The 286,765-nt window shown below is 40.9% G+C and overlaps 2 protein-coding genes and 1 pseudogene across 11 annotated transcripts; 1 reads left to right on the top strand and 2 right to left on the bottom strand.

The window, feature by feature from the left end:
* Positions 1-44,840: 44,840 nt before the first annotated feature.
* On the bottom strand, positions 44,841-50,027 carry NDUFAF4 (NADH:ubiquinone oxidoreductase complex assembly factor 4). The gene is made up of 3 exons (XM_080664070.1): positions 49,858-50,027; positions 49,252-49,355; positions 44,841-46,834 (listed from the first exon to the last, which is right to left on the bottom strand). The coding sequence occupies exons 1-3, from the start codon at positions 49,991-49,993 to the stop codon at positions 46,550-46,552; spliced, it is 525 nt and encodes a 174-aa protein (XP_080520196.1). The 5' UTR covers positions 49,994-50,027; the 3' UTR covers positions 44,841-46,549.
* Positions 50,028-87,686: 37,659 nt separating this feature from the next.
* KLHL32 (kelch like family member 32) lies at positions 87,687-284,026 on the top strand. 9 transcript variants are annotated; one of them, XR_013960464.1, is made up of 11 exons: positions 87,687-88,045; positions 129,661-129,753; positions 137,105-137,285; positions 158,489-158,596; positions 180,118-180,216; positions 218,487-218,702; positions 247,733-247,861; positions 263,055-263,113; positions 267,656-267,848; positions 269,832-269,926; positions 282,374-282,671. XR_013960464.1 is itself a non-coding variant. In XM_080665871.1 (11 exons), exons 2-11 carry the CDS (start codon positions 129,731-129,733, stop codon positions 282,533-282,535), a joined length of 1,701 nt encoding a protein of 566 aa, XP_080521997.1. In that variant the 5' UTR covers positions 87,687-88,045; positions 129,661-129,730; the 3' UTR covers positions 282,536-284,026. The 9 variants fall into 9 exon arrangements, 8 of the variants coding, with proteins under 8 accessions (XP_080521997.1, XP_080521995.1, XP_080521996.1 ...); XM_080665871.1 differs by having other exon boundaries at positions 218,649-218,702; positions 247,733-248,459; positions 282,374-284,026; XM_080665869.1 differs by having other exon boundaries at positions 247,733-248,459; positions 282,374-284,026.
* Positions 172,612-172,873, bottom strand: LOC308245920 (small ribosomal subunit protein eS27-like; annotated as a pseudogene). The gene has a single exon. The product of its transcript is annotated as a small ribosomal subunit protein eS27-like (transcript).
* Positions 284,027-286,765: the final 2,739 nt, after the last annotated feature.

Below are 286,765 nucleotides of genomic sequence, written 5' to 3'. Positions count from 1 at the left end.
GACACAGACTCAGTTCTGGGGAGGAATCAGTGACTTTAAAAGCTCTCCTGGCTGCAAACGCCTGGGCTGGACATAGCAGAGCACATCCAGCACCAGAGGAGCATGGTGCTACACTGTCTCTCAGTGGGCACAGTGACCCTCATGATTTATGTTTCTATTTCTTTAACAAGCAATGGTTAGCATGCGAGATAGTCAGCAGAATTCTACTTTCTGCTATGAAAACCTTTAACTGTGGTGCAAACTGCTCATGGTTCATCTCAGTCAGTAACACAGCATGGATCCTGAGTCATATTCTCTTATGTGCTCCCCACATGTACAATTTATGGTCAGTTATAAGCATACAGTAGTTTCTGGAGGTGTTAAAAAGCAGTAAAATAGCACCTAAAATTCCCTAAGGAAGACAAAAAGGGCTAGAAGCAAATGGAATTGGAAATCCATAAGCTAATTAGTGAATAAGTATAATTTCAGCAGTTTTCATGCTGACTTTTAATAATGTAGCTTATAAATATAGTAATTAGTATGTTTTTTGTAATTTTACATCCAATAGCCCCTAAGTGTTCATATCTTATACATTTCCCCCTCTACAGTTGATCCCTTTGTCTATAAACCAGAAGCTTCTTCAAACACAAATTGTCTAAGAGACTCAGAACCACTGCTATTCTGCCTAGTCATTTTGTCTATGTAAGTTTCAACTTTTGTTTTTAACTTGATTGGCCAAAGACAATAAATATAACAATTCTGAATCTTGCCAAAGAGACAGGGCAACTATGATAAGAAAGGAAAAGAAAAAAACTAAAACCTGAATATCTGACAACCAGATATATATATGCATCACGATATGACAAAGTCAGAATACCCAGAACCAATATGAGGTCTTAGAATCTGAATCTAATCAAGCCTGTAGACCTAATCTTCTTATAATAATAAAAACGTTAATATGCTAATTAGACCAGAAGCCATGGTGGCGGGGCAGAGCTCCTGGCACAAATTTTGTGCATTGGGCCTCTAGTAGGAAATAACAGAGACAGAAGATCAAATTTTTAAAAAAACACCCCAAGGAAGCAATCCGTCAAATCCAGAATGTCGAACATTCAGTAAGAAAAATGACCTGGTTCCTCAACTAAATCAATGGCATGAAAAAACAGGGGCAGATTGTAAAACAGTAAAAGAGATCTAAGAGTCATAATTATGCAATTCAATGTGTGGAGTTTGTCCTGTTTTGAACAAACCACCTGTAAAAAGAACCCTTGAGACAATCAGGGATATCAGCCATAGACTAAGTATTAGATACTATAAATGAATTATTGTTAATTTTGTTAGATGTGATAGTGGCATTACAGTTATATATGAATCAATAATATCTTCAGGGGTGCATACTGAATAATTTTATAATCCTACCAAAAAAAAAAAAAAAAAAGAAGGAGGCAAAATGAAAGGGAACAGAGGATATATGGGAAAAAGGGATAGGAGGGAGAGAGATAAATGTGTGTGCCCTAGAAATATTGAAGACAAATTGAGCCAAAATAAATGGTTTACTGAGAGGCATGTCATTTTTTTCTATTTTATTTGGTAGGTTCGTGATGTGGAGATAATGTAGGAGCTGTTGGTATGGCTGGGTGTAGGTATATGACCCCAGAGGACCTTGAATAGTCTATTATGAGACTACATTGACTTTTAATTCAAAACACACTTTTTTTTGCAAGACTCTTTAAAACAATGCAGGAATTAAGAAAAAAAAATAGCTCACAAGACTTCCAAGAAAGATTGCTTCTTCTTCCCCTTTGTGTTTGCTTTGTCCAGATTTCCAGCCAAAAAGACTTAAGGAATTACATTCTTGAAGATGTTAGAAAAAGATTCCTGGGTCTTGGAAGATGACTCAAAACATGGAGGGGAGAAATAAAATTGAAAAGTGTTTTTCTTAAAAAAAAAAAAAAAAACACCACATTTATCTGATATATGTGATCAAGAATTCAAAAGATTTATATAATAGGTGATAAACCTAAGTGACATTTTACAAAAATGGATAATCAGAAGAGGGTCAACAAAGATGACAGCAGTATAGAAACAAGTGAGAAAACTTGAACTGGGAGTGGGTGTGTTAGATTTTAAAATGGTGATAGCAAAGCAAAGACAAGACAATGAGACATAGGCCTACATGAAGCTACCGTGCAAACCATCTTTTAAAAGTCTGATGAATATAAAAAATAAGGTAAAGTTGTTGCAACATCGTTTAGGTTAAGTTGCACTCAGAACAGAAAGCCGCTTATAGTTGAAATGGAGCATTTACGTCTACATTAGATTGAGGACTGTAATAAAAAACAAATCCCAATCAGTTTGGCTAGCATTCAGGTCAAAGTGTCTAAGTGCTGCACTGAAGGAAATTGTTATTTTAAGGAGAAAAAAGGAACATTTTATTGTCAGTAAAGGCTGGTTTCATCGTTTCAGAAGTCTGCATGAATTTATTAAATTCATGGTGAAACTACAAGCTACTGTGATATTTGCACCTAGATTCCAAGAATTACAGGCAGTCCTGGCTTGCACAGTAGCGCAAGATGTAAATGGAATGAAGGTAAATGGAGTTATAGAGATGTGGATGACCATGGGAGGTTGACACTGCCTCCATTCAAGAAGTAGTTCTGGATATGCAGCCAGAGGAACTTAGTGAAGGTGAACATATAGTTATACATGAGAAAAATGGTCATTCTGTAAAGGATGAATGCCTCTCAGAGAAAGTGATACAGATGAAAACTTCACGTTTAAAGAACTCTCAGATTTTTTCTGCCATTGAAAGCACAAAGGATAAAATTTTGGAAGCTGATCCAAACTTAGAAAGGAGTATGAGGATTTTTACATAGGACAGATGCTCATCCTATACTAATAAAAGAGAAATATGTAAATTGACCATCACTTCACAATGCCCACAGCCAATCAGGAGTGAGTATGCAAATTAACCCAACAAAGACGGCGGTGGCCCCACCCCCTGGCCGCTCCCGGCGTCTGGGCAGCGCCTCCTCAGGGCTCTCTGCCATGCTCCACACCTGTCAACTGTCCTTGCAGCTTCCCTGTGGCCCAGCTCCCCGGCCTCAGAGGCAACCCCCTGGTGCCTGAGGTGGTAGCTCCCAGTGTCTGGCATCTCCCTCTACCCCCACCCCGCCCCGCTGCTCTGGTAAACAAAACCCTAGCGTTGGAGCAGCCCTGCGGTGCAGACGCACGCACGTGGGAGCTCACTCGGTGCACAGTTAGCGCACCCCGGGAGACCCGGGCCAGCCAAGGGGCAATGGTAGCAGCCATGGCGGCTCAGCTTTGTTTTGAATAGATGAAAGAGGCACCTACACAGTAACCCAAATTATCAGATCTCCCTCCTCCCTATCTTGCCAAATCAAGAGGGGAGGGGCGATGGGTGTGAAGGGAGGGCAGGCAGGAGGTGAAGGGTGGAGGAGGAAGAGGATGAGGAAGGGGGCCAGTTTTATCCCACTTTCACAATGGGAAAGTGAAACGCACTAGTGCACCCAACCTCTCCAGTCCTCCCCGCCTGCCTCGCTCCTCCCACCTCTTCCCCTCCGTGCCTCCCCGGGAGCACCAGCGCTGCACAGAGGAACTCTCCAGAGAAGGAGGGCAAGGAGGAAGCTGTGCCAGAGTGCGCAGGGCTTGCCGCCGCAGCCGCCACTGCACTGGCTGCCAGAGCAAGCCCGCGGTGTGCCGGCAGCCAGGGGAAGGAAGGCCTATTGTTGCATGAATCTTCATGCATCGGGCTTCTAGTAAAGAAATAAAACACTATAATTTTCAAAGTTAAAAAGAAACACTTTTAATTTGATGTTTCTAAAGATGTTTTATTGAAATATTTCTCTTGGTTTTGCCAATAGGACAATGATAAGTATTTGTGACTTGGGTCTGGTTGCATCAAGAGTAGCTTTATAAACAAGGCTTTAGGCTCAAAAATCTTTTATCACAATATTTTTGGCCAATATTTAGTAGTTACATTCAAGGCATCTTTCAACTTACTATACACTGAGGACAAAGCTCTATTCCAGCCCTTTGTTAAGGAACCCCTCAGTGGCATAGGTTTGGACCAAAAGAGTGATCAGTGAGGTTCTCTATGGGAAGAGTATACAACCTCCCCACACCTGGCTCTCTGTATTGCAGTTGCCCACTCTCCAAGTATCTCCAAGTATGCCCCAATGACTATCTCCAAAGACTAACTTTGAGTGTCCATGGTAAAGTCTGTAGGTGTGTCTATAAGGACTAACTAGCTGGTTGCTTCTATTCTTTTTATAAACCTTAGTGAAAATATGATAGCTTGGCCTTTTCTCTGCCCCAACTTTATCCATCCATCAGACCCCAGAGTAGACACACACACACACACACACACACACACACACACACTAAAAATTGCAGTAGTAAGATCCAGCTGCCAATACTGGTAAAAAGAGATGGAGAGCAGCCATTTACCCTGTTTTTAGTCCATGTCTTAGTTTGTGTATCTCCAACACTGGTATTGGGTCGCTTTGGCACAATTAAATTTTAGGAGAGAATAGCCTTTAATATGGCTATTTAATGTATTATGATTTAGAAAATATAACTACAGATCCATCTCATGAATGTTTCTTTTATAATGAGGCTAAGTTTATTCTTTAAATGTGTCAATTAAAATATAATCTATATATATAAGCCTAAGCAACTGAACAACCGAACGACCGAATGACCAAACCACACCGGTCAACCAGTTGCTATGACACACATTGACCACCAGGGAGCAGATGCTCAATGATGCACACTGACCACCAGGGGGCAGACTGGTGGTCAGTGCACGCCCACAGCCAACCTCCTGCAGTCCCGTTCCCCATCCTCCCCCACAGCTGACCAACCTCCAGGTTCCCGCCCCCGCCCCCCCCCCCTGTCAACCTCCCACGGCCCCCATCAGCCCTGATTGCAGGCCAGGCCAAGGCCCCCACCCATGCACGAATTCATGCACTGGGCCTCTAGTAAGTGAATAAAAATGCGGATATTTTGAGGATATGACAAAAAATTCACAATAGTGTTACATATAAGACTAAAAGTTTTGAAATTCTGCCTTTCTAAGAACATTACAACAACATTTGCTTCCTAATAGATACAAATAGTTAAGAAATTCATAAAAAAATGGAAGCCAATGCTAGTTCTGAAGAATGACCTGTTATAAGAGAGCAGTTAACTCCATAAATATTCTTTTTCAAAAAATATATTTTATTGATTTTTTACAGAGAGGAAGGGAGAGGGAGAGAGAGTTAGAAACATCAATGAGAGAGAGACATCAATCAGCTGCCTCCTGCACACCCCCTACTGGGGATGTGCCCACAACCAAGGTACATGCCCTTGACCGGAATAGAACCTGGGACCCTTGAGTCCGCAGGCTGATGCTCTATCCACTGAGCCAAACCGGTTAGGACTCCATGAATATTCTTAAAGTGCATAGTGCTATCCCATAGCTCCTTCACTGACAACTGGTTATACTTTACTAAGATTATGCTATTGCCACCCAACTAGGGAATTCACAGTCCCACAGGGAACTGCACTCTTCAGCTGGTTTCATGTGTATGCAGTTTATAAGAAAAGCATCAATTAGTATAGTCTTCAGTAGAAAATATTATAGCTATTAACAATGTGTCATTTGGGTGACTTTTTGTTTGTTTCAACCCCCAAACCAAGAATATGGACTTATATATGTGTTGTGTGTGTGTGTGTGTACAAAAGCATCAAGACTGTTTGTATTGACTGTCTCCCAACTGGTATTTAAGAATTTCTGATAAAAATCCTTGTCCTCTAGTAAAATTATTTTTAAACAAAAATGGGAATGCAAGTTTTCATCCATCAGTATATCCTTCATAGAAATTTGTATAGGTTCATGAAGTGGGCACGGCATGGATGAGGATGTTGATCACTGTTTTGGGAACAGGGATTTGAAGGCAACCTGGATGCCTATCATTTGGAAAATGAATGTTAAATACAATTAAATACCATGCAGTGATGATAAACATATGAAAACATGCTATTAAGTGAAAAATGTAAGAAACAGTACAATACTGCTTATGTAAATTGAAAACATATATATACAAACAACACTGCATACTTCTCAAAGTCATATATCTTTTCAAAGATACATTGAAAATTTTATATGTGAACATCAAACAGCCACAGGCTGAATCAGCTGGAGTTCCCTAGGCATCATTCTGTATTTTTCTAGAGTCTTTCCAGTGTGGTGACCTCAGATGGCTGGACTCCCTACATTACTTTCAGAGCTGGTAGTAAGGGTTCTCAAACTTTGGCATGCAGCAGACTCTCAGGAGGGTTTTTAAAACACAGATTTCTGGGATTCCAGCATTATAAACAAAAGAAACCCAGGCCCAGCCATGTGGTAGTAGAGCTTCAGAACACCCAAAACAAAAAGAAGAGCTTAAAAACTTGCAGAAATAAGACTTCATTCACAAAGAAATAGCGACTAGAATGAAACAGACTTCTCAATAGCAGCAATGGATTCTGAAGACAGTGGAATATTATCACCACATTATGTAGAGAAAATAATCACCAACCTAGAAATGAGTACCTAGCAAAACTATATTTTTAAGAAAGCAAGTGAAATTAAGTGATTTGCAAACAAGCAAAATCCAAGTTTTCTACCCAGAGATTATTATGAAAGGAGCCACTAGAAGATGTAATTTAGGAGGAAGGAAATTGATTCCAGAAGGTCTTAGATGCTGGAAAGAATGGTAAATTCATAAAATGGTAAGCATAAATATAAACCCAAACAAAAAGCTTCTACATAAAATAAAAATGATGGGCCCGGCCAGCGTGGCTCAATGGTTGAGCATCGACCTATGAACCTGGAGGTTATAGTTTGATTCCCAGTCAGGGCACATGTCCGGGTTGCGGGCTCGATCCCCAGTGGGGGACGTGCAGGAGGCAGCCATTCAATGATTCTCTCTCATCATTGATGTCTCTTCCTCTCCCTCTCCCTCTCCCTCTCCCCACTTCCCTCTCCCTCTCCCTTCCTCTCTGAAATCAATAAAAATATATATTTTTAAAAATAAATAAAATAAAATAAAAATGGTCATTTCTAATGTAAAATACTTTAAAATAAAAATTTTTATGAAACAGAACTAAAATGTTGGACTATAATAGCATACCAGGTTGGGGGTGTGGGTGGTAACTGGAGTTATTGTTTTAAGGCCTTTAAGTGTCCAGGAGGGAAGCACAGATTTGTTTATCTTTAGACTTGTAAATTATAAATGATAATTTTTCAAAGACAAACATTAAATAAATGAAAATAGAGTATGTAAATTCAGAATATGTAGAGGGGAAAATGGAATAAGAAAAAAACAAAAATAATGAACACTAACAACTAAACTCAATCTCTCCAAAACAAACAAAAATATACAAAACAAGAAACACAGAAAAAGTATAACAAAAGTAATATCAAATAGATTGTAAAAGTAAGTCCAAATATACCAATAATCATAAAAAGTGTAAATGGACTAGTTAAAAGATCTTTCTTTGTGTGCTCTTTGTATCACTATTGATTTATGGATTTTATTTATTGAATATATTATAATTAATTATAGCATCATCCTTTTGTTGCTCAAATTGTCCCAAATTTGGCCCATGAGACCTTCTTCTGGCTGACTTCTATATCTTTGTTACATTATCCAATTAGTCTTTGGGTGTTTGCTTGCTTTCTGTAACAAGAAAGAGGGAAAAAAATAAAAGAAAGTATTTCTTTACAGAAGAATGCAGGGTAACCAATGCAAACAATCATGTAGAATTGGAATTATCATTATTCTGCAATCCATGAAGTATTTTTCAGGGTAAAATTTTTTAAAAACATTATATAAAAGACTGTCGAGGAACAGTATATTCTCAGAGTGCAAAATTTCATTCCACAGGTCATCTAATTGCAAAGGAGACAATGTGGGTTTATTGTGGTGATTTCTAGGAAATATCACTTTAACCAAGTGATGCAACTTATCTTTCATTAGTTGCTTCCTGGTGTATACGAATTAAGAAGTATACACTATCACCTATGAAGTAGCCTTGACTACAATGTTTAACCTAAATCTAATCAAGCCTTAAGACTCAGTCCACCACATCATCTGCAATGTGTTCCTCGACTGTCTTTTAGACTGCTTCTACAGCTCGGGTGAGCCACCTCTGGACACTACATCCTTGCACTGGAGGTCTGCTCCGAAGGGACTAGCTCTACCACACCAATGGCAGGCTTCTGAGGAGGCCTTTTCCTCTCCAAACAGGTCTGAATCTCAGCCTTGGAAGGGGGAGGATGGGGGGCTTTGCGCCTGCTATTCTAGACCTCTTAGGTTCATCTTTTACCACTTCTATGAATTAACAATTCTTTATATTACATTTTCTATGTTCGAGTAATTGGTTTGGTTTCTTTTCCTGATCGAATCCTGACTGATTACACCATACAACCAACATAAGAGCAGTATTCATAATACATGAATGACTCCAGCTAGTCAATATGAAAAAGACAAACTAATAGAAAAATCAACATAAGATATAATTAGGCTTTTCATAGAAGAAAATTAATGGCCAATAAACAAATAAAACACACACAAAAAAGTCCAACCTCATTAGCATGCCATTTCACGGTGGTTGTGGAGAGCTGTTGGATCAACAGAAACATGTCACTGGCAAGAGGGAAAAACACTTGGACATTATCTCTAAAAGTGAACATTGTGGCTCTTAACTGTGTACCTAGGAGAGACACTGGCATGTGCACACTGGAAGACCCAAGAATGCTCTTCATCTCAATGTTCATAACAGGAGGGGGAAAAGGGACAGAACACATGTCAGAGACAGCAGTAGAATGGATGAATACATGGTGGTGTATTGACATAATAGAATGCCATGAAAGTGTTGAAATGAACTCAGAAGAACGCAACACACTTTATTTAACTCTTGGAAACATAGTGTTGAAGGAAGAGAGCAAGTCCAAGAAGACTACTGACAATATGTTACTACAAATATTTTAGAGCTCAAGACAGAAAAATGTATTTTTAAGCATCGGACACGTATGTGTTAAACTTGTATTAAGAAGTATATAATCCACATGTGATTACATAACAAATAATATATTTTAAAGCAATAAAGGAAAAAGGCTTGTAACAATGCTCTACACAGGTATGTAAAGCGAATGAGTCACATACACAATGGTCTGCACAGGGAGGTAGAGTCGTGGTAATAAAGGGTGATAGATTGTGTAAGGCACAAGAAAGAGGAGGGTGGGTGTAATGAACTAAATTCTCTTTTATCAAGTCTATCAGTAAAATCTGAAATCAATAAATTAAGCAAGAAATATAGTGTATTTTGAGATAAAGATCAAAAGGACTATAAGAGAAACAACTAAAAGAATTAACATATGTCAAATTTCAGAGGGAAGGCAGAGGTGGGTGGGTGGGTGGGAAGAGGTTAGTTAACCAAAGAACTTGTATGCATATATGCATAACCCATGGACACAGACAATAGTGTGGTGAAGGCCTGAGGCAAGTGGCAGGGCCGGGCTGGGAGGGGTCAATGGGGAAAAAAAAGGGACACAGGTAATACTTTCAACAATAAAGGTTTTTTTAAAATGAAAAGGCAATCTTAAAAAAAATAAAGAATTAATACAGTTGCATATGTAGCATGGGATAGAAGAAATGTAGAACCCGGGCTTGTTAGTTTTCTTCCAGTCTTTCTGTGGGTTTTGTTAGGTATGGTTTAGTTTTTCTTTTGAACAAATAATTTTGTTTATATATGAATCTTAATAAAATATGTTAATTATGTAAACTATCATAACATGTGAGGCTGTAAAAGAAATGCTTGGGGTCACAGTTTGGAAATCTTGGGGAGATGGGGAGTCGGGGACCTGGAGATCCAGGAGCACCCAGGCAACGGAAGCCTTTGATTCTAATCTGGACTCTGCCACCAACCAGCTGTGTTACCTTGGTAAGTAATTAAACTTTCAGGTCAGACCACCTTAGCTGTGAAATGAGAGACCTTGCCTGAGTCATCATTAAAGAGCATTCCAATTTTAAAATTCAATTTTTTTTTTTTACTATCATTTCAGTGCAACATTTAACTTTTGGTCATAATATTGTTACCTCCTTTTTTAAATCTTTGTTATTGAAAGTATTATATATGTCCCCCCCCGCCCCCCTTTCTCCCTCCACTGACTTCTTCTAGCGGCTAGAACAGCCGTGGGCAAACTACGGCCCGAGGGCTGGATCCGGCCCGTTCGGCTGTTCTATCCGGCCCGCGGAGCCGAAAGAGCGGAGGGTTCTCTTGCTCTCCCCTCTGCTCCTTCACCAGCAGCAGTGTTAACATGACAACGTCGGGAAACACGGCCGCGGCTCCTTCTGAGTGGGCGGATATAAATTCAGTAGAAGGAACAACCTCTCAATCTTCCAGAGGCTCCTTGTAATGCCCGCGGACGCATCTCCCGACATCACCCTGGGAATGCGTAGACACGTTATAGTGGTGATGTAGGGAGACACGCCCCTGGAGAGCACAGTATCAGAGCACAGTTTGAAATGAATAAAACTATTGAAATTAAAAAAAAAAGACCGTACCCTTTTATGTAATGATATTTACTTTGAATTTATATTAGTTCACACAAACACTCCATCCATGCTTTTGTTCCGGCCCTCCGGTCCAGTTTAAGAACCCATTGTGGCTCTCGAGTCAAAAAGTTTGCCCACCCCTGGGCTAGAAGAATCTAGCCCCTCCCTACCCCAGGCCTTCACCACCCTATTGTGTGTCCATAGGTGCATATATAAGTTCTTTGGTTAATATTTTTATCTCTTAGTGAGCACTAACACAGGCCCAATATCCCTTCACCGTCATCTGTTAGATTTTCTGTGCCTGACAGCCCATTTACTGAGAAAAAGTTTCCTTTACATGGAGATCTCCCCACAGTAATAGGAGACACCTCCCTTTGAGATCCCTGCTGTTGAATGCCGGGATTTAAAAAAAAAAAAAAAAAGTGAAAAGGTTTGTTCAGGGGAGAGGGAGTGAAGACAGGAAGGAGGGGAGGGTTGGAGATGCAGAGTGCTGCACAGAACTCTACTTCCCTTCAATCCCTGTGACTCTGAAGAACAATGGATGTGCCTATTCCAGACCTCGTACACTTTGGACTTGAAAGCTTTTAAAAAAATGGCACATCCTACCACATGAAGGGTGTCCTTCCTTGTTGGCTTCCAAGTTCTAGAGGATCTGCTCACTCTGGAATCATTATCCCCACAGGCGCAGTGGTGGCAGCCATAGATTCTGTCAGCCGGGAGGAGGAGCACACCCAGACACCGGGAATCCTCATCCTTGCTGAGCCAAAGGGACTGGGGCACAGGTAATCCTGCTGCCAACTGGCACCTTCGCATTACTCAGGCTCCACTTACTGCCCATCTTTTAGAATTCAGATTCATATGCATTTTCCTTTTTTTAAAAAAAGGACAATTTTTACTTTTCAAAGAAAATGGAGGGCTTTAGTTTTAGAATTGAGTAGTCAAAGCCTTTTACATACGTATTCCTGGGGAATAGCCTGTCACTACACCATGCACTATCCTATTTATTGGCTATGTTTATCACTCTATTTTATTTCCTTAAAGGCCCCAAGTACCAATAAAATAAAATTATACCGTTCTGAATCACTCCTGGCAATTTTAATTCAGTATTTTGTATGTTTTGTTGTTTTCATATTTCTAATCCCATTAGAGGTTGTGATTAAGTGTGCCTGTCTAGCTTCTAGTTCTTGTTTTTATAACTGTGTCACTTAGAATGGTTTTTCTGATGTATTTTTCCCAGTGAAATTTAATTATATGGACTCAAGGTTATAGTTTAGAAAAAGCTCATATGAGTGACTAACTTAAACCCAACTACTATGAAGTCATAAATCCCTACAGCCTGTGCTTAGATTATGAGGGGGGAAATTAGAGTGAGTTGCTGCTGTTGTTTTTAATTCATTCAGGTTGTATCTGATTTTGCCAAGTCTACTGCACATGCAATTGCAAAATGATAAGCATCTCTTATCTTTGAAAGTTAAGCTTACATGGTTTTGATTCAGTTAACACAACAAGCATTTGTTGCACACTTGTTTTTTGTGTGTTTTTTTATTTTAATTTTTATTTTTTAATATATCTTTTTATTGATTTCAGAGAGGAAGGGAAAGGGAGAGAGAGATAGAAATATCAATGATGAGAGAGAATCATTGATTGGCTGCCTCCTGCACATCCCCCACTGGAGATAAAGGCCGAAACCCAGGCATGTGCCCCTGGCTGGAATCGAACCTGGGACACTCTATCCACTGAGCCAAACCAGCTAGGGCTGCACACTTGTTTTGTGCAAAGGATTGTGTGAGTACGTAAAGGATATCAAAGTGAGTAAAATAGAATGGCTGCTTTCAAAAGAGGAAAGCTTTCTTCTAAAGCAGATGGAAGCAAGGGCCATAGCGCACTGAAACCAACTGGGGGGAAGTGTGGAAGGGGGAAGCTTCATTTCACCTCAGGGATTTTGGAAGCTTTTTAGGAGGAAATAAGATTTGATTTGGTCCTTGAAGAATTGATCAAAACTTCAAAGGATGACATGTAAAGGGGACAAAAATACATTTCAACAAAGACAGAATTAATAGTCTTAGTATAGAAGCACTATACCGTATATACCATATCATTCATAATGTATATCACAACTATAACAAAGGATTTCTATCCTCAATATGCAGAGCAATATATGTGTTAAGAAAAACACTAAAACCCTCAGTAGAAAAGCAAGTCCAAGACATTTTTACAAAAGAGAAAATGTATGTAACTAATACACTCATGCTCAAAGAAATGCAAACTCAAACAATGATAAATTTTAAGCATATCAAATTGCAGTTTTTTTATTTATTTTTTAAATATATTTTTATTGATTTCAGAGAGGAAGGGAGAGGGAGAGAGAGATAGAAACATTAATGATGACAGAGAATCATTGATCAGCTGCCTCCTGCACGCCCCACCCCCACTGGGGATCCAGCCCGAAACCCTTGACCAAAATCAAACCCGGGACCCTTTGGTCCGCAGGCTGACCCTTTATCCACTGAGCCAAACCAGCTAGGGCAGCAAAGAGTTTTAGCAGTTACTATTCAGGACCTTCAAGGTATAATAAAATGGATATTCTTGCAGAAACTGGTACAATCTTTCTAGATAACAACTTGATAATATAAATCAAAAGCCACAGAAAAGTTCATATTTTTGCCCCCCCTCCCCAACCCACATAATCCACCATCTAAAAATCTGTCATGAGGAAATAATTGCAGTATGTCTAAGGTTTATTTGCAATTTCACCATAAAAATAGCCCTTACAAAACAGAATTGTTAAATAGGTTATGCTATACATTTCTGAGGGAATATCAGTCACTCAAAATTATGTTCAGAAAGAATGTAAGACATGAAAAATAGCTAGTGATTCACTTTTGAGTGAATAAAACAAGATATAAGCAGTATCTGCAGTATATTCCCAGGATATATATTAGAATATATGTAAAGACTGTAGAAAAATACTACCAAAATATTTACAATAGTTATCTCTGGATGAAATTAGATTTGCTTTCTTCTCTATATTTTATTTTCTGCATTTTGTTCACTTGAGCATATACTTTTATCATTAGAAAAAGATAACTCTTTAGACAAATTTAGTATCTTTCCATCCTTCCCGCTTCACAACTGAGCCCAACAAATTTTACAAACAGAACCACATATCTCTGATAGTGTGCTCTCCACCTCAAAATTCACGTTTCCTTTGCAAAGCTTTCAGCTCTTTGTAGCATTTGCCTAAATCAAATCCAAATCTGCCCTCTGCTGCTCTACTTCACAGAAATTTCTCTCAAGTCAAGACCCCTAAGTTATCATCAGAGATTTAAGACTTTACTGCTCCGTACCCTAAACCAGTGGTCAGCAAACTCATTAGTCAACAGAGAGGCAAACCGCGGCTCGCAAGCCGCAGTTTGCCGACCACTGCCTTAGACCTTTCCTCTGAGAATTAACACATACAAACACAGAGAATATGGGGCTTTGATATCGCTTTTTAACTAGGAATTAGCTCTACCCAAAACTTTTTTCTCTAAATTCCAGGCTTCATTTATACAAAACAGGTCAGCTGCTTTTATATATCTCCATTTCCTATATTCAATCTGCCGAGTCCAGCACGGGCAGGTTCGGTGAGCCTGAGGCGGGGCGGTAAGGGTTAAAGAAGACAGACAAGAGAATACAGCTGGGGCTCGGTTTGGATGCGGCTTCTCTGATGGACAGACAGTGGCACGGCCTGCAAGCCGAGTCTTTATTTTATAGTCAGAGCACACAAAGCAAAACAAGGGTAGTGGTCAACATGTTTACAGTGTTCTTGTGAGTTTCACCTTTTTTTGGCAGCACTTGCTGCACCTCCCACAGCCCATTAGCTACCTAGGAACTATGGAGGGCTATAAGGTCAAGCTTAATTATGCTAGGAGAGCTCTGCCCTCTAAGCTGGGACTTGTTTGTGGCCCTGCCACAGGTTAGTCCAAGGCTTGACCCTATAGCCACTCCCTACAAAATCTACTTAGGAGAGATACCTGAAATCTATGACCAAATTTGCTGAAGCCCTGACCCTACAAATAAACCCTCACCACATATATTAATACCTCATTTTTATAACCAGACTTTTTTAATGATGACTAGGGAAAAATTCCATATATTTTGGGAATCCTGAAACTCCAGGGCAATAGCAGATGCATTCTTAGTGTTTGGACAAAGGCCAATGTGGGGTAAAACTATGTAACTGGTGGGGACTCCAAGGAGAGAGATTCATTTGGTGTGAATTTATTTGCTGAGATGAACTCCCCATGGTTAACTGAGGGCCAGAATTTTGTATATAATGAGTCTAGTGGCCATCTGCTGACATGGGGCTTTTCCTGTGCTCTGTATACTGGGAGGAACCTCAGATTGCACTCTCGGCTTCCCACACTGTACCCTGCTCCGTTATGCCATCTGAGTCAACTATTTTAAGGGAGTAGCTGATTTCATCTTTTGAAGTAATGGACTAAGACCTACTCCATGCAATCATAATGTAGTTATTCCCTCATTTGTATAAAAACTGACCAATAAGAACTGCTCCATAACAACTAATTGGGACACATAATGCCAACCAATCAGAACCTTGGGATTCAAGCCAATCAAAACCATACAAATTTGGATACTAACTGGGAACATGGGTGGGAACTTCCTCTAAGAAAGGTGGTCTCCCCACTTTGTATAGTCAGAACACACTTTTTGTTTCTGGTGAAGGCTGCATTTCCCATTTTGCAAATTGTTACCTGAATCAAGTCTCTCCTTCTTGCCCCACTATTGGATTTGCTATCACTGGTAAGAAACTCAAGCCCCTTCTACTCTCTACTCCCAGGGGACTCTGACTGCAGGCTGAGGAAATCCCTCCTTGTCTCAGCTTCTCTCTGCTTCTTTCCACAAGCCCTATATTCCTCCCATTCTTTCGCAATGAGCTGAGAAGACCCATTATACCCATCACCTAAATCTTATAACCATTTCTCTTTTCTCGAAGGAGGGAAGGATTGACTCTTCAAGCTCTCCTGGATGGTGAGAAAATATTTCAATTTATATATTTAGGGCAGTGGTCAGCAAACTCATTAGTCAACAGAGCCAAATATCAACAGTACAACGATTGAAATTTCTTTTGAGAGCCAAATTTTTTAAACTTAAACTTCTTCTAATGCCACTTCTTCAAAATAGACTTGCCCAGGCTGTGGTATTTTGTGGAAGAGCCACACTCAAGGGGCCAAAGAGCCGCATGTGGCTCGCGAGCCGCAGTTTGCCGACCACGGATTTAGGGCATCAAAGAGAACACAAAACAAAATATGAAGTGTCTTAAAGTGAACAAGTCTGAACATTTAGATCCTGCCCTTTCCATGTTTATTTTCTAAAGTTAATATATTCTTACATGGCTCACAATCACAGTACACTAGTTCCACATTATTTTCACCCACTCACTCACTTCCCTTTCTCAACCCTTTTTCAGGTGCCTGAAGTACACTCACCTTCATATCTCTTTTCTTTTTACCAATTGAAGCAACTTCTTTGAGAAGGGATATTCATTGATATTTTACCCATGTCAATCTTACATAATTTCTTTTAAAATTATTCTAAACTAGAGGCCCGGTGCACAAAAATTTGTGCACTCGGGGGGGTCCCTCAGCCCAGCCTGCATCCTCTCGCAGTCCGGGACCCCTTGGGGGATGTCCACCTGCCCATCTTAGGCCCACTCCCTGGGGGATCGGGCCTAAACTGGCAGTCAGACATCCCTCTGGCAGTCTGGGAGCCCTTGGGGGATGTCCATCTGCCAGCTTAGCCTAAGCTAGCAGGTGGACATCCTTAGAGCTGCCGAGGAGGCAGGAGAGGCTCCCGCCACCGCAGCTGCACTCACATGTCAGCCCAGCTTCTGGCTGAGTGGAGCTCCCCCTGTGGGAGCACACTGACCACCAGGGGGCAGCTCCTGTGTTGATCATCTGTCCCCTGGTGGTCAGTGCACATCATCGTGACCGGTCATTCCCGGTCATTCTGCCATTAGGGTCAATTTGCATATTACCCTTTTATTATATAGGATTCTTTATTTTTCCCTCCTTCCATTCTCTACTTCTGGTTTCTTTCTTTCTTTTTTAAAATCTTTATTGTTGAACGTATTACATATGTCCCATTTTTTTCCCCTATTGACCCCCTCCAGCCCACTCCCACCACTCACCCCAGGCCTTCACCACCCTACTGTCTATGTCCATGGGTTATGCATATAAGATCTTTGGTTGATTATCTCCCAAATACCCACCCTTCCCTGCCTTCCCTCTGAGATTCCACACTCTGTTCCATGCTTCCATTTCTCTGGATACATTCTGATCATCAGTTGATTTTGTTAATTAGATTCCACGTGAGTGAGATCATGTGATACTTATCTTTCTCTGAGTGACTTATTTCACTTAGGATGATACTCTCCAGGTCCTTCCATGCTTTCTCAAAGAGGAAGAGAGTCTTCTTTTTTACTGCTGCATAGTATTCCATGGTATGCTTCTGGTTTCTTTAGAACAGCAAGAAATTAGGAAGTGCTGTCAGGATTAGAGTAGGTGTGACATCTCCCTGTCTCATAAGCCCTTCCTGAAATGCCTCAGTATTGGGCTGTACGTAGGGGACCAATTCCCTGAGTAAAAAGTAACAATGAGCTTTTGCACTCTCTCATACCGTGACAGGGTTCTGCCTCCCTATAGTAACTCTGTGACCACTTCCTACTTCAGATTACTTTCCTTCTCCTCTGGACCTGGAGGTCTCACCTGGGAAATCCTGTAGTAGCTGCTTTTCCATTCCTATGTTACCAGAGAGCTGACTTAGTCATGCTCAGAAGAAAGAATTCAGATGAGTGACAGAAAGCGGTGTTGAAGCAAAGCAAGTGAATTTATTAAGAATATACTTGGCATAAAGCATAAGTGAGCAGCTCAGCTAGTCTGAGTGCTCAGCCTGGTGGGGGTTCAAGGGTTTTATATTTTTCTCCTATAGGTTTCAAGGTTTTTCTGCCAGATAAACTAGATTTCAAGGTCCCTCTTTTACACTGTTGCAACTTTTTCCACAATTTATGAGAACATCTGCTGACTTTATTTTGACAAGTCCTAACTGCTGACTTTTTTGCTCAGTGGGTGAGATAAACTCCCCTTTTTCTCCGCTTCCCCTCCTCCTGCCCTACTGGCTATCTATCCTGCCTAACATCCCCCCAACAAGTGATACCATACAAATGCTTTTGGGGTTTTTGTTATTTGTTCCCCAGACTACATCTGTCCTTGGGTTTAGCTGGCACAAATGGCATTAATTGGGTCTGTGTTCTCTATTTTCCGAGGCCAGGGTGATTTAAACTATGTATTCTCTGGTTAAGAAGGACAGGTATAAACCATTTGCACTCAAGTGTCTTTGGTTGGGGAAGATAAAAGTCTTATAATTCACAAACTGGCTGCAAGCTGCTCAAATTGTTTGGCCTTGTTTAATTTTCTTGTCTCAGTTTCTCCATTCCACTCGCTCGGAAATTTTCCTAGCTTCTTACCATCCTGCACACCTATGAGGACATTCACTGTTAGACCCTGAGAGGCAAACAAGTCTCAGCATTTGAGTGTTTCTGATACACTCCTTTCTGCAAAAGGTATGTCATCAATTACATTTTTAAGACTTTCTAGCTTTTTATATTATTCACAGTATTTGTGAAGACAACTTTAGCTATGAGTGACAGAAAACAACTCAAGGGCAGGACAGAAGCCAAGAATCAGCAAGCACTCGTGAATCTCTGTCATTCTCTTCTTAGCATTGTCGGTGTACCTGCTGGCTTCCTCTGTCTGGGTAAAGCCTGAGTTTCCACTTTTTCATTCATAGAGCTGCCCTTGTTTACAGGAAAGAGGGGTTTCCTCCTTTGCTGCTGTTATTGTTTTCACTAGCAGAATCTAAATGGTTATATTTTTAAGATTCTTGCTCAATTTCCACATTATTCAGCAGCATTTGGCTTATAAAACCAAGTAGAGTCCATATTTGGAATCTTAAATAATTTGTTTCATTTTTTTCACCTGTTAAGATTTTTAAAACAAAAACAACAAACAAAATCCAAACCCTTAAATGCAGTAGCAATAAGTTTGGATTACTTCTTCAACTGGTACTGAGTTTTAGGCAAACAATATTGGATTGCTCAGGTCAACTCCACAGTGCTTAAACAGAGGTGACATTTCACCATTATTAAAGGACATAAAGAAATGAAATGATCCTAACTAGATAGAATGGAGTATAGCATTGAGTGGCATTGCAGAGTTAGTTCAAGGTATCCAAACAGCTGAATCAAAGAAAAACCAAGTCTCCACTAAAAGCAAGCCTCCTCCCTCCGAACTATAGCCAAGTGAGGGGAGGAAGGAGATGCAGGGATGGGGAGGGAATAGCCTGGGGAGCTCTGGGCAAAATCTCAGAAAGGATTATTTTTCTTCACATTCAACTATTATGTTCCCAACCTCTCTGTTCCTTTGACACAAGTGGAAAGGCAAAAACTTCTTTGGAGATAGAAGGTGGAATGTTGAAGTAGGAGGGAAACATGTGGAAGGAAAAGAATACACACACTTCTCAACAAAACATGCCCCAGACCTGGGACGTTGTTAAGCAGGAAAACAAGATACCACCTTCACAGCAGAATATAAAACACTGCGAGCTGAAATGCATGTGTACATCAGCCCAAGTTGAACCCTTTGGCATTTGTAGCATATTATGGGAAGTTCCCAGATATTGTACTTCCCTCTTAGTCAACTAAGCAAGTGTCATTCAGAGTTTCAGTCTGAACAAAATGTCTGAGCTAAAATTTGACTTAATGATGTTAGAGAGTCTCAAAGCAGTTTGCACTGAGTGAAGCAAAACAACGCCTCCGGTCCCCAGAGTGCTCACACTCAGAGCACTGAAGCAGGCAGTAAATCCGCAGTGATGGTTCTCAGGGTTAGAATGATTTAAACAAACTTTATGCCATCCATTGTCTCAGATAGCCCTATGCACATGTTTTTAGCCCAATTATGGGAGAAACAAGTTGCCTGTTTTTAAATAATATTCCTTTTTGTGGCTGGTAACAAGCTGCATCTGGGCAGGGCTGCTAATTGGCAATTTTAAACACACGTGGGGCCAACAAGGTCTCCTGAGCAGTGATCAACAGACCTGGTGTCTTACGGGAATGGAAACAATGGGAATTAATAGCAGAATGTGTCTATTTTATTATATTTTTAAAGGGATGCATTTAAAAGAGTAAACCACGTAAAGACTCTTTTTGCTCACAAAAAGCACAAACTATATTTTAATGTCTTACACTTAGTATAAAATAAGTTGCAATATATAGATTGTTTGAAATGCTTTTAACCCCACTAAATGATTTGATATGGAACTGCTCAAGGAACTTAAATTCATTAACCTTATCCAATTTTGGGGTTTTCTTAGACTCAGTTATATTGCTATTTCAGATGTAAGAAGAACTAGATTTATAAGCAGTTTTGATAACAGGATTTCAGCACCACATTGAGTACTGATAAAATATTTGCCTACTTACTAACCAATAATCAATTGCAAAAATTACAACTTATGCCCTCTGATCACACTCAGAAGCTTAATTCTTCCTGTTAAGGAGTGAAACCCTTATAGAAAGGACAGGGGAGAACACGGAAAAGCAGAATCCCTTTACCCTGTAAGGGGTCAATAGGGTGCAGATTTGCATTCTTATCCCACAGTGCGTCTGGGGTCAGCTGCTCATTAGCATTGCTGCTAAAATATTCTACAGCCTGAACATCATAACACCTAGAAAGTTTGTAGAATGGGAGCAGTTTGAAGGTATATTATACATAAAGCATTTATTAATACTAAAATGTCTAAAGGAAAATATATGCTAATCTGAGATCACTGTTTATATTATACTTATCTGTTTCCTTTGGGTTTATATCTGTATAAGTGAGAAATTATAAAATCACATTTAATTTTTATGTTTTAAAACTATATGTCACATTAATTTGCAGGGCTACAACTTTGTATATTTAAGTTTTAAAAAGTAAACCTCTTTATAAATTCAGCATACTGCTTTTACTACCTTTTCCTTTTTACCACCTAAATGTGGAATATAATTACCTGTTTTAAAGTTAGAAAATTGAGCAATTTCGAACATAACTAAATTACTGAGTTAATGGACCCAGGAATAATATTTGGAGGAGACTGCATCTGATAAAATATTTCAGTAGTCTCCACCTTTAAAGAGCTTCAGGAAAATTCACGGCTGTCCCAGAGTTCAGCAATTCGTTCGCCTGGATGCATGGAATTGAATAAGAAGATTGTGAAGGATTCCTTTGAGCTCTTGAATCTAGAAAAACTCAGCATTAGAAGCAAGCCATGAATTTCGCACTTCTATTTGGAATCACATAGAGCAGCCTAATCTTATTCAGAATCTGGCCTCCTCCTCACCAGGGGGACATCTCTATTACAGCCAGCAGCTCTCTAAGGCCTGTTTATAAATGAACACTTGATGATCAACTGCTACATATGCAAGGCATAATGTTAGATGCTGAAGGGCAGGAAAGATGGACCCAGGTCTCATCCTGAAAGTACAAATAGTGGGAGAGGATTAATAAATACCTACGTTCTTGTTTGCTATATGAAGCAAAAAGCTATACAAAAGATACCAGAGACATAAAACAACCAAATTTATTTTTTAAAAATACATTTTTATTGATTTCAGAGGGGAAGGGGGAGAAAAAGATAGATAGAAACATCAATGGTGAGAGAGAATAATTGATCAGCTGCTTCCTGCACGCCCCCTACTGGGGATCAAGTCAGAAACCCAGGCATGTGCCCTGACTGGGAATGGAATTGTGACCTCCTGGTTCATAGGTTGACGCTCAGTCATCTGAGCCACACCAGCCAGGCTCTTTTTTATACAAATATACATTTTATACAAATACATAGTCCTCTTGTCTACCATAGAAGAAAGTTAAGTGGAACTACAGAAGTAAACATATAGCCACACAGAACACACATGTAATACACACACAGAGGCATGGGGCCTATGGGGCCAAATTAAAATTGTCTTTCTCTTTGTTTGCCATATTTTGTAAACATTCAAAATTGAGTGGTTTTTACTTAGAATTAGAAAAATAATTAAAATACAAAGTAAACTTAAATCTGGACTTTAATTTTTTTCTTATTTTTTATGCTCATTTAGCTTCAAAAAATCTAAAAGCACATTTCTAATCCAGGAATCAAATGGAAAATGTAACTAGTGGAATAAATCCTGCATTTTGGACATCATGTCTAATCTACCATATTAACACAATGAAGGAAGAACAGAAAGTAATGTTACAATTTGTATTCTAGTCTAAAATCTTTCTGGGCTTCCAGACACTGATGATGAGTGTTTTAAATGCACAAATGAACCAAATTTTAACATAAAATCAGTGTTTCTATCACAAATAAAACCAGCTGTGTTTAGAATTTATGTTTTGATATTTTAAAAAACCAACACATTTAAATGCATCATAGAAGCTAATTACTTTCAAAATTAAAATTCTTCCCGTGGCCAGTAACAGAAAATTTTGCAAATGAAGCCAGTTTTATTTACTCTATTGTCTTACTCAAAGCCTTTTAAAATATTTTTAATTATCAGTCACTATGCTGAATATTGGGAATTCAAAAAGTAACATGATTAACTAATAAGAAAAGACAGGTAATATGGTTTTTTAAATGTGTGAAACACTTGATGAGACATTTTAAATTTTTTTTCCAAATGGTCAATATACAAATGAATAGGTGGACAGCATTATTACTAATCAGAGAAATATAAATTAAAACTGCATTACATATCTATCCACATGACTAAAATTAGAAGGCCGGCCAATCCAAGTCTTGGTGAGCATGTGAAGCAACTTCAAGGCTCATTAATGGTGGGAGAGTAGAATGCTAAATCACCTTGGAAAATGATGAGGCAGTTTCTAATAGAGCAAAACATATGCCTACCCTATGACCCAGCAATTCCACCCCTAGGTTCATACCCAAATGAGTGCATGTGTCCCCAAAAAGACATGTAGAAGAATGTTAAGATCAGCTTTATTTATAACAGATCAAAACTGAACCATTTTAAACAGGAAAATAATACATTCATACAATGGAATACTAAATAACAATAAGAACAAGCAACTGATACAATGACACAAATGAACCTCAAAAATACTCTGTTGAAGAAGAGAGAGAAAACAAAATTCTGTTGAGCAGAAAGAGTACACACTGAATGATTCCATTTATATGAAGTTTGAAAACAGGCAAAACTGCCCTAGTCAGTTTGGCTCAGCTGTTAGAGCAGCCGTGGGCAAACTACGGCCCGCGGGCCGGATCCGGCCCATTCGGCTGTTCTATCTGGCCCGCGGAGCTGAAAGACCGTACCCTTTTATGTAATGATGTTTACTTTGAATTTATATTAGTTCACACAAACACTCCATCCATGCTTTTGTTCCGGCCCTCCGGTCCAGTTTAAGAACCCATTGTGGCCCTCGAGTCAAAAAGTTTGCCCACCCCTGTGTTAGAGCATCAGCTTGCACACTGAAGGGTACTGGGTTCGATTCCAATCAATGGCATATACCTTGGTTGTAGGTTGATCCCTGGCCCCAGTCAGGACCTGTGCAGGAGGCAACCAATCTATGTGTCTCTCACATAGATGTTTCTTTCTCTCTCTCTCTCTAAAAATCAATAGGGAAAAAAATATCCTCGGGTGAGGATTAACAAAAAGAACAGGCAAAAGTAATCCATACAATAGAAGTCACAATAGTGGTTACCTGGGACAGGAGCAGGGGCATTTTTTGACTATTGACTGAGAAGGAGCAGAGAGGACTTTCTGAGATGATGGAAATGTTCTACATCTTGGTGAAGGTGGGGGTTATATGAGTGCATCTATAAGTAGAAAGTAACTGAACTGTACATTCCCAGGTATGTGCATCTTAGCACATGACAATTATGCCTCAATTTTTAAAAATTAACATGAAGTTTTTGTTATGTTTTTTAAAAAGTATCATCTGGCTGATCATTTTTATACATTTGCCACTGACGTTTTACATCTTATTTTTCTACTCTACATTCCAGGCACAGCCTTCTGGCAATATGATGTTTTCAAGCACAGATTTGATATGCATAAGCCATCAGTTTTCCTGGTGATTCATAATCTGTAATTTTAGAAAGATTCATTTCTTTATCACTTGTCTCACTTTCATAAAAGATCTTTGCTAGTATTTTCTGAAGTTCTTTTGGAAACAAAATCCTCTAAAAGATCTCCAGTCTATGAAAGTGACAAACTCATTTAAGTAATCAGTTCAGAACAACATTTCTGTTTATGGTAAGAACGCTTAGCTGATATTTAAAGTGGCTTAAAGAACCTCAACCAGTGAATACGAAATTAAGTGCAATTGTCTCTGCTGGGAGCGCATGGAGGCTGCAGGGAAACTGGCAACTCAGAAGGTGTGGGTGCCTTGCTGCAAGGAGGAGTGCTGAGTGAGGAGCAGCTTTTGCTCCTGCAGCCTATGCTTACTAACTGGATTCTCAAGCTTTCCTTTTCCCCTCCTTGGGTAGCCCACGTAGCTAGGCCATTCTGGATAATTCCAAGCCTCCTTGATCTTTCCCAAAGTCTACTATAAGTCAAATATACAATTTCATACCAAGGAGGACCTTAGTTGGCACCAAGGCCAGAGCTTTAAAAGCCTGGAAAACTCAAAAGCTAAAGATGTACAAGTTGACTCATTTTGGCTAACGTGTTGAATGTTCACTTCACTGCTGTGTTTGAGAGAAATGCACCTGGTGGTGTGATGGGGTAAAAGGGAACTGCAGGAGCCTCTGGCAGGCTATCCCCAAGCATATAGATTGGATTCAGAGGATTCTTTAAAGACCCCAGGGAAAGTTCTGGATTTACTGGTGCTGTCCAAAGGAGTTCTGCCCCAAATATTCTGACTCGCTCAGGAGGGCACCAATTCTGGGGCCTTGGGGAGCATCGCAGGTTAGAGAGGAGGCTGGCCCAGGCTGCTCTGACATTGGAACCATCTACCTCAGCTTGCCCTCCTTCCAGACCCAAGCTCCCACCTCCAGGAATGCAGGGCAGTGATGAATCCTGTGGGGGCAGCTCCTAGGGTGGACATGTAAGGCCTGCTCTTGGGGATCCAACTTCATCTCCATGGAAGGCTTTCTTGTGCAGAGCAGGTCTGCACACCAGTCAGCCACACCAGCGAGGACAACAGCTTCTCCGGTTCCTTTCATGGGGCAGTACATTGGGTAACAGCAATCGTTTTCAACTGTTCCTCCACATTTTGAAAACCACAGCCATCTTTTTGCCTCACTCACATTTACTGAAAAACTTTAATGGGTGGCTAGCATAGATGTAAATTACTCTGTCCCTTATTCCACATTCTTCATCAAATCTAACAATGCCTCATTATGGGTTGAAATGTTTATTCAGAGCTGGTGAAAAATTCCAGCTGGTTGGACAGCCGGAGGGCTTTTTTCATGGTAATGAGAAATGAACATTGAGTTCTGACCGGAAGAAGCCATGAACTGCCTTGAACAGGCACTGTAGGCATCCATTTTCAGGAGAATCTGACGCCCTAGTTCAGGTTAAATGAACCAGAAATGCACCGGCTCTGGGCTGTGTACAAGTTTAGACTGAGTGCCCTCATTAGCGGGTAAAAGTAGAATTAACTGGATAATATTGTGTTGCTCTGAGGTAAAGTGGGGAATAAGCCTGGGTGACTGCGGTTTCTTCTGGAATCCTTCTGAGAACAAGATGTTTATGAAGTCCTAGGTATACAACATAATGAATGAAGATAAATGACATGTTAAATTGTACACTACGTTGAAAAAATAAACATGGATTTGGGATTTTGCAAAAAAAAAAAAAAATGAAGAAAGAAACTTCTGGGAAAGAAAGGAGTTTGAGTCCTAGAGGAGGAAAGTGGCTTAATCTTTTTTCTCTGTTCCCTCAGCTATATCAATGAAAGTAAACCAAGACTGCTGTGGGTATTTGCATTCTTTTAGAACCTTCACAGTTGCACTCGCATCTCTAGCTTGCTGGCAACCTCTTCAAAAATTATCATTTTTCTCTTTCCCTTTTACATGTGCAAATACTATTCTTGAAAATACAGGGGAAAACACACTTGAAACCATCTTCTCCTAATTCTTGCCAACTTTTCCCATTTTCCTTTATAACAGGAGACCTGACTTCTCTCCTAATTGACAATGGGGAAGCAATGTGTTCAAGGGATAAACCACTTCCCAAATCCTAAATATAGCAGACAATGTGGACGGAGGCTATTCCCCATACCCGTAATTGTTTGCAGGGCACTATATGGTCTCCAAATTCTGATTGATGGGGGTGTCTGTTTAAAAAGACACCCTATCAGTCAGCTGGGAGGAGAGAAGCCCAGGAAATGTCCATTATGATGTTTGGCCATTCAAAGCCCTATCAGTCCAAACTATTAGATAAAGGGAAGGAGGGGACACCTTTGCTGGAATCTTAGGTCTCTGTGTGAGATTTAACCATTAGGATTAATTAGTTCTGTCTCAAGTAGAAGTCAATAGCTGAGCCTTGAAGAATGGTAATATTTACTTGATTCAAAGATGTATTTCTTATCTATGGAAAATATATCAGCATCACGGATGTAGGTGACATGAGAGCCAAGACCGTTCAATGAGTGAAATTTGGCAAAAGAGACTAGGGCCTACAACCCTTCCCTCAAAGCAAAGCCTTTCCCCGCCCCTTCCTTGTTCAGCCTTCTCTCCCTTACTATCATCAGAACAACCAACTAATATGCCCTAGTAAATATAGTAAGATATTGTCCAAAGAGGAGAAAGCTTTTGGTGCTTGTCTTTGGGAGTCTCATTTAGAGAGCTGACCTTTCTTTTCTGAGCTCTTGAAATGCCTGAGGTATGAAGGTCTAATTAATCAGCCTTTCAAAGCCTCTATCAGCAGGCCATCACCAAGGATGTTATGCAGAACCACACATGTACACCTCTAAGGCCAGCACTGATTCATCAAAGATAAGGCCAACCGCAAGACTGCAAAGAGTCTCAAGATAGAATATGATGTAAGACAGGCTCAAGCAATACAAGATAGTCTAGGTCCCCTACACCTGTGAAAGTAAAGAAACCAAAGGCATAATCCTTGGTTGAAGGCAGAAGGATGAGGGATAAAAAAAAAATACAAGGCAAACTATTAACCCAGATCTGAGTAAGACAACGGAGCATTTCCATATTCTCTCACCTCTAAGTCTTGACATACATTGTTCCCTCTCTCTATGCTAAACTTTTCTCCATGGTGAACTCTTATCTCTCCTTTTATGTCCAGCCCAGTACCACCTCCCCTGTAAGATTCATTGTGGCATATCACTGACCTTAGACAATTTATTTTTCTGGAAATCTTTGATATAGGCATTAGTCATATTTGTTTTTAGCCTCAAAGAGTCTTGCTTGCTTGGCACTGAGAATTACAAGTAGACTACAGGTGTGGTGATGGTAAGTAGCCCACCACCACTGTGGTCAGACCTGGCTTTGGAGAAAAAGTGTCCCTGGGATAGCGTCTCCCTCACTGACTAGCAACAGGACAGGTCAAACTAGTACTCGGCACTTATATTTTCAGCTTTCTCAAATTGGGGACAATAAAAGAAGTTACCATATAAGTAAGGATAATTGTGAGGATAAAATGAAATAAGGAATGTAAAGCACTCGCCACTCTACCCAGTAAATAATAAACACTGTAAGTATATGCCATGACAAAAACATCATTATTACCACCATCTATACTAATAAAAGGATAATATGCTAATTAGACCAGGAGACCTTCCGGACATCCTTCCAGACAAAGCCATGGTGGTGGGGCCAAGGCAGAGGCGGTTAGGGGCAATCAGGCCAGCAGGGGAGGCAGTTGGGGGTGAGCAGGCTGGTGGGGGGGGGGCGGTTGGGGGCAAGCAGGCTGGCATGGGGGGCAGTTGGGGGTGAGCAGGCCAGCAGTGGTGGGGGGGGAGTTGGGGATGACCAGGCCGGTGAGGGGGGTAGTTGGGGGTGAGCAGGCTGGTGGGGGGGCAGTTGGGAGTGATCAGGCCGGCAAGGGGGGTGCAGTTGGGGTCAAGAAGGCCAGTTGGGGGGGCAGTTGGGGGCGAGCAGGCCGGCAGTCAGAGTGGTTAGGGGTGATCAGGCAGGCAGGCAGGTGAGCAGTTAGGAGCCAGCAGTCCCAGATTGCGAGAAGGATGTCCTATTGCCGGTTTAGGCCCAATCTCACAGGGATCGGGCCTAAACCGGCAGTAGGACATACCCCAAGGGGGTCTCAGATTGGAGACGGTGCAGGCCGGCCTGAGGGACCCCCCCACCCATGCACGAATTTCATGCACCAGGCCACTAGTTATCATTATAAACGCAATGCTTCATATATTTATAGTACTCTATAAATAAATAAAATGTCTTACTTTAGGGTTTCCCACAGATTATTTATTTCATAAAAATTTACCATCATTGGAGTTGGATTGAAATCTCCCAAATCAAGCTAACAAAAATGGAAACTGCACTAATGACAATGTTTTTAAAGGAGTGCAGTTTTGTCCTTTGTAAAGTCACGGGATAAGCAAAGGCATGTAAACATACACATCTTTTTTAATGGAAGTCCAGTTGGGGAAAGAATAGGTAATCACACATTTGTAATTAGCATAATTTCCTCAAATACATAGCAATATATTAAGTCTTTATAATAACTTTGGGATTTAAAAGCAATTTATTCTTAAGAACAAGTTAAATATGTTCCCAGTACTTGTCTCAAACTAATAGTTTGCTTAGCAAACTATTATTTACTTTATTCTTGGAGATTGCCTTTATTTAATGGTCTTCTAGTACTGTCAAATAATAAAAATCCAAGTGATGGAGTCTGACTATATTACACTATGTATCAGGTTAAATAATTAAGAATTAATCTTCTCAATATTTTATATCTCATACTATCTCTCATCAATCAAGCTTGACACTCTTCTTAAATTAAGACTCTTTTATAGAATTCTCTTTCCTTTTAATTGAACTCTCAGATAGTGATACTACTTTATTTTATACTCATAAACTGTACTATAAATTCCAAAAAGTTCATTAATTGCAATAAAAGTTTATAAATATGACAGCACATCTGAAGTAGATAGGATTTAAATTTACAAAGCCATAAGTAAAATAGCAGAAAAGAAGAATTTTCATTAGACCCAGAAACCAATTTTTTAATTATTATCACAGCTATGTTAGGAAAAGGCATAAAAATGGTACATTGCTATGATGTGCTTTTTTGTTTATTATGAAGTTCAAGAAGATCAGACATTTATTTATTCTTATTTTGATATGTCCTCACAGCTAAATAAATAGTGGGGGAACTTCATTGGTGGAGGAATGAAACTGAAAATGTTTTGAGTAAGTTCCCAATAGGTGGGGGAAGCTGATATTTGAATGCAGGTGTGCCTTGCTTTTATGCTCTTTAACCTCCAATTCACTTAGAAAAAATTATCATAGGTATTACCTATGGGTTGCAAATATTTTCAAAGCATAGAATACAACTAGAAGCCTTGAACTTAACACTAGACCTATTATTAATTTTATTTCTGATGGCTAAAGAGAGACCAAAATTTTGCAGTGTTTCCATGTCATCTTTAGCAAATTATGTGGTATTATGAGGCAGGTATAACATTGCATGATGAATCAGAAATCAGAACCCTGAGATCCAAACTCTGCTTTTAATTATTTGATTTTAGTCACCAAAATAAAGGAGTTTGACCTGATCCTGACCAAGATACCATCCAATTCTATAGGGTGCCTCAGTGGGTAGAAGTCCCAATTATCCTATCTAATAAAAGAGTAATATGCAAATTGACCATCACTCCAAGACACAAGATGGCCGCCCCCATGTGGGCAAAGATGGCTGCCCCCATGTGGACACAAGATGGCTGCCACAAGATGGCTGGCAGAGGAGGGCAGTTGTGGGCAGTTGGGGGACCAGGCCTACAGGGGAGGGCAGTTGGGGGGGGGACCAGGCCAGCAGGAGAGGGCAGTTAGGGGGGGACCCGGGCCTGCAGGGGAGGGCAGTTAGGGGTGACCAGGCCAGCAGGGTAGGTACTTAGGGGTGACCGGGCCAGCAGGGGAGGGCAGTTGGAGGCAACCAGGCCAGCAGGGTAGGTACTTAGGGGTGACCGGGCCAGCAGGGGAGGGCAGTTGGAGGCAACCAGGCCTGCAGGGGAGGACAGTTAGGGGCAACCAGACTGGCAGGGGAGGGCTGTTAGGGGTGACCAGGCCGACAGGGGAGGGCAGTTAGGGGCAATTGGGCCAGCCAGGGAGCAGTTAGGCATCGATCAGGCTGGCGGTGGAGTGGTTAGGGGGTGATCAGGCTGGCAGGCAGAAGCAGTTAGGGGCAATCAGGCAGAGGCAGGTGAATGGTTGGAGCCAGCAGTCCTGGATTGTGAGAGTGATGTCCGACCGCCCGATCCCAGTGGGATCAGGCCTAAACGGGCGATCGGACATCCTTCAAGGGGTCCCAGATTGGAGAGGGTGCAGGCTGGGCTGAGGGACACCTCCCTACCCCATGCACAAATTTCATGCACCAGGCCTCTAGTCATTAATAGAAATGTTCAGTTTAAACTGCAGCATAAACCAACTTGAACTTTATGAGATGCAGAAAGCACCAAGATCAAATTATGTCCTTAAAAAATAATTACATGTAGCTAAAATCTGACAAAGATTAGTAATATGGATTAAACTGTGTTCCTTCAAAATTCATAAGTTGAAGTCCTAACCCCAGTATCTTAGACTGTAACTGTATTTGGAGATAGATAGAGCCTTTAAAGAGGTGATGAAGTTAGGTCATTAGGGTGGGCCCTAATCCAGTATGACTGGTGTCTGTATGAGAAGAGATGATTAGGACATAGACAGGGACAGAGGAAAAAAATTTGTGAAGAGACAGGGAGAAGCCCTGCTGGTGTGGCACGGTGGTTGAGTGTCAACCTATGAACCGGGAGTTCATAGATTCAATTCCGGTTGAGGCACATGCATGGGTTGCGGGCTTGGTCTCCAGTGTAGGGCATGCAGGAGGCAGCTGACCAATAATTCTCTCTCATCATTGATGTTTCTATCTCTCTCTCCTCCCTTCCTTTCTGAAATCAATAAAAATATCTGAGAGAAAGAGAGAGAGAGAGAGAGAGAGAGAGAGAGAGAGAGAGAGAGAGGAAGAATAGCTATCTTCAAGCCGAGGAGAGAGGCCTCAGAAGAAATAGCCCTGCTGACACCTTGATCTCAGACTTCTAGACTCCAGAACTGTAAGAAAATAAATTTCTGCTGTGTAAGCCACCGAGCCTGTGTTACTTTGTCATGGCAGCCTTAGCAAACTAATTCCATTGGCTCTTCTCTGGCAACTTTATAATCAAAGAAGATTAATGTATATAACTGTAAATGCTAGGTGTAAAAGGGACATTCGGTACCTAATAAAATATGAAGATCTGAGACTTTGCCAGAGGTCACACCTTCTCCATAACATTAAAGAGGGCTCTCTCAAGATAGATAGCACACTCTGCACCAAAGCCCCACAGTGAATGTCACAGTGAGTCTCAGCCTGCGCTGCACCAGCGCAGTCAGGAGAAATGGAAGCAGTGTCTACCAGCGTGGGAAAATCAAAGCCATGCAGAAGGCAGTAGCCTCTCAAGAAACCTGGACGTGATACTGTTGTAGTAACCTGGAAAGGAGTAAAAGAGGAGACCAAATACCACTTGTTCAGCTTTGCCAAAAGCTGCATTTAACACTCCAAGTCTTTCCTGATCATTGATGGGGGAAGGGACTGGACAAAGGCAGTTTAGACACATGCCCAGTAAGCTCTGAGTAACAGCGGAAGGTACTTGACCATCAGTCACACCTGGGAGCAAGTCAGTGGCCAGGATTGGCAGGCCAGAAATCTAAATATATAAACTTCCAAACAAAGGAAGTTTACTCTCTCTCTCTTTCGGCACTCCAGCTCTGGTCCTCTTGGGACTCCTGCTGCAGGTGGCTACGCTGTGCCCACATGAGTAGGACCATGTGGGACTCCACACATGGACTAATAGACTTTAATCTGCTGAACAATACTTGGCTGCAACATGGAACAGAAACTCTGGACACTGGCCCTGCTTCTGGCTCTGCTGAACTCCCAGATGTCCCTCTTCCAGGACCGGCCTAAGGGGCAGGGGCTTTGGAACTGAGAAATGTAACTTTACACAAATAAAGCCTTCTTCTACATTCCATCCTCCCATGCAAATCTCAAAAAAATTCACTTTCTGAAGATATCGTAAAAGTCTCATTCCCGCCCTAACCGGTTTGGCTCAGTGGATGGAGCGTCGGCCTGCGGACTGAAGGGTCCCAGGTTCGATTCCAGTCAAGGGCATGTACCTGGGTTGCGGGCACATCCCCAGGAGGGGGCGTGCAGGAGGCAGCTGATTGATGTCTCTCTCTCATCGATGTTTCTAACTCTCTATCCCTCTCTCTTCCTCTCTGTAAAAAATCAATAAAATATATTAAAAAAAAAGTCTCATTCCCACTCATGTCTGAAAAGTTTGGCCCATTAATTCCTCCAGCATGACAAGTGTATTCACAATGAGTGGAAGACCTGCGTGCAATCACCAAATACACCAGCCACATAAAGGGAGTGGACTCTCCAGAACCTTAATTCTAAACTAATTACTTTTATACTAGAGACCCGTTGCACGAAGATTCGTGCAATAGGCCTTCCTTCCCCTGCTTGGCAGCACCGGTTTTCCTCCGGCACCCAGGACCCAGGCCTTTGCTCTGGCCGCCGCTTTCCATCTTCGCTCAAGCCAGAGCCTTCAGTCTTTGCTCCAGTAGGAGCGCTGCTCCTATAGCTCCCTCCACCCTACCCCCTTTGCCCCCCCACCCTCCTCCTCATAGCAGGCGTCCCACCCCACCCGGCTGCTCTGCGCTGCCCAGAGGCCCGGAGTGGCTGGGGGGCAGAGCTGCAGCCATCTTTGTCGGGTTAATTTGCATACTCACTCTTGATTGGCTGGTGGGTGTCAGGAAGTGACAGTCAATTTGCCTATTTCTTTTTTATTAGTGTAGATGATTTCCCCTGTAAATGGCAGCTTCATTCTTCTTGTGACAGCAGCATTAATTAAGGCAAATAAACCCTTCTCAGGAAGGCTCTCATTTTTTCCCTCCTTTGATTTTCCATTGCATAGTTTATACTTCTTATGTCACTTAAGTGCCACCCTGACATCAGATAATTTATACATTTCTCTTATCCAAACAGGAAGTAAGAATTATGCTTATTCCTTTTCATAACTCTTACCTCTGGTCCTAGCTCAAAGACTTACACTCAATAAATACTCAGTAAAATTCGTTAAACAGAATGGAACTAAATTGTCATTCAAGAAACCATAGACAGCTTTTTTTTTTTTTTTTTTTTTTTTTTTTTTTTTTTTTTGCATTTTGGGTCATAGATAAATACATACCTCAGTTAGGAAGGCTAGAATTCACATTGATAAACTCATGAGAGATTAGTTTGGATAGATTAAGCAGCATGGAACTTGGATATTATTCTAAGGGGTGATGAGATGAATTTAGCCTTCAGATAACACCAACCCCAATCGCAACTATATGAGAGAGCCCAAGGGAATACTGCCCAGCTGAGCTCTAACAATCTGCAAAACCATGAGGGGTAATAATGAGTTGTTGTTTTAAATTTCTAGGTTTTGAGATGGTTTGTTATGGAGCGAAAGATAGCTGAAACGGCAGCTAACATTGTACAAGTGCAAGCTCCATGAGACTTTGTCATCTACCTAGCTGTATCCCCAGCTTCTGGAATAGTGCCTGGCACACAGTAAATAGATCAGTAAAAAATTGTGGTGAATGAATGAATAAATAAATAATTAACAATTTGAGGAAATTATTTGAAGAGCCACTTCTCTTTTATAACTTATTAAGCAAAGTTTAAATGTTTGCATTCTTTTTGCTTAATGAATTACTTGTAAGCAGAGAAAGTTTTACAAAATCATGACATTAATCTTATATCTACATTTGAAAGTGGGTCACACATTTGACCTACCTAAAAGTGGGTCTCTTAAAAAATAGAAATGTGGCAACCTAAATACAGATGTCCCCAAAAAATGTATATACACTTTAATAGCTGATAGCTTGATTTTGAAAGTGAAATGTATTTTAATAAACACTGCCTTTATAATTATTCAAAGTGTGTGTATACATTTTTGGGGACACCCCATATTTAAAGGCCTTGATAAGAATATCAATTTGAAGCTTCAGCATTTCTTAAATCTGGACCTGTAGGAACCTTTTATCTTACCTTTTGCTATTCCTCCAGAAGCACCATGGTCAGCAACATAAGGAAAAGGAATAACCTAAGAGGCCATTTACTCATTTGCTTTGGTGATGTAATTCTGTGATGTCTGTAAAGCAAAAAGTAATTTCTTTTTCTTCCTCCCTCCCTCCCATTCCTTCTCTGTCTCTGCCTCTCTCTCATTCTCCCAATGTTTCCTTCGATAAGGCACAATTTAGTGATTTTTCCATTTCCTAGCTCCTTATCTGAAGTAATAGCATCAGTTGTGGACCAGCAGCAGGAGCAGGAGGGCTGATATAGACATTATTGAATAATGAATGGATAATGGCCTAAGGAGCAATAGATGAAGTTAATAAAGAGTTGCATACTCTATGTACTAATAGTAATCTAATAATAAATAGGAGCACATTTGTATCACTTCTTATTTGGGAAATTAAAAAGCAACTTCTGTTTATGTACTAACTAACCCATATAAACATACACTGAGTGGCCAGATTATTATGATCTCTGAATGCATAATAATCTGGCCACTCAGTGTGTGTGTGTGTGTGTGTGTGTGTGTGTGTGTGTGTGTGTGTGTGATTGTGTGTGTGTGTGATTATGTGTGTGTGTGTGTATATATATATATATACATATATATCCTGTTTCCCCGAAAATAAGACAGTGTCTTATATTAATTTTTGCCCCCAAAGACACGCTAGGTCTTATTTTCAGGGGATGTCTTATTTTTCCATGAAGAAGAATATGGTACACATTTATTGTTAAATGAAAATAAAGGAAATTTATTACCTGTATACGGTACGGTAGTACGGTAGTTGTCAACACAAACCAGACAAACTGTGAATCCTACAGTATCAAGAATTTACTCATTTATTCAATGACAATCATGTCATCATCTTCTGGAACATCATCATAACAATCCAATTCCTGAATTTCCTGGTGAATTTCTTGTGACTCCATTTCTTTCAGAATCAGTGGACCAAATCTCTCATGTTTAGCAATAGCACTGTCTTTAAATGAGTACTTCTTGTCAAGGTAGCCTGCTCGCAGTGCATTTGCAATGCAACTGTCAGTGATTTTCTCCCATGGATTCTTCACCCAAGTCACAACTTCTTGCAGTTTAGGTTTCACAAAGTTTCCACGCTGATTTCTCTCCATTCTATTTTCAATGTAGTCATTAATTTCCATGCGCAAATTGTCTTTGAATGGCTTGTTTATTGCAATATCAAGAGTCTGGAGATAGGCCATCATTCCTGTGGGAATCATTATCTGATCTATTTTTCTTTCGTGAAGAAATGTCTTCATGTCTTTAGCGTGGTGAGTGCTGGCTGCATCCCAGACTAGCAGACCTCTTTGGCTCCCTCGCATAACAAGCGGCAGCATTAAATCGACCCACTTCCTTATAACTGCTTGTGTGGCCCAGGCTTTTTCAGTTTCAAGAATAAAAACGCCCAAAACACGTTCAATCTTTTCCTTCTTGCCCTTAGAAATTATTAAAGGTGGGATTTTAGTGCCATCCAGACGAATTGCCAAAATAAAGGAAACACGTGCACTTTTGTAAGCAGTGGAGGGAATGTATGCTAAGGAGGCACCCCGCTGTTCAATTGTTGTTTGAGATGATTGGCCCATAAACACTGCAGTTTCATCCATAGCAATCATGTTGGAAAGATTGTATTTAGAGAAGTCAGCAACATCAATAAAGGACTTGAATGCAAGTGCTCACTTAATAACTTGAGTATCTTCCAACCTAAACAATGTTGTAGATCTTCTTTTTTTTTTTTTAAATATATTTTATTGATTTTCTACAGAGAGGAAGGGAGAGGGACAGAGAGCCAGAAACATCGATGAGAGAGAAACATCGATCAGCTGCCTCCTGCACGCCCCCCACTGGGGATGTGCCCACAACCAAGGTACATGCCCCTGACCGGAATCGAACCCGGGACCCCCCAGTCCGCAGGCCGACACTCTATCCACTCAGCCAAACCGGTCAGGGCTGTAGATCTTCTTAAAGACAGTTCACTTCGCTGAAGGAAATTATCCAGCCAGTGTTGTGATGCTTTGAAGTCTTCGGGGGCCATGTCAAACTGTGGTGCCATTGCAAGGGCAAATTCTTGAATCTGAGCCCTATTCACAACCAAAGCCTTTGCTCTCCTGTCAACAACCCATTCACAGATCAGGTCTTCCAGCTCGGAAAATAATGGTTGCCGACCTGATCCACACTTGCGCTTTTTAGCATTTCCCTTGTCCACTTGTTCAATGAGGTTACCATACTCTGCTCGCCATTTTCAGACCAATCGGATACTCAACATCTTCTCTTTGCAGAAAGCAGTAAGATTTTGGCCCCAAGAGTCTTCCACGATTCCTTTCTTGTACTCCACGGAGTAGCTTTTTCTTTTTGCGCTCATTTCTACCGTAGGGGTAAAAAAAAAAGGAATTGGGGTATCAAGGTGGGGGGAGGGGGATCACTCAAAATGACACAGGGGGGATCTAGTGGGGAATCAAAATGGCACAGGAGAATCAGAGGGGGGATTACCATTTTAGTAACCCCTTTTGATCCTCCTGTGTCATTTTGATTGACCCCTCTGATCCTCCTGTGTCATTTTGATTGCCCCCTCTGAGCCTCCTGTGTCATTTTAAGTGATTCCCCCTCCCCCCACCCCTGTGCCACTGAACACCTTCACCAGACATCCCCCCTACCCCTTTATCAGACATTTACCCCCTGGGACCTGCCTGGGGACTGTCACTGGGCTTGCTGGGGCCTGGATCTGGGCTGGAGCAGGGTCTGCCACTGACTGAGAACCTTCAGTCATCATGAAGGCGGCCGCAAGCATCAGGTAGTGTCACCAGAGACAGACCAACACTCACCACCTTCGCCGCGTCCTGTCCACTCTAATCCTCCTGTTCTTCTACACACATCTGCGAAGGTCTCCTCCTCTCTCCCGCCCTGCGCTCACCGCTCACTCCGACCTCTGCTCCGCCTCCACATAGCAGTGATGTCAGGACTCCGCGTAATGTCACTGGTTGCTAGACGCCAGTCGGGGCGGCCCTAGCGACCAGTTTACGGTAAATTAATTTTCATTCTGAGACAGAGCCTGGGCCTTATTTTCAGGGGATGCCTTATATTTCACTCAGAAGGAAACCTGTAAGTAGGTCTTATTTTCGGAGGATATTTTATTTTTGGGGAAACACGATATATATATATATATATATATATATATATATATATATATATATATATATGAGGCCCGGTGCATGAATTTGTGCATGGGTGCATGGGTGGGGTCTGGCCAGCCTGGCCAGGGGGAGGTGACATGGGCAGTTGGCCGACCTGCCTGCTGGTCAAACTCCTGGTTGAGGAGACAATTTGCATATTAGTCTTTTATTATATAGGATATACACTGAGTGGCCAGATTATTATGTGTTCAGAGATCATAATCTGGCCACTCAGTGTATATGAAATCATAATGCCATATATTAAAAAAAGTAAACTAAGAAAAGTAAAATTTAAATGTTACACCAAAACATACTGTTGTATAATAAGCATCATTGAAAAATGAAAGCAAATTATAGATAATTCTAAAATAAAAATCTCCATTATATAGTTGTTTAGTTATTGGATGGTATTTGTGTACCTTGAAATGCAGGAAGATATTTTTAAAAATCTGGCTATGATATTTCTCATATATACATGCTACAAAGTACACTAAAATAGCAAAATTGCTCAAAATCATTATCTCTAAATGGAATTATTACTACCAAATATATATTCATTAAACTTAATCAATAATTATCCTTCTGGAATAAGAAAATGGCCTGAGACTTTATTTTAGAAATGAATATTGTTTATATTTACTTCAGTGTCCCCTCTATTTCCAGATGTGAATGTCAGTAATCAATCCCACACATAAATCCTTTTATTTTACTTGCTCAGAACCATAAGCAGAGTTCATTGTCAGTCAGATGGTATTGCTGTGGCTTTCCTTTCTCAAAATCAGACAACTTTCTAAGGGTTATGGTCTCTCATGCAACCAAAAAATGTTCCTGCTCATCAAGACTGTACACTGTTATCTATTTCCTTTCATCTCAGGGATTACTTCTCAAGTCCCAAGTACTAGCTAACCTATTTTGACTAAACTCTTGTCCCAAAATTATTAATCTTTTTTAAAAATAAATCTTTATTGTTCAGATTATTATAATTGTTTCTCTTCCCCCACCCCCCGCCCATAGCTCCCCTCCACCTGGTTCCCACCCCACCCTCTGTCCTTATCCCCCCCACTGTCCTCATCCATAGGTGTACGATTTTTGTCCAGTCTCTTCCTGCACCCCCCACACCCCTTTCCCCCCAAGAATTGTCAGCCCACTCTCTTTCTATGCCCCTGATTCTATTATATTCACCAGTTTATTCTGTTCATCAGATTTTTTATTCACTTGATTTTTAGATTCACTTGTTGATAGATACATATTTGTTGTTCATAATTTTTATCTTTACCTTTTTCTTCTTCCTCTTCTTAAAGAATACCTTTCAGTATTTCATATAATACTAGTTTGGTGGTGATGAACTCCTTTAGCTTTTTCTTATCTGTGAAGATCTTTATCTCACCTTCAATTCTGAATTATAGCTTTGCTGAGTAATCTTGGTTGTAGGTTCTTGCTATTCATCACTTTGAATATTTCTTGCCACTCCCATCTGGCCTGCATAGTTTCTGTTAAGAAATCAGCTGACAATCATATGGGTGCTCCCTTGTAGGTGACTAACTGTTTTTCTCTTGCTGCTTTTAAGATTCTCTCTTTGTCTTTTGCTCTTGGCATTTTAATTATAATGTGTCTTGGTGTGGTCCTCTTTGGATTCCTTTTGTTTGGGGTTCTGTGTGCTTCCTGGACTTGTAAGTCTATTTCTTTCACCAGGTGGGGGAAGTTTTCAGTCATTATTTCTTCAAATACGTCTTCAGTATCTTGCTCTCTCTCTTCTTCTGGCACCCCCATAATTCTGATGTTGGTACGCTTGAAGTTCTCCCAGAGGCTCCTTACACTATCTTCATATTTTTGGATTCTTTTTTCTTTTTGCTTTTCCAGTTGAGTGTTTTTTTACTTCTTTGTATTTCAAATCTTTGACTTGATTCTTGCGATCCTCTAGTCTGCTGTTGGATCTCTGTATATTATTTTTTATTTCAGTCAGTGTATGCTTAATTTCTAGTTGGTCCTTTTTCATATCCTCGAGGGTCTCACTAAATTTATCGGCCTTTTCTAGGAAATCCTTGAAAAACCTTATAGCCGTGGTTTTGAACTCTATATCCAGTCATTTGCTTTCCTCCATTTCTTTCATTTGTGATCTGTTTCTTTGTCTTTGCATTTTCGTTGCTTCCCTGAGTTGGTAGAGTAGCTTTGTGTGCTAGGTGTCCTATAGGGCCCAATGGCTCAGCCTCCCCAGTAATCTGAGGTGGACACTCTTGGTGCACCACTTTGTGGGCTGTGTGCACAATCTTGTTGTAGTTAAGCCTTAATTGTTGTTGGTATCACTGGGAGGAATTGACCTCCAGGCCTATTGTCTGTGAGGGTCAGCTGTGTCTATGCTGGGAGAACTTCTGTGCTGGAGACACCCTTATGAGACAAGACTTGCAAAAGCCTCTATGCTCAGCTTGGATGGTGCGGTGTCTCAGGGTGGAGCAGACAGCAATGGCTTCCCATCAGCCCTGCCCTAAGAGGCCCCTGGGTCTCGGTGTCCCACGGTAATCGCTGCAAGCACCTCTGAGAGAATACCATCCTCAAGTTTCGCCTGCTGCCAGACAGTCCAGTTTCTCTGAGAATGAGTCTGAGTCCCCAGAGTCTTGCCCGGAACTGGAGTTCAGAGCCGTCGGGAGCTTTTGTCTCCCTCCTGGTTGAGAAAGCCCAATTGAGAAAGCCTGCCACGTACTCTCCGCATGCGCCTCGGTACCTCTGCCTTACACAGTTCCTCTGAGTCTCAGTGTGCTTTTCTCTTTCCTGACAGTCCAGTTTCTCCCCGTATGAGTCTGGGTCCCCAGAGTCTTGCCCAGAACTGGAGTTCAGTGCAGTCGGGAGCTTTTGTCTCCCTCCCGCTTGAGAAAGCCAGCTGTGTACTCAGTTTCCAGCCCTCTCTGCGCACGCGTCTCAGTACCTCTGCCTCCTGCAGCTCCTCTGAGTCTCAGTGTGCTTTCCTCTTTCCTTCTAGTTGTAGAATTTCCACTCAGGCAGCCTTCCTGTGGTTCTGGATGATGTCTGTTTTGTCCTTTAGTTGTAGTTTTGAAATTGTTGTGCGAGGCAGCGGTTTAGGTGTTTACCTATGCCGCTATCTTGGTTTCTCCCCCCAAAATTATTAATCTTTATAATGACCAATGTGTTGCCTTTTTCCTCAGAGGAAGCAATTTTAATATTACCTACTTATCATCATTACATTAAAAATTACACAACTTCATCTCTGCTCAGGATCCTGTTCTTCTAACTGGTGAGCCTCTCTTCTCCAATTCTATGCATATGTGCTCCAAGACATAGTTCTATTACTAGAGCAGTGACAATGGCAAATAGAGAAGAGCCCTGGAATTAGTGACCCAAAAGCTCTGAAAGTAAAGCTTTGGTTTTTATATAGGGACTAGAGGCCTGGTGCACAAAATTCATGCACGGGGCTGGGGGTGGGGTGGGGGGGGGAGAACATGTGTCCTTCAGCCCAGCCTGTACGCTCTCCATCGGGGACTCCTTGAGGGATGTCCAACTGCCTGTTTAGGCCCGAAACAGGCAGTCGGACATCCCTCTCACAATCCAGAAATGCTAGCTCCCAACCACTCGCCTGCCTGCCTGCCTGATTGCTCCTAACCACTTCTGCCTGCCAGCCTGATCACCACCTAGTCACTCCCCTGCCAGCCTGATCGACGCCTAACTTCTCCCCTGCCAGCCTGATTGCCCCTAACTGTCCTCCCCTGCAGGCCTGGTCGCCCCCAACTGCCTTCCCCTGCTGGTACAGTAACCCCTAACTGCCCTCCATTGCCAGCCTGGTCTCCCCCAACTGCCCTCCTCTGCCATCCTGGTCCCCTCCAACTGCCCTCCTCTGCTGGCCTGATCACCCACAACTGCCCTCCCCTGCAGGCCTGGTCCACCCCAACTGCCCTCCCCTGCAGGCCTGGGTTCCCCCAACTGTCCTCCCCTGCAGGTCTGGTCTCCCCCAACTGCCCTCCTCTGCCATCCTGGTCCCCCCCAACTGCCCTCCTCTGCAGGCCTGGTCCCCCCCAACTGCCCTCCTCTGCCAGCCTGCTCACACCCAACTGCCCTCCTCTGCTGACCTGATCGCCCACAACTGCCCTCGCTGGCAGGCCTGGTCCCCCCCAACTGCCCTCCCCTGCTGGCCTGATCGCCCACAACTACCCTCCCCTACTGGCCATCTTGTGTCCACATGGGGGCAGCCATCTTTGACCACATTGTGGTGGCCATCTTGTGTGTTGGACTGACGGTCAATTTGCATATTACTCTTTTATTAGATAGGCTTTAGATCTAATATTTCACCATTACTCCTAACAAGTAATCCAATCCTGTTAGTAAGATAAGGGCAGCTATCAAGCAATAAGTGATAGCTGTTTAAGATGCATCAAACCATTTTAATCCTTTAACATGCTCATTTCCTATACATTTTCAGCTTGTACACAAGCTGTCTTTAGGCATAATCCCAATTCAGCATGCTTTGAGCCACTTCAGTTCAAACCATCCTGGTACGAGTACAGAAGATTTCTCATCACGCCACCAATTGTCCAGGGCCTCAACCTCCTTTTCTTGGTGTTTAAGGGCATGGAGAAATATGGAGGAGGGGATATCCATTCACAAGTGTTAGTTGGGATAGATGGCTCATTTCTGAGTGTTCAGTGTTGATGGAGGTAAGAGGGTTGCATCCAGATCTCAAATGGCCTTCAAGACCTCCACTATTGTCTTTGTGGTTAGAATGACCATACTGCCTAGTTTGTTCAAGACATTCCAGTTCATGCTATTGTCCCTGTTGTCCTAATCTAATTGGTGCCCTTATCACTCTCAAGTGTCCCTGTTTGGGCAATAAATTATATGGTGGCCCTGTTTATGGTAAAACTTTGCCAAATCCACCCACTTGGGCTGCTTTTCCTTTATCAACTTCCTGGATCCCTGTTCTGCCTACTTTATGATTAACCTCCTTTCCTCCTCGCCAGACCTTGCTGACCCCAAATCTTCATCTCCAGGAATTCTTTTCTTCTTCTCTTCATGATGCAGAAAGTAAACTTTAGACCCAGACAATACTGATATACAGCCTGCACAGAGGGTCAGCATACATCGTTTGGATAGTCTGGTGCCATTGTAATTAATTATTCTAAAACCATCCCTGACCCAGAGCCCATCAACAAAGAGCTCAGACTTATTAAACCAGTCTATCATGGCAGACAGGGCTCCATCATGTACTTTTCCAGAGCTCCACAGGTGATTCTCATAGGAGTCACTGTGTAGTCCTGGCTCCATACATACCAGGCACCTCACATGCCATCTCACTTAATCATTATAATCCCAGGGAGGCAATATAGTGTGTAGTAGTTAGGAGCACAAGGTTTTAAAAATAACCTACTAAGGCAGCAATTTTTCAACCAGTATGCTGCAAGAAGTTTTAGAACATGTAATACCTGACTATTTAGTCAGGGGCACTAAATTCTTCCTTTAGATGGTCAAATAAAAGTGTGCAACAGCCAATACAATAGCCATCCAGTGTGAATGCCCTGACTTGAACTGTAAATATATAGGTGATATAATAGAGCTGCATCTTACTGGTCACATCATATAATAAGGTTGCGTCTGATTAATTCTTGGTATCAGAAATTTTCATATACAAGTATAGGTACCTGCTTTTTTAAAAATTTGTTTGAATACTGTGTTAAAATGCTTTATTAATTTTTTTCTTTATTGATTAAGGTATTACATGTGTCCTCAATTCCCCATTGTCCCCCCCCACACCCCTGCTCATGCCCTCACCCCCCTAGTGTCTGTATCCATTGGTTATGCTTATATGCATGCATACAAGTCCTTTGGTTGATCTCTCCCCCTTACCCCCACCCTCCCCTGCCTTCCCTCTGAGGTTTGACGGTCTGATTGATGCTTCTCTGTCTATTTTTGTTAATCAGTTTATGTTGTTCATTATATTCCACAAAGGAGATAATGTGATATTTATCTTTTTCTGACTGACTTATTTCATTTAGCATAATACTCTCCAGGTCCATCCATGCTGTTGCAAATGGTAGGAGTTCCTTTTTACAGCAGCGTAGTATTCCATTGTGTAGATGTACCACAGTTTTCTAATCCACTCATTTGCTGATGGGCATTTAGGCTGTTTCCAAATCTTAACTATTGTAAATTGTGCTGTTATGAACATAGGGGTGCATATAGCCTTTCTGATTGGTGTTTCCAGTTTCTTGGGATATATTCCTAGAAGTGGGATCACTGGGTCAAATGGGAGTCCATTTTTAGTTTTTTGAGGAAACTCCATACTGTTCTCCACAGTTGCTGCACAAGTTTGCATTCCTACCAGCAGTGCACAAGGATTCCTTTTTCTCCACATCCTCGCCAGCACCTGTTATTTGTTGATTTGTGGATGATAGCCATTCCGACAGGTGTGAGATGGTACCTCATTGTTGTTTTGATTTGCATCTCTCGGATGATTAGTGACTTTGAGCGTGTTTTTATATGTCTCTTGGACTTCTGTATGTCCTCTTTCAAAAAGTATTTCTTTAGGTCTGTTGCTCATTTTTTTTATTGGATTGTTTATCTTCCTTTTGTTAAGTTGTAGGAGTTCCCTGTAAATGTTGGAGATTAAGCCCTTATCAGAAATAACATTGGCAAATATGTTCTCCCATGCAGTGGGCTTTCTTGTTTTGTTGATGGTTTCTTTTGCTGTACAAAAGCTTTTTATTTTGATGTAGTCCCATTTGTTTATTTTCTCTTTAGTTTCCATTGCCCTAGGAGCTGTATCGGTAAAGATATTGCTTCAGCATATGTCTGAGATTTTGCTGCATATGGATTTCTCTAAGATTTTTATGGTTTCCCATCTTACGTTTAAGTCCTTTATCCATTCTGAATTTATCTTTGTGTATGGTGGTAAGTTGGCACCTTTTTTTAAAGTCACTTGGGAGCAAAAAGGGTAATTACTCTTATTTTTGTAAATCAATCAAAATTAAACCAATTTTTCTTGTCTGATCAGGAAGAAATATATTTTTTGGGTTTGCCACAGAATAATTAGTTTATGTGTGCCATGAGATGAAAAGAGTTGAAAATCATCATACTCGAGTTTAAATGCAGGTTCCAACACTTAGGAGGGTAGCTTTGAAAGGATACTTTAGATCTCCATGTTTCAATTTTCCCTATAAAATGTGGTTAACAGTACTTATCCTCGACCTGTGGTAAATATTAAGCAAGCTAATACATATAAAGTACCTAGATCATTGCCTAGTACAAGAATTGCTTTTAAGATGTTAGCAAGTATTACCTGTTTTACAGTCAAGGACATTTCCACAATCACATGGCTAGTGGTGTTGCTGAGATCTATAGGCACGTTTTCTGGGTCTAACTCCACTCTTTCTGCGATACCACTACTACCCAAACACTCTCCTATCCTATGTAATAAAGATGTAATATGCAAATGGTTGTTATGCCGTGGAGCATAATGACCAACCGCGTATCGACTGGATCACAGATCAGCAGGAGGGTGGGGCAGCGAGTTACAAGCAGGTGGCGGAGAGCTACAGGAGGGGGCAGGACAGCAAGCTATGAGGGAGGGTGGGGGGGAGCTACAGAAGGATGGGGCAGCAGGTGGAGAACTGCTGGAGGGCAGCAGCGAGCTATAGGCACACAGATTCGTGCGCAGGGCTACTAGTATGTAATAAAAAACAGGAATAGACCAATGAATGATATGGGAAGTACTTTATTTTATCATGTGACACCACATAACAGCCACATTTTTACAGCTGCCCAACCACAGTATAGATTTGAATAGGAAAAATGACTCAGAAATAGCAAGCAGTCTTAGTGATTCAAGTATTGATTTTTATTTGATAAAGGATAGCAGTTTTGATGATTAATTTACCAGAGTTTTAAAATGTAATTTTATACTGAATTCTTTTCTTAAAATGAACAAGTTTTAATTAAATATAAACTATAGTCACATAATGAAACTGCATTTGAAAACATGCTTAAAATTCCCATCTCAGTCAATTTTGCTCTTAGTATTAAAAACACCTAATTCCATCATCATGCTGAAGGCCTCACGTCTCTTATACTATTTCCAAGGGACTTCCTGGGAAGTAATGAATGTTTATCTTCCTTCAGAAGGACAGTGATAATCTGGAATTTTTCTTACCATATTCCCCCATATACACCTTCTGCCCTTTTAATGGGCACCTTCTTAATGGCACAGCAGAAAAATATAACAGTATGATTTTGAAAACCTAAATTCTAAGCCTATGTCATAATTGTAAATAGGTCATGAAACTTCCTTAGGCCTCTGTTCTCAACTGCAAAAGAAAGTCATATTTGTTATCTTTTATTATTTTTATCTTCACAGTAACCCTTAGAGTTAAGATAGCATTACAATCATTTATAGAAGAAACTCGTTCTACAAGAGATTACCCAATCCAGCCAAAATCTCACAGGTAGTAACATAACGGAGTTGGACTTAGACAGTTTTGCTCAAGACACTAGTACTGTTGTGCTCATAAATTTGTTAAATGCAGCAACAATTTCCCAGGTCCCTTCCAATGATCACATTTTATGCTTTATGCTTCTACTTGCTATTTTCTTTCAACCAGCATTTAAATTAGAAAATATGTATATTTGGTCACCAAATTTATCATGGTTCTTTGATTTAACCATTCTTTAAAATTTTCTTGCATTTTTACATTAAATCTAGAGAAAGTTATTTTTTTCAGATAGCTTCCACTACTGTCTGCCTCTGAAAGCTCTTGGACTTACCTGTGTGCTTGTCAAAGTACAGATTTGCTAAAATTTTAAAACACTAATTCTTTTTTATAATTTTAAGGTATTTTAAAACAAAATTTAAAAAAGGCCTTACTAATCCTTATTCCCGGTAGTAATAAAAATGTATTTTCTATTGGTTTTGTATCCAGTTTCCTGTCTGCCTTTAGTTGGGAAATACTGTTGTTCTACCTCACTGTCAAGCCTCCCTTTCCCTAACAAGAAAATGTCAGTCATGAGAGTCAGGAAAGCTTACTTTCACTATTCCATAGGAAGAATAAACTAACCACCTGAACTGGGAAGTTAAACTTTAAGTGTCAAATAAGGGATTCAGGACACTTCCTAAGAGGTCATATGACCAACTTAAATGCTGATATGCTTAAAATAACACTTAAAATTAACTCTTTTATTTGAAATAAATTTATACACCTGCTAGTTAGTCATGCTGATATTACACCCGAATACACGCCTAAACCAAATTAAAGTTGAAAACAAAATTTATTCTATCAGCCGAGGTCAATAAATAGGATGCACTCATAAGGAGGGAGCTTTAAACATTCAGTAATTTATATAATTTAATATGCTAAAAATGAGAAAATAAACAGGGCTGGGGACAGGAAAAGTAATTCCAAGAGTTCCTTCATTTTGCTTGAATTGCTTTCTTGTCTTTAGGAGGGAAGATTTTGACTTCAAAAGTAACGAAATATTTGAGAACGGAATTTACATCTTTCTGTTCTAGATGGTATTCTTCTGCTATTTTCTCAGCAGTCCATGTATCTGGATAAAGTTTATGATTATTGAGAAGTGTCAAAGCCTCTACAATGGAAACTTTGCCTTTGGGAATGTTCTCAATATTTATGTCAAAATGATTGCCTTTCAGCAATCTGAACTCCTTTGGCTGTTGAGATGTTCCAGCATCTTTGTCCTAATATCAAAAGACAAAAGCAAACAAAAAGGCTTTCAAGATGACAGAAAAGATTTGACATCTATAGACATGCTTCTCAAATCTCCACTATTCTTCCTCAAATAAGTACTACACATGCTCCAAACTACATTTTCTCATTATGATGAGCCACAGTTCAATGGCAATCACATCACCATTTAATCATTATAGCTCAACCATCATGAAGAAATTCTAGAAAATACTTGAATGTATACCATCTATTCCCAATATTTCATTTGTATATTAAAAGAACAACAATGGATTAGGTTAAGACTGCTTTAGAAGGGCAGGACTCTGACACTTTAAGTTTACTTGATGATCTCCATTCTGATTCTAAGTTTTGCATTTCAAATTCAATGCCTCAAAACACCAGGAATGAATTTAAATATTGCTAGAGGTTTTCCCTCTTCAGAGAAAATAAACAAACGCTTCTAATACTCCAACAAACATACATAAAACATTATATGCACACCCATCTTTTCACCTGTCTGTACAGTAAAACCTCGATATAACAGACTAATTTGGGCGAGGAGGTGTCTATTAAAGCTGAAAGTCCGTTATATAGTAAAGTAGGTTTTCTGAATACGTATGTTAAAAAACTAACAAATTAGTTTACCTAGTTTTACTTATGTAGACATGTGTAATTTAAATTAAGTATGTATGAAAAGTTTAATTTCACAGCAAGGTTTTTTTATATGTACTACTATAATTTTAAATTTATACTGAATAGGTCTAGTAAATATGTGCATTAACCATTCACCTTGAGTAAACAAATGCACACAGCTGGGGCGTGGTTTAGCTCACATGGGAACATCGGCCTTCACTCCTTAAAACTGCTGCAGAAAGTCATGCCACAGTCAACGGAACCATATACCTCCAGTGATGAAGCGTGATCATTCACCGAGCTGTGACTCTTGGATTTAAATATGTAGACTATAGTTGCAGATATGTAATATTTATTTATGTCAGTGAAATTACTATGGTGTTTTTTCCAGCACATGGCCTTTTCACTAAAATTTGTTAAAAATAACAGTGAATTCATAACAACAGAATAGCCTATTAATTTAATTATAAGTAAATCTTGGTTAAAAGCATTTTAAAGTTAACAGGATATTAATCTTCACATGACGTATGGACTAGAAATTTAGTCCATTAAGTTGAGACTCGCAGAATCAAGGGTTTACTGGACCATCCAAGCTTAATCCTTGAATTTGTGCTCTGTATTTCATTCCCTTTTTTCCTCTTGCTTTCACTTGTATCCTGCCTAATGCTGCTGTTTGGTCCAAATGTAAAAATGCTGTAGTTACCTTTAAAAACATCCACAAACCCAAACCCAATATATCCTTTATGACCAGTTTCTTTCCTTTTAGTTAAGCTTTACAAAAATAATGATTTTTTAAAAAATTTCTAATCTGTAAGACACTTTTCCGGCTTTATGTGAACTACTATAGCACCTGAAGCTTGGTTTCAATGCCACCCTTCTCCTGGTTTCCCATCTTTCTCTCCAGTGGTTCCTTCTTTGTTTTCTTTGTGGACTCCTTCCCTTCATCTGCCCCTTAAATGTTAGTGTGCCCCCAGTTCTGGCCTGGGCCCTCTTTTCACCCTATACTCTATTACTCTTCCTAAGTAATCCCACATGCCACCTTCAGTTTCATTACTACCTACAAGTTAATTACTTATGGATTTACACATAGATTCCTATTCTCAATGTATTCTTCTATGTATCATATCTGAACATATTCTTAAAAATCAAACAAACACCACCAATGCACCACTAAAAGAATCCCCAAAATTAGAACATATCTCAATACACTGAAGGGTAAATCAATAAACATATTTTTATTGATTTCAGAGAGGAAGGGAGAGGGAGAGAGATAGAAACATCAATGCTAAGAATCATTGATCGGCTGCCTCCTGCACACCTCCTACTGGGGATAGAGCCCAAAACCCAGGCGGGTGCCCTGATGGGGAATCCAACGGTGACCTCTTGGTTCTGACCTCTTGGTTCGTAGGTCAAGGCTCAACCACTGAACCACGTGAGCTGGGCAAGAAAACAGTATTAAAGCTCTCCTTTGGTCATTCAAATGACAACCAGTAGGAGTACCTTGCCAAATCTTACAAATTCTGAAATAATATAAAATAATTCACACAGTTGCATTCAATCGATAGTTTCACAAATCTTTTGGAATTTTGGTAAATATCCAGTGCACTGAGGCCTGTGTGTCTTGCTTAGACCACGGGGTTTAAACTTTGCCAGTGCACTGTATTCTGGTCACGACTACACTGACACGTTACACTTGCAGAGCACCTCCCTCTCTTTTACTACCTGCCACACTTTTCCGATAATTTTCCTGGAGTCCAAAAGGTTAAATTCTTCACTGAATTAAAACACACATTACCTGCGCAGAAGACACAGGATCTCTGGAATTAACGTACACATCTTTCAGTAATGACAGCAATTTGTCATCTTTTCTACCAATTTCTCCCTTAATATCCGCTTGGCCTAAGGAAAGAAAAAGAATGTCAACAAAATTAAAACCAAATAAGAATTCCCTCTGAGCCCCTAAACACGACAGTCACTCTTTGTGTTAAGAAACAATCACTTGAGCAGTACGAAATGTATTTTAAAGCAAACGAAAATGCCAGGTCGTTCTGTGAAGACACCTACTGAAAACTTACGCTGCACAGGATTCCTTTGGGGTTTGATTCCCTTGTAGCAAGTGGCCAACCGGGCAGACAAAAAGCCGGCGAGGACCACGGCGGCGGGGGCACACGCGAGACGTCACCCACGGGACTGCGAGGTGCGGAGCCGCCACTGCAAGGCGGGCCTAAGGGACTGGCTCAATGTCACCGGCCTGGCGGCTCCACCGTCCGCGCTCGGCGGACCCAGCCACTGCGGCCCACTCCGGCCACCCCGGCCCTGGACTCACATCCACCCGCGCGGCCCCGCCCACCACCTGCTCAGGGAGCCGCGAGCCGGCCCCACGCGCCTCTGCACCACTTACCGCTCATCTGCTCCCGCAGGAGGCTGTTGGTGGAGGGGTGCCTGGGGGCGGCAGAGGGCTTCACCTTGCTGATTTCCCGGGCCGCCCGGTTCTCCAGGTTGAAGTTCTTGATCCCGCGAATCACTGCGGCCCCCATCTTTTTACATGATGCCCTCAGGTTCACGCTGCACGTGGGAAACCCGGCAAGGGCGACCTCTGGACACATCGAGCATGCGCAAGGCAGGGATAGACCCGGCCGCGCGCTGGAGAACGGAGAACGGGAGCTGAGTGCGCGCAGTTTGCCCCCTAGCGTTCGGGAGGGCTCACGCCGCGTCGCCGCCCCAATGAAGCAAAAGGAGCGCCGCTCTCCGGGGCGGGGCTAACAGGCGGAGGGGCGGGGCGGGGCTAACAGGCGGAGGGGCGAGGCGGGGCTAACAGGCGGAGGGGCGGGGCGGGGCGGGGCGGGGCGGGGCGGGGCGGAGCTTCGGGCTCAGACTCACGCTGGTTCCCAGCTGGGGAGGCGCCTGGAGACACCGGGAAGCTTTAAAACAGTTCCAGGCCCCGCACACGTTCTGATTTCATTCCCTGGAGTGAGGCCCGGCATTGGCTCAAGCTTCCCACGTGATTCCAAATTTGCTGGACGAGTAAAGGAAGTCTTAGGAAATTGACCTTGAAATCCTTTCACAGGTCTATGCAGCGAAAGAGGAGCCAATAAAGATGGAATTAGTTGCACCGGATAAAGGAAGGTTCGAAAAGTGCCCTTTCCTGACTTTGTGAAAGGAACGTAATGAGCGTGTATTCATTTTGGATGAATATTTGTTCTCTGTCACTCTTATTTAAATACCCCTTACTTTTCTGTCCCCTTACCTGGTGCATTTCTGAGCCACCGTGTTCTCCTTTTCTTGATTTTTTACAACCCGCTGTTGTAATTCCTTTGACCTAATTTTATTAATTTCACTTATGCTGCCCTTTCTTTTCTCTTTATTTTTTAATATTAATTTGTGTTATTTGTCTATACTATTAAGTGCTGAGTCACCGCGTCATTCCCGTTTTTCCCTGCATTACTCATTTCTTTTTAAGCCAGGGAAATCGTGCAACTTAATGGAAGGAATAGCCAATTAAACACGAGGGAAAAAAAATACACGGGTGTTGTGTTTTCCCCCTTTCCCTTCCTTCCATTTCTGAATGGGTTACTATTGCTGGCTTTATTTATTAAATATTGCCATTAATCCATGTTAAAGAACCTACCAGGAAGTAGCAGGGTTTACAAAGCTACAATATTTTTCACAGACGGTGCCTGCAGAGCTGTTTTTGGTGTTCCCAGATATGTTCAGAAAAATGAAGTTTGTTTGTTTTGTTTTTTAATCGCTTAAACACAAAAGAGTCCAGGTAAAGATAATCTAATTGAAGTAATAATAACTTTTAAGAAAAGAATTACAGTAAAGGGCAGTTTTATTTAAAGAAAACTACTGCAATTATTAAGTATCTTTAATCATAACAAATGTATTACAAGGACCCTAGCTTCCACCATTGATCATTATGAAGAGTTTTTACTGGTTAGTTGGTAAGTTATCCTGAAGGTGGCAGGCTATTCCAAGATTTCCATCTTTGCGACGTAAGCATGCTCCTAACGGCTTTTTAGCCCAGGTAGTCATATTTCCACAGGTGCCGAGAAATTTTCATCTACCCCATTATGTCTATGAGCTTCAAAAATTATGGTAGCAATTCCACTCGTTATTAAAATATTTTAAAAGTGAAAAACGATTTTCATGGAAATTCCACCACATTTCTGGCAGCATGAAAGGTAATGTTAGACAAAAGTTACAGGAAGTGTAGGTTGCTGTGGGGATTACCACATAAAGAATCCCTTGAATTCCCACATTTAGGTAGAGTTCGGATTAAATATTGATGGAACTTCCAACCTATGCCAGCTGCTTTGCCTGGTTCTGGCCTGGTGCTGCTCAAGCCAGAGGTACTCCACCAGAAATGCACAATTGGCTCTCACCCCTTGGGAATCATCATGGAACTAAAACTTGAACCACAAATGCATAAATCCATCTCTTCTTGTCAAAACATAAATTAAGAGGAAGTCTGAATTCAGAATCCCCCTGGGCTTATGTTAAGGGTCAAAGTCAGGTCTCCAACGAGCTTGCCGCTCAGAATTAAGCATCTGTCTGAGAGGAGTGTTATGATAGGTACGTTTTGCTGAATACCTTAGGATACAAATAAAATAGATCCAGGGTCTTGCCAACACATTAGAATGTAAATTCTATCAGGAAAGGATTTTTTATCCGTTTGGTTTATAGCCATATTCATCACATTGAACAGTGCTTGGTACACAATAGGAACTAAATGTCAAGTAAATCTCAAATGAACCCAAAGACAAGCAAGTCCCCTGAGCTGGCATCCAGACCCTAAACAGGTTCTCTCTGCCTGAATACTAGCCCCTTTGCTTTCAAAAGTGAGTCCTTGTAAAAGTCACTAACTCTGGTTGAACATACATTCCTCACCTTGGGATGATGGTCATTTCTGATGAGTTTCATACAGTTTAAAAAATTTAAAGTGTCGCCCTAGCCCAGTGGTCGGCAAACTCATTAGTCAACAGAGCCAAATATCAACAGTACAATGATTGAAATTTCTTTTGAGAGTCAAATGTTTTAAACTTAAACTTCTTCTAACGCCACTTCTTCAAAATAGACTCGCCCAGGCCGTGGTATTTTGTGGAAGAGCCACACTCAAGGGGCCAAAGAGCCGCATGTGGCTTGCGAGCCGCAGTTTGCCGACCACTACTCTAGCCGGTTTGGCTCAGTGGATAGAGCATTGGCCAGGAGACTGAAGGGTCCTGGGTTCGATTCCAGTCAAGGGCACATACCTTGGTTGCAGGTTCCCCAGCCCAAGTCAGGGTGCATGATGTTCAATATTTGCAATATTTTCATTTTCCAGAGGAGCAAGAAGTTTGAAAAAGAACCAGACATATTCTGAAGCCCTTGTCTATCGGTGAAGAAAAGGGGTAAAATAACTAAAATATCTGAAAGTAAAGTAAGACCCATGTGCTTCAAGAATTTAATTTTCAAAATGGCATGCTAAATTTCATTTTTATATTCTGATTCGTGTGCTCTGCACACATAGTGTCATTGCATTGCTGCTGGGCTCACTAAGGGTGGAATTTGGGTGGCAATCATTAGCTCAGGAGCACAAAATGCCACCTATCTTTGTCTGGCATTGGCAGTAGAAATAGTCTCAAGCCAGTCCCCTCCTTGCTTTCCTTCCCCCTCAATCTTTCTGTCTCTGCCTAGACTCTTAACCTTTGTGCACCCTTCCTTTAAATATAACTCAACAGTATTCTGTATTCTCCAAAGAATTGCAGTTACTAAACCCAGATGACTGGTGACTCAAGGAACTCAGGATAGCTCTCAGGGATTTCACTGACCACACCCGAACTGCTAACGGGCAGCACAGAAGAAAGACTCATGCTGGCAGAGAGAACCTCTCCAGGGCCTGGACTCCAGCTCAGGCACCAGGGAATTAGTGAGAGTCCAACCAAGGTCATTTACAAAGTTCCCAAGCTGGGTCAGTTCCATAGTGATGTATAAGTGTTGTAGGTTATTGAACCTTGGATATTTGGGGAGGGGGAACCCCAAACAAAGACCAACTAGGTTGTGAGCAGATCCAGTATTCATATTGAGGAACACTGGGTCTCAATTAGAATTATCAACCGACCGTTACACCCGATGCCAGCAGTTACACCCGGATGCCTACTGCACTCATGACTATTGTCCTTGTATGAGTTTCCTATTAGTGGTAACAAATTCCCACAAAATCATGTTTTATGTTCCTGGAGGTTAAAAGTCCAAAAAGAGTCTTAGAGGGTTAAAATCAAAATGTCAGTAAAGTTGTCTTCCTCCTAGAAACTCTAGGAGAAAATTCCTTGTTTGTTTTTTTTTTTTGTTGTTGTTGTTGTTTTATTTTTTAGCTTCTAGAGACTCCCAACATTTCTTCGTAGCCAGTAATTTCATAATTTCATCCTCATATCTTCTTTGACTATGATTCCTTTGTCTCCCTCTTTCCTTTGTAATATTCTTGTGATTACATGGATCTAACATGAATAAATCCAGAATAATCTCCCTATCTCAAGAGCCTTAATCACATCTGCAAAGTACCTTTTGCAAGTCCTTGGGATTAAGAGGTAGACATCTTTGGTGTGTGGGGAGGAAACGGGCATTGTTCTGCCCACATAGTCATCATCTTCAGAATATTCATATATACCGATGTAGCTATGATCACGTAGTAAAAGACAGACAGAATGATGGAGAAAATGCCCAGTATTCTTCATTCAGCTCCACGGAGCTTATATCCCAATGAAATTACTTAATTGTTGAAAGAATAAAACCAGCCTGTTTGGGTAGTAGTACCCTTTCTCTCAGGTTTGCCTAGGAGGCATGGTAGCTCACTAGTAAATTTGACACTAATGTGCCAGGTCAGCACTGCACAGGGAGGCAATTCTTATGTCCCCCGCCTCTCATCTTCTCTGGAGCACCTGTATCTGAGAAGCCTCAGTGAGCAAGAGTATGAATCTGCCTTGTATATAAAGCAACATGACCAGTTTCTCTAATTATAGCATCTTAGAGATGCCAGAAGTCCACCACTTGTCTTACTTTCCTTCCCACTCCATTATTTCCACCTTGGTTTAGAATTTTACAATTTCACCCACCCATTTCTTTCATTGCATTGATACTTTTTTCCTCTTTTCTGCCTGTATACATTTTTAAAAGGCAGGTACTCATGGGGACAGCAAGCCATTTGTGGAAGAGTTTATCCGTTCTCTGAACTCTCAGACTGGAAGAAGATAGCTGTCTGAAAAGCAGGGGGAGAGAGAAGGAAAGTAGAGACAGGCTACTGGAAAAAAAAAACACAAACACCATAGAAAATGAGAGAGAGAGGAACAAAAAAGTAGTCAGAGGCAGAAAGGAGCATCTATAACTCTTAACATGGCCAAGGAGGCGCCTCTCCTGCAGCTTCTCTTGCGATCTCCTCGTACAAACTGTTTAGAAATGAACAACATTGAAAGAAAGAATTATCAAAACCTGTGGAATGAATCAAAGCAGTATCGGAAGAAAAGCTGTGGGTTTCTATGGAATACATTTCTTAGAACACTAGAAAGAGTGGAGGTAAATATGAATTAAACATTTAAGTCAAAATACAAGAAAAAGAATATCAAAATAAATTAAAAAAATTTTTAAGGACTGATGATAAATCGGAACTTAATTTTATAGAAAAACAGTTCTTTTAAAATATACACTCTGACAAATTTAAGTAAAGATAAAGGCACAAATAAAACCCTTTAGAAATTTTTTGGAAGGAATATGATCACAAATATAAAGACTTATTTTTAATTGAGAGAAAATGATATGTACAGGTTTGTATACAACTTTGATATATATCTCCTCCCCTTAAGTTACTTATTATTAACCAACAGAATGTGGCAAGTGTGAACAGAGTTGAGTAGAACAGAATAGAATAGGGATAGATATAACACAGACTAGAGCAGACTATAGTCACGTTCATTATTAGCTTATGTTAGGTAAGACTCCATCCTAGGAGATAGGAGTGAGCAATTCTCCTGTTGGTCTTGATGAAGCAAATCACCATGTTGTTACACGTCTTTCAGAAAAGCCACGTGGCAAGGAATTTCAGGGGCCTTTAGGAGATGAAAGCAGTCCCCAAGTGACAGCCAGAAAGAAACAGGTATCTCAGTCTCACAACCACAAGCGACTGAATTTTGCCAACAATCACATGAGCCTGGAACAGGTCTCCAAGCTCCAGAAATTAACACAGCCCAGTCAATACTGTAGAATCATTTCAATTTATTCACTAAACATATTTGGTTACATTCAGCACCCATTATTAATAATATATTTAACCAACTAAGACTAGAACAAAACTTTATTTACTTGATAAAGAGTACACATTTAAAAATTATAGAAAATACCATATTAAAATGTGAAATGTTAGGAGCAACCCTAGTAAAGTCAGTGTTCTCTAGAATTGGCCTGATTCAACCTTTTGCTGAAGGTCCTAGCTAATAATAACAAGAATAGGAAGTAAGAATGATTTGTTCTTTTGCAAAATCAGTACCTTTGTCTTCCTAGAAAATTCAGGAAAATCATTGAAAGCAGTATTAGATCTTATAAAAGAACTAGAGGCCCGGTGCACAAAATTCGTGCACGGGGGGAGAGAGGGTGTGTCCCTCATCCCAGCCTGCACCCTCTCCAATCTGGCACCCCTTAAGGGATGTCCGACTTCTCATTTAGGCCCTACCTGGATTGGGCCTAAACGAGCAGTTGGACATTCCTCTCACAATCCAGGACTGTGGCTCCCAACTGCTTGCCTTCCTGATTGCCCCTAACCGCTTCTGCCTGCCAGCCTGATCACCCCCTAACCACTCCCCTGCCAGCCTGATTGATGCCTAACTGCTCCCCTGCCAGCCTGTTTGCCCCTAACTGCCCTCCCCTGCAGGCCTGGTTCCCCCCCCCCCCCCAACTGCTCTCCCCGGCAGGCCTGGGTCCCCCCCCCCCCCCCCCCCGCCAACTGCCCTTTCCTGCAGGCCCAGTCACTCCCAACTTCCCTCCTCTGCTGGCCTGGTCACCCCTAACTGCCCTCCCTTGCAGGCTTGATTACCCCCAACTGCCCTCCCTTGAAGGCCTGGTCCCTCCCAACTGCCTTCCCCTGCTGGCCATCTTGTCATGGCCATCATGTGTCCACATGGGGGCAACCATCTTTGACCACATGGTGGCAGCCATCTTGTGTGTTGGAGTGATGGTCAATTTGCATATTACTCTTTTATTAGATAGGATAGAGGCCTGGTGCATGGGTGGGGGCCAGCTGGTTTGCCCTGAAGGGTGTCCCAGATCAGGGTGGGGGTTCCCTTGGGGCATGGGGCGGCCTGGGTGAGGGGCCTATGGTGGTTTGCAGGCCGGCCACACCCCCCAGCAACCCAAGTGGAGGCCCTGGTATCTGGGGTTTATTTATCTTCTATAATTGAAACTTTGTAGCCTTGAGCAGAGCCAAGCCTCCTGTTTGCTTCGTGGCTGCAGCCATTTTTGTTGGGATTTATTTATCTTCTATAATTGAAACTTTGTAGCCTTGAGTGTAGGCCTGAGCTGGCCAGGGCTGCAGGGAAGCTTGACTTTCTCCATTGCTGGGGAAACCCAAGCCTCCTGCTTGCTGCAGCTCCGTAGCCGCAGCCATCTTGGTTGGGTTAATTTGCATACTCACTCCTGATTATCTGGTGGGCGTGGCTTGCTGGTCTAGCGGAGGTACGGTCAATTTGCATATTACTCTTTTATTAGATAGGATTCAATAAGCTAGCTGTCCTAGACATTAGTTAGAAAATGTATGGCCAAAAAATCCCATTGATGATGACCACAAAAACTATTACGCCTCTTAAAATAAACTTCCAAAACTGTGCAAAACCCAAATTAAGTAAACCACAAGACTTAAGAAAACACAAAAAGGAACACATGGCGAGATGATGCACCAGGTTTCTTTTTTATTATTATTTAATCCTCACCTCAAAGAGAGAGAAACATCGATGTAAGGGGAAAATATTGATTGGTCGCCCTCCTTATTTGCCCCAACCAGGGACCAAATGTGCAACCCAGGAAATCAAACCTGCCCTGACTGGGAATCAAAGCAACAGCATGTAGGTGCACAGGATGATGCTCTAATCAACTGAGCCACTCCCCTTGGGCTATACCAGGTTCCTTGATGATGGTCCAAAGAGTTTAAAAGTGTCAACTCTTCCACAAATTAATCTATGAGTTTGATATGATTCCAGTGGAAATTGTGAAATTAAACATGAACACTGATACTAGAGTTCACCTGGAAGATAAAATGTGAAAAAATAGGCAGTTAATTTTTGAAAAAAGCAATGATCAAGGAAGGATGTAAGATATTAGAACACAATATAAAACCTTACTGTGTAATATTGAAACAAGAAAAGGTAAATAAATCAGTAAATATAATAGTGACAGGACAGATCTAATTATGTATAGAGGGACATTTAAAATCATTCTGTGATGTAGGGAGCTAACTTTACCTCCTCTCCCCAAACAGAAAGCCAAATTTCCAACTGCATTTGTTTACCAATCTGCCATATCCCCTTGCTCTCCATTCCCATTTGTCACCTGGTTCCTTGTCTCTTTTCTTTGCTCCACTTTTCCCTGCATAACTTAGCTTTCATAATGTATTTGCCCTTCCACACTGCACACACAGTCTTGGTTTTTATGGAAGTAGGGAACATTTTGTCGTGCCTTTGATTTGATTCCAATGAGGTAATTTCATTCTGTCCTTAGCAATTTAATCAGTACAATAATTCTTTATCTTGGCCCTGGCTAGAGAAGGTACTTCTGATGATTTGGCAAGGAAAACAAGTGAAAAGTTCTGAAGAACAAGCAAATGCACTCTAGCTGGTTTGCTAAGTGGTTAGAGCGTCAGCCTGCAGATTGAAGGGTTGCGGGTTTGATTCCAGTCAAGGGCATGCATGTACCTCAGTTGCAGGCTCAATGATTCCCCAACCCCGTCCAGGTCAGAGAGCATGTGGGAGGCAACCTATCAATGTATCCCTCTCACATCGATGTTTCTCTCTGTCTCTTTCCCTCCCTTTCATTGTCTCTAAAACTTAATGGGGAAAAAATATCCTTGGGTGAGGATTAAAAATAATAATAATAATAAGTAAGTAAATAAATAAAAGAATAAGCAAATGCTCAAGAACTCATTTTAATTTCAAATCTTATGAAGACAGGGAATATGAAACAGCTATTCCAGAAAAGCTGTGAACAGCGAATTGCAACTAGAGCAGTATACCTTAGCTAGTGCACCCAATTCAGTAACTCTGGAGCTAATGTTCATGTTTGTTCTCTCCATTTGTCTGTCCATCTGCAGGTCTGACCCTTTTTCCCTGATTGTAACTGTCTCTCTGGCTCTTTCCTTAACAGCCATAGTATCGCACAGTGACCTATAAACAGGTTGGGCACCAGACAGACCTGCCCTGAACCTACTTTTATCTTCCTGACTGCATGATTTTTGGGTAAGTCCCTTAAATTTTTTGGTACTTAGTTTCCTCATCTGTAAAATGGGAATAACAATACTATCTACCTTAATGGGGGGGGTGGGGAGACTTGTTGCTGTGAGACATAATCCATGTGAAGGCATAGGACTTGGCATAAAGTATACATTTAAACTATTACTAGTAGTTATTTTCTTATACATAACAAAATATTAATGTAATATGAAATATTTTAATAGTAATAATGTAGGTTTGCTTAGCACTTCATAATTTATAAATTAGTATTTTCAGATGTGTTATTTCATTAATACATTGTTGCAATACTCTTTAGTATTTTAATCATATTTTAGATATTTCAGAAGATTCATTGAGCTGCCTGGTATTGTTTTTAAAATGGTGTCTAGGGAATATATGAAGTACCCTTGCCTGTAGACTTTCGGGAGCAGTTTCTTATTGTCACGTTAACCCTGCCTTTTTATCTCAATCGTCTCCTCTTTTGCTAGTTTCTCCCTTTATCTCTAGGAATTGCACTCCTCCCCTGAACTTTAGTACACACAACCTCCTGCCGAGTCTCATTTCTGTTGGCTGTGACACTGTTAGCCAAGTCAGGGAGGCAGGTGTGGTAGGCAGATTTCTGTGGCCCCAGTGACCCTAAGCAGAGAACCCAGACAGGCCTGCCTGAATTTTTGACCTACAGAAGTAAGAGGTAATAAATGGATATTGTTTGAAGCCTCTAAGTTTGCGGTGACTAGTTATACAGCAATAGAGAGTGAATTGAGCAGGTAGTCTGAGAGTACGGTTGGGGATGAAGTGGGTGACAGGGGATCCAGGCAATCATAAAGCCCGAGGAAGGTATGCTCCTGACCCTTGAACCCACCAACCAAGGAGAGAGCCCAAGAGTTGCATCCTCCCTTCACAGCTCACTCTACATATCAAGTGCATGACAACATGCCAGAGCACTGTCTGGAGCACTAGGAGCAAAGATGAGGTCAAATCCTTGTGTCCAGGAGTGACAATACTGCAATGCAGTGCTATCACATGGGACTACTAACAGAAAGAACTTCCCAGGAACAAAAAGCACAAGAGGGTAGGGGCAAACATACATGAAGTTACACAAAGATTTTTCCATTAAAAAGGGAAAAATATGACTCATCTATAATAATAAAAGCATAACATGCTAATTAGACCAGACATCCTTCTGGACAACCTTCCGGACAAATACAGGGCTGTGAGGGAAGCCCAGGTCCCAGGTGTCAGAGGGAAGCCGATGCCAGCAGCCGGGGGAAGGAAGGCCTACTCTTGCATGAATTTCATGCATCGGGCCTCTAGTACAAATATAAAAACGTGCCAGTGATTTTGCTTAACTTAAAATAAATGAGGGAACCAGTAAGATTAACAACCAGTTAAAAGAATCAAAAAACACACCATCAGGAAGGGGAGAGGGAGAGGGAGAGGGAGAGGGAGAGGGAGAGGGAGAGGGAGAGGGAGAGGGAGAGGGAAAAAAAGGCAGGGAGAATGAAATGAAGCTATTGTTGAAGTCATTCTAGGTCAGCTGGTAGAGATCGTTAAATGATGAAATATAGAATTTGGTCATTATTCTCTACTAGAGGCCTAGTGTACAACATTCACGCACTGGCGGGGGGGGGGGGGGGGCGGGGCATCCCTCAGCCTGGCCTGTGCCCTCTTGCAGTCCGGGAGCCCTTTGGGAATGTCCGACTGATGGCTTAGGCCCACTCCCCAGGGGGAGCCTAAGCCGTCAGTCAGACATCCTTAGCCCTGCCACCACTGCTGCATGTGGCTGAGCGGCGCTCCCCCTGTGGAAGCACACTGACCACCAGGGGCAGCTCCTGCATTGAGCGTTTGCCCCCTGGTGGTCAGTGTGTGTCATAGTGACCAGTCATTCCTCAGTTCAGTCGATTTGCATATTACCCTTTTATTATATAGTATGTGTGAAGGTCTTTTGAATGAAAGTTAGAGTCATAAACTTGTTTTAGAAAAATGATTGACAGCTACATAAAGGATGGTTTGGAAAAGAAAGAGAGACCAGGTAAGATGCTGTTACTATTGTCCATGTGGGAGGTAAACTTTTTTGTCCAATTCTCTTAGGGATGCCTATTTAATAAGAGATCTTTGGAAGGCTGCTGTTTAGATATAACTTTCACTTAAGCTGGATGAATAAATAACAACCCAGATAGTGGGATTTGGGATTCAGAGGCTGAAGCATGAAATGTAGTCATCTATTTTAATATTCTCATGTGACTCAGTGTAGTTCATGTTTTTCAGAGCTATTTCAGTGAGATTTTTTTCAGAGCTGTTTCAGTGTGATCCTGTGGACTTTGCAGGTTCCTAACCCATGGCCACAGGCTTAGTAGCACTTATACTTCCAGGGAAAGCTAAAAGTATCAGTTCTTTCAAAAGATATCAGCAGTGTGACTTAGTAAACCTGTAGATGAAGTTTCTGTTTTTGTCAAAAAATACATAATTCATGTACCTAACTAGCTTTATTTTCATTAGGAGTTTGAATATGTTTTCTGTAAAAAATTATAAATGTTTTTGCAAGTAAGAGAGAATGTTGTTTTATGGGGTTTTTTAAAGCATTGTAGCTTTGTTAGAAAACTAGTGGTAGCCCTTTTAAAAATAACTTTTGATTCTGAAAATTTAAAACACATTTAAATATACTTCTTTATTGATTTCAGAGAGGAAGGGAGAAGGAGAGAGAGTTAGAAACATCAATGATGAGAGAGAATCATTGATCAGCTGCCTCCTGCACGCCCCCCACTGGGGATCGAGCTCGCAACCCAGGAATGGGCCCTTGGCCAGAATCGAACCTGGAACCCTTCAGTCTGCAGGCTGACGCTCTATCCACTGAGCCAAGCCGGCTAGGGCTCAAACACATTTAAATGTACAGAGTTTAGTATAATGAATCACCATGTACCCTTTATCTGGTATTAATGATTATCAATTCATGGCCAATCCATTTTTTTCTGTATACTCTACTTCCCATTTTCCTACCTCCCCTGTTATTTTGAAGAAAATCCTATACCATTCTAAGGGCATATAAGCAAAGACAGGACTGATTTTAAAAATATAACCATAAAATAATGGTAGTCATTTTTAAAGAGCCATGAATGGGAAAAGTTACAGACTTTGGATAGGTTTGCATCTGGTAATTTGTTGTTAATTGTTTTTAATGAACTTGAGCAATATTATCATAATATGGCAGTTAAACACTTCATGCACAAGAAGCTCTTTAAGTGGTGTCTCGCCCTCTCTGCACACTTCACTGCCCACAGGCTTCCCTCTCACTGGCTTTCATCCTTCTGAAAGGCTGGGAGTTTGCTGTTCATCAGAAGAATGACTCTGTAATCTCATGATGCCAGAACAGAGCTCATTTCTGTACCAATTCCTGTTACAAGGCCATTTTTGTTTTTAACTGCTTGGTTGAGCCAGATGACAAGTGAAATATGATTCATGTGAATAATAACATTCTATTTCTGCTCCCTTGCCAGCCCCCTCCCCACCTCCATCCCCCTCCCCAATCAAGGGTTCTGGTGAGTGCCCAAGATGTTCAACTAATAGCTCTACTTTGCATGCAAGTGACTAATTTTCCATCTTCCAACTCAGAATCGATAGAACAGAAAGAAGATTCATATACTCATGAATAGTAGATCATGCAGCAAAATTCCTAAATTTAACACATAAGACAACTGAGATCTAGAGGAATAGTTGGCTGAATAGTAGCCCCAAAGACAGCCAAGTCTGTGGAAGTACCTCATAGGGCAAAAGAGACTTTGCAGGTGTGAATAAATTAAGACTCTTGAGATGAGGAGATTATCCTTGTGGGCCCTAAATGCAGCCACAAGTTTCCTTATGAAGGGGCAGAGGAAGGTTTGACACAGAAAAGGACTATGTGATCACGGAAGCAAGATGCTACTTTGCTGGCTTTAAAAGTGGAGGAAGAGGCTATGAGTGAAGAAATGCTGAAACAGGCAAGGAAGCAGATTCTCCCCTACATACTCCATATGGAACATGGCCCTGAAGACGCCTTAATTTTGGACCAGTTAAACTATTTCAGACTCTGACCTCCAGAGCTGTAAGAAAATAGATCTGTGTAGTGTTAAGCCACCAAGTTTGTTGTAATTTGGTGCAACAACCATAGGAAATTAGTACAGAAGGTCTTCACTGTCCTGCCCAAGACAGTGGCCAAGGTGAGGTATAGCTGCACTAGATCCCATGTCTTTTGACTCCTGGTTTTAATCAGTTAACTGCCACACGTCCAAACTGGAAACCATTGCCTGTGTCTATAGATGCTTATGGCGTACAAAGGGTTAAGGGAAAAGGTCACCACTCCACTATGCCAACGCTTTCTAAACCATCTCAAGTCTTGTTTGTGAAAAGCATGATGAGAGGAAGTTTTCACAAAAGACACACAAATAAGAAAAGGTAATAGCTACACATTAATAAACAGGGCGTTCACAACAGCCTGGTGTTTACAACTTGTGACTCAGAGTTTATGTTCAACTTCTTCCCACCTCTCCCAGCTCCTAGTATATCTGGACTATCAATGGGTTTGGGCTGCCCATCACTACTTGAGCCAATTCAGCAGAGACAGGGTTGAATCATATATGAACATTTAATGCCGGCAGTATGGAAGAGCAGCCGGTCACCCACAGAAATCTGCTCTACACCTCACTATAAGCCAGTTACTTATCCTATCTAATAAAAGCCCAGTGACTGAAACGGTGGAACAACCAGAATGACCAGAGACCAGAATGACTGGCGCCCCTCGCCCCGGCCGGCCCTGCCTCCCAATTGGGACCCCCACCCCAATCGGGGGTGTGGCTGGCCTGCAAACCACCCACAGCCCCTCACCCCGACTGATCCTGCCCCCAGCAGGGACCCGCACCCCAATCAGGGGTGTGGGCAGCCTGCAAACTGCCCGCGGCCCCTTGCTTCAGCCAGCCCTGCCCCCCAGCAGGGACCCCCACCCTGATTGGGGCCATGGCTGGCCTGCAAACTGCCCAGTGGCCCCTTGCCCTGGCCAGCCCCCTGCAGTGGGGACTCTCCATCAGGTCAGCCCCCACCCATGCACCAGGCCTCTATCCTATATACTATCTAATGAAAGAGTAATATGCAAATTGACCATCACTCCAACACACAAGATGGCTGCCCCCATGTGGTCAAAGATGGCTGCCCCCATGTGGACACAAGATGGCCAGCAGGGGAGGGCAGTTGGGAGGGACCAGGCCTGCAAGGGAGGGCTGTTGGGGGCAATCAAGCCTGCAGGGGAGGGCAGTTAGGGGTGACCAGGCCTGCAGGGGAAGGCAGTTAGGGGCAATCAGGCTGGCAGGGGAGTGGCTAGGGGTGATCAGGCTGGCAGGCAGAAGTGGTTAGGGGCAATCAGGAAGGCAGGCAGGCGAGCAGTTGGGAGCCAGCAGTCCTGGATTGTGAGAGGGATGTCCGACTGCCCTACCTACCGGGATTGGGCCTAAACAGGCAGTTGGACATCCCTTGAGGGGTCCCAGATTGGAGAGGGTACAGGCTGGGCTGAGGGACACACCCCCCCCCATGCACAAATACCATACTAATACTAATAATAAAAAGGTAATATGCAAATTTACCCTGATGGCGGAATGACCAGAACGACTGCTCGACCAGTCACTATGAGCACTATGAGGCATACTGACCACCTCTTGGTTCCTCCCCTGGCCAACAGGCTCCAATCAATCGATGGCAGACGGGGAACTGGGGGTGGGTGGCAGCAGGGGGTGGGGCCTGCTGCCGTTAGCCCGGGAAGATGCCCCTTATCACAGGCCAGGCCTAAGGACCGTGCCCACGCATGAATTTCATGCACCGGGCCTCTAGTATTAACTAGAAGGACAAAAATTACATAGGAAAGTAGACAAAAGGAATAAAAATGAATATACAAAATGGGCAGTTTGCAGGTAATGCAGGCTCGGGGTTTGCAAAGGCCTGATGGTATGCAAAGGCCTGGTGCCTCTGATTTCTGCAACAAGGTTATTAATCTTTCCATAATAATAGGCAACTCCTGGATATAGAGGATGGACATTTCAGGTGAACGCCTAGGTCCCGTGTACAACTTCCAGCCAGGTTAGACTGCACTTTCTTTAATCAGAACAAAATCACAGCTAACAAAGCATGATTAATATTTCTTATAATTATAGCTGGTCCCCAATATTCTATTTCTGCCCCTAACACTAGGAATAGCTTCAGACTGGACAGTGGCTTTAATATCCTTGTTGTCAAATTCCCAAGTATTTTTACTCATTAACCTTGTTAAGTTTCTTGATGCTCACAGATTGACTTTATCAATTCTTTGCTAAAGAGTAGCCTCTATTGAGCTAGGATGAAAGAAAATCATAAGGATCAGGCTAATCTATCATAGCTTCACCTTCCCTCTCAGACTACTCTGCCACTCCTTCCCTTGCCTCAGTTTGTGCAATGTCCAAGTGTGGTCTGCCACTGACACCTTGGCCAGGCCTGCCACCTGGAAGTGTCACAGGCTCTCCAAGTAGCTAAAATCTTCCCAGAGCCTTGGTCCTCAGGGGCAGGCTTGGAGGCAAGCATCTGAGTGCTCACTCTTAGCTGCTAGTGATAAAAACTCTATCCCCAATGGACAGGAGATTTTAAATCAAGTGATAAGTTTCTCATAATGGAATTTCAGCTTGTAAGAGCCTAAAGGGATGGATATACCCTGGGCAAGGGGGCCTGATGTATTTTCTCAAATGCCTTGGTGGAATGAATTCTGCCTACTTGAGGTTGAGGCTATTCATGCATCTTTAGAATCCAAAGCTTCAAAGAGGGAAGGGGAACCCTGTCTTATGTATTTGAATTCATTAAGTCATTTGATAAACATGTATTGAGGGTCTATTATGTGCCAGGCATTATACTAGCCAAATGAAGATCTAGTACTGATAAAAAAGATAAACATCCCTGCCTTCATGGAGCTTATGTTCTGGTAGGTAAAGATAATAAATATATAAATATGTCTAAATATTGATATATGCTAATAAGTGCATTGTAGAAAAATCGAACACCCTTGTGTTGATTTTGGTTTTGGCCTATGCTTTACAAACCAGATTAACTCACAGTTTTAAAAAGAGCAAATCTATTGCTACCCTGCTTACCTTGTTCTGGGTCACTCTTTAGCTCAGACAGTCTCATCTCTTAGCTTCATAAGGAACAAGCTGAGAGGAAACCGAAGCAGGAGAGATGGGTGACTAGCCTGAGATCCTAAAAATGGTTAGAGGCATGTTCAGGAATACGGGTATGCTCATTCACCATCCAGTGTTCTTTCTTACTGCATGGAATTATTTTCAGTCCAGCATTTGAGAGTGAACCGGAAAAGGAGAATAGAGTTCTTTCCAGGACATCGGCATATTCAGAAGAGATTGAAAATGCTGTGCCTTTTATATGTAGTACTGGAATTGTGCTTTGGACACATTAAAAGTTAGAAAGAGAATGTCAACAGTGTTGTCCTGCTGGGGTTGTATAATTAAGAAAATGGAAAGATTTAGAGGACTTTGCACTTTTCTGTACAGGTGTGAAAGAGGAAGGGGCAGGAGCAGGACTGGATGTACATGCCAGGAGTTCAGAGACAACGCACATGGAGCCAGTTTTGGAGGTGAGCCAGGTTACCATTTACTGCAACTCTACTATGAGTTGGCACTTTCTCTAGCCCCAGTAACAACAGCCCCTCACTTTGGGAGTGAAGAGCTATACCAGGATCCTGCATCCACAACCCACCTCTTTGCTATCCACAGCACATCCCTTCCATAGAGTCTCCCTCCTTTTTTTTTTTTTTTTTTAAATGTATTTTATTGATTTTAGAGAGCGGGGAGAGAGATAGAAACATCAATGATGAGGGAGAATCATTTATTGGCTGCCTCCTGCACGCCCCCTACTGGGGCTCGAGCCCGCAACCCAGGCATGTGCCATTGGCTGGAATCGAACCCGGGACCCTTACAGTCTGTAGGCCGATGCTCTATCCATTGAGCCAAACCAGCTAGGGCGACTCTCCCTCCTTTTGAACCAGGCAGTAGCATCTGAGGAGTCCCAAACCTAGGACTACCCTGTTTTTAAGAACCCTGGTCCGAGTGGGAAAGAGAAACATTCCAACAGAAGATAATGCAAGAAGTAAACAAAAATCTCCTCTTTCTGTGTCTAAGTCAGAAAGGTTACTCAAAGGAGAATATACAAGGGTGCATTTATATGACAGTGAAGATTGGCTCCCTTGTTTATGAGAGAAAATGTCAACAGTACTGTACATAAGCAACAGTATTTTGTGTGAATATGCTAACTTGTGTTGCTTATTGTTTTGACTTTTGCCCTGGCTTCCCCAACTCTGGGAAAGTATTATGATAACTTGCCTCCACATATCTACAGCACTTTATAGGGTGATTTGCAAACAGTTCATGCTTTATCAATGTTTGTTGCTGACAATAGAATGCAAGTTTGCAATTTTTGTTTATTTTCAAAATCAATGTATCATAATGGAAGTTACTGATTTATTCATCAATCTTTGCTGCATTTCCACATGTAATCCCTTAAGCCTTTTAGGTAAATCCTCAGTATTAATGGGAAAATGATTTTAATCTGGATTACCATGTAGCAATTAGATTTGGCACATTGTTTTTTCATAAAATTGGAGACAAAGCTAGAAGAGACTCAAGTTTTGATTCTCAAGCCGACACTGTCCTAGATAAATAATTGCTTATTTTACTTAAAATACTACTATTTACTAAAACTACAGTTATTTTTACATTATATATGGTTAATTCTATGTGAATCTGTATTATGGTCAAGTCTGTAAATAGAAAATAAGACACAACTATATTTTAAGGTGTTTTTTTTTTAAGCAGTGCTGATAGTACTTTGACATTCTGGGTTAGTTTGCTAGGGCTGCCATAATGAAGTGCCACAAGCTGGCTTAAACAATAGAAATCCATTGTCTTACAGTTCTGGAGGCTGGAAGTCTGAGGTCAAGGTGCTGGCAGGGTTGATTGCTGCTGAGGCTGCAAGAGAACCTCTGCTCTAGGCCTCTCACCTAGTTGCTGGTGGTTTGCTGGTAATCTTGTGTTCTTTGGGCACCACATCTCTGCCTTCTTCTACACATGGCTTTCCTGTGTGAATGTCTATGTCCAAGTCCCCCCACCCCTTTTAAAATATTTTAATTGATTTCAGAGAGGAAGAGAGAGATAAAAACATCAATGATGAGAGAGAATTATCACCCTCCACTTGAATCGTTATTCAAATAATCTTTTCCTGGAGCCCACTGTGCTTTTCGTATGCTTTACTGGAATACTCTTATCTCCATTATTCCTTAAAATGGCTAACTCCTGCCCTCCTAGCTATTCCTCTCACTGTGAGACCATGGGCTGGTTTATGTAACTTAGCTGTGTTTCAGTTTTACAAATGGGGATAATAATTATACTGCTTAGGACATCAACTGAACCGTAGAAGGTACTCAATAAATATTAGCTACCTACCGTGTTTCCCCGAAAATAAAACATCCTCCGAAAATAAGACCTACTCACAGGTTTCCTTCTGAGTGAAATATAAGGCATCCCCCGAAAATAAGGCCCAGGCTCTGTCTCAGAATGAAAATTAATTTACCGTAAACTGGTCGCTAGGGCCGCCCCAGCTGGCGTCTAGCAACCAGTGACGTTACGCGGAGTCCTGACGTCACTGCTGTGTGGAGGTGGAGCGGAGGTCGGAGTGAGTGGTGAGTGCGGGGAGGGAGAGAGGAGGAGACTTTCGCAGATGCGTGTAGAAGAACAGGAGGATTAGAGCGGACGGGACGCGGCGAAGGTGGTGAGTGCTGGTCTGTCTCTGGTGACACTACCTGATGCTCGTGGCCGCCTTCATGAAGACTGAAGGTTCTCAGTCAGTGGCAGACCCTGCTCCAGCCCAGATCCAGGCCCCAGCAAGCCCAGTGACAGTCCCCAGGCAGGCCCCAGGGGGTAAATGTCTGATAAAGGGGTAGGGGGGATGTCTGGTGAAGGTGTTCAGTGGCACAGGGGTGGGGGGAGGGGGATCACTTAAAATGACACAGGAGGCTCAGAGGGGGCAATCAAAATGACACAGGAGGATCAAAAGGGGTTACTAAAATGGTAATCCCCCCTCTGATTCTCCTGTGCCATTTTGATTCCCCCCCTCTGATCCTCCCTGTGTCATTTTGAGTGATCCCCCTCCCCCCACCTTGATACCCCAATTCCTTTTTTTTTTACCCCTAGAAATGAGCGCAAAAAGAAAAAGCTACTCCATGGAGTACAAGAAAGGAATCGTGGAAGACTCTTGGGGCCAAAATCTTACTGCTTTCTGCAAAGAGAAGATGTTGAGTATCCGATTGGTCTGAAAATGGCGAGCGGAGTATGGTAACCTCATTGAACAAGTGGACAAGGGAAATGCTAAAAAGCGCAAGTGTGGATCAGGTCGGCAACCATTATTTTCCGAGCTGGAAGACCTGATCTGTGAATGGGTTGTTGACAGGAGAGCAAAGGCTTTGGTTGTGAATAGGGCTCAGATTCAAGAATTTGCCCTTGCAATGGCACCACAGTTTGACATAGCCCCCGAAGACTTTAAAGCATCACAACACTGGCTGGATAATTTCCTTCAGCAAAGTGAACTGTCTTTAAGAAGATCTACAACATTGTTTAGGTTGGAAGATACTCAAGTTATTAAGCGAGCACTTGCATTCAAGTCCTTTATTGATGATGCTGACTTCTCTAAATACAATCTTTCCAACATGATTGCTATGGATGAAACTGCAGTGTTTATGGGCCAATCATCTCAAACAACAATTGAACAGCGGGGTGCCTCCTTAGCGTACATTCCCTCCACTGCTTACGAAAGTGCACGTGTTTCCTTTATTTTGGCAATTCATCTGGATGGCACTAAAATCCCACCTTTAATCATTTCTAAGGGCAAGAAGGAAAAGATTGAACGTGTTTTGGGCGTTTTTATTCTTGAAACTGAAAAAGCCTGGGCCACACAAGCAGTTATAAGGAAGTGGGTCGATTTAATGCTGCCACTTGTTATGCGAGGGAGCCAAAGAGGTCTGCTAGTCTGGGATGCAGCCAGCACTCCCCGCACTAAAGACATGAAGACATTTCTTCACGAAAGAAAAATAGATCAGATAATGATTCCCACAGGAATGATGGCCTATCTCCAGACTCTTGATATTGCAATAAACAAGCCATTCAAAGACAATTTGCGCATGGAAATTAATGACTACATTGAAAATAGAATGGAGAGAAATCAGCGTGGAAACTTTGTGAAACCTAAACTGCAAGAAGTTGTGACTTGGGTGAAGAATTCATGGGAGAAAATCACTGACAGTTGCATTGCAAATGCACTGCGAGCAGGCTACCTTGACAAGAAGTACTCATTTAAAGACAGTGCTATTGCTAAACATGAGAGATTTGGTCCACTGATTCTGAAAGAAATGGAGTCACAAGAAATTCACCAGGAAATTCAGGAATTGGATTGTTATGATGATGTTCCAGAAGATGATGACATGATTGTCATTGAATAAATGAGTAAATTCTTGATACTGTAGGATTCACAGTTTGTCTGGTTTGTGTTGACAACTACCGTACTACCGTACCGTATACAGGTAATAAATTTCCTTTATTTTCATTTAACAATAAATGTGTACCGTATTCTTCTTCATGGAAAAATAAGACATCCCCTGAAAATAAGACCTAGCGCGTCTTTGGGGGCAAAAATTAATATAAGACACTGTCTTATTTTCGGGGAAACAGGGTAGTATTACTTGCTGGACTCAGCTTATATTTTACTTCATCCGGGACTTCTTGCCTGATCTGGAAAATCTCAGTGAGGTAACCTCCCAACTATTACAAACCAGTCACCCTGCATTGTAATTGCCTATTCACTTGTCTCTTTCCTCCACCACCTGGTCGTGTACGAGCGTGTACACACACACACCTCTCACCAAGGTAGCATGTGAGCTTTGTGGGACCAGAAACCATACTGTCATTTTCACTGTAGTATTCTGTTTTCTTAGCAGAAACTCAAAATTTTCTGTTGACTGAAAGAATATCGATGCAACATAATCTCAATGTATTATTGTTTTCTGCTTCTGCTAATTCTCCACTTCCTGGACCAGCTCTGAAGTGCTTGAGCACTCATCAAGTATGAATTTGTAGCTATCTATTATCTTGCTAAGATTAGGAAGTATTATTAATGAAGTGCACCTTCCTGACATGCCTGCCCTATTTAGATACATCATAATTCCGAATGGCCTTGGCAGTATCTCAGCAACTAATAAATTGAATCCTGCATGTTCTCCTGGACAGCAGAAGCTAATTAGACAAAATTGTGATCTATTTGGTCTTGGCATTTGTCTGGGAGATGCAGACTAATTGCAGTAGCTAGTCACTGTCTTTGAAATGTAATGTGGGTCCCAGCCTGACTGTTGCTAGTACTTACTTTTAAATTTGTACATACCCAGTGGCATAGAAAATGTATAATACTGGGGTCTCCCCTGGGGGGTAGAAGGGGACTCTGATTTTTAATGTTTGCTCATTCCCATGGTGTAAATAGTTCTACCTTGGCTGATGTAAACCTGATATTGCAAACTTCCTGAAAATGTAACAACTTTTTGCAAGTGGTACAGGCTGGTTCCAGCATAGCACATTCTGTGGGTGGGTATGGGAATTTATGTGAACTTTATTTTCATGAATAATTGTTCACTTTAAGTACATCGGAGTTAACTGTTCATGACTGGGAAAAATTCTGAAAGTGATGATTTTGAGAGTAGCCTGGCTTGTATTATCTCCAGGCTTTTCCTTGGCATCTGTGCACTTTAGCATCTAGGTTTCTTAGGAGGCCAGGCCCAACCCTGTCCCTAGGGGCTTAGTCACAAGGAACAACAACAGCCTGTAATTATTGGAATCGAGAGTCTAAGGGAAGGGTGTGGTAGGCAGGATAATGGCCTGTAAAGGTATCCATGTCCTAATTTTTGCAATCTCTGTTATCTTACATGACAAAAGGGAGTTAAGAGTATAGATGGAATTAAGGGCGCTAATTAACTGACTTTAAAATAGGGAGAACATTCTGCATTATTTGGGGTTGCAGAAGGGGCGGGGGGCACGCTCAATGTAATTACAAGGGTTTTTAAAAGTAATAGAGAGAGACAGAGAGCATGAGCCAGAAAATGGCAGCATGAAAAGGATTTGGACTAATGTTGCTAGATGTGAAGATAGTGGAAGGGCCATGAGCAAAGGAATGTGGACTGCATCTCAAAGCCAGCAGAGAGGCAAGGAAACAGATGCCCTCCTAGTGCCTCTGGAAAGGAACTCAGCTCTGCTGACTGTTATGCCCAGATTTCGTGATCCCCAAAGACCACCAGGGAGCCGAGTCCGATGCAAAAGCAAAGAGCCTTTAATCGAGCTAGCTCGAGCTCAGTCCCACACACACACCCCGACGCAGTGGCGAGGTAGAGAGAGAGAGAGCCCCAGGCCCCAAACGCGCTGATGTATAGGGGGCCTGGGAGAGGTAGGAGGGGTGAGGTAGTGTGGCCTCCGCTGATTGGTCGGGGTCAGGTTGCACATGGGGGCAGGGCGCGGCTTACTTTCCTCTTGTATTTCTATTGGCTAATTCAAAAGTGTGGGTTGGGCTCTTGGAGAGGTTCTAGGGTGGGAACCTGACTCCACGAGGTGGACATGGAACAAAGGGAACATGGAGTCGGTCTCTCCCCGCCCTTTCATTCCCCCCTTGTCTTGAAACTTACAGGCCCAATCATGGGTCGGTTTGTATTTCTACTGAACAACATTTCTGGGTCACGAGGGTACACCATCCCAAATTCCCTGCACTGATAAAATCAGAGTCCCCAAGTCTTCCCGGTGTCCCATCCGGTAGCCTTCCTTCCCTCTCCCGTGAAGGAAATGCTCACAGGGTTACAGTGGCTACGGCCTCTTGGGGGACAAGGTGGGGCAGGCGGCCGTCCAACGGTGATCAGGTCACCCTTCCTCGGGGCCTCCCACCAAATGTGTCCAGTTGAGACGCATGACCAGGAAGCACAGAAATAGTCTCCAGTGCCTTCACAAGGGTTCTTTTCTCGGGGCCGAGTTCTCGAGTGCTCAGGGCATACGTAGAAATAGGCAGTCCTTAATGGTTTTGAGTCCTTAATCCCTGCGCCTATCGCAGCAGATGTATAGTACGGTGGGGGGTAGATTCTGGGAAAGAGAGTCTGGAGGTCCACCCGCAGCTCAGGGAAGCAAGTGCCTTTGGGATGGGCTTGAGAAGTCTGATTGAGAATTACCCCTGAGTTGGTGTCTATAATTTACCAGGTAACATTATAGGGAGTGTGGGGGCTCCCAGTAGCAGGAGTGATCCCGAGTAAGGTTACCAGCATCAGGCAGGTCAAGCACGCTGTAGCTTGAGCTTGAGCGGGTTGCATTGATCTCAATCGACGCTCCATTTGGTGACAAAGTCTTCCCGGATCACAGATGGGTCCGCTGACTGGACGTGAGTGTGATGGACCCAGGTCGCAACGCCATCTACCTTGAGAGCGGTGGGGGTCGTCAGCACCACGAGGTAGGGACCCTTCCAACATGGCTCAAGGGTCTCCCGGCAGTGTCTCTTGACGTAGACGCAGTCCCCGGGCTTATGCTGATGAGGAGTCGGGGCTGGGCCGGTCTCGTAGATAGCGCGGAGGCGCGGCCAAATGTCTTCGTGCGCCCTCTGGAGCCCTCTCAAGGAAAGAAACAGTTCTTGACTTTCAAATTCTGTAAGAAATTCGGCTTTAAGGTTAGGGATAATAGGGGGTGGCCGCCCGAACATGATCTCATAAGGAGTAAAACCCAGGGTGTAGGGGGAGTTCCTAACCCGGTAAAGGGCATATGGAAGGAGAGCTACCCAGTCCCCGCCAGTCTCCATGGTCAATTTGGTAAGGGTCTCTTTTAGAGTTCTATTCATCCTCTCTACTTGCCCTGAGCTTTGGGGCCTATAAGCGCGATGCAATTTCCAATTTGCCCCAATGGTCTTGGCCACTGCCTGCGTTACCTGCGAGACAAAAGCTGGTCCATTGTCTGACCCTATCTCAGTGGGAAAAACGTACCTGGACAAGAAGTCTTCCAGCATATACCATCACCCCTTCTCCTCCTTTGCTTGGGGAAGCTTCCTAATGCGCTGTAACTCCTCCAGGGAATATCCTGGCTGAACTGGCAGAACTGGGTCTCCTGGGTCTGGGAGCTGTAGGGCCATGGTGGGGATTGGAGAAAGGGCTACTGCCTTGGCCACCTGGTCAGCCCTGCGGTTTCCTCTTGCCACTGGGTCGTCAGCCTTCTGGTGTCCTTGGTAGTGTATGATGGCCAATTTGGCAGGAGCCATAAGACTGAGAGTAAGTTGAGTATCTCCTGTTTATTCTTTATAGTCCACCCCTCTGCTGTTAGTAACCCTCTCTCTTGGTAGATTGCCCCATGAACATGAGCGGTGGTAAACACATACCGTATGTCTGTGTAGATGTTGAGCCGCTTTCCAGCTCCCAGTGTCAGGGCCACAAGCTCTGCTCTCTGGGCTGACGTCCCGGAGGGCAGAGCCTCTGCCCATACAGTGTCCGTTTCAGTGACTACAGCTGCACCCACATACCTGCTCCCGTCCCGTACGAAGCTGCTTCCATCCGTGAACCAGGTGACGTCTGCATCTGGAAGGGGCTGGTTGGTTGGTCAGGTCCTTCCGGAGCCCATGCACTTGCTCTAGGATTCCCAGGTCCTTGTGCAGGGCCTCGTCGAAGATGGTGGGCGAGTTCTTGAACCCCTGAGGCAACCAAGTCCACGTCAGTTGTCCGCTGTAGCCCTCTTCCGGGTTATGCCACTTGAAGGCAAACAGGGGTTTACTGTGGGGTGCCAGCGGCAAACTGAAAAAGGCATCCTTCAAATCTAATACAGTATACCAGACACGGGAGGGCACCAGAGAGCTTAAGAGAGTGTATGGGTTGGGGACTGTTGGATGTATGTCCATAACTCTTTTATTTACTTCCCGGAGGTCCTGTACCGGCCGGTAGTCATTCGTGTGGGGCTTCTTGACTGGCAGGAGGGGGGTGTTCCAGGCAGACTGGCAGGGGACCAGCACCCCTAGACTTCTTATTTGTTAATTTTCCTTGAGGCGTATGGAGGACCGAGTGTTGCGCTCCGGTGTCGACAAGGAAGTCAATGGGGGTCCCCTCCACTCTAAGAGTTACCCTGGGCTCGGGGAGGGGGTCCGAACCCCAATTCCCCTAATCACTCAGTTCATCTAGCTCCAGGACCTTCACTCGATCCGCTTCGCCTCAGTCTCTGAATGTGTGGCTGAATTCCCTTCCAGGCTTCCTGAGGCATGGGGTACTGTTTGATTCTCACCGGGCCTTCCCCTGGTTTTAACTCTACCAGGACTGGGGCCCTGTGGGCGGCGAGCCCCACTCCCCCTGTCTCCACGCAAGCCGTGGGGAACTCCTGCAGCCATTCCTCCGTGCTGTCCTCTATTGGAGAGGCTTTTTGGTGAAGCCGGTACTCATCCTCCAGCCTTATGGTCAGGACCTGAATAGGGGTGGCCCTTGCCATCAGTAACCTGAGGCCCCCCTTGTCTGAAAGTTACCTGAGCTCCGATCTTAGTGAGCAAGTCTCGTCCTAACAGTGGGTAGGGGCATTCCGGAATTACCATAAAAGAGTGGGATACCCCACCCGTCCCTAAATCCACCGTTCCTCGGGTAGTCCATGAATACTGGCTCAGACCAGTTGCCCCTTGTACCCAAGACTTCTTATTTGTTAATTTTCCTTGAGGCGTACGGAGGACCAAGTGTTGTGCTCTGGTGTCGACAAGGAAGTCAATGGGGGTCCCCTCCACTCTAAGAGTTACCCTGGGCTCGGGGAGGGGGTCCGAACCCCAATTCCCCTAATCACTCAGTTCATCTAGCTCCAGGACCTTCACTCAATCCGCTTTACCTCCCTTTTTGCTGGCCCTTTTCGGACACTTGTTTCCAGTGCCCTATCTTCCTACAGTAAGCACACTGATCTTTCTGCAGCTTCCACCTCCCGCCCCGGGCGGTCCCCTTACCGTCCTCCTGGTTGCCGGCGAGTCGGTGGAGACGGCAGTTCTGTTCCTCGGAAGAGTTCGCCGTGGTGGCGAGCAGGATCTTAGCTAGGTCTCGGGTTTGTTTGCTGCTAGCAGCTGCCACAGCTTGAGCCTGCCTTTCTTCCGGGGGCTCCCTGTTATTATATACCTTCTCGGCTACCTCCAGTAGGTCCTTTAAACTCTTCTCCCCCAACCTATCTACTTTTTGCAGTTTCTTTTTAATATCCCCAGCCAATTGGTTTACAAAGCTTATGATCACAGCTGCCTTGTTTTCAGGAGCTTCTGGATTCATGGGGGTGTGGGTGCGGTATGCCTCCATGATCCGTTCTAAAAAGACAGCTGGAGACTCATCCCTTTCCTGCTGAACATTCCCTACCTTGGCCAAATTAGTTGGCTTTCTAGCAGCCATTTGGAGACCCCCCCATTAGAGTCTGGCGGTAGACCCGGAGCCTCTCCTTACCTTCTGCTGTGTTGAAATCCCATTCAGGCCTAGTTAAGGGAAAAGAGACATCTATCTGGACCGGGTTGGTGGTTGGGTTCCTGTCCACGCCTGGAACCACTTTCCGGGCCTCATTGAGGATTCTTTCCCTATCCTCAGTTGTGAACAGGACCTGTAAAAAGCTGTTGGCAGTCGTCCCACGTGGGCTGGTGGGTGAAAAGGACAGAATCTAACAGATCAATAAGCCCTGCTGGCTTCTCAGAGAACTTAGGATTCTGAGACTTCCAGTTGTAAAGGTCACTAGTGGCGAAAGGCCAATAGTGATGGGGTTGATTGCCATCCGCATCTGGGAGCCCCACAGCTTGTAAAGGTAGGGTTTTAATAGTGGAGTCGGGGGCTGTGACAGACAGTTCCCTCTGAGCCTTTTGTCTAGTAAGAGTCGGGCTTCCCACCGGAACTGTAGCCGCTCCCGGAACTCTGCTCCCCGTGGCGTCCGCTTCCCCTTGCGAGGGAGGATCGCCCCCCTGTGGACTCCTAGGAGGCTGATATGAGGGAGGAAAGATTAGTTCCTCTTCAGTTCCCCCCTGAAAGACAGGGTAGAGGGGAGCTGATGGCGGGGTGAGGTCCTTCTTCTCCTTCGCCTTTTCTGTTTCCTGCAAAGCAAGTATGGGTTTCGGCTCCAGGGGGCGCAGGGACAGAAAGGGCTTAAGCCAGGAGGGTGGATCTTCCATGAGGTCCTGCCAAGTAATAATGTAAGGGAGTTGATCAGGATGTCCCTTCTTGGGCTGAGAGACGATGTCCCTCACCCGGTAAATGGTGGGGAGGTCGAAGGTCCCCTCAGGCGGCCACCCGACAATAAAAGTCGGCCACTCCCTAGAACAAAAAGTTTGCCACCGGCCCTTCCGTACCTCTACACTGAGGTTGCTAGCTCTTCCCTTAACCTCTTTGAAATGATCAACCATAATGCTTAAAGGAGTGGTTTGAGTCTGTCCCATGATGTCCGTCAAGAAAGTCCACAAAACAAAACAGAAAAACACAGACGCAGACAAACAAAGGGCTTGAGACAAGCTTTCCAATGCGAGTCCATTGGAACAAAACTGACAAAACCGAAAGTGCGGACGACGGCCTCACGCAGATCAATCGGTGGGAGCGACCCACCTCATCCCAGAGGTTTGAGGGGAATACACGTCCCTCGTGAGGGGAATACACATCCCTCCTGAAGGAGGATCGAGACGTCTCCCGATTCCTCCCACCCGTGGTCCTCCAGTGCGTCCACCTAGACCACTTCGGGCACTGCCAGAGATCCAGAAATGAGCTCACACAAAAGAGACAAGGAACAGACAGACACCTACCGTGGCCAGTTAGACTCTCCAGATCGGGGGTCCCTTGAGGGTCTTGGGGATCCCGGACGAGCCCCTAAATGTTATGCCCAGATTTCGTGATCCCCAAAGACCACCAGGGAGCCGAGTCCGATGCAAAAGCAAAGAGCCTTTAATCGAGCTAGCTCGAGCTCAGTCCCACACACACACACTGGCGCAGCGGCGAGGTGGAGAGAGAGAGAGCCCCAGGCCCCAAACGCACTGATTTATAGGGGGCCTGGGAGAGGTAGGAGGGGTGAGGTAGTGTGGCCTCCGCTGATTGGTCGGGGTCAGGTTGCACATGGGGGCAGGGCGCGGCTTACTTTCCTCTTGCATTTCTATTGGCTAATTCAAAAGTGTGGGTTGGGCTCTTGGAGAGGTTCTAGGGTGGGAACCTGACTCCACGAGGTGGAGGACATGGAACAAAGGGAACATGGAGTCGGTCTCTCCCCGCCCTTTCACTGACATCTTTAGAGTAGACCAATGAGACCCATGCTGGACTTCCAAGCTACAGAACTGTAATATAATAAATTTGTGCTGCTCTACGCCTCTGTATTGGTGGCAATCTGTTATACAGCAATAAGAAACTAATACAAAGGGGTATCACTATTAAGCACTACCAAGGGCCCTCTGTACTTGCTAAGGACCTACTTACCTTTGGCTCCTTATCCAGTGGGCTCCAAATCCTGGCTCTGAAACTTCACTGTGATTCTACTAGTGGCCCTTTGGTCTCATACTTGATTGTCCTGGGCTTTGCTGGCATTTGAAATGTGGCTTTCCCAAATAGAATGATTTCTCTAACTCCCTGTACCACTGCCTATTTAGCAGGTACCCAGCCCAATCACCCTGCATCACACCCCTCCTGAGGGAGAAGGAGATTAAGATCATCATAGACTCAACACTGTTCCTCTCCTTTCTACTTCCTCAGCCCCCACTGTGTGCCATGCTCCTAGCACCTAAATCCTAGACAATTACAGTACTCCTTCCTCTAAATTAGGAAGGTAACTCTCCCAAAGAGAAAGAATGAATGTCACTTGTGCCCCCTGACTAAGTACAAATGCCTTAGGTTGGCATTCACCATTTTGTCCCGCTCTACTTTACTGAAGGTATCTCTCTATATAAAACCCTAATATGCAAATAGACCAAACGGCAGAACAACCGAACAACCGGTTGCTATGACGTGCACTGATCACCAGGGGGCGTGCGCAGAACATGGTAGGCATCGGCAGCAGGAGGAAGAGTGCAGAACATGGGGGCATTGGCCGAGGCGGGATGGTGGAGCAGGTCAGCAGGGGTGCCAGACCAAGGCAGGGCTGTCATTGGGGTGAGCCTCTGGTGGTTACTGAAAATTCTTTGCTCCTGCGTGCCATGGTCCTGCCTGGCGCTCGTACCTCCTGCCAGTGCTGGCCCTGCTCGCATCTACTGCTGGCGCTGGCCCCACTCGTACCCGTAGCTGGTGCCAGAGCCGCCACTCACACCCACTTCCGGCGCCCGGCGCTAGTCCTGATCGCTTGGCGCCGTCAGTGGGTGTGAGCGGCAGCCCTGAACTCCCCTGAGGGCTTCTCCACCTACCCCTGGTCCTGAGTGGAGATCGGGGCAGCAGCTGCTGCTCGTACCTGCTGCTGGCGCTGGCCCCAATCTCTCTGCGCCATCAGCGCATGGGAACGGGGCTGCCAGCAGAAAGGGGACCAGGGGCCATGGGGGGAGGGGCCGGGGGAGGGGGCGGAGGATGGGCCGAGACCTGCCCCTGTGCCCACCGCAGCCTCGCAGCCTACACTTCCTTTTAAGGTGCACGAATTCATGCACTGGGCCCTTAGTTTCTCAATATTCCCCTACTGAGGTGTATAATTTCATCACAATGGTGCCTAATACTGTTTCCATTTCACTGCTTCTTAACTCCTATCTATCCATTCACCTATCCATCTATCACCTAACAAATTTACTGAGTACTTTTGTAATACCTGTGCTTGGCCTGGTAAAAGGCACAAAAAAGGTAAGACCAAAAGAGTGAAACAATGGCTATGCTATTGAAGAACTCACAAACTAACGGAGGACATTATGCATAAAAAGTTCAGTAAAATATGACTATGGAGGATAGGGGTACATGCCAGGTACCCTGGGAGCTCAGTGGAAGCAGTGGCCTAGCCTGTCTTCTTTGTGATTCTTTCCTCCACTCGGAAGAAGAAAGGCACTGAGCTTGGGAGCTGAAAACCTGGGTTTCACACCCAAGTTCTGCACTTAATTTTGTGGTGAATTAGGTGAATTTCTGTGCATTCGTTCATGAAGGAAAAAAAAAAAGAGAGATGGATAATACTTATAGAATTGTCAGTAGTAAGAGTGAGCATTAATAATGCCCTGAAATCTTAAAACTACTATGTGTATATGATTCCAAGTTTACTCTAAACAGATTAAAACATGCCACTATTGACATTTGGGACCAGAAATTCCTTGTTGTGCAGGGGCTGTTCTGTGTATTTCAGATTGTCCTAGCCGCATCCCTGGGTCTACCCTCTAGATGCCAGTCGAATCCTCATTTCCAGTCATGAAAAACCATAGTATCGCTAGACCAGTGGTTCCTAATCTTTTTTTGTCCATGCCCCACCTAAGCATCTCTAAAATCCTGATGCCCCCTCCCCCTGTGACATATAATTCTTATTATTCAAAAAGTGAACTCCTATTCACGTGGAGGAAGCCTAAAAGGCCATTAACTTGGTCTAAACAAGTTTCCAAAGAACATGCATCCATGAAAGAGAAAAGTAAGAGAACGAAAGGACAGTTGAAGTATTGAGGAAGAAATCACTAAGAAATTGTTAAAATTAATAACAATATGAAGTGATATGAAAAAATACCAAATAAAGTTTCAAAACATAATAGAGAACTGAAATGCATAAATATGTCACAATATATATTTATATACTGTATGTGAGGACCCTAGAACCATAAGAAATGCAAAAAATTCACTGTTAATAATTCATTCTCAAATTTCCCCCCTTAAAAATCAAATTGCCCCCCTGTGGGGTGTGTGCCCCATGTTGGGAACCACTGCTCTAGACATTATGTCCCCTGGGAGGCACGATTGCATTGTCTTAGAACCATTGGTTTGAAAGAAAGGAGCTATTTTTTTTAAAAGGTAAGTAAAAAGGAAAGAGCTGGTTTACAAGGCACCAATGGAAGCAGCAATTACTGTGTCTTCAACCAAAGGACCATCTCCTGGGTTCCAAGGATGTGTTGGGTGAGTGAGTCAACAAAGCTCCTGGTAAAACACCTTTGAGACAACTTGAAGTGGGTGAGGCTAGGGAAATATTTTTGTTTTATTTGACAGTTATTATGACCTATTTTACCTTTAGCCTGATGTAACCTGGGAAACATTAGTCAAGTTTGAATGAAAAAGTGATTTTAATGAATGAAGTTAACAGTGTGTTTTTCTTAATGACATGGTTAAATTCATACATTACTGCTGTGGAATTAGAATTTTAGAAGCATCAGATACATTAATCTACATTATACTGTTGTAAAATAGTGATGAAATTTCTGTGAAAATTGATCCCACACAGAGTTCTAAGATTAGAAACTAAGATTTTGATGTATCATCAAATGTTCAGTTTGAATTCTGTGATAGGTGGCCTAAATGTAAAAGAAAATTTTCCAAACAAGGTCGCTGCGATATCATCTTTATATTTAGTGGTTATTCATCGCTTTTTAAGATAGTTTTTATCATGACAAAGAACTTTAATTATTTGTTACAAAATAATTTTGATTCCATCTGAAATGTGTTTTGAAGCAGTAACAGGACAGGAGAGGAGATAATGAAAGGAAATAGTAATACAATTATTTAGTGAAATCTCCCTTCAAAAGATGGAGGTAATAAACAGCTATTTTTTATTTTATTTATTTATTTATTTATTTATTTATTTATTTATTTATTTATTTATTTATTTTGCCTGTGCTGAATCCCTCACCCCTTATTGAGGCAAGAGAACATCACTGCTCCTTTTGGGAAATATTCCTTCCTTATTGCATTCCATATGGTCCTGTTGAGCCCCCTCCTCCTTCCAGCATAGCAATAAGCTCAGGACCAAGACTGAGCCCATTATACTCTCTGGGGACTTTGAATCTTGGATAGAGGGATATTATTTGGGTTCTTGGTCCTTCTCAAAGCTTGACTATTCAGGTTTTTCCTCAGTCCTTTGAGTCTCTGAGCCACCAGTACCTTTCCAATAAGGCACATTCTCACTGAAGTAATCCAGAATCAGTTTCTGATGCTTAAAACAGAAGCCAAAGATCTATGACTGTTAAAGGAGACTCTGACCAAAATACTGTAACTAGTTGGTCACTATGGCTAAAGAGACAGGGAGAGGATCAGGAAAGAGTATGGAGTCAGAGCTGAAAGGTAGAAATCTTGGGTCTATGTTGACCAAGTGTTGGAAGCATGGGGTCCATTTATTTGTGTTTTCTGTTGTTTGATTTTTAATCTTTCACCCACACCATAATTACACGCAGGTACAGTTGTATAGTTGCCAATTGGCCTGATTAATTTCAGGACTCCCAAAATATTTGACTTTTTTCTAACTATAATGCCTACTATTTTTCAGTAATGCAGTTACAAATATTATAATACCCATTTTTATAGGTCAGTTCTAAAAAGTGATACTTTTTATTTACCAATGCATTTTAATATTATAAATGTTCCTCATGTTCCTCATAAGAAACATCAACAGTAAAGGTATAAAATGAATGATGAAAGATCCATATCACTCCCTTTCCCCAAGAGAATACATTTTTTATCTAGGATACTTTTAGATATTATTGATACACTCTTAGTTCCTGGTATTTCCTAGTACTTTGGCCTACTCAGCACCATTCCAACAGGTAGGCTTATTATAAAGCTTGCCTCAGAGGAGGCATGATGGTGGAGACGAAGCTTGGGAAACAAACAAACCAGATTTGCTTCCTAAGTTTATGAGTTTCGAAAGGCCTCAGAGGAAAAGCAGGGTCTTGTGTGCCCAGAAAATTTAGGGGAAGAACATGATGAGAGTGGAGCTTCCTAGCTGAGGAGACTGGGTAGGCTTCCCTGAGTTGGGATGATGGGAACATAGGGACTGGTCAAGAAGAATCCTTAGACAGGAGCAGAGCGGGTATCCAGAGACACCATCCTTCACCACTGTGAGCACTGCCTGCACACCCAGCTTTCACTCAACTGAGCCTAATACAACTGCCACCTGTGCTTGAGAGTGTGTTAATTTTCCTTTTCATTGGTGTCACACCACCATCGAACATCCAGCAGAGGATCCCATCTGTGTCCTGAGAGGGGCCTATTTGGACCCTGATGATGGCCTAAGACATATGCCAACCCCTGGATTATAGGGTCCATGGCAGTGGTGTGACAGGGAAGGCCACAGCATCTTATTGAATGAAGCCACCTTGAAATTCTCCCCTTTCCTTCTGAGCCAGTAAAATAGAAAAAATACAATATTCACATATCTACTGCTTTCCATCCCTGTCTTCCTCTACTTTTACATAAACTATATTATATTATACATATTGATCTTCAACTTGCTTTTTTTTTCACTTAGTGGTATATCTTTGCTATCAATGTATAAAGATCTACTTAATTTTTTAACTGACCACTTAGTATCTTAATAATTTGACTGGTCCCCAAGTGATGCACTATAGCTCTCTACTTGTCTCTCCCTCCCTATCCTCCTCCCCTTACCCCTTCTCTCTCTTTCTTTTGGGTATCACTGTTTTGCACTTTAGTTTGAGATAATTCTAAGATACATTCTTAGACATAGAGTTGCTATACCAAAAAGTATGTGCATTTGAACAAAAGCAAACATAAATATTAATAAGTTGTCATCTAAAATGTTTGTATCCACTTAAATCTCCTAAGTTATTTATCCATATTCTCTCTAATACTGGGTATTATCATCTGTTCACATCTTTGCTTATCTGATACATGAAAAATATATAATTTACTTAAAAATTTGTCTTACCCTCATAATGACTAAGAATTCCTTCTGTATTTTGTTTGTACCTATTTAGTAGTGTAATCAAAATATCCTGTCTTGAGGATAGGGACTATTTTCTATTCAATGCAATAAATACTTACGTGTCTAGTTGTACTAAATTATACCAAAACAATATAAACAACAATAGCATTTAATACCATAGAACATAACAGAGAATATGAACATTAAAAATGTTAACAGTAGCCCTGGCCCCTGTTGCTAAGTGGTTAGAGCATAGGCCCGAGCACAGAAGGATCACCAGTTAGATTTCCAGTCAAGGGGTATGTACCTGGATTGCAGGTTCTTCCAGCCCAGGTTTGGGTGCTTGTGGCAGGCAACCAATTGATGTGTCTCCTCACATCAATGTTTCTCTCTCTCTCTCTTTGACACCCCCCCCACCCGCTCCCTTCCACTCTCTCTGAAAAATCAATGGAAAAAATATCCTTGGGTGAGGATTAACAATAACAAAAGAAAAAATATTAATAGTAAAAGATCTTCCCACAGCAGAACTGGTTTTGAGTGGCAGTGGCTCCTAATTAATGGAATGAATTAACTACAAAACATACCCTTAATTGAATAAGTGGAAGCGTTAGCTAGAGTTATTTTGTATTTTGCACTTGAAAATTGGATATTATCAGCCAAAAATAATTTTTTGGCATAATTAATAATGATCTGTTCTTTCTGGAATTACAATAATTAGAAATCTGCTCAGTGACTTCTAATGTCATTACTGGTTTGTGACAGGAAACCATGACACTGGCATAAAGAATGACACCTCCTTAAATGCTAAGGGACAAAGCAACTGTGACAGGTGTTTATTCTGGAGTTGAAGAAGGAGCTATGATATAGCTCTGTTATGATAAAGTTTTAAGTTAAAATCCTATCAATCTAGAGACTATTTCAACTCTGTCACAGAGATGTTAAAAATGAAAATTTTATAAAAGCTTTGATAACACTGGATTTATGCTATGCCTTCACATCTTGGTCCATGGACAAGCTGATGATAGAAAATATGCTACAAATACTAGCATGTTCCAAAATGCTTCTCAAATTGATTTAGGAGGTAAGCTGGGGAAAGAAGTGTTCCATGTTCAGCCAAACTCCGGGATAGTTGTTCAGGAAAGTGAATGAGCTTTCTTTACTTTGAGATCTCAGGGTCTTTAATGTCACGGTGTGACTGGGAGCCAGTTTTCAGTGTTTCCCCAACCCCTTTGACCTCAGCACCAATTTCCTATGGTGAGATTTCCTATGTTTTCCAGCCATCTCCAGGATCCACTTTTCTTTCTTAAATCTGATGGGGCTCTGCTCAGGAGGCCTAACCTCCCCCAGCTAAGGGACTGGGTATTGCGCTAAGTTAGGACACCTGAAAGCTGAAATCTGATTGGGAGTATCAAAGAACAATAGGTTGGGGTCCACTTATTCCAGCATGGGAGATACCTGGTCATGACATTTCTGCCCCTACATCATCCTGCTGTCACTGCCATTGTGCTCTCTGGAGTTGCTCTCACTCCTGCAGCTTCCTAGCTTGGGTATCTAGGTAGGATGCCCATCAGTTATCAGAGTTCCTGATATTCTTCCATTGAAGTCCTTTTTATTTAAACTGGGTGGAGTTTTCTGTTGCTTGTCAACCAAAAGACCCGCACATTTTCTTCCTTAGCTTACTTGTCAATAACACTAGATCGAAACAGGGACAATGTCTGTTTTTTGACAACTGAAAGCCCTATACTAATAACACTGCCTAACACATCCTAAGAGCTCAGAACATTTTTGTTGAACAAATTACTAGTGTTCCAAAGCAGAGCTTTTGGGAAGCATGGGTTTAAGCTATGTCCTTAATAAGGAAAGACTGTATATAATGGCACTCAAGAGAGAAATAGTGCCCAAAACCTATTCGTTCCTCTAGTAACAGTATACTAGAAAACACACTTGTGTTGAGTTTTGAAGGCTAGTTAACAAACTATGGAGTCACGTACTTTAGAGAAGTAAACGTGTTTTTTTTTTTCCAATTAAAAACAACAACACTGTAAGTCAATCTTATGAAGTCATTTAGGAAAAAATCGCACTCTCTGAACTACACATTTACTAGGCATTTAACATACATTTTCTTATTTAATCCTCAACATCTATGGGTTAGTCAGCAATATTTCTTGAGCCCCTGATATGTGACAGACATTGTGCTTACACATAGGAATACAATAATGAACAAACAGACTCAGCTAGGGCAGAAAGAGACCATTCTGCAGTCACACAGATGGTGAGTTGGTGGAATAAGGATTATATTTCTGTGTAAATAGCTATATCTTTGCTCTTTCTATTTAATTGTATTTAATAATACACAGCTTCTATTTATTCTAAACAAATAGATAACCCAGTCAATATAGATGGGTTTCAGGTTTCAAGGACAGCCACCTTAGTGACAAATACTTTGTAAATCTTAAAGGAGTGTTTTATTGACACCAATCATTGTCAGTATTTTGGGTTCAAATATACTTTAACCCTTGTAACATAACACAGCATCCAATGAAAAATGTCAAGTTGTGTATGAAAAATTCTAGAGAATTGCATTGCACCTAATGTTTGCCATCAGTTGTTTGTCATTCTTCTTCCTGCTTCCATCTTGGTGTCCAGGACTGCCAGATAAAGTAGGTCCCCAGAATCCTAAAGTTCAAATATCAAGACCATGTGAATCAAGCCCTGGGAGCCAGCCAGCCAGGCCACAAGGGGTGAGGTGTGGTGCAAACAGCTTCAGAAAACCTGTAGGCCTGAGAGTGGAAAAATTGCTGAACCACTGACTTGAGACTAATGAGAATGTTAAGGTCATCTCAAAATAGATCAGGGTACTGTTCCTAGCCCAAGTGTGGAAGAACACCAACCTCCAAGACATGGGACTTAACATTCTGTGAAATTCCATTTTTTGCAGTAGTTTAAACCCTGAACTTCGACCAAATAGTTTACTCTAATTTAGAGTTGTATCTACTGGTAGCTGAACTCCACGTAGGACCAAGGTTTTCATTTCAAAAGTGGAATATGGTATGTTTTTACAACATACCCACTATGCCCAAGTGTACATTTCTGAGCATATTTTACACAGGAATATGAAAGAGCCACAAGTGGCACAAGAATGGGCCAGGCCCTGGAATATAATAGTAGTGTCTGGGGTTGGTGTTTGCAGTTTTAATGCTGAAGTAGCTGTAACCACACACCCTTCCTCATTCCTAAGGTTCAAGGCTTCCATCCATCCCTGGCGATCCCCTATCATTTCTTAAAGTCACTGTGATGCCGGTCTCTTCAGTACCATAAAGTCTACTATCCTAAGGAGGGCCACTGTTTAGCACCCACAAAGCGGCCGGTTGAAATAGGGGCATTTTAAACTTGACAAGTTAGTTGGGTCCTGGAGAGGGAAACAGGGCCAGTGCTTCCAGACACACCAAGTTGGGTTCATAGCATCTGTTCCCGCAGGTTGCTTGCCAGCCCTGGGGAAGGGAGAGGGAAGCAAGCAGGCTGGTTTCCCGGGTATTGGTCGTGGCCGCAGGCTGGTTTCCTGGGTATTGGTCGTGGCCAGAGGGGCCGCAGCCGAGGCTGACTGTGATCCCGCATCCCGCAGCGCAGGTGCCCGAGGGCCAGGGTGCGCAGGGGAAGGGGACTTCCGGGGAGGGCGGGCGCGCGCCAGGCTTGCCTTCGGCACAGGGTTGGGGTGAGGGGGTGCGCGGCGTGCGCGCTCCCGAGACAGGGGAGGCGGGGGCCTGTGCGCGTGCTCGCGGCTGAGGGCGCTGGGTGAGCGTGTGTTCGCCGGAGGCGCGAGGGGGCGGAGCCGCTGGGCTGTCTGAGCCCGCCCCGGGCTCTGCCGAGGTGCGTCTGTGAGCTGACGCGCCGCCTGGGGCACAGCGAGCCGGACGTGCCACCTGCAGTACCGGCTGCTGCTGTGTCTTTACTGGAAAACACGGTTTCTCCGCTGGAGAGCCCCAGAGCGCGCAGGGACGCGCGCGCGCGCACACGCAGACACACGCACACTCACTCATTGACACGCGCGCGCGCGCGCGGACACACACACACACACGCACACCCGCGCCCGCTCGCTCCTTCTTCACAACTGCATCTCCAAACCGGCAGAGCGAAGCTACTGCGATTTCTCTTAACCTCAGCATCGTGGGACGAAGCAGGGCCATTGTGCATTAGGGAAAGCCGGGTGCCTGCGCTGCCGCGTCGGGTACAGAACCCAGCAGAACGCTCACCACAACGGGTAAGTCAGTCTCTCTCCTTGTAACCTGTTTGGGGCTGGTGGCTGCAGACTGGAGGGAGGAGGTGGGAAGCTGCCGGTGCGCCAGTGGGGGTGAGCCCAGAGTTGATTTAAATTTCAGGGGCATGCAGCGTCCTCTGGCTAGAGCAAGTACTACTCCCTGTTACTTATTCTACCAACCCTGGAGTTGCCATCGCCTTTCTCCCCTCCCCCCAACCCAAGGTATACTGTGCTCCTTGGTTGCCAAGGAGACTTCCTGAAACATCAGCCTTGGGACATCTGTTGAAAGAACTGATTTCTTCAACGGTGCTGTTGTTTATTTTGATTTTTTTAAAATAAAAAATATACACTGAGGGCCATGTGGTAATTTGTCATTCGTTAATCTGTATTCAGGCGATGATTTCATTCAACTTTAGGAAAAGCGGTAATTGCACTATATGGTATGCTTTAAAGAAGATTCGTCAGATGAATTTTTCAACGGATGTGTCTTGAATCATAAATTACTCTCATTTTTGGTGATTTTATAAAGAAAGCTGATTCCAGTTAAAATCCTTTCTTCCACTCTATTTCATTGTATTTTGCAGTTCATTCACATGTGATTATCTTAACATTGAAAGCAGAAGATAAATAAATTTATCACACAAGGATGATCTTCTGTTGTAAATTGACCAGAACAGGAATACATATGTGAGATTCCTAATGTAAGAAGATAGCATCCATAACACACATCTTTGCTAACATTTCTATTTCCACTGCATTATTATTTCAGTGCAGTTTTCTGCACATCTTCCATTTCTGAGATTTTTCCAGTCTCTTATTGATTATTTGACATATGTAGATAGATGTAGATATAAAATGTGTGCCATGCCTTAACACTCCAGATTCTAAGTTTTTGGAGCTCGTGTTAAAACATAGGAAGGATACACAGAGAAAGCTTTTTAGACCCTGTTGTTGTTTTTTCTGATAGATTGAACCCTTTACTGGAGCACTGGGTGAGACCCAAGGAGGAGGCCAGTGTTCTAATCTTAGAGGATCTCCTAATCACTGGGCTGTCCATTTACCTTAAGGCCTCAGGTGCCTAGTGGGTGAACTTATAACACAGCATTTGAAAGGGTCAGCCATCTGGTAATTACACTTTGCACTAATTTCATACCTTCGTCATGAACAGAAATGACCTAATAAAGATCCAATGGCATTCGACAATTCATTTTGTTTTCCTTTAATATTTGTTCATCTTTTCTATCTTTTATTAAATGATGTAAGTAAATATATAAAATTCTTTTTATTTAGACTTTAAACTGTGTCATACAGAATGTAATAATGTGAGAGTCAAGGAAGCCAATATAACTGAGGTAGGTAGAGGGGATTTATGCAATTGAAAGGGGGCTGGGAAATGAATAACGATGACAAACATTTTACATTACAGTTTACAAAGTACTTTCTGTATACTCCCTTTTTAATCCCCATAACAACCTTGTGAGGTCAAGGAATTATCTTCATTTTAAAGCTGAAGGGCCTGAAAACTCACAGCTTGCTGAAGGCTATAGAGCTAGTAAAGGGGGAAGCTCTTTTTTAGATCCAGGCTCTTAGCCTTTAAAACTTTCCTGTACCTGCATTTCCAGTGTGTGCAAAGCTCTGACAGGTGAGATGAAGGAGTGGAGCATCCTGGTAGGAGACACATGGGAGGGAGGGAGATGTGGATTTTGGCTTCTGGAAAGAGAAAACCGCTATAAATGGGGCAGCTCCTACTGTAGCTGATTGTTGCCACAGTTCTAAAAATTCTTTTTCACAGAAAACTGAAGTTTCCAGATGTTTTCATGTAATATGTCCTTAATTTTAAAAACTGTAAGGACCGCATTATAAATGTATCTAGGCCACATGTGGCCTGTGGCCTGCCAGTTTGCAATCAATCCATAACTACTAGGTCTCATTCATTTCTATACTATTTTTCTCTAACAAATACATCCATCATTATAAAAGTGATTAAGAGCTTTCTGATTTTGATATTAAAATCTCTAAAAATGTTCCTCATAATTTCTTCAATAAACAGGTCCAAGTTTGTTTTTAAGGGTTCCTTGGTCCTTTTTATTATATTTCAGAGACTATGAAAGAGCATGAAGTGCTCCAAAATAGGAATTTTTCAATCTGGTGAAACAAAAGCATTTATAGTTTAAACATCTTATGTTCCTGGCTTCATTTTTGTTTTGGGCATAGGATTAGAAGGTATAGAAAATGTCAGTTGAAGGAATAGGTGGAATAAAAAGTTGGTCAGAAAACAGAGTATCCTAGATTGTTTGGCTCAGTGGATAGAGCATCGGCCTGGGGACTAAAGGGTCCCGGGTTCAATTCCAGTCAAGGGCACATGCCTGGGTTGCGGGCTCCATCCCCAGTAGGGGGCGTGCAGGAGGCAGCCAATCAATGATTCTCTCATCATCGATGTTTCTATCTCTCTCTCCCTCTCCCTTCCTCTCTGAAATCAATAAAAAATATATATATTTTAAAACGAGTATCCTGAACCTTTCAATGAAAAATTTCTCCTAAGATTTTAGGTAGTTAAAGCCACCACAGAACACTGCAAATTCCAAAGGAACAAAAACATAAATGGGAACTCAAAGGGACATTCATTCCAGGACCCTGGCAGAGAAAAGTCTGTTTATTTCTTAAATAATCTTGCAATGCAGTAAATACCTTTTGAGAAGCTGCCTTTTTCTCACATTCCTACTAAAGCTCTAGAGATGTCAGTAGATTTCTCCGAGGCATATCTAGTCATCAGAAAGAAGGGAGGGGACGGGAAGAGGTTAACCAAAGAACATATATGCATATATGTATAGTCCATAGACACAGACAATAGTGTGAGGAAGGCCTGGAGTGGGGCAGGGCTTGGTGGAGGGGGGATGGGAGGAAATGGGTGATATCTGTAATACTGTCAACAATAAATAAAAAAATAAAATAAAATAAAAAAGAAAGGAGTGTTATTTTATTTACGTTGTTTCTTGTGGACCCAAAAAGGTGTCATTTAGAAAAAAAAGCCAAGCCAGGCCAGCATGGCTCAGTGGTTGAGCATTGACCTATGAACCAGGAGGTCACGGTTAGAGTCCCATTCAGGGTACATGCCCAGGTTGTGGACTTGATCCCCAGTAGGGAGTGTGTAAGAGGCAGCCGATCAATGATTCTATCTCATTATTGATGTTTCTCTCTTTCTCTCCCTCTCCTTTCCTCTCTGAAATTAATAAAAATATATCTTTTAAAAAAGAAAGGTTTCTCAATAAATTAAAAAAGCCAAGATTTGGACAGGGACTTCAAAGTTCTCTTACTCTAAAATCATCCTCTAAGGATGCTTTAATCTATATTTATAAAAGCCTAAGTGGCTGGCCTACTGGCCGGTAGCTATGATGCGCACTGACCACCAGGGAGCAGATGCTTAACGCAGGAGCGGAAACCACAGACATGGAAACATGGAACAGACTGATGACTCTCAGAAGAAAGGGGGGTTGGGAGGGCAAGAAGAGATTAACCAAAGATCTTATATGCATAGCTAGAGGCCCGGTACACAGATTTGTGCACCAGTGGGGTCCCTCGGCCTGGCCTGTAGGGATTGGGCCGAAACAGGCTCTCTGACATCCCCCGAGGGGTCCTGGATTGCGAGAGGGTGCAGGCTAGGCCGAGGGACCCCACCAGTGCACAAACCCATGCACCAGGCCTTTAGTAATAAATAAAAGCATTTCAGTTTCCAGTTTATGAAATGTGTTGCACCCCTAGTAAAGAGCTATGCAGATGTTAGTCAATAACATAACAAAGTCCTGGCTGAGTGCTCTGGAGGTCACATGTCTGCCTTCAAGAATTCACAGCAAACATACACACTGCTCCTGCAGTTTCCACTTTTCCAGTCCCTTCGACATACAAGCTGCCTTCTTCATATCATCTTCACAACATCCCTATCAGTGGGCATCTTATTTCCATTTCACAGATGGAGAACCCAAAACTTTGTGAAGTTAAACTGGATCAATGAAAGAAAACTTTAGACCTCAGCAGCTCCTCTCACTTCACACCTATCCTTCTCTGCCAATTACCTGATGAGGTTATAGATATGTATAGAATTGTGATCAGGAGACAGTTGTGTGTTAAATGATACAATACAGAGACAATATCCCATATAGCCCAATACAGGAAAAAAAATTAAAAATATTCTGATTGTGGAGATCAGGAAAGTCCTGTGTAGGAGAATTAGTGCTGGACTTGGATGGCTGAGTCTGATGACAGTAAATGATCCCTTTAGCAATGGTAGGATGGGAAGCACTGCCAATCAGTTGGAAATGGGAGTTGAGAAGATAATGTACAAGAGGTCTGATACTGATGAGCTCAAGGGATGATCAGACTGTGAGGAGAAATACAGTCTCCAAGATGTAGTGCAGCAAGAAGATGGAGCTGGAATGTGTGGGAAGAGGTAGAAAAAGACAAGTTGGTGAAGGAGACTAAGTGGGGAGCTTGTAGATACAGAGGAAAATCTGGAGAGTACAGTACAGATTCTTCTAAAAGACTGAAAAGAAACAGCAAAGGAAGAACCAAGCATTATATTCTCTATACAGAGTCTGATATACAGTAAATACCCATGAATATTATGGTGTGTCTGTATTCTTAACATACAACATTTGGCATGTAATTTCCTCTTTTGATACCACTTTTCTGTGGAAAGGGAGCCTACGTATATATTTTACAGGAATTCAATTGGAGTAGACAAATACCTGGGTTTTCAAAAATTGGGAAAGAGATTCTCCAAGTTAGATGAAAAAGGAAGAATGTATCAATGTAAACATTTTCTTCTGTAGGGTTATAGACTCGAAGATTAGGGAGGCTCTTACAGAGATTTTAACGTTGAATACACTGTTGATGATGTCTCATATCTGTGGGACAAGGGAGGAGAAGTGTGAGCTGTGTGTTAGCTATTTGAAAATCTATACTAAACCCCAGGTGAATTGACTCTGCTCTTGATCCTGATTGGGCCAACATTTTTGTTACCTGAAATATGAAAAGAATGTGATGAGCAAATGGAAGTTAGACTTGTATTCGAGTACTAGCTCTGTGATGACTGGTTGGGAGGGCTACCTGTTAGGATGATGGGCACAAGGTAACAGGATGAAATAAAGTAGAAAACATGCCATAGCTAGGGAGAGTCTAGCACTGAGGACATTTGGTATGACAGGAATTTGCTTTAAAGTTGGAGGGATTTTAATTCCCATCAAGCACAATGCAGTAGTCCCCCATTATCCATGGTTTCATTTTCCATGGTTTCAGTTACTCACAGTCGACCACAGTTCAAAAATATTAAATGGAAAATTCCATAAATAAATCATACGTTTTATATTAACACCATCCTGAGCAGTGTGATGAACTCTCACACTTGACCACTCCGTGCCACCTGGGACATGAATCATCCCTTTGTTCAGTTAATCCAGACTGTATATGTTACCTATGTATTGGTCACTTAGTAGCCAACTCTGCTGTCAGGTTGACTGTTAAGCTATCCCAGTGCTTGTGTTCAGGTAACCCTTATTTTGTTTAATATTGATCCCAAAACACAAGAGTAGTGATGCTGGCTGAGATCTTTACCCTTTAAGACAGAGGAAGCATTCAACTTTCTTCACATTTCTTTTGTCCTTGCATTGTTTCCTGTGCACAGTGTAATGCATTACTGCATTGAGTTCAACTTGACTTAGACATGTGGCACTATACATTAGGGTGAGGTTTTTAAAAGAACTATGTATAAAAAATGACAGTTTTGCAAACTTTACTTGGATTCAGGTTAGTTCCGCATATGGCAAAAGGACCGGAAGCTGTAAATATGTCTAAGATAGTTTTGCAAGATTGAAATTGCCAACCTGATAAGATGGTTTTTAAATGAAGAAGGAAAATCTTTGGCAGTTTTCATAGACTCTTGACTTTCTCCTACATGTTTATTTGAGGCATAATATATTCTGCTTCTCATGCCAGATGAGCCAGTTCCAGTTTGAAGAGGGCTTCCCTCCGCCCTCCCACAGTACAACCATTTTGGCATATAGAATATTGATGGAATAAGTAGTTTGATCCTGGCTGATGGTTTCAGTGAGAACACAGTCAATGCTAATGGAATAGACACCAAGCTCAGTGGAGGAGGCATTTTGCCATTTTTTTAAATGACATAGGTTCTGGTACCTCATTTAAAATCATTACGTAGAAGCCTTGTTATTTGTGAGTCTCAGTTTTTCACGTGTATGTGCAAGGTAGTTGGGCCATCAGAGAACCTGAGCCTTGGGAGCCAGATTTGAATACTGAATTTGACACTTTTTGGCTATGTTATTTACAGTCTAGTTACATATCCCCTCTAGGTCTCATTTTCCTGATCTGTAAAATGGGAACTCTATTTACCTAGATTGTAGGGCTATACTGAGATGAAATAAGATATACATAGAAAAAACATCTAGGACAATGTCTGGTGCATAGTAAAATCTCAGTATTTATCAATTCCTTCCTTTTGTTGCTCCCCTCCTCTCTTGACCTTCCTCAAAATGAGGGTAGAATTCACTTAAAATTTGGGCACCATATAAAATGTCTTCATCTGGCTGTCAGCCTGAGAGGGGAGCAGCTATCCTCTTCCTGCGTTAGCGCTTGAGTGAGCAGTGGGCTGCTTGAGTGGACTCTCCTGGGGAGAGGCATGCATAGATTGGGGTTATTGGTGTCACTTCTCCCTCATATTGGCAGCTCCTGTAGCCCCAGCCTGGCCACAGGGAAAAGGAGGGAGGGCCAATTTCTTCCTGTCTAGGCAGCTCACTGGGGCTCTATTATAGGGTCTCTTCAGGGGTCCCCAGCTGTATAAAGCCCAGAGGTGCCCCTTGTGTCCTCTGTGGATTGATAAAAGCAGCACCAAGCAGTTACAGACCTCCTAGCATTTCTGTGAGGTCAAGTTCTAGTTGTCTACATTTTTCTAGACAATTACAGGCTTCCCTTTATGCTGAAAAATGATTTTATGAAAAGGTCAAAAGCCCATCATGCTCAACAGAAAAATTCAAGTTCACTTTTAAGTCAGATAGGATTAAAACCTTCCCAAGGGGAATACGTTCTTAGTTAAATCTAATTTTTTCTTTTTTTTCTCTGTACCATTGTCTGTCCTCTCCTGCACCCCTGCCAAGCAACTCCTTACCCTCATAAGTCGCAGAGTAATTTTGCTGCTTTTTTTTTTTGATGCGTTTTGGTTCTCTGATGACCAAGGAATGCAGATGAGATTAGAGTGTTTTGACTTTTTTCAAGGTCACCCTCCCAGCTCCCGGGCTTGGGGTAACCCAGACAGCAGTGGGTACTGCTAGCAAACCACCATGCTGGTCATTTTTATAATAATGATAACAAGAAATGGTTACAAGAAGGTAGTCTGAGCAGTAAATTTTAGGAACCCATATACCAAGCTAAGTTCTGTTTTTATGTAATTCATCACATAAATTATAAAGCACATCCTTCCAGAAAATATTACTTATTGTGTGCTAAATGTGCTGTGGTGTGTAGGTATTTATGTCTTTGTATGTATGTATGCATGCATGGATATGTGTATGTATTCATTTATGTGTTTCTTTAAATGTGTTGCAATTTAATAATTCAGATGCACTAGTTTTAATAGTTAATGAGTAACGTTAGTTTAGATACCTAAAATAAGAAAGGCTTAGGAAATTGATAATGCTAAATTTGTGATCCTTTGTCAAAGTCAGAATATCCTTTACTCTCTATGAATCCAGAAGAGAATACAGTAAAATTTTTTTTAAAGATTCAGTATGTAGTGGATATTAATTATAGTGAGGTGTGCACACTCCGATGAAAACTATGGTAGCCAGGATGACATCAGTGCCAGATCTTGTGTCCACATCCAGTTTGCAGGCCAGCAGTTACAAAATCATATGCCCACTTTAAATATGAGCATATTTTCAACCACTTCTTAAGTGACAGCTATGGTTATTGTTTAAGAAATTCAGGTTCATAATCGAGGTAGGTATCTGAATAGAAGAGATTTATTTTGATAGCGTCTCTTTGACTTGCTTCCTCATCTGCTCCGTTGGACATTTCCTGAAAGGAGATGTTTTTAAAAATGCTGCTTTTGTGATAGGCAGTAGTGAGTGTAGATAAAATCCAGTAACCTTTCGCTGTGAAGATTCACTAATCTCTCCCAGATGATGGCCTTGAGCTGATATGGCTGATTGATGTTTTGAGAATTCAAGGCCTAAAGAAATATGGTATGGAAGTTTTGTTTTTTTCTTCTATGAAAACATTAGTTACCTACAATCTGATTTAATTTGGGCACAGCTTATCTTCTTTAGCTTCGGGTCACAAAGCAATTTATCATTTCTTAAAGGTCTTCCTAATTGATCAAATGTCATTTGAGAAACTCATGCACAGCCTTAAGGCCTTTCTACAGAGCATTTCACTTGCCTTTTTACTGAAATTCTAATTTGTGTATCTCAGTGTCATCTCTAGGGTTTTATGATAAACTTCCCTTCTCTGACCTTGTAATCTTTCACAAAGTTAACAGTTCTTTATTTCTGCATTTTATGTTGTTCTATCAATATAGAAGCCTGCAGTTAATTTATTGTCATGGTATTTTATTAATTGCCATAAAATGGAGCACTAATATATTTGATGTATATCAACGGGTCTTGTGTCTGCAATTCTTTGATGAGCATATTCTGTCCTTGTGGCCGAGTGTTTGGTGAGCATAGACTAGGGACAGGAGTTAGTTACATGGTTTAACTATGTAGTAGCATCAGCCCTACACATTGTCTTTTAAAATTAGGATATTCTTTACCCCTGGACCTAATGGGGCATCAAATTCCCAGACCCTCTACATATGTGTGTTAATTACTACATTTTCCTTTTTGGTCACAGTATTCTCGGGATTCTTCCACTTCCTGTATATTGACCTCTTCTTGGAAAATGGTTGCTTTCAAATTTTGTTGACATCATTCTTTGTTCATGTGCAAACTTGCAATGCTTCAATCAGCAGCTGTTGGTATACTATTCATTTCTTTGATGAGGAGACAGAGGCAAGGGTATAAGAGGACTTCTTGCATGTCATCATTAAGTGAGCCTGCTTAAGGTGTTGGGCCAACTATCGACCAAGTTATTTAGGAAACCCAAGTCTCACTGACTCAAGAACTTTTTTAAGATCAGGTGCCTTTCTTTTTCTTATCTGGAGTCTCATGGTTGACCTCCGATGGAACATATTGAGAGTTTCAGGAAAGGGTTTTTCTATTTGGTAGCACAACACTCAACAGTATCTCAGCCAGGAAAGAGGATTATCTCACAGGAGCCAGCCACTTCTCCTGGGCCAGCTCCCAGCTTCCTAAGACCAGTGCCAGAGTGGATAAGGCCTTTTCTTAAGGCTGCTCCCACCTATGGTTGCTTGAGTCACAGCAGAACTCTCATTGGTAGTATTCTGTGGGGTGAAGTGAGACTGGGGCTGGACACAGTGAGGTGGATTGGGAAAATAAGAGTCCTATTTCTTTCTTGGGTTTCCAGCTCTGCCCGTGGAAGGGGTGGTGGTGGCTTGATTTCAGAACTCTGTGCTTAAGTCTCCTTCTCTATTGGGATTACATTAAGAATCATGAGAACAAAATAAGACATAATTTTAAAGTGCTCTGTTTATATTAAAAGTATTCTGTTACTGCTTTTGATTGGCCAGCCTGCAGCCTTGCTTTAGAAAAATCGTGTTTTATCACTCTTCTACAAAGAAATCCAAACCAGCTGTTCGCAACCAGGCTGACCCTCGGAATGCCCTGGAGTTGTCTTTAAAATACAGATTCCCAAAGCCTCTATAATCATTATGTTGGAATCTGCATTGGTGTCAAGCCACTGTGCACTGAAAAACCTTCCCAAAGGGTTTTTGATGATAGGTCTAATTTGGGAGCCGTGGGTCAGAGTGCAGTGACCAGCTTACACTCTTGCTTCTTATTCCTCCCTCCCAAGTACAGCTGTGCCACCTGGAACCAGGCCTCAGCTTTCTTGTCATTTACATTTAACAAAAAATAACAAGTCAATTCAGTTCTGAGCTCACACAGCTCTCTGGATACTCGGTGGACATTTGAACATTGTAGGCAATTCTGTACTAACCAGGCACCCTGTGTGGATAGAAGCTGTGATGTGCGATTAACATCATCATACCGAGACAGAAGTTAGGATTTTCCACTCAAATTTTTGTACAACCATCAGGTGGATTGTGATAGAGAGCTTCTTTATAAATGTCTTCATCAAAGTAGATTGATTAAATTATGTGCATTTTTTGCCTAAGATAAAATCAGATGCTTTTTATTTTATTCCTTTTTTAGATTTAGAGCATTGATGGTGACTATATGGCATTATGTAAGGCAACTGGAGAATGCTATTTCTACTGTGGATGAAATGTTATGAGTCATTGATTAACAGGTCAGTAGTGAATTGCCGCAGAATACTATAGATCTTTGTGGCAGGATTTTGGGAGCAGAGAGGTGTGGTTTTAGTTGTCATTTTTCTTTATTTTTGGGAGGGTTCAGAATGTGCTTTGCAGGTTTTTAATAGACTTCTCTGTCCTTAGAGATTGTCTGAAATAGAGTGTGACTGTGTGTGTGTGTGTGTGTATGTGTGTCTGAGGGGAATTTTATGACCTTTTTTTTTTTTAGTAGTAAATGATTTTTATTTTATTTATTTTAAATATGTTTTTATTGATTTTTAGAGAGAAAGGGAGAGGGAGAGACAGAAACATCAATGAAAGAGAAACATCAATTGGCTGCCTCCTGAACACCCCCTTATTGGGCATGGAGCCCACAACCCAGGCATGTGCCCTGACCAGGAATAGAACCAGTGACCCCTTGGTTCATGGGTTGACACTCAACCATTGAGCCACACCAGCTGGCAATGATCTTCTTAATTGTCATGATCTTAAAGCATCAAAACACTTGAATACAGGCATTTTGAAGAGATATACAAATCTTAAACACCAATATATAGATAAGGAGAAAAATAACCCTTGCCTATTCGACTGCTTGTGAAATTATAAATGAATTTTAGATGTGTAGGAAAATAATCAGAGTTATGCATGGTGAGGATGTTGCCTAATTATAACTTTAAGAGAAGTCATTTTGAGGTATGTGTGTGAGAGTGCAGATACCATACTTACATTTATTCATCCCTGATAATTTAACCATTATTATGATTGTTGTGATGGTTCCTCTGATAATGTGTCAGGTACAAGCCAGCTTGATTTCTTGAAGGAAAGATTCGGCTGTTCCAGAACCTTTTTTTATTTCAATACTTAGGAATATTTTTGAGTTAAAGAAAAAGTCTTTTGATTTAAAGAATAACTGTTTCAGAACTGGAATATTTTATTGAGTTACCTTTTCCTCCCTAGAAAATCAGGTGAAATGCTGTGTTGCTAAATTCGAGTTAGGGTGTACTCTCCTGCCTTTTATGTCAGGGACAGGAGAGAGACAAATAGAGAGAGGGAGAGAAAGAGAAGAGGGGTGAAGATAACTATAAAATTGGATCAGTTGGTTTTGAGGCTGTGGCCTCAATTAGGTGGTTAGCACTGGGCCAGTCTGCCAAAATCATCTTTTTGGCCATCTGTGCCATATTATAGGAAGTAATGGCCTTGGGCACAGCTGCTGAGTTTAATGTGTATTTCTAACTGGTGTATTAATGGTAATGCTCACACAGAGAAGTCCCATGGCCCAGTGTGCAGAACAAATAGAGAACCCAACTCACACATATAAATTTAGAAGTGGAAGAAAGAAAATCTGTATTTTTACATTGGCAAATGTGAGTTAGGTGTTATTTAAATCTCCAGGTAGAAATTTAACCTTTTCTACCTTCATTTCTGTATAGTAGCTTTCTCCTAAGGAATAATTATTCATGCGAGAGATTGACCCTGAATTTTGGCATTTTTTTAAAAAATAAGTTTTTATTGATTTTCATTTAAAAAATATTTTTATTGATTTCAGGGAGGAAAGGAGAGGGAAAGAGAAATAGAAACATCAGTGATGAGAGAGAATCATTGATCAGCCGCCTCCCACACTGGGGATGGAGCCCATAGCCTGGGCATGTGCTCTGACCTGGAATTGAACCCGTGACCTCCTGGTTCATAGGTCGAGCCGGACTTTATTGATTTTCTTTAGAGAGAGAGGAAGGAAGAGGGATAGAAACATTGATGATAGAGAAACATAATTGGTTGGCTGCCTCCTGCATGCCCCCTACTGAGGATTGAGCCCACAACCCAGGCATATGCCCAGACAGGGAATTGAACCCGTGACCTCTTGGTTCCTGGGTCAATGCTCAACTGCTGAGCCACACTGGCTGGGCGTATTTTGGCACTTCATTGAAATGCTTCACGCTCTGACATTTTGCCCTGACATTGATATTTTTATAGAAGGTGGATTTCATTAATGTATCCCAACATCCATTGATTGGATCTTTTCCTAGCTCAGCTGGCCCTTTAAGGAGAATCACTCGGGGATGAGTGACTGCCATTTGGCGTCATTGTACTTTACATTGGTTAACTTGGACCAGGAGAAGGACCTTTCAAAGCAGGTTAAGTCTAATGTAATAGAAGGATCATTAAGAAGTTATAAGATTATATGCTGTTGAGTAGTCCCAAAAAATAAAAGAAGGCCAAGAATCAGGATTTTAAAGAAACATTTCTACACTTTCAGGGTCAATTCATTTCTAATGAATGTATTGCAAGGAAACCTACCTTATAGTGAAGTGTTGGTCATTAAAAGAAAGTTACTAAAATTTTGTGCAGGGATTTGGGCATATATAATATAGCTGAGTAGCAAATCCCAGATATGTCCTTTTTAAGTTTTCCTTCTCTAAACCTGCCTTATCCAGAGCTTCTATCCTGGTTTCTTTTCTCTTTAGCTCACATCCAAGCAGTCAGGAAATTGTGTACTTTCCAAGTATTCTCAGAACCTGACCCTTCTCCCTACCTCTTGCTGCCACCATGATCCCCGTCAGCATCATCTCTTGTTTAAATTAATGCCACGGATCCCCAGTCTCTTTTGCCTGCCATAGGTTCTTCTCAATACAGCAGCCAGAGTGATCCTTTTAAAACATGAGTTAAGTCATCTGACACTTTTGCTCAAAACTGCAGTAGCTTCCACCCCAAATCAGTACTCTGGCACCATCCATCCTCTCTCATCCCCTGTCCTCACCTTCTACCCGTTCCTTGTCCACTCCTGCCCTGGTCTCACTGGCCTTTTCTGCTTAGAGCCTGTGCCCACAGCTCCTGGTTCTCTGGGCCTGGGTGCCCCTCCTCTTGCCTGTCCCTCACCTCCTTCAGGCCTTTGCTTAAATGCCACCTTCTCACTGAGACCCACTGGGATGACCTTATTTAAAACAGCAATCTACCTACCTACCCACCACCACCACCCCTTTCCTCTCAGTTCACCGTACCCCGTATTACTGTTTTACACAGCTCTTAGCACTTTTTACTGGGGGATACTGAAATGCCATAAACATAACCCACTGAATTGAAGTACAGTTTCAGTAATTTTTAGCAAACGTATATAGAGTTTCACAGCCCTCACCACAATCCACTTTTAGAATATTTCTTTCATCCTCCAAAATTTACTTGTGCCCAATTTCAGTTATTCCCACTCTATCGTAGGTAGCCTCTGCTCTGCCTCTGAACCAATAAACTTGCCTTTTCTAGATGTTTGAATATTGGCCTTCTCTGACTTTATACCACCAGTGTTTAACAGAGCTCAGCAAATGTGGTTAAAGGAGCTGTGCATTTGCATACAATTAAAACAGTTCCACATTTCATAGGCATCTGAGCTTATTTGCAGACAACTGGAGTATTATCTCAGTATTCAGCCATCAGGGCCTCTCAGTCTCTCCCTCCCAAAATCTTCCATGTGCTCCTCCCCGCTTCCCATCTCCTGGCTGCTCTTCTGACTCAGATGTTCAGCACTGCAGATTCTTTGCTAGTCTCTGAGCCACTTCCTTTTTTCTTCTGTCCCTTCCTATAAACTGCTGTCAAAGTAATATTGTTAGAAACTTGATTTCCATAATTTCACTCTCCTGTCTAAAAACTGCCAGTGATTTCTTTAAGACCCATATGGGTTAATTATTATCAAAAAGCACTTTTCCACTTGCCTTCTAATTCTGCCCAGTACTAACCATCTCCCTTCCCCAAGCTCTGTAAATATGAGTTTAGGAGATATTGATTTCCATACACCCTCTAGTGTTACGTATGTCTGACTCCTAAGCCTCTTTGTCAAGCAATGTGCCATTTATTAAAACAAAAACAATACCTTTAAAGCCTCCAGGAGTTGGCTATGTAAAGAAATCCAATAATTTACCTGTATTATATTTTCCCAAATTGGGTGTTCTCAACACAGCACATTTCCAAATGTGCTTTATACCAAGGATTTTTGTTTGCTTGTTATCAAGGGTTTCTCTGGCCACCAGCGTATGAAGGAAAGCTATGTGAATAATTCCGTAGTGGAAACAAAACAACACATGTCTGGCCCAGGCCCTCCAGCGTCAGGACCAGACCTCAGCTCTGTTGGGTTCACTGTTGTTCCCTGCCTGAGGCCCTGGGCAGGGCTGGGTCCCCCAGTGGAGGTCTTTTTTTCTGGGATCCAGCCTCTCCTGTGCTTGGTGTGTGCTACCAATGCCACATCCAACTTTATCCATGCTGTTTACTGCTGCTGGCTCCTCAGGTCCTCCCTGATGGCCAGTGATATTAAAGCTGCCTCTGGCCTCCACTGTCCACCGGCCACTCTACCCCCCATCGCCAGTGGGCTTTGGCTGCTCTAGCTGCCTGTCTTTCTTTGTGCCCCAGCAACAGTGGGGTCTGCACAAGTGGAAATGGCTTTGAAGACAGGCAGCCCTAAGGCTGAGTCCCTGTTCTTTCATTTACTAGTTGTTTGGTCTCAGGAAAGTTATTTCTCTCTTTGAACCTAAGTATCCTCACTTTTACTCTGGGGACAATTATACTCGCTTTGCCATATAATCATGCGGATCAAGTCCAATAATGTACGAAAGTGTCCTTGTCCCGCCCAAAGTAGGCACTCAGTAAATTTGTGCTATCTGCTGTTGAGATTATTAGGCGGAAGCAGGAGAGCCCTGGGAAATAATGGTCGCCCCCCTATCGCCGGGGAAGAGCAAGCCTTTCTTCCCATTATCATCTCCCCCTGGAGGTGGTGGTAATAAGAATGTGGACAGTGCCCTTCTGACCACCACCTGGGTTTTCCAGTACTCAGCCCCTAGTGCTAATGAACAGCTGTGAGTCATGCACCACACCTGGATTGCTTGTGTGACCTCCCCGCTTGCTCACTTCAGGATGAAAGCCATGAAGTGTTCTGTGTTGTTATTGCTTCTTAAATATGCTGTCAGGTGTTTTTGCTTAAAAAGCATCGCCAGTTTTGTCATGACAGTTATTCTGTTCTGTAAAGAATGCTTATTTGTCACAGTTACTGGACATCCGTTAAATGGCAGGCACTGGGCCAGGTGCTGATGAGCCAGTGGTGAAGGAAATAGACCAGATCTTTGTCATCTTGGAGCTGACACTCTAGTAGATGTGACAGGCATTCTTCAAATGATCTCACAAGTAAGGGTAAATGCCAATAGAAATAAATGCTAAGATGAAGAGGTTTGTGATATTATGAAAGTGTAAAAACAGGTCTTGACCTGCTCTGGGAAAGAGGGTAGAGTGGCATGAAGTCTTCGCTGAGAAAGTGGGGTTGGGATCTGAAGGATGTGACAAGTTAATGAGGTGAAGGCCAGAGGACAAACAATGCTTCAAGTAAAGGGAAAAATCGTGTGCACTGCTGTGAGGTGACAGCAAGGTCCCGATGTCACCTCAAAGGGGTGCAGAGAGCCAGGGAGAGTGTGGGGGAGGATGCTGGAGGGTGGGTGGGGCAGGACCACACCTGGGCCTATAAAGATACTGGTCTTTTTCCTAAGAGCAGGGGGAAGCCATTGAGGAAAGGTTTTAATCAGAGTGACAGGACCTGGAAGGCTAACAGTGGCTCTGGTTGGAAGAGAGTACTCATCAGTATAGGAAGGCGCTGAGTCCATTGCTCTGGTTCAGGTCAGAGATGAAGCTAGCAGCTTGGCTTAGAGAAGTGGGGAGAGAGGAAGAGAGAAGACTATTTAAGGGAGGTTTAAGAGGTAAATTCAGATCTTGGTGATGGATTGGGTACTGAGGGTGAGGGAAAGAGACACCTAGAGACTCCTACATCGGTGTGGGTGGTGGTGCCATTCCATACAGCTGGGTGGGTGAAGGTGCCATTTGCATGGGTGGTGGTACTGATCTGTATAACTGCTTGGTGGTGACACTCTATGCAACTGTGTATGTGTTGGTACTTTTCACAAAGAAATGAATTCTGGAAGAGTCTGGGGATGGGGTGGGATGGATGAAGGCAATTACCAGTGTGGTGATGGCAATATTAAATTTGAACTGTTTTTACAATGTTTAAATGAGGATGTCAAATAGGAGGTTATTGTATGTTTGGACATCATAGAAGACTGGACCTATGATACAATTTTAAAATATATATATATATTTTTTCCATCACCATTTATACGCCTATATCCTCTTCTGTCCTTCCCAACCCCCTCTGCCCACAGTTACCAACCACACTGTTGTCCTTGTCCATGAGTTCTTTCTATTTTTTCCCCTTTTTGCGCAATCCCTCCACTACACTCTTCTCCCCAGAGCTGCGAGCCTGCTCTCTATCTATGGCTCTGTGATACATTTTTTTATTTGGGTTGAAGTTGCCTAGGGATAGTACTGGTCAGTGGTCGGCAAACCGCAGCTCGCGAGCCACATGCGACTCTTTGGCCACTTGAGTATTCTAACGCCACTTCTTCAAAATAGACTCGCCCAGGCCGAAAACCGACTTCTGCTCATGGGCCATGAAGTTTCAATCGCACTGTACGTGCGCGCCCGCATGTGGTATTTTGTGGAAGAGCCACACTCAAGGGGCCAAAGAGCTGCATGTGGCTCGTGAGCCGCGGTTTGCCGACCACTGGAGTAGGTCATTAAACTGAATCTCAAGGAGCACTTAATGATTAGATAGAGAAGGAGGAGCACACAGGAGTAAAAAAATATGTGACCAATGAAGAAGGAGGAAAACCAGGGTAGATAGAGTCACAGAAGCCAAGGAAATAGTATGATTCAGGAAGGAGAGACCATGTATCGATGTTCAATGCAGCTAATATCCAGGTCAAGCACTGAAAATGACAAGTGGACTTAATAAGCGTCAAGCTAAGGTATGCGTGGGTGACCTGGAGACCAGAGGCACTCGGCAACCCAGCCCTTATCACTTTGCCATGTTAACTCCAGAACTGTGCCATAACCCTCCTTGAGCAACCTCGAGAAGGCAGAACTTCCAGCTAGTAGAATAGGGTTAGAGAAAACAGGGAGAGGAGCTATTAATTTTCTTGCATACCAGAGTTTGCAGTAAGATTTTACTTACTCTCATTTATTCAGCTAGGCGAGAGGTGCTCCTGTCCTGAATACACTCACAGAACAGCAGAGGGAAGATATAACTGTAAGATATCTCTAGCTGTCATCTGGCCCTATTGTAAGCATCCCTAACACAGGCATACATTGTTGGAATTTAAAGAAGGGAAAGCTTAATAGATGAGGTGGAATGCACAATCACAAAGAGAAACATGAAATGCACAATCAGAAATTGAGCTTACCTCAGGGAAAGAAGCCTTGTGGAAATGTAAGATACTTAACACCTTAGGATTTAGAGTGCCATCGATAGCTCATGAGTCTTTCTTAGGTGTCATTTCTTCCTTTGTACTTTTGCAAACAAATTTTTCAAAGACTTGCTTACCAGGTTGAAATTTCAAAAAATAAAGTTATCTGACAAATGCTTTTCAAGGTACAGCTTATATAATGCACATGTTCCAATAACAAACTAAATTTAACTGAAGGAGACAAAATATCAGTACTTTGGGGGGAGGGAGGAGACTGTTGGTATCCCCATTAAAAATTAGCCATACTTAATTTGCTTTAATTCCTTAAATTAGTTTTCTGAATGACTTAGGTACATTTTCATCAAATGAAACTATAGCTCTGAGAAACACTGATTTTATTTTTTATATTTTTATTGATTTCAGAGAGGAAGGGAGAGGGTGAGAGAGATAGAAACATCAGTGATGAGAAAGAACATTGATGGGCTGCCTCCTGCACGCCCCCTACTGGGGGTTGATCTACAACCTGGGCTTGTGCCCTGACCGGGGAATCTAACTGTGACCTCCTGGTTCATAGGTCGATGCTCAACCACTGAGCCATCCTGGCCGGGTGAAACACTGATTTTATTAAGCAGCAAAGGGTTGATATGAGGTGATAATCGTCATAAAACAATTCAGGTGAAGACTGGGTGCGGTAGCCAACATTGTATAATCAATGGAGGCCCCCTTTAAAAACACCTCCTGAGAAAGTAAACCCAGAAAAGTACCTTCTCAGTCCTCCCCTCTGGAGCTTCTGGGGGATGAGCATCACTAGGATGGTACCACGTAGCTGCTCTTTCTCTTTTACCCTTTATCATTTTACCCTACCTGCACAGTGAGAAGACCCCAAGGAACATTTGCAACACCCTTTTCTACTGATCTCAGTTTTCCTGTGTTGTGTGTGGGGGGAGCGGATGAGGGGCGAGTGGAGTAAGGGGTGTCACACACATTTTTGATAATTTAATAAATGGTGTGCATCTTCCTCCATGTGCTTATAGATTCAGAGGAAGAGTGGGATATAATGGCAGGGGCTGTCTGTTAGAAGTCTGTTCATGGGTCCCAGGTTAGGCAACGGGACTTGAAGGAGCTTCCTGAGCCACATGTTATATTCCAGCATTCTCCTATTTCACAGCTGGTGGTGGCTGCACAGTTGCTGCTGTGAGGTCAGGCTCTGCACTGTTTGCAGCCTGAGGTCAGCTAGTCCCACCTATCCTGGTCAACCCAACCTGGCACTACTTCTGGCATAGACGCTGCCCTCCTCACTTCTTCCAGCTCATGCCTGATCCCCTGCTCGCTTCCTCACTTCTCTCTCAGTCCAAAGTCTGTGCCCCAACATTGAGCTCAGTACCCTTTTCCTCCATGAAAACTTCTGATTAGCCCTACGATATAATATTTTTCCTTCTCTTAGAAGTCTTTATCTACTCTACCACTCAGTTTGCTACATAGCTATGTAGTATTGATGTAATAGTCCCTCCGTAATGAGAAAGCATAAAAATGGTAGAAACTATGTCCTAAAGCCGTGGTCGGCAAACTGCGGCTCACGAGCCACATGCGGCTCTTTGGCCCCTTGAGTGTGGCTCTTCCACAAAATACCACGGCCCGGGGGAGTCTATTTTGAAGAAGTGGCGTTAGAAGAAGTTTAAGTTTAAAAAATTTGGCTCTCAAAAGAAATTTCAATCGTTGTACTGTTGATATTTGGTTCTGTTGACTAATGAGTTTGCCAACCACTGTCCTAAAGTGTTAGCGCTGGAAAGGACATTAATACTGAGATCCTCAATCTTTTATTCCACCTCAACAAATCAGTAGCAGTGACTTGCTGCAGCTGTGTGCATTAAGATCAGCATCATATTAGAATCTCAAGGAGGGAGGGAAAGAGTGGGAAAAAACCTTGTCCCAGGTGATTCTGATGCTACCACCTCCCTGTCCACCTCCATCATTAATCCCTTGTTGTCCCCATTCTGCAGATAATCACTCACTAATGCAGAATGGCTTCTGAGGTAGCCTGAGTAATATGTAGGCACCTTGTTTCACCTCTCCCTTGTCTGCATGCTGTGGTTAAAAATTAAGCACCAGTGCCAGAGATTTAGAAGAGACAATAGGCCAAAGGGAGAAGAGAGACATGAAATGGATTGCCCATGGGCCCCTCTATAGACATACATAACCACACCCCTAGCCACACATACACACATATGCACACACATATACACATTTACGCATTCACACTCACATACATTCTCATTCCCTCATCCTGGGGTAGGGACTATGATGGGTCCATTAATCTTTTTCTCAAAATAGATTGGGTTTACAGAAATGCAGATTCCATATTCCTCCAGAAACAGTTCTTAAAGGGCTGGGTCTTTTGGAGTTGTTCACACAGGATCCATACAGTCGTATGATTTTTACTTCTATTTCAAAGGAGGAGAAAAACTTTATATTACTCTGCCAAGGAGATTTCTCACCTGCACACAGGCTGACTGACACCTGCTTACCTGTTTGTGCTGCCTCCCAATGCTGGCTTTCACATAGGCTGCAAAGAACTTTACAAAAACTAGTGATTTACTAATAGTTGGATCCCCTACTTTCTGCCTGAGAAAGCAGACTTCCAGAGAAGTGACCTGGCTTAGCGGGGTAACTGGCAGAGCTGGACTGTCACACAGGTCTCCCAAAGCCTTGCCTTCATTGGGTTGGGCCTCTTTGGATTCGTGGCCTCTGTGCTGTCTTACACAGTACACGTTTCATAAGCCTTTGCTTCTTTTTACAGTTACTTTGAGCTTCCTGCTGTTTTTCCCTTGCCATATGCACAGACACTTACTCACCCCAGCCATCTGGGGAAGGGAAAAGGCATATCTGTCAGAGAAATGAGTATGCAAATGCATTCTTTTTATAATTACTCAAAAAAGAAGGTTGCTGAAGGTATAATTTATTTAGCCAGTTCTTCAGATCTAGATTCAAAAGCCATTCTCATGTTCGGAAAATATTTTATTTTGTATGCAACTCTCAGGACATTGCTTCATTCTCAATCTGTGGTCTCCCTTTTCAGCATGTGTCTCTGGCTTTTGTAGCTCCCTGAAAGCTAGTGTAACACCCGCATTAATTTGACCCCCGGCTGCATTCTTTCCCTGTCAGTTCCTGTCCTCCAGGCTGTTGCTCGTAGTTATATCAAAGATGGGAGCAGCTGGAATCAGATGCCTGTGATTATTAAGACAGTAATTACTTACCATGCCAACACCAACAATATTAAGTAGAACTTAAATAATTGAAAATGTTACCTAAGAGGCAAGCATAGATCAAGGAGTCAGAATAAAGGGCATGATCAAGAATCGCCCAGGCAATAGTAAAATGTCTTCATTCTTCTTTTATTCAGATATTTTGGCTAAAAATGCTCTGTAGCGATAATAAATTTCCTCAATTTTAACCAGCAGTCTTTTAAAACTTCTTCATAAAGTAGAATTATGTAAAAAGGATCTGAAAGAATGCTCTTTTGCTAGAACAAGTCAGTTTTCTTAGAGTTCTCAGGTTATAAGGAGAGAAATGCCCCATCTGACATCATAGCGGAATGAGTTTGATGAAGCTATATACTTATATTGCACCTCATAGTTTAGAAAGTATTTTCAAACTTATTCCATTTAGCCTCACCAAAAGTATTGCAGAGAAGGTAGTTTTTACCCCCGTCTGATGGAGAAGAAAATGTTGGCTGAGAAAGGCTAAGTGATTTGCCCAAATTACACAAACAATAAGTTGTGAGGTTGGGTTAGCACATTAGATTTGTTTATGATTACATAACACGTTCCAAACCTGCAAGGTGATAGGAAACTCTACAATATACTCTTGCTACATTTCTTATATTTTCCTAGAAATGTAAGACATTTTCTTTGGTGGGATCTTCTGGATCTACTCTTCATCAGAAGAGTAAATAGTCACAGGAAAGAAAGATTTAATAGACAGTTTTCTTCATTGGAATAATGCTTATCTTTGCTCTTAAAATTTTAATTCTAAGAAGACAGCACCCCTTGGATAACTTTTCCACATATAGGCTATGACTTCTGCCCTTTATTGGATAGTTCTAATATTTCTGTACTGAATTTGTAGATCTTATTATGAACCACGCTAAATATTTTTATTTTTATTTGAAAAGCAAACATTTCCTTGATAAATTTGATGTAGCTTCCTGTACTTCATTTTTATTTGTTGCTGTTTTTAATTGTCACCCCCTCATCCCAGCACATTGCTGTGCCAACTCTTTGTGCTAGTTGTGGGCAGTGTGTGGCTCGGCTAACTCCAACACTTTCCAGTGTTCACCAGGATGCCACATAACCTATAACTATGCTTTCCTTCCAAAGAGTTGGAAGCCCATATCCCACTCCCTTAGGTCAGAAATCCCAGCATGTTTCCTAAGATTGGGGCATGTCTGAAGAACTTGTGGGGTATGCTCTTCTGGAGATCACAGACCTTGTAGAGGGAAGAAAGCTTGCAAGCTTAGTTTTAGCCCAGGTGGTTTGTGTCAGAGCTAAAGCTTGATTTGAAATACAGCACAGTGTTTTCCACCCAGATTGTCCCCTCGCCCAAGTCCACCTGCACTCAAAGCCCAAGTTCTAGAAAAAGGGGGATTCTTTACAAAGTGCAAGAAAGATAAAAAAAAAAAAAGGCATTGTTTGACTGAAGCCCCTCCGGCATCTTGAGTGCACAGTGGCATTGGTGAATGGGACAGCGCTGGTGCTTAGAATTTTGGTCACTGTACAAAGGGTACTTGGGGGCAGTGACTCCTTTAGAGAATTGGCTTTGTGGCATCTGGGGGTGTCCCAGGCTTTACTGCCAGTGTAAGTGATTTTGTCATGAACCTGTGCCCCTTTGCTACACATTTCAGTAGATTCAGCAGTGAGCATAGCTGCATTGAGTGACAAGTAAGAATGCGGAGGCTGAGAGGACGATCATGCTTTTGAGAGCCCAGGAGACAAATCCTGGAACTGATGAGCTTGTCTTTCCATGTAGTTAGGGTAACTACAGTTATGGGTATGGGTTCAAGGGCAGAAAAGGAATGTTTTAGAACAGTTTCTCAGGTCCCAGTTTTTATTGAAGTGGCTGGAAAGTAAGAGTTTACACAAATGATAGTGTATAACAGATTTTGATTTATAAAAAAACTAGATGCCCGGTGCACGGATTCGCGCACATTGAAAGTAAATTAATTAGAAGGTGGCCGGCAGGGTGGGACTGGGTGAGATGGGCCAGACAGCCCTGGAGCCAACCTCCCACGGTCCTTCCTAGCCAGCCGCACCTGGGGCGGTGCTGTGGCTTGAAGGGCATCTGCAAAGTGAGCAGGGTCCCTCCGGCAGGTGGGGTCCCTCGGTCTGGCCTGCAGGGATCAGGCTGATACCAACTCTCTGACATACCCCAAGGGGTCCCGGAGTGGGAGAGCACACTCTGCAAAGTTGCTGTAGCTCGGCAGCTCCAGTGTTGAGTGTCTGTCCCCTAGTAGTCAGTGCTCGTCATACCTACCAGTCACTTAGCCTTTTATATATATATAGATAGATGTTCACTTTACAAAGAATATCAATAGAATTAGTAAACTTTCAGACATTTAAAATGTGAATTTAGTTAAGACAAAAAATATTTTAAAAACTTTGTTGGTTACCATTCTAACCAATCTAATCATTCATAGTTATGTAGAACTAGAGGCTCGGTACATGAAATTCGTGCGCTTCGGGCGGGGGGGGGGGGTGTCCCTCAGCCCGGCCTGTGCCCTCTAGCAGTCCGGGAGCCCTCGGGTGATGTCCGACTGACAGCTCGGACATCTTTAGCATTGCCACAAAAGCGGGAGAGGCTCCCGCCACTGCCGCTGCACTCGCCAGCCATGAGCCCAGCTCAGGGCTTCTGGCTGAGCGGTGCTCTCCCTGTGGGAGCGCACTGACCACCAAGGGCCAGCTCCTGGGTTGAGCATCTACCCCCTGGTGGTCAGTGCTCATCATAGCGACCAGTTGTTCTGCCGTTCGGTTGATTTGGATATTAGCCTTTTATTATATAGGATAGTATCTATTTTCAGTTCCTGGTAAAACAATTATTATTATTTACATGAATCCTTCACCCAGAGCTCATTTACCTTGCTGGACTTTATCATAGCACTTAGCTCCTCCTGGCACACTACAAAATTTACTTATTTGCCCTGTTAATTGTTATCTGTCTTCTCATATAGAAGGTAAACTCAAAGGGGTAGACATATTTAGTCTTCTCTGCTCACCAATATATCCCAAGAACCTAGAAGAATTTCTATAATGAGTGGGCATGCAGCAAATATTTGTTGATTATTAAGTCAAGAATATGTCATTTCACTGTCTATTCCTCAAAAAATAAAACAGGTACAATAATTCCAGTTATTGTACCTGTTTTATTTTTTGAGGAATAGACAGTGAGGAATAGGGTTCTGGAGAAATCTTTTATGATATTGATCACTGGGTAGATTTGAGTATGGGGGAGGGCATGGTAGTGGCAGGCAACTTCTGAATTTGTGATTTTCATTTTATCTTTTTGCCCTTCCTAGGCTTTTAGCTCAAAAGTAGATTCCAATCTGCTCTCACGGACCTGAAAGTATAATGAGATAATCATTCTTATGTCTTCCTTTCTTTCCCTTTCCTATTCCTCCAGATTATTTCATATTTTATTTATTTAAAAAAATAAAGTTTAACTTAAATGAGAAGTGGCTAACAAAAAAAAAAAAAAGAAATGGCCATAAAATGAGCCATGAACAATAATAGAAAAGTACCTACTCTTAGGTTCTAGATCAGCCGTGGGCAAACTACGGCCCGCGGGCTGGATCTGGCAGGTTCGGCTGTTCTATCCGGCCCGTGGAGCCGAAAGAGCAGAGGGTTCTCTTGCTCTCCCCTCCGCTCCTTCACCAGCAGCAGTGTTAACATGGCAACGTCGGGAAACACGGCCGCAGCTCCTTCTTCTGAGTGGGCGGATATAAATCATTCAGTAGAAGGAACAACCTCTCAATCTTCCAGAGGCTCCTTGTAATGCCCGCTGACGCGTCCCCCGACATCACCCTGGGAATGCGTAGACACGTTATCGTGGTGATGTAGGGAGACATGTCCCTGGAGAGCACAGTATCAGAGCATTAGCTAAAAAGGAGACCAACAACACTGTTCCCACTGAAGTTGATGTTTTAAAGACCAAAAACCTTTCAACCCAGTCTACATTGCCATCTACATCTATGTCCCGGGCATAATTTGGAAGTTGCACTAAAGAAAATATTTAATTTACTGTTTACACATTTTGTTCTTTTCTATTTGTTTTAGTTTTAAATTATTTTATTATATTTAAGTTTAATTTAAAGGCTTTTGTACCTTTCCTTTGTTAGGCAATTTTATTTTGCCTTTGCCATCTTCAATATAAGGTATGTTATTGTGCTATGATTCCTCATTTTTTGAAGTTTCAAATTATAATAATTAGTGTTTACATTCTTCTTGTTAAAATGTTTGAAATGAATAAAACTATTGAAATAAAAAAAAAAAGACCGTACCCTTTTATGTAATGATGTTCACTTTGAATTTATATTAGTTCACACAAACACTCCATCCATGCTTTTGTTCCGGCCCTCCGGTCCAGTTTAAGAACCCATTGTGGCCCTCGAGTCAAAAAGTTTGCCCACCCCTGTTCTAGATATTCACAGAGTAGGAACATGTTTCATTCTAATTGTTTTTGACAGTCAATGTAAAATGCAAAGCTTGATTAGTCACTTGATATGAAGCACTTATGAATAAAACAAAACCAATTGTTCAGGATCATTAATACAATTCCTTTCTTTATACTAGAACCAGAAAGAAATCTCCCTTAAGATTCACATTGAAAAGGATGATGAGGTAGTGAATGTAATGAGCAATGTCTTACAGGCATCTTTATGGGATTATCACGTCACCTTCTCTGGGGCTTTCATTTACCTAATACCTCAGTATATAAAGATATGGTAATTCAGACGTGCAGATGGGGAGGTAAGGAAGGGTTGAAGTCTGTAGACTTTTTTAGTCTAGCATAATAATGATGACAGCTAACACTTTTGTAGATTTTATGTTCTTAACACCAGTCTTAGTTCTCTGCTTATGCTGACTCATGAAACCCTTATAACTACGTTGTGAGGTGGGTGGTGTTATCAACACCATTTTATAGAATAAGGAAGCTGAGGCACAGAGGTGTTAAATAATTGCCCAAGGTTGTGTTGCTAGTGGGCTGCTGGTGTTACCAGACAGTTTGACTGCAATGCTTGCTCTCTTATCCTCCTCCTTAATGCCTTTCTGGAGCCCAAGGCTATATTTTTGAGGGCCTACAAGAGAATGATTATGCCCACTATTTTCCAGAAAATTAACTGCGATAGCTGACATCTTGGAAATTATTGAGCAGTTATGAAAGAGATTTTACTTTCTGGAAAATATAGTCCAGGTATTTTCTGTTGCTGATGCTGGAGGCAGCATAGTCTATGATGAGAATGTAATCTAGTCAGACTTGCCTGGATTCTAATCCTGGGTATTATCCCATGAACTTGGGAAAGTTACTTTACCTCAAACTTGAAATTTGGTTCATATCCTCTGCTTGGTACTAGTAGATTACTATAGGTGGCATTACTGGAAATTTCTCCACAGAGACCAAAATTATTTTTTAATGGTATGTGGATAAAAAATATTCAGCTAAGACATTAGATAGTTCCTGGGATATAAATAAATTTTTTTGTGATGTAGGTAGGCAAGTCTATTTTTCTGTGATACACAATTATTAACCAGTTAACTGCCACGATATTTTGAATTTAATTAAAAAAGGTCTGCTGCTTGCGTCTATAGATGCGTATAGTGTACAAATGGTTAAAAACATGGGATATAATGCTAGCATGCTTTCTTCATGAAATAAAATAATGGTTTTGTTTTCACTAATAGTATATAGCACTATATACTATGTATTCTGTATAAAAAGGATATTACCAAAGGGAAATAATATATTCAATAGAAAATACACTAGAAAAGAAACATCAACATTATGTGAATCTAGATTTTATAAATTGGGAAACCTAGGATTGATAAAGGAAGGATTCTACCTCAGTCATTGTGAAATATCAAACTTGATGGATTGACAGCCATGTTCCCCCTCAGGCTCTCCCACACTATTCTCTCTGAATCCATCCTCCCACTTATTGAGCTCACCCAAGCCTATTGACTGAGCCCAAGAAAACAGACTCCACTCTCCTCCTCTTTTTCTGACTCATGCCAAAAAGTCATGTAGCAATTCAAAACATGTCTCAAATCACAAAACACAATGTGGAAAACGTTCTTGTCTCTGACTTTGAAATATTATTTAGTATTTTGACGTTTGTATAATCAAGTGATATATTTAGATTTCCCTCATTTCCTGGGAGACTATCTGACCAGTCAAACTAAATGCCCATTGACTTCATCACATTCCATTATTCATTATAGCACCCATTACTAAGCAGTGTTTTCTTGTCTATTTGCTATTTCATCCCCTCCTTGAATATTAAGTTCTATGAGAATAGGGGCATCATCTGTCTTGTTTGAAACTGCGTGTACTAGAGGACAGAGTGGCGCACAGAGCTAATGAATATTTTTGAATGGATGAGTATTCCTAACGTCCTCACACATGTTACTTCATGTCAATTGTAGTAATATGATCCAGATCTGATACTGTGGTTAATCGGTCTTGTTTTCCTGTCATTCTTTTTCTGCCATACTTCACATCTGACCACACTTGTCATCATTACTCTTTAACCCAGATCCAGAGTCTCTGAGTCCGTTTCCGTTGTTGCCACCATCTTTTTGTATAAAGTTGACACATTTTTTGAAATTTGGTAATTTCATTTTTAGCTTTTATTTTATTTTTGTTAATCACCCGAGGATATTTTTTTCTATTGATATTTTTTAGAGAGAGTGGATGAAAGGGAGGGAGGAGGGGGAAAGAGAGAGAGAGAGAAACATTGATGTGAGAGAGACACAGCGATTAGTTGCTTCCCACACGTACCCCAATGGGGATGAGGATCAAACCTGCAACCCTGACCTTGACCTTGACCAGGAAGTGGACTTGTGACCCTTCAGTGCATGAGTGACACATAAACCACTGAATAACACTGGCCAGGGCTCATTTTAATTTTTTTTAAAGTTATTAACATTTTCTACTTGACTGAATCATATGTAACAGGGTTGTACAAATTAATGACATTTCTTATTTAATTTCATAAGAAAATGTCTTACGAGTTCCCCAGTCTGATTAATGATTTTGCATTGTTTACAAATACTTATTCACAGTGTAATTGGTATTGTGATTCAGAAAGTAAATTTTTATCTTTATTTCCCCCTACATTTAAAAATTTCTCAAAGATTGGTATTAATTAAAATTAAGAAAAAGAAACTCAGTATTTGAAGGCTTGCCACTACTGACTTTTGGACTTTAGAAATTGTTGCTCAAATAAATATTCTGTGTTCTCTGATAATTGTAAAATTATGACTTTAGTATATTTTGAGTGCTCATTATATTTTCAGAGTGTTTCATCTTGCTGCTTTGTTAATCTGTATGTAGGGAAGGAACAAAAAAATTTTTTTTCTCAACCCTTCTAAGTTCTCAGCTAGGGCCCCTGTAACAAAAGACAGAGCAACAAGAGAAAAGTATACATACAGATTTATTTAATAAAATTTTATGTGATATGAAGGACTTCCTACGGAAGTAAAGATCAGAAGTGGTTAAACCTGAGCATTTTTATGCTATTTTTGATGAGCAATGGAAAGTCTTAGGAAAACATGACAGTATAAAACATAGTAGGAGCAACTGGGGGAAACAGCAAGGCTTGTTCATTAAGATTCCTCCCAGCATCTTGGTGTAGCGAGGACACCTCTCACAAGTGTTTAATGACTTGCTTCTGGGGAAGGTCAGAAAGTCCTTCTTGCCCATACTGTTTCTCGGATCCCTTCAGCTTGAAATATTCAGTATGCCAACGTGCCATATTTTGGGGTAGTGTGTCCTGAGCCTCCTTGTTTATAAAGCAGGACAATGTAATGTTGTTTTAAAATTGAAGACTCAGCCATGGGGTGTATGTCAGTCAAGTTTTAAAGCCATGTTAATTTTTAAATGAAAATGAAATTTGAATTTAATTTTGATCTTGATGTCTTGAAGTTGTTAGGATTATGTGCATATTCTGTAAGAAACTTGGAGTGCCTTTTCAATGACCGAGAAAAGTGTTTTTGGAGGTATCTGGAACTTCTTCATTTGTGGTGAAAGCCCATTAATTCCTTAAACAAGACAGTTTATGTACAATTCATATATAGGCAAGTCTTCTAGGAACAAAGCTCCTTCTAACATAGAGATGAGTGGGAGATGGTCCCTGCCCCTGTAATTCACAGTTAAGGTGTCAAAGTGTAGCTCATCCCAGCTGAAGGAGCGTAACCTCATGCCCATGCCCTTTCTTCTTTCTTACCCCTGAAAGAGAGAATGAGAGCGAGAGCGAGAGCGAGAGCGAGAGCGAGAGAGAGAGAGAGAGAGAGAGAGAGAGAGAATTACGCTTTAAGAAGTGATCACTTTTATCACCTGTCATGTTAAAAAAAACAGACATTTTGCTTTAATCTTGCTCCTTTACATGCATTCCTGCATTTGGTAAGTACTATTTAAATGCAATGTTGAGTGAGTAAGTGAAAAGATGGTTAGTGATGGTTAGAGTAAATTCATTGTTATTCAGCCTGGTCAGATCTCTGTTTTCATAGAAAACCAAATGGTTTTTTTTTTCTGAGAGAATTAACATGTTTATCCCTGTCTTTTCAGATGAGAAGTACTATATACTCAAAGAAATGGAGGTTTCTGAGTTACACTTTCATAAAATTAGAACCCTTTACCAGCTAGAGATTCAGAGTGGGTTCTAGACTGCCTAGGATTTCACCCTGGCTCCTATACTGGTTGTGTGACCTTCATGAAGTTACTTCATTTTTCTAAACCTCAGTTTCCTAGTCAGTAAAATGGGTATGAAAAGGCAAGTCACCCAAAGGCTTCCTGTTTAAAGATAGCTGATTGAAGATATGTCTATATTGCATCTCTAGTTGGTATAGTTCTTATTTTACAAAAGTATAACCTGGAAGCCTCCATATCTTTTAATGGGGAAAGCCTTTTCTTCCTCTCTGTGTTCTTCAGTGCTTCTCCATTTAACTCTCCTCCACCACTCTAACTCACACCCATCTTGCTTCATTTAACTTTCCTCCACCATCCTAACTCACACCCATCTCACTTCATTTAACTTTACTCCACCACTCTAACTCACCCATCTCGCTTCATTTAACTTTCCTCCAACATTCTAACTCACACTCATCTTGCTTCATTTAACTTTCCTCCACCACTCTAACTCACACCCATCTCGCTTCATTTAACTTTCCTCCACCATCCTAACTCACACCCATCTCACTTCATTTAACTTTCCTCCACCACTCTAACTCACCCATCTCACTTCCTTTAACTTTCCTCCACCACTCTAACTCACCCATCTCACTTCATTTAACTTTCCTCCACCATCCTAACTCACACCCATCTCACTTCATTTAACTTTACTCCACCACTCTAACTCACCCATCTCGCTTCATTTAACTTTCCTCCAACATTCTAACTCACACTCATCTTGCTTCATTTAACTTTCCTCCACCACTCTAACTCACACCCATCTCGCTTCATTTAACTTTCCTCCACCATCCTAACTCACACCCATCTCACTTCATTTAACTTTCCTCCACCACTCTAACTCACCCATCTCACTTCCTTTAACTTTCCTCCACCACTCTAACTCACCCATCTCGCCTTTGGTAGCCAATGTGTGCAGCAGAATGTAACAGAGCTGGATCTGAACATCAACTTCACCAGTTATCAGTTCTTTTTCTTTTTACCTCAAGCTTTTCAGCTTATTGAGTCTCTGTTTTTTCTCCTAAAAAAATGGACCTATTTAGTTCTTAAAATGCTAGGTCATTGTGAGAATCAAATGTAATACCTGTACTAGCTTCCTTAAGTAGGTACATAAATTATAGTGCTTCCCCAGTGCTAATGCTTCTTGCAGATGTAAGACACACAACAGCTTTTTAAGGGAGAAAATAGTAGCATACTAGTGAATATATTGATTTAAGGTACAACCTTAATTTTAGACATTTTAAAATGAGGAAAATATTGTGCATCTCTCAATAGAAGAAAACGCAGAATGCAAGTGTGGATGTTATGCCTTGCTTTGCAGATTATAGCTATTTGAAGGGCAGAGTCTGGGTTACATCTAGATCATAGGTTGGGGAACTGTAAACCATTTTTTCTGTTTGTTAGAAAACAACTGTTAATCAGAGGGGACTGTTCATTTACTGTCTGATGAATAACTTTTTATACAGAGGTTTTTAATTATATAAGTGAAGCTTATTGATGTTTTGCCACATAATGTTATTTAGCATATAAATAATTTGTATATCAGCATAAGTTTCAAGGTCTACATTATGCCATCTATAAATATTCAGCTGGAAGATTTAATTTCCAGTGGTGTGAGCTCTATAGAATATTCTTTAAGAAAAAAGTTTTCATGGCAGCATTTTTCAAAAGCACCTTAGGATGTTATAATTGCAGGTTAGGTTATTTTGACAAGACTGTGTAACTGATCCAAGCATTTTGTGCTTCTATTCATAGAGGAGTGATGGAGCTAAAAATTAAATTAAAGGAAGAACCGAAAAGGGGTGTGCTAATGTGACTGGAAGAACTGACTTAAACATTATATTTTAGTTTGGTTCCCAAGGTCTTTAGCTGTAATCACGAGGGTGGCTAGAAACTTCATCCTTGTTCTTATTAGAGAACTTTTTTATATTCAGTACAGCACTTTATTCTTTTAGGGCATGAATTTTGTAATATAAGTTAACATGTTGTGATTCAATATATGCAAATAATCTGGGATTAAGATGTCATTCTAAGATGGAGATGTATTGTACTTTTACTCTGTCTGCTTTTGGGGATTTTGTAAGCACAATTGTCATTCTAACAGATTCAAGACAGTGAACAAAAAAAAATGTGGATCCTGCCTCTATAGTCAAGATGACAAAAAAAAAATGTATCATTCAAATTGGGAAACAAAAGAGAACAAATGGGGATGCAATTAGTAATTACACTAGGACACCAGGCAAAACTGTGACTATCCCAAGTTGAATAGTCACCCGCATTTAAAGAGCTTACTACCTGGGGGTAGAGTATGGGTGGAAATGAGGTGGGTGCAATAGATTTTGGCCTTTCTCCAAATAAGTAATTCTACAGAGTGTTGATTCTGTGAGTGTGGATGTTTAGGTGTTACTGGAGCATGTAGAAGAGTAATTAATTAATTAAGACCTGGGAGGTTAAGGGAGGCTTCCCAGAGGAAGTAACATCTGGAACTTGCAGTATGAGTAGGAGCTAACCAGGCAAAGAAGAGAGGTACCAGTATCCCGAAGGGAGAGAACAGTTGTGCAGTGTGGATGAGTAGATCTGCATGACTGTGACCAAAAAACAAGAAGTCACGTGTCAGGATACAATGCTGGAGATGGTCGCAGGGATGCAATTTTATGGAATTTGACTTTATCACAACCTTTTGAAGCAGAGCAGTGAGGTAATCAGATGGCTAAGGGTTTTTGCCTATATTCAGTTGACTGCCATGTACCTGGGTATCTTGGCTGGAGCTGGGTCTGCATAGCATGTGGAAGTGGGTAGTGTCCCTCCCTCTCCTCTGAGGGTGGATCCAGCAGCAGGACTGAATTGGAAAGGGTGTACACATTTGTAGTCATGTGTGACAGACTGGTGGAGTTATCCATGAAAGGCAGCTTGGTAGAAGGCCCCTGAAGGAAAGTAATCACTGAAGTTATGGAGAAGGCTTACAGGTACACAGCGCTTGGCCTTGGGACACAGGGAGATGGCAGGTGCCCATCTCCCATACTCTGGACTCTCTTCCCTGGCTGCTGGGGCCCCCACAGTACTTACATAACCTGGGAAGGAAATGGATCCAGTAAAACAAACTGTGTGCCTTGGAGTCCAAACAACTTTCCAGAGGGAATTTCCTTAGAGAGTGGTGGGTTATAGCACCCGGAGAAAGGCAAGCACTGACTGGAAATGTGAAGGTGGAAGCCAGATGCTCCTGGGGAGCATGAGTTGAGAGGCACCTGTCAGGCCAGGGGTTCCCTGTGGCTGGCGGTTTCTCCGTCACCTGTGGCCCAGCTTTGAGCAGAACTCCAGCTGTTGCAGACCTAGAGGCATGGTGGTCAGGGGGCCTGGCATAGCCTATCAGATGAGGAAGGAAGAGACGGGTAGGCCAAGTCAGCAGTGGCTGGAGATGGCTGATTTCAGTGTAGAGTGGTGGTGAGAGGGCAGCCAAGGGCAAGGATTGGCCCATAGTGGGCTGTGCCCAGCTGTATTAGTTTGCTAGGGCTGCCATAACAAAGTCCCACAGACTGGGTGGCTTAACCAACAAAAATTATTTTCTGTTTGTTCTGGAGGCTGCATGTCCAAGATAAAGGTGTCCACAGGGTTGGTTTCTCTCTAAGCCCATCTCCTTGGCTTGTAGCTGCTGCCTTCTTGCTGTGTCCTCACATGGTGTCTCCTCTGTACTCATGTGTGTCCCAATCTATTCTTATAGGGACACCAGTCACATTGGATTAGAGCTCACCCATATAACTCATTGTACATTAATTACCTCTTTAAAAGCCCTATCTTCAAGCACTGTCACATTCTAAGGGGGTTAGCATTTGAACATGTGAGCTTGGAGGGACACAGTTCACTCCATAACAGGGACCTCCTTAGGAGACACCAGCCAGTGGTGGTTGTAGGTCCTGATCCTGCTGTGGGCTTCTATGGAGCAGGCAGGCCTAGGGCCATTTGAGTTCCCTTTGGAACAACCTTGAATGTGTATTATAGTCTCACGTTTACTTTCAGTGATGGAGATAGTACCTTGCATGGTAAATTATCCAGTCTTTGGTCATTTTAGATTATTGGAAACTTCCTTTGTTTTGAGTCCAAGTTGATGTTGCTTTAGCCCTCTGGCCATGGTGCTCGTGGCTATTGGTCCTGCCCTCTAAAGCACTATGTCCTGCGGTACATTCCTCTTATTAGTGTCAGGTGTATTGAAGAGTGTGGACTCGAGTAAGTCTTCTGGGTTGGAAGCCTGGTTTCATCACTTACCAGTTGTGTACCTTTCCACATATTACTTGACCTCTTTAAGCCTTAATGTCCTGATTCATAAAAAGGGGATAGTAAGATGCCTGATGGATTAAATCAGGTAAGCAAACCAGTTCCTGTGCTGGACACTTATTAAGTGCTTAATAAAGGCTGTCCTATCATCTTCATCATCACGACCCCTTCCCTTTCACGTAACACTAAGAAACCACTACACTGCCACCTGTGATGACCTGTGCAGGTGGAGGAGGACTAGCATTTCCTCCACTCTTCTCTTAAGTCACCTGCGAGTCTCTCAGGTTCGTTCTTTCTAGGGTTGTCTTTTATTGGACTTTCTGTCAGCTAGTAACAGCAACCAATGTTCATCAAGTACTTTACAGTTTCAAAGTGCTTTTTGCTTTTAGTTTTATTCTCATACTGGCCCTGAGAGATAGCATTTGTTATTATACCAATTTTATATACGAAGAAACTGAGTCTTGGAATTAGCTGACTTACCTAAGTTATATGTCTGGTAAGTATTGGATTTTGCACACAAAACCTCATTTTCTTGTTCATCCTTGTTTTTAATTACACATATACATAGTACATGTTTACTATAGAAACAGTAAAAAATACAGATAACTAATTTTAAAAAGCGTTTCTATAATGAAGAATAATCATCATTGACATCTAAAATATATATTCTTACAAAAGTGGTTTTACAATATGTATTGATTTATTATTTTTCTCTTAAAGCATGTAAGTATTTTTTAATGTTCAAAAGTATATACTAGAGGCCCAGTGCACAACATTCGTGCACTTGCAGGGCGGGTTCCTCAGCCCAGCCTGCACCCTCTCGCAGCCTGGGACCCCTTGGGGGATGTCCACCTGCCAACTTAGGCCTGCTTCCCGCGGATATCCCCCAAGGGGTCCTTAGCGCTGCTGCAGAGGCGGGAGAGGCTCCTGCCTCCACTGCTGCACCAGCTGTGAGCCCAGCTTCTGGCTCAGTGGCGCTCCCCCTGTGGGAGTGCACTGACCACCAAGGGGCAGCTCCTGCATTGAGCGTCTGCTCCTTGGTGGTCAGTGCACGTCATAGCGACCAGTCGTTCCACTGTTCAGTCAATTTGCATATTAGGGTTTTATTATATAGGATATAACCATTTTAAATTACTGTTTGGTTCTCCAATGAAGGAGATACAGCATTTAACTCATCTCCTAACATGATTGCTTGTACTTTTTGCTTGTATAAACAACACTCCAGTGGATCTCCTTATACATATATATCTTTGCACACTTGCCTGATTAGTTTTATAGGGTGGGTTTTACTTGTGGAATTTCTAGATCAAAGGGTTTGTCCATTCTAAGGCCTTTGATACATATTTACAAATTGTCCTCCAGAATGCCTGTGCCAATTTAGATACCCAGCTGCATGCATAAGAACATCATTTTCCTTGCTACCATTGGCCATCATTCTTCTTCTGCAATGTGATTGGAAGGAAATGGTATATTGATGACTCATTTGCATTTTTATTCCTAACCAGATGGAACATTTTAATATGTTCCCAGTTCCTTTATATCTCTTCTTCGGTTATTTGCCTGTTTATACTCTTTGTCCATTATTTCCTATGGAGCGATTATCTTTTTCTTATTGATGTGTGCATACTTTACATATAGACAATATTAATGACTTGTCTTCTATCTCTTGCTCTTTTGACAACTACTTATAATTGTACAAATTATTGGATTTTTAAAAAAAATTTATGTGGCTGACAAGCTACACTTGCTCCATTTTGATAATTATTTTCTAATGAAATGCAGAACAATTTCTTGAGCCCTGTTCACTTCATCTGATCGGGTGCTACCTGGGGCTGACTGTGACATCTGATATGTTCAGTTTCTCTCCCAGCCATGCTCTTATCTACACTTCTGTAGAGAGTGGCCTCTGTATTTCCATATGGGAGACAGGGAAGGGGAGTCAAATTAATGTTTGTGGAGCACCACTGTGTACTAAGCATTTTACTTGATGCTTTCAAACATGTGAAGTGTTAAATAGAATAGAAGACCTTAAAGCTCTGCTGCATGAGCTTTCGTAAATTTCATGGGCATTGGCTCTCCTTTCCTAACTGTAAGAAATGTGGTTACTTATCACCTTCTTCAAAACAATTGATGATTTAGTGTGTTTCATAATTTAAAAGGAGTTTGCTCTCTCCCTATTACAAATATTTGTTTATTTTGGATTATCATGCCAGGCCAATTGGCAGTGGTTATTGGTGCGTTTAGGCAACCTTTGATGAGATCCATCTACAAAAAGATATTTCGCCTTTTGCCTTTTGATTTTTTCTCTCTCTCATAGGATTACTAAGAAATACTTACTATATCATTATATATATATTTGTGTCTTATATTGTTAAGCATTCTTTGACTATATTTCTTCTATAATTTTCATGTAATGTGTATTTTCAGTTTTAGACGTGGTAGTCCTCTCTTATCTGCAGTTTCACTTTCCATGGTCAACTGTTGTTGAACATATCAAGTGGTAAATTCTAGAACTAAATAATTTATAAGTTTTAAGTTGTATGTTATTCTGAGTAGTGTGATAATATTTCACACCATCCTCTCTGTCCTGTGAATTATCCCTTTGTCCGGCTTATCCATACTGAATATGCTACCCACCCATTAGTCACTTAGTAGCCATGTCGATTATCAGATACACTGTGCTGGTATCGACATGCTTGTGCTCAAGTCCCCTCGTTTTACTTAAGAAGGGCCCAAAGCCCAAGAGTAGTCATGCTGGGGATTTGGATATGCCAAAGAGAATCCATAAAGTGATTCCTTTAAGTGAAAAGTTATGTATGTGTAAGAAAAAAACATAGTATATCAGGCATCCACTGGGGGTCTTAGAATGAATCCCTCTTGGATAAGGGGTTAATATTATATGCCTTTGAAAGTAATAGTTTTATGATTTTTTAGTAAAATTTGGGATTAGAGCAGGATAATTAATAGTGCAAACTTTGGAGTTAAACAGAATAGGTTTTGACCCCCAACACTACCAATTCCTATTCCTGTGATTTTTTTGTGAAGTACTCACCCCTAAGTTCCTTATCAATAAAATTAGAATAATAATATCCCATAATTTGTAGGATTAATGAGATCATGCACACAATCAAAGAAAACTTTTGGCTCATGGTAGTAGGTGAAGTGGTGATTATTTCAAATTATTTTTAATTAAAACTTATAATGGCCATTGTTTAATAGAAAGACTTTAGGGGTATGATCTCAGGAATATATTCTGATTAATTGTCCTCTATTTTTTATATTAAAGGGGTTGTATGGTTTTTGTAAGAAAGGGGCAATTTTGTTCTTTTGGTCTACATTCCTATTCAGGGAGTAAATTGTACATTGGACTGTTCCTGTTAGAGCTAAATCATCTCATTTCTTTATTATTTGGTGGGAGAGCTTAGATGTGTTGTTCACTGTCTGAAAGGGCAAGCAGCCTTGTTAATCTCCAGGAAAGAATAGTCCATACAGGAAAGTATGCCAGTGGGGTGCCCTTGACTGCCTTTTAGATGAAAGGAATATCTAATATTATTTATTAGACACTACATGATGATGTACTGTTTTTAAAAATACACTGATTTACTGGTGTTAAAAATAAACCAATTTATGAAATACTTAAAATTAAAGGTAAATTAACACCATGTGTAATACATAAATAAAATAATGATTGGAACCATTGGATGTGTCCTAATTCTTTTATGCTTAGAAGAAACATTTCTCTCAAGATATATTAACTGATGTAATTTGTTGATTGGGATCAACAAACTCTTGAATATATTTAAAGAATCATCTAATGTAACTAGTTTTTAATGCTCAAGACTTACACCTATAATTCATATTTCTTTTATCCAGGCTTGGTTCCTATAAACCACCTCTTTATCTCTTGCATTTTACTTTTGCCTGCTTAAAATCTGCTGATATTTCCCTTTAATTTCTATAAGTTGCTGAGATAAAGAATAATATTTTCAAAAATCATCAAGTATTGCCCTAACTGGTTTGGCTCAGTGGATAGAGCATCAACCTGTGGACTGAAGGGTCCCAGGTTCAATTTCGGTCAGGGGCAGGTACCTTGGTTGTGGGCACATCCCCACTAGGGGGTGTGCAGGAGGCAGCTGATCTATGTTTCTAACTCTCTATCCCTCTCCCTTCCTCTCTGTAAAAAAATCAATAAAGTATATTTTTTAAAAATCATCAAGTATTTTTAAAAGGAACAAGAATAAGCCAGTTTCTTATATGTTGATAGTATTGGTGTGCATCCAGTAATTAAAATAGCTAAAGATAGCTTTTAGTATTTTATGTTTGTTGATCATATTATCCTACATTAGTCTATCTGGTCTTTCTTTGCACTTAACCAAGTCAGACCTGTTAGACATTTACTTTATTTTTTCCTTTTCACACTATTATGGTTTAATAATATATTTTTCTCCTGAAAATACTATTTTCAATGTCCAAAAATTTCATTCTAAGTGAAGACCTGGCAACCTTGAAACATTTTAATGAAAATAAAAGCTATGAAGATTAAAGAAACCCCATCAATCCTATGTACCAAACAGATATTTGAGAAGAAGCTCACCAGTAAAAGAGGGGATTGCAATAATGAACATTTCCTGAGTGATGCCAGTGAATAATGTCAACTGTGTGCAAGAACTACTGTAGTTTTGAGAAATGCTTGCTGTGTGCCCTGATGAGTGCAGGCTTCCGCTGGAGAGCTTGAAGGGGGGCCTGGAGCACCCCACGCTGCTCAGAGGCCGTGGGAAGAGCCCTGGGAGGATTGCTGCCATACATATTTTTGGCATTAAAAAAAATAGTACTTAGCACACGAACTACATTAGCAAACAGTGAAACAAAAGTAAAAATTCACCTACATACCTGTCACCTGGGCAAATCACTACGTGTGATTCAGTTTTGTGAATAAAAGGAGAGACACTGATGTGGGCGGGGTGGGGTGGGCCAGCTATCATGACCACAAGTTGATATGTGAACATGGCTCCATTTTTTTAAATATTTGCTTTACTTGTGTTCGCAAGCTAAGTTTATTTGATCGCATTTTTAACCACAAAGATTTCCGGAAATCTGTGGCGCTAGTCTTTTGGGGGACAGTACATGTTTTGTTGGTTCCACTCTACACTGATAAACAGAAAGCACTTTACCTATTTTGTTCTCATATAGTAATTAAGCTGTAGAGGGAAATCCGCTTCTCCCTTCCCAAGAGCATTAAGCTAAGCTTGGAAGCTGATTAAAAGATACTTAAAATTTTAACATATGTTTTCCTAACTATTTTTATAAATCGATGCCTTGCCTTTAAATTATGTTTAGTGAAGTCAGTTATTCTCTGTTCACCAAAATAATATTTTATACATTCAGTGGCTGACCACTAAGCCACAGGCACAGACAGCATTTGCCTTCTCACATAACGAATTTGTGTGGAAAGCAGTTAAATGGTGTCTTCAGGAGCTTGGTCATTTAAAGAATGCAGAGGAAATAGCATTAAGTGTCACAAAATTGTGTACAGTACTTATTTAAATCTATGTTTTCTGGGAAGTTCTTGGAATACATTTTCCCATAGAAGCAACAGGAATATGTGTCTCTGTGTTTTTAAAGCAGCAGAACCCCCTGCCCCCCATTGTCCCCAAACAAAATCTTAGACTGGACTCTACTTGATTTTCTTGGGGATCTTTTAATCTGCAGTTGTGTTAGCCTAAATAAGACATGGAATTTGTTATAAAGGTCTAGGTTATTTATGTACCTCCAGAGGCAGGAATGCATGGAAAATCCAGAATGTCCTCTCCTTCCATCTCTTGCCTCTAGCCTTTTCTCTGTATGTCTGCTTCTTTTTTTTTTTTTCTCTGTTTCTTTTCCTGCAGAATTGCTTTCTTAGTTTAATAATCTACATGACAGAGAACAGAGCTGAGACTAGGGTGAGGTGAATGAGGTACAAAGTTTCAGAGGGAACCAACAAATTCAGGATGGAGAGAAATATTATGTTAATGTAATATTTCAAAGTTAATGATGAGCACAATATCAAAATTTTAAATAAAGGTAGGATTAGTATAAAAATAGCTCATTTAGTGAGTTGGTTTCCAAATAATAAGGGAATTTAATTTATCTTATGATTTTTTATTATAATTTTTGGAATGTCTGAAAAATATTAAGTTCAACGTGTCCTTTAATTTTGGATGATTTTAACTTTTAGGATACTTGTTCTTCATTTGCCTTGTTACTGGGTGAGTTTAAAAATATTTGAATTTCAGAAAGGTTACGTTTGTTTTCCTGTATGTAATAATAAATATTATTTTCCCATTTTAAAGTTCAAGTGACCATCTCTGTTAGTGTTTGTGTTAGGCTGTAATAGCCTGGAGATGATAACCTAGATTCTGAAAGGAAACTGTAGCAGTGATAGGTTACTAAGAAAGTATCTTATATAATAAAATAGTGTGCCTTGAAGTATTCTCAGCCCCTGCCCTACACAGTCATAATGGAATCATTGAAAGTGATGCTCATTTTCAGGTTTGTCAAAACAAATTTGAAATAAATGAAAGTATAGATATCCTATTTTTTTATAATTATAGTTGAAGAAAGAAAACAAGAAATAAAAAATGTAATTGTGTGAATAATGTTAGAAAAAAACCTGATGTTCAATAACAATGGGATACTTAAGCAAATTGTGATATATCTATAGAATTACTATATAGTCATACCCAATTGAGGGTTTGTATACACTGTAACAAATACTGTATTTTAGTCATGTTGGAAACCATAGTTTCCTCTTTTGTACAAATCAGCAGAAATAAGCACAGCTTAACACATTTCTTTTATAAGTGTTTTTACCTTGTTATTGCTTTTCAAAATATAATTGCGGCAGAAGAGAACCTGCTTAAGATTTTCCAGGTTGGAATTAATTTTTCCACTTCAGTGTATTAGAAAGTAGGTGCTAGACCAGTTGTAAAGCATAGTCATGGACCAGGTGCCAGACTATTCAAATAATTAAATTTTCTCTTTAGAGTTACACCAGTGATTGAAAACACAGGCTGGAGGGGGGCGGCTAGAGGTTTGGGGTGAGATTAAATGAATATATAGGCAAGGAGCAATTTCAAGCTTGATAACTTCATCCTATTATATATTTCCAACTATGCTAATCCTAAAGCTCTTCTGAGAATCTGTTTTCTATTTTCTACTAATTTTCATCCTCTCAGTATGTTATCTTTTAAATCTAGTTTTCAGAAATCTCCTTGAATAGAAAATCATATTTCTGTAGACGTTTAGCAAAGACATACTTTTTTTAAAATCTTAATTTCCCCAATATGCATGTTTGGAAGGAAAGTAAAATCGCATAAAGGATGAGTGAACTAGTACTTGTGGTTTAGAACTTTGTAGGTTTAGTTTATCAAATGTGAATTTTTCCCTTTGGCCGTCTGATGTTTTAATTTTTACTGTAGCCCTTAATTTAGCTATTGCTGGGTTCTCAAACACATTTTACTTCTTAGTCCCTGAAGTTCCAATCAAGTAAAAAAAGCTTGAACACGTAATAACTTTTTGAACTATTGTTTATTAAAAGAACATCCAGTCGGAATGTATATCTCAATTGTAAAACTCTGTGGGGATCTGAAGGCCCGAAGGGTGTGTTTTTGCATTTAGCTCACTGTGCTTTTCTTTCATGTCTTTCTGTTCAGCTGGAATGCTTGCCAATTCTGCTGCAGACCTCTAAGGCTGACCCTGCGGACCTCAGAACCCTGCTGGAAAATGCCGTCTGAACACTGCCTCAGGTGAGCCCGGCAGCATGTGTCCTGCGTGGTGTAGTCAGCCCCCCAGTCTTCACCCTGCACATTCCAGGACCAAGTGCAGAGCAGGGGCGCAATACATATTTGAGGGAATTAAGCCGGGACCATCAGAGTGTGTGTGAGTTTCGTCAGGAGCACCAGGGCTAAGTGCTGTCTAGTTACTAGCCAGACCTAGACATGTTTCATCATTCTTTGACTGATACTAGTTTTTATCTTTTTCTTATTTAGGATATTAACCTCCCTCAAACAAAAGGCATACTGCTATAAAGGTATATGATTTTAAAAAGCATCAGGCCCTGGCCAGGTAGCTCAGTTCGTAGGAGTGTCATCCCCACATGCCACAGTTGCAGTTCGATCTCCAGTCAGGGCACATACAAGAGTCAACCAATGGCCCTAGCTGGCTTGGCTCAGTGGATAGAGCGTCAGCCTGCAGACGGAAGGGTCCCAGGTTCGATTCCAGCCCAGGGCACATGCCTGGGTTGCAGTCTTGATCCCCAGTGGGGGGCATGCAGGAGGCAGCCCATCAACGATTCTCTCTCATCATTGATGTTTCTCTCTCTCTCTCTTTCTCCCTTTCTCTCTGAAATCAATAAAGAAATATATATTTTTTTAAAAAGAGTCAACCAATGAATGCATACATAAGTGGAACAACAAATCAATGTTTCTCTCTCAAATCAATACATTTTTAAAAAATAATCAGAAAGCTATATATATATTTGACTGTCATCCTAAAGCAATCACTGGGGAGTGTGATACATATTCTCAAAATACTCATGACATTTTCTCTTAATAATTTACTTATTTAACACATTGATTGAGCCAAGCACCCTACTTGGGGCAGAGGATCCAGCAGTGAATAACATAGATGAGGTTACTGCCCTTATAAAATGTAGTATATTCTGTGGGCAAATCACACCAGGAATAATGCAAATGTCATTGTGAGAAGTGCTTTGAAGGAAGAGTACAGGATTGCTGGGATGAGGAAGTGCCTTCCAGAAGAAGTGCTCTATGATCTGAGTTCTGCAGGATGGGATGACAAGGGGGAATGCCTCAGGCAGAAAGGAGCTTGGCACATTCCCCAAACCGAGAGGCGGTCAATTAGAAAATGCAGGGTGTTCTTTGAATACTCTCAGTGGAGGCAAGGCTTCATCAGCCTCTGAGGAAACAAATGGCTCTTCAGATCAAAGGATAAGAAAGGTGATAAACCTGGGAAATACCTTCTTTGTAAAAATATTAAGAATTGGATTTGTCTATGAAATAATGAGACCAGCTTTCCTCCACAACTCTGAAGCTATTAGGGATAGCCAGTTCCCAAAATGTGTTCCAAAACAGAGGCATTGCTGCTGATGGCATGGTGCCACTGCACTCCCCAAGGGAATCTGCTGCTCTAGACCAGTGGTCGGCAAACTGCGGCTCGCGAGGCGCGATGTGGCTCGCGAGCCGCGGTTTGCCACTCTGTTGACTAATGAGTTTGCCGACCACTGCTCGAGACCAGTGACTCTCTAGGGGGATGAGTTTGCCCTCAGGATACATTGTGCAAATATCTGGCAACATTTTTGGTTGTCACTCTGGGGGTGGGGATGCTAAATATCTTAAAATGCATAAGATAACCTTCCCCCAATGCTCTCCCCCATGGCAAAAAAAAGAAAACAAATACCGATGTAACCCAGAACATGGATTTCACAGACACGGAGAAATCCTGCTCTAGATTTGGCCTCCAGCCAATAGAGCACATAAAGACCATGGTATCTGTCTGCTACCACCTCAACCAAGCGCTTTATTTTTGGCCACCAGGATCCACGTGCATTCTTCTGAAAATGATTTTTTTCTTTAAATCTGCCATCTCTGTTTTTACTGACCAACTTCCATTGCCATCTGTCCCCCACAGCACTATCGTCTCCACAGTGGTCTTTCCTTCTCTGCTGAGACCCAGAGCCTTCCCTTCCCCACCTTTCAAACTTCCCTTGTGTCCCGTGGAACTATTATCATCTCCCTCACCCTGAAAAATTCTATTCACCTCTTGACTTCATTGAGACCCACCCTCTCCTGAGGCATCACTTCTCTTGTAGCCCTATCACGTGGTGGCATTATTATTTCCTCACATCTGGTGTGTTTTAGGGATGAGAGATTGTTGTCACCCTGGGACATTGTTTTGCTTTGAGATCATTACTCCTCAAACTGGTTGTTTGAGAGAAAAAACAGCAAAAACAACAAGGTGGTGCTTCTGAAGATGGTACTCTTCACTTCTCTCACCGTCACCTCCACTGCGCTATAGTCTGGGCCATTTTCCTCATTCATTGAGCGTTTAGCACCTGGTCTCAGTCTTCTTCCTCATCGCGAATCCTTTACAACTTCCCAGTGCTCTCTTTTTGTGTGGAGAATCTGTCCAACTTCTTAGCCTTGGATCTTCAACCTGCTTATCCCCAAAGTCCTTCTCCCTTCACTGAACCGCCCTCTTCCACGCTCACACCTTGGACCTTGAATCTCCATAGTTGCTCTGTTTCTGAAACCACATCAAACACTTTATCTTACCAGGACCACTTCTTCTAGCTTGCTCATAGCTACCTCCACCATCGTTGTACTTGGACCTCATTGCAGTGTCTCATCTACTGGCCCTGCTACTTTCTACAACCCATCAACCTTTTTGTCCCCTCATTTCCCTTCTCATCCAGTTGAGATTCTACCACTCTTTTAAATCCTTAACTTCTCTTGCTCCCTGCATTTCCAATGCATTTCCCTGACAAAAATCACAACTCAGATAAACCCAACTATCCAAGTCCTATGGAGATTGGTTCCCCTAAATCTTTAGATTCAACAAGTCCAAAGTGCCCAGAGTTTTAATATGTTCTGGCCCACTTATTCCCTCTCTCCTGCCACCCAGAGGGCAGTCCTTTTCCATAGCTGAGCCCAGCCCTGTTTCTGTGTTTTGAATTCTTTCTTATCTTCTCAGCAACCTTTGACTGTGGATTGTCTGTCAGCTGTATTCTGGAGACACAGCTGGCTGTGCTTCTATTACGCTCTCCATGGAGACGAGTCACAGATTTACACCTCTAGCCAAGACCTCTTGCTGAGCTCCAGGTCCTGTACCGTATCCTGCCTTGTCCTCAGAATTCTAGCCATTAACATTCTGTGTGAGGGTCATGCTCTCTCCTATCACAGGATTCTAGGACTTGCTGTTCCCCTCACTAGAAACCTCTTCTCTCTCCTGTTTGCTACAGCCCACAGCTCCAGCTGTACTTCAGGAAGGCCAAATTATTTGATTAATGTGTAACTGACTTGCTAAACTGAATGCTCCACAAGGGATGCTACCAAGCTTGGTTTGTTCACCATTTTATCTCCAGGACCTAGTGCAATACCTGGCACAGGATGAATAAATTTTTCTGGAAGGACCATGTCGTGAACATCATGCTCTGCATGTGATTTTTTAGCTTTTGCCATCAATTTCAGAATGAAAGTTAAAGACTCGAAGTCATGAATAGCCCTATTCCCTAAGACATCATTTATTTATCTCCCTGTTCCTGGCTGTTGACATATGGCCAATCAAACAGTTGCTCCCTGGCATCACTAAAAAGCAAATCTGCTGCTCAGGGCATCTGGGGCTTGCCCTGCTGTAACCCAGAGTCTGGGCCCAGTGAGGTTCAGGAACAGCCATGCTCATGGGCAGCTCCACAGGGTGTCTGGTGCTCTCATAGAGTTCAGCGGGAAGAAATGAGGGCCACATCTCCCTGGGAACCTGTACACTGTCCAGAAGAACCATAGTGCAAAGCATATTTATAATTTAAATTTTTCAGAGGCACATTTTTTAGAAAGACAAAAAGAAACAGGTAAAATGGATTTTAGCTATATAGTTTAACCCAGCATATCAAAAATATTTGGCAGTCTTTTTTCCCCACTACGTCTGGCATCCGGTGTGCGTTTTACACTTACCGCACATCTCAACCTGGTCTGCCCTCACTCCAGGGTCAGCAGCCATGTGCAGTGGGTGTTGTATTGCACAGCTCAGTTCTAGGGGCTCCCTCTGGGAGGCTGCTGGGATTGCCTGGGAGAAGCCAGCCACCCCCTGCGCTCACCTGTGAATTTTGAAGGGGTGGCATTACGTTCATGGAAGACCTTCCCCAGTTTTAGGAAGACGCTTAAATCTGTATATCTTTGGGAAATGTGCCTCAGGTTTTGGTCTTTTTCAGTAATTTAGGAAGTTTTAGGAATATGATTTTCCTACCTTCTTCTTTGTTCCCCACATAATGGGAAGACATTACTCTGAGTGGGGAGGTTTAATGTGCTAATTTGGTATAAGTTATAGATGCCAAGGGAGCCGTTTGCAAGCATGTGTCTGCTCCCCACCTTAATGTAGTCATGGCACATTATAGTCTTCGATTCACCTCCTCCTCGTTTATTGTCGTTGGCTTCAAATGGGCCTGCCATCTTCCAGCTGTGTTCTGTGGCCACCCATGCCTTAACATTTAGAGGGTTGAGGTCTTTTGCAGATTTACATCTGAGAGTAAGTGGGAAGTTACTTTCAGACTACAATAATGGCTTGTTGATTAATAGGCCTTTATTTCTTGCCAAATGTTGCAGTATTTGTTTCTGCTTTGAAGAATTCCTAACATATTGGTTCCAAAATATTTGGAATCTTGAGCCAAGTTTTGCCTTAAATATTTAGCGTGTTGTTTTCTTTAAGCTTGACTATTTCAAGCCCAGCTGAATGATCTTGGAACATTGTGCAGCATCACAATTGTTTCAGAGCTAAGCCCTTTATTCTCGGGCAAATTCAGTTTACAGCTGTTCTTTCCCCGGCAAGATTTATTCACTGTCAATTGATATCTGAAATTCAAATACTGACTCAGTCTTAATAAAAGGACACAAATTGTGGCACTATCTTTGGAAAATGAGTAAGGAAACATTTTAAGGCAATTATTTTAATATATTCTTCTGTTCCACTACAAATGAAACTTCAAAATACATTTATTAAGCATTTAGGATGATATTAAAAGGGAGAAAAGTTATGAGGGTTTTAAATAAAATTTTTTAGGTTATAAAAAAATCTATTCTCTAGTCTAAAACTTAGTTACAGTGCAAAGATAAATGTTTTGAATCATGATTTCAAAAATTTCTTATCACATGAATATGTTCATGTATATTATTTTTAAAAAGCAACTTTGATTTTGCAATTGACCATGTATAATATAAATATAAAATTACTGCGGACCTTGTGATGTTCTTTCCTTGCAGTCATAGATACTTGATGTCTTTTTTATAGATTATGACATTTTTTGTTTTGTCTTTTTTTGTTTGTTTTGTAAGCAGGAGGATGAATTTACATTATTGTATTGTTGGTGATAGGTTCTCAAAATGCCTGATCTTAGACCTTCAGCTTTATCTGTAAAACAGAGATAATGATAGTATCTGCCTCATAGGATTGTTATGAATGTTAAGTGAATTAATAATTATAAGTCATTAAGAGTAATTCATGAAACATAGTAAGAGCTTTGTGTTTGTAAAATATATCAAAATGTTCTTTTATTTAGGAGAGATATTTTCAAAAACTATTTCAAAGCTTTACTTATATGATACAATATTTCTATTACTATTTTATTCCTTCATTTCTTTAATTGAGCCATGCTAATTAATCTCCATTTTAGGCTTTGCATAGAGATTTGTATTGAAAAGTTATTTATGCTTCTGAATGCAGTTTTCAATTGCTGATTTAAAAAGTCTGCCGATAGCTAAAGCCACTAGAAGATGAATATTTGATGACAGTAACCATTTCAAAACCCACTGCTGCATTTCAACTGAAAATAATCCTCCCACCTTCCCACGAGAACTTCCTATATCATCACCTCCTGTCAAGTTTTTTTTTTCTTTCAACCGTTCTGACATTTCGAAGGCTCCCCAGTCAGAAATGCCCAATGCCGCTTACTGGCTACACTCCGGCGTTTCACAGGAAGCACTGGCTTCCATTTCAGGTGGTGCGATTTGTGCTGAATCGTAACCTATCAGCCACCTGGCACCACAGGCTGGGCAGAGCCACATCAAATACATTAATCATGCAGTGTAGGCCAGTGGGTACTCCCTAAGTCCTCTGAGAGGCTCTTTCCCACTCACAGGGAGAGACTGGATGCAGGAGTTGTCAGGATAGGAGAGACAATGCTCAACCATCCATGTGGTATCTTTCCTCAGCTTGATGAAGAGGCTGCAGACCTGAAACAGGTTGATGGCCCTTGTTCTTGTTCTGGGGGTAATTGATGACTGGTGCCACTCCTCTGTCTTAGTCCAGGGCCAGTTCTGAGAGTTAGAGCGCTGTGGAGATTTTCATACATCTGAGCTGGAATTGTTCATAGCTGCCTGCAAATGCCGTTTGCATTTTGTGTTTATGGCATTACTTACACATTATTTTAGGAAGATCAGAGGTTTCACCTAGGAGTTTTGAAAGGATATGGAAAGAATATTTTAGAATGGGGTAGGGAATGAAGGGGGAAAGTTTCACAATGGATAAATTTAGCAACTTCGAAAAACAGAAAAGAAAATAAAATCGTATAGTCTATTCATAAATCTAGTTCAATGATCACATTGAGACATTGGTGGCTGAAATTGTAGATATATTTTACTTTCAGCCTTAAATGTTTTTCACTTACAATGGCATTTCCTTTAATGTTCATAATTTCCCAAGTTAAATAATAAGCAGCTGTGGTTGAATTAATTGCTTTTTGCATGGAATGGTCACAGGCAGCCCTGTTTTCTCTTACTGGCATTTGCTTCATTCGGTTTTATTTACCAATAAAGTACTGTGTGCTGTGGGGGACTTGGTGATGTGCTGGACCTCTGGTGAGTCAGGCAGGTCCAGTGGATGCTGTGCTGGACCAGAGCATGGCTGTGACCTCGCCCTGAGCTTGTGTGTCCTCAGAGGACAGAGGAGGTGCAAAGCTGAGAAGGAAGCAGAGAGTTTGGAAGGGTCATGGAGTGGACAGGGACACCTGCATACATGCACAGTTTGGATGCACTTTCACAGATGTGCACATCCTGAGGACAGAGGCTTAGAAGCAGAGGCTCACTGGCCCACAGACATGGGTCAGTGCACAGACACAGGTGGACACACACAGACACGATTCAGAAAGAGAAGCATGAGTAGGAAAAAAAGAGAACCTTGAGGGTGTGAGGGAAGAGAATTCTAGAAAAGGGGAGCAAGAGCATGGTGGAGAGAAAGAAAACGGGGAGTCCAAAATCCCACTCCAGTAGTACGCTGGAGCCCCCATTCCCCGTCGGTGTTGAGGGAGTGAGGCACCTGGGGCAGCCAGGGCTGGTGGAGGACGCATGCTGACTTGATTGCTCTCCTTCATAGTATTCAAGAAATGCTGACAGGCCAGAGGCTCTGCCACTCGGAATCTCACAATGACAGTGTCCTGGCAGCGCTGAATCAGCAGAGGAGCGACGGCATGCTCTGCGACGTCACCCTGATTGCGGAGGAACAGAAATTCCATGCTCACAAGGCCGTCCTAGCAGCGTGCAGCGACTACTTTCGGGTAAGTCCAGGTTGTTTGTTTCTCTTCAGATGTCAACTAAACAGAGGATGATAAAATTTCCTGAAGTGTCACACAACCAACAGCCAACTAGATGATAGTTCTCGGAGTTGTAAGTGTTGGGGGCCTTCCCTGAGTAGAATGAGATGGGGCCCTATTGGGATCTTTCCTCGGCTGGATATCTGGATGTCTCTCCTTTGTGTCTGAGTTGAGGGGCATTTAACATTTGACCACCCTAAGAAAGTGTGGCATTGTAGTGCTTCATCATAGGGGGTGTGAGCTAGGGTTAGGATGTTTCTAGATTCAGGATCAGAAGGAGAATCTGAAAACAATTTGTTAAAATAAACAAAGTCCCTAAAGATATGTAATGCTTCTGATTTGGTTTTTATGCATGTTCTAGTCTTAGTGCTTTCCAGTATTAGCTCCAGGATCAGCGATGCAATTGGCCTCATAGACCTTTCTGGTTGACATGTGTGTCCATAACGGCTGAAGAAGACATGTTGTCTTGTTTAGCAGGACTCTGGAGTTTGAGTTCTAGTGGCGAATGAGATGTGGTGACATGCTTGTTGTTTTGAAGATGAATGTGTACAGTATGGTTGTAGCTAGTTGAATGCCATCTATTTAAGTACTTGAGGTGATTCAGGCACTCTTGTGATTCAGGTGATGGAAAAGGATTTTATATGCATATCTCATTTAATCCTCCTAACAACCCATTTTACAAACACATACAAGTACTATAAAAATCAACATTTTTCATATATGGAAACTGAATCATAGAAGTTAAGTAATCCTATCTAATAAAAGTGTAATATGCAAATTAACCATCACTTCACCACACCCACAAGCCATGCCCACTAGCCACGCCCACTATCCAATCAGGAGCAAGCATGCAAATTAACCCCAACCAAGATGGCTGCAGCCACGGAGAGAGCAGGAGGGAGGCTTGGGTTTCCCCGGCGATGGAGGAAGCCAAGCTTTCCGCACACCCTGGCCGGCCCAGGCCTCCACTCAATGCTACAAAGTTTCAATTATAGAAGATAAATAAATCCGAACAAAAATGGCGGCAGCCATGGAGCTGGAGAGAGCAGGAGGCTAGGGTTGCCCCCGGCGATGGAGGAAGCCAAGCTTCTGCAGCCCTGGCCTGCTTTGGCCTCTGCTTAAGGCTACAAAGTTTCAATTATAGAAGATAAATAAATCCCAACAGAAATGGCTGCTGCCACAGAGCGAGCAGAAGGCTTGGCTCCACTCAAGGCTACAAAGTTTTAATTGTAGAAGATAAATAAACCCCAGATACCAGGGCCTCCGCTTGAGTCGCCGGGGGGCGTGGCCGGCCTGCAAACCACCACAGGCCCCTCGCCCAGGCCACCCCACACCCCAAGGGAACCCCCACCCTGATCCAGGACACCCTTCAGGGCAAACCAGCTGGCCCCCACCCATGCACCAGGCCTCTATCCTATCTAATAAAAGCAATATGCAAATTGACCATCACTCCAACACACAAGATGGCTGCCCCCATGTGGTCAAAGATCCTGCCCCCATGTGGACACAAGATGGCCACCACAAGATGGCCAGCAGGGGAGGGCAGTTGGGAGGGACCAGGCCTGCAAGGGAGGGCAGTTGTGGGCGATCAGGCCAGCAGGGGAGGGAAGTTGGGAGGGACCAGGCCTGCAAGGGAGGGCAGTTGGGGGAGATCAAGCCTGCAGGGGAGGGTGGTTAGGGGTGACCAGGCCGGCAGAGGAGGGAAGTTGGGGGCAAACAGGCTGGCAGGGGAGCAGTTAGACATCAATCAGGCTGGCAGGGGAGTGGTTAGGGGGTGATCAGGCTGGCAGGCAGAAGTGGTTAGGGGCAATCAGGAAGGCAGGCAGGTGAGCAGTTGGGAGCCAGCAGTCCTGGATTGTGAGAGGGATGAGGGATCGGGTCTAAACGGGCAGTCGGACATCCCTCGAGGGGTCCCAGATTGGAGAGGGTTCAGGCTGGGCTGAGGGACACTCCCCCCGTGCACAAATTTCGTGCACTGGGCCTCTAGTTCTATATAATAAAAGGCTAATATGCAAATTGTCCCTTCGACCAGGAATTCGACAGGGAGTTCGACCAGGGGGCGGGGCCAGCCTGCCTATTGCCCACAGCCCCTCCCTCGTCCAGCCCCACCTCTGATCAGCCCCTCCCATGGCCTGCCAACTGCCTGTGGCCCCTGCCCCCATCAACCCTCCTACTCTGATCAGGGTTGGGGCCAGCTGGCCAACCGTCCACGGCCCCTCCTCCTGGCCGGTCCTGCCCCCAATCGGCCCACACACCACAATTAGGGGCAGGGCTGGCTGGCCCCCACCCATGCATGAATTCGTGCACTGAGCCTCTAGTTTCAGATAACTCAGAGGTTAAGTAATAAGTCATATAGTTCCTAAGTGAAATTAAAATATAGATGTAAGAAAAAAATCTTGATAATCATTAACCAGAATATTTTTAAATATTAATTTCTGAATATACATTATTTAATTCTTATTTAATTTTCTTTTCAATGCTATTTTGGTTGATAATTTCAAAACATTACAGTGTACAATCTATATAAATGAGAATATATATATATATATATATATATATATATATATATATATGCGAATTTTTAAAATTTCTCTTATGAAAGTCTCAAAAATGATATAGAAACCAACTTAGGCACATGGGCAATTTGTTGGTTTGATTTGTATGTTTCCAATAATCTTGTTTTTTATGATTAAGAGACAATATCAACTGCACTCAATTGTGAACCAGGAGTTAAAGAGAATTTTCAAAGATGCCAAATCATAAAAGAAAGACTTTTAGAAAAAGTGTTTTAAGTGTGGTAAAACCTAGTAATGTAGAGTATAAATAGGTAATTACTTAAACTATCTAAAATAAAAAGTAGGAATTTAATTATAAACTGCAGCAATGAAGCAGAATATCTGAAAAGTGACCTTTCATTGCATTAGTATAATGATATATTTTATACACTCTCAAATTGTTGGGCATTAATCTTCCAGAAAGTTTATATTAATCAGAGGACATTTCAAACAACGTACTTTGGATTGTTATATATAACATGTGCACGTTATATAATAGGAGTCCTGTCTTCCTGTGTACCGTAATATAACTGTCTTGGTGCTTAGCTGCTCTCCTCTGAAGTCCCTCCTGATTGGGTTTTTAATTTAATTTTGGAAAATGGTTTGATTTTGTGCATGTGTGTATGTGAGCCAGTGCATGCATGCGAGTGCAAGAGAGCATTTTCCTTATTGGCATTTAATAGTGTTTGTTGCTACTCCGTTCTTCATCTCTTCCACCACAATGCCCCAGATGCTCTGGTAGGTTAGACCAGAGGGCCTCTTTTACAATACCTCTGTTACAATGCCTATGAAGAAAGCTTTATTGTTCCCGTTCTGCAGATAAGGAAGCTAAAGTACAATATGCGTAAATAACCTGCCCAAGGACTGCCAGACATTAAGGAGAAGAGCTGGTTTTCACACCCCAGGGCATCTGTCTCCTTGAGCACCAAGTGTGCTTTCTCCCCTTACCCACATGTCCTGCTGGGCTCATGCACAGTTCCTTCAATGCCATCACCTGTTTGTGAGATTAAAATTAAGTGACTTGTGTATTGATTGTTCTGATCAATAAATTGAGACAAAGTTGGAACAATTGTCACAGTCTGAATAGTACAGTCCATGAAAAATTAAATTTTTTAAATAATGGGTAGTAAGTATGACTGTCCTTTACTCTGGAGAGAGACATTATTATACTGGACAGGAAGCATGCCTACCCTTTGCTCTGCAAAGAGAATGGTATCTTCCAGGATTGTAAGCAAGACTGCCTTTTGCTCCAAAGGGAAAACCACTGTGTCATTCAAATCTGCTTGCTATAGAAACATCCTTGAAAAGAGAGTTCAGAACAAAGGACAGTCAGTGCCTCACTCTCAATACATGCATAAGTGCAAGAGACCCGTGGAGGATGTCTCCCAACAACCACATGCCCTAACTAACATTATGTGTCTTTCTTGTGTCTTATGCACGGCCACACTGAGATATCTGGAAGCAGTATCCTGTTTTAGGAATTTCTGTGAATTTCACTAGCCTTATAATGTTGCTTCAGGCTTAGTAAGTGCTCAATTAATATTTATTAAGTGAATGAAGAAATGTTTTCTAATTGTCATAGAATTTATGTATATTTCAATGCTTAATATCCTGCATATAAAATATGCAAATTATTCATGGATGGTTTCTTCTAGTGTAGTCTGTTCAGGTTAATTAAGTACTTTGATGTAAACAGATTTTTGTCTCTGTATTCTGATATCTGGCAGATTATTTTGAAACTGAAGTAATGGTTCTGATTCAGGAGAGGTGGGGCTGCAAAAGTGAGGAGAAGACCCCAGTTTTTACATAAACAGTTTCTGTACATTGATCTGAGAGCTGGCATCAGCTTTTCTTGATTAAAATATGAATAATGAGCAGTTGAGCATAAAGTACTGTGACTTCTTGTGATCATCAACATTTTAAAAGGAAGGGTGAAAACAAAGTCTTTGGCCAAGTAATAATGATTTTAAAATAAGGTTTAATATTAGTGGTGTGGGCTGAACATGGCATTTGCCAAATGCTCTAACTGAGTCAGACCAGGGACTTTTAAAATAAGAATGTAAAGCAGTGGTGGAAGGAAGGAAGGGAAGAGCTTATGAATCAGGTCTGAGTTTGAATGCAGCGGCAGGGACTGTGTTCACCACAGTTTCTCCCAATTCCTGACAAACAGTAGGTGCTATTCTAATTAATATTGGGTTATTCACTCTCTTTACTATCTATTCTTTGATCATAGACACGTCATCTTACTTCTGTGATCCAAAGTTTTTTCATTTGTAAATAGGTGATCATAAAGCACAGCTCCCAGCATGGCTTGATGTAGAGATTTAAATGATACATTGTAATGCGCTACGCGCTGTATCTGACACAAAGAAGACCTTCAGTGCACACTAGCTGTTTCACTCCTTGCACTAACTTGCAATGCCTAGTCATGCTCTGCCTGACTATTTGTAGGAAAAGAGAAGAGCTCATCCTTAGGCTCACCTAATTACACACCCATTTACCGTGTGATGGGTGAGAATAACGTTTTGGTTGCATCCTTTATCATCTTTTCATTTCCTGAATCTGGTAACTCCTTCCTTCTTGTGTAGAACATTCTCGTAGCCATCTGACATTTCTCCTCCTTTGGTTGTCCCTTTGCTAACCATTGTGCAGACGACTGTGTGATTACTTTCACTGCTCTGCTCAGGTCTTCCAAAGCTCCTCACTCCCAGTCTGCCAGGCTCCTGGACCGAGCTTTCATGCTGTGCCATCATCATTATCCTCATCTTTGTTCTCCCACCTGTTCATTTGATGTTGCAGCCAGACTGTTCTCTAAACACACTATGTTCCACCTGAGGGCCTTTGCCCTTTTCAGCCTTGCTAATAACTATTTCTTCTACCTGGAACTCCTATTCCTTTCTTGGTTCACCCTGTGCATCTACCAAGGTGTATCACAGCCAACAGCAAGTGTGAAGTCCTTCACAAAGACTTTACTCTCTGCCATCTTCCTAAATTCATATGCAAGTCCCCCTGCCCCCATCCTCTGAAACCTTAAAACTGTAGCTTGTCTCCCTCAAGGAATTAAAATGCAACCTATGGAATGGGAGAAAATATTAGGAAAAAAATTCAATTAAAAATGAGCAGAGGAACAGAATAGACATTTTCCAAAGAAGACATACAGATGGCCAATGGGTACATGAAAAGGTTCTCAACGTCACTAATCATCAGGGAAATGCAAATCAAAATCACAATGAGATGGCACATCACATCTACTAGAATGACTATTATAAAAAATATAGGTGATAACAAATGTTGACAAGGATGCAGAGAAAAGGGAACCCTTTTATTTGTTGGTAGGAATGTAACTTCATGAGCCACTATGGAAATGAAAGAATATGGAGGTTTCTCAAAAATTAAAAGTAGAACTACCATATAAGATCCAGCAGTTCTACCTCTGAATATGCATCCAAAAGAAATAAAATCAGAAACTCAAAGATATATTTGCATACCCATGTTCACTGCAGTGTTATTCATGATAGCCATGACATTGAACAACCTAAGTGTCCATCCATGGATGAATGGATAAAGAATATGTGGTTGTGTGTGTGCATGTGCTTTTATATATAATGGAATATTATTTACCCATAAGAAAGAAGGAAATCCTGCTATTTGCAGCAACATGGGTGAAAGATGAAAGCATTATGCTAAGTGAAGTAAGCCAGACAGAGAAAGACAAATATTGCATGACCTCATTTATAGAGAAAGAGAGTGTAGAATGGTAATTGCCAGGAGCTGGGAGTGGGTGAAATGGAAAGATGTTGACCTTTAGGGTTCAAACTTCCAGTTATAAAATGAGTAAGTCTTGGAGAGCTAATCTATAGCAGGGTGACTATAATTAACAAAACTGTACTGTAGGCTTGAAAGTTGCTAAAAGAGTAGATCTTATAAGTCCTTACTCCACGCGTGAGCGTGCGCGCATGTACAGACACACACACACACACACACACACACACACACACACACACACACAAAAGGTGAGGTGATGTGTTAACTAACCTTATTGTGGCAATCATTTTACAACATATACATGTATCAAATCATCATATTGTACACCTTAAACTTACACAATGGTATATGTTAATTACATCTCAATAAAACTAGGAAAAAAATTTAAAAGGAATTAATTTATGTCATAGCTCTTTTCACCAGTAACTTCCCTGAAAGGGACTGTGACTAACTGAGGACTAGTTCATCAACATACTGTTAAAAAATATTGAATGAGGACGTATTGAACCAGAGGTATCAGGAGAAATTAGGGGCCTTATGATCTAAAAGAATGTGTGTGTGCGAGGTGGGGGCTAGTCAACCTGTCACCCTCCTCCCTAAGGCAGCCCCTCTGCCTGTGTGGGCACAAAAGTTGCAGGTCCCCCACGTGGGCAGTTCTGGGCTGCAGGCTGCCCTGGAGACTGTTGTTCAACATTTGCTATCTCCATCTTAAATCTCCACCAACGCCTACACTTTCTGGCCAAGGAAGCAGATGTCTTCACTGTCTAACATAGCTTCGCATATGTGATGGTAAAGTGATTCAAATATGACATTTTGGAAAGTTAAATATTTGAGCATCATTTTCCATTAGAGCCTGAGTGTGCTCTGCCTATATAATTTTTAGTTTTGAGAGAATATAGTAAAGCCCATGATAAAAAATGTTGTTTCATATATTTTTATAATCATACTAGAGGCCCAGTGCATGAAATTCATGCACGGGGCAGGGGGTGTCCTTCAGCCTGGCCTGCACCCTCTCCAATCTGGGATCTCTCTCGCAATCCAGAACCACTTGCTCCTAAGCACTCACTTGCCTGCCTGCCTGATGCCCCTAATTGCTCCCCTACCTGTCTGATCCCCCTAACTGCTCTTCCCTCCTGGCCTGATCCCCCTAACTACCTATCTGCTCTCCCCTCCTGGCCGAAACCCCCTAACTGCCCATCTGCTCTCCTTTCCTCTCTGCGCCTTCAGACCCTGGCGCAGGAGTGCTGAGAGCTCTCCACCAAGGCCCTGCCACCATCCTGACACCCCCCCTCCGGGCCGGGCAGCACGGCTGGCCTGTGCGCACCGCTGTCGGCGGGGGGGGGGGGGGGGGGCCACCACAACCTGTCCTGATGTCTCCCTCTGGGCTGGGTGGCACGTCAGGCCTGTGTGTGCCTCCACCGGTGAGGGGGATGCCCATTGGCACAAGTGCCTGTGGCACAAGTCCCTGTCCCCGTCCCCACCCACCAGTTCCTGTGCGCGCACGGCCTGTTGAACGGTCGTGACTGGGACACAGTTAGGACCAATTAGCATATTACCTCTTCATATATATAGACTCTTTAGTCACTATTAGATCAAAATTGATTAAAAAGCTATTAAATGAGTATATAATATATAATTAGAAGTGAATTTTTAAAAAAATTCAATCAGCATTTGTTACATACCTACTATTTGCTAGACACAGAATGAATTCATAGTCTGGGAGGAGATACAGACAAGTGAACAAATACCTACAGAATAGTCTCATGGGTCTTGGGTTGTGTTTTTGGGCTTGAACCTTGTTTTTATCCTCTTCCTCTCTCTGGCATTCTCAACCAATAATAACAATACTAATAACTACCATTAATTGGGTAGTTACTGTGCTATAGGCACTTACTCTAGTGCTTTATGTATATCAACTCGTTTTGCCCTCTAAAGGCACCTATAAGGTAGGTATTATTATTATTATTATTATTATTATATCCATTTTTAAAATAAAGAAAAGGAGGCCCACCGGTAAATAATTCACACTAGAGGCATGTAGAGCAGTTAAGTGAGAGCTGATGAAGGCCTGACCTAAGCCAGAAGCACATGGCTGGAGAGAAGAGGAAGTGTGTGAGGTCTGGTTTGGTGTGGGAGAATGGGTGGGACATGGTAGCATCCACAGGACCTTGTGACGATGACAAGGGAGAGGAAAGGCTTAAGAATGAGTGAGGCTCCTGGCTTGGGGATCAGGAAATAGGGGAACAGGGGATGCTCACACTCACCATAGACCTGAAGCCTGGAGGGTGTTGGAAAAAGAGCAGCTGCGAGGCATTTTGAAGACAGTTGTGCCGTTGCTGGAGCAAGCACGGAGGCTTGAGGACTTCAAGTTCCGCTTGAGGGGTATAGCCAATACCTTTTTTCTTTTCTGATCATTGCATCTCTAGCACCACTACAGTGCCTGGCCTCACCAACACCCTCCTCAGAATTTCCCCCCTAAGAACACCCATTATATGTACTTTTTAAATTTTTATTAATTCCTTTATTGATTAAGGTATCACATATTTGTCCTCATCCCCCCATTCCCATCCCAAACCCCTCCTCACGCATGCCCCCACCCCCCTATTGTCTGTGACCACTGGTTAGGCTAATTTGCATGCATACAAGTCCTTTGGTTGATTTCTCCCCCTAACCCCCACCCTCCCCTACCTTCCCTCTGAGGTTTGACAGTCTGATTGATGCTTCCCTGTCTCTGGGTCTGTTTTTGTTCATCAGTTTATGTTGTTCATTATTTCCCCTAGATGAGTGAGATCATGTGATACTAGAAATACACTTATAATGTTTGTTTAACAATTAGCTTGTCTCGTTTCCTGAGAAAGTTTCCTGTAAAGACTCGAAGGTGATAGCACTGCTGACGTTAAAACATAAGTGAGATCATTACTAGGTTTCCACTGTCTCCTCCTTAGTGGTTTTATAGCTTCTTCATTAACATTTCCAATTCTCTGAAATCATATATGTGTAAGACATACTGTGTTTATCACATGAAGGATAAACAGCAACATAACATTGACAGTTATTTTGCTTCTAGCCGCCAAGCCTGCAGCCTCCTGTCTTTCTTCTGGTCTGCTGCTCCGCCTCCATCAATTCTGTGAGCCCCCAATATGCTCCCACTAAAGATGAAAAACTAAAATTATGAATGGAAATAAATGTCTTTCTAAACCGTCAAGTGCTATCTGAATTTTAAAGGACTTTTCCTAATTTTTCTCTCTTACTCAGTCACCCTCGTCACAGCTTTCTCCTGGCACATTCGAGCATTCACTGGGCTTAGTGCTGCATTTAGGACTCACTCATTTGACTCTGGGAATGTTGTCACAGTCTGAATAGTACAGTCTACAGAAAATTATATTTTAGCTGGGAGCAACTTACAGCTACCCTCCTTTTCAGAAAAAAAAAAAGTGAATAAAAATAATAGCAAAATCACCCCCAAGTTCTTAAAACATACTGGTATAGGCATTATTTTTGGTTTATCTTTTGGGTCCTACTGTAAGGATTTAATTCTGGACCATACGAAATGCTAAATAGAAGGCCTATAATCTTGGTGGTGATTTTTATTTTTCAAGGAAAGGAGAGCAGAGTTTAGTTTTTAAACTAAAATTCTGTCAGGAAGCAACATTGTTTTAGGCAGCTCAGCAAGGATAGCTTTTGCCAATTTTGTCTGTATTCTAGATTTCAGTGTTGATTTTATTTTGAAATTAATTTTTCCCATGGCTGTACTTTAGAGATATAAATCTTTAATCATGCCACAAGCTCTCCAGACACCCCAAATTGTCTTGACTGTTACTTTTTTAGGATTTACTGGCCACACCATTGCTTCCCCTATCATTTACAACCCAGGATTATTGTGAAGGTAACAACAGGCTCGAGACCCAGGTAGAGCCAGTGTTTCAGTTTGTGTCTAAGGTAGGAAAAAGCCAGTTTGAACACAGTCAGAGACTCTCTCTTATTCAGCGTTTTGTTCTATTCAGTCCTTCAACTGATTATATGAGGCCCACCCACATTAGGGAGGTGCAATCTCCTTTATTCAGTCTGTTGATTCAAATGTTAATCTCATATAGAAACACCTTTCACGGATACAACACAGCATAGTGTTTGACGAAATATCTGAGTACCCTGGACCCAGTTCAGTTGACAAATAAAATGAGTCATCACAGATAACTTCAAAATTTATATCTTCAGACTGGACCCTCCCCTAAAATCCAGAATTTGTATATCCAAATATCTGCTTATTATCCCTACTTGGATGTTTCAGAGGTATCACAAATGTAATATATCCAAATGGAACTCCCAATTTCCTCCCATAAACCTACTTGTTGCACAGTAGTCTCCATTTCAGTTAACACAGCTCTAATTAATGTAGGCCCCCAAACTGCTGAGTAATTTTTGACATCAAAACTGCCAGCAAGTCCCATGGCTCTACTTTCAAAATATATTCAGACTCCAGTCACTTCTGCTGCTACCACCATGATGCCAGCTACTGTTATCTCTTGCCTGGAGTTTCGCAGGATTCCACTTGCTCCCTCATCTTCTTACTTCAGTCCTTGAGCCTTTGGAACCTATTTCAGGACTGCAGCCCCAGGTATCTTATTGACAGCAAAAGTCAGATTATGTCATTTTGGCTCAGCACCTTCTGATGATTTCCACTTTCACTTAAAATCAGCGTCTTAGTTTACACGATTCTACCTCACCAGCAACCTCCCCACCCACTCCAATCACGCTGGCCTCCTCGCTGTTCCTCAGACATGCCTGCATGCTCTTACCACAGGACCTTTGCACGACTGTTTCCTCAACTGCATTACTCTTCTCCTAGATGGCTACATGACTTGCTCCCTTGCCCTCTTCAGATCTTTGCTCAAATCCCACTTTCTTACAAAGTAAGACTTTCATTTTTTTGACAATAACCTAATTTTTAAAGAAGACAATATTTATGTATTATGAAACTAAAAACATAGTAAAGGCAAAAAGCTCCTATTTTGTTTTTTTTAAAGCTTGTGGAGTCATAGGCCAGTCAGCAAAAGCTCATTCCCCTGTGGGATTGTGGGCCATGTTTATTCAGCAGTGACAAGAATGTCTGGGCCCATAGATACAGTTGTAAATATAAAAACAGTCAGTTTTACCTGTTTCTCAAGTAAAAGTGACTTCCGTTAAAACCAAAAATTTAAAAATTTATCCATACAGAACCCTCTGTGTAATAGATGGTGTGGGGGTTGGGAGCAAAAGAGACTCAGAGACATTGGAGCACATTATATCTGTTTTCTTCCCACACATGAGACTATGGCCTTGCTGATGCTGAGTGAGTCAGAAACCAGGAGAGTAATGATTATACCAACTCCCCAACATAGAACTTCTTAGAGTCCTAGTGGATGTGTACTGTTGGAAAAGAGATCTAAGTGCTGAATCCAAAAGACTTGTGACCTAACAGACATGTGGATGTTTTCCTGGATCCAGCTGGCCCAGTCTTACATGGATCTAATTCCCTGGTCATCTGAAGCGACTAGGGATTTAGGAGCCAGGGAAAACTGGACACCTGGCTACTCACAGGTTTTGGAGTCCTTGACTAATTGGTTGGGGACCTAATGTGGTAGAGAATGGTCTTTTTCCCTCAACTTGTAACTCTGAAAATTCCAGAATCTGGTTTAGGAGAGGAACCTAAAATGCTGCAATAGGCTTTTCTTTTCTTTTTTCTTTTCTTTTCTTTCCTTTCCTTTCCTTTCCTTTCCTTTCCTTTCCTTTCCTTTCCTTTCCTTTCCTTTCCTTTCCTTTTCCTTTTCCTTTTCCTTTCCTTTCCTTTCCTTTCCTTTCCTTTCCTTTCCTTTCCTTTCCTTTCCTTTCCTTTTCTTTTCTTTCTTTTCTTTTCTTTTCTCTTCTTAAGGCAATTGTGACTTAAAAACAAACAAATACCTACAAACAAATATAGTCCAAGAAACTGTGAAAACTGACAAAAATTGCCCACAGTTGAAAATGGGCTCAATTTCTTCCCTAAGTAATAATCACCTATTGTCTATGAGTAGATGTTGGCATTCTACAACTTATATCTGATGGTTAATTATTTAGTTAGTATCTACCAAGAAGAGGCCTAATGAAATAGCTTTTAAATTTAGCCAGAAAAAAAAATAGCACCATTAATGATGGCCTTGACATTCAGCAAATTAAGCAGTCAATCTGATGTTTTATAGACAGTCTGTTATAGAGCCTTACACCCCATGGATGTTCAATAAGCATTCATTGCCTGGCTGACGATGAACAGCTATACATCTGCCTGTTATAGAAACTGCCATGGCGAAATAAATAAGAGAAGGTTGATTTGAGATGTTCTGTGGGATAGGACCTTGTGAGCACCAAAAGGTGTGTGGGGTTTTGTTTGTTTTTAAATTAATCAGGCTTCATAATTTCCTTTTAATGGAACACATTCATTAAAAATATAATTCCCTTGCCCAGCCGATGTGGCTCAGTGGTTGAGTGTTGACCTATGAACTAGGAGGTCACAGTCCGATTCTAGGTCAGGGCAGCCGATCAATGATTCTTTCTCATTGTTGTTTCTATCTCTCTCTCCATCTCCCTTCTGCTCTTAAATCAATAAAAATATATTTTTAAAAAATAGAATTCCCTTTGTCAGTTCGAGGTAAAGTGACATTTAATAGTGGTAGTGGTCAAATGTTATTTCCTTTTTAAATGGAAAGCTGAGAGCCTCTAAAGAATCAATGTTACATTCCCTTCTTAAATTATTTGCATCGATGCCAGGGAAATCATTAACATTTCAGGTCAGATGACTGTTATTTTCATTAGTGTGCTGATAATGCACTGTGTTCATTGTAGTGAATGGAGAATGGGGAACTCTGGTCTGCATTTTATTCTTTCATTTATATGGATTCACTTTTACTGAATATAAATACTATGAAGCTAGAAAAATATTTATAAAGTAAAATAATAGCTGACTTTTTTATCATTACTCTATGCAGTCATTGTGCTAAGCTCTTCATATGTATTTGTTTCAAGTGTGCGTTGAAAGATTATTTCACATTTTCTGCCACATCTTTTTTATGCCTTTGAAATGATAACTTTACACTGTTCTATTTAAAATCACAATTTTACTCAATATTATTTAATTGCAGTGATACAGTCAACCATAGCTTCCTCTGAAAGAGCAAGAGCACATGTGTGAAGGATAATAAAGCTGATGAAAATTTTAAACCTTTAGAAATGGAGTATTGAGCAAAGACAGATGTTTTATAAAAGAAGGGCAAGACAGCTGATCATGTGAATCTGATGAATTGGTGTGGAGAATTACTGAGATCTATAGATATGCCTTGTTTCTGTATATCATTTTTATAAAAACTGATTCAAAATGAATTGTCCACACTGTGGAATGACCCAGCTGCTTATTGAAGCAATTGCTTTTAATGTTGATTGGATTTGGGCTTTGCATGCCTGGATTCCTGAAAGATTGAATTACCAGTTATTCTTCTCATTTAGAGACATGTGATTCTACCATGGCAGAGTGAGTAGATACCAAGTCGTTCTTATCACTTTTAAAATTATATATGTGTATAAGCAACTTCATGGGATTAAAAGAAGTTCTTCATCTGGTTACTTTTGAAAGATATTTGAACTCTCACGGATTATTCTTAAACTCTTCCCCCCCGACCTCCCCATTTTGTACAATGTGGAGACTTTTTGTGTAGTCTGCATGGACAAACGTGGTTGCAAAAGGAGTAACATATGGGACAAACTGAACACTTCATACTCAACTGGCCTGTTCTGCCCCGGATCAGGAAGGTTCCAGTGAAGTGGTTGCTTAGTAACTAATGGAGTTACCGTAGAAGAAACCGTATTAGCAGGGGTGCTTGCCCTCATCTGTGTGTTCGCCTAATAATGGGAGAGTGGCTCCAGTGCGTGTTGCCTGGCTTGCAGCTGTTAAACCAAAGTGACGACTAAAATGAAAGATTGAAGAGAGATTCCACAGCTGGGCTGGGAGCCTCTATTTATAGTCTTACACACCTTATTTTATGTTAGTATGTTGAAGAAAAAGATATTAAAAATAAAAAGTACTGAAATTTGGGGTTAAAATTTTAAGAGTGATTGTTAACTTACAATGGGTTTTTAAAGAGTAGAACAATTATTATCTTCATCATTCTTCCAAAAAGTCCTCCATAGAAAAGGGTTAACAGATTTTATGTGATGGCACCATGGATTCTAGGACAGACACGGCATGTCTTGTGCTTGTCTGTATACATACTTCATGATGCAGGGCTGGCACATCTGTCATTACACCCGTAACTAGATTCTGACCACTCTCACTTGAGCCTGAATATGGCCTCACAGCTCTCAACAGGGCTGCAGGCAGCCACTGGTAGCGTTTGAGGGGCAGGCAAGAAACTGCCTTTTCATTCTTTGTGGCAAATCGAAACTACTTAAAAGCTTCTGCCTTCTGAATTCCATTCGAATGGGTATGAGGGATTTGTGACAATAGCAGCTCTGAGTTGGCCAGGCAAAATTCCTCTTCAGGAAACTATAAAAAAAAGAGATGGACCAGGGAAAGTCAAACCAAATAATTGGAAAAAGGAAGGTGGTGTGATAGATTTACTCCTCCAAAGACCTTATTCTTGAAATCATGGGAGGCAACCAATGGATGTTTCCCTCTCACATCGATGTTTCTCTCTCCCTTCCTCTCTCTAAAATCAATAATAAAAATGGCTTATCGAATATATTCAATAAGGAAGAGTAAAAGTACCATCCCTAAATATGTTTAAGATATTTAAAGATAAGGGAATGGACTTCTTTACATGGTGGGTAGCAAAATATTGAAATCCCATACCCAAGGGATGTAAACCTAAACTAGAAGGTAACAGGAGCACCAGAGGAATGAGTGGAAGCCAAGGGATCAGAGAGGGGGACCCGAGGCTAAAGGCAGATGTATGGATGCTATTTTCCAGAGTATGTAACAAGTAACAAGGATAAATACCATTCGTGGATAGCCTGACTTCATGATGGGCAACAGATTTTGGCCTACACACTTACCATATCTTTAGCTAAGAAAACAACAACAACTTGATTTGTGTCTTTTTCCACTCAGTTCTCTCGCAGAAGACCCCAGTGGTTGAGGTATGGCCACATTCAGGAGGAGGAGAATTCTAAAGAGAAATAGGAAAACCATAATCATGCTGCTTTTGAAAGGCTCATTATCACCATGTAGTTAATTTAAGAAGAACCGTGCCAAGAGCAAAGCCGTGAAATATAACTAGATTTTTTTTTAAATAAACAAGCTACATGTTTGAAGCTGTTGGGAAAACCAATATGTTTTATAGTTTGTAGTATATAAGATTTTTTTTCTTTATATGGTTAAGGTGAGGGGAAACTGGTATTTCAGCAGTCTAATTATAATTACAGAGATATAATCTTACTGCTTCTGTTGTCTTGATATTTTATTCTCTGAAAGGACTACTATACTATTTGAGGAAGAATTAAAACAGCTATAAAAGATATATCAGGGAGAAAAAACTCTCCAACCCAACCACCCCAGTCTTTCAGACCATTAAGCTCCCCCAACAGATTGGATTGCTTTCGCATTTGGGAGATCATGAAGGTAAATGATCCAGTTCAACTGTGGTCAGGACCCTTCTCAACTAAATGCTAGGGAATGGGTTATTATGATTATTTGAACAGTCTCATTAACTGGGATTTACTACCAATTCTATATGTGACGTATAACCAAAATTCAATAAAGGATAATCACCATTAACACTAAATTGAGCAAAATGTAATCTTTGTTGATTCAGAAGTTAGCTCCAGGCTCTGTAATGCCTCATGGCCATTGTAAACATTGCTAATTGTATAACACTGGGCTTATAAAAGAGGAGGAGGATCAGGCTAGATCTGCTGCAATCAATGCAAGTTACTTTTTTTTCAATAACTTCCATAAACATTCTTGTTTACTTTTATTTAACTCTCTTGTAAAAGATAAGGGTTGAATGTGCTCAAAACAATCCAGTTATTTCACCTGTAAAATCAGTTGGATTCCTTGTAACTTGGGAATTCACAGTACATCTTGCTCATGTCTAGTGTTAATTCCAAAGCTACATATAGTAGTTTACTAAAAAGAACATATTTCACCAACTTAAAGTGCTTAAAAAAGTCTTATCAGCTGTCATTCTACTTATCTTTGAAGATGTAGACTTTTCATTGGTCAGTTTTGTGGCATAAAGTACCAACCTAAAATTGGTCATAGCTCATCTTGTGACTGCATGACAACTAACATGACCCAGGGGAACTTAATTCATGGGCTGTGATGTTAGGACTCAATTTGTGTCACTTCTGTGTGAAATATAGGAGAAATGACACACTATAAATCCATAACTCTCTCTGAGGTAGGCACTTAGTGGATTGTGGTCTCACAAACTGAGTTTTCAATTAGAAAGATTTGTGGAGGTGGCAGTACATTATCAGCCAAGAGTGAGCTGTGACAAAATTGTAAATCTCAACCCGGCCAAGGCTTTCCCAAAGACAATGCAGTGTGAACCAAGGAAGAACCTGTGCAATGCGTTCATATTTGTAGGCAGAACCTTATCCCATGCTTTGGAAGAATGTGGCTTAACAGAGGACATTACCATATGTTCTTAATTTTTTCCAAGTGTCTATCTTTGAACTTATTTGTATTTGGCTTATAGTAGATACTCTAACTTTAGCTATGTTTTATATCCCAGGTTCTAAAACATCTTACATCATGAAAATTCTTTCGTATATCAAATTATTTTTGTTTATAGCAGTGTAGAACAGCTGGACATCATGCACAGATGAATTTCTGAAGAGCTTGTTCATTTGTTCATCAATTCATTCACCTGAATTTGCTAGGGTCTAGTGAATAAGGAAGACGTGGAACTCACTTTCATGAAGCTAAGTTACCTTTTCAAGGAGATCAATGCTAAAACTAAAAGATAGCACTCTTGGTCTCCTCACCTCTTTTGCTACCAAAGAGGCTTAGTCCTTCCCCATGGGCTCGGGCAGGTCTCCAGACATTGTTTCACAAGCTTGGGCAGCCTAGTCAGCTGGTGTTTTACTCTGTCTAATGGCCAGGTTCTTTCTTACTTTGGTGGTATCCTGTGAGCCTTTTCCTAATTGAGGTTTCTTGTAAGTTTGTTAAACTCAACACATTGACCTTGATTTAATAGTTACCTTTTTAAAAATTAACTACTTTTCTACTTTTTAAAAATTATGATGGATTAAGTTTGTAACATCAAGTTTCTAAAACTCTATGATATGATACCAGAATGGAAACTACGTGATTATAGAAATAGCGGTGATGGTTTTTATGATGGGGTCTATCCTTAAAGTAGGGTAAGGAATATGGGGTGAAAGTGAAGTGCTGCAGCCAATCGTAGGAGTTTTGAGTGGGATTGTCATTAGGAAAGTATTTGAAAGGAATGGATTTGGGCAGAGGGGAGAGGAGAGGGCTGCTTCTTAACTCTTAGTCCAATGGGGATCAAAAGGATGCATGGGAGAGTAGGACATTCAGTGTAGATTAGAATAGCAGTTTCTATTTATTAAGCATCTATTATGCATAACTGTATCTAAACCTTAAGGCAACCCTGTGAGGTTGGTATTATCCTCATTTTACAAATAAGGGACCTGAGGTTTAGAGAAGTTAACGAATTAGCCAAGGTCACATGTTCAAGGTAAATTGCCTGGTTGTAGAACTAGGAGTTGAATCAGATGTGTCTTCCTGTACAATCCTGGACATTAAAAATAAAGTTTTCAAAAGGCACTTGTTAGAAATAGACGGGTAACATGCCCATTGTAATGGTCCAAATAATACTATGTAAATGGACTAAAATTAATAGTCTCTTCCTTCCTCTACAGTCATACCCTGTAATAAAGCCCCAGTGACCAATTTGGTGTTCCTTTATTGCTAATGCAAACATATTCAAATATATATGCACATTATTTAAGAGGTTGTTTTCTTGCCCCAGCTCCACCAGGCCAGGCTTCATGTTCAGTAGCTCACAGCCCTCTGGTTGAGGAAGCCTGTTCTATGCCAATTGCCCTGGTTGCTTTTGAAAGACACCTACGAAAGCAAATTCAAAAAACTCCCTTGGCAGCTTGTTCTGTTATTTAACTTTTGCTCTCAGGAACTTTTTTTCATTTCATTAACCCAGATAATTGTTCTGCAGTCTGAGTCGTTTCTGTCTTGCTCTGCATATGGGGCTGATGGAGAGCAGCTGGTCACCCTATCAGGTGTAATTTCAACTTAGAGGATCTGAAAAAAGAAATTCGTGTGGGGAACATTAAAACCTGAAACACTAAATTTAATTTTTTAAAAAGGCATTGAAAACAACTGAAATTTCTTTCTTTTTTTTTTTAAGTGGCTATAAGAAGTCTGGAAGCAAATTCAGAATTACACAAATTGAAATAATTTTTTTATTGTGACCTGTACTTTTTAATTTTAAGATTTTAGATCTTCTATAAATACATAAGCATAATCCATTTAACATTAAAGTCAATTTCCTGTTAGCATTTTTTAATGTATAGCCCACACTTGATTTCCAAGAAACCCCAGAAACTGGTACTTCTAATGTATCAATCATTTTAACCAGAGAATGTATAAAAGAAACTTTATTTTATTATCACAAAATATAAATTTCACCAAGAGCTTGCCTGTTATCGGGCCATGTATCATGTACTGAATACTTTACATAGATACTGTCCTATAATCTTCAAACAAGTTCATTAGTCCCATTTTTCAGGTAAGAAAACTGAGTCAGGTTACATGTTTGTCATTCTCACTTGCCAGTGATCAAACCCAGAATTGTTTTGTTACAAATTTGCTTTAAACACTGTGCTTCACCGAACCAAGGATCATGTGACTTCAAATCTAGTCTTTTTAACCTGCCATACAGTGCCTTAACTGCTGGTGACACCAGTGGGAAGCCAGATGAAGTCACTAACTAACCAGGTTCCCAAATTTACCACATTGACCATTGGCCTTTAACAGATTCTAAAGGATCAATTTAGAAGGTTAAAATTTAAAGGTTAGATTTTATTTATGATAAAGTAAATTTCTGAAAGTTAAATATATTCTTAATTTAAAATGTATAGAATTATGAGCATCAAAATAAATTTATCAAAATTAAAAATTTCTAAAGGTACATATTAATACTTTGGCAGAACAAAATATGACATTTTTAAAATTAAAAATATTTAAGGGGAGCTGAACTATTACCGCATAGAACAATGAGGTAGGTATGTTGTATTGTTGTTTTTTTGTTTTGCTTTTGTGAATGAGCCAAATTATAAAATCTGAAGGGACAGTACAAGACTTCTCTCATTCAGACACCAATGACAAGTTTGAGGGGATTCCTAAAACTACTTTCACATTCAATAATTTGCTAGACAGAGTCACAGAACTCACTGAAAGCTTTCATACTCGTGGATTTGGCTTATTACAGGGAAAGGATGCAAATTGGAACCAGCCAAGGCAAGAGGCACCTAGGGCAGAGTGCAGAAGGGGACCAAATATGGCCCTTCTGGCCATCCGCCTCCTGTGTTACCTCCTCTGGCCATGCTGTGCCACAGTGTGCACAGGGGACTGACTGCCAACCAGGGAAGCTCGCCCGGGCTTGTGGGGCTCGACTGCAAGCCGCCTATAGGTCTGGCCTTTCATCTCTAGCCTCTCCCGGGACCTCCAGGTCATACCTTTAATCTCCAGTTCCGCCGAGGTCAGAACTGATATGGTGTGGCTCCAAACCCCATCATAAATCATGTTCCCTAGACTCAGTGGTCAAAGCCCCAGACACACCAGGACACTCCTATCAGGCAGGATAATCCAAGGGCCTAGAGATCACGTCCCAGAAACCCAAGGCAAAGGCAGACCTCTCACTGGGTAAGGTTAAATCTTCACTGCACAGAGTAGTGTATTTCATCATCAGTAACACAAAATTGAATATTCTCTTTATACCTGTTAAGTCAAACTTGTTAAAGGCTTTTGTGGTGGGCAAGGCAAACCTATGCATTTGTTTAATATGGCAAGTTTTTATTTTTTTTAATTTTCAAGTTTCCGTTTGACATATTGGTCATTCAGTGGAAGAACTGATGTTTCAGTAAGTTGGCCACTTGAAGAGCTAGTTTAGGGGCATATTGACTTTCACTGAACACCACTGACAGTGGTTCTCAAAATCAAGTGAGCATCAGAGTCACCTGGATGACCCTTACAACACAGATTGCTGGACTGACTTTGAGTTTCTGATTCAGCAGGTCCTGGGAAGACACCACCCCCACCCCCACCCCCACCCCTCCACCCACCCCCGTCCCAAGAACCTATAACGATTTCCTGGGCTGTACTGATGTTGGCAGCCCAGGAGCCACATTTTGAGAACCACTGGAATAGAGTGTGTGATAATGTAGCAGAAGAGAGGAATGAGCTGTGTCATTGAGATGGGGAATAAAGGAAGAACAGTTGGAGACAAGGGTGTGCTTTCCTTGTCCTGTTGACAAGAATGTTTGGGAGTGCTGCACATTTCATGAAATCCCAGGATCCAGAGAATGAGTTCAGTGAGTGAGTCTAAACACAGTCACCCCAGAGAAGGGCTGTGGGAGTAAATGAGAGTCTGCATGTGGGGTGTGTAGTGCTCTTTGTGTATTACTGTACCTGGTGAGGCAGTGATTTGCAGTGGCTTGTGTCAATGAAGCGTTGTCAAAGCATTGCAGAAACCAATATCAGTCTTTAACCTATAAACCTTTTTTCTTTCCTAGCCTCTCCAGGACCTTTCCTTTGCTTTTTAAGTCCCATAACTCTCTGTCTCTTCCTTTTTCCCGCCTCAGGCAATGTTCAGTCTTTGTATGGTGGAAAGTGGAGCTGACGAGGTGAATTTGCATGGTGTGACCAGCCTTGGCTTAAAGCAGGCTCTGGAGTTCGCATACACAGGACAGGTATGGTACAGGACATCTAAGAGGCCGAACATGTTAACTGTAGCTAATCAGAGGAGATTCTCCTTGAGCCATGAGATTTCATTATTTTTCTTGTTATGCATCTTGATGTTTTAAAAAATTTTCACATCTTTAATTTTATAGCTACATGATGGAAAGGTAAGTAAAGCAGTATGATTTTAAATAGGACCCAGGGAACATAATGTTTTCATCTTAGCTCAGTGGTTTGTTGGTATAATTTTAAAATATCCTAAAGGACTATTATACGGGAGTTTGCAAGATAACTTGAATTCTCATTGTTATCACTGAAGCTCAGTGCTTCAGTTTTGGCTTTATTGGCTTAAAAACAAGACTGAAAAAAAATGTAAAGCCCTGGAAGGCTATGTCTAGCATCTTGGCACCCTGTCCCCCTCAAATATCTCAGAGTCAAGGTGTCAAGATTAGAATGTGATTGTTTAAAAGGCAAAATTGTTCATTACTAAAATTGTTGTGGATTAACATGCATCTCCAGAGAACAACAGTCTCTCTCTCTCTCTCTCTCTCTCATACAAGAGCCATGTTAGTGTACAGCTATCAGCAAATCAAAATAAAATTGCAAAAAGACAATATGATTCAGATCTCAAGCTTCGTGGTTCTTAACTACTAGTAGTTTTATGTTAGTGAAACAATTATTAGAACACACAAAACCTTTCCTTTATAAGTTATTTTTAATTGAGATATGATTGACATATAACATTGTATTAGATTTAGGTGTACAACATAATGATTTGATATACGTGTATATTGTGAAATGATTACCACAATAAGTTTAGTTAACATCCATCACCACACAGGGTTACAGTATTTTTCTCTTGTGATGAGGGCTTTTAATTATACTCTCTTAGCATCTTTCAAATACGCAATATAGTATTGTTAACTGTAGTTTCCATACTATACATTACGCCCCCAGGCTTATTTATCTCATAATCAGAAGTTTGTACCTTTGACCTGTTTCACCCATTTTGCTTCCTTCCCCCCATTTTTATTTTACGATTACTCAACTGAATCAATGCAGACACAGACTGGATGTTTATCCTCTTTTATAAAGTTTTGTTCTTTAATGACATGTCATCCAACTTAGGTCCAGTGTCTTCTATGCTAAAATAAGGGCCTCGTCTCTCTCTCTCTCTCTCTTTTTTAAAATTTATTTTTATTGATTTCAGAGAGGAAGGGAGAGGGAGAAAGAGACAGAAACATCAATGATGAGAGAGAATTGTTGATTGGCTGCCTCCTGCATGCCCCGCACTGGGGATTGAGCCCGCAACCCAGGCATGTGCCCCGACAGGGAATTGACCTCCTGGTTCATAGGTCAACCCTTTACCACTGTGCCAGCTGGACAAGAGCCTCTTCTCTTGACAGACTCACATCCTGGTGGGAGAAAGAGGAAAATAAAGAATTATATATTCTTACTGTGATGAGAGGTATAATAGAAACAGAACATAAGACACAGTGGGGACAAAAGGGAGGGTGTAGTCAACCAGGGCCATCGGTGCAAACCTTCGCAGAGAAGGTGGTATTTGTTAAAGAAAGATGGAAGCTCACGCTTCTACTAAATTTCCTTCTTTGGAGGCATATTAAAGTGTATGATATTGTCCATTCTCTTTGTTGCATTAGTAGAGTTTGAGAAATGTTTCATAGAATAACGGAGGCAACTGTGGCAGCTGGAATGAAAATAGTAGGTGGGGAGGGGGCATCGTCCCTCACGGAGCAAGTGCAAAGCGGAGTAGAAAGAATACGGATGACAAGTTTGGTGTCAGCCCAGCCCGATGTCATGCCTTAGGAAATAAGGGAGACAATCATTGTTCACAGAATTGCCAAAAAATATTCCCAGTGAAGTGAGTAAATAGTGTGTTTTATGCTCTTTGGTTTATTTGATTAAAGAAAGATACCAGCTTGTGTTGTGTATATTTCTGTCTTCACACCTTAATTCCAGTCACACCTGCAGTTGCCCATCTCTACAATACCATTGATAACCCACAGCTCACACTTCATTCATCACTCGTGTAGTGGGATGAAATAGCAAATATTGTGTGTGTTTTTTATAAAGCTACCCAAGAAAATAGTTTCTGTACTTAGCTTCATTAATAATGCTTTAAGCTCAGAGGTTATAGGCTACAAAGCATGTTTAAATCATTAGTAAACAAAAGGGCACAAAAATTGCTGGGAAGGTTGATGTCAAATACACAGGCAAATATAAGTGGCTGCCTTACTGTTTGCCTCGATTGCCTTGTGTTTCTTTCACAACATATGTAAACTTAGCCTGCAGCACAAAGGTCTATGAAGCATGAGCTGAAAATAGCCTGGGGGGAGCTGACATTCTGAAGGGAAAACACTGCTTGGGAAGAGGGACGAAGTGTGCAGTAGGGCAGCCATATCCTATTTCTTAGAAGTCATATGCTCATATTCCACTTTCATGAGGAGAAAGGAAGCCAAATGAGAAAAATATATAGTTAGGTATTTGGTATTAGAGCTTAAAAAAAACACACACAAAAAAAACAAATCCTAGGGCCAGACCTGAAGTTGCATTTATTCTGCCCAATGACTCATTGTTGACAGGAGCACCCACAGAAGGGTGAGAAGCCTGCAGCACACGTCTATAATAATAAAAGTGTACTATGCTCATTAGACCAGACATCCTTCCAGATAACCTTCCGGATGAAGCTGGGGCTGCGAGGGAAGCCTGGGTCCCGGGTGCCAGAGGGAAGCCAGTGCCGGCAGCCGGGGGAAGGAAGGCCTACTCTTGCACGAGTTTTGTGCATCGGGCCTCTAGTACAGTAATAACTCCACTGTTCAGATCATGTACTGAGGGGACAGGCAGGGGCTGGCATTTCATAGGGCACTTCCTACAAGAGGCAGGGCACTGCCCTGAGCACTTTCTGTGTGCTGGTTAACCAACCTTCTTGGCAGCTCCAGGAATGCCGTGATCCCATCATAACCCGACAAGCCCAGGAAGTGCGGTGAATGGCTGAGACCATTCTCCAGTGTGTCATGATCTATGAGTCAAACCCAGCTCTCTTCACTTCAGAGCCATTGTTCTCTCTTAACGTGCTATGTCATTAAGAAAACGTTAAGTCATACTTGTTATACTTTGGTGAAGGAGGTGAAGTGTTTAGACATTTTAGAGAGTGAACTCTTTTTTAAAAAAAATACAGTATATTTTATTGATTTCAGAAAGGAAGGGAGAGGGAGAGAGAGATAAAAACATCAATAAGAGAGAATCATTGTTTGGCAGCCTCCTGCATACCCCCAGCTGGGGATCAAGCCAGCAACCCGGGCATGTGCCCAGACAGGGAATCAAACCCTGACATCATAGGTTGTTCATAGGTTGGTGCTCAACCACTGAGCCACACTGGCCAGACAAGAGAGTGAACTCTTTGGATGGTTCTCTCAACCTGGGCCCCTTCCCAACATCGGTTCACAAGGGCTCTGAGTTGCTGCTCTGTACTCTGTATGTGATGATTCCTTGCTGCAGAGTGGAGGTTACTATAGTGTTCCTTGGACAATATCTATGGCAGTTTGGTTTCTTAAACACCCAAATGACTTATATATAATAAATCTGTCTTCCCTTTGAGACATGGACACAGATAATGGCAAAAAGTGAAATTGGAGTATACTTAGGAAATGTAAAAAGCTGCTTTCTCTTACTATGGAATTGAAATTAACACTAAGCAAAGAATTTGGAATATGGAAGGGTGAATAAATTCATAGTTTTTCAAATTGTTAATTGTTTCTTACTATTGTGAACATTATGCATTAGACTTGTAAAAATCTGGGATAACATTGAATTTCTCTACCTATAGCATTTCTACTGACAGTTGAGTAGACCTTTAGTCAGTTGTAGTAAGCACAGTATAAAATGTAAGTATTTCTAGTGTCTGGAAATTGTTGCTGTCTTGGGAGAGATGTGGTAGTATAGAGTGGGTGTGATGACTGAATGTCGCCAAGTGTAGCAAGATGTGTGCATGTTCCTCCTACACACTGCTCTAAAGCCTAGCCTTCTTAAAATTGGTCACAGATTTCATCCAGGAGGTTTTAAAGAAAAAGTGAACTTTTCTCCTAGTGCTAATTCATCCCCTGAAAATGCATGCACTTTTCTTATCACAGGGCTGAGCAAGCACACACTCTCCTTTGCACTAATTAGGGACACGCCCTATCTGTGGGAACACCCTGCCTGGGACACAGGTTGAGCAGAGCCCAGGATGCATTGCAGCCCCCATGGTGACCTTGTACAGCCATACACAGCAGAGCCGGCCATGGGGGGCAGAGGAGCCAGGCTGCTCCGCAGGCTCCGTTCCAGGCTGGCCCTGGGAGCTAGGCCGAAAGCAAATGGTGTGATGTGAACTGTCACTGGGCAGATCTGCCTTAGGGAGAAAGGTGAACCTAAAAACACCCACAAGCTCTCACTTAACTCCTGTGGGCAAGAGGACCCTGTTACCCTGGCCTCCCTCAATCTCTTCACTTTCCAACTCTGGCCAAGAATTAATTCGTGTTTGAGACCAGTCCTGAGTAGAAGAGACACCAGGAAGAAGGGGGCAAAAGGGATTTGGATGGAGGTGTGGCCCGGGAGGAGAAATCCTAGACAAGCGGTCAGCAAGCAGAGGTTGCTAAGAAAGCCCAGCCAGACCATGAGGAGCAGGTGAACCGAGACCCTTTTCTAGAGAGAAGAGTGCTGCTCCGAAAGGGGAAGGACTTCCAGTCCCAAAGGACTTGGAATAAGCCTCTAGGAATTTGAGTTAATGGACCCAAAATGGAAGCCAATAGGACTGAGAACCACAATGAGGTTCACTGCTTAGCACGCTGGCTATGAGGACACCAAGGAAGAGAGACTGTATGCCAAGTACTGTGCTAAATACCTTCCATGTTAAACCTAGTTAGCTTCCCCTTATTTCCCAGAGAACTGTCCTCCTGTTCCACCCCTTATAGCCTGATGGAGAGATTCCAGAAACCCAGTAAAGAGGAACTACGTACCAACTGATAGTGACATTTGTAGTCCCTTTAAAATTTCCCACCTCCAGGGACTGCTAGCTTGGTCAGCCATGAGCAGCTGTGCGGTCTCTGAGCATCTGAAGAAAAACGATTCTTTGGTATCTCTATTCCCTTGCTTTTCTCTTCATTATCCAATTACTCCTTCCACGTGATGGAAGAACCAATCTCTGTGGGAACACCCATCCTAATTGGCTTTCCCTGATCCAGAGAATGATGCTTTAGCACCATCTTCACAGAGCTATTTTGTGTAACCATTAATATTACTGTTTGAAGTCTTTGGAACTCTAGACAAGTGTGGTACTCTATTAAGTGAAAACATCTTTTTTTTTAAGCTATAATTTTGGTCATGTAAAAACGTTCATGAAATCCAAAACTAAAGAAAACTGTCCCTTAATTTTCATGGTCTTACATTATAAAGTTTTTCTTCCTGATTCTCAGTTGATTCCCTAATATGTTCCACGTGATTTTTTTGTAGCTAGCTCTAAGGCAAATACTGTAGCATTACATTTTGATGATCATTGAAATGGTATTTATTCTCCAGAGCAGAATACTTTTCCTTGGAGACCTGAGCATCAGGCCTGGCTGCAGAGTGACAGGAATCTTGATGAGAACTGTCTTCCCGTGGACCATCCCTTTAGGGATAGATGTGTCACTTTGCATGGAAAAGGTCCCCATCAGATTTACTTATAAACATAACCTGGCTGCAATAAATGGTTGACATGGAACAAATCTGGGAGAGAATTTTCTTAAATGCTTTTCTTGGGAGCAGTGTTAAGATAGTCAGTGGTTTGAACATTTTAGCTGCAGAGTCCTTTCTTCAGGGGGCAGTACCTGCAGAAGCCTGGCCAAAAGGCGCCCCCAAGGCACCTGCACTATGCTCCAGGCTCTACAGGGAACAGTTTAAAATCTGCATTCTAACTAGGAATATTTAGAGTTGTGCAGAAAGGAATCATTTCTCTCCCCTTCTTGTCAGAGATGCATCAGAGTCCATAGCTGGGTTATTGACACAGAAAGTTAAGAGGAATAAAATGAAGGGAGGGAGTTTCAATTCCACCAGCGACTTTTTGCCTTCTTAGATCTTTGAAACTCTACCTTATTTGCCTTTGGAGGTATTTTCTCTTTTATCAATGGAATTTTGAAACAAATAAGCATGCAGATGTGTTTGCTTGCTGTTTGGGGGTGAAGATGTCACACATACCCATGCATGGTTTCATAGACAGTGTTGACTGACGACAAAAATGATATGCCAATTGGAATTTTTATGGCTCTCAAGATGTCAAGTATAATAAGCCTTTGACATAGGGTGGTGGTCAAAAGTGATAAGGATGGATTGGGAACCTAGTCGTTTATTGTGAAAAAATGAGAAGTGATATTTTAGAAGTCCAGGTCCAGACTGACCCCTCAGAAGCTTGCTTTTCTCAGAGGAGGATCCTAGACTAACTCCACAGAGCCCAAAGCCTGTCTGTCTTCCTGGAGACAGCTGATTCAGACCAAGGGCAGTCATGTGGGAGGGGCTTCTACCTATAGACAGGATCTGTTCTAAAGGAGAGTCTACTCCATGCCAGCCTGTTCTCTCTCATTAAATCTGCATGAGCTGTCTGGTCACAGTGTACCCAAGGTGTAGTTTATCCTGCAGGAATTATAAAGCTATCTGCTTAGCACTTCAATGTCTGGAATATCTCTGTGGGAGGAAGTGTAACTGTGGCCAAACTTCTGACATCAGCTTTCCAATCTGGTAATAAATCCGCTATTTTGGTTAAGATCATGTTTCCTAGATTTTCCCTAATAATCTACAAGGCTCCCAAGCAGGTCCAGAATGACCTGAAAGGAAAAGTAGGGGTGACTGGCTTCGACATTTATTCTGATTAGGGGGTGAAGCTGAAGGTTTCCCACAAAGGCAGGGACTTCCATGGTTTGAACCTCCCACCAGCACCGAAGCAGAGTACTTGGACTTACCTGTACTTTTCACCAGGTATGGGGCAAGCAGGGAAGAGGGAGAGGTGGGGCTTCAAAGCTGTCAGCTGCCAAACATCCAAAATGCAGTCAGACTCTCTTCCATTAGTCTGGTATTCTACTTGAGTAATAGTCACATTGTAGGCAGATATTTTCCTTGGGACATTGTGAAAGTCAGTCACTTACTGAAAACAAAATGTATTTGAACAGTATTCTTATAGCATTTATCATCTTTCTTGGCATTGATTCTGGGCCAAGGTGCTTGAGCTCTTGTGAATAGAACATGCCCACTGGTAACACTGTGAGGGTCTCTGAATATCTGAGATAATAGTAGATGACAAGGATGGGTGTGGCTCCTGTCTTTTAACCTTATCTTCATTATATAAAACTCCCTTCAAATGAGGAGGATTTGTTGCCCTTCTTTCTCCACTCTCCTTTCAACTCTGTCTATCTCCCAACCCCACCCTACTGCCAGCATGGGGAATAGAAAGGGAAGTTTTTTCCTGTATGCTCTTCATAATGGTTTTATTGTCAGAGTGGAGCATTAAACAATCAGTCCTTCCCTACCTGACATCTTTCAAAGTACAAACAGCTAATGTCCAGCAACTCAAAATAGAAGGTCACCCCACTTAAGTAATTGGGGGTGGATGTGCACTTGTTTCTCTTGAATGTCTCAGTACCAAGTTCTATAGCCAAGCATTTTATATTTTACTAGAGGCCCGTTGCAGGAAGATTCCTGCAATAGGGCTTCCTGCGGCTGTCTGCTTCCCTCCCTTCTCCCCTGCCCCGCCTGCTTCCCTCCCTTCTCTGCAGCCCCACCTGCTTCCCTCCCTTCTCCGCAGCCCCACTTGCTTGCTTCTTCACAGCTTCACTCCCTTCTGCAACGCTTGGCTTCCTTCTACGCTGTCTTCAGTCTTCTCTCTACTCCTGGATATGCAAATTAACCGCCATCTTGGTTGGGTTAATTTGCATACTCGCTCCTGATTAGATGGTAGGCGTGGCTTGTGGGTGTAGAGGAGGTACGGTCAATTTGCATATTACTCTTTTATTAGATAGGACTAGAGGCCTGGTGCACGAAAATTCGTGCACTCAGGGGGGTCCCTCAGCCTGGTCTGCACCCTCTCACAATCCAGGACCCCTTGGGTAGAGTCCCTAGGCCTAGCCTGATATCAGGGCCTATTGGGGCTTTCCTTTCCCTGGCTAGAGGCAGTTGCCTTTGCTTGCCATCTGTGCAGCACTGCCCCCCTTCCCCTGCCACCAGTGGCCTCCCTCTGCAGGCAACAGGCTGGGGTGTGATGGCTTGGCTGGCCTGGGCCTCCCTCTTTCTTTGCTTGGGGGCGGGGCCAGCCCTGCGAGGGGCCATCTGCCTACCTGATCACCTCTAACTGCTGGCCTGCCTATCTGATCTCCCCTAACCACTCTGCCTGCCTACCTGATTGCCCCTAACCGCTTGCTTGGGGGCGGGGCCAGCCCAGCAAGGGGCTGTCTGCCTACCTGATCACCCCTAACCTCTGGCCTGCCTACCTGATCGCCCCTAACCTCTGGCCTGCCTAACTGATCACTCCTAACTGCTGGTCTGCCTACCTGATCACCCCTAACTGCTGGTCTGCCTACCTGATCACCCCTAACCACTCTGTATGCCTGCCTGATTGCCCCTAACTGCTTGCTTGGGGGCGGGGCCAGCCCACGAGGGGCCATGGTGGTCTGATCTCTGGTCGTTTTGGTTGTGACACCTCTGGCGTTTTATCATATAGGATGGTGTCCATATGGGATTTTTTCTTATGTTTGAGGAGCCATTTGCTCAGTAACTCCTGTTTTGGAATACTTCTAAGCAGAAATCATTACAATTGTGTTCTTTCTTGATCATTGGGATTTGGGCTGCACTCAAAATTATTCTCTAAGGAAATTTTTCAGGTGCTCCATCAAATCTCCTCTGAGTAGAGGTAGATTGACAGTTTATTTAGTGGAGAATCTTGATTAGATCCTTATTTTTGATAAAAAGATGTAAGTTTCTTTAAGTATATAAACTTTTCCCCTGTTCAGTAACAGAACGATTGTACCTAGCCTCAGCCTGTTTACTGGAGAGCTCTTACTAAAAGTTCATTTGGGAGAAATTATATACATAATGGATTCCCAGAAGATATGCAGTCTGTCCATCTGACTTGGTGGTTCTTAACATCATCTATTAGATCTTAATATAAAAAGGCCACCTTTACTATCCTGAAATGAAAGTTTTAGATAATATAACCTACTCACACAAATTACCCTAATTATTGATAAGAATGCCTTAACGATATATAAAGAACAAACAGAAGAAAAGAAATAACAATAAAAATAATTTTTATTTCAGTATGTAAATGTTTGGGCAGAACCCTTTCAGAAGACATAATGAAATAGTCACCTATCTACACCTACAGGTGGAATGGCCATGCCGGGGGCACCTGCATACAGATGCAGACTGGCACCTGAATGCTTTGCTGGAAACTGAGATACCACAGAGGCATGCCGTAGGGGTCATGGTTTTCTAAAATAGTGAACAACTCTTAGTCAAATTACATACAAAATAAAACAATGGTCTTCTCTTGGTTTTTATTGTGATAGCACTCCTGGAAATTTTAGTGTGTCTTGACACACACACACACAAAATTGTGCTTATATATGAAACCGAGTTAGATTCTGGGCTTAGATTTTTATAAACTGTTTGTACTTAATGTGCATGTCCAGCAGGGCATTCAAATGTGCAGGATATAAGGCAGTTCTTTGTGGTTGGTCCTACATTTTGCATAACATCTAGCATCCCTGGCTGCTGCCCGATAGATGGCCAGTAGTGTCCCCCCTCCTGGGACAACCAAAAATACCTATACAAATTTCCAAATTACTCCCTAAAAAGTTGTGCTGCCGTCATTAAGAACCACTGCTCAGCTATTCTAAATTTTATACCTGGATCATGGTAGAAAATCAAAACAGAATGTCTGGGTTTTAAGGTTCTTTTTATTCACTTTTACTTTTTATGCAATTTTCTATAAAAATACACTTTTGATGGTATTGAAAGTGTAGTCATTCAATGATACTCTGATTTTAAAAATTATTTTTATTCAATTTATTGGAGTGACATTGGTTAATAAAATTATACAGGTTTCAGGTAGACAATTTTATAATACATCATCTGTAGATTGTAATGATACTTTTAATGTCAGCAGGAAAATTTCCATTAGATCTCAGGGCCTGGAGAAGGTAGCTAGGATTATTTTAGTATTTTGATATTTTTATATCTTGTATTAGATTTCATTATTCTCTTTTTAGTTTTTATGCTAGGGAGCTTAGTGCCATATTTGTGGCTCATTTTTAATAGTTATGAGTACATATTCATATGCATATATATAATATGTGTGTGTATATATATATCCTGAAATGAAAGTTTTAGATAATATAACCTACTCATACAAATTACCCTATCGATAAGAATGCCTTAACGATATATATAGAACAAGTACATATCCTCTTTTAATCTCATAATACTTTTTGTTTTCTTTAGCTTGAAATACTTATGTTCCTAATTTTTAAATGCTTGCATTGATACCTCAGATTCTTCTCAAAATGAGATAGAATATGAGTAAATCAATAAAGTGAATAAAGAGATTTGGGACCTCTGTCTGGAAGTTTTTGGAATCCCGGGGGTACTTAAATGTTATTTGTAGGCATGAATAAAATGCTACAGCCCATTAGTTCTGCCTACAAAAATGAAATGTCTCCAAATTCCTAAGTTGTTCCATAAATAAACCATTTCACCTCCTTCCTAAATTTTTTCCATCCTTATTTTTATCACTAAAAATATGGGACATACAAATGCTATAAAAATAAATTACATTTTTCATCTTTGAAAATGAAAAAAATAACTCAGATGTTAACACAAACATAAACCAGAATAAAAGTGGAGAACAATATTTACCAAAATTCTCACTTACTTACACATTCTATAGTATCTGTCCATTTTTTTTCCCTGGTATTTTCCCATATGCCTAAGTAATTATATATAGATTTTTGTGATTATAATTTACTTCAATTTCTTTTCTGGAATTAGGTGTAAACATCCATTTATCCATAAATGCATAATATGTAAATAATAACCTCTTATTATAATCCACTTTTTTTTTATTTGGATTGTTTTAAATAAATTTATAGACCTGGGATTACTTGATTAAGAGAAGGAACTTTGTGTGTGTGTGTATGAAAGAGTTTTATAATAGCTGCTGTTGGATAATAAGTTTTTTAAACTTCTTTCCTTAAAATAGAATTCTTGAGCCCTCTGCTGGAAGCATATAGTATCTGTCTGAAGTAGTCGTGTATGGGAGTTTTACAATTCTAAATAGAAGATTTTTAAAAAGAAAACCAATTGATGGCAAAAATGTATGGTCTTCGTGGTTAATTTCAAGATAAAAAACCTAACTGGCCAAACATAATTTTTAAGAAGATTTATATTTTAAGTAGGTATCCATTGAATATCCTAAATTAATTTGTGAATATTTATTTTCTTTGTGTACTTCACAGAAACCATCCATTTGTAGTTTACTCTCAAATTGAGATCCATTAATTCATCAAGTACTTACTGAGCACCTACTATGTATTAGGATTTACTAGAAGTTAAGGATGGATTGATGAAAAAAATGCTCAGGGATTGTTTTCTCAGAGTGACTCGAATTGCTAGACCAACACACTATTCCACTTGTTAGAAATGGATTACCAGGGGCCTGAATTATTACTGTGTATGGAGCATAGTGAAGTACCTGAGGATATTCAATGCTCCAAAAGTTATACTAGTTCAGATAAGAGAATGAGTAATAGAGCCTTAGTACTTTGTAGAATACTACTGGATATTAATGATATAGTTTTCATAGGAAGAATTACTTCACAGCTTCCTTCCATGAAATGAAGCATCTCCAGCCAGGTGCCCCTGAACACCGCTCTCTCAGCATGGACTGCACCACAGAGCAATCATTCCTTTTGGCTCTTTGCTTCTGTCTCTGCTCCAGCACTCATTAGTAGCGTAACGGTGGCCAGCTACACATGAACAGTGGCTTCAGCCCTATTCATTTTTTTCAGAGACCTTTCATCTTTGGCTGTCAGTATTTTAAGTCATGTTTCTTTCTTCTCTGCTCATGCTAGCATTATAAGAAACTAGTTCTGTGTGGAGAAGCCCAGCTTCATCAGTAAAGCTCTATGGGATGAAACCTCCTGTGTTCATCACCTTGAAAGAGCATTAGTTATAAAAGTAAGTCTTAATAATTAATTTGGCTTTTTTATAACTGGTAATGACCATTATATTTCATTATATTTAATTGCTGGGACCACTTCTTTCCCTTAATGTTAGAAACTATCAAAAATTTGTTCTGCTTTCTCAAATAATGAGGCCATTTTTAAAGGTGATATAAGTGTATATAATTTATCTTTACATTTTGCTAAATAATATATTTTGTTAATTTAAGTATAATGAAGAACACTATGTTGGACATGACTAGCTGACAGAATGATTAATCTCAGAGCTTTGAAATGCCAAAGTCACATTAATGGAGAAGGAGCCAAAAAAAGGAGGGTTTGCTCATATGATGTGAAGGAACCCAGCTTTTTCATAAGAAGAATTATTTGCAACTTCAATGAAGTGAGGCATCCCAATGCAAGTGCTGTGACAGCACCCTGTGGCGACCACTATCTTAGCATTAATCATACCACAGCTAAGAATTCCATTTGACTTCTTTCTTCCCTCTCTTCTCAGGCACCTAGATAGAGTATTTAATCCATCATCCTTCCACTTGTCCTGAAATAGGAAAGGAAGAACCCGTTTCAGCGGCAGTGTCTATGGACTTGGACTGGAAAATTCTTTAAGTCACATTAATGGTAATAAACAAAATTATTGCAAAATAGCAAAAGTTACCAGTTTTCCTGGTAGTGCAATGTTAGAGTCCTCATCTATTCCAAGGACTCCTCTTGGCATCTTAGAGAAGGCGAGGCTATGCTTCTGCAACCTTAGAAATTTCACATAAACCAAATGATCTTGTGTAAACATGTGAAGGAAGATAATAGAATCTCAAAGTGATATCTACACCTTTCTTTAAAAAAAAAAAAAACCTATGTTTTTATTGATGGACTTTTTTTTTTTTTTAAGAGAGAGGAAGGGAGAGAGAGAGGGGGAGATAGAAACATCAATGATGAGAATCATTGATCGGCTGCCTCCTGCATACCCCCTACTGGGAATTGAGCCCTGACCAGGAATCAAACCCCAGTCTCCTGGTTCATGGGTTGATGTTCAACCACTGAGCTACATTGGCCAGGCTACACCATTCTTTTTCTTACTAGGATACTTTAATTATTATTTTATCTTTGTGGTTTTTAACAGTCTTTAAAATATTCTGAAAATCAAATCTGTTTTTTTCATATTCTAATGAATTGAACATAAAAGTTAGTCCTTTTTATTTTAAGAAAAGCAAATAAGAATGTATTGGCTGCAGCAAAAGACTCACTTAGAACAGTGAAACAAGGAAGGGCATAGCAATAACAGGAAAGCCTAGGCTGGGCTGCTTTGTCTCGCTGGGAAATCAGAGGAAAGGGGGCCCCGGTTACAAGTCTCATGGGGTCCCTTAGAGGTTAAGGATATGTGCCTGTGGGGGAAGAAAAGGGAGAAGGAAAGGCTCAAAGTAGTACTTTTAAACATGTGATATTGAATCTTTTAGAAATTTGTATAAGTGTTCTTACTGTGTTTGGAAGGAAGCCCCCTAAAAAAATTTATTAATTAAGGGCTCAATCATCAAATCACAAATGTATTATATACAACACAACACAACGGTTACCTTTATGTGGATATATTATTACAACTGTTAGTTGAAATGTCTATGTGTGCCTTCATTTAGCACTTTTAATTACATAGTCCTTGAAGAGGATTAGCATGTGGCCAGGCTCCCCTATGAAGGCTTTTGACATCTTTTTTTTTTTGTATCCAAAATGTGTTGATTGCGATGGTTTCCCACTCATCTTGATTCGAGGTGCTTTTAGTGCTGCTTCCTTCTGAAGGATCATCCTTCTATAAGCCTTGCTTTCCTCCTGTTGACTAAAAAGAACAGTGGAGCAATCAACACACAAAACTACAATTTGCGTATGGCTAAAGATAGTGGTGATTTTATAGCATCCTGGGCATTTGACATCCATGAAGTAGGAATCGGGGCTCTGCACCAGGCGCTTCTTCTTGTGTCTCCTCTTCTCCTCTTCTGGAGAGGGATGGAGGAGATCCTTAGCGAGAGACAGGTTGTCGTGGGGAGGTCATCACCGCTGGAAAGGCACTTTGGCATTTTTTAACATTTCTTTCAGGGACTGTAGTTTTCACACCTGTGAATTTTACTAAATAATTCTAGTAGGTTCTCTTCCAGGATGTACAGCAGCCATGAACATAAAATAGGATGGACCCTGCCATCCAACTCTCATAGGTAAAACATGAGATTAGATACACACACATAATTCATTCAGGGCAAAAACATGTAGCTGCAGGAAAAAGAAACATAATAGTTAGCATTTATTGCAGATTTACCATCATAGAAACAGTGTTCAGAGCCTTAGTCTACACTCTGATTGCCTACACAATATCCATTTCCTCTTTTTTCTTTGTACAGAGCTCCAATTAGATTGGAGACGGTAGTGCTTCTAGCCATAAAAAGTCAACTTCCTGAGTTCTTTTACAGATGTGGTAGTCACGTGACCTAGACCTGGCAAATGAAATGTAAATGGAAGTCTATGTGGCAGCGGTTGTAGGAAACCTACTGTTTTGTGATGAGTAATGACAGACTTAGCTGGCTCGTGGTTTTTGTTTTATTGCCTTCTCTTTTCTTTCTGGTCTGAATGGAGATGCAATGTCTAGAGATATGGCAGCTGTTTTGTTGCCAGGAAACCATAGGCTAAGATTAGCCACATAGGGAAATACAAGGAGCTTGGTTTGTTTGCAAGCCGGGCTGCCTAATCCAAGTGTTGTGGAAAAAATAAAACCCATACTTGTTTAAGCCATTTTGTTGACACAAAGCCATACACAGCTGTAGTGATACAAAGCATTTTCTCAGTTCTTAAAACAATCTTTTGAGATAGGTATTATTTTCATTGTACTGGGGCACATAGAATTGAATCATTTTCCCAATCTCATTATGCCAGTAAGTAGAGGAGCCAGGATTTGAAGTCAGGCAGAGTGACCTAGAGCCCATGGCCTTAGTTCAATGTCTGTGGTAGTTTGTAGTCCCAGGAGATTAATCCCAGCTGGGGATTGCAGGGAGGGAAGACCTTGAAAAGCTTTGTACAGGAGGTGGACTTAGAGTTGAATCTTGAAGACTGGGAAGGGTTTTGACATATGGATTTTGAAGAAGTTAGGATGAAGATTATCAAGGTGGAGAAAAAGGTATTGCCTGAGTGTGAACAGTGGACTGTTGGCTTTAGCAGAGGGACCATAAGGATGCAGAATTGTAATTAAGTTGTAAAAAGTGGGTTGGGGTCACATCATGAGAGTTTCTAAATACAAGGACAAAAAGTTTGAACTACATTCAAATATTGGGACCTGATTTATGAAAAACTACTGAATTCTAATCAGTATTGCTTAAATTAAGCATTTCGACAGAAATATTTATGAACATTTCTCAAACGATAGAAACATTTTAAAAGTAGATTTCATATGTTTTATTATCCTTACTTGATTTATTTTTCTTTCCTAAAAATAAACTTAAGGTGTCAGTGGTAGAGGTGCTGTACATGAATAATTTAGAAAAATCTTTTGCTTTAAACATAGGCGCCACCTTGTGGATAAACATATCCTTAGTGTAATGGCTTAGAAACAAAAATTACATTCATGGCAGTTTCTTAAAGCTAGATCTTATGGTTCATGTTCTGTCTACAGAAGTCTCTTGAAGAGCTTTATGCAAAGGGTTTTATGTGTCTTGAATATATGATCATTTAAAATTTATTTATTCAGTTGTATTTAATTTACCTGATGGCTTATAAATTCAAAATGTGATAATTTGACGTTTTGCTTTACTATACAGAAAAAAAAAAAATCCCAAATAAACAAAATATTAAAATGAGGGGAAATGTGCTCATTTATTCTTATAAACAGTATTAGGCCACCTCTAATTTGCAGTTGAAGAGTGCTTACAGAAGTGCTTGTGTTCCTGTGTGCACAGTTGTGTGTTTAGTAAAGACCGTAGCTGTCTAGCTTTAACATGTTCAATTCCTCCAGGCTGCTCTGTCCACAAACCCAGAAGTAAGCAATTTAAATTTCCTGAAGCACCCTAGCCGGTTTTGCTCAGTGGGTAGAGCGTCAGCCTGGGGACTGAAGGGTCTCGGGTTCCATTCTGGACAAAGGCATATGCCCGGGTTGTGGGCTCGATCACCTATGGGGGCGTGCAGGAGGCAGCCAATCAGTGATTCCCTCTCATCATTGATGTTTCTATCTCTCTTTCCCTCTCCCTTTCTTCTCTGAAATCAATAAAAATACATTACAAAAAATAAAACAAAAGTTTCCTAAAGCAAGAAATGAGGAAGATAGCTTTGAAGACATGAGATATAAAATTTTCTGAAGATTCTGACTTACTGTTCATAAGGGAGGGGGAAAAGGTCACCCTATGACTTGTCATGATGATTCAAGAAAATCCCTACCAGCAACTAATTTAAGAAGCAACATAAAAGTGGGAGGGAAAATAAAGAGAAGAAAAAGAATAACAAGACCGATTTGAGAGTGTGGACGCTTGGTGATGTGGGAACAGGAGCTGCAGAAGGAATGGCAGGGACGCCATGGGGTCTGTGTACCACATCAGTCCTAGCCCTGCCCTCTCAGAGCCAGCCAGGTGAGGTCTGGGCACTGGTGGAGGTGGCCTATCCCATCATGCCTTGTGCAGAATGTCACCCGAGACCCCTCACTCCTCTTCCATTTGTTTCGGGTCCCATGTCCTGCCTGAGGAACTGGAACCAGGAGCCCTAGTCTCGTTCCAGTTTGAAGGGTCTTCATTAGAGTTTGCACAGTTTCAACTACTCGCTAACCAACCCTGCTGCTTAGGACACATTCGGACCAAGTATTCAAGGGTGCCTCGTTCCAGCAGGGCGATGGGACCACTTCATGACTGAATTCTGATGTAATAACGCTCACTGGTAACTTTAGAGACCACCACCTTCTACTGCAATTGTCGTTTTTACCTCTATTGCTTTGTCACACCAGCCAGTGTCACCCTGACCGCAGCCACTGGCCAGGTCTTATCCCAAGTTGATCAAAAGGAGTGGAGTCTCAGCATTTGAGGTGGAGCTCAGCTGTGGACCTTTCCTCAGGTCACATGACCTAGCTTGCCATAGCTGCAGGAGAGGTTCCACCATGAGATGGTCAGCTCCCCCGCTAGCACTGTCCAGTTCCTCTCAAGTTCAGCCCCTCTGCATTCTGCCACCTGGAGGTCAGGTAGGAGTGGGTGCTGGGAGATAATATTCCATGCAGATGGCCCTGTAAACAAGAGGTACTCATGAGCCACCTGAGATTGCATCACAACCTCTTTGTTTAACCTGGAGAAGCCCCAGCCCTGCCTCCACTTGAGCAGGTGAGCATCATTGAGCAGAGGCAGTGCCCAGCCCAGTTAGGCGTCTGTAATGTTTTTCACCTTCCCCACTGCATCCTGGACCACTTGACTTTTAGCATCTTATATTTCTTGATCTCTGTTGTTATTCAGACATGTTTTGTCCATTGTTGATGCTGCCCTCTGAGCTAAGCTCCTCCAGTTTGATGAGTGACAGGATGTATCAAGATACTAAATATTAGCTTCCACTCCTCCAGTCTGTGCTCTGAACTCTCTGTGGACACCCTCCCTCCCTGTAGGTGGTCCTCAAGTGACCCATCCTCCCATCTGTCCTGCACTGAGTGCCAGACTAGATGCAGATGGACATTGTTTCTGAAAGGCCTCACTGTGACCCACATAGGCTTTGAAGGACTGGAACTTAGCTTCCTCTGTTGTCCTCCATACATGGATGTGTTTGAGAGCCCTTCCTTCTGCAGGAGGCTCTTCCTCAGGCAATGATCCTAGGCAGGTGACAGACAAATTCACGATACTGTAAATTGTGAGGATAGTGAACCTTTGTATTACTGCCCAAACACAGATTCTCTGGAAAAATACATCAGAACCAGTCACCAAAGATCAACAAAGTTGAATTGAAAAGACTAGCGCAACTGGTGCTTGCAAACACTGGTTCTGTTTCCATCAGTGAAACCCAGCTTTCCTGGTAGGTTTTTTGTTTTTTTCAAAGTGGGTCCTTTAAAAGCATCTAGGGATTTTCTGTGATGCAGTTGTCTTAAAAAAAACAAAAAAACTTATAATGATGGAGAGAAAAACAACAACTACAGAATAGTAAAACAAAGACAAAAACCGTCCCGGCAGGGGTTTTTCATGGGAGGGTTTCTCCAAGGGGCCCTCTGGACGTGTTGCACGTGCTGTGGAATATTCCCCTTGTCTCTCTGTGATATCTGCCTTTGTGTTTGGCATTTCCGAGCCTGGGAGGTTATCATGAATGCCAGTCGTGTGTAATAAGCGCAACTGACAGGATTTAAAGGCTAAGCCTAACCTTTCTAATCCATCTATTCCCTATTCTGTGCCTCAGGCCATGCCTCTTCTGCAAGAACATACTGCATTCTTGCGCCTGTGATGGGAGCTGCAATAATTTCCTGACTGTCAGTCAAAGCCTCTCTCCTGGAGGAGTTGGGGAAATGCAAGTTTCTCCTTCTGACTAGAAGGAAAAGGAGCTATAAAGACTTTTCAGTATAAGTTTATAGTTCTTCTCCCTCTTTTCTGTTAGGTTAAATTAGTTAATAGAATAGACTAATTAAAATTAGGTTAAAAATTAATTCTGAATTTTAAAATATACTTAGAAATTAATTTATCCATAATTTGTTATAAAATAAATTCACTGATATTAAGTGAGAGCTGTGTGTTGGGCATTGTTCTAAGCACTGGAGATGTAAAATAGATTAGGTCTCTGTTCGTCTGTATCTTCTATCCTTTGAGTGGAGAAACAAAAAAAAAATAATCAAATAGACAAATATGGACTAAGTCGCAAGGTGGTAAACACTGTGAAAAAGATAAAGCAGAATAAGGAGACAGGGAATGAGGAGGGTTGGAGTCAGATAGGGCCTCTCAGGGAAGATGATATTTGAGCAGAGGTGTGAAGGACATGAGTGAGTGAGCCACGCTGGTATATTGAGGAAGAGTGATTGGCAAAGAAAGCAGCTAGTTGTAAACACTAGGGTCCTCAGTGTATTCAAAGAACTTTTTATGTTACAGTGAAGAATTTGGATTTTTTCAACGACATAAAAAAATCATTGGCGAGTTTTGAATAAAGGAGTGACATAATTTTATTTATGTCTTTAAAGGATCAACTTGACTGATATTAGTAAAAACAGCATGAGGGGGCAAAGGAGAAAACAGTTCAATAGTTAGGAGGTTATTATATTTCATCCAGGAAGACAGTGGATTGGACTAGGCAGCAGTCGCTAACCTTTCGGACCTCACGGACCACCAGTGGTCCACGGACCACCGGTCGGCAACTGCTGGACCAGAGTGATATCGATGGAAGCAGTACTGAGTGGTGATTGGATTCTGGAACTGTTTTGAAGGTAGAGTCAACAGGAGTGGCTGGTGGTTCAGATGTGAGATATGAGGAAAACAAGAAGAGTCAAGAATGATTTGGGGGGTTTAGCCTACATCGCTGAGAGCAGCTGTTTGCTGAGATGGTAGGATTGAGATGGGAGCAGGTTTGATGGTTGGTGGAGAGGATCAGAGCTCAGAATGGGGCACGTCCAGTTTGAGCTGCCTTTTAGACATTCATGTGGTGATACGTCATAAGCAGTTGGATATAATAGTCTGGAGTTCAAGGGTGAGGTTGGGGCTGAAGAAACAAACTTGAGTCTAATCAGCATAAATAGTTTTAAAGCCATGGGATTACATGAATCATCCACAGAGTAAGTGGAGAGAGGAAATGAGAGATCTGAGAATGGAGCTCTGGGCATCTTCACAGCTTACAGATTGGGAAAAAGATGGAGAGGGGTGGTTAGTAAAGTACAAGAAACCAACAAACAGAGCACTGTGCCAGAAGCAAGGGAAGGAATCATTCCAGAAGGAGAGCAATCAACTTTGCTAACTGCTGCTGGCTTGAATAAGATTAATTATTGAGAAATGACTATTGGATTTGGCCACTGGGTTTGGAGGTCACTAGTGACCTTTATCAAGAGCACCTTTAGAGGGACAATTTGAATAAAACTCAGTAGGGGTGGGTTCAGGAGAGAACATCGCAGAGCAAATAGCGGTATTATATAGACAACTTTCCTGAGGAAATTTGTTATGAATGGCATATTTGTATGCTAATGTAGATATGGGTAGGTGGCTGGTAGATTTGGTGGTGAGAGCCTTTGAAAGATCATGAGGTTTGAGTAAGAAGAGGATGGAGGAGAGAGATATGTGTGAGAAGTAGCAGAGTGGGACTGAATGGACCACATCAGTGTTTCTCATGCTGCCCTGCACATCAGAACCACCAGGAGCCTTGTTAAAGCACCAGTTTCTAGGCCTCTCCTGAAAGTTTCTGATGCACTTAGGTCTGGGGAGGTGCCCAAGAATTTGCAATTTTTACAAGCTCCCAGGTGATGCTGATGCTGCTGGAACAGGGACTCCACTTTGGGAACCACTGGGCTTGGGAAATGGGAAATGAGTTCAGATGTTGGGAGCAGCACTAAGGCCTTCTTGGGTCTGGCAGTCATCCATGTAAAGTGAAGTTAGCCAACGCGGCTATGGGCTTTTCTCCAGCCTTGTTCAGTAGCTCAGGAGCTGGCAGCAGTGGGCACAAAGTTGTAATTAACCAGAAAAAATGAAGAGTTGATAACACCAGTATATTTGAGAAGTTTTACTTCTCTGTGATGTCTTTGTTATGAAGATGCTATTTCTTCATCTTTCATTTGAAATAGAAAATATTAGAGAATCAGAGATTGAGAAAAATGGAAATTTATGGTTGAAATTTACTGTTGCTGGACTTAGAAGTAAAAGGAAATAATATCACCTCTGGTCTCACATTGCAAGTAGAAAAATATAAGCCCTTATTCCTAAAATATCTATTAATCATACTGTTACAAAATTCTGAAATATACTTTGAAAAACTAAAATTTGTTTGTTTTTAAATATTATGAGATTAGTTTTTAGAAAAACTAAAATTTGTTTGTTTTTAAATAGTGAATTTTAATACTACTATATTATTCTTTGCAAAAGGTTATATACTCCTACAGAAACAAGTTGTTAGGTGCAGAGTCTTACACACGTGAAATGAGTATAGGAAACAGGAAGTCTGCTGTTAGAGTGAGGGCCACAGCTTGTTAATCAGAATGTGGGAAAGAACTGACTTCCATAATTCAGATAGAGCATGTGAAGTGGCAATTTAAATATAGCCATATATTTTCCATGTTAAGCTAGTATTAATTTTTAAGTAACTGGTAGTTTTCTATTATTAAATAACAGATTTTGCTGGAGCCGGGCGTGATCCAGGATGTGTTAGCCGCTGGAAGCCACTTGCAGCTGTTGGAGCTCCTCAGTTTATGTTCCCACTATCTCATCCAGGTATGTGAGCTAGCATCCTGCCAACATGCCCTTCACATTCCTTCCCTCTGTCGTGACAGGCGGTACCCCACCAACTGACAGGTAAAACGGAATGGGGGCGGGATGTGGTCTCTGCTGTTAGAATTTCTCCAGGACACAAGCTGAGAGCTCCTAGGAGCCAGCTGCAGCTCTCAGGTCCTAGCTCATGGCCTCCACCCTCCCTGCCCACCCCAGATCCCCACCACCCCTGGGCAGTAGAGTAACTCAACAACCACGCACAGGGTTCACTGCCAGGGCCGGAGAGATGACGCCGGAACAGATCTTGATTTGAAGCAGTGCTGTCTGGTTTCCACATGAAATAACCACAAATGCACGATAAGTTGGATAGTCCTTTAAGAATTCAGTAACAGAAGCTAATATATCACAAAGTCATATATATTTAATTAGCACATGAACTTCCCAGGCATACATGCTAGAAAAATGAGTTATCTGTGCATTCTTCCCTTGATTTGCTGGGGTGATCAGGAAGGCTCTGTGAGGGGCAGGGAGAAAAAAGCCTACTGTGAGTTCACACCAATGTTTCACCTTCAGTCCTCAGCAACTTTAGATATTTTGTTTTATTTCTTTTTTAAAAAATATCTCTGTTGATTTCAGAGAGGAAGGGAGAGGGAGAAAGAGATAGAAACATCAGTGATATTTGGGGACTGAGCCCAAAACCCACACATGTGCACTGACCAGGAATCGACTGTGACCTCCTGGTTCATAGGTCAATGCTCGACCACTGAGCCAGGCCAGCCAGGCTCTTTGCACATTTTTATAGGCGAAAAATCAGAGATTCAAAATGCACCCAGCTTGGCCAAGGTGACATGGCTGATGAGTGGTAGGCCTTTCTGATTCCGAAGACCATTTTTAGGCCTTTCTGATTCCGAAGACCATTTTTTCTTCTTGGATGAAAACCCTTTGGCTCAGGAGGAAGATAGGGGACTTCTTGGGCAGATAGTATGAGATATTTTACAGAGAGTTCAGTAATAATTCCCTGTGTTGGGATCTTCCCATTTCCCCCACTTGTATGAATTTTGCTGGCATTTGTTACAGCATTATAAAGACAGTGAAAATAAAATTTAAAAAATGATGAATCCACACAATTTAATTCTGCTATCCTTGTGAATATGACATGAGATTAGTAAATAGAAAAATTTTATTTGTTTCCTGCTCAGTTATTTTATTTCCCTCCTAGTTTTTCTCTCTAATTCTAAATATGGCCTTGATTATTGACTTCTGTTACTCACTAGGCAGTTTCCAAATCTCTTTCTGCTACATCATCTTATTTCATGTTCCCAGCAACCTTGGGAAGTAGGAACCAGTGCTTCCTAGGGTGATGGTGTGAGGGATGTCAGCCGTGTTCAACTAAGGAACAATTCAAATACAGTATATGAAAGTTTTATCATCTCAACACATTTAATCTAATAGTAAATGTTTATTTTTTATCTTATTTTTCTTTCTTTTCCCCTCAATATTGTTGGATGATATTGGAGAGCTATTTTTAATCCCTTTCTGCAAGTAGCAAATGGGAATAATGTAGAAAGGTTACTTGACTTCAAAGGTGTGTGTTAGACTTGTGAAATTGAAATTACTTTTATATGACATTTCTACATCAAATATTGTAACTCGAGCTTTCAACAGCATCACCTAATTCACTTTTTCCATGACAGGTATAATCAATGATATATGTAGACAAAAGTTTTGTTAGTGCTGCTTATCAAGATGCATGTTAAAATAGTGTGTCTATACAGGTGTGTGTGCACCTATATATTAGTTTTCTATAAATGAGAATTCCAGACGAACATTAGAAGATCATGAATATTTCCCCCTACCTCATCAGATGAATTTGTTGAACTATCAAATGACTGTGGGCTTTGGAATTTAATTCTTGCAGTTTATTATTTTGCTGAGGAAAACATGTAGCTTGCATACAGATATATTTTGTGGACACATCATTTATTATTAGCCTGCTTGAACAGTGGTTGAAATTTTCACTTTCTTTTCACCAATATGCTTTCATCTCATTCTCTTGTGTAACTTTACTTTTCCGTTTTATCTGTGACCATTGCAAGATGTCCAGTGCGTGGAAGGAAACTTTGACTATAAGAGAACTGAAACCATGTGTATGTAGAAACCTTCATTATGCTAGTCTTTTTATTTATTTATTTTTATTTTTTTATTGTTTAAAGTATTACATGTAGTAGTACATATATCTCCTTTTTTTTCCCCATTGAGGTTCCCCCAGCCTCCCCTACCCCCTGTCGCGTGCCCTCATCCCATCCCCCTGTGTCTTGTGTCCATTTGTTGTGCTTATATGCATGCATACAAGTCCTTTGGTTGATTTCTTTCCCCCCCTCCCCAACATTCCCCGCCTTCCTACCGTAATTTGATAGTCTGTTCGGTGCTTTACTGCCTCTGTATCTATCTTTTGATTCATCAGGTTATAATGTTCTTTATTTTCCATAAATGAGTGAGATCATGTGGTATTTTTCTTTTATTGCCTGGCTTATTTCACTTAACATAATGCTCTCCAGGTCCATCCATGCTGCTGCAAATGGTAAGAATTCTTTCTTTTTTATAGCAGCATAGTATTCCATTGTGTAGATGTACCATAGTTTTCTAATCCACTCATCTGCTGATGGGCATTTGGGCTGTTTCCAAATCTTAGCTATGGTGAATTGTGCTGCTATGAACATAGGGGTGCATATATCCTTTCTGATTGGTGTTTCTAGTTTCTTGGGATATATTCTTAGAAGTGGGATTACTGGGTCAAATGGGAGTTCCATTTTTAGTTTTTTGAGGAAACTCCATACTGTTCTCCAAAGTGGCTGCACCAGTCTGCATTCCCACCAGCAGTGCATGAGGGTTCCTTTTTCTCCGCATCCTTGCCAGGACTTGTCGTTTGTTGATTTGTTGATGATAGCCATTCTGACAGGTGTGAGATGGTACCGCATTGTCGCTTTGATTTGCATCTCTCGGATAATTAGTGACTTTGAGCATGTTTTCATGTGTCTCTTGGCCTTCCTTCTGTCTTCTTTCGAAAAGATTCTATTTAGGTCCGTTGCCCATTTTTTTATTGGATAATTTATCTTCCTTTTATTAAGTTATGTATAAGTTCCCTGTAGATGTTGGAGATTAAACCTTTATCAGTGATGACATTTGCAAATATGTTCTCCCTTACAGTAGGCTTTCTTGTTGTTTTGTTGATGGTTTCTTTTGCTGTACAAAAGCTTTTTATTTTGATGTAGTCCCATTTGTTTATTTTCTCTTTAGCTTCCATTGTCCTAGGAGCGGTATTGGTGAAGAAATTGCTTTGGCATATGTCTGAAATTTCTCTGCCTGTGGATTCCTCTAGTATTTTTATGGTTTCCCATCTTATGTTTAAGTCTTTTATCCATTTTGAGTTTATTTTTGTGTATGGTGTAAGTTGGTGATCTAGTTTCTTTTTTTGCATGTATCTGTCCAATTTTCCCAACACCATTTATTGAAGCGACTGTCTTAACTCCATTGTATATTCATGCCTCCTTTGTCAAATATTAATTGAGCATAGTGGTTTGGGTTGATATCTGGGTTCTCTATTCTATTCCATTGGTCTATATGTCTGTTCTTGTGCCAGTACCAGGCTGTTTTGAGAACAGTGGCTTTGTAATACAGCTTGAAATCTGGTATTAAGATCCCACCTACTTTGTTCTTCTTTCTCGGGATTGCTGAGGCTATTTGGGGTCTTTTTTTATTCCAGATGAATTTTTGGAGAGTTCTTTCTAGGTCTGTGAAATATGCTGTTGGTATTTTAATGGGGAGTACATTGAATCTATAGATTGCTTTGGGTAGTATGGACATTTTAATGATGTTGATTCTACCAATCAACATGGTATATTCTTCCATCTGTTTATGTCTTCCTCTATCTCTTTTTCAGTGTCCTGTAGTTTTCCGCGTATAGGTCTTTTACCTCCTTAGTTAAGTTTATTCCTAGGTATCTTAGTTTTTTTGGTGCGATGGTAAATGGGATTGCTTTTTTAGTCTCTCTTTCTGTAAGTTCACTATTGGTGTATAGAAATGCCATAGATTTCTTGGCGTTAACTTTGTATCCTGTTACATTGCTGAATTCATTTATTAAGTCTAATAGTTTTTTGATGGAGTCTTTAGGGTTTTTTATGTACAATATCATGTCATCTTCAAATAGGGACAGGTTTACTTCTTCTTTTCCAATTTGGATGCCTTTTATTTCTTCGTCTTGTCTAATCGCAATGGCTAATACTTCCAGTACTATGTCGAACAGGAGTGGTGAGAGTGGGCATCTCTGTCATGTTCCTGTTCTTAGAGGAAATGGTTTTAGTTTTTGCCCATTGAGTATGATGTTGGCTGTGGGTTTGTCATATATGGCTTTTATTATGTTGAGGTATGATCCTTCTATTTCCACCTTGCTGAGAGTTTTTATCAAAAATGGGTGTTGGATTTTGTCCAATGCTTTTTCTGCATCAATTGATATGACTATGTGGTTTTTATCTCTCAATTTGTTTATGTGATATATCACATTTATTGATTTGTGGATATTATACCATCCTTGCATTCCTGGGATAAATCCTACATGGTCATGGTATATGATCTTTCTGATGTACTGCTGCATCCAATTTGCTAGAATTTTGTTGAGGATTTTGGCATCTATGTTCATGAGGGATATTGGCCTTTAATTCTCTTTCACTGTGTTGTCTTTATCTGGTTTTGGTATTAGGGTGATGCTGGCTTCATAGAAGGAGCTTGGAAGTGTTCCTTCCTCTTGAATTTTTTGGAATAGTCTGAGGAGGATAGGTTTTAGTTCTTCTTTGAATGTTTGGTAAAACTCCCCTGTGAAGCTGTCTGACCCTGGGCTTTTGCTTGCTGGAAGCTTTTTGATGACTGCTTCAATTTCTTCCATAGTTATTGGCCTATTGAGATGTTTAGATTCTTCCTGATTGAGTTTTGGAAGATTGTATTTTTTTTTAGGAATATGTCCATTTCCTCCAGGTTGTCCAGTTTGTTGAAATAGAGTTGTTCATAGTATTTTTTAACAATCCTTTGTATTTCTGTGGGGTCTGTTGTTATTTCTCCTCTTTCATTTCTGATTTTGTTTATTTGGGTCCTCTCTCTTTGCTTCTTGTGAGCCTGGCTAGAGGTTCATCAATCTTGTTTATCCTTTCAAAGAACCAGCTCTTGGTTTTGTTGATCTTTTGTATTTTTTTTTTTTTTGGTCTCTATGTTGTTTATCTCCGCTCTGATCTTTATTATTTCCTTCCTTCTGCTTACACTGGGCTTTTCTTGTTGCTCTCTTTCTAACTCTTTGAGTTGTAGGGTTATGTAATTTATTACCATTGTTTCTTTCTTTTCTTTTCTTTTCTTTTTTTTTTTTTTTTTTTTTTGCAGTAGGCTTGTAAAGCTATGAACTTCCCTCCCAAGACTGCTTTAGCTGTGTCCCATAGATTTTGGATTGTTGTGTTTTCATTGTCGTTTGTTGCCATGATGTTTTTTATTTCTTCTTTGATCTCTCTGGTAACCCAGTCATTGTTTAATAGCATGCTGTTTAGTCTCCATGTGTTTAATTTTTTTGGATTGTTTTTATTGTAGTTGATTTCCAGTTTTATGCCACTGTGATCTGAGAAGATGCTTGATATGATTTCTATCTTCTTGAATTTGAGGAGACTTTGCCTGTGACCAATATATGGTCTATCTTTGAAAATGACCCATGTGCACTTGAAAAGAATGTATATTCTGTGGCTTTGGGGTGAAATGTTCTGAAGATGTCAATTAATTCCATCTGGTCTAGTGAGTCATTTAGGATTGATGTTTCTTTGCTGATTTTTTGTTTAGAGGATTTGTCCAATGGTGATAGTGGGGTATTAAATTCTCCTACTATGATTGTATTGCTGTCAATCTCTCCCTTGATATCCTCCAGGAGTTTTTTTATGTATTTGGGTGCTCCTATATTGGGTGCGTATATGTTTACCAGAGTTATTTCTTCTTGTTGGATTGCTCCTTTTAGTATTATGAAGTGGCCTTCCTTAGCTCTTGTTATGTCCTTCACTTTGAGATCCAATTTGTCAGGTATAAGTATTGCTACCCCAGCTTTTTTTTCATTTCCATTCTCCTGAAAAGCCTTTTTCCATCCCTTCACCCTCAGTCTGTGTGCGTCTTTTTTTCTGAGGTGGGTTTCTTGTAGACAGCAGATATATGGATCATGTTTTCTTATCCAATCCATTACCCTATGTCTTTTGATTGGGGCATTTAATCCATTTACATTTAAAGTTATTATTGATAGGCACTTGTTTGTCGTCATTTTTATTCTTTACCCCGTGTTCCTTCTTTGCTTCCTATTTCTTTTCTTTTCTTTTCTTTTCTTTTTTTTTACAGCAGACCCTTTAGCATTTCTTGCATTGCTGGTTTGCTGGTTTGGTGGTAATAAACTCCCTTAGTCTTTTTTTGTCTGTGAAACTCCTGATTTCACCTTCAATTTTGATTGATAGCCTTGCTGGGTACAGTATTCTTGGATTCAGACCCTTCTTTTGCATGACTTTGTATATTTCATTCCATTCCCTTCTGGCCTGATGTGTTTCTATTGAGAAATCAGTGTCTAGTCTGATGGGAGATCCTTTGTAGGTAACTTTCTGTCTCTCTTTGGCCGCTTTTAAGAGTCTTACTTTGTCGTTGGTGTTTGCCAATTTAATTATAATGTGCCTTGGCGTTGGTCTTTGGGGTTCATTTTGCTTGGGACTCTGTGAGCTTCTTGGATTTGTGTGGGTTTTTCCTTCCCTATATCAGGGAAGTTTTCTGTCATTATTTCTTCAAACAGGTTTTCTATTCCTTGCTCAGTTTCCTCTCCTTCTGGAACCCCTATTATGTGGATGTTGTTTCGTTTTGTTTCGTGTTGTCCCAAAGTTCCCTTAGGCTCTCCTCTTGCTTTTTAATTTTTTTTCTAGAAGCTGTTCTACTTGGGTATTTTTTCCTACCTTGTTTTCTAGCTCACTGATGCCATCCTCTGCTTCTTCTAGTCTACTCTTGATGCTTTCTATTGAGTTCTTTACAGCAGCGATGCCATTTTTCATTTCTTGGTTCTTCTTCATGTCCTCTTGGTTCTTACACATATTGTTGAATTTGTCTTACATTCTTTTCATCCACCTTATGACCATTTCTCTGAATTCTTTCTCTGACAGGTTGCTTACCTCCATTTCGTTTACTTCCTTTTCTGGTGATGCCTGCTTTTCTTTCATATGTGAGCTGTTTCTTTGTCTCCCCATGATCTCTCTTCTCTGGGTGTCTGGTTATGTAGTTCTCTCTCTCCTACATTGATTTAAAGGCACAAAATACAACACAACCAGGTACAACGCACAAGGCACTGAACATAAATGTATTCACGATATTAATAACCCCAAATAAAGGTGACCACCAGAGAAAGGTGAATTAGAGGATAGGAGAGAGAGAAAAAAAGGAGTGCAAAAATGAAATTGGGAAAAGAAAAAAAAAGTAAGAGAGAAAAGAATAAGAAAGAAGGGGGGAACAAACTATATACATGGGGAGAAAACTCCAATAGAACAGCCACTAATCCCAACAAATGCCAGCAACAAATACCTGGAGATGAATGCAAACTAAAAACAACAACTAATATCAAGTGAGGCAAGAGAAAACAGAAGCAAAAAACAAACAAAAACAAAACAAAAAAACAAAAAGAATAAGCAAAACAATCTCACAAACAAGCATAAAAAAATCGATATAATCAACAACCAAGCAAGCAAAAGGACAGAGAGAAAAAAATTGTTTTTGGATAATGAAGAAAGAGAAGAGAGGGGTGTGTATGGACTTGGAGCAGGGGATTGGAAATTAGATATATAAGTAGGGTGAAATTTTATCAGGGGTAAAAGGAAGGAATAGAGAAAATCTAAAGCAGGAATAGGGTAAGAGAAACAGGATAACAAAAGGGGAAAAGTGAGGAAGAGAGTGTTGGCATAAGGAAAAGTTGAGATAGAGTAAAATGATACTAAAGGAAAGATGAAAATAGAATGTAGAACACTAATCCCAACGTAAAATAAAGAGGGAAAAAATGACACTTTTTTTTTAAAAAAAAGGTAAAATAGTAGTAGTAATAATGCTGATTGAAAATAAAATGTAATAATTAAAAAGGTAAAATCAAGTGAGGAAAAAAGAAAAAAAATAGTTTCTTAAGTAAAAGATGAAAAAAATAAAAATAAAAAAAAATAAAAATGTGCAGTAGTGAAGGTCATTCACTTCCTCTGCTGTTCTGTTTGGCACACCTGTTTCCTAGTCAGGACAGTATTGCAGTTCCCTGCACTCCACTGCTCCTCAGTGTTGTACGTCAGTCCTGATTTTTAAGCAGGCAGTACGTTTCTATTTCTTGTATTCCTTTATTTGTGTTTACACAAGAGTCAATTTGTGATTCAACCCCTGGGTGGCAGTGCTTCTGGATTGACTTCCAGGTCTATAGGTCCTCTCTAGCTAGAGTTTAGATTTTGTTTTCCCTGTGGCACTTAATACCGGTTTGTGGGAGTGGGTTGCCCAAGAGCTGGTTTTCTGATCATTTCTCCCCGCTCTGATCCCCAGGTTGCAGAAAAACAACTTCCCCTTGCAGTCTCTTAGGGTGTTCCCAATTGGGTGATCCTATGTATTGGGCTTAGTAATCAGAAGCAAGGATTTAAAGAAGAGAAAGAAAAAAAAAGAAGAAGAAAAAAGAACCAGAGTAAGTGTGCGAACTCCAGGACTGCACGCAAGTCTGTGCAGTCTTTTTTCCCCTTGGGTCTAAGCAGCCAGCACACTTTAAACATTTTTAGGCTGTCCTTTTGCGTCCAGATCAAAATGGGTTGCCTTTTAGAGTTCCCTTCTGTTAGTAGCTCTGAGGACCCCCTTCCACATTCACAGATCACACTAGCCCCAATGGCTGGGGATTTTTCTAGGCGCAGACTTCCCCCGGTCGGTCCTCCAGCTCCCGCCGTGCGCGCGTTTCTCTCTCCTGCCAGGACCACAAACCTCACCTATCCCAGCAAAATCTGACCTTTCTGTGAAGGAGTGTAGAGCTCCTCTGAATCCACATGCTTGTGCCAATTGGGACTGGTGTTCTCGGGTTCGCAGCTGTTTGGTGGTGCCGTATTTGTGGATTCCCCAGGCTTTTCAGGCGTCCCATAACATCCATTTTTCCCTTCAAGATGGCGCGGTCTCCGCGTCTGAGCCGGTCACTCCGCGAGGGAACCCACAAGCTGTGGGGGCTGCCTGGTCAGGGGAGCCCCGTCCAGCAGTCCCCCACAGTCTCCTGGAGTATAGCTGTCCCTCAACTCACCAACAAACACTCCCCATGCGACCACACACTCTCCCTTTGTTTTCTCACTCACACACTATCTTGCAGTCTGCCTTCCTGTCAGCAGCCATCTTCTGGTCTCCCATTATGCTAGTCTTTTAAAAATATATACCCTCTCTCTCCTTGGAGATTATAAAATTAACAGACTGGGTCAGTCTGCTTTTATATTTTGACACAGTCTTATAACAATACTTATTTACATTTTTTGTATTATTGCTCCACTGAGTTTTAATTTCATATAGAACCATTTTATTGAGTATAAAAATGTTTTATTAAAATGAAAAACCTTCAGTGCTTAAAATGTACTTAGAAATTATGCTCCATCAATTAAGGATAATCTCCGTCCTTGTTTAGTACTTTATTCAACTAGGAGTCTGTGAAGCCATTCTCCTCACTAAAATGTCTGGTGTTGTCTTGTTGTTTTTAAATTACCATCATTTCTTTGGTTTTCTTCCAGAGGTGTGAAGGGTAGACCCCTCTCTTATACTTCCTGTTGTCCTCCAGGGCTCATTAAAAAGCATGTTCAAGGAGAGCCCCTTGGTTGATACTCAATGACCCACCCCCACCCCAAGCCTCCCTGAGCCTCCTAACCACCCTATTACCTTGGCCTGAAGCTCTTCTGCACATGCATGGATGCTGCTCTCCCCTACCACCCAACAAAGGGAAGGGCACCTTGAGGGCACTGTGTGGGCTCCTTTGTCTTGTGTGTCCTCTGGGAGGCTGCTGAGGGCAGGGACCCCGACTAGCCCTCAATGTCAGTTAGGACAGGCATTGAATTAGCCTCCCAGGCTTATAAGGACCTTATTAGTTTTTAGTCCCCAGGGCCTGTCACTGAGAACTCAGAGGTTCTCAGTGCATGTTTGTGGAATAAACGGGCAGATGAGCAATGAAAACGATGCTAACTGATGGGGGTGGGGTAGGGGTGGGCAGGGGCTACAATAGCCCATCATCCCAAGGTAAAGCATTTGCAAACAACTCCTCAAGTGTATCCTTTCTCACCCTCTTTGCAGTGAAATTTCATAGGACTGTCCTATGGAGACTGTCCTTTTAGTATACTAATAAGCATGACCTGTCAGGCTTTTATCTGCTATCTGCGATCCAGGCCCAAATAAAATGTGAATACTCCCTTCCTTTTTCCTCCTTCTGCTCCTCTTCCTTGGCCACTGTGCTCTGTTTAAAAATTCCATCAAAAGATGCACCAATTCATTAAACAGCAATCATTGTCTTTAAAATGGGTCCAGTAAAATGCATGGATTGCCTTGCTTTTCAGAGTATATGTGTCCATACATGCCACTCACTGTTTTAAATCTCATAAAGGAATATCTGAACATGAAGTGGTTTCAGTGTGTCTACTGGTTTAACTGCATCCCTCAGATAAACATTACAAACCTTTTGAATCCAGATTGTTTCCCAAACTCTGATTTTTCTTAGCCTTTTTTTTTTTTATTGAACATCTCCACCTAAATATCACACAGGATTCAAAATTAACATGAGAAAACCTGCGCTTTTCTCTATTGATGGTCCCATGGATCCATTAGTTGTCTAGAAATTTGGACATAGTGTTAGGTTCCTCACCACCATATCCAATCAGCCACCAAGATGGGTTGATTCTACCTCCCAAATATCTCTCAGACCTGATCATTTTCTCCATTCCTAATGCTCTTCCCTGTCTTTAGACTCTCACCATTGCTGGTTATAGGTTATGATGAGTTCATGATCTCCTCTAGGGTCTGCTTGTTTCTAGCCTTTGTCCATGCCAAACCACATTCCCCAGAGCCATCGTTATCTTTCCCAGGGAAGGGAACCAACATTTTTGGAGGGCTGTTTATACTGTGTTTTGCACAAGGATTCACATTTCTCCTCTGCAAAGTAATCCCTAAAGGCGGGTCAGTGTTGTCTTCTTTTTGCAGATGAAGAAACTGAAATTCAGAACTACGATGTTGATCCGGTCTGGAAACCTCTACTTGCTCCCCTGACCACCATTCAAACTCATCATTTCACCTGCAAAAGTCTTTAGCCTCGTCTCCAAGTCTAGGCCTGTTTCTCGCTTGCCCTAGTATCTTTCCTAGCTTGCTGTGCCCTGGACCCTAAGGCCTTCCATTCATGTTGATACCTGCCAATAGGGGAGATGACAAAGTAGGGAAGATCCTCGGTGACAGGCAGAGCCTTCAGTCATCTCCTTCCGATGGTATTAAGGGGCAGGAGTAGGGAAAACACACACACACACACACACACACACACACACACACACACACACACACACACACACACCCTCCCCTCTGTGACACACACTGTGCTAAGATCAGGGGTACTGACCACGGGACTTGGTGTTGTAGCCCCTGAAAGTGATGCATTAGGAGAAACGTGATTTGCTGAAAATGTCTTTTTTTGTAGTTAGCTTTACAAAGAAAATTTGTACGTTTTGCATCACCTCCCTCAAATAGCAAATAGTATATTGTATTGTTTGATTATCAAGTGTTCTTTGTGTTCACCAAGTATCAGCCTTTATTATGGTATGCAATTTAAATATATTGATAAGGAAGAACCCATCAAGTAGACTTTCCAAATAAGATCACCAAAGTGATGAAGAAATTCCTTTTGATGGGAATATGCTTTTAATATCTATTTCTAGGCAGCAGGTGGCAGTGTGAATCCACCAGATTTCAGTAGTTAATTTAAAGCAAAAATCAGAAAAAAATGAAAAGAAAAATTATTTATTTTGCTACATATTAGTCTTCTGACCTAATCAGTAAAAAAGTCATTATTCACATCACACTGGGCAATATGCATTGTAATTTTTAACAAATAATAGGAAACTGTTAATGTGTTCACAGGAAATACAGTTTTGTCTCGGGCTGCTGTGGTCATTTATCACTGCACTTTGTGAAATCACTCATTTGTTCTAATTTGAATGTAAATGACTCTAAGGTTTTACAAATAAGGTGACAGACTCACATAAATGTAATTGCAGGGTTCATCTCCCTCTCTTTATATATCACTCATTAGGTTATGAATTAAATACATCGTATTAAACCAGGGGCATGTCCAATGATGATATTGTAATGGCAAATTACTCCATGCTATTAGAGGTGTATTTTTTATTCATGGACATTAATTTGTCATTAAGCGGCATTAGTTTAGCACTTTTATGGGAAAGACGTGACCTGAAAGAGACGTGATGCTGGGATGTGAGAGGAAAGGGATCCAGTGCTCCAGGTAGAACATTTATCACGGAGAGGAAAACAGAGAAGGTTTATTTCATTTCCCCCCACTTGTGGTGTTCCCTGCTATTGTAAGCATTAAAGATCATTCCCCCAGACTGAAGGTGTTGTTCTGTTTACTGTGTGCACGTTTGGACATCAAGTAAAGCCAAAATTCTTACTATTCATCATCCAGAAGCCAAGAACTCGAAAGGAGCAGGAGGGAGGACAACTCCCTGCCTGAACCTCTCTCCTCTGTGACTGATCGTATTAGTCATCCCTTGTCTTCATTTAGTCTTACACTAAATGGGCAACTGTGAGAATTCATTTTCTCTCTTCAGTGTACAAGGTTTGTGTGTGTGTGTGTGTGTGTGTGTGTGTTTAATTTATTGATCTGAGAGAGAGAGAGAACACCAGTTTGTGTTCCACTTCTTTATGCACTCATTGATTGATTTTTATATGTTCCCTGACCAGGGGTCAGACCCGCAATCTTGACATATAAGGACGGTGCTCTAACTAACTGAGCTACCGTGCCAGGGTTGATGTAAAGATTTTAAGAATGTTATTCTCTCCTGTGCGTAGGAAGAATATTGGGCATATTGTTCTTCTCTTGCATAAATGGCAATTTTACTGATCTTTTACTAAGAATACATTTTTCCCTCTTTGAACTTTGAGAAGCACTGGATCCTTAAAATAGCTTCAGAGAAGCCTCAAGTATCTGAGTGCTGCTTTTGCATCAATTTCCTCATGGGTTTAACGTGGTTGGAAAATGTCTTATAGATCCCAGTTATATTGCTGGGTTCTTGAAGGCAGGATCATGCCTTACGCCTCCTTATCTCTTCCCTTCCTTCGCATGTTTGAGCTCAGTGTGTGTTGGTCAGCTCAGGCTGCCACAGCCAAATACCACAGACAGGGTGATTTAAATAACAGAAATTTGTTTATTAAACACTTAGACTGTTCTGGAGGTGGAATGTCCAAAATTAGGGTGCTAGCATGGTTGGGTTCTGGTGAGAGCTCTCTTCTTGGCTTGATTCTTGCTATGTTCTCACATAGTAGAGAGACAGCAAGCTCTTTGGTGTAACTTATAAGACCACTAATCTCATCCTGAGGGCCCCACCCTCATGACCTCATCCAAGCCTAATTATCTGCCAAAGATCACATCTCCAAATACTGCTACATAGTGGGTTAGGACTTCAACATTTTGAATTTTGGGGGACACAGTACAGTTCATAGCAGTATGTATCAAGAGAATTAATGGTATGTCCATTCAGTAAAACATTGAAATTTTACAATATGAGAGGACAATTTACAGGGTGGAACAAAAGTGGGTTTACAGTTATTCATATGAAAAATAATACAATAATTAATAGATAGGTAATACAAGAATAAACTCTATTTTGCATACTCACAATTATAAACCTACTTTCACCCCACCCTGTGTTAATAAGTCAGCTTTACCCATCGAATTCATTTTTATGATAATTTTCACAAATATTTATTGACTTATATATGTGACAGGCACCATGCTAACTTTTTGGAATACAAAGATGGATAAGACATTTTCTGCCCTTGAACATTTTAAATTTTAGGGCAGAGGGAGAAAAATATGTAGGCAAATAATTTTACTAAAGTATACTAATGATTATGACAAGGGGATAATACTGTGATGTGGGAGAACCTGACTCAGTCTGAATATGTGTACATTTGGGGAGGTCCAACTCAGAAAAGATTTCCTGGGGTCTGTACCTGAGCTGAACTTTGAATCTCATACTGGTCCCTGATTCTGAGCATGTACACATCCAGGAAGCCACTATCCCAGCCCTGTAGGATATTCCCACATTCCTCGTGCTATACTGAGTAGTGAAAAGGCCATTCTACCATTACAATAGGCCTCTAGCTCAGGGTAATGGAGAACATGGTAATACCAGGGAACTTCACAGACAGGAGCCGAATGCCACACATTAATTTCTGTAAGATTCGTTTGTTGGTCAGAAGCAATCTACCTGTTGGTGAAAAAAGATATTTTATAATTCCACGTATGGTGAGTTTGGCAAAATCATTGTGGGCAGGGATACCAAACCTCTAACGTGTCTGTTCCAGAGAGAAGATATTTCACCTCGCCGAAACCGGTTTGGCTCAGTGGATAGAGCGTCGGCCTGCGGACTGAAAGGTCCTGGGTTCGATTCCGGTCAAGGGCATGTACCTTGGTTGCGGGCACATCCTCAGTGGGAGGTGTGCAGGAGGCAGCTGATCGATGTTTCTCTCTCATCGATGTTTCTAGCTCTCTATCCCTCTCCCTTCCTCTCTGTGAAATATCAATAAAATATATTAAAAAAAAAAAAAGATATTTCACCTCTCCCCTGATGGATATGCGGTCAGCCTGCCATCAGAGGGCAGCTGGTTGCCCTGGGATCTGGTACCACTAAGGACTTGGTGTTGATCTCTGCTGTTGGCATTTTGGGCACCTACTTGTGGCTGTAGCCACCTCAGCCTTAGTGAGTGGAAGTCCTTGTTGCTGCTGAGCCTACACCTAACCTCTTTCTGTTCAAGAGTCCATTTGACAAGGCCAGGGAGCAAGGCCATGGTGGCTGGGGAAAGAGGCTGTCGGACACATCATAAGGCTGATTTCCTAGTTCCTATCTGATGAAAGCATTCCCGTGGAACACAAATATATTCACACTCTGTGTCCATTGGAGAGGTCTATTCACATGTTTCTTCCCAAGACTGTCTTGTTACGTTTTCCAGTTGTACTCCCTTCAGCTCTTTGATTGCTAAACTGATAGCCAGGACTCAAGGTATCTCTGGCCATATTTCCTTCCGGGAAAAATGAACAACCAGATGCTTTGCTTCAAATTCTACTTGCTGAGAGGACTACTCTTGACCACTACCCTTCAGAGCCTTCCTGTGTGGGGCTGTAGCGCTCCAGATGCCCATCTGGGGTGGTACCAGCACATTGTGCACACACATCTGTACACCAGGCACGAGCCCTTCCTTCCTAAGTCAGCAGGAGACTCTTCCTGAGGCCACAAGGGAAGGTGGAGAGAGGATGCTATGTGGCAGAGTAGAAGCTAGGGGAATCTAAGCCACTTGCTCATGTAATTTGTGCTTTCAGAATCTACTTCAGTCTAATCTAGCATTTGTCACTTCAGCTTGATGGTGGAGAGCTGTTATGCAGGCCCAGTTTTATGACTGTGGACCAAACAATATCCAGTTCATGATGAAGAGTAAGAAAAGGAAAGAGGGGGAATAGGACAAAGGTAGAATTCAGTAGTCTGAAGTGTTTTTTTTTAATGTATCTTAATCAGATATTTGAAGATTCTGTTGGTAAATTAAAACCAACAGATGCTCATAAAATAAGCAGTAAATCATATTTCTTGCCTTTGAATCCTATAGATTTTACCTCCAAAACTTTTAACCTTATCTATTCCTTCCATTCCAATATTTTTTTTTTACTTTTACTATGAATACTGTAATTAAAAGTATTTCTATATCCATCTTTCATTCCTATACACAAACTTCAGATGGAGAATCTATCTAAAATACATATTTCACCATGACACTTCCCCGTATTAAATACTTTAATGGCTCCCAATGGATTCATTCAGCAAATATTCGTGCTGAGTGTACGCTGCATGCCAGGTGCTGTGCTAGGCAGTGGATGCAGTGAGAAACAAGACAACTGAGGCCCTGCTCTTGTGGAACTTACAATTGAGTAGAAGGTGGGCTGGAGCTCACCCCAGAAATAAGTGAACAGATCACAATGCCCAGGGCCCCTTCTGGACCAGTGAACTAGTCCTATCAACTGGGAGGGGAAAAAGTTCTGCTTCCTGATTCCACCTTGTTCAACATCTGATCAGTGGGCTCAATGGAGAATTAAAGAATACCCACAAGTCTGTGAGTGATACAGAGCTAGGAGAAATGGCTCAGGCCCTCGTCTGGGGTACTCATATCTAACCTTGGGTGCACATTACATACACCTAGGGAGCTTTAAAGGTGCCCTAACCAAGCACGTCAAAGTCTTAGGGGAGAGGAACCCTGACATCTGCATCCCAGCAATCCCTTTATATTCTTTTTCACCAATTTAAAACAAACAAACAAAAAGCTGTTCAGTCATTTCTCCTGTCCCTCACCCCACTTATGTATTACAATTTCTTTATCCATCCATACATGAATGGACACTAAGGTTGTTTCCATATCTTGGCTATTGTAAATAACCAATGAACATGGAAGTACATATATCTTTTAGAGTTAGTGTTTTCATTTTCTTCAGATAAATACCCAGAAGTGGAATTGTTGGAACATATGGTAGTTCTATTTTTAACTTTTGAAGAACCTCCATACTGTTTTTCATAGTAGTTATACCAATTTACATTCCCACCAACAGTTTTTTTTTTCCTAAATTGAAAACACTTTCTATGGAGATTGCATTTGGCACTGAGGATCTTGTGTATTTTACAGTGTTATACTAGATTATCATTTTTTAAAATATATTTTTATTGATTTCAGAGAGGAAGGGAGAGGGAGCGAGAGATAGAAACATCAGTGATGAGAGAGAATCATTCATCGGCTGCTCCTGCACACCTCTCACTGGTGTTAGAGCCTGCAACCCGAGCATGTGCCCTGACCAGGAATTGAACCGTGACCTCCTGGTTCATAGGTCGACACTCAACCACTGAGCCACACCAGCTGGGCTAAATTATCACTTTTAACTAAGTAGTACTACAATGACTTATAGGAAGTTATCTCTCTCAAACAATGTATTATTATGATTTTCATTTTTAAATTAACAGTATTTCTTAAATATGTAATATACAGTGGGTATTTCAAATGGAATAATTTATCCTCAAGATTGAGAAATTATAACTCGTGCTCATTTTTCTTCAATACCGAGCTATTTTTTTCACATTAGATAAGACAAATAATTGTTCCAACATATATATTTAATATGCCTCTCATCCAAAATACAATGCTGTTTCATAGTTCACTAGAGCTGATCCTCACATTTGGAGAAAGTTACAGTACAAAGTTTGGGAAATATATTACAAATTATTTAGTCTTGTGGAAATTGTATTTAATCAGTGAAAATGATTAGAAATGTTTGGAATGTATCAGCCCTCCTAAATCATAGCCAACTGCTAATTATTTGTTCTAATCAAGACTGTTTGCTATCTGGCATGTGTAATCCAGAATATCTTATTTGCCAAATGTCATTAATATTAATATTTGCCTGCAAAATATATCATAAAACCCGTTAGTAGCCATTTTAGGATCCCAATTAATTTTTTCATATGCCCTTATGTTGGCTCTGATTCCCTAAGCCCACACCAAGCATGTCAGTAAGTGACAGCCCAGAGGCATGCTGTCTGGCCAGGGAAGCCTTTCAGGCATTTTAATTTGTTATGTGGATAATCTAGGGTGGACTATGTTTTCCTTTTAAGAGAGAGCATCTTTTTTAAAAAAAATTTTTTTTTCTTTATTGATTAAGTCCTTATCCTCCCATTGCTCCCCCACTCCCCCACTCATGCCCTCTCCCCGCTGGTGTCTGTGTCCATTGGTTAGGCTTATATTCATGCATACAAGTCCTTTGGTTGATCTCTTCCCCTAACTCCCACCCTCCCCTACCTTCCCTCTGAGGTTTGACGGTCTGATCGATGCTTAAGAGAGATTATCTTGAAGGAGTTTTTAAATATTAGTCATTTCTATTCTAAGCTGGCTAGGAAATTTTAAAATTACTCTCAGAATATTTTTCTCAAAAATAAAATGTTTCTAAGGTTTTATTAATGCTAGAGTTCAGAATCAATAAACAAAGCAAACAAATATCAAGCTCACTTAATCCATTATTAAAACTTGGAAATTAAGGTCATTGTAGGACAATTAGTTTCATTTGAGATAATTATCTCCCCACCCACCCTCTACCCACAAATATTTCTACCCACAGTTAAATGTCTGCCGTTTTCTCAAAGGCTAAACCAACTTTATGCTCCTTACTCCACTGGGCACCTTCTGTATGTCCTATGGTTTCAGTGTCCCCTCCCTCTACTGGCACCTTTTCTTCAGTTTATAAATAGGAGCAAGAAGATGAGAGAAACTTTTCTTATTATTTCATTACTGCAACCCTCTCCTTCCATTCATTACCAACCTGTGATCAGTGTGTGCACTTCCTTACCTTCTACTCACTCTTCAATTCTATTGAACTCAGTTCTCTGCCTTCAGTACTCCTGAAAAGCCATTCTAACAAAGGTCACCACGCCTTCTAAATGTCAAACGCAGTGGGCCTTTCAAGGCATCTGAATGTGACCACTCCACTGCATGTTGGCACTGGTAGCTCCACTCTTTCCTACACCTCTCTTTTCTAAAGACTCTCCTGTTCTCCTCCTACTTCTTTTTAGTTCCTTTATTAGCTCATCTTTCATCAGCTCCTTGAACATCCCTGTGGTCATGGTGGCTGTGTACGGGTTCTCTTCTCACTCTCTTTTATCCACGTGTGGAGAGTTACTTATCCCAATCGCCTTGCCCAAGCTCCAGATCTCTACAACCAGCCAACATTTCCACTTGACATTTCCCACGCACCTCAAATCCACCTGCACTCTGTCTCATGCACCTGATCCTCCTTATTTTTGTTAAGGAACCACCATCTTGATAGTAACCCAAACCAGTAACGTTGGCATATTTCACACTGTTCTGTGATCCCACTAAATTTTGTTGGTTGGGATCAAATATGCTCTCAAATATGCCTTCCCCTCTTTCTCTTAATTGTCACTGACATCATTCAGGTATAGGTTCTTCTTCCTGGACATTCCTACAGTAGCTCAGCTGTGCTCCTGCCTATTGTCAATTACTTCCTGGACCAGGGAAACTTCCTGCTAACCAATGAGCCTGCGTTCACTCTTGCCCTACTCCAGTACCCTCTCAAAAATGTTGTTTGATTGATTTTTTAAAGTTTTTTTCTAAATCCATGAAAAATTCTGTTCATTGATTTTTTTAAAATAACAAACTGATCATGTCATGCTCTTGCTTTAAGTCATTGATTTGTCAGTGGCTCACCATTACCTTCAGGATAAGGGTTACCCCTCTTAATTTGGCACACAGGTCCCGTGTTTATTATGAAACTTCCTAGCTTTTTAGCCTTTTTTTTTTTTAACAGTTTACTACCCACATGCTATGCCACAGTGACTGTGAGCTTCATGGACTTCCCTGTACTGAAAGTTTTTTGTATGAAGCCTCCTTCTTCCTGGGTTAGTCTTCCCTCGCTTTGTCATCTGTTGACTTCCTATTTGACCCTCAGGTACTTTGCTCATCTCCCTTTCCAGAGTTGCCTGGTCAGTCCACCTCGTTGGAGTTACATTTCCCTCCTTTTCATTAATGATGGGGTGCTCATCACACCACATTGTTTGTATTGATATACTCATCTGTCTCTCCCTGATTGACATAAGGTCATGTCCCAGAGTTATATGACCTTGGGTGAGTTACTTAACATTTTTGCCCCCACTCCTCATCTGTAAAATTCAGATATGGTATGCCATATACAATCTACCTCTTAGGGGTATTGGAGGATTCAATGAGATAGTATAGTGTACACGTACTAGTAAAGTATCTTACAGCTTGAGATCCTACATGCAGTAGGTGCCCTGAGCCCATAGAATGGATTGCTTCATTTGTGAATTCCCCTGTTAATTCCAGTTATCTTCCTACCCACTTCCCTTGCCCCCATTTTCTCTCATTCCTGGAATGTCAGCAATTTTACTACCTACTTTCAATCAACAACATGATAAGTCTGTTCCTGAAAATTTTGGAAGTGATCACCATTCTGTAAATGGTGTATTTTCTCTCAGCCACTTCTCTTTGATTTTTGTAGGAATGCATATATTATTTCAAAAAAAGTCACAAATAAGTGAACCATCACTTTCTCCCCTGCCTCTGAAATGTGAAAACATCCTGATAAAACTATATTTTAATAAATAGTAAAATCAATGCTTTTAAAAACAATCATGGTATTGATGCTTTATAAATAGGAAGTTTTGCTTTATTATTTCCCCTGTCCTTCCTACAAATAAAACATTTTGCCCCATCCTCCTATACAGAATCCAAGAAACAATTGGAAAAATCTTTCATTTCTAGCTCTAGTGCATAGTAATTGCTGAAAAACCCATGTTGCTTGGGTTCCTTCTACATGCGCCACGAGAGCTTCCTCTGATAGGAACACTTTATGATATGGTTGCATGGTGTCCTAAACTCTCTGATCAGGGGAAATAAAGCAGTGCTTTTGTTTAAATAAATAAACATATGCTGTTTCTTATGAGGAGACTGCCATTGCATGCACACCTCCCACCAGCTGTCTTTCTTTCCCAGACTTCTCTTCCACCTGCTCTCTCACTCTTCTATCTACAAATATCTTTTAGAGCTGGCTGCAGACCTTTTCCCTGCTGCACAATGAGGGGCATGTGCTCAGCCCCTGGAAAATGACTGCTTATCTCTGTGTCATTAATTCAGCTCAAGGTACCCTGGACTCTGCTCCATACATTCAGTGTAATGTTTGCCACTTCAGAGGGTAGGATGAGGGGCTGGTGTCAAACAATTAGTCTTGCTACAAAAATATATTTCTGTAGATTAAAATCATTCCTTTCTTCACTCATATATATACTCCATGTTAATGGTTCTTAAACTTGGCTGTGCATGGTATCACCTGAATGGCTGGTTAAAACAGGCTGCTGACCCCACCCCAGAGTTTCTGATTCAGGAGGTCTGGGGAGGAGCCTGGGAATTTGCATTCTAACCAGTTCCCATGATGCTGATGTTACTGAGCTGGAGACCACAGATTGAGATCCACCACTCTAGACACTGTTGCCACACTGCTTCACATCAATTACCTACCATTAAATCATTGATACTTAGATTTTGAAAGTGTCATATTTAGATACATTTGAACTGACCTTAGTTTATACTTATAAAAGTGTCGATTTTATGTATCCTTCATAACATCAAAAATATAAAAAAGCCCAAACAATATGGATTTGAAACAAACACACACACAAAAAAAAAACTCTTTTAATCCCCATTCTTATGTATAATAATTGATTAAGACAAATAGTCTGTATGGTTAACTGGAAGATTGTTCAAAGTCTGGAGAATTGGTCTAATTTTCAGCACTCTGACTTTGCATACCAGAGCTAAGGGAAGATATCATAATTACTTCTATACTCCACTATTATTTTTAAAATTTTTTACCTGATTTTTGCCTCTCATAGTTCAAAAAAAAGCTTGTAGTTATTGAAATTTTCATTGTAAAGCCCTAGTTGCACAGGTAAACTATTTTCAATTAAAGAAAGAAAAGTGTACATTAATTTCCTCTAGCTCATCTATAATTTAGTAGTAATTACCTGATGTGCTGAGGCAGCGTTAGTAAACTTTGCAATAGCGTTTTGCAGTACATGGTGACTGCGGCTGGAATTATTAGTTGTTGACGATGGCTGCGTCTCTGTGCTCCCTTCCTCCTGGATTTTCAGCTTACTACAGACTTTCCCTAGGAACAATATAAAATTATTCATGAGCATGGGATATTATGCATACAATTGATTATGAAAATGTACTAGTAACCTAATTGTGGAATTCCTCTCTTATACAGCACAGATATATTTAAATAGGCCTTCAAAGACTCCCAGAATTAGAGCATGCTGAGTTTTTTCTTCTATATTTTGAATTGCTGCTAATATTTTGTTTTAGTTTAATCAAATTGTATCATGTGCATATCTATGTCAAAATATGAATATACAGTTGCACATTCATATTCATAGTTGTCCTGATATGTTTATATACAAATATAACTACATATCTCTAAATAAAATATCTGGTTTTACATTATGTTATCACATCACAAGTAACCCGGCCTGCATTGTCAATGAATTGCTCACTTTTTCTTCTATAAGAATTGGACTTTATCCTATGAACTCTGATATAAGATATTATGGACAGAACTCTCAGATCCCTTTATGTATATGATATGTGTGATTATTTTTTCCCTACATGATTCATCCCAAGTCTGTTAAAAGGTTTGGGTTTTGTTTATTCATTAAAACCTGTTCCAAAGGGCCAGCCCTTCACAGCCACAACAAAGCCCTGTATGCTGCCTCCTCTAGTCCTGGAGTGCAATCCTTTCCTACTGCACCAGGGTGTGTAGACATGTAACACCGTGATTGATAACCAGGTTGTAATCCAAATTGGAAACAGGTGGAATCACAACTGGGTCTGGTGCTTTGGATATTAATAGCTTGGCTCAGCAGTGGAATTTCTAAAGCTGTATACACTTTTTTTGCCTTAATTATGCATTCATTAAAAGCTTTTATACCCAACAGAATAAAGTAAATATTTTTTGATCTCCATAGCATGCTCCCAGACTGTAGATTTGCACAGCAGGGTCTTGATAATCTGAATAAATTGTATTTCTCCAAGGAGTTTATCTTTCAAATAAGGTCATAAAGCAATGCAGCTCCTGCATCCTTAGATTTTTCCATGTGCCTTTTCTGCTGTGAGTAATATAGAGCCTGGGAACCAGAGTGTATTACAGTGATGCATACTTGGTGATGGTCCATATAGTGTCTCATCTGTTCTCCTGGTTTATCTTTGGTGAAGTGTTTTTTAAGCACAAAAGAATGAAAGATTTTACATGACAACTGTGATTTTTGCTGACATTTGCAGGAAAAAAAATCCGTATTAGACATGTAATGTGTTTTTCCTTTACCCAATCAGTGAATAGCATTTATAGACATGCATAGCTAGAGTTTAAGCACTGTTGGTAGCAGTTTTAAAAGGGAATAATAATAATGATAGCAACTGTATGTTGACCATCACTATCTGAAAGGCACTTTACATATATTTTTGGAAATCCTTGCCACAGATCACTATTCCCATTTTTTTTAGATGAGAACATTAAACTCAGAGATTAACTGTTTATTGAGGGTATGCAAATGGTCAGCTTCAAATCACATGCTTTCCCACCTTCAGACTAAAGGGTCAGCTAGATTCTTGTCCCACAACTTATGAACTAGTGAAAGAGACGAAAAATATAAAATTACAAACCCAAATAAATATGCGCAACCAGTTGCACTTATAATTATTCTGAGCCATAAAGAATAAAATGACTCCCATTAAACCCAGTAATACAACTTCTAGGAATATATCCCAAGAAACTAGAAACACCAATCAGAAAGAATATATGCACCCCTATGTTCATAGCAGCACAATTTGCCATAGCTGAGATTTGGAAACAGCCCAAGTGCCCATCAGCAGATGAGTGGATTAAAAAACTGTGGTACATCTACACAATGGAATACTATGCTGCTGTAAAAAAAGAAAGAACTCTTACTATTTGCAACAGCATGGATGGACCTGGAGAGCATTATGCTGGGTGAAATAAGCCAGTTGGAGAAAGATAAGTATCACATGATCTCACTCACTTGTGGAATATAATGATCAACATAAACTGATGAACAAAAATAGATCCAGAGACACAGAAGCATCGAACAGACCATCAAACCTGAGAGGGAAGGCGGGGAGAGTGTGTGTGTATGTGGGGGGAGGAGCGGGGGAGTGGTAAGAGATCAACCAAAAGACTTGTATGAATCATATAAGCATAACCAATGGACACAGACCATAGGGAGGGAGGGGGCCTGTGCTGGGAGGCAGGAGCAGGTGGGGAGAGGTCAATGGGGGAAAAGGAGACATATGTAATACTTTCAACAATGAAGAGTTTAAAAATAAAGAATAAAATGGCGATATACCTGATATTGAATGGTAGCCTGAAAATAGCATATGGTTGTGAAAAGTTTAGGCAATAAACTCCTCCCCCTACCCTTTAGACTGCCGTAGTTTTCTCCAGTGTGGCTAACATTCCAGGCATGTCTTTCATTTTTATTTTTTCTTAATGACATCTGGTGTTGAACATCTTTTCATATGCTTATATGCCACCTGTATGTCTTTTTTATTATTTTATTTTTTAATATGTTTTTATTGATTTCAGAGGGGAAGGGAGAGGGAGAGAGAGAGAGAAACATCAATAATGAGAGAGACTCATTGATTGGCTGCCTCTTGCATGCCCCACACTGGGGATCGAATCGAACCGTGACTTCCTGGTTCATAGGTTGTCACTCAACTACTGAGCCATGCTGGCTGGGAATGTCTTCTTTCACACACACACACACACACACACACACAAAAAAAATCCTCACCAGAGGACATCAGGCATGTACTTTCAAATATTTTAATTCGTTAAATATTAAAATATTTAATAAATGTATTTACTACTTAATAAATTAAGTTTTAAAACACTTAAAATACTTCAAAATATTCAAATATTTTTAGAGGAGCAGGAGAATCTATGTTTAATTGTATACTAAGAAATAAAAGCAAAAAAAAATTAAATTTTTAAATGTCTGTTATTTTCCCTTACCTACCCACAATTAATCAATCAAAACTGATTAAGCAGCCACTTTGTGAAGACAGAGGAAGATCAAAAGAAGTACAGAGACAGTCTGTACCTTTATGCACAGCCGGGGAGAAACGTCTGAAGCCACTTGCCAGCGGTTAAATAAAAAGGGTGAGATAAAAGATACGAGTAGCTCCTGTAAATAGAAGTCAGGAGAGGGCGTGATTCTTTCAGCTGGAGTGGCCTGGCTTTCTTAGGAAGTGGAATCTGATCTTGGGGGTCCCCCACCAGGAGGAGAAGAGCATTTATAATGTACGATCTCTCTTTTCTTACAGGCGCTTTAAAGTCTGTTGAATCAAACAGTCTTTAAATGCTTCACAAACAATAACCATTTGTGATCGGGATTCTTAGGGTTCTCCTTATCGTCTAAAGAAAAACCATGAGCATTCAATTACTTTCACTTGGCAAACAGCATGGACATTTATGTATCTCTGCTTATGTACCAAGTGAAGTAAGGTTCTTTTTCAACATTCTGGGAAGGGGAAAAAAAATAACACAAAAAAACCCCCAACGTGAAAAGTCAGGAGACCTGGGAGTCACTGTGGAAGCTCCTAAGCCTGATGCACCTGCCACCTCCCATGGCCCTTCCACCACACCTACCAATCGTGTGAGGACCCTGGCGTGAAGTAGCACCAAGAGAATCTCTCTCCCTCATCACTGATGTTTCTCTTTCCCTCCCTCTCCCTTCCTCTCTGAAATCAATAAAAATATATTTTAAAAAAAGAATCTCGTAAGCTCACATCAAATTTTTGAGAGCACCTTTCTCAGCTAATCGCAGGAGACAGGTTCCTTTTGCCCAGTTGTAAAGCCATACCTGTAACCAAGTGTCATTTCTCTCCTTCCATTTGAAGTCATGGATGTGCTTTTTTTAAAAAACTTTAAAAAGTGTTGATTTTTAAAATTCCTTATCCAACAAATAGTTCTCAGTTACAATCTATGCTAAAGGTGTTATGATTGGCATTGTACAAAAAGGATACAAAAGGCATCAGATAGAAAAGCAGTTTTCACTAGTTACTGGGAACGTTTTTACTTGGGAGATGCATGAACAGATCAGTGACAGTGACTGGGCATGTGACAGGACACGAAGTGGGAAGCGTTAGGATTCGGTCAGTGACAGAGGGCTTTATATCTACTAAGCCCGACTTGGTACTTGGTTCCTAAAAGCAGTCAATAATATGTTTTTATTTAGCTTTTAGTTAATGTTGCTTAAAAAATGAAACCATACTGGTTTTATACGTGGAGGGGGTGTATAAAGTTATTTGGAATAGGCTCTGGAATGTTTTTGTTTTGTTTTTTATTTTTTTACTTCCTGAGCAAGGGTGACTTTTCATTTAGAGGAGTTCTCAAAATGTGATGTAGTGTCACCATTTTATAATAGAAGTTCAAGTTTTATGGGTGCCCCTCATGTTGGGGATAGTACCACTGTCTCCTGGCCGTGTTTATCTGCAGTAAACTATTGACATGTGGTACCTATGGTGACATCTTGGAAGGGCAGTATAAGTGAAGGGCATCAGTCACTGGAAAGGAAAGATCGTAATTACAATGGTGAAACAGTATTGTTAAAATAGTCACATCTGTTGAGTATTATTAGCCAAAAAAATCTGGAATCCTGATTTATTTGGTCCTCTTATAGGGGGAAAATTCAGGAAATCAAAATGGTATTACTTTTATTTTGACCTTGAGAGATCTGGAACACAAGTCACAGTCTGAGAACTCTACCAAGGGACATACAAAGCCCACACTTGTCATTCTCTTGCTTCCTCCCCTGGTATGGGAAGAGTGATGGAAGGGCCACAGAGTTTACCCACAGCCCCTGACTGCCCCACTTCCTCCTAGCTGTGTTCTCACCACCTGATAATTTGCCTCACAAATGTAATTACATTGAATATAACCCCAAAGAAGGTAATACTTGCATTCTTTTCCCTACCGTATTCAGTAGTTAATCTGGGGAATAACTATTTTAATGATTTAATTAGGGGAATTGATCACACAGAAAGATTGAATTTAGGGAGCATATAAGGTTTAAGAATTAATGCACATGGAAAACTGGTGTTTATTCAAAAGCTAGTATAGTATTTACATATTTTATGGCTCTTCTTCTGTTAACTTGTCATTCACACTATAAGAAACAAATAGAAGAGAAGAGAGAATCCAAATAGCCCCAAACCAAAGGAAAATAGGTACTATTTAAAAAGATTCCCCAAAGAACAACAATGCATATACTATAATTCTGAGTAGAAAGTAAATTTCAAGTGAGAATGTGATAGAAATGAAATCTTTTTAGAAAAAATATATGTTTTCCTTTTACTCAAGAGGGTTCCTTAGTGCTTAACTATAATTTTCATTCAAAACTATTGCCTCTACCTTTGTTCTTGGCTTTTTAAGTCACAGAATGTGAGAGAACAGAGACAATCTCATAATTAGAACAAAGTATCATTTGAAAAGGTACTTTGATCTGAATAGCCAATTGATAGAGAAAATTATTCTCTCTTGGACTTAAAAAAAACTTGGATAGATTGATTTTTTTTTTTCACAATAGAGCTGTTACATTGCAATTGTCTGTTAACACTTTCAACTTGGGTCACTATTACCAATTTTCCCACTTGGAAAACTGAATGGCCACTGGCTTTGCCTTTTTGTGTATACGTATGAAGGCCAGAAGGAGAAGGAGGAGCACGGGAGGCCAATGAGGTATGAAAAATGGCCTGATTTGGATGATGTTCAGATTGGATAGCCATGTTGGAAAGACATGGTCTGTTCTGGTTTTGCTTAGTTATAAATAACAGAAAAAGCTCATGGTCACCCTGGCTAGTGTGCTCAGTGGGTAGGACGTTGGCCCATGCGCCGAAAGGTTGCAGGTTCGATTCCTGCTCAAGGACATGTACCTGGGTTGCAAGTTTGCTCTCCAGCCCAGTTGGGGCACATGCAATAGGCAACTGGTCAATGTGTCTCTCTCACATCGATGTTTCTCTCTCTCTCTCTCTCTCTCTCTCTCTCTCTCTCTCTCTCTCTCCCCCTCCCTCCCTCCCCCCTTCTCTTTCTCGCCCCTCCCTCCCTTCCACTCTCTAAAAAAAAATAAATCAATAAAAAATTGCCTCAGGTGAGGGTGTTTTTTAAAAAGCTCATGGTCATTCTTTCATTAAACTCATCTGTATAGAGCAGTGGTCGGCAAACTGCGGCTCGCGAGCCACATGCGGCTCTTTGGCCCCTTGAGTGTGGCTCTTCCACAAAATACCACGGCCTGGGTGAGTCTATTTTGAAGAAGTGGCGTTAGAAGAAGTTTAAGTTTAAAAAATTTGGCTCTCAAAAGAAATTTCAATCGTTGTACTGTTGATATTTGGCTCTGTTGACTAATGAGTTTGCCGACCACTGCTATAGAGCATCTTCTCTCTGCTAGATACCAGGGTCCATTACAGTCCTTTGCACCAAGGAGCTTAGAATTAGTGGAGGGAGACAGATTTATGCTTAAAGGGTGCTGACAGGGACAAGTGCTGGGATAGAAATCTGCAGAGGGCGGGCTGGAGGCACAAAGGAGAACAGTTTGACCTGAACCACGGGAGCTGAGAGGTGAAATGTTCACTCCTTCAACAAGCATGGCTGTCCTTTGTGCCGTACTCCTCCCACATGCCTGGCGTTGATTCAGGCACCAAGGATACCACAGTGAGTAAAAACAGACTGTTCTCTCCTCCCACAGAACATCACTTTGGGGGCTAGAGGATAAACACATTATAAATAAGTCGGCAAATAAATGCAGAAGATAATTATGGGTGGTGGTGAGTGGCAAAAGCAAATAAAATGGAGTAATGTGCTGGAGGGTGACCTGGAGAGGAAGGGAGGTGCACTAATTTAGACAGATGGTCAGCCAGAAGGAGGGGAACATGATTCCTCATCCACAGGAATTGTGCATATACTGCTTCCTCTGTTGGGAACATTCTCCCTGCAATCCCAGTACCATCCTCTTTTTAAAATGTGGGTTTTATTGTTACTCAGGTATGGTGAAGGCAACAGATCAGGAAGACAATTGCCATTAAGAAGATACGTTGACACTCACAGTTCCCAAGAGGGGGGGAAGCACCTGGGCTAGTCAGGAGGTAGAAGGAGTGAGGGGAAAGCATGGGCAAGAGCCTTTATTGTGGCTTCTGTGGGAAAGGCAAGACAAGGCAGGTAACCAGGCCTGTGGTTGTCTAGTTTGAACAGTTTGAGCAGGCAGTGTCTCGTACTTGGACCTGGGATGATTAGGGCAAAGGAGAATTGCCTCCTAGAGTGTAGGAGCCAGAGACGAGGTGGTTCAGAGTATGGGCTCTGGATTGGTTGTTGTGCATATGCAAGTCATTGGCTATCTCTAACAATTTTTAATTGGTTGGCCCTGGAAAGGACAGTCTCTCCTTGGTCGGTGAGGTCCCTAATGCCAGAGCATCCAGAATACAGAAATTACAGAAATAAAAAGAATAAACATCTCACCCCACCCTTTGCCAAGTTAACATTTGCCTTCAGCTATCAGCCCCATGTAGCTTTTCAGAGAAGCCTTTACTAACTTTTTGCTGTAGGTCCAATCACCCATGCGGCATTCATAGCCCTATGGTAACCTAAGTTTCCATTTATTTGTAGAATGTTTTGATTAATGACACGCTTTTCCAATAGACTCAACACTCCATGAGGCCTGGCACTTGTCTGTTTTCCCTCAATGCTTGGTGTGGTCCCGGCACATGATGTGACTGTGTAGGCCATTGTAAGGCTGAAGCCAAGCCAGGGTGTGGGATTGGCACCCTGCAGGGGAAGAAGGTCGGCAGGATCCAGGCCATGGGCGGCTATGCACTGATACTGAGTTTAGACTTTTAACCATAAGCAAATGGGAATCGATTAATGGGTTTTAAACCCATATGGAAGTGATCCATATGACCGGGGTTTTTTTGGTAAAAATTGAGGGTTGAGAGTTTGATACTAGAGGCAGGACAAGAAGTGATGATTTTGCTTAAAGCTTACAAAGCCTGTCTGCCCCAGTAGGAGGAATGTCTACGGTGGCTTCATCACCTCAATGAGGGTGGGTTCTTTTTTCCCTCAACCTCCCACTTTACACAGTTTAACTACTGAAGTGCTAAGTATGCATACAAAGGGAATGAAAACCTTTGACATGTATAGAAAGTGCTGGAGATTTGGGGAAATCATGTTTTTGAGCAGAAGAGAGGAGAATAAAAAGGTAAAGATAGGGAGCAGACTTGTGATTGATGTTTCTCTTGCACATGAACATGTGTCAGCTTGATTCTTTTGCTGTTTATTTAGCCACTGACACTTGTCCATTTAGCCTTCTTAGTTCTCTACCAATGTGCAGTGCTGTATTAGATTGGATTTGAGCATTATATAAAACGAGAGGCCCAGTGCATGAAATTCGTGCACTCGGGGGTGGGAGGGGTCCCTCAGCCTGGCCAGCAGTCGGACATCCTTAGCACTGCCATGGAGGTAGGAGAGGCTCCCACCACCGTGGCTGCGATCGCCAGCCGTGAGCCAGGCTTCTGGCTGAATGGCGCTCCTCCTGTGGGACCGCACTGACCACCAGGGGGCAGCTCCTGCGTTAAGTGTCTGCCCCTTGGTGATCAGTGTGCATCATAGGGACTGGTCATTCCGCCATTCGGTTGATTTGCTTATTAACCTTTTATTATATAGGATTATACCCTTTGGAAATGAAAAACATTTCAGGACTGTGGAAACAAGCATTAAATAATTACCTTCAAATGAAACAACAGAAAAGAAGCACCATAAAAAAAATTGGATTGTTTGTTTATTTGGTGTTGGGTTGTATGAGTTCTTTATATATTTTGGATATTAGCCCCTTGTTGGAGCTGTTGTTTGCAAATATCATCTCCCATTTGGTTGGTTGCCTTTTTTTGTTGTTGTGGGTTTCTTTTGCTATACAGAAGCTTTTAGTTTTATGTAGTTTCATTCATTTATTTTTACCTTTACTTCCCTTGACTTTGGGGTCAAATTCATAAAATATTCTCCAAGACCAAGGCCCATAAGCTTATTACCTGTGTTTCCTTCTATGTAACTTATTGTTTCAGATCTTATATTTTGGTCTTTGATCCTTTTTGAATTAATTTTTGAACATGGGGACAAACTGTAGTCCAGTTTCATTTTTTTGCATGTGGCTTTCCAATTTCCCAGCACCATTTATTAAGAGGCTTTCATTTCTCCATTGTGTATTTTTGACTTCTGTGTCAAAAATTATTTGCTTATGTACATGTGGTTTTATTTCTGAGTTCTCAATTATGTTCCATTAGTATGTGTGTCTGTTTTTCTGCCAATACCATGCTGTTTTGATTATTGTTGCTCTGTAGTGTAATGTGAAAGCAGGTGGTGTGATACCTCCAGCTTCATTCTTTTTTCTCAGTATTGCTTTGGCTATTGGAGTCCTTAGTGGTTCTATTCACATCTGATGATTTTTGTTCTATTTTTTTTTAGTGACATTGAGATTTTGATGGGGATTGTATTAAATCTCTATATTGCTTGGGTAATATGGCCATTTTAACTATGTTGATTCTTCCAATCCATTAACACAAAATATCTTTCAATTTTATTGTGTCTTTTTCAATCTCTTTTAATAATGCTTTATAATTTTCAGTATACTAGGTGTACCGGTTAAGAAGGCAGATTTTTTTTTTCAATAGATGGAGTTACACATATGTTGATATATATGCAATTTTATATGTATGCTATTTTGTTGTATTGACAACAAGCTTTAAAACTTCATATGTCAAATTTGCTGAAGGTGTTAACATCATAGATATTTTTACACTTAAAAATGTCAAATTTCGTGCCCAAAAGAAGAGCATTTGTGGAAAGTTATAATTCATTACTAGATTTTGAAGAAAAGTGCTGCTGAATACTTCGGGAAGCTTATGGTGAACATGCTCCATCTCAAGATACTTGTGAACACTGGTTTAAATGCTTTAAAAGTGATGATTTCTATGTGAAAGACAAAGAACATCCAGGTCAACTGAAAAAGTTTGAAGACCAACCATTACAAGCATTATTGGATGAAGATACGTGTGAAACTCAAAAACAACTTGCAGAAAGATTAAACATTGCTCAGCAAACAATTTCTGATCGTTTACAAGCAATGGGCAAGATTTTAAAGGAAGGAAAATGGGTGCCACATCAACTGAACGAAAGACAAATGGAAAACCGAAAAATCATCAATAAAATGTTGCTTCAATGGCACGAAAGAAAGTCTTTTTTGCATCAAATTGTGACTGGTGATAAAAAGTGGATTTATTTTGAGAATCCCAAATGCACAAAATCATGGGTTCATCCAGGTCAACCATCAACATCGACTGCAAGGCCAAATCGCTTCGGAAAAAAAGACAATGCTTTGCGTTTGGTGGGATCAGGAAGGTGTGGTGTATTATGAGCTTCTAAAACTAGGTGAAACTGTTAATACTGATTGCTACTGACAACAAATAATCAATTTGAACCACGCTTTAATCGTGAAATGACCAGAATGTCCCAGAAGACACAGCAAAGTAATTTTGCTTCATGATGACGCACCATCACACACTTCGAAACCAGTTAAAGACATGTTAAAAGATCTTGCCTGGGAAGTATTAACCCACCCACTGTGTTCACCAGACCTTGCTCCTTCAGATTACCACTATATGGATGGCACATGCACTTTCTGAGCAGCACTTCAAAATGTACGAAGAAGTGGAAAATTGGGTCTCTGAATGGTTTGCCTCAAAGCAAGAAAATTTCTATTGGGATGGTAACCACAGATTACCTGAAAAATGGGGAAATGTGTAGCTAGCAATGGACATTACTTTGAATAAAGCACTTTTGGTGTTGCTCTTGAAATTATACTAGTATGTCCTTCACATCCTTTGTTAAGTTTATTCCTAGGTATTTTATTATTTTGGTTGCAATTGCAAAAGGAATTGCTTTTTGTTTTGTTTTGTTTTTTCATTTCTTTTTCTGAAGTTTCATTCTTAGTTTATAGGAAAGTAGTAGAATTTTGTACAATGATTTTGGATCCTGCAACTTTACTGTACTTGTTTATTGTTTCTAATATTATTTTTGTGGAGTCTTTAGGCTTTTCTATATAAAGAATCATGTCATCTGCAAAAAGTTACACTTTTACTTCTTCCTTCCCAATTTGGGTGCCTTTTATTTCTTTCTCTTGCCTGATTGCTCTGGCTAGGACTTCCAGAACTATGTTGAATAAGAGTGGTGAGATTGGGCCTCCTTGTTTTGTTCCTGATTTTAGAGGAAGAGCTTTCAGTTTTATATATATATATATGTATATATATATGTATATGTATATATATATATGTATATGTATATATATATGTATATGTGTATATATATGTATATATATGTATATATATATGTATATATATATATATTATTGATTTTTTTTTCTTTACAGAGAGAAAGGGAGAGGGATAGAGAGTTAGAAACATCGATGAGAGAGAAACATAGATCAGCTGCCTCCTGCACACTCCGTACTGGGGATGTGCCCGCAACCAAGGTACATGCCCTTGACCAGAATCGAACCTGGGACCCTTGAGTCCGCAGGCCAATGCTCTATCCACTGAGCCAAACTGGTTAGGGTGAGCTTTCAGTTTTTTAAATCAATGTTTATATCCCCAATTAAGTTAAAGTAGTTCTCTGGCTCTTCAGGGTTTTGAATTGGCCTGCTTTTAAGTGCAGGCATCTAATGGGAAGAAACCCAGCTTCTCTATATAAAGATGCATAAGAAAGAATATTTGGTTGTTAATACATACTCCAGTCCCAAGTTGCATGCACCCTTTGTGTGGAACCAGTGGGAAAACCCTGTTCCTGAGCTGTGTGTGTTCTCCGCTCTTACTTTGCAGAGCTTGGCTTTGTCTGCCTCCCCACGTGCTCCTCTCTCGTTGTGGTGCTGCCAGGCGCTGCCTCAAGACCTTGGCTATGCGCCTGGGGACCTGAAAGGCACTGACACCAAACCCACCACCACTCATCACATTCCAGAGTCATTTACTGGGACGCTGAAATCATATCCAGGGTCCTGAAGCAGTTAAACTTGCTTCATAGATATACTGACCAGAAATAACTTCTTCATCCAGAAGATGGTACTCTAGTTTGCTACAGAAGCTCTGTATACAAGGGTTACATCTACTTTCCCCTCAGAGTAGAATTTATCAATCCTAAAAAATAAGATTTGGAAGAGAAACCAAGATGGCGGCATAGGTAAGCACCTAAACTGCTGCCTTGCACAACAATTTCAAAACTACAACTAAAAGACAGAACGGACACCATCCAGAACCACAAGAAAGCTGGCTGAGTGGAAATTCTACAACTAGAAGGAAAGAGGAAAGCACACAGAGAATTGAAGGTACTGCAAAGGGCCTTTGTGCGCGCAGAGAGGAAGGGCGGCTGAGAGCCTGGCTGACTTTCTCTGGCAAAAGGGGGAAGGAAGCCCCCGACCGCACTGAACCCCAGTTCTGACTGCACTGAACCCCAGTCCTGGGCGAAACCCCGTGGACCCAGGCTCATATAGGGGGAGTCTGGACTGTCAGGTAGAGAGAAAGGCACCCAAAGACTCAGAAACCCAGGGGAGACCCGGGGGAGCCCCGGCAGGCAGGGTTCTGGAGGTCCGCGTGCCAGTGTGCACAAAGGCTGCAGAGGTTGCCACAGGCTTTCCCTAGCAGAAGGGAGTTGGAAGCTCCTGACTGCACTGAACCCCAGTTCCAGGCGAGCCCCTGGGGACCCACGCTCTTGTGGGGGGAATCTGGACTCCTGGGCGGAGACTCGGGAGCCAGGGAAGGCAGAGGTCTGGAGGTGCGTGCATGCGCAAGGGCAAGGCTGACTGGAAGCCAAGACTGTCTGCTCCACCCTGAGACTCCACCCCATCCAAGGTGAGCACAGAGGCTATTGCAATTTGGCAAGTCTAATCCTATAAGGCTGTCTCCAGCACCGAACTTCTCCCAGCGTAGACACAGCTGATCCTTACAGCCAACTGGCCTGGAGGTCAATTCCTCCCAGTGATACCAACAACAATCAAGACTTAACTACAACAAGGCTGTACACACAGTCCACAAAGGGGTGCACCAAGAGTGTCCACCTCAGGTTAACTGGGGAGGCCGACCCACTGGGCCATATAGGAAACCTAGCACACAAAGCGACCCTACCAACTCAGGGAAGCAGTGAAAATGTGGCGTCAAAGAAACAGATGACAAACGAAAGAAATGGAGGAAAACAAACGACTGGATATAGAATTCAAAACCACGGTTATAAGGCTTTTCAAGAATATCCTAGAAAAGGCCGATAAATATAACGAGACCCTTGAAGATATGAAAAAGGACCAACTAGAAATTAAACATACACTGACTGAAATAAAAAATATTATACAGAGACCCAACAACAGACTAGAGGAACACAAGAATCAAGTCAAAGAATTGAAATACAAAGAAGCAAAAAACACTCAACCGAAAAAGCAAAAAGCAAAAAAAAAAAAAAAATCCAAAAAGTTGAAGATAGTGTAAGAAGACTCTGGGACAACTTCAAGCGTACCAACATCAGAATTATGGGGGTGCCAGAAGAAGAGAGAGAGCAAGATACTGAAAACCTGTTTGAAGAAATAATGACCGAAAACTTCTCCCACCTGGTGAAAGAAATAGACTTACAAGTCCAGGAAGTGCACAGAACCCCAAACAAAAGGAATCCAAAGAGGACCACACCAAGACACATCATAATTAAAATGCCAAGAGCAAAAGACAAAGAGAGAATATTAAAAGCAGCAAGAGAAAAACAGTTAATTACCTGCAAGGGAGCACCCATACGATTGTCAGCTGATTTCTCAACAGAAACTATGCAGGCCAGATGGGAGTGGCAAGAAATTTTCAATGTGATGAATAGCAAGAACCTACAACCAAGATTACTCTACCCAGCAAAGCTATCATTCAGAATTGAAGGGCAGATAAAGAGCTTCACATATAAGAAAAAGCTAAAGGAGTTCATCACCACCAAACCATTATTATATGAAATGCTGAAAGGTATTCTTAAAGAAGAGGAAGAAGAAAAAGTAAAGATAAAAATTATGAACAACAAATACATATCTATCAACAAGTGAACCTAAAAATCAAGTGAATTAAAAACCTGAGGAACAGAATAATCTGGTGAATATAATAGAATCAGGGGCATAGAAAGGGAGTGGACTGATAATTCTCAGGGGGGAAGAGGTATGGGGGGGTTCAGGAAGAGACTGGACAGAAATCATACACCTATGGATGAGGACAGTGGGGGGGAGGTAAGGGCAGAAGGTGGGGTGGGAACTGGGTGGAGGAGAGCTATGGGGGGAAAAAGGAGAAATAATTGTAATAATCTGAATAAAGATTTATTTTAAAAAAATAAGATTTGGAGAATGAGCTTAAACATTACTTGAAAAAAAATGGTGCTGAAGTAAAAATCTTCAGTATTCATTTGATAAAATCTGCTGAATGAGAAGCCAGGATGTTTTTATTGAATAGCTGGGAGCAGGCCCTTGGGTATTTGAGATGCAATGGATTTTAGTGGTCATCTGAGGTAACCTTTATTGTAAAGAAGCATTTATTCCTTTTCAGTTGTGTTGGCAAACAGCTATTAAGCACTGGTCTCTTATGGCTGATTCCTGACATTGAGCTTGACTCCTATTAGGAATATAATTAAAGTGTCATCTCCCACCAAAAGATACAGAATCTAAAGTAAAAAAAATTAGTCAGGTAGCCATGGTGATGATGCAGCTGTTACTTGAAGAGTTGTTTTTACAATATCTTTATTATGCATTTTATCATTTAGAGCAGCACTGTCTAATAGAAGAGTGATGGGAGCCACATACGTAATTTTAAATTTTCTAGCAGCTGAGTTTAAAAATGTAAAAAGAAACAGGTGAAATTAATTATAATGACATCTTTAACTCACCATATCCAGAATAATATTATTTCAGCATTTAATTAATATAAGTATTATTAATGAGATATTTTATATCCTATTTTTCTTACTTCTTGCATTCGGTTTATGTTTAACCCAGCACATCTCAAATCAGAGTAGCCACATTTCAAGTGCTTGGTAGCCACATGTGGCCAGTGGCTACCATGTTGGGCAGCACAGATTTAGAACATATTCCTTCAAATATTAAAGAAATAAATACATTAAAACAGAATAAAATATTTTAGAAAGTTCTTAATACTTTTAGACAACTAGAAAAGGGGCAAGTATGTTGAAAAATAAATAGGTCAGTGGAGTAAAATAGTTATCTGATGTATTAATAGTCTGCATTTCTTAACTTGTTGGAAAATATTGATCACATGTTAATAATCACAAGTTAAAAATTAGGGCAAACTAGGACACAGTTTGCCTTGTAATGGGTAAGTTTTCTATCAACAAGCCTGTGTGCCCACTCTGATTCCTGCAGTTATAAGACAAAGCTTCCCAAGGAGCCAGGCCTCTCTGGAGCATGATCTTAGAGGCCTGGGTATGAGTTTGAGAACCTGTAGGGACAAGTAAAATCCCCCCAAAATGAAGCATTGCTACAGAAACTCTTCGACAAGGAGGGAAAGATTACCACTGGTTGTCTGAGGCCAATAAAAAAACAAAGAATTATTATAAATCATCCATCTTAGGTGGATTCAATATAGAATTATTTATAGTGGGAATCTTTTCTGTGAGAGTTCTTTATTTCCTGGGACCTTTTGTATAAATATCTGTGTTTTAATTTCATTAAGTCAGGGTGGATTATTTTCACTCAAAGATGTAATTTGAAGTTTTGGAAAAAGAGAAGAGTTGGTCTATTTTCATATAGTTTGTGTCATCTACTCACGACTCCCATTTTACCTACCCTCACATCATCTTTAGTGGAAAAACTTATCGCCTAAGAGCTCTAAAATAAGGTAAGGGTAGGAAAATTGTCTTCATTGGTAAATGTTTCTAAAAAGTTGGAAAGTATCTTAGTCAGTGAAACCAGAAACCCCTTTCAACCCCTTTGTTAAGATGTCTTTAAATATATAGATTTTAAGAGGGGCAAATTGAGGAGAAAAGGTGAATTCTAAAATAGCAGTTCTCTGCTCAGAGACTTATAATTGAGATTTTGGGGTGCTTTTTTTTCAAATTCTCAGTGGAGTGCAGTCCCATTTGTCCCACTCCTATCATGCAAACTTCAATCTGAATTTCTTGCCTGCTCTTTCTTGGATTGATTTCTAAGATATTTTCCCCCCTTTTTTTTGGCACCCAGGAATTAAATATCTTTAATTACTTGGATCTGTACAGACTTGCTGACCTCTTTAACCTCACTTTGTTGGAGAAGGCAGTGATCGATTTCTTAGTGAAGCATCTCTCTGAACTCCTGAAGAGCCGCCCAGAAGACGTTCTAACGCTTCCTTATTGTCTGCTTCAGGAGGTCCTGAAGAGCGACCGCCTGACCTCCCTGAGTGAAGAGCAGATCTGGCAGGTAAGGGTGCTCTGCATGGGGCTCTTTGGGTGTGGAGAGGGCACGAAATGATTAAAGGTTAAAAGATTGTCCTGGCCGGTGTTTCAGTGGTTAGAGCATTGGCCCACAGAGCTATGGGTCGTGGATTCGATTCCTGGTCAAGGGCATGTGCCTGGGTTGCAGGTTCAATCCCTGGCCCCACTCGTAGCTCATGTGGGAGCTACCAATTGATGTGTCTCTCTCACTTTGATGTTCCTCTCTCTTTCTCTCTCTTCCTCTCTCCATCTCTCCTCCTTCTCTCCTTCACCCCTTCCCTCCTCCCTTCAACTCTCTAAAAATCAATGGAAAAAATATCCTTGGGTGAGGATTAACAACAACAAAAAAGTTAAAGGATTGAGGGACAATGAGAAATATTTTGTTTGGTTTGATCCTTGTTGGACTCGAAGTCTCAGAAGTCATGCTCCTTGATGGACAAGTAACTGAAGAACTAGCCCATGACGCTTGGAGGCCTTAGCCAGCTCAGCTTCACTCAGGATTTGCAGGGGAGATGCCTCAGGATCTCCCTGTGACTTCCCAAATCCCGAAGTCAAAGGCTTTGTTTGTTTTTTCTCCTAATAAAAGTAGTTTCTTAAATTGAATATGAGAAGAATGGATTGTCAAGTGGTACTTATGCAGTTTCAAGACCAATGGAATCAGAATAAGTTCTGGGCTTGCCTATAAACAATTCAGAAACATTCCTTTGTTGCAGCAGAGAGCAACTGAGACCTTAAATCAAATGAAGCTCTTCTTGCACTGCAGTGGGAAAATCTCCCTCCTTAGTTCATGCTGCATTCATTGCTATTTGCCTGAGCCCTGCCTTTTCACCTGACAGGGCATTCTTTCTGAATATCCTTTGTCTCAGGGACAGGAGGATGTGTTGTGTTTTCAAGTTGATTATTCAATTTAAATCCTTCTCCGCTAGCTCATCCCCAGTGGCTATCCGTGAACAATCTGCTTGATGTCTGGGAAACCATCAGAGCCCATCTTCCCCTTGTGTCTAAAGACTGTCTGTCTCACTCTCTGAAACACGGGCTAGCCATCTTGTTACTTGTAGGGCAGCATACCTTCAAAATGTCATGATCATGTGAAAAATATTTATATACAGACTATTTGGGGGAAAATATGAAGTCTTCTATTAACTGATAAGGCAGTGAATTACCAAATAGCATTCAGAGAACCAATAGCCAAAACAGAGTGAGACGTGGCTATTAATTGAATCCAGTATCTGACTCTGCAGATTAATTTTCTGATGTCTTTCTCCTTATTTCTTCCTTTGCATTACTTTAATCAGCAACTTCTTTCTTCATTGTTGCTTCCATCAGGGATGGTAATAAGAGCCGTGGTGTACTGAGGACCTTCCAGACCTGGGTTCTTTTCAAACTTTTGACTTATCATCACAGCAGGCCTGAAGGATGGCTGTTATCACCCCATCTAACAGATGAGCAAAATGAGGCTTTAGTGCCTTGCTCAGGGTTACAGAGCAGAGCAAGCCTTCAAGCCCAAGTGTGCTAACACCTGCCCTCATTTCTGCAGTGTCCACACTGCCTTGAAAAACAAAATATCAGGACACAAAAATAAGCTCTAGATTTTTTTTCTGCTTCTTAGGTATTTCTCATAATGTTTGTTCAGACAGAGGTCAAAAGGGTTTGTGGAAGATGAGTTTTAGGTATAAATTTTAATTATCTGGTGTTCTCCCTGTAAACACAAATCATCAGAATTTTGGGGGCAATTCAAAGTGGGAAATTGCTACAATTTTTTCTTTCCTTTCCCAAAGGGAAAAAGAAAGACTTGAAATGAATTCTGCATTTAATTATTTCTAACTGAATTGAGATCTGAGCCAACCATCCTTGTGTCTTCTGCCTCTTTTGGTGGCATGGTTGAAGGCACTGCCAGAGATGGACATGGCAATATGCACAAGTCTAGTCTGAATGTCCAAAAATTCCATACTGTCCACTTATGAGTTACCACAATTGCCTCTCTAAAGGTTACTAATATTATAATGTCAAATTTTAAAAACGGCTTTTGGCTGCAGGCAACATTTTTTTATACCTGGTCCTCAAGAAAGAATTAAAAGATGCACATAAATATGGTCAATTTAGGCAGTCAGTAAGCAATAAGAAACTGTTTTGCTTTATCTTAGTATATAAGTAATTCCCTCATACTCAACCCAATAGAGAAAAATCAAATCAGACCAGCTATATTGCCTCAAGTATAGTTAAGTTCATCATTTTTGCTGAGGTTATACTAGTAATGCAATATACCATGGAAGAATCTAATATTCAGCCCAGGGTGAAGATTGGGTATGCCAGAGGATTAGTGTCAGGGTGCTTTATAGAAGTGAAACTTGATGGACAGGCTGGAGACAGATCTACAGAATCTCATTAAATTGCTGAATTGTTCATTACAGAGTGTTCTCACTGTAATAAAGTGCTCATTGACTTTGACAAATCCCCATCCCATGTCTTAAAGAAGAACGGTGAGGCTAACGGTGTTGGGGAGGAGAAAAGAAATTGGCACAAAGTCAGACAGGTAATATAAAAGTGGATGGAGGGTAGTGCCCTTTGATTAATGTGTGCAACTGGTAACTTATGGGAGCCCAGTAAACACCCCCCCCCACATACACACACACAAGTGTACACATGTGGCTCTTCCACAATCTACTGACAGTATAATCTGGGACATTCCCTTTATTTTGGTGAAAGGTCTAAATTTCATTCACTAGACTACAAGCAGTCTGTCTCTGAAGACGTGTCATAAGGACCTTCAATTTATCCTCACTGAACAAACTCTTTTTCATTTTTTTCTGCTGTCCCTTATTCAGTCTCTTTCCTGATAAAATGTGCTGCAGGCCGTAATAGCCATTCTGTGGATCTGGAAACCTGTGAAATCCCCCAAGATTATGCCTTATATCTGTTCTTTTATTTCCATCTGACCTTTTCAAACTTTATCTTAAGTCTCTTCTCTCACAGAAGGTTTCTTCATCCCCCATAGACAATTTTTTTCCTCCCTTCCATCACCTGCAACTATATGTCCTATTAGTTAACTTCACTTTATATTCACAGGTAATGTAGATACTGCACCCTATACACAGGTATATGGTGTATAAGGACACAGAAGTCCCCTCAAAAAATTTCTGTATAAAAATTCAATTCAGTTCAGCCCCACAATTTGGTTTTACAGTTTCAAGGCCAGCAATTTCTCAGGTTCCAGATGGAAGACACAATTGATTATGGCTCAAGAAAGGAGAGGCTAAAAATGAGCAAAGCGGCTGAAGAGGAAGCATGGGGCATGAGGTCCCTCTCATTCATGACCTGGCGAGTCTCCACCATTTTTATTTTGCTTTGCGGTTTAGTCCTAATTTAGGACTTTGTTTCAGTAGGACCCTGTTAAATTTCTTCATATAGATTCAACATATAGCTTCAGACTATTGAGCCAGGATCCTGCTATAAAGTTTGGAGTGGAATAATGAAACAACCCCCTACCACTCCCACACATTGGGTCTGTTCCATTTGCATAGGAAGCCCTGGCTAAGCTCTGTTTTCTTCTGAGGAAAGTGGGATCTCTGCCTTTCCTACCTAAGATCCTCTCTCAGCAGAATGAGGGGGAGATTGCTTCCCATGGGAGTACAGTTTATAGAAAAAGCCTGATATAATGTAAGTGCTTCTGTTTGCTAGCACAGGAAAAGGTGTGGCTCTCTCCTTCAGGACGTTTTGAGCACCTACCAAATGGCCCGAACCACACTGCCGTGGAAGGCATGGTACAGGTTTGCTAACTCCATTTCCCTCTCTCAGGCCTCACCCCATCTGGGAGGGATCCTTATGATTTCAAATCATTGATTCAGCTCCCTGGATTATTATTTTTTTCTCTAAAGTAGCAAAAACAAGAACCATCTTTTTAAATAGCTAAAGATATTGTGTGGAAACAAAAATGAATATTTCATGAGTGTCTATTATGTGCTATGCACAGTATTAGAAGCCAGATCTTGGATAAAAAGCTTTATAAAGATGTTTAATTATTGGCTTAGAGAGATTTGGTTTCCTCTCTGAATGTAGAGAAGTTATAGTTTCCTTTAATTATGAACTTATTAACTGTTTTTCTACTCTTAGTGAAAAGGACTTATTATTTATCAGAACAGTCCATGTATCAATATTTTTCTTCCTTTTTAACCTTTCATTGAGGGTACCTCCTTGTGTTTGAGCCTAACTTTGCCTGGATTTAATGGACCAAACATTTCAGTAGTCACATCACTGACATCAAACATGATCAGACCTTAGCAGGGAGAGTCCGCTTTATCTTAGTCATATCCCATTTTAGTACAGCAAGAGGGACCAAGTCACCTGGTTTGGATTGGAGCTGATCCTGTGTGTACATTGGTCTTTGAGTCTACATCCCCAGAGGCAGAAGCTGTGCCTATTGTATTTGCATTGAACACTGCCATGTTTTACCCTTGCACTCTATAAATAATAAATAAAGACAATAATGTACAGTTTTCACATTAAAATATATTGAATGGATAATAAGACAGCCTATTATTCCTACAAAAGGTTGGATTTATTCTAGGAACATTGGTATACAAAATGATTTTGGCCTTTTAAAACTGCATCTTTTCTTGTAATTTTGTTGGAAATTCGTGTCCATAAGTCATACTGTTAATAACACATTTATTGTATATCTCTAGAGATGTAAGTCACATGTTGTGTAGAGAACCACAAAAGTAGTGTTTTTTTATGAGTCCTTCCTGAGCTTATATCTACACCACAAGATGACCCATTTCACAGCTTGATTTAATCATGGTCCTCAAAAGAAGTTCCAGAAGGTGAACCCAAACAAAAAGCTACTACAGTATTTCATAACAGGTGGAAAATAGAGGACACTAGTATTGTACTCAGTTTTTATATTTTATCTCTTAGATGATAAATTGACCCAAATACACCTCTGGCAAGAGAGAAGTCAGGACTTCAAACAGTACTATATGCCCAACAATACCATCATCCTATCTAATAAAAGAGTAATATGCAAATTGACCATACCTCTGCTACACCCACAAGCCATGCCCACCAGCCAATCAGGAGCAAGTATGCAAATGAACCCAACCAAGATGGCTGCGGCCACGGAGAGAGCAGGAGGCTTGGGTTTCCCTGGCAATGGAGGAAGCCAAGCTTCCTGCACACCCTGGCAGGCCCAGGCCTGCACTCAAGAGTACAAAGTTTCAATTATAGAAGATAAATAAATCCCAACAAAAATGGCTGTGGCCACGGAGCAAGCAGGAGGCTTGGCTCTGCTCCAGGCTACAAAGTTTCAATTATAGAAGATAAATAAATCCCAGATATCAGGGCCTCTGCTTGAGTGACCGGGGGCGTGGCCGGCCTGCAAACCACCACAGGCCCCTCGCCCAGGCTGCCCCACATCCCAAGGGAACCCCCACCCTGATCCGGGACACCCTTCAGGGCAAATCAACTGGCCCCCACCCGTGCACCAGGCCTCTATCCTATCTAATAAAAAAATAATATGCAAATTGACTATCACTCCAACACACAAGATGGCTGCCCCCATGTGGTCAAATGACTGCCCCCATGTAGACACAAGATGGCCATGACAAGATGGCCAGCAGGGGAAGGCAGTGGGGAGGGACCAGGTCTGCAAGGGAGGGCAGTTGTGGGTGATCAGGCCAGCAGGGGAGGGCAGTTGGGAGGGACCAGGCCTTCAAGGGAGGGCAGTTGGGGGTGACTGGGCCTGCAGGGGAGGGCAGTTAGGGGTGACCAGGCCTGCAGGGAGGGCAGTTAAGGGCAAACAGGCTGGCAGGGGAGCTGTTAGGCATCAATCAGGCTGGCAGGGGAGTGGTTAGGGGATGATCAGGCTGGCAGGCAGAAGCGATTAGGGGCAATCAGGAAGGCAGGCAGGTGAGCATTTGGGAGCCAGCAGTCCTGGATTGTGAGAGGGATGTCCGACTTGGATCCTACTTGGATTGGGCCTAAATGGGCAGTCGGACACCCCTTGAGGGGTCCCAGATTGGAGAGGGTGCAGGCTGGGCTGAGGGACAATCCCCATGCACAAATTTCATGCACCGGGCCTCTAGTCCTATCTAATAAAAGAATAATATGCAAATTGACCATACCTCCGCTACACCAACAAGCCATGCCTACCAGACAATCAGGAGCGAGTATGCAAATTAACCCAACCAAGATGGCTGTGGCTACAGAGCTGCAGCAAGCAGGAGGCTTGGGTTTCCCCAGCAATGGAGGAAGCCAAGCTTCCCTCCTGCCCTGGCCAGCCCAGGCCTACACTCAAGGCTACAAATTTCAATTATAGAAGATAAATAAATCCCAACAAAAATGGCGGCAGCCACAGAGCTGGAAAGAGCAGGAGGCTTGAGTTGCCCCCGGCGATGGAGGAAGCCAAGCTTCCCTGCCGCCCTGGCCAGCCCAGGTCTACACTCAAGGCTACAAAGTTTCAATTATAAAAGATAAATAAACCCCAGATACCAGGGCCTCCGCTTAGGTTACCGGTGGGTGTGGCCAGCCTGCAAACCACCACAGGCCCCTTGCCCAGGCTGCCCCATGCCCAAGGGAACCCCTACCCTTATCTGGAACACCCTTCAGGGCAAACCAGCTGGCCCCCACCCGTGCACCAGGCCTCTATTCTCTCTAATAAAAGAGTAATATGCAAATTGACCATCATTCCAACACACAAGATGGCTGCAACAAGATGGCCAGCAGGGGAGGGCAGTTGGGAGGTACCAGGCCTTCAGGGGAGGGCATTTAGGGGTGACCAGGCCAGCAGAGGAGGGAAGTTGGGGGCGACCAGGCCTGCAGGGAAGGGCAGTTGAGGGGGACCCAGGCCTGCAGGGGAGAGCAGTTTGGGGGGACCAGGCCTGCAGGGGAGGGCAGTTAGGGGTGACCAGGCCTGCAGGGGAGGCCTGGCATGGGAGCAGTTTGGCATCAATCAGGCTGTCAGGGGAGTGGTTAGGGGGTGATCAGGCTGGCTGGCAGAAGCGGTTAGGGGCAATCAGGAAGGCAATCAGGCAAGCAGTTGGGAGCTAGCAGTCCTGGATTGTGAGAGGGCACATTGTATGTGCCCGATCCAGGTGGGATCGGGCCTAAACGGGCAGTCAGACATCCCTTGAGGGGTCCCAGATTGGAGAGGGTGCAGTCTGGGCTGAGGGACACACACCCCCGTGCATGAATTTCGTGCATCGGGCCTCTAGTATTAAATATAATACTTTCTATTTGACTATCACACCAGTTTTGAGAATGCTTCTGCATTTATCATTGCTTTGCTATCCTGTGGTACAAATGGGGAAACTGAGGTAACAAAGTTAAAAATCAAATTCATGTCTTCTAATTTGGAGGCTGTTTCTACTTTGGTCCACAGCTTCTGAATTCATAATAGAAACTCAAAAATGCCTGGGAGTGATGGGTACAGAGGTGAATCAAATTAATCCTGGACTTTAATATAAATTAGGAAGGGCTTGACCATTCCTGTTCTTTGGTGTAGTGCCCACAGATGAAAAGGGTACTGAATGGCCTACTCTGCCTGTCTCTGTGTCTTTGTCATGTGGCTAATTCTAACTATGCTTTGTGACATGAGCTTCATTCATTCTTTCACTCATGTCAAATAGTTATTGAGTACCCACTCTGCCCGGCCACTGCTCCGTGATGGGTTCTGGGCACGCCATAGTGGAAAGGACTGATGTGGTCCTGCTTTCACGGACTCTGGAGTCCGATGTGGAGCTTTCCATTGCTGCTCCTTCTCAGCAGGCCCAATTCCTCCCCAGTGGGGACTGACCTGTGCCAAACAGTTTAATGATTTCTGTGCTAACTTTGGGCCTATTGAGACAGTACTGATACATCGGAAAATAAAATGCTTTTGTTTGGATATTTCAACACCAGCCACTACTTTATTCATTGTTTACTCTTGTTCATTGTATGTGCCCTTAAACAGCTTTGCAAATCATTGTCAGTCCATGTGGTGCAGCTCAAGCCTCAAAGAAATCAGACTGTGGGTAATCATTTAATAAAAAACTTCCCAGTAGTGTTCTCAGTTTAAACACTTGGACCTTGGTTTCTAGACATGGAATAAAATACTATGGCCTGAGAACATGAATCCCCAAACAAAATTGTCATCTTTCGTCAAATTCCTGCTCTTCCTCAATTCAATGTCATATGTGCATGCCATTGCTATTTTTTTTTTTTCAGATAGGCACTTTCTGAGCATCTTCATGATGTCTCCTTTTATTTTATTTTTTTACTTACTATTCCTTAAACTAATTAATCGTGTGCCATTTCTCGATTTTCTTCCTGGAAGTTCTGGTAGCTCCTCCCAGCTACATACAATATTTTCTACAAATGTGATGAGGACATCTCCACTTCTTTTTTACTAGACACTAATGGAGAGAATAAACAGAGGCTTCTTCACATCCCAAATAGTGCTTTGCTGGAGGATGTTTTATCCTTTGAGGGCCCCCAGCTGGACACTGAACAACACTGCTACTTCAGGGCTTGGCGCTTGAGTGTATATTTAGTCATCCATCCTCATCTCTGTGCAGCTAATTCCTCTGTGAGGACTCATCCCCAAGGAGCTTGACAGTGGCCTTGCAGTTGTTTGCCTGGGCCGTGTGCCTGTGTGAGACGCATGACACATTCATTTCCGAGGGACTGTGCTCCAACTAATCCTCAGCTCTCCTCGGTGCTAGAGCTGTGCGTTCTCAAGTAGCTGTGAGGGACAGCAATTATCCGAAATTACAGGAGACCTGACTTGTATTCATGGGCTGCCATTCCCATGAGTTAATAGTGTTTTTTCTTCTCCTTTTTTTTTAAAATGAGCACAACAGCATAACAAGGTGATTCATGTGATATGACGTATTTATGTTCCCTGCTTCTAATTTTCATTGTGACTCATGTCGTTTCCAGACTGATATGTTGTTATTGCTGCTGTGAGAAGGAAAAAGATGACTGGAGAATATTACTTATGCACTGGTGGCCTGCAGTAATATTGCTGCTACCTGGATTATCAGGGATTTAAAAAGAAAACCCAACCATGAGCTATACATGAGGTAGAAACCCCAAGGCTAGGCACAGAAGTTAATAAATAATAATAATAAAAATGCCCTGGAAGGGCGGCTTAGTTGATTGGAGCATCATTCTGTACACCAAAAGGTTGCGGGTTCGATTCCCAGTGAGGGCACATACCTAGGTTGCAGGGTTTGATCCCCGGTCAGGGTGTGTATGGGAGGCATAACCAACTAATGTATCTCTCTCTCTCTCTCTCTCTCTCTCTCTCTCTCTCTCTCTCTCTCTCTCAAATCAATAAAAACATATCATCTTTGGGTGAGGACTAAAAAGAAAATATCCTCCCCATTAAAAAATAATAACAATAATAATTATTTACAGTCTTAGTGAGTGTTATATTTTTAAAGCACTTTTACACATAATTTCATTTGAGTCTCTCATCAACCTTTAAGGTTGATAAGTTAAGTGTTATCCAAATGTTAACAAGCGAGGAAACTGAAGCTCACAGAGGTTAAGTGATTAACTCACTTCACAGTTAAGTTTTAATGTAGGTCTCACTGTATTCTCTTGAAATACACCAAGTCTCTAAGAAAACAGAACCTCAAAGTACCAGATACATCTTGTCATAAGGCAGAGGTTACACTAATCTATAGTGAGTGAATCAACAGTATACATTTCTTAATAAATTACCTAGTTCTGTTTTCACCTGTTGTGCAGCTTTGTGGGAAATTGCAGAAATTACTCCAATAAAAGTAGTACAAGAAAGTGTGCTGAGGGTTTTCTTTCTCAGAGCCAAGAAAATTAGCATTTTAGCTGTTTTGTTGAAGAAGAATGGATAGAGAATTCTGACCGAGGCAGAGAACAGCTCTTCATTCCTTTAAGGTTCAAGATGATGAAGTATAAAGCAGGAAGAAAGGCCCATGAGGAGGATCACTTTAAAATCTGATCAAGAGATTTAAATCAGTGGGAAAGAGAACCTGGAGTGCCATTATTTTTTGCTGCGCTGTGTAGACCATGTGGTGAAAATCTGCAGGTGTTGTTAGAGATTGGATGGGATGAATGGAAATGATTAATCATTATATATTCATTTTACACCCAGTATATTGAAAATTTAGAAAGTTATACAGCAGAAATCAGTAGTCATGTGATGGCCTAGTTTGGGATTTACAAGACAGGAAATGTTGACATAAGAAATGTCCAAACCTCTAGAGAATTTTTGTAAGAGTTTATTTGAGCCAAACTGTTGACAATGCCAAGAAGCAAGATCTGAAATGCTCCAGAGAATGGCAGTTTTTCAGTTTCTTTTATACAATTGGATTAAGGAGGGAACATATGGAAGATTACATGAAGGTGGGAGAAAGCAAGGCACAGGATAGTTAACAAGTTTATGGTCTCCCTTGAGGGTGGTTACACCTCTGAGGGGCCTGAAAAAGAGGCATTTCAAAGGTGTGTTAACCTAGGTCAGGGGTCCTCAAACTTTTTAAACAGGGGGCCAGTTCACTGTCCCTCAGACCATTGGAGGGCCAGACTATAGTTTAAAAAAAAACTATGAACAAATTCCTATGTGTACTGCGGGCCTGGGACGAGTCAGCTGCTAAGCAGGACAGGCAGCAGCACCCGGCGGGCTGGATAAATGTCCTCGGTGGGCCGCATGTGGCCCGAGGGCCGTAGTTTGAGGACCCCTGATAGGTGCACAAAAACAATGGGCAGGGCTTGCTTAAGGTGAGAATAAACCTTTTATAGGCCTGGGATGTGGTTACCCACCATGCCCTGCCCAGTTAGGAATTTGTGATCAGATCACCTTGTGAAGTTGCTTTTGTTCACTGAACTGTACAAACCCCTTTTTTCATCTTCAGGAGAAAAATACATTAATTTATTGAAAGTGTTAGTCTCTTTTAAATAGATATGAGCCTGTGGCCCATATCCTGCATCACCAGATTATTTCTATGGGAATCCTTATGAGGCCAGGTGAGTGCCCAGTGACCATGTGTTCATGTGAGTTGGCCATGGAAGACCACAGTAATTTCTTGCTCTGGGCATTCTAAGGAAGGGATCTAAACTTAGCTGTGGAATGGCCTAGAGGCTCTGGAATTATTTATATTCCAAAGAGACATCTGGAAGTGCCTTAATGTTTATTGTTGAATACCGACGCCCTTACACCCTGCTTCTCCCACCCCTGTCTCCAGAACTTTTGCTACAAGCAAAAATAAAGAACACCTCGACTTGACACACCTGGAAGAGAAAAGTGGCTGTTCTAAGATAGTAACAGCCACTATTACTGTGGCTGTTACTCTCAGGAAGCATTCATAAATAAAGGTATTTCATGGGCTTCTTTTGTGCCCATAATACAGAGCAATGTGTTCTCTGTGGTGAGGTTCTACTCTTTTAGTCTGACACCTCCTCATTATTTGGGGTGGCACATTGGAGGAATGAAAACAAATTTCAATTGGTAGGCAACATAACCAGGGAGAAAAATATCTTTGGGAAAAAATCCTCAATGGGTTGCAGAGATAGATATCACAGATTTTTTACATGATTCCCCTGTCTATCAGAAGGGTTATAAGTCGGTTTCCATAAATGGCACAGATCTTATGCTACAAGAACAGAAGCTAAAAGAGCCCTGCCAGCTGGAGGCTAAATGCACACATCTCCTTTTCTTCTTCTTCCAACACCATTTATCCCCCTGTACCCTCTCCCACCTCCACCCACTTGCACAGATCTATTTAGTTGTGTGTTCTTGTTGAAGAGAAGTGCCCACACGTCACCTCCTCTGGCCACACAAGGAAATCGGTAATTGAAGGAGTGATGGATGGTGCGCTAAAGTTTAAATGTTTTAGGAGGACCTATCTTCTTAACACTTTAAAACAAGTGAGCATAATATAATTAATTTTGATTAATTCATTTGCTCTTAATATAGCTTTTAATTTGTAATTCTATGTGAATTACAATGTGATTTGGCATTAATTATACTAAATTGACTATAAGCCAGCCAATCACAATAAGAAATTACCCATAGCTGAAAGTAAGACTGAAACTCTCCATCCAGAAAAGACTGTGCTCAGTTAAGAGGCAAATATTTAGGCATCTCTCTCGTTGGCTATGAGAATGGCATTGAACCTGCTGAGGACTATAAACCATTTCTTATTCTGCCCACTGTTGGGAATAAATATAGGATGTCCCTCCCAAAAGTATACACACATTTTGAATAGTTACAAATACATTTCATTTTCAAAATTGAGCTATCAGCTGTTAAAGTGTGTATAAATTTTGGGGGGACACCCTGTATATATACTCACTCTTTGGAGTGAAGTTCAATAAAAAGGGTAAATAATAAAGTACACTAAGAGGTGACTTATCAGGCTTGCCAGGTCCTCCAAAGAACCTTGTTCTTCTCATCCCGTGTAAGATTTGGGCCTTGCAGAGGACCGCGTAGTGCTTTCGAATGGTTAATTCCGCACCTCTTGGATTGTAGGGGTTAAAATAGGCACTTACTTAGGTTGGCCTGTTGTTCCTCCCCATGCTCAGTGAACCAGCTGGGAAATCCTGTTTTAAATCCCATGTGCTGTCAGTATCCCGAAGCCAGTCCTATATGAACAGTACATGAACTGCCTTCTGGAAAGAAGGAGGCTGTGCCTTGAAAAGCCGATACCAGGAGGTGGTGGCACATGTGTCATTGGTAGAGCTTGCCGGAGGTGCCTGTGCTCACGCAGGAAGAAAAGTGCCGGCTGAGGATCAAGGACACTTGAGAAAGTGGCAGAAGGCAGGGATGGGTTTGGAAAATATTTGTGTTTGAAGCATTTGCCAGACATCTTTCTTTGAGAATTGTCTCCTAAAAAACAATCAAAAGGAAACGTTGTGATCCTGCAGAATGTCATGTGACAGAGTTAGCATATCCTGCTTGAAGTGTATTTACATGTAGTTTAAACTATGGGAATTTTGTACATTCTGGGTACATTGGTTCAGCAATGAAGTAAAAAGTTTTTCTAATTTGTGTATAGAAAAATAACTATTTTTTTGCTTTGTTAATTATGCATTTCTATCTCATCATTCCAACACACAATCTAGCAAATAAAATGGCCAAAGTTTTATGTAAGCATTTCGAGTAGAGAGGTTAAAAACTACCCTGAACCCTGAGCCAACAGCCACCCCGTGCCTTATCTCTTGCACACGTGCAGGTGGGGTTTACACCATACCCACACTTGCAGATAGACACACATACATGTGCTTATTAATCTTCGCAGCTGAAAGAATTTCCTTTGTTTTGCGATACTAACTAATCATACTCTCGTGATTGGCTGGTTGATCTCAGGATTAAAGGAGAAAATAGAAGTTAGAAGTTTATTTTTGCAACCCCGAATGTATATATCCCATTCATCACTAAATTTTATAAGGATGTTCATGTCTGTAGTTTGTGGACAATAGCTGCTGTATGAATGCAGCTTGATATTGTTTCCAATTTCTCCAAAACTCTTTATGATACATTTAGCCTGTCCTATTACAGACTTTTTATTTCTTTTCTCACATATTCTTTCTGATATATCAGCATTTGAGTTGGTGGGTTCCAGCCCCTTTCTTACCCTTGTAGTTCCCAGTATGGCTTCATGGTCTTCACCCACAATAACCCCTTTTGATCCAAGCCCTCTGATAGATGAGTTCGTTTGAGCTGTTAATGCAGGGTTCTTTGAGAACAGTGAGGACTTGGGGCAGAGGAACTAGTACTGAAATAAAAGGAGCAGCAGGGTTGAGAGAAAACAGTTACAGATACTGTATGTCTGCCCTGGGTTTTATCTCCTTGTCATTTAGAATGCCAGCGGAATAAATGGGTCTGTTAATCAAACAGCACTGAGAGGTTAGGTCATTGGAAGCTTTTTAGTCATTTTGTGCTTTTCAAGAGGGAATTTGTTAGAATTATGCTGAATACCCACTTAAAGCCTCAGCTGATAACCCTACCTGTGTTTTATAACTCGGCACTGTCAGAACTCATAATAAGTCAAACATTCTTTCAGTGGTGCTCATAAGGGAGGGAAAAAACCCCACACATTTAAGAGTAATTTCAGATTGTAAATGAAAAGGAGAGGCACGACTGTTCATTTGCACCAATCATGCCTTCCTTTCATCGGCTCTGATTAGGCCTGGTGCGGTTTCATCAGACCCCTCCATCACCGAGCTGTCACTCCAGCCGTCTGTTGATTGAAAACAATCAAGGCTCTGAAGGCACAATTATTCTGACCCTTTAACTAGAGGCTGCTGTGATAATGAAAGGTTGATTATGATAGTTTGTGCCTCTTTCAGTTTGCCAAGAAGGTTAATTTGGGCATCAGACGGATGTTTAATGGGCGCTTGCTGGCTACACTGAGGTAAATGAGAACGTGCAGTCTTGGATATTGCACGGATATAGTTTGGCTGTCAATCATTGTCATTTGGAGTTTGTGCCTCACACTCCGGAAATCACATTTTATTTTTTCCTTGGGATTTAATTTATTCTGTGCCCCGAGGAAGTTCTTTCACTCGGTGACCTTCACAGCAGCTTTCTCTGCCTTTTTTTTTTTTTCTTTTCGCTTTTTTTCAAATGGAGCTCAAAGGCACAACACATCTAGAAGAGCATTTTTCTTTCATTTTCACTTAAAAATGGAAACCTTAAAAATCCATCCTTATCACTGCCTTCCAATAGAGCAAATGTTCCCGTTCCGATTGTGCAGTGGGGAGGCAGAAACGCCAGGGTGCTTTGGCCAGTTTGCTCATGCAGCAGCTCCCACCCTCGTTCTGCAGTTTCTCACACTAACCAGCAAGCGTAGTCCATTCCGAATGGGCACACACGGAAGCGAAGGCCCCATTCTCCTCACAACTGATTTTTGCATTTCTGGTTCCAAGTGCAGCAGCATCTTACTCCTTCTTGGGCAGTATGGGTGGGGGGTGAGGCAGGGACACACATATGTGTCTGTGAAGGATGAAGGTTATTAAAAGTTGGAGATTTCAATTTGTATAAATCCAACACCTAATCTTGTTGCTATTTGAAGCACAGGGTAAATAAGATGAAGGCACCTAACAATGCTAGTGTTTACAATGTGCAGCTCATTACAATCCTCCTTTATGCATACCCTTTAAAAAAAGAAAAATAGAGGAAAAGGAAAACCTTTATTTCTGTCTCCAAGCTGTGCAGGGTGGTCTCACAGAGTAGGCACCTGAAAGCTAGACTCATTGTTCTGCTTTTTCATGTATGCTATCTTCATTTTCTTTTTCCCCAGTGAACATTCAGCAGCATATTTCTATCTACCTTGGCCATTTTGTCTCACAGTCAATTGTAAAGCAATTAAGTCTATAGATGTCAAAGTGACAGCATCATACTGATTATAATTTTACATCAAGTGTTTTCCCATTATTTATTTTTTGCTTTTAAAAAATGCTACTTGTTTTTGAATGGTCAAGAGAGGCATGAAGCGATAATTCAGTTTCACCTGAAGAAGCTCCAAAAATGAATTAAGTCATTGAATCCAGTTACTGTTTTTATGCAACCACAGTGCTGTTTTATAAGCTACAGTGATGTTTGAAATGTGTACTTAAAAATAAATGGTGACGGAAGGAGACTTGACTTTAGGTGGCAAACACACAATACAATATGCAGATGATGGATTGTAGAATTGTATACATGAAACCTATATAATTTTATTAAGCAATGTCACCCAATAAATTCAATAAGAATAAATACATAAATGATAAAAATTAAAAAAGAAAAAGAAAGAAATGAGAATAGGATTGTGCTATAATCTCACCCAATTCTTCACCACACAAGACCAAGAATGTTTATTTTTGTCTAGCTGCATGAACAGCATAGATAAAATAGCCCTCAGGAATACTTAGTGAAGTTATTGATTAGTTATGTCTTGTTTTGTTTAAGTATTGGGAGTAAAAAGTAATTAGGAGAGAAATGTGTCAGTCAACTAGATCAGTATTGTTTTTGGGGTATTTAGAAAGTAGTGTGAATTTTCATTTTAATATTAGCAATGTCATATATGACAATGAGTGATTTTATTTTATAGATTTAGTATGCTTGCAAATTAATGGTACTCAAGCAAGGACTGCTTTTTCTTAAAGGAAATATAACTATTATTTCAAGTTGTTTTTAGTATAAGCCTAAAGAAGGATTATACTAAAGAAGGATTCCTGCCTTCCCCCAATCTGTTCTACCCTTTATATCTAACTGTGGAAAACTAACGTCCAGAATGAAGGACTTTCTTATGTCCTCTCAAGTCCTCCACCTCACACCCACCTCGGTGCTTTCACCTGATATTCTCACCGAGGCTGTATCCCTCAGCAGTGATGTCCCCCTCTGAAGGCCCCACACTTCGCCTCCTGGCATGTGCTGGCCTTTCTGCTCCCAGGGCTGGAGCTGGTCAGTGGGTCCAGTTTCTGTTTCCTTCTCGATCCTCCCATCTGCCCTTTCAGATTCCCCTTGCTCTTCATACACACTGTACCTTCTAAGCTGGTAAAGATGTCTCAGATCTGTGATTCTCTGGATTGTAGTCTCCTAATTCCCATTTATCTGACATTCAGCAAACACTGGTGGATTTCCTCCTGGTGCCAGGCACTGGTGCTGGAACACAATCCTTCTCTCAATATCGCCATCGGAATGGCTACTGCCTACTCCTCCCTTCATCCATGCAGCCTCCTCTTCCCTCACGAGTCTTCCGAGATTGTCAAGCCATTGGCTGCCCTGCCCTGGGCCCTTCTGTCCACATCTTCATCTCTTCCTTACATCACTATTATAGATCTGCTCTTTAGGCCACTCCCCCACCCCAAAACTGATGCATAATGGTGCTGAAGCGTGTATCTTCTTTGACAAAAATATTACTTGTGTATTATAATCAAAAGTGTTGCAAGGTGCAAATAAAGGATTCATTGTTTCCCAGTTATTTATATGATGACGAAATGAAGTTAGAGAATGCAGTGTGAAATATTCTGTTTGTTTAAACATCATAGCCAGGCTGAAATTCACATAGTGATGAAGGTTGGCATCATATTTATGTGTATTTTCTGCAACTTACTGCGGGTATAAGCCCTGCTCCCCAGCCCCTGCCCACCGGCTCCATCCCTTGATAGCAGAGTCTGGCCCCTGACAATTTTTAGTCATGTGCTTCAGGTAGCAGGCTCCCCCTCCAAGCTCTGCACTCCGAAGCTATAAATTAATGTTTAAAGTGGCCTTTGAGGATTCTTTTCTTTTTTATTTGGAGGCTGCCAACATCAAACCTTCAATGCAGCTTACTAGCAGATACTTCCTAGACATCCAAATTAATCATCGTACCCCTTGTGTGAAGAGTTCGACTTTCTCTGTGTCTGTGGCCTTAGGCAGCTGCTTGAGCCTGTGAGGTGCTTTTGGTCACTAAAAGTTTAATTTCAGGAGGGAGTATGTATGTAGCGAACCTGTTATTGGTTCATTATTATTGAATTAGTTCATAAAGAAAAATAGTCAAGAGCGTGATGCTCTCAGGATGCTCCAGGGCATGTTTACAAATTAAACAGCTTTTTAAAAAAACATAACATTTATAAATGTACCAGCAATATTTAAAAGACCTATGAGGGAATTGGTAACATAGAAAGATGGGTTTAACTTGTATCTGAAAATCTGCCTACAATAGGCTGAAACTTCCAAATTTGCAGGATTTTTCTTTCCCCAGTGTCATATTCCATAAGCACATTTTACAGGAATACATTAAGACCATCGAGGTCAAGAGTAAGCCTTGAGTTTTATGAACTGAATTGAATGGCAAGTAAGAATATGTATACTTATTAGAATCTTCTTTCTCATCAAGTAAGTTCCTGATACATAATATACACTCATTAAAAATTTGAGAAATAAGTGAATGAAAAAACTAAAATAAAAGATTCATAGTTATATCATTTTCCCCAGAGCAACAAAACAAAATGAAAACTAATCAACCCAGACAATCAGTCATTATTTTCGTTTTCTTAAGACAGATGGTTTATATATTTTTTTTCCTTGCCACTAAGTTAAATGAGTTAAGATTTGAGGGGACTCAGACATAAATTCAAGTATTTTTAATAGGAGACTCAAGCCAAGTAAAGGAACTAAATATACACTAAGTGTTATGCAGAGATAAGTAGGTTTATGTCTATGTCTCTCTTTTCATTCATTCATTCATTCATTCATTCATTCCTTTATTCATGCTTCTCTGACTTCGGATTTAACAAAGCTGCAGACCTTAAATCATTGAATTCATTTTTATGAAAATAGGCTCATCATAAGGGCAAGTTTATAATCTGCATCAGATAATCTGCCATATTTTTATTATTACTTTATTATCACTTTATAACGTGAAGTATTTAATACCTGTGTAGCATGTTTCTATTAACTATAGTAATCTCTCAAAATCTACATCAATATTACACAGTAATGTGCTGGCTTTATCATGAATTCAAAAGGGTAATTGAATTGAGGATTAGCTCCATCTCTTGGTACGTTGTAATTATATTAATTCTATATGTTGTCTAAATGTCATATTTTACCAAACACTTTGACATGGTATGCAGTCTTGTGACATAACTAATATCATCCTTGCTTTACAGATGATGAACAGCAAGTTGTTTGTCTTTTTCATAACTGCTCAAACACATAAAGTTGCAAAAACAGATCTTTTGATATCGGATCCTGCCTCATTTTCACTGTATCACATTCACCTTCATGGGCATGTACCAATTAGTGGTAGGAAAAAGCATCAGGATGCCCATGGCCATTTTGGCTGACTTCACCCTGTAATGCATCCTCATTGCATGAAGTAGCTGGGGAATTAATGCAAAAATATGTAAGCCATGTGGGATCAATTTAGTTCCTGTTGCCAATGGGATTGTCTTCTATTGCCCAAGCTGGTTTTCTCTCGTTTTCCAGTGTTGTTCTAATCTGAGCTTCATATCTCCTGACCACATGTTAAGGCCCTTTTACATCCAGAAGAACATCATATATAAATATGGTAGACACTAACATTTTACTGAGAAGTCTCATGTCTTTAGTCCAGTATCAAGTAATAATACTCTGACGCCATCAGTGATTAGATGGATAAGTGTTATCTTTTGGCTCAGAAACTATTATCAGGCCATTGGAGGGCAAGTATAGGAAGTTATTTCTTTTTTTGGAAAAAAAAAGATTTCCATTGGTTTTTAGAGATATAAGAAGGGAGAGGGAGAGAGAGAAACATCAATGTGAATATGAAACATTGATTGGCTGCTTACTGCAAGCACCCCCCCCCCCATTCCCCACACCACCAGGGGGATCAAGTCCAAAATTCTGGCATGTGTCCTGACCAGGAATCAAAACGGCCTTCTTTCAGTACATGGGCCAATGCCCAACCAGCTGAACCACCCGGCCAGGGTGGAAGTTATTTCTCATAGTTCCTGTATTCCATTCAAGTATGAGGAGAGCAATAATGGGTTTAATTTTCCCTGCAGCATCGCTGGCATAGGTGGCATAGGTGGTTGCCTTTCTTGTCCAGTGGGGTATTTTTCCTATCTAAAAAGCTTTGTCTGTACTATTATGGGAATTGCATATTTAAATAAAGGTGATCCTGAGGTAAAAATTTATATGAGTAGTTTAAAAAATATTTGCATTCATATATAAAATTTTATTCTGGGATTCTAAGTAGAGAGTACCTTGAAGCAGTTGCTGTACAAATGTAAAATGTGTCCTTTGACTGGAATGATTTTAGCTACTCAATGCAGTGATATGATCTGAACAGAGTTGTTCCAGGGAGGAAAAGACTAGGTGTAACTAGGATGTGCACACACACATGCCTGCATTTCTGGTGAGTACAGAATTATAGACCAAAAACATCATTTCATTTTCTGAAAAGAGATTTACAAAAACTGTGCTGTGGATTTGTAGAATACAGCTTTGAGCTCTTTTCCCCAATGTTACCCTGTATAAACCTGGGGAATTTGAATAATACATTTATACATATTCATATTCCTCCAGGTACACTTCCTAAGTATACCTAGAATGAGTTGCATTTCTTTTTTTTAATATCTTTATTGATTAAGGTATTACATATGTGTCCTCATCCCCCCATTACCTTCCCAACCTCCCCACTCCACTCATGCCCTCACCTCCCTGTTGTCTGTGTCCATTGGTTAGGCTTATATGCACGCATACAAGTCCTTTGGTTGATCTCTCCCCCTTACCCCACCCTTCCCTACCTTCCCTCTGAGGTTTGACAGTCTGATCGATGCTTCCCTGTCTCTGAATCTGTTTTTGTTCATCAGTTTATGTTGTTCATTATTTCCCATAGATGAGTGAGATTATGTGATATTTATCTTTCTCTGACTGACTTATTTCACTTAGCATAATGCTCTCCAGTTCCATCCATGCTGTTGCAAATGGTAGGAATTCCTTCTTTTTTACCGCAGCATGGTATTCCATTGTGTAGATGTACCACAGTTTTTTAATCCATTCATCTGCTGATGGGCACTTAGGCTGTTTCCAAATCTTAGCTATGGTAAATTGTGCTGACAAATCATAAAGAGAAATATAATACAAAAACAAATAGAAATAGACCTATCATTGACCAACTGGACATTTAGAGCTCACATGAGATTGTCACCTGAGCCTTCAGGCCAGATTTGTACTGTGGAATAGAAAATAAGAAAAAGAGTAGAATAGAAAATAAGAAAAAGGGTAGAAAACAATGCTGATTGTAGGTTCAAATCCCAAATGCTTGGGTACAAACTCAGATTTAAATTGTGAAGTAAACACACAATTAAAAACACTATATATCAGAGGGAAGGTGGGGGTGGCTGAGTAGGAAGAGATTAACCAAAGAATTTGTATGCATATATGCATGATCCATAGACACAGACAATAGTGTGGTGAAGGCCTGGGGGGTGGTGAGGGTGGGCCAGCAGGGGTCAATGGCGGGGGAAGGGGAGGAAGGAACATATGTAATACTTTCAACAATAAAGATAAAAAAAACACTCTAAAAAATAAAAACTATGCTGTGGAAATGTGCATGGGATACTAGACACATTGATTAATTTTGGTTGCTTCTCCCATTAATAAGAAATTTGGAGGATTCTACTTTAAAATATTACTTTTTTGGTAGGTCCATAGATGCCATATATCCTATAGGTTGAAGAAATTTTCTCATCAACTCACTCATTTTACTGATGAGAAGCAAAGTGACTGGTCAATGTCAGCCATGTACACCTGCTGCTCTTTGTATTGACTTTTCAGAAATCAGTTTAAATTGGTGGCCAATTCTCATAGGTAGACAGGACATTACAGTACACTAACCTCATCTCTTTTCCTGTATTTTCTCTTTATCTTGATATACAATGTACCTTTTAAAAATCCTCTTTTGTTATAAGACTAAATCCAAGGGCAACCCAGGTCACTTTTTATTTGTCCTCCTAAATACCTGGAGTTTAAATGTAGCAGGCCTCACGGTCGTTATTGTGATTCCTCCAGTCCTATATGTTTGTCCCTGTCTATGGGAAAGAGACACCCTTGGCTGCAAGGGCTCTTGCTTTCAATGCTCTGCAGTATGCATTTAAAAAATATGAATAAAGATGATTATTAGGCAAATATTTTATTCTTTCAATTCTTAATTAAAAATAATTTCAAACAAAAAAGTTGCAATAATAAAAAAGAGTACGGAGAAACCCATATAATTTTCAAATTACCTTATTTGCTTTATCATATGTCCTCTCTCTCTAGATATTTATTTATCTATAGATAGATAGATAGATAGATAGATAGATAGATAGAAAGATAGAATGTAGATATATATAGTAGGAGCATATATACAGGATATAGTATTGATATATATAGTAGCAGAGAGGGAGAAAAGGGGAGGGCACTGTTTTCTGAGCCATTTGAGAATAAGTTGCATACATCAAGTTTTGTTTTGTTTTTAGATCTCTAAAAAAAAAAAACCCTCATAACTGCTCCTCTTCATGGAAATCTGTAGTAAATCATGAAGGATTTATATAATCTGAAGAGAAACCAGAGTATTATCAGGCACACATTTTATTCTGAAGATAAAAATAAGAACATTTGTCTGTCTCCCAACTTTATAAAGTTTTAAATGAACAATGAAAGAACATATGTTATTATCATATCTGCTAAGCTGAACATTCTTTTAAAAATCTGTCAGGTCGTTTTTTCTGATATAACATGAACCCGGGGCCTCATCAGATTTGATTCTACTGAAATGTATTTCTTAGAGGAAAAACAGCCTAGGTGTCTGACATAAGTCTGTAGTCAGCTATAATGGTTAATGTGCAACCTCCCTTCAAAAATCTGTTTTACAAGCAGAATGTTGACACGATTTTAATTATAGCACTCAAGTGAGCACTGATATAATTTTTAATATTCCTCCATGGTAACGTTTCCATTGTTCTGGTGGAGGAAGATGCTCTGGTCCCGAGTCCCTAGTTTCTGGTGCTTTTAGATTTTATAGGTATGTTGTCTTTTTGAGAATGTTGTCTTTTTGAACAGAAAATTTTCATTTGGTCACAAAGAAGAGAATATGACTATAAAATTTGGTGCATTTATTAATATGAATTTTCTCTCTATGGCAGTCATGATTCTGGTTTAATATGTCACTATCTGGACCTTGCATGACTCACCTTAAAGAGATGAGCTTCTGTGTAGTTTAACCTCTGTTCACTGGCTCTTGGGGAACTTTTCACATTCATCATCTGAAGAAGCTGTGTGATAATAAAATGGTATATTGCTAAAGTTTTATGCTTCTGTTTATTAGAATTTAAGGCATTATAAAAATAATCTATAAAATAGTCAATGCAACTTTCCTTGGAGGGCGTATATTAGAAGATGGAGAGTATGCTTGCTACCCTTTAGAGACAAAACAAAAGTCCTGTCTAGGCATTGTCCCTCATTCTGTTAAAGCGCTTCTGTGGCTTCCCAAGCGTTCTTTGACATGCCTGGCACTGTGGTGGAGGTTCGGGAATGCCGGGTCTCTGTTGGTTTGCTCTTGTGCCCTTCCTTTATCCCTTTTTGAAACTGTGGAATGCATGCTGCCTTATGGGCACCGAGGGGAGACCGGTACCCTGGTTTATCTCAGTGGCATGACAGGACTGGCAAGGATATAGACATGTGTGCTCCTGCCACAGGGAGGGCTCAGTGTGCCCCTACAGCAAAGTTGTCTGCAACCAAGTTTTAAGTAGGAAAACGATTATAGCTACCCCTGGCTGAGAAGCAGAATAAGGCTGTGGGCAAAAATACCAGTCTTTGCTTATTCAGCTCTGGCTGAGAAGTTCTGTGAAATAGTTATTGCTTTCAGACAATGCTGTGAACACTTTATCTTTTGTTAGTGTTGGTTAAAAAGATTTGATCACTCATCTGAGGAGAACTGCTTTGGTAAAGGGCATTTATAGATACAGTTGACACTTGTACATTGTGGGGCTTAAGGGCGCTGACCTCCCATGCAGTTGAAAATCCACATATAACTTTTGACGCCCCATAACTCACTTACAGTTTTCCCTTAGTACCCATGGGGGATTGGTTCCAGGTACCCCCAAGGATACCAAAATCTACAAATGCTCGTGTCCCTTCCATAAAATGCCATTGAACAATGCATACAATCGGCCCTCCACATCCATGGATTCCCAACCATGGATCAAAAGCCCTGTCTTGAGATGCTTGAACCAAATGTACTCTAAAGTTTCTTCTTGCCCTAGCATTTTATTATTTATTTGAGGGCTTAAAAGACTACAGTGGTTATTGCATTGCCAAGAATCTCAAAGAGAGGAGGCAGCACCAACTACCTGAGGGAGTAAAACAAGAATTGTGTGAACACTGCATGCCGCCATGTGGAGTTGAGAGCTTATGAGGGCTTTATATAGGGAAGCTACAAAGATGAGATAATAAATTAGGAAACTGAAGCCTGTGATAGATAAATGAAAATATATAAGAATTGATATTATTTGTTCAAGAGAAATATAAGAAATAGCCTGAGAATATCCTAGGAATTTTCAGTGTATGCAACAAGTATTTATAGCCAACTATGTACCAGCCACTGTTCTCATTGAGGATCTGAGGATGAGATGAGTTAACGTACAAATAAGCTGTAGCAAATGCTTCCTTAGGAAGCAGCAGTTCTCCACTAGGATAAGATAAACTAGATTGGGTCAGGCAGGGTGCTTGGGTGATGCCCCGTGGTCCTTGGCCATGACAGTCCCCGGTGTTTCAGATGGTTAAGGAAATATCTTGCCTAATGGTCATCTTTCCTAAGTGCTCTTTATTGTGTCCTCCCAGACTGAATCCTTTATTTATTTCCCATTCTTGCTGGCTTTGTCACCAAAAAGTGGGAGATAAGACTTGCACTGAATGCTCCATTTTCCTCCCAGTCAATATATGCTAGAGGTTAGGGCAGTGGTCGGCAAACTCATTAGTCAACAGAGCCAAATATCAACAGTACAACGATTGAAGTTTCTTTTGAGAGCCAAATTTTTTAAACTTAAACTTCTTCTAACACCACTTCTTCAAAATAGACTCGCCCAGGCCATGGTATTTTGTGGAAGAGCCACACTCAATGGGGCAAAAGAGCCGCGTGTGGCTCATGAGCCGCAGTTTGCCGACCATGGGTTTAGGGTAATGGGGATGTCATCATACCAGAATAAGTAAAATAGAATAGGATTTCAACCTTCCCTGAGAACATAACCATCAAAATACACTACAAAGCGAACTGTGTCTTTGGATTCTATGATGCCCCAGTGATGAATCAGCCTTCTGCTTATGGTCGTCTCTAAATTCCTTAAATGGGCTCTAGCATTCCCTCCTCCACCTTGCCTATAATGCAGCATGGCAGGGAATAGGGAGTGCTAGGTGGGGTTCACAGGGGAGAAGTAATTTTGACGTATCCCATTGTTTTAAATGTTTTGATAGTGCTTTCATTACTTGGATAAATAAGAGTTATCCATGGTTTTAGTGTTTTTTCTCTTTTACACTTTCAAGAAAGTAAAAACAGTACAATAACACTATTATATTTATTTATCTATTATCTATGACTTGCCTTGTGCCATCAGAATCAGCTGTTGAGTTATAGACCTCAATAGAACCAAGGTCTCAAAATATGCTGCCTTACCCATAGTAAGATCTTACCCACATCTTACTATGTAGGAAATATGCTGTCTTACCCATAACAATAAGCTATAAGTATCCTGTATCTTTACTAAAGCATCCTACTTAGACATCATTGATTTAAGCCTTCTTAAATTGGAAACAACATACTTAATTTACTCTAATAAAGCAGCAATTTGCTATTTCATGAGTGGGAGGGAAACTGTCTAAAACTTTACTTTTTAAAGGGTGGTCTGTGGCCCAGAGCATACACATCAACTGGAGACGGTTAGAAATGCAGACTCCCGATCCCCTCCACCCCCACCTGTTGAATTAGAATCTGCATTTTGACCAGAAACCCCAGGTAATTCTTGCACATTTTAGGTGTGAGAAGCACTGGATTTAAATCTATATATATAAAAGCCTAAGCAATAGGCCGACTGGCCAACTGGCTGACCGGCCAGTAGCTATGATGTGCACTGACCACCAGGGGGCAGATGCTTAACACAGGAGATGCCGAGCGACAGCAACTTTGCAGAGTGCCCTCTTGCACCCCAGGACCCCTCGAGGGATGTCAGACTGCCACTTTAGGCCTGATCCCCACAAGCCAGGTCCAGGGACCTCACCAGTGCAGGAATCTGTGCACCGGGCCTCTAGTTTATAAATAATACTATGTCCAGGTGAGATTGTTTTGAAGCTGGGGGCAGAATAGTTCATTGTAATTCATATTTACCTTTGATCTGGAGAAAAGATAAACCTACGTATGGATGATTTGTGTAGTCTGAAACTATTTAAAAATGATAGAGTGTGAAAATTACACAAAATCTGTGAGAAGCTAGAAATATTGACAAGAAATAAGATTCAAGATTATCCCAGAAAATGCAAACTAAATGTATGTGAACAAAGTATTCTATTAATATACAATAATTGGGGACTTTGAGCATGGGAAGCATCTTGATACCTGTGTACATGTGATGTGCAGTAGATAGGAAACCAGAATTTAATCAGTAATAGATGAAGGTGGCCACTTCCCACTGCCAGTTTGATTCATGAGAGAGTTTCATAAGGCAGAGAGCCTAGCTGTGGCTGTTGCACTTCTTCTGAGACAGTGATACTGTTTGGTAGAAAGATGAAGGTAAACCAGAGAGGGTTAAGAGATGGGCTGGAAGATGGATTATGGTATAGGGAGAACTGGTTTATGAGGAAAGAGAAAAATAATTAGATGGGCAGCACTGTGCTGTAAAAAGGGACTATGGAGACATGGGTATTGGTCTAATGTTTCTCCAGCGCTGTTTCCTGTAGCATCCACATGAAAGATGCAGAAACATTGGGGTGTAAGACATTTGTTACAAAGCAAAGCACTATCAGCTGGAATTAGTCTGTTAAATTAGGAGCAATATTAAATATTAAGTTTTAGAAAATTTAACCTGGTGCATGAGAAAATACTTTGAGTGGGATGACTTTATCACTGGCAACTTTTGAAAGCTCTGTGGGCAAAGAATAGGAAATCGTTTACTAAGTTGTTGAATTATCTTCTCAGGGAAATAATTGGAACCTCATCCCTTGAAACTTCTAAAATGATGGTGGAGAAAATCCAGGATGCTGCCTGTGGGAAAGTCTCCACTTCTGGCAGAGACCTTTTGATGAGTGGCCTTTTTCTTCTGCAATCTCTTTGATTATTGCTGCTGTTACCATACACAGATTTTTTTTTAATGAAGTTTCTATCTTACTTAAATTAAAAATGCCAGTATCTAGACCAGGGGTCCTCAAACTTTTTAAACAGGGTGCCAGTTCACTGTCCCTCAGACCGTTGGAGGGCCGGACTATAGTTTAAAAAAAAAACTATGAACAAATTCCTATGCGCACTGCGGGCCTGGGACGAGTCGGCTGCTAAGCAGGATAGGCAGCGGCACCCGGCGGGCCGGATAAATGTCCTCGGTGGACTGCATGTGGCCCGCGGACTGTAGTTTGAGGACCCCTGATAGACACACAGCTACAGAGTGTCACTCATCTGCCCTCCATGATGTCTGCCTCCTTGGCCTTGGCAGGTTACCTGCACCCAGTGACATTCTCTTGCCACTTCTCCAAATTACGGAACTCATTAAAAGATGCACTTCAGTGCCGATTGAAAGCGAATTCACTTCCTACATTCTCTTCATTCAGAAAGCTAAAAAGAAAAGCCCAAAATATGTGTTGCCTTTTGGATCCATCTGTCAAATGGACACAGAAACTCAGGAAGTCTGAAATCATCTAGTGCTTTGGAGAGTTTAGTGATCCTTGTTACCAGGGAAGAAAGCAAATAAAACAAAATAAAATTATTCAGTATTCTAATTCATTACTTCTTTAAAAAATTGATTTCAGAAAGGAAAGGAGAGGGAGAGAGAGACAGAAACATCAATGATGAGAGAGAATATTAGATGGGCTGCCTCCTGCATGCCCCCTACTCAGGATCTAGCACACAACCGGGGCATGTGCCCTAACTGGGAATTGAACCTTGACCTCTGGTTCATAGGTTGACATGCAACCACTGAACCACACCGGCTGGGTCATTACTTTACTTTTTCATGCTGTTCCTTCAGAGCCTGGGAAATCGAGTATTGCCTGGGAAATCGAGTTTAATATAGGTGCTGCACAGAATTGTTCATATCAAATATGTTGACTGGAGATATTAGATATACTTCTTTATGCTAGTGTGTGAACAAGTTTGCAAACTTGAATATTAAGTCACATTAATTAAACTTCTTCAGGTGCTCCATAACATGAATTAGTGTTTTGTTGATATTTTCTAAACTATTGTTCAGTTTTGTTATTTATGGCTTAATGCACCTACTTTATTTTAAGACATTCTCTTTATCTGTAGCCAAAAGTTCTTACAATTTTTTTCCCTGACAGTGATCTGGGCCTAAATAAAAAGGTTAGGATTACATTGTGCTGTGTTGTTCATAATACAAAGATAATCTCTTCTATATCCTGTTTCTGGGGGAAAGGCTCTAACAAATTGCCAATATCTTACATGGGCAAATAACAATTGTCTTGAAGATGAAAACTAATTGACAAAAAAAAATTAAATTGATAGATTTCAATCTTCCTTTTTCTTCTCTTGCTTCCTGACTGATATACTAACCAAAGGGGCAGGGAAAAAAATCCTTTTCCTTTCTAAATCATGCTACTAGTGTCATATTGATTTTCTCTCAAGTATACCCCGTGGTCTCAGATGATCACATATTTTCTTACATTACTTATATTGATACAGCATCTTGACTCCTGGGCTGACATATATTGCTTGAGCTGTGATGACACCACTCACCATTGACATTTCTTGGGGGTGGGGTGTACCAGGCCTCTTAGGCATGAAATGTAAGGGGACAGGCTGTCTCACAACAGTACTTTTATTCATTGAAAAGTGATTGCCAGGTATTGCCCGGCTGGTGTGGCTCAGTGGTTGAACATCGACCTATGAACCAGGAGATCATGTTCGATTCCCAGTCAGGGCACATGCCTGGGTTGCAGGCTCGATCCCCAGTGGGAGACAGCCAATCAATGATTCTCTCTCATCATTGATGTTTCCATCTCTCCCTTTCCTTTGTCCCTTCCTCCCTGAAATCAATAAAAATATTTTCTAAAATAAAATAAAAAGTGATTATTGTTCACTACAAATGATAGCTTAAGGTCCCCATCCCTGTTGCTTAACATTGTTTCTAACGCTTACAACAATGTCTTGAGTTCTTTCGTATTCTGTTTTGTGGGGGGAGGGGGCTGCTGATGCAGGGGGGGGAAATTCTCAACAGGTATCAAAATATGATTGTAAGAAAAAAATGTTAAATGTCTGAAAGAATACCCAGTGGCCTTCTGTATGCCCTTGTTTAGGCTCTCTTTTTTACCTTTGTATTGCCCTCTCCCCTCCCCTCCCTCTGTTTCAGCTAGCCGTGAGGTGGTTGGAACACAACTGCCATTACCAGTACATGGATGAGCTACTGCAGTATATCCGCTTTGGCCTGATGGATGTGGATACTCTCCATACAGTTGCCCTGTCCCACCCCCTCGTCCAGGCAAGTGAGACTGCAACGGCTCTTGTCAATGAGGCCCTGGAATACCACCAGAGCATCTATGCACAGCCCGTGTGGCAGACCCGCAGGACCAAACCAAGGTTCCAGTCAGACACCCTGTACATCATAGGTGGGAAAAAGCGCGAGGTCTGTAAAGTCAAGGAACTTCGGTACTTCAATCCTGTTGATCAGGAGAATGCTCTCATAGCTGCCATTGCCAACTGGAGTGAGCTGGCCCCCATGCCCGTGGGAAGGAGCCACCACTGTGTGGCAGTCATGGGGGACTTCCTGTTTGTGGCAGGAGGGGAGGTGGAGCACGCCACTGGCCGGACGTGTGCTGTGAGGACCGCCTGTCGCTATGACCCCCGCAGTAATTCCTGGGCAGAGATAGCACCCATGAAAAACTGTCGGGAGCATTTTGTGCTGGGTGCCATGGATGAATACCTCTATGCGGTTGGGGGCAGAAATGAGCTGCGCCAGGTTCTGCCTACAGTTGAGAGATACTGTCCCAAGAAGAACAAGTGGACTTTTGTGCAGTCCTTTGACAGATCCCTTTCATGTCACGCTGGCTACGTGGCGGATGGTCTTCTCTGGATATCAGGTAGAAAATACCTCATATGTTGGATTTATCAGAAAACACTTCCATTGTGGGATAAATTTAAAAGTCAGGCTTTGATGGTGTGGCCCTGTGTGATTGAAAGAATGAGCCAGAACTGCCATTTTGGCTAACTAACATTCATTGATTGAGTACCTACTGTATAAAGAACTATGACTTTCTGAGTGATTAGTGGAGTAAAAATTCAAGATGGAAATTAACAGACCATCACACCTCTTTTTTGACCAAACCTTCTCTTGTTTACATTGTCAGCTTTTGATATTCATGGATTGTATTGCACACCTTTGCTTTTACCTTTACCCTGGGCTACCTGACTTTGAGTCTTTCATCAAAACCAGGGCAGGCAAAAAAAAAAAGCCCAGTAAACCCATTTTGATGGGTATAGCAATGGGTATCCGGGTAAGAGGATTGCTGTGCATTGAGGGAAGGGATTGAAACTATTGGCTAAAATAATGTTTTATATTACCTGTGTAGTGACTCGTGTCATCCTAATCCTTCATTCCTAATTAGTCTTCATTCTTTCTGATCATTTAGGAGGCATTATTATTTTAGTTCCTTTTTTCATCATTTTTTTAAAGCCTTTTGATTATGAAAAAAATAGAGCCTAGTATAATGAACTTCATGTACCCATAACCCTAGCTCCAGCAGTTATTCACTGGCTTCCACTCTTGTTTCATCCACACCCACATACTTCTTCAAACTCCCCAGGGCTGCCTTTTCACTTGTGCAGAAGGAGTCAGCGGGGCCTATGTATTAACATCCCATTATCAACCTGTGTTTCCAGTTCTATTATTGAAAAGACCTAAAATGTTCTCCTTTGAAATGTTTGCCTATTGGGGAAGAAAGTTGTATCTTCTCTTAGTTGGAGGATACTCAAGCACGTAAGCCCTGAGATGATGTTAAACAACTCAAATAGAATTTGTTGAATTTCTATGTCAAGGTCAAAGAGGAAAATCAAATACTGCAAGTTCTCAATAAATGACACAACAGGGTCTGTGACTTTAAGCAAAATGACATATAAGGAAACCTATTTTACCACAGGTGATTGATATAAACAAGAGTTAAGTTCCTGTGGCATCTCATCAACATTCTAACAAAATGACATTGAACGAAATGACGTTATTTGAGGACCTGCTGTACTAAGAATAATTCTGAGATGTTTGCAGGTAGAAGAAACACTCATTTTTAAGTACACCTGTGAATGCTTCTCAGCTTCCTTCAACAATCTTCCCTAGTTGTTTAACATCTGCTCTGACAGCATTCTCCCTTGCAGTTAAACTAAATTTGTTTGGACTCTGCCCATTTTCCTTCTGCTGTCTTCAGTAACTAAGGAGAAAGCCACAGTCTTGCTTTTTGTGGGAAATGCCTCCGTTATTTGCGATTTATCAATTTTCTTTGAAGAACCTAGCTCATGTCAGGGTTTAAGTGCTTGGTAATGAATGAATGAAGCTGAGATTATGACTAAAGAAGAGGATAATGAGGTGGACCCAACAATTACTGCTCCTATATACCAAACAAACATTAGGTATAAGTGTACATGTTAGTATATATACATATATTTCAATAAAAGCCTCATCTGGTGATTTGTTCCTTTCTCTTTAAGTATAAATAGTTAAGAAAGTAACTACCAGGGCTATAACTCTTTGCTGAAGAAACTTCAAAGTTGGCTATAAATAAGTCTTTGGTAGAGAAAGAACAGATCTCTACTTGACTTGGATAACAAAACAATGATGAATTTATGAATTTAATGTAAGTTATATTTTCTTCCAATTTATATTCCTTCCATTGACTCATTTAGTTTTCATATGTTGTTAATGTTCTGCATTTCTACATTAACAACATCTTCTGAATTTTGCATGAATTTCTCACAAATAGTTTTATAAATATTCTTTTTTATTTTTTACTACAAAACTAGCTTTTTTAAAAAAAAATGCGGGAGTTTCCCTTACATAGTCTTAAGGATATAACTACTTAGTACTTTCTTTAGTGAAGCCTTAAAAGGCACTGAAGCTTACCTTAGACAGGCTAGATCTATCACCTGGACTCAAGCTGACTTCTACTTCAATATGAGTCCATTTATTTCCTTTTCCATTTTATTAAATGCATCAACTTATTCCAGACCTTATTGCTATATCACTTTGTTTTTCCCTACTGTAAAAATAAATACATTTTCTTTGTTCTTTTTTTTTGGCACTAATGTATGCTGCCTGTGTTAACCATACTTAATGAAAACAATCACAATTTTCTCAGGTTTGTTTCTCCCTACTGTGTACTTGAGATGAAAAACCCACTTCCCTGTGTATAGTGCAGTACTTTTAATTGGAAAGAGGAGGAAATCACCAGTGACATTTCTAATACCTTAAGTCGGCTGCCTCTTTTTTCAAGCCCAGCTTATAATAAATTAATTGTGAATCTAACCATGGCTAGGGAGGGCGGGCAACAAGATTTGCTAATTGGCCCCTTTTTAAAAAGACAGATATATTTCAACCTATCACTGATTTCGAAGGGTTACCCTGATTTATTGGAGCAGATGAAACTATTTGAGGCTATTCCTTATCCTTTACTAAATAATCAGTTATTTCCAATTTAATTGATGGGGGATTGGGTCATTGACATTCTTCTGGTATTTTGAAAGCTTGCCTGAGGTAGAGGTAGTAAGGATTATAGAATGTGGGTTTAGGCCTTGCTTTTGTGCCAGAGAACACAAAATGAATGTTCTTCGGAGACTCATAATTTTCAGTGTGCCCTATTTCTCCTCAAACCCCCTCCCCTTCCTCTGTTTTGGGGTCAGGACACCTTGAACACCCTTTCATGGTTTTTAAAGTGAGACAAGGAGAGATGAATTCAGAAAATCAGGCTGTATGGATATGCCCATTAGCATTCGATTTAGGATATTAGAGATAGTCATATTTTACAGGCTCCTGTAGTATTTGACATTGTGACCCAATTCACAAATGCTGCACATCATTTCTACTTGAAATTCACAATACCGAAATAAAATAAGAATTAAATATCCTCCAGTTGTGCTTTGAAAAGTCTGCTCTCCATTGTAAGGTATTGCCTCTGAAGTACTAAAAAGATCCTTTTGTGTGTGTGTGTGAGTGAAAGTTAATCCTGAATCATCTTGCAGAACAACTTACCTTTTCATTTTTGTCAAAAAGCATCAGGATAATGGGAAGCTAATGACAAAATCAGTGCTTTAAAACTATAAAAATAAGACAAATGCTACTGCATTTACCCAAATGCAATGTTTAGTGCTTTCTTGTTCCTTTGGTGAATGCTGCATTCTTATTAAGTCTAATGTTGACTCATAGATAAATAAGATTTAATTCAGCAAACATACTTCCGGCCCTCTAGGAGCTGACAGTCAAAGATTTTTGCAGATATTTCATTAATGAAAGAACAGTTGTTAAAGCTTCTTTAACTCTCTAGAAGATATGTTTAGTTTTATTTTGATTAAATTTAGATGAAGCTTGCATGGCCCCATTTTAAATAACTTTAATTTATTCAAACCTACTAAAGGGGCTTTTCTAGTATTCATTAAAATTAGAACAATGTAAATTTTCATTAACATTATTTTAATGCCATAGCTTTAGCTTTAGTCTATCTGTGCAAATACTGTGCTTGTATCTAAAAATTATATACAAAATATTGGGAACTAACAGATGGCATGGCAGAGGCTGGATTGTGGTGCACTGAGGTCACAGACTAAGGTCACATGAAACTTGCTCCACTTCTTACCAACCAGGAGATCCTGAGCAAGGTTCCTAGGCTCATTGAGTCTTTTTTGGGCTAGTGCTGAAGGGACAAAGGAGAGGAAGACATAGGTCTTATGCTGGGGTTCTTGGTATAGCCAAGGGAATAGACTTTTAAAAGATAATTATAGTATAGCATATGCTCTGTGTGAGGGTAGAAGTCTTTCCTAGGTACAGAAATAGTGCAAAGCAGGGAGGAATTAGTGCAAAGGGCATGAGAGATTTCAAAAAGTTTTGTAGCACCTTTAGCGTAACTAGACCTCTGGTCCATTGGCTACTTCCTACTTACTCATGAACCCTCCTGTCCTCATGCTAGGGCTTCATGGTCCAATCATTTCAGTAATCCTCTTGCACCTGGCAAGCACAGTGTGAGACAAATTCAGTGCTCCACTTTGTCTGTGTCTGTGAGTGGGCAGCAAGCCCCGGGGGAGGAGCCAGTGAACAGGAGCTCCCAAGACCTCTCTCCACTCTCCACTAGCGTCCTCACTTCCCTCAAAAACCCCTCCCCTCAGACTCAGAGAGGGGGTCTTGCCTTCTGTTTCTCAGAGCAAATGTAAGCGAGGAGGTTCTCACAGCAAATCTAGTGAGATACAAAGAGGTGGTGGAGAGTGTGAGGAGACAGATGGGCAAGAGATGCTCTGGAAAGGGGACAAGGGCAGAAGGTTGGGAAACACGATTGAGGAGGATGCAGAGGAGGGGAACTAAGGATGTTACAGAAGGGCGGGTGAGTGGCATCCACTACTACAGGTCCAAAATATCTCCTCCGCATTTCTCAATCAGGAGCTACTTGGTAATTTCAGTGAAAGCCATGTCAGGGGAGTGGAGAAGGTTGAAACTAGAATGCAGTGCTAGAAATTGGAGGCTAGAATGCAGTAAAAGGAAAGTGAGGAAGTGAAAACTGCATTCTAGCTTCCACTTTAGACTAAACTTCACTCCCTGTATCTGATCCCACCTGACAACTTTCTGATCATTATGCTCCTGCCTACAGGGAGAGAATGTGCTGTTTCTAGGTACACACATATTTCTTCTGTCCATGTGATAGCACATTTTTTTTTCATTGTAAATTAATAAATAGCATTTTGGCTTTCAGAAGGAAAAAGAGGGTAGGAAGGAAAGAAAAGGAAGTGAGTTTGGCTGAGAAAAAAGAGAGTAGCCAGAGGAGGAAATCCAGGGTCAAAGGAGGGATTTTTTTTTTTTTTTTTTTTTTTTTTTTAAGGATGCGAGTGCATTAAGCGAATGTACAGATAAGAGAAAGGAGAGAGCCAAACGGAAGGTGAAGGGAAGAGGGGCATCCATAGTCACTAAATGCTGAGAGCACTTCCCAGGTGTCAGGCATGGTGATAAGTTCGGGAGATTCAATATTGACAGACACAGGGTCCCTAACAGGCGAGAAGGGATTGGGAGGGATTCAGTCTGGGACAGGAGGAGAGACCCCTCAAGCACCAAGCCTGGAGTGCAGGAGGCAATGCTGGACGTGGATACTGTCACAGGGGAGAGGCCGGAACCTGAGTAGGTGCCTTCTTAATGGAGTCAGTGAGAGACAGGGTTGCCTGTCAAGGTTGTGTAGTGTCAGGACTAGGTAGAGCTCCTGAAGGAAGTGGCCTTGGAAGAAGCCTCTGAGAGAAAACAGAGGAAATAGACCTATTACAAAGAGATTGTGTCAGAGCCCATACTAAGGTTGAGAACCACAGAAGGATGGCAACTCGGTTTGCAAATATCTGTCCTATTTTTTGACCATGCTCAGCAGAGAACTGGAGAAGGCAGATCCTTAGATTCAATCATGATGAATGGTTTTTAGGCTGGGAATACCTCAAGGATACTATTGAAAGAAGGTCAGCATGGGATTCCAGTTAGATGAGTGTCAAGTGCTTAAGCTTTGCTTGAGGGAGAACCAGGGGTACTGAGGGAGTGAGCACAGAAGACAGAGTCTGTTTGCTGCCCCTACACGTGGCTCCCACAAAATGAAGTCACCTGCCTGGTAGAGGTTTGGAGTTTGATCTCTTGGCCTGTCCACTTACAGGTTCCTAGCGAACTGGAATGTCCAGTAAGATTAAAATCTTGTTTGTTGCTTCATTGTAGCAAGCAGCTGCCCTGGCAGTTACTTTTTCTCCTCTTTTTTCACTGCTGCCCCAACCTTTACTACTCCCCATCTGAAAGAGATTTAAACAAAACCACTGCAATGTACAGACCATGTATCATAGAATTGTACATTGAAACCTATATAATTTTATTAGCCAGTGTCACCCCAATAAATTTTATTCAAAATAAATATTAAAAGCCCTAGTTGGTTTGGTTCAGTAGATAGAGCATTGGCCTGCAGACAGAAGGGTCTCTGGTTCAATTCCAGTCAAGGGCACATGCCCAGGTTGTGGGCTCAATCCCCAGTAGGGGACAATGCAGGAGGCAGCTGATCAATGATTCTCTCTCACCATTGATGTTTCTATCTCTCTCTCCCTCTCCCTTCCTCTCTGAAATCAATAAAAATATATTTTAAAACATAAATAAATAATTATAAAAATAAAAAATATTTTTTTAAAAAAACCCACTACAGTACCGAGCTAAGATAGAAGCCAAACAATCAGATCACCTACTTTCTCCAAAATAATTAATAAAGCTTTCATCCTCGCTCGCTCCCCTGAAGAAATAGCACTTTGTTTACCCTCAGATTGCTGCTCAGAGAATGAGGCTTAAAGTAGTTAAATGATTTCTCAGATCACAGAGTTAGTATTTTACAAAATTGGAATTTGTGCTTTTGGCTTCTGAAAACCATGTTTTCCCCATGAAACCACACAAACTAGTAGTTTATCACTACAACAAAGATCTCAAAACATGCCCACATGGTCAGAAGAACTTCCAAATGACATGATACACTGGAGAATAGTCAAACCTGGAGAGTTGTTTAGAATCAACAATCATTTGATTATCTTTTACGGTTTAACTGACCGTCTTTCGCAGGACACAGAACGGAGCCACATAACATCTTTCTTCCTGTGGTTCTGTAGTTCAGTTTCTAAACCATAAATGTGACACAAGTTAAAAAGAAATTTAGTGATAATATGGACCTAACTCTAAACTGCATTTGGTTTAGATTAGAACATTGTTTTCTGAAAGGATTACATGTTATATACAACTAGAGGCCTGGTACATGAAATTCGTGCATTGGGGGGGGGGGGGGCGGGGTGTGTCCCTCAGCCCAGCCTGCACCCTCTCCAATCTGGGACCTCTCAAGGGATGTCCGACTGCCCGTTTAGGCCTGATCCCGGTAAGATCGGGCCTAAACGGGCAGTCGGACATCCCTCTCACAATCCAGGACTGCTGGCTCCCAACTGCTCGCCTGCATACCTTCCTGATTGTTCCTAACCACTTCTGCCTGCCAGCCTGATCACCCCCTAACCACTCCCCTGACAGCCTGATTGATGCCTAACTGCTCCCCTGCCAGCCTGTTTGCCCCTAACTGCCCTCCCCTGCAGGCCTGGTCCCCCCTAACTGCTCTCCCCTGCAGGCCTGGTCACCCCCAACTGCCCTTCCCTGCAGGCACGGTCCCCCAACTTCCCTCCTCTGCCGGCCTGGTCACCCCCAACTGCCCTCCCCTGCAGGCTTGATCGCCCCCAACTGCCCTCCCTTGCAGGCCTGGTCCCTCCCAACTTCCCTCCCCTGCTGGCCTGATCACCCACAACTGTTCTCCCTTGCAGACCTGGTCCCTCCCACCTGCCCTCCCCTGCTGGCCATCTTGTGGTGGCCATCTTGTGTCCACATGGGGCCAGCCATCTTGTGTGTTGGAGTGGTGGTCAATCTGCATATTATTCTTTTATTAGATAGGATTAAATAGGATAGAGGCCTGGTGCACGGGTGGGGGCCAGCTGGTTTGCCCTGAAGGGTGTCCCAGATCAGGGTGGGGGTTCCCTTGGGGCATGGGGCAGCCTGGGCGAGGGGCCTGTGGTGGTTTGCAGGCTGGCCATACCCCCCGGCAACCCAAGCGGAGGCCCTGGTATCTGGGATTTATTTATCTTCTACTATTGAAACTTTGTAGCCTTAAGCAGAGGCCAAGGCAGGCCAGGGTTGCAGAAGCTTGGCTTCCACCATCACCGGGGGCAACCCTAGCCTCCTGCTCTCTCCAGCTCCGTGGCTGCCACCATTTTTGTTGGAATTTATTTTCTATAATTGAAACTTTGTAGCCTGGAGTGGAGGCCTGGGCCAGCCAAGGTGTGCAGAAAGCTTGGCTTCCTCCATCGCCGAGGAAACCCAAGACTCCCTCCTGCTCTCTCTGTGGCCACAGCCATCTTGGTTGGGTTATTTTGCATACTCGCTCCTGATTGGCTGGTGGGCGTGGCTTTGTGAGTGTGCCAGAGTGATGGTTAATTTGCATATTACTCTTTTATTGGATAGGATACTAGAGATCCAGTGCATGAAGTTCATGCACAGGTAGGGTCCCTAGGCCTGGCCGGCGATCAGGGCCAATCAGGTTCCCCGCCCCCTCCTTCCCTCACTCCCTCAGCACCCTGCAGCCACTGCTGGTCACTTGCCATGTTCTTCCCCCTGGTGGTCAGCGCACATCATAGTGAGCAATTGAACTCCCAGTCTCCGGGTCGAACTCCTGAGGGGACAATTTGCATATTAGCCTTTTATTATATAGGATAGTCATCCAGTGGCCTTTAAAATTGTTAGTTTAGTTAATTAGGAAAAAAATGTCTAACCCATTGACTCCAGAATTCCTCTCAAGGAGAGAAAAGAGAAAAGCCTTTGGTTAGTTGATCCATTTTTGTCTAGATGAACCTAGAAAAAGAAGGTAGAATAGTGAGCTAAATTCCTCTACCTATGAATATGGGAAATAAGTCATTTTCTTTCTTCCTAAGAAGAGAGAAGGTTAAAGCTTCATCATAGAAGTGGGGGATGGCTGACTAATTGGTTAATGGCAGGAGGGTGATAAAAGATCTAGCAACAACACAGCTAAGCCAGGACAACAGAGACAAGCAGAGGTGACCTTCAGAGGTTAACCCTGCTAGGAACATGCAGAAATCTTTGGAGGCAGGATTTCAGCTTTCTATAAAATGAGGAATGGGAGAGGGAATTTTATTAAGATTTTGAAGGGCAGCTGACATCTGCATTGTAGTAGATTTTACCCTTGTTTATCATTTCACTAATTTAAAATAGCACATTTGGCATACTTTATATATTTTGGGTCACAAGTTTATATCTGTTCACTCTAGGTAACATAAATACAATTTATTTTCAGCTGCATCAACCCTTCCTTTATAGTTTGTAAATTTGAGACTTTCTTTGCAGATTTTGAGTATATTAATTAGCCATCCATTTGTGTGGTTTGCTCAAGTGTGACAGAAATAATATGGATACTAGTTTTAATTTAATGCATGGATTAAGTATACTTCTACTCACGATGCTAATTTAGTAGAATGATTCTTGGCTTTAATTGTTTATGTAGTATTATAAACACTCCAAAAATATGGCCAGTCTAATCTGTAAAATAGATAATAAAAAGCTTATTTTTGCATTTATTGCAAATATTCCCATGATGTCCCTTTTATCAAGGACTAATAATGAGTTTGTCTCTATAAAAAATGATTAATATGAACTCACACCTAATATCAGGTCATTCTTTTGATAATTAGACTGTAAGTGTGAAGTTTTAGTCTTTTGAGAACTAGAGTGATTTTACAGAGGAGAGGCTTAAACTATTGAAGGAAACAACCTTTGATATCCTTATAAGCCAGCCAGTAATTCTGGTTATTAGAAAAAAAAAGAGTTATAAGCAATCTATTTCATAATACAAAATTAATTCATTATTAATTAATTCAGTATTTCATACTTAGTTATTTTTTCAATATTCCATACATACTCATTTGTACCTTTTATGAAATTTATATAAACCAACTAGTACAGTATTGTAATAACCTTCCCTTTATAGATTGCCTCTATACCGTGCACTATAGTTCATCTGAAACCAGTGAGAGATCTCGTCTTCTCGGTGTTGATTATAAGGAACCTGAGTGTGGCTGTGTTAAATGGTCCCCCAAGAATAGAGTCATAAAGGAGCCTGTTGATAGCACAGCCTGTCCAGAAACTCTCCCCTTCAACTAGCGTGAAGCTGGGGGGCACTGCAGGCCTCCAGGAGACTTGCAGAGAACCTGAGATGGTTTTCCACAATCTTGAACTGGCCAGCAGAATTCCAGCTTGGAGCATCTCCCCTGAGGGCATGGGCACATTGGGTTTTTTGCATCACGGGTACTAGTGTTGTACTAGTGTGGGATTCTGTCAACAGAGGTATTTTCTGTCCTTGAAAAAAATTAGCAGAGCTCCCAGACTTGACCTACCTTGATCACCAAATATTGAAAGTTGTTTTTTCTAAACACATGATTTTATAGACTCCACTAGCATTGACCAGCTGCTGCTCTTGAACAGAGTGGATTTGGGAGCCGGTGAATTCTCAGTAGTGCAGACAAAGATTGCTTGTTTGGCAGTCACCTGTCATCCTCTCTCCGGCACACGTTCATCCATTTGTCACAACACTTTGTAGGTGGGTGAACAGGGAAGCTTAAGAAAAATGCTTTCCTCTTGTCTTGATGATAGAAAGCATTGCTCACTGCTGGTAGCATGGTGGTAACTTTTCATTCCTTCTGGCAGTTTTTAAAGACTTATTTGACTTTGGGGGAACCTGCTGTATATCTTTAAGTCACAGTGCAAAAAAGTATAAGACAGGGTCGTTCATTTTCAATTTTTGTGGAAAGTCTTCACTTTGACGGTGGCACTTCAAAGTTAGGGAAAACTTGGCTTTAAAAATGGATGCTGATACGAAATGGCATATTTAATGACAGATGTATCTATAGAAAGCTGTTAAGATGCAGATTATTCCCCCCTGGGGTGGGGGAGGGAGATCAAAACTGCCAATCTATAAAATATACTGGATGGCCTGGAATCTATCTTTGCAAGCCTTTGATTGCAGGGGACAGTGGAGCAGCATGTGGCATCATAACCCAGAGCAGACAAATCAGCTTGATGACTTTCAAAGCCAGGAACACCACTGCAGGCCAGGGTACTCCCGTCTGGGAGAAATTAAAACATATAGCGACTGTTATTAATTCCATATCTATTTTTGTATAGTCAAATCTGTATGCAAATCCTTAGCATCTCATTTCAGCAGATGAATCTGAAAGTGAGGAGTGTTATGTGAAGGGAATGTAATGACCAAGCTCTGCCGATGAGTAACACTGCCAGAGACATGTGGACGGAGAACTTGGGGGCTTTTTAAAAAATGTATGTTTTGTACTGAGAAGAATTTGTTTTTATTTATGTGCTCATTTGTAAACTATTTCAAAGGGAAACACAATAAAACCAATTTCTAAGGTTTTCCCTTGCAGTCCTGACTTGGCAAAAGTTACAGCACTCGTTTTTTTAGGCACCTCCTGTGGTTTAACATTCGAGAAGTAATCAACCAAATAACTAACTAGGACTTCTGTCTCTACTCCCAACTAGTAATCCAATATCTCATTTCAAAACGTTGTCATGTGAGTGAAAATTTGTATGTAAGGGTAAGGAATCTAATTACTGAGTGCAGATTTTAATGCAGCTGATGCATCTGTGGAAGACAGTAAATAATAATTCTGAATAGGGTAAAGATAAACTGTGTGCCCTGCTTGGGAGAGAGGATGTAATAGCTACATTCTAATCCACTGGTGGTGCATTTAATCTATAATGGGCAGAGTTTGGTACATATAGTAGTGTAAATATTTTCAAATAGTGTCATAAACAGATAGTTTACTGCAGTAGATATTAATTCTGTCCCATATTTCTAAAACAAGTAGGTAAACCATCAGAGTTTTGAAATAGTGGGTGGGAGCTTTACCCTCTGTTCCCTCTCATTTGGAGAAATGATTATAGGTGAGCTGGCTATTAATCTGGCGGTTATGGCCCAGATCAAAACTTGGCAATCATTTTAATACTGAAGACTTGTGAGGTCTCAATAGGTTTGATTATTCTTGTGTAGAAAGAATTATTGGACATTCAGTTTTTAATCAGATAAGAAAAGGAAGGTTGGGAGGAAAAAGCAAACATACCGCTGTATTTATTTTGCTATTTCACTCCATGTAGGCACTTCAGCCTCAGCTTTCTCAAGTGTGTTTTCTTTTCATTTTTAAAATGAGACATTCAATGAGAAACACAAAAAAGACTTTTTTTGAGAGCAGGAAGCTCATTTCTCTCTGTTATTTGCATTTCCTCCTTGGACAAATCTTTCATTGAGCTTAAAAAGTGGTTGCAAGCTTCAGAGAGAATTACAAAAATAAAAAGCCCTCCAGTTAATAATAGCCATGGTCAATTACATGAAAGATGTAATCTCCTTACTACAGTTGAATGAGAGAGTAATGACTGACCTGGACAGGTTCCCTCCCCTTCATGTATCCATTAGTATTAATGGATTATTTCAGCTCAGTTGAGGGCTATATACTAACACTCTGCCTTCTGGTTGACTTGACACCTGCCCATGGAGTTGATGGTGGTGACCTACTCAAAGTATCTGAACTGTCAAAGCAAAAGTTATAATGGACAAAGTAAAATAGACAAGGAAGACTTTATGTAAGACTATTGCACTAGTAGAGAGAGACCAGAAAGCAGTCTGAAATCAACTCCTCTGAAAAACAAGAGGCAAGAGGGTTTTGAAGCAGAGGCGTGAACTAGTGGAAAAGTACTGAAGGACTTTGGAGGAAGGTTGACCAATGTGATCTGTTGAGCCCATTCAGTTATCCCTGAGTTGGTAAACGTTTTTCTCTGTATTTGGGACATTTACGTTTGCTGATTGGCACCCACCGAAGTTAGGCTCCTACCCTCCATAGAGAATGGGAGAGAGGGGCTTTGTCTGCCTTGATGATTACATTTCAACGGGATAGCTCCAGGTCTTGGAGGAAGATATTCCTCAGTCTAAAACTTGCAAGAAGCTTCTTAAATGATTTACATCTTACTGAGACAGAGAATGAATTTATAATTAGAAGTTCTCTAAAGTAAGTGTTCTGTGAAAAGGGAAGTTAGGGGCCTAGAGGCAGGAAGAAGCCTGTGTACAGTCAAGCTGACAGGGATAAGGCTGTCTTGGACAGTATTGTAACAGTACTCATTAAAAAAAAGGTATCTTTATTGTTGAAAGTATTACAGATGTCCCCTTTTTTCCCCAATGACCCCCTCCCTCCTGCTCCCACCGCCCCCTCCCCCAGACCTTTACCACACTATTATATGTGTCCATGGTTTATGCATATATGCATATAAATTATTTGGTTAATCTCTTCCCGCCCTTCTCCCCACTTCCCTATCAGTTTCATGCTTCCATGTCTCTGGATCTTTCAAAAAAAATCAATAGGAAACTTTTCAGTCTAGCTCAGCTTTAGATATTTATTGCAAAAGTAGCTGCTTCTTTGTGATACTTATTAAAATAAGGATGTCAATTTAGCTAAAAACAAGTATCTAGTAATACGTGTGAGGCAATATTTTTAAAGATAGAATTGGAGGGGGGGGTACTTATATTTCTGTTATCACCTAAGATTTGATATCATATTATTTTCTTTTTGCTGTTTTATTTTTTAGCTTTTCCATTTAATGGTAAAAATTAAAGTAGAATCAAGTATTTCGGTGTTGTATAGGGCTCAGTGTATACCACAAACATGAAAAGAAGTATGAGAAATTTAGCTAAACGTGTAATGATTTTTTAGTTGTTCTTGATTAAGCAGAAGGTTTCAGGGTTGTTTTTTTTTTTATTTATTTAAGCAGTTGTCAAGAAGGGTTAAAAAAAGCTGAGGACAGCAGCAACTGTGCTCTAGAAGGATGCTGTCCACTATGGTAGTCACTAGCCACTTGTAGCTTACTGAGTGCTTGAAATGTGGCTAATCTGGATTGAGATATGCTATGTCAAATATACATTTTGAAGACTTAACATGAAAAAAAAATCTCAGTATTTTTTACATTGATATCATGTTGAAAAGATAATATTTTGGCTATTTGGCTATTTTTAATGAAATGAAATTTATATTTGGTTTAATTTCACTGTTTTTACTTTTAATGTGGCTAGTAGAAAAGTTAAAATTGCATATGTGACTCACATTTGTGAGTCTTGTTATATTCTATTGGATAGCATTGGTTCTAGATTTCTTTTTAAAAATATGTTTTCATTGATTTTAGAGAGAGAGGAAGAGAGAGAGAGAAACATCCATCGGCTGCTTCCTGCATGCCCCCTACTAGGGATCCAGCCTGCAACCAGGGCATGTGCCCTGACAGGGATTGAACCAGTGACCTCTTGGTGCATGGGACAACACTCAAGCAACTAAGCCACACTGGCCACAGCTAGATTTCTTTTTATAAGTAATGTCTTTTCTTAGATATGGTTCTTCTAAAGAGATATGAGGATATCACTTCGTTAGTATATAGAAGGCTAGAGATGTAAAACTGTTGATTTAGCTAAAGACAAGAATTTTCTATAGAACTATGTTCCTGGCATAAATTGCAGAGATTTGTCTGTGTGCTGTATTCACTCCCTCTCCCTCTCTACTCATTTCCCCTCATTCTGGCCATGTTGAACAGCTTGCCAGAATTGGGGATCTCTTGCTAATCTCTGCATAGTTGCTGCTTGCTCTCAACTGGATTGCCTCTGAAATGTTTCTTGAAAATGAAACTGCTTCAAAATAAGCTTCTTACTTATGTCATAGGTTCACCATAAGGTTATACAAACAGATTCTCAACAGTAGCTAATTTTTCTTTAATTGTATCTCATTCTTATGTTGGAATATCCTATTTCTTATTCATGAAAGCTCTAACACGTGTTAATCCATTACAGGTGGAGTAACTAACACCGCACAGTATCAGAATAGACTAATGGTGTATGAACCTAACCAGGTAAGAATCCTATAAGAAGAGCTCATTACCTTAATTTAAAATGAATTTTAAAAGATGTGTAAGTAATTAGTAGTTGGAATGCCAAGTCTACACACGCACACACACACACACACACACACACATGCATCTTAAACCTATATAGAAAAGGAAGCATCTGGATAAACTGCTTTTTGCTTTTTTTTTCTCATAAAGTTTCAGCTCCTTCAGTTTTCTTCTATACAACATGCTTAACTCTTTTAGAGTTTTGCCCAATGTAGAAAAAAGGGGAAGGTATTTCCATTATCTCACGTAGCTGTTCATATTCAGAGGCATCCAAAGAAGGGTCCTGTTGCTATGTCCTTTTAGAAGGCATGTCATGGGCAGTGGGGTGGGCTTTTTATGGTTTCATTATTCCAGAATAAAATAATGACTTCTATTTAACTCAATATAGCCAGCATGTCCTAGAACAGGGTCTAGGGACATGTCCAAAGTAGAAGTGGCTGAAGAGTTTGTTTTTCATCTGAAAACTGGGGCCTGAACTGAAAGCATAATGATGGCGCCTGATCCTCCTTCTGCCACTTCTCATGCACACATAACATCTCCCCTCCCCGCAAAAAGAACTATTTTTATTTTCTTTTCTTCTACCAAAATATCTTCAGCAAATATGTGCTGAAACTTGCTATTTCTATGATTTTGGTCATGTCAATATTTTTCATGATTATGACAATATTCCAAACGATTTAACTTGGGGATTTAATATTTGTCTGCTGGAAATACTGGAACATGAAACAACAGGTTGGCATTGGCTGTCCAATTTGGGATTAGCCATCAAATGTATGTCCAAAGTGATCTCAATCTATTTGGAATCTTTTTATTTTAACAATTACTTAATTCTGAATTTAACGAAGGTATTTCTGTCTTTGCAAGTGTGTTTCCTGATGTCATTAGAAGCTGTAGATTTCAGAGACCACATGTCCATGGGCCAGATGTCTCAAGAGGGATCATTAATTGCAGTTGCTTGAGTTCAGTGCACACGTGGTTAAATGGTTAACATTTCTCAAATGACTTCTGTCTCATGTTTGTACACACATGCTCTTTTTAAAAATTCTGCTGGCATATTGTTTACAGAGGGTCCTGGCAAACATCACATCTGCTTGCATCTTGCTCAGAATCTCAATAACGCTATCACTCAGCCCCGGTGCTTATTTCACTGCTAGGCCTTTGTGGAGAGTCGATAATGCCTGCCATCTGCCACAGAGCACATCGCTACGTGCCAACAGCCAGGCTGGGGTGACCTCTGCTTCCCCAGCACTGATTAGTATTCACGTGCTAGCTTATTAGGAATGACCCCACCAGGCCTCTCTGTTTCCTTGCCTTTGCAGTGGTTGTCGGCTCACCTGGCAGGCACGGCAGTGAAGGAGGCTAAAGATGTAATCAGGGGATGCAGGCAGGCTTTGCAAACCAGATGGAGTCCACAGTCCTATGGCAGGGGACCGGACTGCTAATGCAGACGCCAATTTCTAATATTACACAGGGTTGCCTCATAGAAAGCATCCTAAGGAAAGTATCATCAGAGTTTTGAGGTAAATACACTCCCATGTAATGTACTAAAGATATTTCTTAGCGGAATACCCGAAAGCAAGGTTTGACTCTTTTATTAAAGAAGACATTTAATTGGAAGGAGATTCTTAGTATGACATGTTTAAAAAGGAGAAGCAGCCCTAGCCAGTTTGGCTCAGCAGATAGAGCAGTGGCCTGCAGACCAAAGGGTCCCAGGTTCAATTCCGGTCATGGGCATGTACCTTGTTGCAGGCTCCTCCCTGGCCTGGGTCCTGGTCAGGGCTCATGCAAGAGGCAACCAATCAACATGTTTCTCTGTCTTTCCCTCTCTCTTCCACTCTCCATAAAAAATCAATGGAAAAATATCCTCGGATGAGGATTAAAAACAACAAAAAAGGAGGAACAGATAAATGCAAGCCTTTCAAATTGTACAAACCACTTTCATTTTTGTTTCTTTTTTTTTAGTGTATCTTTAAAAGAGAAATCCTATATAATAAAAGAGTATTATGCAAATTAACCATCACTCTGCTACACCCACAAGCCACGCCCACAAGCCAATCAGGAGCGAATATGCAAATAAACCCAACCAAGATGGCTACGGCCACAGAGAGCAGGAGGGAGGCTTGGGTTTCCCCGGTAATGGAGGAAGCCAAGCTTTCCGCCTGCCCTTGCCGGCCTAGGCCTCCACTCACAGCTACAAAGTTTCAATGATAGAAGATACATAAATCCAAACAGAAATGGCGGCAGCCACGAGCTGGAAAGAGCAGGAAGCTAGGGTTGCCCCCGGTGATGGAGGAAGCCAAGCTTTCTGCACACCCTGGTCGGCCCAGGTCTCACTTAAGGCTACAAAGTTTCAATTATAGAAGATACATAAATCCCAATAGAAATGGCTGCCGGCACCGAGCAAGCAGAAGGCTTGGCTCCGCTCCAGGCTACAAAGTTTCAATTGTAGAAGATAAATAAACCCCAGATACCAGGGCCTCCACTTGGGTCACCAGGGGGTGTGGCCGGCTTGCAAACCACCATAGGCCCCTCTCCCAGGCTGCCCCATGCCCCAAGGGAACGCCCACCCTGATCTGGGATACCCTTCAGGGCAAACCAGCTGGCCCCCACCTATGCACCAGGCCTCTATCCTATCTAATAAAAGAATAATATGCAGATTGACCATCACTCCAACACACAAGATGGCTGCCCCCATGTGGTCAAAGATCCTGCCCCCATGTGGACACAAGATGGCCACCACAAGATGGCCAGCAAGGGAGGGCAGTTGGGAGGGACCAGGCCTGCAAGGGAGGGCAGTTGGGGGTGATCAAGCCTGCAGGGGAGGGCAGTTAGGGGTGACCAAGCCAGCAGAGGAGGGTAGTTGGGGGCGACCAGGCCTGCAGGGAAAGGCAGTTGGGAGGGACCCAGGCCTGCAGGGGAGAGCAGTTGGGAGGGACAGGCCTGCAGGGGAGGGCAGTTGGGGGGGACCCAGGCCTTCAGGGGAGAGCAGTTGGGGGAACCAGGCCTGCAGGGGAGGGCAGTTGGGGGTACCAGGCCTGCAGGGGAGGGAAGTTAGGGGCAAACAGGCTGGCAGGGGTGCAGTTAGGCATCAATCAGGCTGGCAGGCAGAAGCAGTTAGGGGCAATCAGGAAGGCAGGCAGGCGAGCAGTTGGGAGCCAGCAGTCCCAGATTGGAGAGGGTGCAGGCTGGGCTGAGGGACACCCCCTTCCCCTGTGCACGAATTTCGTGCACCAGGCCTCTAGTTAGAAATAAGGTAATACATATACCTTTAGTTAATACCCAATATTATACAAAACATTTTCTTCTTCTTTCTTTACAGCTTCGTGAACTATTGAAATTCTGTGTATTCTAAACATCATATGGTTTTTTTTTTTTCTGGTCAAAATCCAAATTTTTCTTGGCAAAAAGGAATCTGGGTTGTTCCTGTATGTCTTGTGTTTATAAAGAAAATGGTTATGTTTACTTACCTGTCCATTGAGATATAAAATTAGTCATATTTTATTTTTATCTAATTTTATATATTTTAAATAGGAGCCTTATTGTAAGAGGTATTGAGCATATCTTTCTTATTATTAAGAGTAACCCAGAACCAAATATTGCCTATAATTATCATATAAAACTTGGCCTTCTACAAAAACCAATACATGCCTAGAAATAACTTTTCTCAGTTTGACAGAAAATGTGATTGTAAATACATTAAAGGAGGCTGATAAAAGGCAATGAAAGAATTCATTGCTGAACCAAATCTTAGCTCTTTCATTAATCTCAAGAGCTTAATCTTAGAAGAACAGCAAAGCCACCCTCACCCTAGCTTAGGTAGGGGCTGGGGGTAGTCAGTGATTAACACAATACTTTTTTTAAAGTGTATATTTATTGGATATTTATTATGAGTGAGGCATTGTTCTATATGCTTTGTGTGTAATAGCTCATTTCACCTCCACAACAGGCTAGGCAGGTGGCTATTATTACCCCAATGGGGAGGCACCGTTGAGTACATAACCAATGATAGAGGTTCAGGTGTTTTGCACTGAGCTGCTGTTTTTTGCAAATGAGGAAATAGGCACAGAGAGGTCGAGTAAATTGTTCAAGGTTACACACAGATTATAAAGTCAGGTAATCTAGGTCCAGAGCCTGTTTCTTAATCATCACCCCACCTTAGTCAGTATACTTAGCCATGCACTTTCACTCTTAGGTAATTTGCATAAGTAAATTCTCTCAATTTCTACATTTTCATATGCTTCCCTTACAAATGAGAAATGCCCTATGAAATGCAACCCAAACAAGAGGAAATGCCTCATGTGATTTGAAAAATAGAGCTGGAATATGTGGGTGTCTCTGCCCTTGTTCTCAGGGAAAAAGCCCATTCCTTTCAAAGTATATGAACAACATTTAAACAGAAGGTGGTTGACAAACATTAGGTCCCCACTACTAACGAGGCACAGCTGTTCTCTGCCGGGAAGTTCTGCTATTAACAGAATTCACCTGAACTTCTTTTTCCAGAATAAGTGGATAAGCCGCAGCCCCATGCTGCAGAGAAGGGTCTACCACTCTATGGCTGCAGTCCATAGGAAGCTCTACGTCCTTGGAGGTAATGACCTGGACTACAATAACGACCGGATCCTGGTGCGGCATATAGATTCCTACAACATAGACACCGACCAGTGGACGCGCTGTAACTTCAACCTGTTGACTGGCAAGTACCTTTGTCAAGTAAATCAGGAAAAGCTAAGATTCAAGAAGCTTCCCCTCTAAATACTGAGTACACACAGCAGTAAACAACTGGCTTTTATTAACTAGAAAGGTGCACATTCTTTATCTCACAAAACTTCACCCCATCAGGTGGCTGAGCATCTAGTTTGACCTTTGTGTGTGTCCCCATGTGGCTAAGAGGTATGCCAAGTCCATTACTGTCAATATATTCACATAGGAACTGGACTACAAATAGGAGGAACCAGGTGCGGAAAGAGTTAATGACTCTTTACAGAAGCAAATCATTTTTTACTTCTCATTACTTTTAGTCATTTCTTGTCTTCTTTTTTTTTTTTTTTTTTTTTTGCTTTTACACTGCCGCTGTAATGCATTTTGTATTTCATATAGCGTGCATGTCAAAACTAAACAGTCGTTCATGGTCAGGGGTACATCCTTCCAAATGGCATCAGTTCCTACTCCACAGTCAGACACTGAGGAGACCTTCTGGTTAGGAGTAACTTAGCGAGAAGCGGGATGGCCGGAGTTGGAGTGACCATCTGCACCGATGCACTCTGGTGTCAGAGTGAAGAGAGAAGTCAGTCAGGAAAGCTTGCAGGGCACAGTTGCAAGGTGGAAGTCTCTCCATGAGTCCTCATTTCTTCTAAGTTCAGGAGAATGGTTTTCATTATTTGTCACTGTTGAATATTGTTTCTGGCTGTTTTCTCCTAAAGATTAAACCTTTGAGCAGTTCTAAGCTTAGGGGTTTGGCAGCATTTCTGGGCACACACAGCCATCCCTACCTTACCACAGAGCAGCACGAGGTATGGGCCATCCTTATCCCGAAAGGGAAGGGAATGAAAGGGAAGCGGTGAACAGCTTACCCCTGACATTTCTTTATGGAGTTGAACACTATTTCTCCCTTGTCAGCTGCGTCATTAACAACCACAGGTGACCAGGTCCCTTCCAGGCTGCTCTGCTAATAGGAAAATCACAGACTCAGAATGGTGGGCAGACTAGTGCTTGGAGACGATTTAATATGCCGCGTGGGCCCTCAGCCACCTGCTGCTGCTGGGGAAACACCATTGCGGGCATAGCCAGTGGGAGAAGTTCAAATATTTTGCATTGAGCTGCTGTTTTTGTTTTGTTTTTTGAAAAACTGATTTTTAAGGCCCACCTACCAGTACTTAATTCTGGTCTAAGTTGCTGTAGAGGTGCCTGAGCCCTTGGTCCCTGGATCTGTCTGCTATAGGATACAGCTTATTTATTATCCGAGTCAATCCTGTGTCAGCCCATCAATAAAAGAGACTGTCTCACTCTTTGATGGCCTCAAGGGAAGAATATGTGGTAGTGAGTTATTCTGTCTTCTTTTTTAAATGGGGAAGGGACCTTTCATCATTTTGGCATGTCAGTATCTAGGGACTATCCAGGCTGGTCTCAGCTCACGAACTTTAATATAGTCTTAAAGCTATTGTGTATGTAAAGAGAGGAAGGTAGTAACTTTGCCTTTTTTGTCATTTGTCTTCATTTTGGGGCACGCTAGGGGCATGGCACTGTTTTATTGGTTTCTTGGGGTTGCAGCTTTGGGGTTGCAGCTGTTACTTTACAAATGTAAGCACTTGCCTTAAAAGCATTTGTAGTACAAGAGGTTTCTTGCATTTCTAAAATACACCTTTTTTTCTGCTACTGTAAATGTATGGCATGTAACAATATGAAACTCTTAGTTTTATGCTGTATTTTATGCTGTTTTTACTAACTTGGCTAACCAGTGTTATGACCTGGTTCTGATCCAACACAGATTCATTTGCTGAGAAATGGTGCTTAATTTCTCCCTCCGAGTAGTGGGAGGCAGCGATTAGTTGCTGCAGAAATCCTGTGGAGTATACAAGTCCACCACAGGGCAAATTGTATCTCTCAGTGGCAAAAGGGTTAATTAAAACATGCAAGGAAAGGGATTTATTTTTTTTTCTTTTTATTCTCTTTACTTTAGGCCAAAATGAATCTGGAGTTGCTGTCCATAATGAGAGGATCTATTTAGTTGGTGGATATTCGATTTGGACAAATGAGCCTCTGGCTTGTATCCAGGTGAGTGGTTGAAGTTCCTTTTGAAGTTTGTTCAAGCGGTTCAGGGAGGTTATTTCTTGCAGTGCTGCTACTGAAGGAAGAGATATTTACACGTAGAAAGGGGTTTGAGCGCCCATTTACACGTAGAAAGGGGTTTGAGCGCCCAATGAGGCCACTAAGCCTCATCCAGCATCCCAAAAATGGAACTGAAGAGCCCTACTAACAACGGAGATGAAAACTTTGAAAATCTAGACATCTATGAAATAGTACTTTCACACCCCAAAACTTCACAAATTTCTTTCTATTCCATTTCCTTATTTTCTATATCGTAATTTGTTCATTTCCATAAATGCCACCTACAAAGGTGTTCTACCTTCCTGAAGAGTGAGAAGTAGGGGGTTATGATTGGTCTGATGGGGGCAACCTTTGCCCCAAAGAATAGTCTTGGCAGGTCAGCATGTGAGCAGCCCAGACTGGGCAAGTTGCCAGCTAGGCTGTTGAGAACAGCAGTAACTTTTGTTGATATACATATTCAAGTATTATTATTATTTATTTTTTACAATTTGTATCTTAGTTGTTTTTCTATTTTACATATTCTCTGATATCATATTGACATGTATTAGCCCTGACCTTTTTCCTGATCTCCATAAAAATACATCCTTATAACTACTCATATTATCTAATATTTTTGTGGGAAGATTTTAAAAAATATCTTCATTGATTTTTAGAGAGAGAAGAGGGGAGAGAGAGACATATCTATGTGAGAGGGAAACATCAATTTGGCTGCCTTCTGCACCCTCCCCACTGGGGACCGAGCCAAAACCCCGGCATGTGCTCTGACTGGGAATTGAACTGGCATCTGATTGTGACTGAAGAAGAAATTTATATATTTAAAAAAAATTTTTAAAGAAACTTTCTCATTTGTCTTAAGTTTTCAAAATGTCTTCTTCTCTTGATTTGTCTTGCCAGAGGTTTTTCTGGGGACGTTAACATACTTCTAGTATTGATATAGATACAAATTAGCAAGGGTAGCATAGATATGAACACAGTAGCTCCCCTCTTACCCAAATTTTGCTTTTGGCTGTCTGTTACTCATGGTCAACCACAGTTGAAAATATTACATGGGAAATTCCAGAAATAAGCAATTTATGTTTAAAAGTGCACACTGTTGCCCTAGCTGGTTTGGCTCAGTGGATAGAGCATTGGCCTGTGGACTGAAGGGTCCCGGGTTCGATTCCAGTCAATGGCACATGCCCGGGTTGCGGGCTCGATCCCCCTTGAGGGACGTGCAAGAGGTAGCCAATCAATGATTCCCTGTCATCATTGATGATTCTATCTCTCTCTCCCTCTCCCTTCCTCTCTGAAATCAATAAAAATATATTTTAAAAAAAAAGTGCACACTGTTCTTCATAGTGTGATGAAATCTCTGACCTGTTCCATCTGCCCAGGACTAGAATCATCCCTTTGTCCAGCATACCCACACTGTACCATATATGGCTCTCCTTTCTTTAGTCACTCAGTGGCCAGCTTGGTTATCCGAGCCACTGTCGTGGTATCTCAGTGCTTGTGTTCAAGTAATCCTTATTTTACTTAATAATGGCCTGAAAATGCAAGGGTGGTGATGCTGATATTTTAGATATTCCAAAGAGAAGTTGTAAAGTGTATATATTTATAGGAATAAACAATATATATAGGGTCTGGTACTATCCACAGTTTCAGACATCAGTGGAGGTCTTGGAATGTATCCCCATGGATAAGGGGGACTACTGTAACATAATTAACAAACTTTTCCAATTGTGGATCAAACAATTAGTGAGGGTAGTTTTCTTTTGTTTTCTGTTTCAGATATAATTGATATTTAATATTCTATTAATTTAAAGTGTACAATGGAAAGAGAGAAAATACTTGCAAATTATATTTTTTGAGGAACTGTCATGTTTTCTGGAGTGGCTGCGTCAACTGATACCAAGAGTGCACAAAGGTTCCCATATCTCCACATTTTCATGAATACTTATCTCTTATCTTTTTTTATGACAGCCATTATTTTTAACTTTATTGTTGAAAGTATTACAAATGTCTCCCCTTTTTTGACCCTCCCCACCCTGCTCCTGCCCCCTCCCCACCCCTTCCCCACAATAAAGTTTGAGATGACATCTTATTGTGTGTGGTTTTTTTTTTTTTTTTTTTTTTTAAATATATTTTATTGATTTGTTACAGAGAGGAAGGAAGAGGGATGGAGAGTTAGAAACATCGATCAGCTGCCTCTTGCACACCTCCTACTGGGGATGTGCCCGCAACCAAGGTACATGCCCTTGACCGGAATCGAACCTGGGACCTTTCAGTCCTCAGGCCGACGCTCTATCCACTGAGCCAAACCGGTCAGGGCTGTGTGTGGTTTTGATTTGCATTTCCCTGATTAGTGATGTTGAGCACCTTTTCATGAACCTGTTGGCCATTTGTTATGTCTTCTTTGGAAAAAATATTTATTCGATCCTGTGTCCATTTTTTCAATCAGATTGTCTTTTTTTTCTTGACGAGTTTTATAAGATCTTTATATTTTTTTGGATATTAACTGCCTATCAAACATATGATTTGCAAGTATTTTTTCTCATTCTGTAGGTTGCCTTTTCATGATCTTTAATTCCTTGAGGGAAACCAGCTACCTTTTTAAGGTTTCTGAAAAGGGGGACCTTGCATGTGAATTTAGGAAGTTGGCAGAGGATGGAGAGGATAAGGCTTCATGAAGGATAAACCTTGAAAGATGGACAGGGTACATTGATTGTTTGGAGTTTTTACAACTGAATTGTATGAATCTTTTATGTGTTTTGGTTATTAACCCTTCTCAGATATATGATTTGCAAATATTTTTTCCCATTTGATAGGTGCATTTTCATTTTTTTAATGCTTTCCTTTGCTGTGCATAAGCTTTTTAGGTTGATATAGTCCCACTTGTTTATTTCTGCTTTTGCTGCCTTTGCTTTTGGTGTCAAATACAAAAAGAATCATTGCCAAGACCAATGTCAATAAATTTAGCTCTGTGTTTTTTTCTAATTTTATGGTCTCAGGTCATGTGTTCAAATCTTTAATCAATTTTGAGTTGATTTTTGTGTATGGTATAAAATTGGGCTCCAGTTTCATTCTTTTTTAAAAAATATATTTTTATTGATTTCAGAGAGAAAGGGAGAGGGATAGAAACAAGTGATGAGAGAGAATCATTGATTGGCTGCCTCCTCCATGCCCCCGCACTGGGGATTGAGCCTGCAACCCGGGCATGTACCCTTGACTGGAATCGAACCAGGACCCTTCAGTTCACAGGCCGACGCTCTATCTACTGAGCCAAACCAGCCAGGGCTCCAGTTTCATTCTTTTGCATTTGGTTTTCTAGTTATCCCAGCACCATTTATTGAAGACTATCCTTTCCCTCATTGTATGTTTTTGGCTTCTTTGTCAAAAATTAGTTGACTATATATACATGGGTTCATTTCTGGGCTCTTTATTCTGTTCCATTGATCTATGTCTCCCCCCCCTCCTCCCCCACCACCCCCAAACCAGTGTAGTTTGAAATCAGAGTGTATGATGCCTCCAGCTTTACTCACTTTCTCATGATTGCTTTGGCTATTTTTTTTTTTTTTTTTTCGTGTGTGTGTGGTTCCATATGAATTTTGGGAATTTTTTTTCCTGTGAAAAATGCCATTGGAACATTGATAAGGATCACATTGCTTTTATTTTTTTCCCTTAGGAAATTTCCAAAAGACTTCTATTTCTCATTTTTTATTGAATTTATTGGGGTGACACTGGTTAAGAAAACGATAAAAGTTTCAGGTGCACAATTCCATAACACATCATCTGTGCATTGTATTGTGTTCACCACCAGAAATCAAATCTCTTTCCATCACCATTTATTCCCGCTATACCTTCCTCCACCTACCCCTGGCAATCACCACATTCTTGTCCATGTCCCTGAGTTTTTCCTTTTTCGCTCAATCCCTCCACCATCCACCACCCGAACCTCCACCCCTGACAGCTTTCAGCCTCCTATGCACGAGTTTGTCTATATTTTGCTTCTTAGTTCATCTTGTTCATTAAGTTCCATTGCTGTTAGTATAATAATTCTTCCAATACATGAGCACAGAATATTTTTTCCACTTACTTGTAACTTCATTTTCTTTCATAAATGTCTTACAGTTTTCAGTACATACGTCTTTTCATCCCCTTGGTTAAATTCCTCGGTACTTTATTGTTTTTTATACACTTGTAAATGGGATTTTCTTAATTTCTCTGATAATTTGGTGTTAGTGTATAGAAATGCAACAGATCTTTGTACATTGATTTTGTATCCTACAAGTTTACTGAATTGATTAACTCTGTAACAGTATTTTGGTGGAGCCTTAGGGTTTTGTATATATAATATCATGTCATCTGCAGACAGGAAGTTTTATTTCTTTTAGCTTTATACCACTGAGTATGATGTTAGCTGTGGGCATGTCATATATGGCATTTATTATGTTGATGTACCCAGTTTTTTTCTTTTTGAGGGGGTGCTTGTAAAATGAATTTTATTTTTTTTATTTATTTAAAATATATTTTATTGATTTTAGAGAGAAAGGGAGAGATAGAATCATCAATGATAAGAGAGAATCACTGATTGCCTGCCTTCTGCACACTCCCTACTGGGGATCAAGCCCACAACCCGGGCACATGCCCTTGACCAGAATCAAACCTGGAACTCTTCAGTCCTCAGGCTGATGCTCCAGCTAGGGCTGAATTTTATCATTTTTTAATTTATCTTTATTGTGGAAAGTATTATAGATGTTCCCCCTTTTTTCTCCCATTGACCCCCTCCACCCCGCACTCACTCCCTAGGCCTACTACACTACTGTCTATGTCCATGGGTTATGCCGATCTATATATATAAAAGCCTAAGTGACCATTGCAACCGAAACAACCGAACAGATGACCTAACAGACTGCGTGGGGCGACCAGGCCAGCAGGGGGGTTAGTGAGGGACGACCAAATGACTGAGCAGAAGGCTGCGTGGGCAACCAGGCCGGCAGGGGGGTTAGTGAGGGACGACCAAATGACCAAACAGCAGGCTGTGTGGGGTGACCAGGCTGATAGTGGGGGCAGTTGGGGGCGACCAGGCCGGCAGAGGGGGTCAGTGAGGAGCAACCAGGCTGGTGGGGGGCAGTTGGTGGCAACCAGGCTGGCGGGGGAGGGGGGGCAGTAAGGGGTGACCAGGCCAGCTGGGGGGGCAGTTAGGGGTGATCAGGCAGGTGAGCAGTTAGGAGCCAGTGGTCCCAGATTGTGAGAGGGATGTCCGAGGGATCCTGGATTGGAGAGGGTGCAGGCTGGGCTGAGGGGACCCCCCTCCCCCATGCACGAATTTCGTGCACCAGGCCTCTAGTATGCATATAAGTTCTTTAGTTAATCTCTCTCCTGTCCCCTCACCTCTGAGAATTTTTATCATGAATGGATGTTGAATTCATCAAATACTTGTGCCACATCAATTGAGATGAGCATATGATTTTTATCTGCCATTTTACTAATATGGTGTATTACATTGATTTACAAATGTTGAACCATCCATAAATCCCACTTTATCATAGTGTATGATCTTTCATTTATTATTTTTAACCCTCAAACAAGGACATATTTAGAGACCTAAAGATCGATATGAGAAAAATACATCAACTGGTTGCCTTCCGTAGGCACCCCAAGTGATAGATCCCGCAACCCAGGTATGTGCCCCGACTGGGAATTGAACCGGCAGTCTTTTGGTGCACAGGATGATGCTCCAACCAACTAAACCACTCTGGCCAGCCTAGTGTATGATATTTTAAATGTGGTGTTGAATTTGTTGTACTATTTTGTTGAATTTTTACATCTATAGTCATCAGAGACATTGGCTTGTCATTTTCATTTTTTGTAGTGCCCTTGCCTGGTTTTGGTATCAGGGTAATGGTGGCCTTGTGAAGTGAGTTTGGAAGTTTGTCCTACTCTTAAATTTTTAAAAGAGTTTGAGAAGGATTGGTATTAATTCTTTAAATATTTGATAGAATTCACCAGTGAATCCATCTGGTCCTGGACTCTTCTTTCTGGGAGGCTTCTGATTACCAATTCAATATCCTTATTAGTAATTGGTCTTGTTTCTTCAGTCTTGTTAGTGTTTATAGGAATGTATCCATTTCTTCTAGGTTGTCAAATTGGTTAGTGTAGAAGTTGTAATTTCTCCTCCATTTCTAATTTATTTGATATTCTTTCTTTTTCCTTGGTAAATCTAGTTACAGGTTTGTCTATTTGGTGTGTCTTTCCAAAAAAAAAAAAAAAAAAAAAAAAGCAGCTCTTAGTTTCATTAACACTTTGTTATCTCTTTTGTCTGATTCATTTATTTCCACTCTATGTTATTTCCTACCTTCCTCTTTGAGCTTGGTTTGTTGTTCTTTTTCTAGTTCCTTGAACTATAAATTTAGGATTATTTGAACTTTTTTCTTAGGCATTTATTGGTATGACCTGCCCTCTTAGAACTTATTTTGCTGCACTTAATAAGTTTTGATATGTTGTATTTCCATTTTCATTAGTCTCGAGATATATTTTGAGTTCTCTCTTTTAAATAAATATATTTTTATTGATTTCATAGAGGATGGGAGAGGGAGAGATAGAAACATCAATGATGAGACAGAATCATTGATCGGCTATGGCCTGCATGACCCGCACTGGGGATTGAGCCCACAACCCGGGCATGTGCCCTGACTGGAAATTGAACCATGACCTCCTTGTTCACAGGTTGACACTCAACCACTGAGCCACTCCAGCAGGGCTTGAGGTCTCTTTTGATTTCTTCTTTGTCCCGTTAGTTTTTAAGTAGCATATTGCTTGATCTCTTCATATTTGTAATTTCCCCCATTTTCTTCTTGTAATTGATTTCTAGTTTCATACCACTATGATATAAAAAGATGCTTAATACTATTGCAGTCTTCTAAAATTCATTAAGACTTGTTTTGTGGCCTAACATATATATGATCTATCCTGGAGAAGTTCCAGAATATATTCTTCTTAAGCATAAATGAAATATGAACAAAAACATATCATGTACTAGTGTTAAAAACACTTCAACATTTTAAAAAATTAAGTGTTGTGTAAACTATGATCTCTACAATGCAGTTAAATTAGAACTTAAAAAGTTAAATAGCCTGGCCAGTAAATAAAAAATAAAAAAAGAGGTAAATAAACTCCTAAATATTTGGATATAAGACATTGCTAAATAACTTAAAGGAGTCATAGTGGAAGTTTAAAAAAAATACCCAAAACTGAGGGATAGTGAAAAATAATAGCAAAACTTGTGGGATAGATATAGCATAATACATTAGAAAATAAACCAAAGAATAAACTCAAGGTAGGAGATAATATAAATGAGAGGAAAGCAATAAACTATTAAACAGCAATACAATAGAAAAATATCAAAGCCACAAGTTAGTCCTTTGAAAATATTAAAGTCTTTAAAGAAGTCTTTAGTTAATTGAAGGCTACTTTGTACTGGAGCTTGCTTATATCTTTTGGATAAAAATAAGCAAACTGCTTTCCCACAAGGAATGCTTCTAGTCTATCATCCAAACATGTATTTGTCAGTCTTTATTGAATTTTGGATTCCTTTTTATTTTTTACTTCTCAGAATTTAAAACTTTGAACTGGGCAACAGGCAGTGCTCTGTTAATGAATTTTGGTTCTTCCTAAACAAATCTGTTGTCCTCAAAAGATGAAGTACTTTGGTATATTTTAAACCACTAAAGATATTCTAGAGTAGCCTCAGCATTAAGGTGATTTTACTAGTGTAAGAGGTGATTCATAAATACTTTGATCAATACCTGTATTAGAATACATTTTACCACTTGAGATCAGATATTCTAATATATTTGCTTTTTAAAAAGTCAGCATTCTGGTTAGTTCTATGTTCCATTAGCCATTTTGACATACAAAATGATTCATTTTGCAAATGCTATGTTTATTCTCTCGGCTGGCACACTGATCCTACAAAGCACAGGTAAATTTGATAAAAGCCTTTGTGAGTCTTTACTGTTTATATATAATAAGTGTTCATGAAAGTATTCAGATTGTCACTTAGAGATATTTGGAATGGAAGACTTCATGGATAACAGACTTATCATATATCGTTTTTGTTATTGGCAACTGGTTACAGATGATATAATCACTCATTCTAAACTATGGTTGCATAATCTCAAATACTTATTTTATGGGCGACTATGGAACTGCTTATTTCGGTTCACTAATAGTAATGTATTGATGGTTGGGGAGACTAGCTACATATTCAGAAGCAAACTTCTTTACTACTTGGTGGAAGAATATCCAACAGACAAGCAAGATAATGGAAGACAGGAATACTGTTTATGAGAAAATGTTGACTAGACATTAGAAATTCCTAAGTACAAATCAGCAGGTTGAAAAGTACAGGAAAATGGTGGAGAAATAGTCTACATCTAAAAAAATCAACTTAAAATTTTCATAAATTATAAATCTACATAATCCTTTTCTAAGGGCATGCATGGTTGACTAAGATTAATGAAGTTCACACTTAAATAGTTCACATTGGTCTGTTAACATCCACAACTGAAGTCTTTTTTTTTCTATTGAAAATATCAGTCAATAAATTGCCCCCTAGATTTAAAACTTTTATAAAATTGTCGCATTAGATTGCCCATTCTGTACTCTAATTAAAGCTTAACTGTCATCTGTAGGCTTCAGCCACACAGGGATGAAGCATGTCAGATGTTGAGAAAGTCTATTATTTCATTTCCTTCTACTACTTGACTTAGCATAGGAGGGCAACTCAAACAAGAGAAAAGCTTGCTCTCCAATGCATACTTGTTTAAAGATTGAGATTTGGACTTGTTAGTAATGAAGACTCATGGCAAATATTAAAAAGACTATTTTGGAAAATGAGGTGTTCTTGTTTATGCAGTGGGATATATGCAAACGTCTGGCACAAAGGTTGACTCCGATCTGGTGCACCATGGATGATGAGCAGCACAAAAGGGAGCAGCTGCATAAGTGTACACAAGATTAGTCTGTGTTTCCAGATCACCTCCACTGCTCTTCACTTATGATTACTTTTTTTTTTTTGTCTAGAGGGTATGTTGTCAAGCTGGTACCTCCTCCTCTCCAATGCCTTCTTTCTGGCAGTTTACAGGAGAGTACTTTGGAGAAAAACTGCCAACACTTCCTTTGCCTTCTCACAGATTAAAATAAATTATATTTGCTTAACATATACGGTCTCTGTTGTCCCATGGAACCAGAAAAAATGCTCTCTGGATGATGACCTCGACTGTTATATTGCCTTCTAAAAATTTATTCAGATGAAGGGATGTCATGAATGGCACAAAATTCTTGCTCTTGGGTTGCAACTTTGAGTTCAATTATTGGCGCTACCACTTACTAGCTGTCTGACTTTTAGAAGTCATTGAACTTTCTCTTTAACTCAATTTTCTTCTCTGTTAATTGAAGACAATAATTAACTTTATATAGTTGAGGTAAATATAGAAAGAGCCCTACTTTCTATATTCAATGACTACTAATCAAAATCCCATTGAGATTTTCCTTTTTCATAATGGGGAACACTTCTCAAATTCTCTAGGAAAGTAAACAAACATGTAAGTATAACCAAGAAAAAATTTTGAGTGAATGGGGGAAACTTGCCTTACTCAGTCAAAATAACTGTAAACGTACTACTGCACGAAGACACATAAGTCAACAAAAGATAAAAATTTAAGTTTGCATGTAGCCTATAATAGAGATATTTTAAATTAGAAGTATCTGGGTATATTGTTTAGTAAATGGGGTGAGATACCTAGTGTCCACTTGGGGGGCAAGTAGCTATAAGTGTAATCTTTCACTTTATGCCTTAGTGATTTTCTCCTTTATGAGCGTGGATCACCAAATCTCAAGAGCCCCTTTCATCTGCAATAATGCATTATTACAGTTAAAGACTTCAGAATTATTTACTGAGGCGATAGTTGGAGGCATGAGAGTAGACAAGATCATTAAAGAAGAGTAACAGCAGGTCTGTGGTTGAAATATTGGATCACTCCTACATTTAGCAAGCAGGCGGAGGAAAAGGAACCAGAGGTGGAAAGCTATTAACAGGACAATGTCAGTGATAAACTTACTAATTTCTTTAAAAGTATGGAATCCAAGGGAGAAAAGGTTTTACTTTTATTTTAAAAAATTTATTTTAGTTGGCATGCAATGTTATTTTAGTTTCAGGCATACAACGCAATGATTTCACATAGGATTTCTTTCTTTCAAACATTTTATTTCTGGTTCTCTTTTCTTTTCCACTTAAAGGAGATCCTTTAACATTCCTTGTAGTAAGGCAGATTTGGTTGTTTTATTAATTCATTTACTTTTTTTCCTGTCTGGGACACTTTACCTCTCCTTCAGTTCTGAATGATCTTTCCAGGAGATTGTTCTAGGTTGTAGATTCCTTTCAGCACATTAAAAATGTCCTGCCACTCCCTTCTGGGCTGTAGAGTTGTTGGTGATAAATCAGCTGATAACCTTTTGGGATTTTCTTTTATATGACTAGTTGTTTCCCTCCTTCAAGTCTCCATTTTGAAGTTTTGCCATTTTAATTACAATATGTATCGGTTAATCTTGTTTGAAACTGTGCTTCCTGGACCTGGATGTCTTTCCTTACCCAGATTAGAAAAGTTTTCAGGTATTTTTCTGTTCTTCTGTATTATCTAATATGCTGTGGGTTCCTCCTAGTTTTTCATTTCAGTTATAGTATTCTTTAGCTCTGATTGACTCTTTGTTATACTTGCTCATTGTTGAAGTTCTTCCGGAGTTCCTCTCTTCTACTCTCACATTTGGTGAACGTCCTTATGACTGTTTCTTTGACTTGTTTATCAGGCAAATTTCTCATCTCTTCATTAGGGTGTTTTGTTTTTATTTTGGGAGTGGGGTGGTTTTTATTCCTTCATTTGGGACTATTCTTTGGTTTCTCACTGTGCTTGTATTTGTGTTTATTTATATAAACTAGAGGCCCAGTGCATAAAATTAGTGCGTGGAGGGGGGGGTGGCCTGTCCCTCAGCCCAGCCTGCACCTTCTCCAATCTGGGACATCCCTCGCACAATCCGGGACTGCTGGCTCCTAACCACTTGCCTGCCTGCCTGATTGCTCCTAACCACTCTGCTGCCAGCCTGATGCCTAACTGCTCCCCTGCCAGCATGATCATCCCCAACTGCCCTACCCTGTCAGCATGATTGCCCCCAACTGCCTTCCCCTGCGGGGCTGAGGGGACTGAGGCTGGATGAGGCAGGGCTGAAGGGACTGGGGGACTCTGGATGAGGCAGGCCTGAGGGGACTGAGGCTGAATGAGGCAGGGCTGAGGGGACTGGGTGCTGCCATCTTGTGAGGGTGTGGGGGTCAATTAGCATATTCGCTCTTTATTAGATAGGATTAGATGAAACTGCCCTCGCCAAATCTCAAAAAATGGTCTTATATAGAAGCAATCTGTGTGTTGACTGGGTGTGCCAGGTAGTTTGGGGAGGCACATTGGAGCTTGGGGTAGGTTCCTGGGGTACTAGGTGCCTGGGTAGTGGCTGGCGTGGGTTCTGGGAGAGACAGCCCAGTGTGCATGAGCAACAGTGGCTCTGGGAGTGGTGACCCAGTGCACGTGTGTGTTGGCAACCTGTTAATCCCACTGTTTGAGGGTGAGCTGCATCACCTGTGCTGCTGCCATCTTGGACCTCTTCCAGGAAAGGTTATAAATGAGGTTAGAGGGTGTTCAAATAGAGATAGATTTAGGTGTTTGAGGCTGGAAAGAGCTTAAGGGATTTGACAAATGAGATATAACCAATTTCCTAATGAATATTCCTAGTAGTAAGATAGTCAGATTTGGTGAAATGTCAGCAGGCACAGACTAACAAAGAGACTCTCTTCCATATAAGGAGAGAGAGAATTCTAGGTTGAAAAGGAAATGACTGGAGAAAATTTCCAGAATCAATGGAACTGATTATGAATTTGCTACTAAGCTGTCCTCTGTATTGTGTGGTAGACAAAGCTAGATGTCACCAATTTTGAGAACAATGCTGGAAGGTCAATGTTGTTTTCCCCATTTTACAACTGAACATTTGTAACCAAACATATGACAACACCTAACTAGTTTGAACATGTTATTTAAGCAGTCTAAGGATAATGCTACCTACCTCATCACTCTTCTGAAGATTAAATTATTGTAAATACATACCTATGTATGTATGTACACACACAAGTATATAAATACTTAGCAGGAACTTAATACACATATTTGGTATTACAATACAAGGAAAAGAGCAATGGCTAAGGTGTGGTCATGATGGCATAACTGAACTGAACTGCAGGCTTCCTTTTGTGTGTACACAGCTTTATTCTGAGCAGTCATGTCTGACATGCAGGCTTCTCTTCCTTTATAGGTATTGGATGTAAGTAGAGAAGGCAAGGAAGAAGTCTTCTATGGGCCTACACTCCCTTTTGCTTCCAATGGAATAGCAGCATGCTTCCTTCCAGCTCCATATTTCACATGCCCTAATCTTCAAACTCTTCAAGTGCCTCATCACAGGATTGGCACCATCTGAAAAGCCAATGCTCTGTTAATAACCATCACAACAGGAGGAAAAAAGGCCTGACTTCTGGATACTGGGCATGAAAAGACTGAGTGCTCAATGCTTCCTTGTCTTGTTTTATAGGTCTTATATTCAGATAAACATTAGCAAAAAAAAAACCAAAAAAAACAATTTTCTAAAATACGTAACTGAAAATTCCTGTCACCCTTTTCAGTGTGTGTAATGTACAATACAATAGCATATGTATGACTTTTATTGTGGTATAGCTTAGTGCCAACTTAATGGTCCATTACTATTCTATGGGTCTTTAGAGCATTTTTTCTACACTTTTTCTAACCAGAGCTGTCTAGGACAACGTGACAGCACTAGTTTACAAGTACTGTCGTCATTGATCTCTAAAAAACTTCAATATTCAATCCCTTTGCTACTTAAACCTGGGTTTATAATTTTTCTTTAAAACTTTAACATTATACAGTCCTATTCAGTGGAGACCCAACATTATGACATCATGAATTTTTAAATGCCATAATGCAGTGGTCGGCAAACTGCAGCTTGCGAGCCACATGCGGCTCTTTTGCCCCTTCAGTGTGGCTCTTCCACAAAATACCACGGCCTGGGCGAGTCTATTTTGAAGAAGTGGTGTTAGAAGAAGTTTAAGTTTAAAAAATTTGGCTCTCAAAAGAAATTTCAATCCTTATACTGTTGATATTTGGCTCTGTTGACTAATGAGTTTGCCGACCACTGCCCTAATGCATTTAAGTTAATGTGAATAATAGAAGTACAATGGAACAGCAATTGGAATATCCAGAGTTTTTACCTTATTACTCTGTGAGCTTGGGCTTAACTTTACAGAGCTTCAGTCTTCCCGCTGTTTAAGAAGGATAATTAGTGATTTCCATATCAATTTAGAAGAATGGAGTGAGGATTAGGCAAATGCACTGAAGTACTTCAACCAAGAAAAAAATGTTACTCAAATTCCAAGGTATTTTACTGTCTTAAGAATCTTGTACCTGAACAGGGAGTTTATTTTTGAATTTTAAAAATTACTATGTAGAACTTCAAACACATGCTATAGAATAAATGATTCTAAAAGCAGGTGAAAGAGATAATGCTAATTAGAAAAAAGGGACTTTACCAAACCCAAAGAATCCTAAACTTGCACAAATTCTTGCCTCAAATAATAACTCTCTCAAACATCTCATTTAAATTCATTTATTGAAAAATGACATTTTATACTCCAAAAAATTAGCTGTACTAATTTTGGTATCATAAAGTGCTTTGACATAAATCTGAACCTAGACTCAGTAATTCTAACATAAGTTTTTCCACTTTGTTAAAAGTTATGTCAATCTTGAGTGCTTGTGGGATTCTTTCCTACGACCAATGCACATTTTATTACTACCACTTTTAATAATGCATAAGGATATTTTTAGGTTAGGTTTTTGGATCTGCTTTGTCCATAACCAAAAATAAAACAACTCAATAACCAATTTGAACAAAGTCAACAACAAAAAAAGTGTGTCTTCCCCTTTTCCTAATCTAAGTCTCCTCTATTAAAAGACTTCACTGACATTTTCTCTAGACATAGTTTAATCATTCAGCAATCCTGAATTTATAGGAAATTCTAATTATAATCATGTAAACACTTTAAAGATTTTTATTCTAAATACAGAATTCACTAATCTTATATATTGTAAGATACCTAAAATATATATCTTCTGGCTATCCAGATTTAAGGGTGGGAGGGGAAAGAGATTAGGAGCAAGAAAACAAACTAAATTTTAAAGAATGGAGATTTAGTTTAGAGAAACAAAAAAAACCTTGAGAGTATTTGTACAGTTCTGAAAGTGACATTGATAAATTTATATTTAGAAGGATGATAGATAATATCTTTAAAAGGTGTAAACCATCTAAACTAAATTTTAAAAATGCCTTACCAGGTTAGGAAAATGGACAGCATTTTAGAAATGTTTTCAACAAGGACCTATGCAAGAAATATTTCAGATTCAATAATTCTTCTACTTGACATACAGATTTTCCTTGTAGCAGTTTTACCTTGTAAAACCATTAGTCTATTTGTAACCCCAGACCCTATATCCAATAAGTGAAGGGGAAATGGTCTAAAAATAAGTTTTGCTTAATGGTAACTGAAGACAGCCTGAGAGTACTCGATTTTCTTCTGTGTGGATTTCTAACTATTCATTTTAAACAAATCAGTATATATTGTCAAACTCTTCCATGGTGAACACAGTATTCAAAGAATTGAACTCATAATTTTTAAAAGCTTTACATAATTTTCAGAAACTTTATAAACCTTTTATAAGTATATAGCCCAAGAACAGAAAACAAACTACTACATCTCTCCCCTAAAAAGGAAAAAGAACTCAGAGATCACTTATAATTAGATCCTTTCCCTCAAATCATCAATAGTAAGAGCTAATAAATGAAAAAAACTATGTTTGGTCAGATAAACCAAATTCTGTTGAAACTATTCAAACATATTTTTCCATTTAAGTGTACTATTATATAGCAATTCATCTTCTAGTTTCACTCTTCAAAATTAAAGACCATATTGTTTTTATATTCAAATTATCAACTTGAATTTCCATAGATCATGAAACTTCCAACTAAGCATCATTTTAGTATTTTACTTTTAAAAAGAAGCAGTACTACATAGATATTGGCAGTGTTCTTAGTGTGGGAGGAAAAGCCAGCAAAGATATGAATCTCTAAAATGTAAAATGCAATAAAATTCCTTGGGTCCTTAATAACATAATGCCAGTTAGGTTATGATTAGGGTACTTTTTACAATTTTACTCTTCATGCTTTCTTCGTTAAGCTAGATGAATAGTGTATTCCCTTCAGACACTGCAATAGCTGGAAAAATAGTGTTTTACTAAAGAGTATGAAAGCCATAGTATAAAGTAGAAATTATTTTGGTTTTCAAGTAGTCAATCTGTCATAAAAAGAGAAGTTGAATAATCATGGGTACAGGCTAAGTTAAATAAATACATTTTTATTACATATTCTTAATATATGCACAAAATAACTTATAAACATGTTTATAATACAAGAATGCCCAGAATTCTTCTATAAGTACAATTTGCAAATGTAATAATCAAATAACTGTTAGCACACCAAAACTTTAATAAGCAGAAAATGGTCAATTCCAATCATATGGTACTGATTTTGGTAACCTTACCAATATATATCAAAGAATCAAAATACAAGTCTCATATATTATTAAATATGTAAAAGAACGTGCTACTTAGCTTCCCAAATCAACCACCTAACAAAGCATGTTATTTACATGTGTATACTATACACTTGACTGACAAGGCAGTATTTTTAACCCTAGGAGGAGTGGACAAGACATCCGTTTTTGGAAAATATAAGTTATGTAAAAAGTCTATCATTCAAAGAGCAGTGGTTTAGTACTGATAATACAGGTTTTGGTGAAGTTCCTATGATACCTATCTTTCATCTTCAAAACACAAGTGCTGTGTAACATTTAGTATTTATAGAAGGTAGGTTTCATATAGGCTTCTCCCAACTGCAGAGGCTTTTCAACTTTTTTGTAACGTATAATCTTAACAAAGGGAACACAAAATTAAAAACTGTCAAAATCCATAACAGTACATGAAGACAGATCCATGTAATTCTTTAACAAAGTAGCTTTAAAGTTTTGTAATAAAGCCTGAGAGAGATTAACAATGACAGAACATATACATAGTCTAATAACCCACAACTAATTAATTTTTTTACATAGATGCCCAGGTAGAAATAGTTACACTTAAGAAGAAAAGAAAATATGCTAGGAATAGGTAAAGATATAAAAGTCAATAACCTACAACTAATTAATTTTTTTACATAGATGCCCAGGTAGAAATAGTTATACTTAATACTTAAGAAGAAAAGAAAATATGCTAGGAATAGATAAAGATATAAAAGTCTTAAACTATGAAACTTCTAATGCAAATGAACTCAATATCAAATGTTTTTTTGTATAGAGTCAATAAGTCAATACTCCATTTTTTTCATCCTTCATTGAAACATTAAATGTTCAATTAAAAGCATTCAATCATTACCAAATCTGAATGTCTAATAAAGTCACTTCATCACATTGTTGTGCCTCAATCATCTTCTTTACACTCCATCTGATAGTTCACAGAAATTAGTTGACTGGCATACTCTCAGAGTATAGAATGAACATGGCATTCAGACAGTCTAAGACAGTCTAGT

Source organism: Plecotus auritus, assembly GCF_963455305.1.
Source record: "Plecotus auritus genome assembly, chromosome: 4".
NCBI lineage: Eukaryota > Metazoa > Chordata > Mammalia > Chiroptera > Vespertilionidae > Plecotus > Plecotus auritus.
The sequence above is the reverse complement of the archived record's forward strand: the minus strand, read 5'-3'. Positions and strand labels throughout refer to the sequence as shown.

What these genes read in the sequence shown, in the direction of transcription:
- NDUFAF4 (XM_080664070.1), bottom strand. Translation starts at nt 49,993, where the DNA reads ATGGGGGCCGCAGTGATTCGCGGGATCAAGAACTTCAACCTGGAGAAC. An exon ending in CCTGCGGGAGCAGATGAGCG is followed by an intron (nt 49,356 to 49,857) that starts GTAAGTGGTGCA and finishes TTCTTTCCTTAG; the next exon opens with GCCAAGCGGATATTAAGGGA. An exon ending in ATCCTGTGTCTTCTGCGCAG is followed by an intron (nt 46,835 to 49,251) that starts GTAATGTGTGTT and finishes TTTTGATATTAG; the next exon opens with GACAAAGATGCTGGAACATC.
- KLHL32 (XM_080665869.1), top strand. Translation starts at nt 129,731, where the DNA reads ATGCCGTCTGAACACTGCCTCAG. An exon ending in GTTCCCACTATCTCATCCAG is followed by an intron (nt 180,217 to 218,486) that starts GTATGTGAGCTA and finishes TTTGGCACCCAG; the next exon opens with GAATTAAATATCTTTAATTA. An exon ending in GTGAAGAGCAGATCTGGCAG is followed by an intron (nt 218,703 to 247,732) that starts GTAAGGGTGCTC and finishes CCTCTGTTTCAG; the next exon opens with CTAGCCGTGAGGTGGTTGGA.